Below are 267,953 nucleotides of genomic sequence, written 5' to 3' on the forward strand. Positions count from 1 at the left end.
CTGCAGTTCTGCGAACTGGCTTTCGCTCTCGTAGAACCTGCCTTGCGCTTCTCCAGAGTTAAAGCAACTAAAGCACACTTGGCCGGTTAAAGCAAGGAGAAAAGCTGGGGTTAAAGTGATACAGGATCTAGGGGCGGGGTTGGGGAGGGTGGGGACAGACGAAGACTTGCGGGTGGGGCTTTGCGTTGAGTTTGCATGCAAGTACGGGATTGGTCGAGGATAGACTTCGACGACCTCCTCTTATGTGCCCGCCCTAGGATTCACTGCGCTTGCGCACATCCCGTTTGCACGGTCGCGAACCCACTACGTGACCTTATGACGTATGTCGCACTCACGTTGCCTGTGCGTCAGTGGCTGGCGCCTTTGCTGCTTGGCGGGTTGTCCAGGTAACCGCGGGAGTTGTCTCGGTCAGCGAGCATCGGAGACCTGTGTGCGTCATGCAGTTGAAGCACCTGAGGACCCTGCTGAGCCCTCAGGTGAGGAATCGCGTGACTCCCATTCCCCGGCCACCGGGCGTTCCAAAAGAAAAAAAGTGGGGTAACAGAAGTTTATAATGTTGAGCGCCTGCTGTGTGCAGAAGATTGTGAAAGATCTTTCAGTAGGCGACATGAATTGCTAAAGACCGCAAACTTTGATGGCACCCCATACAGCATTTGAGTGCCAGGCCCCAAGCTTAGGCTCTAGGGGTCGAGTTACGTCACAGGCTATGAGGGAGAGGCGCATATCTAGACAACGAGCATAAAACTACACAGGATGAAATAAGCGCAAGGCTGACGCTTCATTTGAATTGTGAAAGTGTGTCTCAGATTCAGAAGCGGCTGGACTCTAGGAGAGGAGCCCAAAAACATGAAGGATAGGTTTGGGAGTGAAGGGATCGGAGTTCAGGTTTAGCACTGATTTGACCAAATGGTATCTCTGGCTTTAACCCTCATCATACGTGGCCTTACTGCCATTAACTTCGTCATTTGGGAAAGAAAAGCCGTAGTTAGAGCAACTCCAAGAACCTTAGGAGAGAGTTAAGTGAAGTTCAACATACACACACACACACACACACACACACACACACACACTATAAACAGGGTTCGGTGGCGCCAAAGGCCGAAAATCCTAGCAATGGGAAGTGAAGACAAGAGGGTCACAAGCCTTGGAGCCAGAAAGTCCTGAGTTCAAATCTAGCTCGAATCAGCTGTGAGCCTCAAGTTACTGAGCTTCATAATGGATAGAGTAAGACCTGTTTGTTGGGTGTGTTTGAGAATGATGTCTGCTAACACCTCACGCTTGGCCAGTGTGAATTTTGGTGCCTCACATGTGGCTGGTGTGTGTTCTGACACCTTATACCTTAGGAGAGAGTTAAGTGAAGTTCAACACACACACATTCTTGGCTATATAGACAATTCAAGGCCAGCCTGGGCTGCATGAGACTATCTTGAAAAAAGAAAAAGAAAAATTGGGCCAGTGAGATGGTTCAGTGGATAAAGGCATTTACCACTAAGCCTGACTCCCTGAGTGAGCCCTGAGACCCACACACGGGAAGGAATGAGTCAATTCATGCAAGTTGTTCTCTGACCGCCACACAGGCACCGTTCCACCACTCACAATAAATAAATGTAAGGAGAAATTCTTTTAACTTTCTTTTTTTTTTATTTATTCTTTGTGTCTTTCACATCGTGCATCCCGATCTCACCCATTTCCCATTCCCTTGCATCCAGCCTCTGCCCCTGCAACCTCCCCCAACACACACACAAATAAAATTTAAGATAAAAAAGGAAAAACAGAAAAAAGGACGAAAGGGGAAATCTCGTCAGGGAAGCTGCAGTGTGGCACAGAGAGTCACACGGTATACTCCTTTGTCCATACATCTTTACATGTGTGGGTTCATCGCAGAGAATCATTGGTCTCGGCTACACTACCAACACTGGGGCCTCACCAGGACTCTTCCTGGACCTCCTGTTGCTGCCTTGTGTCGTGGAGGTGTAAGGGACAAATGGAAAGGGCATTATGAATTGGACAGCTGTATGAAGAATGATAGACCACAGGGAAGGACATGGAAATGGAGAGGACAGGCTAACAACACAAATAAGGCTGGCTGTGGGGGAGACAGCTCTTCATAAGCACGAGCTCTCCGGCATCCACTTGAAAGCTAGGCACACCTGTAATCGCAGTGCTCGGGAGACAGAGACAAGGGGGTCCCTAGAGCTCGCTGGCCAGATTCATGAGCCCCAGGTTCAGTGAGAGGAGAGACCCTGTCTCAAAAGAACAAGGTGAAGAGCAATTGAGGAAGACCCTTGATGTTGACCTCTGGCCTCTGCGTGCACACCCAAGCAGGCACATTGGCCCCAACATATAAAAAGAATATGCTACTTGCAGAGGATGTTGCTGAGTACTAGAGCACGTGCTTGGCATGCGTGAGCCTCTGCATGCGTCCCAAGTACTACAAAAAGAAATCTGTTACCTGATCATGGTGCTGCCTACCTGTAATCGCAGAATTTGGGAGGCTTGCTGTGTGCTCAAAGCCAGCCTGACTACAGAGCCAAGACCTGCTTTTAAAACATAAGAATAATGTGTGACTTTTAGAGTTTCCTGGAGAACTAGGGTGTAGTCCTACCTCAACTAGATATGCCATGCTTTGTTGCCGCCCATGGGAGGCCTGCCCATCTCTGAATAGAAATAGAAGAGGAGTGGATTGTGTGTGGGGGGGGGGAGGAATGAATGGAAGGATAGTGAGGAGGGGAAAGTGCAATCAAGATGCAAAATAAATAAATTTAATTAATTAAAAAAAAGAATAGCCAGGCATGGTGTCTGCAAAACGAGATAGAGGACTACATAGAGAGACCCTGTCTCAATAATAGTAATAATAATAATATAATAATAATAATGGCAACAGTAAATAAAAGTATATGACAGAATTAAGTCATTAATACATATGCCACAACAGCATAAAGACAGAGTTATAGCTTGTGGAATCAAACATACATGGATTTAAATATTGCATCTGTCATCTAAAAACTGAATGTGTGACTGAGCAGCTTTCTTAATTTTCAGTGCCTCAATTTCCCCATATGTAAAATGTTAATCATAATAGGTTCTGCATCAGAGATATGAGTGAGGTACCGACTGGGTGTCAAGCAGTTATGAAAATGCCTGTTCTACTTTCCATTCCACTCAACCCCCAGGCAGTCCAGTCAGGCATGTATTCCAGAAAAACGCGTCCCCATCGATTGTGGGTCTTGGGGATGTTTGCACTGTGTGAGGAGGGCAGAAGTTGGTTAGAAGAAAGGAAAGCTGAAGGGATCGAGCCCTCACTTGGTGGTAGAACAATAAAAAGTTGTACTCCTTGCTCAGTAAACTGGTACTGCTATCTGTCATTTCCAAATACCCTAATGGAATATTTGGAAATAGAACCGTTTGGTCTCTAAAAAAAGATGATGTCATGGTGCAGCTGGGCCAGATGCCCAGGATGGACAGCCTTGAAGAAGGATGAGCAGCCAAAGCTGATGAGGCGCCTGCACCCCCTTCTAGCCGACGGTAGTGAATGGTTGGCTCATGACCATGGTGGTGGTGCCGCTATTTTCTGGTTGTAGTTTGAGGATTTGGGGGCAGTGATTCCCCTGCTGGCTCTGGACGTATTTGGGTTAGGTGTAGAAAGTAAAGGTGTTGTAAGCCAGATCTCTAGTAGCCCAAGTGGTGAATCCAACATTTGGCGTAGGAGCCAAAATTCATCTCAGGAGCCTGAAAGGACAGCTGGCGAGGGACACGCAGAGTAATTCACTGTGTGGTGATCACGTATTTTCTTTCTTTTTTTTTTTTTTAAAGTCAGGGTCTCATATAACTCAGGCTGACTTCAAACTCGCTGTGTAACTGTGGAGGACTTTGAATGTCTGACCGTCCTGTCTCCCCCTCCCAGGTGTTGGGATTGCAGGCGTGTGCCGTCTTACCTGCCATTCCCATATTCTTTTTATTTCTTTGCTTACTCTTGTGCAGTGCGAAGGCTCACACCTGGGGACTGATGAATGCCAGACAAGCGCCCCATTATCTGGGCTGTACCCGTTTTTGCAGTGGTCACTTTCACCACGAACCTTTAGTGGACACTTAACAGGGGAAAGTGACATTGTTTATCCCAAGTCTCAATTCTAATTCTGTTGCTCCTTGTTTCCAAACTTACACCGTCTCTGTATTCCTGCCCAATAAATCCAAATCATTAGCGGCCTCCAGAGGCCCTTCCTGAGCTAGCCCAGCCTACGCTTCCTGAGCTAGACCAGTCTACGCTTCCTGAGCTAGACCAGTCTACGCTTCCTGAGCTAGACCAGACTACGCTTCCTGCCCTGCCTCCTCTCTTGTTGGCAGTCTCAGCTTCCTTAAATTGCTGGTCCTTGGCCAGAGCTTCACTTTGTTCATGCTACTCATTACATCTGAAGTAATTTACCATTTGATGGCATTCCTTCTTCAAAGTTTAATCTTGACCATTTAAGCATAAAATTGTCTTGGGCTTTTCTAAATTATTATTACACTCAGAACATATTTTTCTTATGGGACATTTCCAATTTCTCAGCGTCCAATTAGAACCTAGGGTAGGATCTGTGCTTTGCTCTTTGTCTGTCTGTCGTCTTCCAGCCAAGTGTCTTTGACAGTGAAGTGCTGGAAAACATTAATTGAATGAGTAGCTATAAAGGCTAAAATTCATCAGATTAATTGATTTTTTTTTCAGTCGCAGACCTGAAAGATAAGGAACAAGGAGGCCATTTCTTTTGGAACGGTTGATGCATTACATTTGTATCATGAGTCTCAGAAAAACACATTAGGTGAGAAGGAGATGTGGCCTGGTAGTACAGTGTTTCCTTGTCTTGAGTGAAGCCCTGAGTCCTGTCCCCGGCATGGTATAAACTAGATGGGGTGGTGTACGCCTGAAATCCTAGCACTCAGGAGGTAGAGACTGGAGGATCAGAAATGCCATAGAGTGAATCTGAGGTCCATCTGGGCCACGTGAGGCCCTGGAGACTATTATTCTTACAGTTCAGGTATCCGAGCAATTTGTCTCATTTTGTTTAGTTTTCAGAGAAAACCTGTGACGTAGATATAGAACAAAGGCACACAAAGACTGATGGACCTGGAGACGCTCTGTACTCTGGAGACCAGCGCTGTGTTTACAGTACCCCTTTGCCTCTGCAGGATGGAGCTGCGAAGGTGACTTGTATGGCCTGGTCCCAGAACAACGCTAAATTTGCTGTCTGCACAGTGGACCGAGTGGTATTGCTGTACGATGAGCATGGGGAGCGGAGAGACAAGTTCTCCACCAAGCCAGCTGACATGAAGGTAAAGAGGACTCGCATGTGCTCCAACACGTTATCCGAGAAAGCTGTGTGATCTGCCTTCTAGCCGTAGACATGGGCAATGGTCTACTCTATTTCTCGCTATAAACTTTCTGATCTTTTGGGAAATGTGTGTGTTTTCTTTTCTCCTTCATTTCTACTCATTATCTTTGTTCTTACTCCTAGTATGGCAGGAAGAGCTACATGGTAAAGGGCATGGCTTTCTCTCCTGATTCCACAAAAATTGCCATTGGACAGACTGACAACATCATCTATGTCTACAAGATTGGAGAAGATTGGTGAGGACAGGATGGGGGTTAGGCGGGTTGTGGCCACTAAAGAAGAGTTGGGCATGGGAAATACCTCGCTGGGATAACGATGACATCAGGCATGGAAGGCAGGGACTCTCCAGAGCCTGATTCTATTGTGTCCACCTCTGCCTGCCCCACCTGTCCTGCAGTCCCATCCCTGGAGGGATGAGTGTAAGCCAGCAGAAGGTCCCGAGAGCCAGTGATATGCTGTGTCATTGGCATAGCTCCAGGGCTCCTTGGGGACCCACTCACTTCTCCATCAGACCTCCCACATAGGGCCATGTCAGGCAGTTCATTGGGAAGTGATTTTTAAGGTTGCTTCCTTGCCTTTTGTCTGACAGGGGTGACAAGAAGGTCATCTGTAACAAGTTCATCCAGACGGTAAAGTTCAGAGATGAGCCGCACCTGCTTCCTTCCTTGTAAATGTAATAGGAGTTGCCTTTTTCAATGTCTGACCCCGACTTGACCTGCTAAAGGACGGTGTTGTCACCTGCTTGAGAGCCTTGTTGTGTTTCCTGCCTGCCTTTCCCCGTGGAGAGGACTAGAATGACGTTGTGTGGTGGGTGGCGGTTGTTCTGAGTGTGCCAGTCCACACAGGCGGGTCACCCTTTCACCCCTTCTCATACAGAGTGCAGTCACCTGTCTACAGTGGCCTGCAGAGTACATTATTGTCTTCGGACTGGCTGAAGGCAAGGTAACGGAGGAGAGGGAGACACAGGTTAGGTATTAGGGGGGGATAGTGTCCTGGGGTGCCGGGCAACATGGTTCATCTTTCCCTTGGAGCTCAAGTGCGTACTTGAGAAAAATGCATGAGGACTAATTTTGTCATTTGGCATTTTTACTTCTGTTTCTCCGTGCCTGGCTGACACTGTAAGTAGCCTAGCCAGACTTGTTTGGTTTTCAGGTTCGCTTAGCAAACACTAAAACTAACAAGTCGTCTACCATCTATGGGACGGACTCGTATGTGGTGGCGCTGACAACCAAGTGAGTAACAGACGTAGACTGGGACTGTCAGGACAAAGCTGCATTTGATGGAAAGGGGACTGTCACGGGGCGGAAGTCCCTCCCTCTGTGCCCACCTCTCTGCCTCTGCCCTTCAGTTGCTCTGGGAAAGGCATCCTCTCAGGTCACGCAGACGGCACCATCGTCAGGTATTTCTTCGATGATGAAGGCTCCGGAGAGTCACAGGTATGAAGGGTGCACACTCACTCTGGGGTGGGGTGGACATTCCAGGAGCCCTCCCGGGGAAGCTGCAGGTTTAAGCACCATGACTGGAAAAGGGTGATCTTGGAGAGAAGCGTTCAGTGCCATCACAGAGTTTGGCGTTCAGGAGGCTAGAACTCACTATTTATAGGGAGGAGTGGGCGGAAGGGACCTTGAAAGAAGGGAAATAAAGATTCTAAGGGGGACAAAAAGTGAAAATTATTTCCATTTATGTAAATACATACATATACACAAATGTATGTATATGTATATATATACATACATGTTTATGTAATGTATATACATCCAAATGCATAGGAGACATAAGTTAACAGCCCATCAAGATACCTCAGCAGGTAAAGGTGCCCAGTGCCAAACCTGACAGGACCCTTGCCATGCAAGGACAGAAGTGACTTCCGCAAGTCATCCTCTGCCCTTTGACCATGTGTGCACATATGCAAATGTGCGCACAAAACCACACACAAATAAATAAGATGTTAAAGAACTATTTTCTTGGAAAAAGAAAAGATAGACATACAGGGAAACTTTGCTGTTTTTCTCTGTCTAATTTAGTACTGTGGAATCGTTTACATTGTGAGTTACCCACATAATTCAATTTAGCCCTTCTTGAAGCCATGTACTCTCTTAGACCTAGACAGTGTTGGTTACTGTGTGTCATCTCTCTTTGGGTGGCTTTACTAGTACGTACCAGAGGTCTCAACACACCACTGTGAGTACACGGCCCATGTACACATGGCATGCATGTGCTCATGATACAGAGACAGGCTGTGAAACCTTCAGAATTCGGGCATTTTGATGTGGGAAATGCTGGCAGGAAGGCTCACTTTCTCTCCTGGGTGGGATGGTCAGGAGTGTGTGGATCAGCTGCTAGCCTAGCATTCTCAATGAACAATGGAAATATTCTGTCTCAGGGGAAGTTGGTTAACCACCCATGCCCACCGTATGCCTTGGCTTGGGCAACCAACAGCATCGTGGCAGCAGGCTGTGATCGGAGGATTGTGGCCTATGGAAAGGAAGGCCATGTGCTACAGACTTTCGACTACAGCCGTGACCCTCAGGAGCGTGAATTCACCACAGCTGCAGCAAGTCCTGGAGGCCAGTCTGTCGTGCTAGGAAGCTACGACAGGTAGGTCCCCCGGCCAGTTGCATCTTCTACCTTTCTCTGTGAGCTCTGCCCTAGCCAAGTTCTGAACCGCAGTGGGAACCTGGACAGAAGCAATGTCTGTTGAAAGGGATTCTCAGATTGTCGTCTGCTTCAGGATGCGCTATGCTGTCTCAGCCTGGACTCCACAGCAGAGGCCATCGCGTTCCCCATGTTCCCCTGCCTCATCCCCACTATGCCATTGTGTTCTAGTTTGAGAGGAAGACTAAGTAGCCTTCCTCATCGCCAGTGCCTGCACTGGCATGGTCTGTAATGTAGCCGCCATTTGGTGAATGAATAAAGAAACAGCCAAGCAGCTAGGGTCAGGTCTCTTTGTCTGTCTGTCTTTATGTCCTTCCAATCTCCCGTGTCTCCTTAGGTTCCGTCCTTCTTTGACTCCTACACTCTGTTTCTTCCTCTTCCATCTCCTGGCCGTCCGTTTGTCTCACTTGTCCTGCTGTCCTGGTGTCTCTACTTCTGGCTTTTGTGTTGTTGTTGGTTTTTGAGACAGGGTCTCATTCTGTGGCCCCAGCTAGCCTGTAACTCACTGGGTAGACCAGGCTGGCCTCCAACTTACAGTGATCCTCCTGCCTCTGCCTCTCACCTGTTGGCATTACAGGCGTGTACCACCACACCTGGCATCCATCTTCTACCTGCTCCTTTCACCCCTACTCCCTCAACTCCCCGCACCTTTTCCCCTCCCATTGGGCTGCCTCGCTGGTCTGCCCTTTTGCGTTTGCTTCCCTCTCTGGTAGAGTGAGATGCTTCCCTATCAGTACTGGTCTATTTTCACTCTTTACCTTTCTAGACTCCGGGTGTTCAACTGGAGTCCTCGAAGAAGCATCTGGGAAGAGGCCAAGCCCAAGGAGATTGCCAACTTATACACCATCACAGCCTTGGCCTGGAAGCGGGACGGCTCCCGGCTTTGTGCGGTGTGTTGTTAGGAGCCCCTTTCTGTACTGGCGATTGTCTCCAAACTACAGTAAAATAGAAACTACTCCCTAGGCAAGGGAGTCGCTCTACTCTGACACAAGAGAACTCCAGCTGCCTTGTGACTTCAACCTAAAAAAATCTACTGTTAAAGGCAGGAAAGGGAAACTCACACTTTCCAGGAGGCCCTGGGGGACACGCTTGTCCAGGACAGCCTGATTTCCCCTCATTGTCCAACCCACATGTGATCCCTGTAAGTCCTGGGATTGCCACTTTTTTTTTTCTGATATGTTCAGAACCTGCCCACCCTTTTGCTGGCCACTTCTGTCTAGATTGTGACACTGAGGTCTGAGGTCTTGGGGTATATCCAGATACCGTCCTTGGCCAGCGCGCCGTGCATCGTCTTCCATGCTGTCCCCCTCTCTCTCAGGGCACCCTCTGTGGTGGGGTGGAACAGTTTGACTGCTGCCTCCGAAGGAGTATTTACAAGAACAAGTTTGAGCTGACGTATGTGGGACCCAGCCAGGTGAGCAGCTGATGGCCTAGCATGCTGAGACCTCTCATGGCTTATCTGTCCTTGTAACATTTCCCCCACCTGCTGGCCACAGCCACAGTGTCAAATTTAACCTTCCTCCCTCTGGCAGAGCTATCGTAGGGAGCTGAATGTGTCAGGGCAACTTCTGGCAACCCTCCTGCTACGTAGTTGTTCTAACCCATCGCAAGCAAAGGTTTCACACCTGGCTCAAGAGATACAGGGATTGGTGCCTGTATCTCCCCAGTGTGAAGCTGTTCTCAGCGCCGCCCACTAGAGTTGTGGACGTGTATGATCACAGGCAAACTGTAGTGCGCAGGACTCTGTTGTCCCAGAGACAGGCGTCTCACTCTCCCACTTCCCTTCCCTCGCTCTTATTACCAGTTTGTTCCTGGATCTTTCCAGTCTCTCCAGAAACGCTATCCTTTCTCTACTATGTTAGATCTGTTAAGGGCTGAGAGTACAAAGGTAATTTATCTGTAAGACATCGCACCAGGGCCAGAGATACGGCTCTTACTATTCTTACAGAGAACACAAGTTCAGTTCCCAGCGCCATGTTAGTGTCTCACAATCACTGGGTCTTCAGCCTTGGGGATCAACACCCTCTTCCGACATCCGGCACCTGCACTCACCTTTGTGCACACCCACACATGTAATTCAAATTCTTTGTAAAAAAGACATTGTGCTCTGGTATGTGGCCAGTGAGCTTGAGGCCAGCCTGGTCTATATAGCAAGTTCCAGGCCAACCAGGGCTACATGTCACAAAAAAGAAAACAAGTAGAAGATGAAGAAAAAGAAAGAAAATCCTGGCTGGGAGGAGGTGGTAACTTGTTTTTTGTTTTTTGTTTATGTTTTTTTTTCTTTCTTCTTTTCTCAATAAAAAAAAAATTTAAAATAAAAAAAAAAGATTCAAGGAAAAAAAAATCTTAGCATTTAGGAGGATGGCCAGTTGGAGGTCATCTTAGGCACATGATGATATAATAACAATAATAGGTTCATAATTATATAACAGTAACGATGATATAGTATTCTGTCTTCATTGGTAAAGAGCTTTGTACTAAGAAGTGCGGGAACAAAGTAAATGATTAGTGTTACCGAGTAGAGCTCTCAGAATCGAATGGCCATGGACAGCCCAGGCCATGGGGAAGTATTTCCTAGGTAGCAAACCCCTGTGTGGATGCAAGTGTTGTCCTTATTAAAAGCATCCCAGGCCAAGGGAGAAACAAGGTATCCTGGAGTTGCGTGAGGGACCAGAGCACCTTCACTCTTCTCCTGCTCTGGGAAAGCCTGATGGGTTGGACTGGTCCCTTCCCAGGTGATAGTGAAGAACCTGTCTTCAGGGACCAGGGTGGTGCTCAAGTCCCACTATGGCTATGAGGTAGAAGAGGTGAAGATCCTGGGGAAGGAACGGTACTTGGTGGCTCACACATCGGACACGCTGCTGCTTGGAGACTTGAACACCAATCGCCTCAGTGAGGTAGGAACCGGGAGAGGAAGGGTGGGTAATGGGATGTCTTGGCTTGCTAATTCTGAAGATGTGGGCCCCAAGAAGTAAGATTCCCCATAGGATACCATTCTGATATTATTTCCTGGAATATAAACTTCCACAGTCAGACTGGTTTCTCTTGGAAATATGAGGATCAGGGCAAGAGTCTGATACAGCGCACCTTTTGTGTAATGTCAAAGCCTCCCTGAACGCCATCTCTCTTCCTTGCCACATTATCTAAGATGTTTTCTCCTCACTTTGCAGATAGCCTGGCAGGGATCTGGTGGCAATGAGAAATATTTCTTTGAAAACGATAATGTGAGTAGCCACGATTCCCTGCCCCTTTTCAGTAAGCGGGACTTCTAGTCAGTGGGGTGAGTAGCGAGGGATGGAGAGACTGCAGGAAAAGGGTGGGGATGAAACAGGAAAAGACAGGGAGAGGTCACCCTGAACTACATTGCCCTTTCCCCCACTTCTCTCCACACCGCCTCCATTCTTCCCCAGGTGTGCATGATCTTCAATGCTGGAGAGCTTACCCTGGTGGAATATGGGAGTAATGACTCCTTGGGTTCTGTACGCACTGAATTCATGAACCCTCACCTCATCAGGTAACTGAACCCTGGAAATCCAGAAGGATTCCTTTGGGACTTCTAAAGTGTGTGTCTCCAGATCAGGCTAAAAATGTCCCATGTGCTATTTCAGAACCCTCAAGAAGACCCTAGCTAAGCCCATTTTACCTTACCTTGTTTCATGTTTCAGCGTCCGTATCAACGAGAGGTGCCAGCGAGGAATGGAAGATAATAAGAAACTGGCTTATCTTGTTGATATTAAGACTATTGCTATTGGTAAGATGCTCTTATAACTTTAATACTGACACCGATACCTGGATTGCACTGTGTATCATGAGCATATTCAGTGATGAACCTGTTTATTGACAGTATTTCTCTGTGTAGCCTTAGCTGTTCCTGACTGTCCTTGAACTCTCTCAGTAAACTAGGCTGGCCTCAAACTCACAGAGATCCACCTGCCTCTGCCTCCTGCGTGTTGGGATTAAAAGTGTGTGCCACCACACTCAGCAAGACCCAGTTTTTTAAGCATCTTAGAAAAATCGTGCAATGTTGGTCATTTGTGGTCCCCATTGATACCTCTGGACTGATAAAATGTTCCTAAATCCCAACATGATTATAAAGCCAGCATTCTAGAGACCAAATGCAGCCCTCTACATGGTGGGGTTCGCTCTTCTTACCCTGTCTTCTTTGCAGTGGATCTGATTGGCGGCTACAACATTGGTACTATCAGTCACGAGAGCCGTGTGGATTGGCTGGAACTTAATGAGACTGGGCACAAGCTTCTCTTCAGGGATCGGAAACTTCGTGTGAGAGGGGTTACTAGGGTTTTAGGCCTGGGCTGGTCCACAAGCTGTTACCTGGAACTGTGGGGGCAATGCAGGACATAAGTTATTGGTTCCATATGCCATTAGCATAGCAAAGTGGACGAAGGATAGTCTATACGCTGTCAGAACCTGACCTAGGGACCATTCCAGTGAGAGCCTCCCTGCAGACTGTCAGCTCACTTAGTTTGTTTGTAGCCCTACCTGCTAATCTGGCCCAGGGTTACTCTCCTGTCTGACCTTCACCTGACTATACCTTGAATTAGATTGTGGTTGTTTGGTCATCTCATACTTGACCAGTCAGGATATACCAACTTAGCACAAACTCCAAGGGCTGGCAACTCAACACATAACTGACTGGTGGATCATTTCACTGTGGGGGAAAGGGACAGAACCAAATGTCATCAGTGCACGCCTCCTAATTGTGCTGTCTCCCTCTCCAGTTGCATCTATATGATATTGAAAGCTGCTCCAAGACAATGATCCTCAACTTCTGCTCCTACGTGCAGTGGGTTCCCGGGAGCGATGTGCTGGTAGCCCAGAACCGAAACAGCTTGTGTGTGTGGTACAACATTGAGGCACCCGAGAGAGTCACCATGTCCTCTATCAGGGTACGTTGGTGCCAGGAGGCCCAGGTGTGTCGCTCTAACTCATTAGCGCTCCAAGGAGAAGTATGTGGAGACCGTGTGGTGTTCTCAACCCACCACCCACAATCGCTATGATAAAACTGGCAAGCCAAACTTTCACCCCCTCCCCATACTGGCATGGCCTCCAGAATTATCCTTGCTTGCGTTTCCTGACCTTGTATTGCCTTCCTAGAGATGAGGCCACATTCCAGTGGCCCTGGGACTATATAAAGTCACCATATGGCATTCTTTGCAATCTAGAAGACAGACCCCAGTAGGAGGGATGGTTCCACGCCATCATCCTTGTCCTTGTTCTTGGCCATTCAAAATCCCTCCTTTTGGGCTGGAGAGATGGCTCAGAGGTTAAGAGCATTGCCTGTTCTTCCAAAGGTCCTGAGTTCAATTCCCAGCAACCACATGGTGGCTCACAACCATCTGTAATGAGGTCTGGTGCCCTCTTCTGGCCTGCCGGCATACACACAGACAGAATATTGTATACATAATAAATAAATAAATAAATATTAAAAAAAAATCCCTCCTTTTTCAAATTACACATAAAACACTCTTTACTGTCCCATCGCAACACCACACACACACACACACACACACACACACCATACAACAATACACCACACACCACACATCCCACACACACATCACACACACACACACATACACACACACCACACACTTACCACACACTCATATGCAAGCCCTTGAAGGCTCTCAAGTTAGCCACCATGTAACTTTCTCCCCACAAATAATATAGGACCTTGCAAGGCTTTGGCTTTGGTTACCTCTTTTTTCTTTGTTGAACAATATTTTCATTCTAACCTTTAAATTTTTAAATTACATTTATTTATTTTGTGTATGTGTGTATGCATCTATGGAGGCCAGAGGACAACTTGTGGGAGTCTGCTCTTCCCACCATGAGGGTCCTGGGAATGAATGCAGGCCAACAGGCGTCTCTACCTATCGAACCTTCTCTCTGGTTCTTAGTGCTAATCTTCATTGTTGCTGCTGCTGCTGTGCTGGAATCAAACCCAGGCTTTAAGCACACTGCACAAGTATTTACCACTGCGCTTCCAGGAGTAGTAAAGGGTTCCTTTAGTTTTGATGGGTTTTTGTTTTAGTATTTTGTTTTGTTTTTCTTTCTTTTTTGTGTGTGGAGTTTTTTGTTGTTGTTGTTTTGGTTTGGTTTGGTTTGGTTTTGGTTTTTGAGGAATTTTTTTTTTTTAATTATTCATTTATTTATTTAATTTTTAAAGAAAGAAAACAAACTATCTTTTTTTCATTTTACATGCCAATCCCAGTTCCCACTCCCTCCCATTCCCCTGCCTTTACCTCCTAAGTACTTGAGTGCTGGGATTACAGACCTGGGCCGCCACGCCTTGCTATAAGATTTTTTTTTTAACTCCCAAAATGGGCATCATTCATATTCAATGTCTCATTCTTTCTTTCCTCTCCTTCCTCCATGAATGACCTGGAACTGGAACTTGTAACTCAGGCTGGCCTCCCTGAGTGCTGGTATCACAAACACGGGTCACCACACATGATTAACCCAATAGATAACTTGTGTGTTGTGCATATGTGTGCAGTGCCTGCTGAGGCCAGAAGAGGGCATCAGATCCCTCAGAGCTGGAGTTACTGGCCACTTGCTGTGAGCGCCCACTTGTGTTGGGAACCAAGCTTGGGCCCTCTGCCTTAGCAGTGTTCTTAAAGTCTACTCTTGCCCCCTTTGGTTGCTCCTAAAACCTACTTTTTTTTTTTTTTTGGATGTTTTGGCACTTGACTATAATTTTTTTTTTTTTTTTAGTTTTTCGAGACAGGGTTTCTCTATGACTTTGGAGCCTGTCCTGGCACTAGCTCTTGTAGATCAGGCTGGACTCGAACTCACAAAGATCCGCCTGCCTCTGCCTCCCAAGTGCTGGGATTAAAGGCGTGCGCCACCACCACCCGGCTTTGACTATAATTTTTGTACATAGGAGTTTTCCTCATGAAGGGATCTTGCCATATTGCACAGACTGGCCTCAGATTTCGGGGCCCAGGCTGTCCTCCTGCCCTGCCTCTTAAGAGATAGGGACTGTAGTCACGGGCCACCCATCGGGTTAGAGGGTTTGGGGGTTGTTTTTGCAGTGGATGGCTAGCGACTGAACCTGTACATTAGAAGTAAATTCTCTGGTACTGAGCTGTACTCCAGCCTTTTTACATGAATTTAAATGATATCCCATGCAGCATATGTTGGGTTTCATGTAGTTCTGAACACACACATCGTGCTCAGTCTTGGGAACTTCTCGGCCACTCTCTCTCAGAACGCTGTTACCATTCTCCCAGGAATTCTGACTCAGCATATGCTACGTTTCTTGTTCCGTCTTGTTTGCCTTTTCAGCTTCTTCTGTGTCTCCTTCTTCTGCTCCATGAACATTCCAGATAGTATCTTCAGATCTCTCCTTCAGCTCCTTGGCTCACTCTTTTCCTTGTCTGCTGCTTATGCCACACCTGGAGTTTTGCTTCAGAGTTAAATTTGGGCCAGGAACTTCTCCATGTTCAATGTCTCAGGCTTCACTTCCATAAAATTTTATTTGATTCTTTTTCCAGTATGCCCAGCCACTCCAGTCTTTCCTTAGTTAATTTTCCATGTCATTTTTATATCTTCAAATATGTAATATTTAATTTTATTACAATGCATTATCTATAACTGACATTTTTAATATCTAAAATGCTTAAAGACCTAAAATTATTGTTTATAATTACAGTTTATTCTTTCGTACTAGTTTGTTTTTTTTAAAAGGGGGATGGGTAGCATAGAGGTGGGGAATATTCTTAGTGATTTTGTCACATGAACTCAGCGGTGCAGAAAAAGAAAAAGTATGTTCTGGGTTCAGGTTCAAGTTGTAATTTAACTAGAGGACCCCCAAGAATATCTCAGTCTGGGGCCTGGGGAAATGGTTCCATGGATAAGGGTGCTTGCTGCTAAGCCTGATGACCTGAGTTCAGTCTTCAGAGCCCACATGGATGGACACACACATGCTAAATAAATAAACGTGAAAAAGTAATTATATAGATATATATTACAGGGTTTCTCTGTGCAGCCCTGGCTGTCCTGGAACTCACGTTGTAGACCAGGATAGCCTCAGACTCACAGAGATCCACCTGCCTCTGCCTCCCGAGTGCTGGGGTTAAAGGTGTGTACTACCACTGCCTGACAAAATAATATACTTTAAAAAGAATATCAGTCTAAGAGTTGAGAAGATAACTCATTTGGTAAAGTGCTTGCTGTTCAAGTAGAGGGGCCTGAGTTTGAGCCCCAGAACATACAGCAAGAAAGTGAAGCCTGTTAGTGCACACTTAAATCCCAGAGCTGGAGAGGCAGAGACAGGCAGACCCCTAGGGCTCAACCCAGCTTCCTTGGTAAATTCCAGGGCCAAGCTGAGATCCTGGTTGAAGAAAGAAAGGGTGGAAGCAGCTGAGGAGTGACACCCGAGCGTGTCTCCTGGCCTGCTCATGTGGACAAGTGCAGTCACACACGCACCCACAGTCTGTGCGTGCACACACACCCCTAAGTCTGTTTCCTACTGAAGAACTGGATGCCACTCTTTGTATACTGTGCAGGGTGACGTTGTAGGTCTGGAGCGAGGTGGAGGGAAGACAGAGGTGATGGTGACCGAAGGGGTGACGACTGTGGCCTACACCCTGGACGAGGGCCTGATTGAGTTTGGAACAGCCATCGATGATGGCAACTACACCCGGTGAGAGCTGCTAACAGCCAGTGTGGTGCTGAGCCAGTGTGGGCCTAGCAGATACCTGCAGTGACCCATTAAACTGTCACAGCTCAATGGGGCCCTTGAGTCATGGGAGGGGCCTAGACAAAGGGCGGTGTTTCTGGCCTTTCTTCCCCCCTCCTGCTGCCCCAGCAGCACCAGGGTTCCCCTCTACTCCTCCAGATCCTGCTTCACTCCTGTGCTTTCTTCCCTTCCTCTCCAGGGCAACAGCCTTCTTGGAGACCCTGGAGATGACCCCAGAAACAGAGGCAATGTGGAAAACCTTGAGCAAACTGGCCCTGGAGGCAAGGCAGCTCCGCACTGCTGAGAGGTAAGAGCTGTGGAACTGAATGCTGGCCACTAGGAAGCCTGTGGGCTGCTTCTGTCCTGTGTGTGAGCACTGCTTCCCACACACCCCAACAACATGAGCCCTTCCTGGTGCACTTACTCCAAACACCCTCCTACTCTAGATCAATATATCTTTTTAAAAATAGTTTTAAATTCTGTGAATAAGAATGTCGATGTGTGGGTTTGTGCATGTGAGTGCCAGTGCCTGCCAAGGTCAGAAGAGAGTTTTGAACCTCCTGGAGCTGGGTTCCAGGCGGTTGTGAGCCGCCTTGGTAAAGGTGCTGGAACCAGACTCCAGTCTCTACAAGAGCAGTACACACTCCTGACTGCAGAGCTGTCCCTCTAGCTCTGAATATGTCCTAATGTTTTAGCTTCTCCTTTGCAAGGTTCTCCTTTAAGTGGTTGTTTCTTGTTTGTATTATTACTGTTTATATATTTAAAGTTTTTACATTTTTAAGATTTAATTACTTTGAACTGTGTGTGTTTTAGTCACTTTTCGATTACTGTGGCAAAACACCGTGACCAAGGCAGCCTATAAAAGCCGCACAAAATGACCTTACAGTTCCATGATAGGGGCAGTGTGAGCACAGTGGCCTGGACAGCTGAGAGCTCACATCATGGAACCAGCAAACAGACAGCACTGGAGATGGCAGAAAACTTTTGAAACAGCAAAGCCTCACCTGCAGTGACAAACCTCCTCCAACAAGGCCATACTTCCCAATCCTTCCCAAACAGTTCCACCTCCTGGGGACCAAGTCTTCAGACATCTGAGCCAGTGGGAGGCAGTCCCATCTACACTGCCACAATGTGTCTATGTGAGGGTCCATGTGTGGGTATGTCCACATGAATGATGGTCCCTGCAGAGGCCAGAGGTGTAGGATCCCCTGGAGCGAGAGCTTCAGGCGGTTATGAGCCTTCATATGTAGATACTGGGAATTGAACTCAGGTCCTCTGCAAGAGCAGTACACACTCTTAACCACTAAGCCATCTCTGCAGCCTGCCCAAGTCTTTTTAACATACCTCTGTGTCTTTCCTGGGTGTGGCACAGAGGTAACGAACACATTTGGGACCTCAAATTCCTTGAGTTCAAACATAGGTTCAACTTTTCATCTTGTATAAACTTAGAAAGGTCATTTACCCTTTCCAACCCTGGGATTTGGTTTTCTTCATATAAAATGGGGGCACTGATGACAGTATTTACCACATAGTATTATAAAGGAGAGTGGCGATGGTAATGGTGGTGAAGAACAAGAAAGAATCTGCAAAAGGCTTAGATGTAAGGGCTTAGTAATATCAGCTGTTTCTGGGAAGCAACTTGAGCTTTTTCATATATACCCCTCCTCCCTTGACCCCATATAAGCTGTCCACAAGTTCTCAGGACTCTACCTTGTCTGCCTGTGTGTCTGTCTGTCTATCCACCTACCTACCTACCTACCTACCTCTCTGTCTGTCTGTCTGTCTGTCTGTCTACTTTTTACCTTTTAAGGTGTATTTATTTTATTTTTACGTGTATGACTGTTTTGCTTACATAGGTACCCATGTATGGCTGGCACCCATGGAGGTCCGAAGAGGGTATCAGATCCCCTGAACCTGGAGTTACAGGTGGTTGTGAGCCACCTTGTAGGTGCTGGGAACCAAACTCAGGTCCTCTACAAGAGCAACAAATGCTCTTAACTGCTAAACCATCCTTCCAGCCCCAATTTTGTTTTTGTCTTGTTTTTTTTTTTTTCAGATTTTGTTTTTAAGTAAAGTCTTGTGTAGCCCAGGCTGGCCTCAAATTTCATATATAGCCAAGGGTGACCTTGGAGTTCTGATCCTCCTGCCTCTTCCTCTTAGTGCTGAGATTGCAGGCTTGCACTGCCTCGCCAATTTATTCAGTGGTGGAGATCAACCCAGAGCTTAGCAAACACTAGAGTGCTCTACCAGCTAGGCTACATCCCAGCCCAGGCCTTAGTCTTCACACGTATTCCCAGTCTGATATCTGCCTGGCCATACGACCACCAGTGCAGACCGCCAGCGTCTCCCACCTCAGTCGTACAAAAGCCTCTTCCCTAGCCTTACTGATGTTAGCCATGGCCTTCAAAATCTGCCCATCACACAGTGGAGACACACAGTGTAGACCAGGTTGACCTCAAACTCAGTGATCTGCTCAGATTCCCCAGTGCTTAGGTTAAAAACCTGTGCCACGACATTTGACCTATTTTTTTTTTTTAACTAGGGGGCTAGAGAGATGGCTCATCAGTTAAGAGCACTGCTTGCTCTCCCAGAGGTCCAGGATTCAATTCCCAGGACCCACCTAGAAACTTACAGTCTTCTGTAACTCCAGTCCATGGGATCCAATGCCCTCTTCTAGCCTTGGGGAACACCAGGTATGCATGTGGTGTACAGACCACATGGAACATAGACATATATGCAGACAAAATACCCATACACATAAAATAAATATTTTTTAAAACCGTCAATATAGTACCGGCAAGATGTCTCAGTGGTTAAAAGGTCTTGCTGCAGAAGTCTACTACTGATGAGCGTTCAGTCCCCAGGACCCACAGTAGATGGACAGAATCAACTCCACAGGCACAGCATAACACAGGCATGCCTGCATCCACACACACGTAATACATACACACAAATAATAACTAAAATAATTTTTAAGACCATTTTAATTCTAGAGGGCTGGGGCTTGCCTAGCACGCATGACGCCCAGCTTTGATCCCCAGCACCACATATGCCAGACATTATAGCACATGCCTATTATTTTAGCATTTGGGAGGTGGAGGCAGGAGGATCAGAAACTCCTTGACTATATAACGAGTTCAAGACCAGCATGAGCTACATGAGACCCTGTACATAAAACAACAACCACAAACCCACTGTGTTATATAACTGGTTTTGCCTAGAATTTTCCAGTTGTTTAAGTCTTATATTCGATATAAACCTAGAATGCTTGCTGTGGCTCTGGTGCAAGTATTTGCCTCTGCTTCTTTCTTATGCCAGTCATCTACTTGCCCAGCACTTCTAGCCTCATTGTACCCCTTGGCTCTGAGCGGCCCTCCTCATCCTTGCTGGGCGTGTTGCACAGCCGTCCGCTCTGCCATGTCTTGCCATGACTGACTCCCTTAACTTTTTTTCTGTTGGCATAGATTAAGCATATACACGAATGGGTTTCTTTATGATGTGTAATTCATTTTTACCATATTCACCCCATTGCCCTCTCCTGTCCCCTCTCACTGCCTCTGATCCCCTTCTTCCCAGCTAGCCAGCCCCCCTGCTACCTTTGGCTTTTAATGATTCCATGAGTTTCTTTTAGAGTTGCTTACAGGAGTCTGGGGGGGTGAGGGGTTGCTTACAGGGGTGTGAGAGAGGGGTTGCTTAAGGGGTGTGGGTGAGGGGTTGCTTACAGGAGCATGGGGGGGTGAGGGGTTGCTTACAGGGGTGTGAGAGAGGGGTTGCTTAAGGGGTGTGGGTGAGGGGTTGCTTACAGGAGCCTGGGGGGGTGAGGGGTTGCTTACAGGGGTGTGAGAGAGGGGTTGCTTAAGGGGTGTGGGTGAGGGGTTGCTTACAGGAGCATGGGGGGGTGAGGGGTTGCTTACAGGGGTGTGAGAGAGGGGTTGCTTAAGGGGTGTGGGTGAGGGGTTGCTTACAGGAGCATGGGGGGTGAAGGTTGCTTACAGGAGTGTGGGCACTTTACCAGTGGGCACACCACTAAAGAGTCTTTCCCTCCCCCACCAACCATTAACTGCCCTTAGATCCTGAGGGAGGGCTAGGGCCTCATGAGTGTTTCCATCCTCATAACAGGCTATGGTCCCCACATGGCAGAGCCATGTCATACCTGGAAGACAACATCCTCCCTTTCTTCCAACTCTTACATTCTTCCCATCCCTCTTCCATGATGTCCCCTGAACTTTGATACAGATGTGCCATTTACTGCTGAGCATTCAACAGTCCCCACCCTCATTACTCTGACCAGTTATGTCCCTACAGTTACATCTGCCACTACACACTGAAGCGCCTCTGATCGAGGGGCATAGATGTAGTTATTTGGAGGGCAATCTGGTGAGTACATCATGTACATCTATAAAAAGTAACCGCGGTTGCTTCCCAGCTAGGGCCTGTGACTTCCCGGTCACAGACTCAGGACCAGTTTTACAGCACCAGATGTGAATTCCCTCTTACAGGGCAAGCCTGGAATCCAATGAGGAAACCCTTGGTTCCCCCCTTAACAGACTTGTCACTTTAGCAGTGAGCATATTTTTGCCTGGCCAGTGACTAGCTGCTTCTTGTAGCCCGATCCCAGCCAATGTCAGTGTCTCGGCCACTGTGACAGCTGCTCATTTTAATTTTCTTTCTCTCCTTATCTTTGCTCGTGTACTATTATCTGTCTCCACAGGAACAGAAAATCCCCGAGAGCAAGGCTTTTACCTTCCTGTGCCTCTTTGGGCTTTCTGTGAGGGTCAGCAGTGTCGGCACACACTAGATGCCTCTAGTGTTGAACCAGTGACTGAATGACAGCCCTGTACTAATGTAACGCTGGTGTTGTTGCCTCTGTGCTGCAGGTGCTTTTCTGCTCTGGGTCATGTGGCAAAAGCTCGATTCCTGCATGAGACCAATGAGATTGCAGATCAGGTGTCCAGGGAATATGCAAGTATCATCCTCTCGCTTCATTCAGCCTCCCAAGCTGGAGTTTCTGTTCGTTTTCTTCCCTGATTCCTACTTTCCCAGCCTCTCTAGCTTCCACCCTACCCACCTTGGAATTGCCTGTGAAACCTCAGGCTGCTAAGTCCCTTAAAGATCTTTAGCTTCTCAAGTCTGTTAGCCCCCGTGTCCTCCTGCCTTCCTGTGTCCACCTGCGCTGAATGACCAAACCTCCTTTTCCCTGTAGGGTGGAGAAGGAACTGACTTCTATCAGGTCCGAGCACGATTGGCCATGCTGGAAAAGAACTACAAACTGGCAGAGATGATCTTCTTGGAACAGGTAAAGGGGAGACGAGGAGCAGGATGGAAGAGGGGATTTGGAAGGGGGAAAAGGATGAAAGACCAAGACTTCCAAAAGTTGGGAGAGAACTTTTAGGTTTAGAGAGTTCATCCCACGCCTTCTTTAGCTTTTTCAGTTTCTCCTCTTTTTTTTTTTTTTTTTGAGACAGGGTTTCTCTGTGTAGCTTTGGAGCCTGTCTGGAACTCGCTCTATAGACAAGGCTGACCTCAAACTCATAGAGGTCCACCCGCTTCTGACTCTCAAGTGCTGAGATTAAAGGCGTGTGCCACCACTGCCCAGCCTCCTCTGTTAGTCTCTATCTAGGCAAGCATCCTTCTTTGGTCTTTAATTTCTTCTTCCTTTCAAAAAGTATCTTAGCTCCTCCCTACTCCAGAACATGTCTTTGCAACCTTTTATTTCATTTATTTATTTGTTTGTTTATTGGTCTTTGCAATTTTTATGCACAGGGTAGATCCAAGTCTTTGTGGCACCCAAAACATATAGTCTGAGGAGCCTTCATTAAGATAAATTGCTCCAAGTACCTGTGCAAAAAAGGAGCCCCGAATCTTAAGTTTCTTTTAGTCTATAATAAATTCATCACTGAGTCAGGTGCATTGCTCAGTGGTTGATCTTGGGCTTGATATGTGCAAAGCACTCACTTCAGTTTCCGATGCACATGCCGGCATCTCAGACAGTCTGAGAGGACTTACTGATGGTCTGCCTCCCCGGGGTCAACCCTTAGAATGCTGTGGAGGAGGCCATGGACATGTACCAGGAGCTGCACCGCTGGGATGAGTGTATCGCTGTAGCTGAGGCCAAGGTATTGTTCTGTCTTCGCTGCATGAGTGTTCACGACTTGGCATCACCAATTTTAGCAATCTTTCTAAGGAAGCCATAGGATCTGGAATGGGGCTGGGGCTGGCTGATAAGGTGAGGGATTAACATATTGGTGCCATGGGAGGAGCCACACTGTCCCAGAAGAGGAGCAGGAGAGACATGGAATCCCTAACTCCCTCTGTGATGTCCAGGGACACCCAGCCCTGGAGAAGCTGCGCAGGGATTACTATCAATGGTTAATGGACACACAACAAGAGGAGCGAGCAGGTGAACTGCAGGAGAGTCAAGGGGATGGGCTGGCAGCCATCAGCCTCTACCTCAAGGCCGGGCTCCCTGCCAAAGCTGCACGGCTGGTGCTGACCCGCGAGGAGCTGCTGGCCAACACAGAGCTGGTAGAACATATCACCATGGCCCTCATCAAGGGGGAGCTCTACGAAAGGGTATGTGGGCTGCCTCTCCCCGGTCCTTATCTCCACCCAAGGAGACCTGGGGGTCCATAACTCTCCCTTTCCGCCAGCATTCCTTCTTTGGGGAGCTGATTCCTGACTCTTGTGTTCAGAGTGTCATTGTATTCATGTGTTGGCAGGCCGGTGATCTCTTTGAGAAGATTCGAAACCCACAGCGGGCCCTTGAGTGCTACTGTAAAGGCAATGCATTCATGAAAGGTACTAGCTGCTCATCAGCTGTCTTTACCACTGTACACCCAGTATCCCAGCATCTCCTTGGGGACATCGCTTCAGGCTGACTGGCTTTGTTTCCTCTGCATTCCTCCACTTCTCACCCATCCGTCCATACTTCATCTCCCTGTCCTGTTTTCCTCGGTCCCATCCCTGGGATTCTGAGCCAAGTGCCTCTTCTGTCCCTGGTAGCGGTTGAGCTGGCACGACTGGCTTTCCCAGTGGAGGTTGTGAGGCTGGAGGAGGCCTGGGGGGACTACCTGGTGCAGCAGAAGCAGCTGGATGCGGCCATCAACCACTACATTGAAGCCAGGTATGGCGGCACAGGGCACAGGGATCTGGGCATGACGTGAGAAACTGTGAGAGAAGGAGGACGGCACCGCCTAAAGGAAGAGATCTTGAAATGTAGGTTAGAATGTGCTTGGGGTCTCTTTATTCCTTTCATCCCCCTCTCTCATACATATTTAATGTATTTCCTGACTATGCCAGGTGCTCCATTAAAGCAATTGAGGCTGCTCTGGGTGCCCGCCAGTGGAAGAAGGCAATTTATATATTAGATCTCCAGGACCGAAACACTGCGTCTAAATACTATCCTCGTGTGGCCCAGCACTATGCGTCTCTGCAGGAGTATGAGGTGAGGAGGAGTCCCGTTTCTGCAGCTCTAAAGCAGTGCAGTGCAGGGTGGTAAGGACGTCCCCTAGAACAAGATATGGGGCAGCTCACCAAACTTTCCTGTTGGAGTGCAGCCATCACGTCCCTACCGTCATCCCAGCATGGCACAGATGTGATCTCTAGCTCTTTCCTGTGCCAGCTCCAGTGATTCTCTATGAATAACTCTAGCATAGCTAGTGTAGATCGCCCTGTTGCAGAAATGTGAGGCCCTTTAAGTTCCGCCTGAATAGGCGGCTCAGCAGTTGAGAACACTTGTGTGCAACTGGGAGCACCATTGCTCTCGCACATGCCTGTAGCCCCAGAGCTGTGGGGGTGAAGACAAGAGGATCCCTAGTGGGGCTTGCTGGCCACCAGCCTAGCTAAAAAGTATATGCTCCAGCTTCAGAGACCAATCTGCCTCAAAGAAACAAGGCAGAGGGCAATAGAATTAACACTCTGTGCTCTTGTTCCTGTGTTTGTGTGTGCCTAACACATGTGCATACACCACACATATGTGCACCACACACACACCCTGCTTTTATCTAGAGACACATTTTCTTGTACTCATCTTTTCTGCAGTATCACTACAAAGTGTTGTGCCAGGCTCTCTACCACCCCTGTTGATATCTTTGCAATTTTAGATTGCTGAGGAGCTCTACACCAAAGGAGACCGGACCAAAGATGCTATAGACATGTACACCCAGGCTGGCCGCTGGGAGCAAGCCCATAAGGTAATGAATGAGCAGTGTCCATGAGGAAAGAACTCTGTGTTAGTGGCCACCATGCTGCCTCACTCCTTGGTCTCCAATACTTCTCCTTTACTAGTTCCCTGAAAGCTAAGAACGTACTAAAATACAGCCCTGACAGTGTGGATCCTGTCCCTTAGCCCGCATTTCAGCTAGTGGACCTGGGAACCAGGCATTCTGAACTACCATTCCAAAGCCCCTGGTCCCTTGACAGCGCTCTCATCTTCCCCTACATTGCAGACCTCAGTAGAGTAAGCAGAGGCGTGGTAATGCAGCGTGTGCTACATATCAGTCTCTCAGGCCTCAGCAGAACGGAGCTCTTCATGGGCTCCTGGTGGACACGACACTGCCTGAACTGAGAGTGGCAATAACAAATGCCAGTGATTGTTGGGCGGACTCAGAGTTCAAGAGCAGCTAAGTTTCCATGTGGCCTGGCACCTGAACCTCTGGGTTCCATGTTCATAGCTGGCAATGAAATGTATGCGGCCAGAGGATGTGTCCGTGCTGTACATCACCCAGGCCCAGGAAATGGAGAAGCAGGGCAAGTACCGAGAGGCTGAAAGGTGAGTGTAGGGAAGGGCTGGGTCTGAGGACTTGAGGCCTCCCTCCTCCCTGAAGCAGTAGCAGCGGGGATCTAGCTGTAGGAGGCTCCAGGTGCATCCCCTGTCTTCAGGCTGTATGTGACAGTGGAGGAGCCTGATCTTGCCATCACCATGTTCAAAAAGCACAAGTTGTATGACGATATGATCCGCCTGGTAGGGAAGCACCACCCAGATCTACTCAGTGACACACACCTTCACCTGGGCAAGGTGAGCCTTTCTACCCCTGCCCATGCCTCCCAGCCAGTATCCATCTCCCTTCCATCATGATGCACTACCCACAGGAGCTGGACCAGCCAGTATCCATCACCCCTTCCATCATGATGCACTACCCCACAGGAGCTGGACCAGCCAGTATCCATCACCCCTTCCATCATGATGCACTACCCCACAGGAGCTGGACCAGCCAGTATCCATCACCCCTTCCATCATGATGCACTACCCCACAGGAGCTGGACCAGCCAGTATCCATCACCCCTTCCATCATGATGCACTACCCCACAGGAGCTGGAGGCAGAAGGCCGACTCCAGGAGGCTGAGTATCACTACCTTGAGGCCCAGGAATGGAAGGCAACTGTGAACATGTACCGGTCCAGTGGGCTCTGGGAGGAGGCCTACCGGGTGAGGAGTTCGTGCATCCCTCTTTCCTGTTCTTACATGACGAATTTTAACTAATGTCACAAAGACCTGAGTATTTCTGTCTGAAGTACAGCCTTACCCGTCTATATAGCATTTACTTATAATTTTAAGGGCTTAGGCTTTCCTGAAGTCCACCCTCTGTCCCTAAACACTGTGACCCTACATTAGAGACCTGGAAGCTGGCCCTCTTCAGTGCTCATCACAGCTGGGGCAGGAGGCCAGAGACGACAAGGGGCAACTCTGCAGTGGGCAATGCTCTAGCAACTTTGCTTCACAGGTGGCCAAAGCCCATGGAGGAGCCAACGCCCACAAACACGTGGCCTATCTGTGGGCGAAGAGTCTGGGAGGAGAGGCTGCAGTTAGACTGCTTAACAAGCTGGGGCTTCTAGAGGCTGCCATTGACCACGCTGCTGACAACTGGTGGGTCTCGGGTGCAGTCTCCTCTCCTTCGGCTCCTTCCCACTCAGAGCAGCCCACACATAAGGAAAACTGACATGCAACTGAAAAGTAATTCCAAAAGCTGAAGCAGAAGTAAAAACATGTGACTAGGCATAGTGGTGCCAGTGTATAATCCTGCCACTTGCAGGTGGAGGCAGAAGGATCAGAGGTTCAAGGCCAGCTTTAGCTACATAGTAAGTCTGAGGCCATCCTAGACTATATGATACCATGCTTCAACAAAATAAACTAAAGAGTGAGACATTGGCCAGGCATTATAATAATGCATAGTTTTGGGGGGGTTTGTTGGTGGTGTTTTTGTTTTTTTGTTTTGTTTTTGTTTTTTTGAGACAGGGTTTCTCTATGTAACAGTCCTAGCTGTCCTGGAACTCACTTTGTAGGCCAGGCTGGCCTTGAACTCAGAGATCCACCTGCCTCTGCCTCCTGAGTGCTGGGACTAAAGGCGTGCGCCACCACTGTCTGGCACAAGTAGATCTCTGTTAGTTCAAGGCTGGCATGGTCTACACAGTGAGTGAGTCTCAGGCCAGGCAACCAAGGTTACATAGTGAAATCCTGTATCAAGAGAGAGAGAGAATGAGAGAAAGAGAACATAGCAGAGAGAGATCTTTGGAAGGGAGGTGTTTTATCAGTGGTTCTAGAGAGACAGGTGGGGCAGGAACAGCACGAAAAGTTAGAACCATATTAATCAGTAACATTTCTGGGTCATCAAAGTATACTTTTGTTAAATGAAAAAATGTATATTTTTCTCTTTTATCTTAGACAGTTTCATAAATATATACAATGCATTGTGGTCATACTGCCGCCCCCCCCCCTGCAATTACCCTGTCTTATCCTCTCATTTCTGCTGGCCCCCAGCTAATCTCCCTCCTACTGTGATGTCTTTTGTCTGCTTGTGAGCCACTGTTTGTAATTAGACTTGCCTGTGTGAACGTGGGAGGGGGTTAACTACTGCAGCACACACAGTTGATCCATGCAAGTGTCTGTATTTCTTAACAAATGTCACGAAGCCTGGGAGCAGAGTCACAGGCTCGGACTCCATAGTAGTCAGGAGAAGGGGTGGAGCTGCCCTTCCTTCCCCAGTGGTTGTCTTTTCTCTATTTCCTCTTGCTTCTGTAAGTATTACATACAAACTCTACACCTTCCATTTCAGCTCCTTTGAATTTGCCTTTGAACTCTCTCGGCTAGCCCTCAAGCACAAAACCCCAGAAATTCATCTCAGATATGCCATGTACTTGGAGGATGAGGTATGAATGTAATTTAGTTCCCCCTATACCCCTAACCTCTGTGACCAGTTCAGTCCTGTCTTCTAATTGACTGTGATGCCAGGCTCCTTCTCATCATATGTGACTATCTTTCTGTCTAGGGCAAATTTGAAGAGGCTGAAGCAGAATTCATCAGAGCTGGTAAACCCAAAGAGGCAGTCCTCATGTGAGTGTCCCCACATCGTTTCTGTTCACTTATGGGTTTGGAAATGAAGGCATAGCACATGTGTAGCATCAGAGGGTAACTTGCAGGAGTTGGCTTTCTCCTTCTACCATGTGGGTTCCAGGATTTGAACTCAGGTCATGGGTTTTGTGGCAAGTACCTTTACCCACTACGCCATCTCCCCAGCCCCCCGCTGTTTGGTCCTGCTCTGGAATAGAATAAAGATACTGTCCCAGTATCTTTCATGGTCATCTTTACTTTCAAAGCTCGCACAAATGAAACTAATAGCCCCTCAGTTGTACAGCTGTCTGTCTTCCACTTACTGAGGCTTCAGTCCTGTACTCAACGTCTTCCGTGTCCCCCATTTTGGGCAGGTTTGTCCACAACCAGGATTGGGAGGCAGCTCAGCGTGTGGCTGAGGCCCATGATCCTGACAGTGTTGCTGAGGTACTAGTAGGTCAGGCCCGTGGGGCCTTGGAGGAGAAGGACTTTCAGAAGGCAGAAGGGTTGCTGCTTCGGGCCCAGAGACCAGGCCTGGCTCTCAATTATTATAAGGTGAGTCATTATATTTGGGCCACAAAAGGAGGATGAGATAGTGAGAGGTCACAGATCTACACTGATTCCTGGTGCTGAAGAGGGCAGGAAAGAGAAAGGATAGGCAAGAAAAGGGAAGAGAAAGGCTAAGAAGTCAAGAACCCGGCCAGAGGAAGCTCTTCTGATACCTGCAAATCTGAGCAGGAGGCTGGGCTCTGGAGCGACGCTCTGCGGATCTGCAAGGACTACGTGCCTGGCCAGCTAGAGGCCCTGCAGGAAGAGTATGAGCGAGAAGCCACCAAGAAGGGGGGAAGGTGAGAAGTCATGCGTCCTGGCAGTGTTGTCAGGACCAGGTGGGCTGAACCACACTGCCCCTGCCCAATCGTGAGCATTAAATATTTTCATCCCCCAGAGGTGTGGAGGGACTTGTAGAGCAAGCACGACAGTGGGAACAGGCTGGAGAGTATAGCCGTGCGGTGGACTGCTACCTCAAAGTTCGAGACTCAGGGAGCAGTGGCCTGACGGAGAAGTGCTGGATGAAGGTGAGGCTCCGGACTGTTCTGGCTCTGGTTCCCACAGGTCCATTCCCAGTAAGCTTCCTGCACAAACGTTCATCTTGTTCCTCCTGTGCCTTTATTTCAAGTAACAGATCTCTCCTGGGTACCTGCTATGTGTACTAGAGCCCCACAGCCGAAGACTAGAAGGGATGTAAGACAACACCCCAGCCAGAAGTTAGGAGACTTAATTACTACCAGATCTGAGCAAAGACTGAGGTGTATGAAGTGGAGTTCAAGACACATGAGCTTTGTGTGGGCTGGCGTAGTCCAGAAGGTTCTCTGAGGAAGGAAGGACTTGAATGGGAGCGGAAAGGACAACTCCAGACCCTGGGGCATAGTTGAGGCCAGTACGAAAGCATGGCTGCTCCTCCAGCACCCCCACCTGATAGCTCCCCTTCAGCAGACTGAGCCAGCCCAGTACTCTTCACCAAGCTGAAGACAAACTATTGGTTAGAGAAACAAAACTGATACATGTGTGCATATGTCTGAGATAAGAAACTGACTCACGCAGTTATCAGAGTGGGCAAGTCCAAAGGTCTGCATGGAGCCTGGCGAGCAGGCAGGCCAGGAGAGAAAGTGCTGTAGTTCCTGTCTGAAGGCTGGCAGGCTGGAGACCCAAGAAGAGTCAGCATTTCAGTTCCAGAGAGCGAGCAGGAAAAAGCCAGTGTCCCAGTTCAGACAACATTTGGGCAGGAAGAGTTTTCCTTTACTCGGGTAAAATAAGCCTTTTGTTCAATTCAAGCTTTCAGCTGATTGGATGAAACCCATCTATATTAGGAAGGCCAATCTGCTTTACAATTTAAATGTTAACCTCATCCAAGTGCATCCTACAAAAACACCCAAAGTTCTGTTTGAACGATGCCTACATACTGTGTAGTCATCACGCAAAACTAACTGATAAGCCAACCCTGTTATCTTTGCAATTAGACATGCATGCATAGTTTAAATGGGTTTAGGGTGGGATTGGGAGTCCTGAGGGACTAAGGGGGTTCCTGGCTCTCTAAATAATACTGTTATGTTGATGCCCGTGCCAGATGTCCTTAAGTTCTGGGGTCACTGAATAGGCCCTATAAGGTGGAACAGGAAGTAAAGGGGTTGATGTTTGGCTGTGAGGTTTGAGCAGACTTTAATCAAGCACTTAAGCAGCCTAAACCTTTTACACCGTTCACTAAAGTCTGTGCAGAGCTGTCCTTCAGGTTGGTCACAGGGTGCCTCTTCTCTAGGGGAGAATGCATGCTTTAAGCCTTGCTTACAGGGTTTGTCAGAGCAAGAAAGGAAAGGGAAAGGACAGGGGAATTGGTCTAGATAATAGCCAAATCATGTCAAATGGAAATTAAAATCAGTGAGGATGTCAGCATCTCAGAGGAAACAGTTAAATAGCCGTCAAATCATCCACACCAGCACTATCTGCTGGAAACGCTATGCACGCTACAATATTATTGGAGTTTTTTCATACCTGTTCTTGAATAAGGTTAACAAAAAGAGAATTAAAAAGAATTGCAATACCCCTAATTGAACATTTAAATGTTGACTGGAGAGATGGCTCAGTGGCTTAGAGCAGTTGCCCTTCTTCCAGAGGACTCAGGTTATGTCCCCATCACCCACATGGCAGCTCACAACCATCTGAAACTCTAGTTCCAGAGAATCCAATGCCCTCTTCTAGTCTCCATGGCACCAGACACAGGGGAAAAATGCATGCAAAATGCCCATGCACATAAAAATGAGCAAAATTGGGGCTGGAGAGATGGCTCAGAGGTTAAGAGCACTGGCTACTCCTCCAGAAGTCCTGAGTTCAATTCCTAGCAACCATATGATGGTTCACAACCATCTGTAATGCGCTCTGGTGCCCTCTTCTGGCCTGCAAGCATATATGCAGTATAGAAACACTGTACACATAATAAATCTTTTAAAAGAATGAGCAAAATTTTAAAATATTGGCATTTTAATATAATATCCATTGAACTTGATATTATTGGTATTTGCCATTCTTTTTTTGTTCTGTTTTCAAACTCCAGTGAGCATGGATAATCTGAGACTCACAAATAGTTACCAGGTTCCCTACAATTCTCATTTCGGTTTTCTCTATACTATGCTATCAAGATTCCATCTGTGACAAAATTCAGTGAGCTCATACGACCGATGAAGTGTGCAGAGTTGCAGCGAGCCAAGAGGAACTTGATAGATTCTCTGGGGTCACACAGAAGACCTGTGGGCCAGGCTTAGCCTGGGAGGGTGGAAGATGAGGAAGGATCACAAGAACATTGGAAGCTGGAGGAGGAAAACACAAAGGCCAATAACCCTAGTAGACTCTTTCTTCTCCCCATTTCTATCTTCTGTTCAACCACTCAGGCAGCGGAACTGTCCATCAAGTTTCTGCCTCCCCAGCGCAGCCTGGAAGTAGTTCGGGCTGTAGGTCCCCAGCTGATTGGAATTGGAAAGCACAGTGCGGTAAGTAGGGTGCTAGGACCGACAGACCCTCATGTACATGGGATGGTGGGTGACATGTGATCCAGATGTAGGGGTGGGCCCTTTGGCAAGTGCGCCAGTTTTGTGGGGAGAGAGTTCACCAAGGGGAGGCACTGAGTCAGATGGAAAGATAGCTTCCACTCAGATTTCCCTGTGCAGGCTGCAGAACTCTATCTGAACCTGGACCTCGTCAAAGAAGCGATCGATGCTTTCATTGAGGGTGAAGAATGGAACAAGGCCAAACGCATAGCCAAAGAGTTAGACCCGCGGTAATTGCCAGGAGATTCTTAGTTCCTTTTGTAAACACTGAGGGAAATTTCTCATGGTGAGGGTGTGGTGCTGCATGACCAGAGTTAGCAATCTCTGTGTATCTTCCCAGGTATGAAGACTATGTGGACCAGCACTATAAGGAGTTCCTGAAGAACCAGGGCAAAGTGGATTCGGTAAAGCTCTCAGTGTTAGGAGGGAGAAAGCAGGAAGAGGCCAGAGGGGCTAACTAGGTGTCCCATGTGAAAGGCCTGGGTTCCCCAACACCACCAGAACAAGAGTAAAAGTCAAATTCATGAAGAGGTACTAGAGATCCTCCCTTCTCCTCTCAGCACATCTGTCTTTACTGCTCCACAGCTGGTGGGTGTGGACGTAGTAGCTGCCTTGGACCTGTACGTGGAGCAGGGTCAGTGGGACAAGTGCATTGAAACAGCTACGAAGCAGGTACCGCTGGCCCTCCCATTCCCACCCGCCTCTTCCTGATTCCCACCCCTTAACTCCAATGCCCAATCTGCAGCGGCCCCTACTGAGCACCAGAGAGCAGTCTTCCGTCCTCTGATTCTGAGATCAGAATCCTCAAGTGCCCTGTACCTCCTAAACAAACCCGTGCTGTCTTGTCACTGCCTGTTCTTGCTGACCCAGCCTCTTCCGTGCTGTTCCTCCACTCCCAAACAGAACTACAAGATTCTGCACAAGTACGTGGCTCTGTATGCAACTCATCTGATCCGAGAGGGTGGCTATGCCCAGGCTCTGGCTCTCTATGTGCAGCACGGAGCCCCTGCTAACCCACAGGTACCAGCCTTCTTGAGATGAATGTTTCCTTCTTCATCCTCTAGAACCATCCCTTCATCTGTCTCAGAGAATCCTGAGCTGAAACAGACCCTCTGGAGCATTTACCCTTTGAAAAAACACCCAGGCAGCTGTCCATGTTCTTAGTGAACATACCCGACCTGTCTGTCCAAGAGCAATCGTGGATAGCCTTCAAGGGTCCTTACTGACTTCCTCTAGAACTGACAGTTCTCCTATGAAGAATCAAGAATTTCTAGACTGTAAGCCTTCACATCATTAATCGCCCACACTCACTGAACACCAGCTAATATGATAGGGTTTTTTGTTGTGAGTTTTGTCTCTTTTCTGAGTCAGGAACTCTTGTAGGCAAGGCTAGCCTGGAACGATGAAGCCTAGGATAACCTTGAAATCCTGGTCCTCCTGCCAAACTCAGTTTTTCCTTAGGCCTCTTCTTCCTTCACCAGTCTCTTAGCTCCTACACACACAGCTCCCTCACTCAGGTCCCCTTCCCCTCAACCCCTAGAACTTCAACATCTACAAAAGGATCTTCACTGACATGGTTAGCTCTCCTGGGACCAACAATGCGGAGGCCTACCATAGCTGGGCTGATCTTCGGGATGTCCTCTTTAACTTGGTAAGCAAGGATCAACAATGACATAAAAAGTTCCTTCTGTTCTAGTCTCCTTTACCTTCTCAGTGCAAATGGCCAGCAGTGGCCACTCTACAATCCTCCTTGGCCCTCTTCTGACCCGAGCCTAGCTATGCTCTCCCCCTGACCCCCTTCTCTAGTGTGAAAATCTGGTGAAGTCCAGCGAAGCAAACTCGGCAGCCCACGAGGAGTTTGAGATGATGCTGCTGATCGCTCATTACTATGCAACACGCTCTGCGGCCCAGAGCATCAAACAGCTGGTAAGGTGCAGCCAGAGATTCAGCACAGAGCACTCGGTCACAAGGATGCTCCTTCAGACCTCGGGAGCCAAACACATCCAAGTCTGGGTCTTGGAGCACATTTCCCTCTGTGCTTCTCTTCTAGTCACTCCAACACTTGCTGAGATGGGTTCTTCCCAGACTGTCTGGCCGGAGGGCTGTGCCCACAGCTCTACCAGCCTCATTATGTTCAAACGTTCAGATAGCGTGTTAGTTTTATGTACCTCCTACAAGTACACACAGTTTGGCTTATTTTAGTTATAACTGTGCATACATTTCATGTACGTGGTCAAATTCTCGAAAGTAGAAAAAGCCCTATACATAACCTGAGCTGGTCACGTAATGCTGATGAAAAGAACTAAGACCGGAACAGCCTGAGATCTAGAGGGTTCAGAACGGCTTGCTGGTTGTCTAGCTCCATGGCTGGCTTAGTTACAGACTCATTGGTCTGATAGCTCAATCACCACAGGGCCCGGATCATAAACTTTGCCTTTAATTCACAGGAAACCGTAGCTGCCAGGCTCTCCGTCTCACTCCTGCGCCACACCCAGCTGTTACCTGCAGACAAGGCCTTTTATGAAGCAGGTACTGCTGCCAAGGTGAGCTGGGGCAAGGGAAAGAAGGGTGGGGCTGAAGAAACTCGGAAGAGATGGAGACTGCCTTGGGCACAGCTGCGTAAGGGGCTGATGTGGAGGATGACACAGCCTGCCTCTTCTGGAGCATTCTCCCTGACCCCAGAGAAGTAGATCCAACCTCACACCCATCTGCACCTTTTTTTGTGATAGGAAGTTGGCTGGGAAAACATGGCTTTCATTTTCCTCAACCGATTTTTGGATCTGACTGACGTAAGTAGGGAAACTGTGCCTAGAGATTAGGGCCTTTGCCTGTCACCAGCTGTGCCCATCTCATGGTTGACTGCTCTGCCACAGGCAATTGAGGAAGGGACTCTGGACGCTCTTGACCATTCAGATTTCCAGGACACAGACATCCCCTTTGAGGTGCCACTCCCGGCCAAGCAGCATGTACCGGTAAGGTGTCACCAGTGGGTCGGCACCGAGAAGGGTAGAAGGCTTTGGGATGCCATTTTTCGGTGACATCAACCCTGTTACTCAGGGGAAGCAGAGGCAGTTCCAAGGTGGACTACTTATAGCTAAAAGCCGAAGTACGGGCGCTAAGGGCTCAGCAAGGCCCTGTCCTCACCCCCCAAGCCTCCCAGCCCCAGGTGAAGCTAATGCTACCTCTCCTTCCCAGGAGGCCCAGAGAGAAGAGGTTCGAGACTGGGTGCTCACAGTCTCGATGGATCAGAGGCTGGAGCAGGTTCTGCCCCGGGATGAGCGCGGTGTCTATGAGGCTTCCCTGGTAGCAGCGAGCACTGGGGTTCGAGCCCTGCCCTGCCTCATTACAGGTATGGAACCCCACGTTACCCCATATCCCGTGGCAAGTAGAAAGTAGGGAAAAGCATCAAAATTCATTTCAGAGATAGGATTACCCATCCCACTCGACTCCCAGGCATCCTTCCCAGTCTCTTGCCAATCCCATCATCTCGTCTTCCACCACAGGTTACCCCATTCTGAGGAACAAAATTGAATTTAAGCGACCAGGGAAGGCTGCTAACAAAGACAACTGGAACAAGTTTCTTATGGCCATCAAGGTGAGAGAGAGAGTCAGTCGTAAAGGGCAGAGCTAGGAATGGGGTGGGGTTGGGGTGGGAGGCACTCCGAGTAGGATTGCCCGAAAGGCAGGTCCAGACTCTGTGCCTGATCCTCAGGACACCCAGAGGCTCCAAGGAGTCCCTCTCATGTTTTCCCCTTTGCTCACAGACCTCCCACAGCCCAGTGTGCCAGGATGTACTCAAATTCATCAGCCAGTGGTGTGGGGGGCTCCCCAGCACCAGCTTTTCTTTTCAGTGACTGTACTGCTGAGCGTTTAGCTCTTCCCTCATTAAAGCTCTGTAAGTAGTCGAGACTGCTACATTCTTTGATCAACATCTCTCCACCCAGTGCAGTGCGCTGGGCTCTAAAAGTAATTGCAATCAGGCAGAAAACAAAAACTAGTCCTTTTATTACAATTATTTATATCACCCTCTGGTCAGGGCCCCTTGCGTAGTAGAAAACACCTGTGGATTACGCCTCAGAAGAGCAGTTGCCTGCTAAAGAAAGAGCCGACCCGCATCAGAAAGCAAGCAATATAGCAAAATAAAAAAACTGGTCCCAGTCCCAAGAATGCATCCCACCCGGGGCCTTTTACCTGTCCTAAACCCAGGTTTTCTGTTTAGTCTGGAAATCCTGGTGGTGGTGGAGTAGCTGCACGTTTTCCGGCCTTTTACACTCAGAAGGTTCAAGGTCGGTCAGTTCCTCCAGCTGCAGGGGAGGGTGGGTTCAGTAACTGGGCCTTAAGAGACACACCTTTCAATACAACCAGGGTGTGGAATGAACCCTTCCTGTTTCTCTTCCATACCTGCTCCTGCAGCCCTTCCTTCCTGCAGGGCCCAATTCCCCGCAGGGTGAGTGCAGCTACACAACAGTAACCAGAAAGAGCAGCCTCGCCTGCAGACATGAACAGAGAGGGGATCCAGAGAGCCAAGGCTGTATCCTAAAACCAGAAGTAACAAAGAGGACTAGGCCTTGGAAGGGGGAGGAGCAGCACAAGGGGCAAAGGTGAGGCCCAGAGAACACTAAGAATCAGCTCACATAAATTCTTGTGGGATCAAAGGGGCAGTCAGTGTGTCCAGGCCCCTGGTCCAGTGGTATGGAGGGATCCAGCAGTCCTGGATGGCAGTCAGCAATAAGGCGGCGGCCACCATTGGCAACAGTGAGCGACACAGCAAGAAGGAGGCCCATGGAGCAGGCAGCGGACACAAGCAGATTCACTAAGGCCAGCGTCAGCAGGGCCCAGTGCTAAGTGGGGTAGAAGACCGGGTGGACAGTCTAGTTAGGTTTCCCCGTGATTTAGAAACCTGAGTTTCTATTTGAGGCTCCTGCCCAGAAGTTTGAGCTGAGACACCTCCACCCCTCTCACCAGTCGTGGACGAAGAAGGTTCCTGGATGCCAAGAGGGCCACAAGTCCCACGGAAACGCTCTGCGGAAGCAACAAGACTAAGGCTCACTGTCTCTCGGCACCCAGCCCACCCCGCTTGCCCATCCATCCGCCAGCCACGCTCACCAGCAGCCCCGAGCCCACCGAGATGACATTGGCCGTGGTGTATTCCGGTGTGACCGCGCCACGGGGGTTGGCCACGTGCCGCAGGACAGTACCATGCAGCACAGCGCCCACCAGAAGGTTCACGTGGCCCACCAGGATCAGAGCGAGGCCCACGCGCATCAGCCGCCTGGGCCCCCGGGCGGCGTCTGAAAAGTAGGGGGAAGGGCGCCATCAGCCGTGCAGGGAGGGGCCACAGGGCCAGCCGCGGCGCGTGGGACGCCGAGAAACTACAGGTGAGGAGAGCCAGGCAACTTACCGAAGACGCAGAGGCGGCAGCACCTCATCGTGGGTCGCTCTGCCCCCGCCACCACCGGTCCGCCCTATCTGGACCTGGGCCTCGCCCCGCCGCCGAGCAGAACCCCGGAGCTTCCGCGCCGCCACAAGGCAACTCCACCTGGGCCCGCCCCGCCCCCGGCCTGAGGCCCAGCCTCCAAGGGGCCGCCCCACCTGGTTCCGCCCCGCCCCCACCTGGGCAGCTGTGCCACCCAATGAGCCGCAAAACACCAAGCCACGCTTTTAGCAAAAAGTAGACTTTTATTACAGCAGCAACTGAGGCGATTCGAATGGCCCCCGGGGCCACCCCTGCAGCACCACCTTTCTCTCCCGCCCATCCGCCCCAGCGGGATTGTAGAACTCTGCTCCCCCAGTGCCCGTGGGCCTCCTGTCCACACAGGCAGGGCAGGAGCCAGCAGGTCAGCTACTAGCTCCAGCTAGAAGGTGGCTGCTGAGAAGGCCCAGGCCCACGTCTGTGCAAAACAAGTAAACAAAGTGCAGAGGGGAGGAAGAGAGGGGTAGGGGCAGGATGATGCTCAACCAGGGAGCCCCTAAAGCCCTCCTGAATAATAAGGGGAGACGGGGCTTCACAGGGTAATACTGACTGGGGAGAAGGGGCAGGAGGACTGCAGCATGTCCAGGGACAGCCACACTCAGATAGGGGCCTGGCTCAAGTGAGCTCTATGAGGAGACGGTGACAGCGGCTGAGTTGAGGGTGCTGTTCCTGGCAAAATTGAACTTGTTGAGGGTCTCCTCGAGCAGAGAAGTCAGGCGGCTCTGATCAGCCTGGAGAAGAAGCTCAGTGAGACAAGGCTGAGAGACGGTGGGGAGGCAGCCAGGGCACAGAGGGCAGGAACCTTACCTCACTAATGAAGCCCAGCTGCACCAGCTCAGCTGCCAAGTCCGGGATGTTCTCATCTGACAGAAAGATAGGGGGTGAATGAGTCCAGTCTGGGAGCCCTTTAGCTGTTTCAGAAACTGTCACTTTCCCCGTCCCTGACATGCCCCTCAAAGCATCCTCCTCCAAAACAAAGGAGACTCTCACTTGGCATCAGGTCACAGCTCAGGTGCCGGTTCAGCTTGTCCTCCAGCTTCAGCAGAAGTGTTAGCTAGAGAAAAGGACAGACAATGAGGCTGCTCTTCTCCATCCAGGGCAGCCCTGTGCAGCCCTGTGCAGCCCGGCCCTGAGCTTACATGGTGTTTGACTCCCTCCTCCACTGATTCGATGTTGCACTGCATCAGCACCACCTGGAACAGGACAGAAAAGATGGCCACTAGAGACCAGTCACTAAACCCACCGACACCTGGAAGCCTTTACGCCCCACAGAAGAACCAGGTGGCCAGGGGCAGAAACGCACTCCATACAGGACAGCACCGTAGCTGAGATGTCCGCCCCCATAGCCAAAGACCGGTCACACCAGAGTCCCCACCTTGCGTGTCTCCACCTCAGCTGGCTCAGGAGTTGGAGTCTTGACAGAAGGGGGCACAACAGGCGACGTCACCTCCTCCTGCTGTGGCTGCTGAGGCCGAGGTAGCCCAAAGGCTGTCAGAGGGTAGATCCCATTCCTGGTGGGAGATGACATAAGTCACATGGACTCTCTGAAAGCCGCAGGACACCTGCCCCTGCTTCCTCACAGAAGCCCACCTTCTCACCTGACATCTTCAAGAAATTTGTCTAATTCCAGGGCAGGTGACTGAGAGTACCTGGAAGAAGGAGGAAAAAGCACGAGAATGAACATTTTACAGAACCTCAGAGTGGTAGGGATCAATCATCCCTTCCAGACCCTCTCAGCTGGGTACTCACAAAGTCTGAACTGGTTCTCGTCCTGGCCCAGCAGGGATTTCCGCCAGTACAGCACTGGTATCCATGTTTTTGGTGATCTCCTCTAGAGCATTCTCTGGGATCATATCTGGTGGATATAATGGGTAGAACATTATGTAAAGATAGAATTGGTTCACAGGAGGCTTAGAGGGAGGGACAGGGGTAAAGAATCCCTTTGGTAACAGAATACAGATGCCATGCCAGTGATGGGAGAAACCCCAAATTGTAAGAAAATCCTAGCAATCTTCATTTAGCATGGATTCAGTCCCACTACCAATTTCTAGCAGGGTTCAGGAAACTCACGTTGATGTCCCACAATACAGTGAGCAGCAAGGAGTTTGAGTGAGGGCACTTCAAACAGTGCTGGGTGGAACAGAAGTTCTCTGGCTGTTGGTCTTCGAGCAGGCTCAGACTGCAGGCACTTTTGAATAAACTCCTATAAGAGAACAAGGGACTAAAGCAGGCATCTAGCAAGCCTCTCACAGCCTGTAAATATACATGCTTGAAGGCAACACTTGTTGGGGAAACACTGACCCATCTCTTGAAAGGGCTTTAAATACATATGTAATGTATAAAATTATCATTCACTATCTTCCTGGTTTTTCTTTTTAGACTTCATTTTCTGAGACAGGGTCTCTTTAGGTGGCTTAAACTAGCCTAGAACTCGCTATGTAGTCCAGGCTGCCTTTGAACTCATGATTCTCCTGCTCAGCCTTTGAAGTGCTAGGATTACAGGCAAGAGCCACCATGCTGGCTTTGGTTATTTCTTTTCCACTGTACAACCACAATACCTTTTTTTAAATGTTGAGACTTAGTATTTGTGTATGTGTTTTAGTAGTTCATTCATGGTCAACTTTTTTGGATCTTTGCCAAATTTAGTTTTTCCCTTCTCAAACTTAGCGAAGTATTGTTCAGTATTCACCATATTCTCTGTTTTCCAAGACTATTTATTACCACACTTCCCTTATCCACTAAATTTCTGAATTCACTGTATTTCCATGCTTTCTCTAACCACTCCACCTCCTTTTCTGCGTTTGATGAAATCCTATGGCATCATACTTTCTTATTTTCAGTTTTAAAGGTGAACAAGGTCACATCCTGTGATCTTTTATCCAACAACCCATCCTAATGTGAACCAGACCCTGCCTCCATTCTATTAACTCTTCGACTAGACCTCTACTTCTTTCTTGCTCCCCATTACTGTCCCTAGTTAACTGTTAACGTTCCTTCCTTGCTTTTTGTTTGTTTGGTTGGCTTTGTTTTGGGTTTTGGAGGCAGGGTTTCTCTGTGTGTAGTTCTGGTTATCCCGAAATTCCCTTTGTTCCCAGGCCTGCCTCTGCATCCCGAGTGCTGGGATTATGAATGTGCACGTGTCCCCCCCCCCCCCCCCCCGTTGTTTTGTTTTTGAGACAGGGTCTAAGGTAGCCCAGGTTGGCTTTGAATGCTCTATGTAGAGGAGGGTTGACCTTGAACCCCTGATCTTTCTACCTCCACCTCCCAATGTTGGGATTATAGATGTTTGCCTCCATGCCTGACCTAATTGTTCTTGTTCAGACTATCCTGTCTCACTATAGTTAATCTACCTACTGATTCATAATTCTTTCATCCTTTATTTTTTTGTTTTTGTTGTTGTTTTGTTTTGTTTTTAAGACAAGATTTCTCTGTATCCTTAGAGCCTGTCCTGGAACTAGCTCTTGTAGACCAGGCCAGGCTCGAACTCACAGAGATCGACCTGCCTCTGCCTCTCAAGTGCTGGAATTAAAGGCGTGCGCCACCACCACCCACCTCTTTCATCTTTTAAATCTTAGCTCATTAAATATAAAATCCAAAATGACTGGTTTGATATTTAAATTTACTTTGGAATGTCAAGATTATTGTGTAAGACTGTGTAGCAACTGACTTAGGTAACCATCAAAATCAGCTCATCTGTATGTAGACATACTTAACTAAGAAATTATTTTTAACCTCAATATTACCTATCTGAACCCCTTCACAGGAAAATTGTGTTTAGTGTTTTCTATTTTGACTGTATTCCTTTTCTCTTGGAGCATATTCCCAAGAAGTAAAATAAACTTGAGAGCATTTGAAAGTCACTTAAGGATGGAGATTGATCCCAACGACTCTTACCCTCTGTAGTGGGTCTTCTAGTAGCTGGATGGCACTGCTTATGGCTTCCTGTGGCACATATGAGGACTCTCCATTGCCCTGAATCTCCAGCACTGCCATCTGCATTGAGGAGGAACCCGAGGGGAAAGCTGAGATCTGAGGAACACACCCAGTGCTCCCACAGTCACTCCCAGCATTTCCCTGTCTCTGTTCGAATTCCACACTTTCTCTTTTCCCTTCCCTCGGGTCTCCTCACCTCCAGTGCACACATGCCAAAGGAGTAGATATCCACAGCTGTTGTCACATTAGTGACTTCTAAAGAAAACAAATATCTTAGTAAGAAAGAGAATTGATTGGATAAGAAGTGGCCAAGTGGGTGGGGCTGGAGAGATGGCTCAGAGGTTAAGAGCACAGGCTGTTCTTCCAGATGTCCTCAGTTCACTTCCCAGCAACCACATGGTGGCTCACAATCATCTGTAATGAGATCTGGTGCCCTCTTCTGGCCTGCAGGAATACATGCAGGCAGAACACTATATTCATAATAAATAAATACCTCTTTGAAAAAGTGTATGCAAGTACACTTTTAAAATGTATGTAAGTACAGAAAGATGAAGTTGTGGTTCTATTATCCCTGTATCTCAGGTTATGAAATATAAACCAAGATCTGAGGTCGCTCTATCAGGGAGGGTGTAGGTAGAGTGGCACAATCTGTCTGAGGGACCGTAATTTAAAAAAAAAAACAAACAAACAAAAAACAGGGTCTGAGAACACAGCAGAAAGGCAAAACTACTCACCTCCATACTCTGGTGCAAAGAAATGTAGGTTCTTCTGCTCTTCCCGGCAAGTCTTCACATGGTTGTTGATAGTATCAGGAGCCACTACGAGTAGGGAAACACCCACAATCTGACCACCACCAAAGCATGATCTTACTCTAGAGAGAGGCTGCAAAAGCCATGTTTCTCCTGAAGTGTGTTTTCTAATACTCAGTGGACACAAACCTACCAGTCTCCCAATCTTGAGCTAGAGATTACATATGAACATCACTTATCTACCCTTTCTGCAGCCTAAGGTTCCTAACTCAGAAACAACAGAGTCTACACACTCTACAGACAGACACTGGGGCTTCAGGCTCTTCAAGTAGCACAGCAAAGGAAAAGCTTTCATTTGTGACCTGCTCCTCTTTCCAAAGTCACAGATCTACCAAATCCATAGGCCATAAAAATGCTAGGTTTATTTGACTCATCTGCCCTGCAATTAATATAAAAACACAGGCAGCCCTTCCAACTATGGGACAACTAAAGACCTCATGAATCTGGGTAAGAAAGACAAAGCAGCATTAACATACAACCAAGGAGCTAGCCTCTTCCTTACCCATCTGTGTTAACTGAAACTCAGCGAACCAATACCCTGAAATCAGTTTCACTTTTAATCCACCAAAACTTTAGACTTTTATTCCTCAAAATCACCTACCACAGGACTGAACGAGGTACCAGGGCCAGGCCCATGCTGGACTCACTCTGATGGTAACAATGACTACAAGTCACAGAGAATCTAGGCGCACAGTATGATTTAGGGAGCCAGCCGGATGATGAGGGAATATGACTAAAAGGAAGTGTCCAGCCAGGCAGAATCCACAGGAAACAAGCAGGTTATAAAGGGACAAGCAGGTGGAGGCTGGCGGGGCAAAAGCTTAGCAGGCATAATTAGACACGGGAAGCAGGGAACAGGCCTTGCTCCCACGACTGCATGCACTGGGCAGCCGCAGAGGGAGCAAAGGGAGCACAAACAGAGCCCCAAGTGGGGCAGAGGGAGCTCTCACCATTAGCAAAAATCCTATGAAAGACTGTTGGGAACAGAGCAGCCCGTAAGCGGGAGGGAGGAAAACAGAGAAAAGTTGTGAGCGATGGAGCAGCCAAGCCCCAGACAAATGGTAACAACACACAAACACAGCACACGGAAATGTCACTGCACACAAATACACAGCAAATGAAAGCACTCACAGCAGGCACAGTCTGGAATCTCTTTGGTAGGGTTTGGCCTCATATCCATCTCTTGCCCTTTCCCAGCCTCCTATTTCTCTGTATTATTAGTCCAAGTTTCTCTCCAAGAAGTACAAGATTGTACACCCTACCCCATTTCCACTAATTGGTCTCTCCCTATGAATTACCTCTACAAAAAGTCTGTCTCTTATCAACAGCCCACACCTCAAAATTCACTATTCTCCCCACGCCTTTTACCTTACCCCCAGGGTTCCCAAATTCCCGAGGCTCCCCTGCCCAGAATCTCTCCCTCCCCTCACCAGAGCCAATCTTGATGAGTCCGTTGTGCTGGATGAAGATGGTGTCACAGGTCAGGTTCCCATGGATGATGGGAGGGTCACAGGAGTGCAGGTAGCTGTGGGGGCACTGGGCTGTTAGAGGGGCCACTAGGAAATTAAGGGCAGGGGGAACCCAAGGGTTAAGAGGAGCAAGGGCCAGGTCTCCTCCTGGCCACCAAAATGACAATCCCTGTACTCTGAATCTCTATTGTGCCAAGTGACTTAAATAGGAAAAGCACAAGGAGAATGAGGCAGGGTCACTGTAGTGGTTAGGACACGAGGAGGACCCCATAAGGGGGACTAATCTTGTCAGCACATGACTCAAAGAAATTGGGGAGAGGCAGAATAGAAAAGCAGAGTAGTGCCTTGCAATCTGTTTAAGGAAATAAATCAGGAGACACTGGGGGGAAAACCAACCACGTATTACTTACCTTAGGGCAGAGAGGATCTGTGTGCACCAGCGTTTCCAAGCCTGGAAAAGAGTTTGGTCCAAGGATCCGCAGTAATATCCTCTCTCTCCCTCTTCCTTCTCCCCTCTCCACCACCCACCCTCTTTCTCCAGGGTCTCACTGTATCGCCCTGGCTGTCCTCAAACTATGCAGAGCACACTGGCCTCCAACTCCTTAACCAAAGGTATGCACCACACACCCAGTGATACTTTCCTCTCTCAGCCTTCACACTAGTCCTTGTCATCCCTCATTAATTGGCTTCATAATCACCACCATCTTTTTAAATCCCTAAACCAGCCTAAAACTATAGCTAGCCTCCCTCCGTACCTTTTCATTCATAGTCTTGTGGTTCTTTTTGGTCTTCTTCAGAAACTGCTTAAGGCTTCCAGACGACATGTATTCTGTGATGAAAATCACCTAAGAAAGTGGAACACTTCCTATTAAAGCTTTAATCTAAACATTATCTCTCACCTGGTGACATTTATACCAGATACATATTAAACTGTGTTTGTTCAACTTCCCTTTCTTTTAGGATCACTTTCTTAGGCTTAACAGCACAATGAAAACAGAGAAGCAAGTGAACGTTCACTCATTCCTTCCCACCACTAGCTGGGAAATGCTTCAGTAAGGAGATGAAGCTCTGTTCTCCCTTCCACAGCTGAAGACTTCAGTTCTTGTCTCAAAATTACCTTGTTTTAACCTCTGAGTGTAAGATGGACAGTGAATACAGCTGCTCTCGGGCAAAGAATTCAGGAAATACTAGGCAAAAAAAAATCTTACCCTGGCCTTGTTCTCTTTAACGTCAGCCCAATACTTGTGAAACTTAACAATGTTAAGATGTTCCAACTGAATCAGATTATCAAACACTGCACGGACCTTTTCCTGGAGCAAGGGAGACAGGAACAGCAGTTCACAAATTGCTGTAATAATACGAAAGCCACCACGACCCCTCCCCTTAGATGATCTAACCATGAAGGCTTTCCTACAGTACTTTCCCAACAATAGCTGTTTAAATACTGGTTCTAATGCCCCTAGGCCTCATCACCTACCTCCTGCAGTTTGTAGTTCTTGCGTTCAGAGAACTGTACCTCATTCCACACAACCTCCACACCTTCCTCTGTATCCATAGCCAGGTATGCACTGTCAATACCTGGAACATTACGCTGATTCACCTGAGAAGCAGTTCAAGTGGAATTAAGTCACCTCACAAACCCACCTTTTTAGTATTGCATATGACCATCTTCCAACCCCACCCTACTCAAGTCCAGTCTGCTCCCTGGACAACTACTCCAGTTCTCACTGTTTACAACTCCACTGCCATCACCTTACCTCTTCCCTCCTCTTCTGCCAGCGTCCACAGGGTGACTCTTCCAAGATCTCAGACTCATCTTCACTTTCTTCTTCCTCCTCAGGAGAAGCAGCTGAGGTGGTAGAGGTCACAGGAGGTGACACTGAAGTCAGGCCAGGAGCTGAAGAGGAGGATTCTACCTTTGGGTCTGAGCCACTGCTGACTACTGTTTGGGACTCCCCTTCCGACATGCTGGAATGAACACTCAACCTGCAGCGGCTGGGCAAAGACAGGAGAAGACAGAGGTCAAAAACAGATCTATAAAACTTTAATAGTTTTTAGCTGGGTGCTGGTGGCGCATGCCTTTAATCCCAGGAGGCAGAGGCAGGCGGATCTCTGGGAGTTTGAGGCCAGCCTGGTCTACAAGAGCTAGTTCTGGGACAGGCTCCAAAGCTACAGAGAAACCCTGTCTCGAAAAACCAAAAAAAAAAAAAAAAAAAAAAAAACTTTAATAGTTTTAACCGCATCTTCAGTTCAAAAACATATATATATCCTTTATGTCCTTTAAATCTAAAGTCAGAATTACTCATACCCAAATACTGCAGTGTGAATGGCTCTCCTCCTTCTGGAAGAGGCGTTAGTTACCTTAGCTGGAGATCACCCCAAAGTGCCAAACACAAGGCTAATGACAGCATAACCCACTTTGGGCAAACCCAAATACACAATAAAATTGGGTTCCCCATTTCTTCTCAGAAAATAGTGCTGCAACTGATATATTTCCCATTGACTCGCCATGGGCCTCAATTTTCACTGTGCTCAAAAATGAGGGTATACAGGCATTACTCAGAACAGATGACTCTAGACTCCAAAATGATCCACTGAAACAGCCCAATGTGCCTATCTCATCCTTAGCCAGCTTGCTGAAATACCCAACTGACTTATCCTGCTAGAACCAACAGTGACATTATCTATCCATCCCTCCCACACAGACAGCTGCTGTTGGGCCAGGTGACTGGCAGGAGTGACTTCCATCCCTACTGGCCTCACCTTCCTTAAGATGTGTGACTGGCAAATGGGTACTGTTTAACAGCATTGCTTTTCATTTGCTCACTGAAATGTTTAGTCACATTTGTAGGTTACTGTAGGTCACACACCAGGCAGGTGCTTGAGATACATCAGTGAATTAAAATAAATGAAATGCTGAACTTAATGATAACAAACTGAAAAGAAAAAACAAAGACCCTAGCTTCCTGCTCCCCTTGCATTCACATTGCTCAGAGGCTCTGACTTGCCCATTCTCTGAAGCACTGCATCTGACACTGGTGACTGCCTTCAGGTACAGATTATTCAAGCTACAGCCTCCATAGGCAAGGTGTTAAACTGCAGCATTTCTGCAGGGGAAGAGCTGCTTGAAGGAAAGCCTAAGTTTTTCATTAACCTATGAAAAAAATAATAGGATCACCCAGCAAACAAAGGCTGTAAAGGACCTGCAACCTGTGTGTGCTTAGGCTCAGGGAGTACTGTCTAGTAAGAAGGTGATACCCTGAAAGGAAAGTTGCACTCCAAAGTCCGTTCAGAACACCAGAAAGCTGCAATCAACACCAAGCCAACTACACACTTCTCTCTGATGCCCCTTTCTGCACACCTCTCCCCAGTCCACACTGTTTGACCAGAATCGAGAGCGACACAGCGTCCTAGTAAATTCCAAGAGCAACACAGCGCTACAGGAAAAAATATCTGGTAGGATAGTTCCCCAACTTAATTTCTAAGAAAATCCTTGTCTACCCGAGAAATATTCCTCAGTCTGCCAAGAAAGCTATGTATGCGAATGTCTTAGTAATCTAACAGAAAAGATGAGCTAGGCTAAGAAAATATGTTTCAATCAGCTCCTAGAGCAGCTCCGTTCACTCGATGTGCCTAAAATCTGAGCTGCTCAGTTACATTTCTAGCGCGATTACAACAGACGGTAAGAGTAGAACGTCAATACAGGAAGCTGTACCAAGGAAATCTAAAACTACTGGACCGAGGACACAGCCACTTCACAGGTCACAGGAAGAGAAGACTGTCATCAGTTAGAGACAAATGTCCCGGAAGGTACATGCTTGTGTCTTCCCTCCCCAGTCACGCCCCAGTGGGGAAAATGAGAGCCGAACCTAAAGCGCCCAAGCACTCCCGCCAAGGATGCGAAACTTCTGCAACACGGGGGTTCGGCCTCGGGGCTGCTGGCAGGTTTGGGGACCACACGTGGGAAGGCTCATTTACATCGGCGAGGGCGATCTCCCCGCAGCCTCTAGCTCCCCTGAGGGCGCACTGGGCATTCACTCCAGAGTATTGTCTGTTATCTAGCAAAGTTGTTCTCCGGGCTTCCACGGCTAGTTGAGAGCCCACTGCGCGTCACCCCACATAGCTCGCAGCCACAGGCCGCTCTGAGTAAACCCAAAAAAGCCTCTGAGGCCAGCAGAGCCGCACAGTCAGAAAGGAAGCAAGCTCGGGGGCGCGAGACCCTCAGCATCTCAACACTCCAACAGGTCGCCAGGCCAGCATCGGGAAGGAAGGGCGTCGGGCGCCCCAGCAGACAGGCGGCCAAGCACCACCGCCACCTCATCAAAGGCCGGCCCCGCCGCGCCGTCAGGCCGCAGGCCACGCCCCCGCGCTCGGCGCGCCGCCCCGCGAGCAGGCCGGGCCCGGACGCCGCGCTTCCTTCCGCAGGCCCTCCGGCCCGGGCCCCCGCCCCGCCCCCGCCCGCGCCGCCGGCCCCGCCTCTCGCGGCCAGAGTTCCAAGAGAACGCCGGGGCCCCCCGACCCGCGCCCGCAGAATTCCGGGCCGCCGCGGCCACGCCGGAGACACTAGGAGGGCGGGCGGCGCCCTGCGGCCAGGGTGGCCCCTCAGCTGCGACGGGCCGGGCCGGGTAGGGCCCGACTCCCGGGGGAGCAGGGCCGCCCGACAGCAGCCGCCGGCCGCGTCCCGCCGACCCGCGGCTCGGGGCGATCCCGCCGCCCTTCCGCGAGCCCCTCCCTCCAGGGCCTCCTTCTCCGGCGCTCACCTCCCGACTCGGCGCCCGCAGCCTGCGCTTCAGCTCCAGCTCGGGTTCCGGGGCCTCGGATCGCAGCGACTCCCTCACAGCTGCGCTCCGCAGCGCAACCGAACTGCGGGCCCCGCCCTCGCGGCGTCCGGACCAACAGATGGGCGGTGCCGCAGCGCCGCCAGGTTTCCATTGGACAGGGCGGCGGGGGGCGGTTCCCGCAGACGGGCGCTCTCAGGGCAGCCTCCTGCCGGGTCTCCTCCCCTTGGGGGGCTCCGGCCGACCGCTTGCCTGCGTTGTCTCCTGTCTCTCTGTCTACCCTCCACCCAGTCGAGGTGCCCCAAGTAATTCTGCTGGACGAAAGCGAGGCCTTCTCCCTCTTCTCGAAAGCGCCATGACAGTCCTAATCCTCCGAAAAGACAAAAGGAACGAGAGGCGCAGCTTCACTCCAAGGGACGAGCCCGCCCATAGTCCCCTTTTGGGAAGGAGACAGGGCTCCCGACACCCGTTTTTCAGAAAGCTTTTTGTTGCTGCTGTTTTTAGTCGCTTAACATGAAAATTAATAGTTTTTGGTTTGCATCACACTATGCCCAAACACACCTGACGTGACCCTCGTTAAGGGCGAACTCACTGAAATTATCCATTGATAGTTGACGAATGCGAAAATGAAACAAAAAAAAAAAAAGTTACCCAAATTTAAGCCCAATGAAGAAACCGAAGTGAGAAGATTCATCAAAACTGTCCTTGAGAAAGTCTTTGGAAAGAATTTAGATTGGCTGCCATTCAGTGTCAAGAAAGTACAATAGCAGGGAACCCTGACTGCTCTTTGGACTGGAGAGGGAGGGGGAGAGGAGTTTGGGGGGAGGGGGAGAAGGGTGGGAGGAGGGGGAGGGAATTGGGAGGAGGGGGATACTTTTTTTTTCTTTTCTCAATAAAAAAAATTAATTAAAAAAAAAGAAAGAAAGTACAATAGACTCCACATAAGCCGTTCATCTTGGAAGACTAAAGGCAGAATCTAAGTGGTGGAAATTCATTCTGCCATTGTATATGTTTTATCAGGGGACCAGGATGAATCAGCTGACCTGAGAATGTCATCATCACCAATTTCCCAGCCTTAAACGGACTAATTAATCCTACTTCACGGGTTCAGAAGGAAATGCTGTCGAAACTTATTTTCTCATCGCTTCAGTTTAAACGACTTATTTTAAAAACTAAATTTCCTCTGGGTAGAGGTGGCACACCCCTTTGCTCCCAACACTTGGGAAGCAGAGGCAGGTGGATCTCTGTGAGTTCTACAAAATGACTTCCAAGACAGCCAGAGATGTTACACAGAGAAACCTTGTCTCAAAACAATAACAGACAAACAAAAAAACTATATTTTCTACGGGTGGTTGTGTGGTGGTGCACACCTCCCGAGGCAGAAGCAGAGATCCTCCAGGATAGCTAGGGCTTCACTGAGAAACCCTGTCTGGGGGGAGAGGGGACAGGGGGAGGGGGAGGACACGAATAACTAAATGCGGAGCTCAGGCGGACGGCTTGCCAGCGTTGTCTCCTGTCTCTCTGTCCACCCTCCACCCAGTCGAGGTGAATCTCTGTGAGTTTGAGGACAAACACGGCTACATAATGAGACCCTGTCTCAAAAACCAAGCTTTTTTTTTTTTTTTCACCCAGCTTAGTGGTGCAAACCTGTAATCGCACCATTCAGTAGGCTAATGTCATGAGTTCAAAGTCAGTCAGGGCGATAGTGAGACCCTCTCTCAAAATAAAACAAAATAGAATCCAATGTGTATTAGCAAACCTTTTGGATTAAAGATGCATGGACCTAAAATGTAGAGCACACAATTTCAAAGTGTATTTTAGTCTCAAGGGGAAGGATACTCATCCTCTTCGGATTAGCCTTCTCTCCTGCGGCACCAAGGCAATTGGAACTCCTGAACCGTGGCAAGCACTCATTAAATATCCGTTCATGCTGCTGTAGTTCCCCAATATTTTCTGTCAGCGCTATCAACCTTTGCATTTCAACTAGCTCTTTCAAATATACATGCGGGGTCCTTTGGCAACCTCATTGTCGATCATTCTCTCATTCATACTTAAAATGCTCAACTGCCCGCCTTTAATCCCAGCACTTGGGAGGAAGAGGCAGGCGGATCTCTGTGAGTTCAAGGTCAGCCTGGTTTGCAGAGCTAGTTCTAGAACAGCCGGGGCTACATAGGGAAACCCTGTCTCAGTAATATAATAATAACCAAATAAATAAATCTTTGTTAAAGAGCCACTAAAAAGCAGTTGCAGGGGCGAGGGGTGTACATGCCTTTAATTCCAGCATTCTGGAGGCAGAGGAAGGTGGATTTCTATGAGTTCCAGGACAGTTATGCATACACAGAGAAACCCTATCTCATTAATATAATAATAAACAAATAACTAAATATTTGCATAAAACCCACTAAAAGACATCTCAAAATGTTTCAGCATAATATCTACATAGTAACTTCTATGAACCAGACACTATTGTTTGGTTTTAGGTTTTATTCACTGCATGTGTGTACATGTTCCAGTAAGCATGTTGCTGGTCACCAGTCTTAATGGGGTTATAATGAGAGAATTCAGATATAGCTACTGCGAGCTCCTGAGTGGCACATAGCCCCAATCTGCCTTTTGTCTTCAGCACCATCTGTTTAACATATGTGAATTGTGTAGGAGAGTTTCCCAAAGGTGCAAAGCCTATGCAAGACTTAGTTGGGAGACAACCTGGAAAACCATGGATTTTCTGATTGAGAATTTGCACTTGGCACTGTCCCTTTGCAAAATGCTTTGGGGACATGGAAATCAACTTACTAAGGTGTAAAATGGAGAATATTGAAGAAGCCTTCAGCGAAGGGAAGGTGGTCCAGTCCACAGAGATGAATGCACCCTGCAGCTGGAAAAGGGATGATTATCCATCCTTGAGGTGCCTCTGTACTTCTATCCTGAACCACGTGAATGAACACCCACACCTGGTATACAACAGGCTTATGTTAATTTAATCGTAACAATTATGTAAGTATTAACAATTATTTTAGAGGCCCTACCTTATAATCCTACCTTCAAATAAAAAATTAAGATTTTCTTTTTGTTTTTGAGACTACAATTGGTATTTTGATGTCTTTTCATACCTTTGAAAATTGTTTTTCCTACCCAAGTCTTAGTGTTATAGTCAAAGGACTCAGATGGATTGTGTGTAGAATACATTCGTCCATTGGTGCTGATCTGATTTTTAAGGGCCAGTGTATCTTTTTGCATTCTATATTAGCATTTTCAAAAGCCAGTGATTCAATGAGTACTCGTCTAGCTTCTGGATCTGCTACTCCTATTTGTACAGCTTTAGTTAATCTTTACAAAAACTCACTAAATGGTTCTCTTGGGCCTTGTATAACCTTAGTACACGATTAAATTCTTTTTCCTAGTTCTTGAATGTTGTCCTAAGTATTCAAGGCTGCTGTATGGCATAGGAACAAAATGTGTTCATTGTATATAGTTTGACTATCTGGATCAGTATAACCACTCTCACCAAAAATTTGCCAGATAGCTTGATTGTGGTGATCAATATATACATATATCAAAACATCAAGTTGAAGTTGGAGTGGGCTATTATGCCAGCACTTGGGAGACTGAGGTGTCATAACATTAAGTTTAAGCCTTGCCTTAGCCTGGTGACATACACCTTTCATCCTAGCTCTTGGGAGAAATAGGCAGGCAGATAGATCACTATATGTCCCAGGCCAGCCTGGTCTACATAGTAACTACCAGGCCAGCCAGGACTACACAGTGAGATTCTGTCTAAAAAAGAAAGAGGAAGGTCAGGCAGTGGTGGCACATACCTTTAATTCCAGCCCTTGGGAGGCAGAGGCAGGCAATAAATAAATAAATAAATAAATAAATAAATAGGAAACAAGCAAATGTGTTGTACACATAAAGTTTTTCTTTTTGTGCTGGAAATGTTACGCAGGATCTTGAGCATGCTAGGTGAAGCACTTGATCTCTGAGCAGCTCTACAACCTCCAATCACTCAGGAAAGTATTCATTTGTTAACTAGTTCCTTCTCTGCTCCATTTTTTCTTCCTTTCTCCCTGCCTCCCCCATTTTTTTCATGATACATGCTTTCATCAAACAGTCTTATAAGGTTAGGCAAGCCTTTTACTAGTGAACCCTTCCCAGCCCTATTCCATTTCATAAATACAAATATATAAAGAGCAGAAAGTTCAAAAGGCACAAGTGGATATGTAGTAAGTGCTCTTCCATTTTGTCACCCAGCCGTCTCGTTTCTGTTCCTGCCCAGCAGAACACTGTCTTAATAAAGCTTCTATATAAAATCTAACATATCAATGCAATACCTGTATTTCCCCCAAAATAATCATTTCACGAACAGGCAAGATACAACAGAATATTAACTGCTACTAATATTTAGTTAGAAATCATTTCATTGTCCAATGGTAGTTATTAATTAAATATGGATATATTTGGGAAATGTAATACTTTATTGATAAAGTTAAAAAATGGTGTTATAGAAAGTATTGTATAGGGGCTGGAAAGATGACTCATTAGTTAAGACTTCATCCTGCAGCAGGGTGTGGTGGTGTAAGTCTTAACACCAGCACTTGGGAGGCAGAGGCAGACAGATCTCTAAATATGAGACCAGCCTAGTCTACATAGTGAGTTTCAGTAGATCCTGGGCTATATATAGAGAATCCTGGATATATATATATATATATATATATATATATATATATATATATACCAATTGTTTTAAATGTGGTAGAATAGGCCATCTGAGAAGGGATTGTAGACAGGGCATTCATAGAAATAATGTTTCTTCTGTGAATCACCCAAATAGAAGTTCCCAACTTTCTGGATTATGCAGAACATGCTGTAAAGGCCAACAATGGACCAATGAATGTAGATAAAAAAGAGAAACAAGGCAACCCATCACCATCATGAAACTCCTTGGGCGGGGGCTCTCACAGGCTCCCAGGATGAAAGTGGTCCAGTCATTCCTAGTTACTGTGGAAGACACGCCTCCCCAAGAAAATTAGAAAACCCAGTACCTGTTGTAAAAAACAAACAAAAACCACACTGTTCTGAATGATACAATAACCATGGAGAATGAATCAAAGATACCAATAGAAAATAGAAAGTACATAATTTGCCAGAATTCTAAAAATGATCAAAGACCAAAAATGAGAAAGATTACAGAACAAGTTGGAATCTTTGCAGGTCCCATGGCATGTAAGGAACATGGGTGGGGAAACAGAATATTCCATGCAGAGAAAGCTTGGGACATATTTTTATTAAGGAAGAAGGTATTAGGAGAGCAGGGGGAAAGGAAGGAAAAGATACAGAGACAGAGAGGGGGAGAGAGGGAGGAGGAGAGAGAAGGGGGAGAGACAGAGAGTTGCCTCTTTAAAAAAAGGGTGGGAAGGGGGGGCTGGAACAGGTTGCCTTTTTGTAGGAAGGAAGAGATTAGGAGTGGGTGGAGCTTGTCTCTTAAAGAGACAGGCTACTGTTTGGGTTTACCCTACCAGGTGACAACGAAGGCCAGGATAACAGAGAGGACGAATAAATAACATTATAATTGAAGGATTATTATACATGGCTGCAGATGTGACTATTATTACTCCAGAATCTTGGCATCCAAATTGGCCTCTTCAGGGTGAGGATGTTCAATTCCTAGGAATTGGAACCCTATGTCAGGTAAAACAAAGCAAAAGAGGGTTGGATGCATAGGGCTAGAAGGACAGAGAGGAAGGCTGAGACCATATGTGGCTCATATAGCAGTGAATCTATACGTCGAGATCTGCTACAACAATGGAATACCCAGATTAACATTCTTGCAGTCTCTGTTTCTGGGAAGGATATTATGAGTTACTATAAAAAAAAAACATTCTCCAAACATTCACGGTGTACAAAAACATACAACAAAAACTGGTGAACTCTTAGAGGTACCAATGGCCCTAAAAAACCTATATGGCTTAAGCAATGGCCTTTAGCAAAAGAAAAAGTTCAGGCTTTAGAACAGCTGGTACAGGAGCAACGTGGTGCTCAACATATTGAAGAATCAACCAGCCCTTGGATTCTCTTGTATTTGCCGGTAAAAAGAAATCTGGAAAATGGAGAATGATGACAGATCTAAGAGCTGTTGATAAGGTAATTCAGGGAATGGGCTCTCTACAATCTGGAATTCCTTTGCCTTCCCTATTGCCTAAAGAATGGCTCCATATATATATATATATATATATATATATATATGTATGTATATTATGTATACAATATTCTGTCTGTGTGTATGCCTGCAGGCCAGAAGAGGGCACCAGACCCCATCACCGATCGTTGTGAGCCACCATATGGTTGCTGGGAATTGAACTCAGGACCTTTGGAAGAGCAGGCAATGCTCTTAACCTCTGAGCCATCTCTCCAGCCCTTTTTTGTAAAATATATATATATATATATATATATATATATATATATATATTATGTATACAATATTCTGTGTGTATGTCTGCAGGCCAGAAGAGGGCACCAGACCTCATTACAGATGGTTGTGAGCCACCATGTGGTTGCTGGGAATTGAACTCAAGACCTTGGGAAGAGCAGGCAATGCTCTTAACCTCTGAGCCATCTCTCCAGCCCAAGAATGGCTTCTTATAGTTATTGATTTAGAAGATTGTTTCTTTACTATACCTTTACAAGAAAAAGACAGAGAAAAATCTGCCTTCACAGTGCCAGATTATAATAATTCTCAGCCTCCTAAAAAGTATCAATGGAAGATTCTCCCACGGGGAATGTTAAATAGCCCCACCCTGTGCCAATATATTGTAAATAAGCCATTGGAAATAATACGCAAGCGATCCCCTGAATCTATAGTTTACCATTACATTGACAACATTTTACTATCTGATTCAAATGTAGATACTTTAGAAAGAATGTTTGAAAGAATAAAGAAAAAATTGCCTTTTGGGGGATTACAAATTGCTCCTGAAAAAGTACAAAAAGAAGATTCTATTAATTTTTTAGGCTGTAAAATAGGTTTACAAAAAAAATAGACCTCAAAAGGTACAAATTATCAGAGATCAATTGCAGACTCTAAATGACTTCCAAAGATTTCTAGGTGACATTTCACATCTATAGCCCACTATTGGAATAGAACCTGATGACCTGGTTAATTCAAACAAAATTTTAGATGGTGAAAAGTATTTAAATAGTTCTAGAGAATTATCAGCTGAAGCTGAGAGAGAATTGACTTTGATTGAAAAGAAATTACAGAAGGCACATGCAGATTCTGAGGATCTAAATCTTAACTACATTCTGGTCATATTAACCCTCCAAAAATTCTTCTTCAGGAATTTTAATACAGAAGGAAGATATTATCTTAGAATGGATCTTTTTATTGCATATACTGAGCAAAACATTAAAAAATTATGTGGAAGGCTGGAGAGATGGCCCAGCGATTAAAAGCACTGACTGTTCTTCCAGAGGTCCTGAGTTCAATTCCCAGCAACCACATGGTGGCTCACAACCATCTGTAATGAGATCTGGTGCCCTCTTCTAGGGTACAGGTACACATGCAGGCAGAGCACTGTACATAATAAATAAATCTTTTTAAAAAATCTTATGTGGAAAAGGTTTCTGAGTTAATTATAAAAGGAAAATTGAGACTTTATCAATTAGCAGGAATAGACCCAGCAGAAATTATAGTACCAGTCACTAATGACGAAATCGACATCCCATAATCGACAAATTATGGGAAGAAAGTGAATCCTGGCAAAGATCTTTTTGGGAGATAATTTTTTGGGAGAGATTAACAATAACTATCCCAAAAGTGAGAAAATTTGACTTATAAAGATAACTAATTGGATCCTTTCTCACATTGTATGGGACACACTAATTACTGAGACCCTACATTCTATACTGATGCAAATAAATCAGGAAAGGCAAGTTACAAATCAGAAACTTTAAGTAAAATAGAACAAAGAATTATATGTTATTCTCATGGTACTAAGGGATTATAAAGAACCTCTAAACATAGTTACTGATTTGCAATATGCAAAAAGAGTTGTTTTGCATATTGAAACAACTGAATTTATACCAGATGATACAGAATTGACTTTATTATTTATTCACTTACTAGATACAATCAGGAATAGGTATCATCCCATATATACAACACACATCTGATTCCATATGGGTCTGCCAGGTCCTCTAGCACAAGATAAGGCATAAATTGATCAATTATTGATTGGAAATGTTCTGAAGGCCTTAGAATTTCATAAAAAAAAACAAGTCAATAGCAAAGGTTTAAAAAAGGACTTTTCCATCACATGACAACAAGTCAAGGAAATTATAAGGAGATGTCCATTTGTTGTTTATACAACCAAATACCACTACCTACAGGAAGGAACCCAAAGGCTACTCAAAAGAATGAAATATGGCAGATGGATCTTTTCCCTTTTGTAGAATTTGAAAAATTAAAATATGTACACCATACCATTGATACCTATTCAGGTTTTCAATGGGCAAATGCTTTGAGTTCTGAAAAGACTCGTTCAGTAATCACACATTTACTAGAAGTTATGGCCATCATGGGTATACCTGCACAAATAAAAATAGACAATGCTCCAGAATACGTCTCTAAGAAAATGAAACCATTTTTGCTTATTATAAAATAAAGTATATTATAGGTATACCAAACAATCCTACAAGTCAAGCAGCTATAGAAAGATCAAATATAACTATAAAGGATATGTTAAATAAACAGAAAGGAATGATAAATACCACCAGAAATAGATTGTATAATGCCTTTATTAACCTTAAATTTTTTAATGCTAATGAAAAAGGAACAACAGCTACAGAGAGACATTGCACAATGGAAAAAAATTCTGGATTAATCAGCCAGTGTACTTTAAGGATTTGCCAACCTCAGAATGGGAACCAGGAGATGTGCTACATTGGGGAAGGGGTATTGCTCTTGTTTCCACAGGAAAAGAAAAGCTATGGATACCATCAAAATCAATCAAGATTCAATTTGAAAAGGAGAAACCTCTTGATAAAGAGAAATGACAGCTCATCCAAAGAGGTGACAATTCTACAAGTTGTAAAAAAAAATCTCACAAGGATTAGGGCAGGGTTCTTTTCTTGTCTTTGCAGGAAAATAGAAAAATATCTATCATTGAGAGGTCAAGAGACCTTGGACATCTAGATGTCTAAAGAAGAAAAGATAGTTATCTAGAAAGAATCACCAAGCAAAGAAAAATCTGACTTATAATACCAATATTCTCTGCAGTGTAAAACTGTACTACTTAAACATATATATCTCTTTATTTCTCAATATAATGGTAGTCCTAACACTTAAAAATCAAAGCTGGCTTTGGAGTTAGACTGTGGCTCTCCTTCTCTGATGTGGGATTCCCCTCTGTATGCTGTGAATATATTTTATTACCATTGGTTAATAAAGAAGCTGCTTTGGGTTTATGGCAGTGCAGAATAGAGCAAGGCAGGAATCCCAAGCAGAGATAGAGGAGAAAAAAAGAGGTGGAATCAGGGAGATGCCATGTGTCTGCCATAATAAACAGATGCGCCAGAACCTTGCCAGTAAATCACAAACCTCATGGCAAAATATAAATGAAGAGAAATAGATTTAAGAGTTAGCTAGAAATATGCCTAAGCTATTAGCCAAGCAATGATGCAATTAATATAGTTTCTGTGTGATTATTTTGGGTCTGAGTATCTGGGAAATGAACAAGCAGTCCCCTCCTACACTTCTCTAAATCCAAGCATGTTGTTAAAAGAAAAATTCAGAGTTTCTGTCTCATTCAGGAGAGCCACCTTATGTGGGATAGAAGGAAAATAAAAACCTAGGAACTAAGGTTATCAAAACTCTGTTTTCAAAAATTCTCCCCATACTTATTTCTATCTCTATGGTACTTTCTTTGAATATATATCTATCAAAATTCAAACTCTCTGTCTTGGTATGAATAATGTTTAAGTTTTCCACAGTGAACAATAAATTTTCCTACAGTAATCTCTGAAGTCTATAGGAAGAAGATGGGGTCCACCTGGCTCATTTGATGGCATTCAGCTGATAGCACCACTTAAAGGTTGGTTTTGGATTACAAATTGCTCAGGATGATTTCAAGATGGCTAGTTGAGATGATCCAGCCTTACAGACCACTCTAGACAGGACTTGAGACAAGCCCTGCACTTTTCCATTACACAGAGACTGGACAACAAATGATAAAGCTACCTCTTTCAGGACTTGACAATCATTTTTTTTTTCTCTTTTCAAGATTCCCTAAAGATCCTGGAAGTAAATTTAAGAATACAACGCCCACATTCCCAAGAGGTGGGGTGGGTAGTTTTTGGTCATTCAATGGATTATAGATATTTGTCATTGTTTAGGGATGTTAATTACAAGTTTTACTACTAGGCAATGCCCTTGCCTCAACAGCTGACAGCATGCTGTCCTAATTGGACAAACGGGACACAAAAAATGTGACTACCAAACACTGTCAAGACAAGGAAGGACAGCCCTTCAGAATATTCTCCTTCACAGAAAAATCTATTGGATATCCTAGGCCTATAGGTTGAAGATAGATGCCCCAACGTTGCAGAGAAACTTTGGGTGACTGTCCAGGCAACCAGCTGTTTCTGTTATTTCTCACATTTTTTGGAAGTCACTTGCTTGCACTTCCTGCTTACTCAGTGTTGGGGGCTGTGGACCCCCAGACCCTGAATTTCCTGTAAACAACTTACCTGCAGCATCTCTGAGCAACAACTTTTTTTTCCTGTGTTTGCAGCTCCTCTGAGCACGAGACCCTGATGGCAGGAGAGTGATTTCTGGTGGCTGCAGCTGAAAGATCTGGAGAGCTGGGCTATGACCAGAGCACTATATAAACTGCCCCTGAACACAATAAAGTTGGCATTCTCGGCATTCTTGTTTCAAGGATGACCCATGTCCCCATGTCTCTGTCTTTGTGCGTATGTTTTTAAATCTCCAGCCTAATTCTTGGCTCGTGTATGGACATGCAGTAGTGCAGGCAGACGGTATAACTCAGTTAATATTATTTACTTCTTTGGTCTCTGAAGGAGTTGAAGACTAGATAGTTACAGTTATATTTTCCTTGTTTACCTGATGCAGAAAGCAAATTGTGATAGAAAGTAAAATAGGTACAAGACTTGGGACTTACCAAAATAGGATAGATATGGAGTATTTTCTCTGAATTTGTCAAATGCAAATGGACTAGACATTGTTGATGGATTTATTTCCTGTATATATTGTCTATAGTCCTTATAGTTACTGTATATAGGGGTTTTTTTTAGTTATAGTCTTTTTTTACTTTAGACAAAAGGGGAAATGAGTGATATTTTATTTTATTTGGGGGGGGGATTTGAACTTTACTTGACCCTTATTCAAAATGGAATTCTATCCAAAATGGCTTCAGTTTGGTTCCTTCTTACAATATTAAACCTAGATCTCCACTCAGTGGGCCCATATTGATAAACTCAGATTGGTCCAGTTTTATATTCCTTCTGCCATTATTCCACACCCTTAAAATCTATTCCCACACATGTTCCCCAGACTTCAGTTTGAATGAATTAGCAAGATCATTAAGCTCTTTAGTAGTGTAACACACTTCCTCATGGACTACACTTTCTATCTCCTCTCTAGGAGCCTGCTTAGCCTTATAGGTCTATAGGCAACTGTTCTTAGGCCCTGAGGTGTTGACAGAGGTTTCTGTCCCACCAGGTCCCGCAGTCATTCAGTCCCAAAGAAATACACAGAGGTCTACATTAATCATAAACTGGTTGGCCTATTTGCTCAGACTTCTTATTAACTCTTATAACATATGTTAGCCCATAATTCTTGTCTGTGTTAGCCACATGCCTTGGTACCTTTTTTGGTGAGGCAGTCACATCTTGCTTGCTCTATGTCTGGGTGACAACTCTCATTTGTATTTTAATAATTAAAGCTTGCCTGAAGATCAGAGAGTAAAACAGTCCTACTGGTCAGCCTCACAGACCAGGCAGTGGTGACACACACCTTTAATCCCAGTAGCCACACTAGTTTACCATAGAAACCTGTCAGTACTGGTGCATGCCCTTAATCCCAGCCCTAGAGAGGAATATAAAATGGAAGGAGACAGCTGTCAGACAGATTCATTCTGAGATTCCTGGAGGCAGGATCACCATTGCATACTGAAGTTAAGGTAAGAGCCAATGGCTAGCTGTTTTGCTTTTCTGACCTTCAGGTTGAACCCCAATATCTGTCTCTGGGTTTTTATTAATTGTGCCACATTCCCCTTTATATTTTTCTCTCCACTCAGCCATATGGTGTTCTCCTCCACCTCCCTAGTGTTGGGATTAAAGATGTGTGATCCCAAGTGCTGGGATCACATTTGTGTGAGCTCTTTTTCTCTTTTAGACAGATTCAATCTTGTGTAGCCCAGGGTGGCCTTGAACTCACAGAGATCCATATGCCTGTTTCCTGAGTCCTGGCTAGTATGGCTGCTTTGTCCAATGATCTTCAGGCAAACTTTATTTATTAAAAAAAATAATATACCACTATATCTGTGTTGCTGTTTCAGTCCCTGTGAGTTCATACGCACCCTGCTTAGTTAATTCAGAGGGCCTTGTTCTCCTGCTCTCCTCCATCCTCTCTGGCTCTTACAACCTCCTCAGGATTGCCTAAATTCTAAAGGTAGGGATTTCATGGAGATCTCCCATTTAGATTCTCTTTGCTGTGGGTCTCAAATCTGTTCCCATATGTTGCCAGAGGAAGCCTCTCTGATGATGACTGGATAAGGCACTGACCTATGAATACAGCAGAATATTATTGGGAGTGGAATGATTTTACTGATACTTTCTTGACCAGTAGTGTTTGGTTTTACAGAACTCTGGTCTGCATAGTCTCTGGGTTGTTTGTTTGTTTGTTTGGTTGGTTGGTTTTTCGTTTTTCTAGACTGAGTTTCTCTTTGTATCCCTGGCTGTCCTGGTATGCTGGAACTCACTTTGTAGACATAAGTCTATCTCTGCCTCCCGAATGCTGGGTTTAAAGGCATGTGGTACCATGCTTGGTAAGTCTCTGCTTCTTGGTTACCCAGACAGTGTTGGGTGTGGGTTCCTTTTTGTGGAGCAGGCCATAGGTAAAATCAGACATTGGTTGGCTACTTCCACAAATTCTGTGCCACCATTGCCCTAGCATATTTTGCAGGTAGGACAGATTGTAGGTCAAAGGTTTTGTGACTGGGTTGATGTCCACGTTTCTCTGCAGAATGACTTCGCACACCAAAGAGACTAGAATGTAGGGTTTAAGGCTTCATATAGGCACCTGTTTGACTTCTCCATGTTCAATGAGTTATGTGGGTGTTGTTCACCCATTGTCAGTTTGAGAGAGCAACCCTTTGTCTTAGCAACAGCGTGGGCTGTTTGGGGACTTCCACGGGACCCCCCTAGGCCAACAATTCAACTGAATACAACCCACTGGAAGCCTTGCCTGCCAACAGAAGATGGTCAGTTGAGACTCTGTGTCCCCATTACTAGGAATCTTCATTAGGATCAGCTTCATAGAGTCCAGGCAGTTTTCCCTGCACTAGGTTTTTCCACACTGCCCCCGCAAAACTACCAATTCCAGTGTTCTCTGCCTGTATTCTCCCCCCCTCCACCTCATCTACCCCCCCATACCTCCTTCTATCCCCACCAGCTCCTAGCCTACCCAAGATCCATGTGTTTCCCCCGACCCCTCCTCTTTACCTAACCTCTCTGGGTCTATGAATTGTAGCTTGGTTATCATTTACTTAAAGGCTAATATTCACATACAAGTGAATACATACCATATTTGTCTTTCTTGGTTTGTGTTATTTTACTCAGGATTTTTTTTTATAGTTCCATTCATTTGTCTGCAAATTTCATGGTGTCATTTTAAACAGCTAAGTAATACTCCATTGTATAAATGCACCACATTTCCTTTATCCATTCTTCTGTTGAGGGACTTCTAGATTGTTTCCAATTTCTATCATAAATAAAGCCACAATGAATATGGTTGAGCAAGTGTCCTTGTGGTAGGATGGAGTGTCCTTTGTGTATATGCCCAAGAATGATATAGCTGGATCCTGAGGTAGATCAATTCCAGCTTTCTGGGGGAGCCTCCATATTGATTTCTATACTGGCTGTACAAGTTTGCACTTCCACCAGCAATGAAGGAGTGTTCCCCTTGTTCTACACCCTGGCCTATATAAGCTGTCATTTGCTATCCATTATAACAGGTATAAAATGGACTCTCAAAGTAGTTTTGATTTGCATTTTGCTGATGACTAAGGATGTTGAATATTTTTGTTTGTTTTTTGTTTTGTCTCCTTTTTTGTTTTGTTTTATTTTATTTATTTGTATTTTTGTTTTTCAAGACAGGGTTTCTCTGTGTAACAGTCCTGGCTGTCCTGGAACTCACTTTGTAGACCAGGCTGGCCTCAAACTCACTGAGATCCGCCTGTCTCTTGTTTCTGTTTTTTGATACAAGATTTCTTTGTGTAGCCTTGGATGTCCTGGAACTAGCTCTGTAGACCAGGTTAGCCTCCAACTCACAGAGATCTGTTTCTACCTCCCATGCATCACAACACCCAGCAAATACATTTCAGTGTTTCTTATCTATTTGAGTTCTTCTATTGAGAATTCTCTGTTTAGATCTGAACCCCCTTTTAAAATTAGATTATTTGTTTTAATATATAGTTTCTTGAGTTCCTTATATATTTTGGATATTAGTCCTCTAGGATATGGAGTTGGTAAAAAAAATCTTTTCCCATTCTGTAGGTTGCTTCTTTATCTAATTGATGGTGTCCTTTTCCTTTCCGAAGCTTTCATGAGGTCCCATTTATTGTTATCTTAGAGCCTGTGCGAATGGTGTTCTGTTCAGAAAGGCTTCTCTTATGCCAATGAGTTCAAGGCTATTCCCCAGTTTCTCTTCCATCAAGTTCAATGTATCTGGTTTTATGTTAAGGTCTCTGATTCACCTGGACTTGAGTTTTGTGCAGGGTGATAAGTATGGATCTATTTGCATTCTTCTACATGCCGACATGTTTGACCAGCACTATTTTTTGAAGATGCAATCTTTTTTCCAGTGTGTTATTTCTGACTTCTTAATAAAAGAAAATTAAGTGTCTGTATGTGTGTGGATTCATATCAGGGTCTTCAGTTCAATTCCATTGGTCAATGTGTCTGTTTTTAGGACAATACAATGCAGTTTTTATTACTTAGCTCTGTACTATAATTTGAAATCAGGAATGGTAAGACTTCCTGAAGTTCTTTTATTGTTCAGGATTGTTTTAGCCATCCTGTTTTGTTTTGTTTTTTTCCATATGTAGTTGAGAATTGTCCTGTCAAGGTCTATAAAGAATTGTGCTGGACTTTATTCCAGCACTAGGGAGATAGAGACAGGCAGATCTCTGTGAGTTTGAGATCAGCCTGGTCTACAGAGTGAGTTCTAGGACTGGCTCCACAGCTACTAGAAAACCCTGTCTCAAAAAACCAAAAAAAAAAAAAAAAAAAAAAAAGAATTGTGCTAGAATTTTGATGGGGGTTTCATTGAATTTGTAGACTCCTTTTGGTAGGTGGCCATCTTTACTATGTTGAACTTACTCATCCATGGCAGGGGAGGTTTTTCCATCTCCTGATATCTTCAATTTCTTTCTTCAAGACTTGAAGTTTTAGGCCGGGTGGTGGTGGCGCACCTCTTTAATCCCAGCACTCGGGAGGCAGAGGCAGGAGGATCGTGATTTCAAGGCCAGCCTGGTCTACAAGAGCTAGTTCCAGGACAGGCACCAAAAACTACAGAGAAACCCTGTCTCAAAAATCAAAAAAAAAAAAAAAGACTTAAGTTTTTATCATACAAACCTTTTGCTTGCTTGGTTAGAGTTACCCCAAAATATTTTATATTATTCAAGGCTACTGTGAAGTGTTGTTTCCCTAATTCCATTCTTGATCCACTTGTCATTTTTAGATAGGAGGACTACCAATTTTTGTTGTTGTTGTTTACCGTGTATCCAGCTACTTTGCTGAAAGTATTTATCAGCTGTAGGAGTTCCCTGGTGGAATTCGTAGGGTCACTTATGTATAAGATTATATCATTTCTAAACAACGATACTTTGACTTCTTTTCCAATCTGTATCTCCTTGATTTCTTTCATTTGTCTTAATTGCTCTAACTAAAATTTCAAGTACTATATTGAATAGATACAAAGAGAGTGGAGAACCTTGTCTTGTTCCTGATTTTAGTAGAATTGTTTTGAGTTTCTCTCCATTTAATTTGATGTTGGCACGGGATTACTGTAAATTGCCTTTGTTGTGCTGAGGTCTGTTCCTTGTACCCCTATTCTCTCTAAAACTTTTATCATGAAGTGGTGTTGGATTTTGTCAAAGGCCTTTTCTGATCAGGTGGTTTTTTGTTTTTTGTTTTGTTTTGTTTTGTTTTTTTGAGGGGGGTTGTTTGTTTTTTCAAGACAGGGTTTCTCTGTAGCTTTAGAGCCTGTCCTGGATCTCCAGACTGACCTCGAACTCGTGGCGATCCATCCGCCTGTCTGTGCCTACCAAGTGCTGGGATTAAAGGCATGTACCACCACTGCCCAACTTGTATTTCAGTTTTTTATATGGTAGATTATCTTTATTGATTTTTGTATATTGAACCATCCTTGCACTCTGGGGTGAAGCCTGCTAGAACATAGTGGATGATCTTTTTTATTTGATCTTGGATTTGGTTTGCAAGCATTTTATTGAGTATTTTTGCTTCTATATTCATAAGGGAAATTGATCTATAATTCTTTTTGTTGAGCCTTTATGTGGTTTCAGTATATGGGTAATTATGACCTCATAAAATTAATTGGGCAATGTTCTCTCTGTTTCTAATTTTGGAATAATTTGAGGATTATTGATATTAACTCTTCTTTAAGAGTCTGTTAGAATTCTGCACTAAAACCATCTGGCCCTGGGGTTTTTTTTGGTTGGGAGTTTTTTAATGACATTTTCTATTTCACTAGGGGTTATAGGTCACTTAAACTGCTTATCTGATCTTGATTTGACTTTGGTAAGTAATACCTATTGAGAAAATGACTCATTTGTTTTAGATTTTCTAATTTGGTGGAGTACAGGTTTTGAAAGTTATGTCCTTATGATTCTTTGGATTTCCTCAGTGTCTGTTGTTATGCCTCCTTTTCTATTTCTGATTTTGTTAATTTGGTTCTCTCTCTCTCTGTCTGTGTGTGTGTTTGGTTTATAATGTGTTAGCTCCAGAAGTTCTCTGTTTAGTTTTTGTATGGACGACCTGTCCATTGGCGAGAATGTGGTATTAAAGTCTCCTACTATTAGTGTGTGGAGGTTAATTAGTGTGGTTTCAAATGCAGTAGTATTTCTTTTACAAGCCTGGGTTCCCTTGTTTGGGGGACATAAATGTTAACAATTGTCATCTTGATGGATTTTTCCTTTGATAAATATGTAGGGTTCTTCCCTATCTTTTTTAAAGGTTTATTTATTTATTATGTATACGACATTCTGCCTCCATGTAAGCCGGCACGCTAGAAGAGGGCACTAGATATCATTAAAGATGGTTGTGAGCCACCATGTGGTTGCTGGGAATTGAACTCAGGACCTCTGGAAGAGCAGCCAGTGCTCTTAACCACCGAGCTATATCTCCAGCCCCCTTTCCTATCTTTTTTAATTAGTTTTGGTTTGATGTCTATTTTGGTGGATATTAAAATGGCTACACCAGGCCAGGCAGCAGTGACACACGCATTTAATCCCAGCATTTGGGAAGCAGAGGCAAGTGGATCTCTGTAAGTTCGAGGCCAACCTGGTCTACAGAGTGAGTTCCAAGACAGAGAAACTCTGTCTCAAAAAATCAAACCAAACCAAACCAAAAAAAAAAAAAAAAACAAAACAAAAAACAAACAAAACAAAACAAAACAAAACAAAAACCCGTACACCAGCTTACTTCCTAGGTCCATTTGCTTGGAATGTATTTTCACAACCCTTTACCCTGAGGTAATGTTTATACTTGATGTTGAGGTGTATTTCTTGGACACAACAGAAGGATGAATCCTGTTTTTTCATCCACTCTGTTCATCTGTGTCTTTTACTGGAGAATTGAGACCACTGATGCTAAGAGAGGTCAATGAGTGAGTGGCATTTGCTGGTTCCTGTTACTTTGTTGTTGTTGGTGGTGGTGTGTGTACACGTGTGTGCACTTCCCTTCTATTCTGCTTGGGTTTGGTCTTTTCATACTGTCCCGGATTTTCTACATGTTTTATGCCACATTTTTAGGTTTGGTCTTCTCATACTGTCCCAGATTTTCTACATGCTTTATGCCACATTTTTAGGTTTGGTCTTCTCATACTGTCCCAGATTTTCTACATGTTTTATGCCACATTTTTAGGTTTGGTCTTCTCATACTGTCCCAGATTTTCTACATGTTTTATGCCACATTTTTAGGTTTGGTCTTTTCATAATGTCCCAGATTTTCTAGATGTTTTATGCCACATTTTTTTCTGACACAGGATTTCTTTGTTTAACAGCCCTAGCTGTCCTAGAACTCACTCTGTAAACCAGGCTGGCCTTGAACTCACAGAGATCCACCTGTCTCTGCCTCCCAAGTGCGGGGATTAAAGGCGTGCGCCACCACTGCCTGACTACCAGAACATTTTTGGATTTAACATTCTCTCTGACCAAACCTCAACATCAAGGATAAACATTATCTCAGGAAAAAGAGTTGTGAAAATACACTTCTGCTATTGTATCTTCAGTGCCTGAAATTCTCTCTTCCACTTCTTGCATTCTGTTGGTGAAGTTTGCCTCTGAATTTCCTGTTTGAGCTCCTAAAATTTTCATTTCCAAAATTCCCTCCATCTGTGTTTTCTTTACTGATCTATTTCCATTTTCAGGTCTTGAAGAGTTTTATTCATTTTCTTTAACTGTTTGTTTTCTTGGATTTCTTTAAAGGACATATTCATTACCTCATTAAGAACCTCTATCAACTGCACATAGTTGGTTTTAAGGTCTTATTCTTGTGTTTCAACTAATTTGGAATATTCAGAGCCTGCTGTGGTAGGATAGCTGAGCTCTAGATAAGACATATTTCCTAACTGATATTGATTGTGTTTTTGTGCTGGTGTCCAAGCTTCTGGGTTTGGGATGATTATAGCTCTAGGTGCTGATTTCTGGGTTTTTCATTGTTGGGTGGATGTTTTGGTCATTGGTTTCTGTTTCCTCCCTAGATTTTTCCCGACTCGGATGGCTGTGTGTTGCCTGTTTTCCTCTCTTGCTCAGCTGGTGTGCTCACAGGAAATAGCTGCTGGTGTTGAAGGCTGGGATACTGGGATGAGTTTGGTCTCTAGAATCCATGTAAAGGGCTGGAGAGATGGCTCAGGGGTTGTTGAAGGAGCTGCGGGCTGCGTTTCTGCCGCCCAGCTCCCAGCCACTGGCTAGCTTTACCCGAAATAACAACACACAAACTGTATTCATTTAAACACTGCTTGGCCCATTTCTATTAATGTGTGTAGCACCACGAGGTGCGCTTACTAGGAAGATTCTAGCCTACGTCCATCCTGGGTCGGAGCTTCATCGTGTCTGCCCTGGAGAACAGAAATGATGGAGGAAGGTCATTGGCTAATAAAGGCACTGCCCTGGCCCATTTTATTGGTTAGAGGATAGGTGGGAGGAGTAAACAGAACAAAATGCTGGGAGGAAGAGGAAGTGAGCTCAGAGACTTGACAGCTCTCCTCTAGGGAGCAGACGCCTGAGAGAGACGCCATGCCCCGCTCCCGGCATGAAGCTCCGACCCAGGATGGACTAGGCTAGAATCTTCCCGGTAAGACCGGTTCTCACAGATTATTAGAGATGGGTTGATCGGGATGTGAGAATTAGCCTGTAAGTGCTAGAGCTAAAGGGCCAAGCAGTGCTTAAAAGAATACAGTGTCTGTGTAATTATTTTGGGGCATAAGCTAGCCGAGCAGGCGGCCGGGGTGCTGGGAACGCAGCCCCGCCGCCCCTATTACCACACAGAAGCATGGCGTCTTACCTCACTTCCTCTTCCTCCCAGCATTCTGTTCTGTTTACTCCACCCACCTAAAGGCTGGCCTAGCAAATGGGCCAAGGCAGTTTCTTTATTAGCAAATGACCTTTCTCCAACATTTCCCCTTTTTCTGTTTAAACAAAAAAAGGAAGGCTTTAACTTTAACATAGCAAAATTACATATAACAAAACAGTTATCAAGCAAGAATTACAGTTACAATATTTACATCTATTTTATCTTTTATCATAATAATAGAAAACTATAACTATAACTAACCATTCTTCAACTCCATCAAAGACTCCAAAAGGATATAATATTACCTAAGCGAACAAGAAATAAGCAACTTCCAAACTCTAGAAATGACAGAGACATCTCGCTGCCTGGACAGTCACCCAAAGTTCCTCTGTACCGTTGGGGCATCCATCTTCAGCCTACAGGCACATAGTTTCCAGCATACAGTTCCATGAAGCAGGAAATTTCAAAGGCAGTTCAGTCACTTTCTGCTGTGTCCTGCAGAATGTCTCACAGACTCTTTCATGTATCAGGAACCCCGAAAGATCATCTCACCTTTAGGCAAGTTCAGCAGTCCTCTCTCTGAGGGTTCTCTGTGTCCAGTTTATGCAATAGTCCAGGCAAGAGCAGTTTCTTGCCCAAATGGCTATCAAACTCCATAAGGTGCCTCTTTGATGCCCATCTTCTTCTTGAAGTAGATTGGTGCTGCCAGAAGCAGAGTGTCTCATTGTCATGAAAAGTTCTAAGTTATTAAAATATTAAATGTCATATTCTGTAGTCTTCGAAAGATATGAAGAATGCCTATCTAAAATATATCTATGTACAGTGTTTATATTTGGAGGTCATATTGTCCTCATCTATTGCACAGTTGTTCATTGTCTTAGTCTTTAAGTTAGATAGGTATTGAGAATTATATAGATCTAGTCATCTAAGTTTGTCATTTATAATTAGCCTAATCAGGTTCTTTAGATACATATAGATTATATTCAAAAAGCTGCAGAAAATGGCCTTTAATCTAACTCAGAGTTTCGTGGTAGTGAGACACAATTGCTCCTGACAACACTGATCTATTCCCGAGAGAATGTTGAGCACCAAAGACCCTCCACCTGGAGCCTTTCTTTTTGGCAGAACTGGCCTCTGGGCAAAGAAATGCCCATGCCTCAACCACTGACAGAGATACAGGGTGTCCGTACATGGATAAAACAGGACTGTCATATCCTACCAAGACAGGGTAAGATAGTTTTGAAAAGTTTCTTGCCTTTGAAAATGGTATGTCAGTTATGTTAGGCCATAGCCAAAGTCGGTTGCTTCAGTGCTACAAATGTGACTTTGGGTGATTGCCCAGGTAGCTAGTTGTCTCTGTGATTTGTTGCATAATATTATTTCCCTTCTCAGATCTTCGATGGGTTGATGACTTGGCCAAGTTATTTATTATACAAGACTTAAGCTAGTTAGAATAGGATATTTGTACTTACTGTATATAATTTCATAGTAGGTTTAGAACTCTCTTACTTAAACAAAAGGGGGAGGTGTTGCAGGATCTCCTTCCGCTCCTTTAGCCAATAGCCACTGAGATGCCAGCCCACTGGTGCATGGTATCTCTCCCTTTAAAACAGTGGCCACTTACCTCTGCGCTCACTCTGGCTTCTGGTTCTGCTTCCGGCGAGTAGGCTCCATTCCTGATTGTGCAGAGGGCTGTTATCTGGGACGGTGATCTGTAAGTTTTTCCCCTTTAAATAAATAGCTTCTCTATTGGTCATAATTCCAAACTGGTGTGGGATTGTTTGTGACTTACACCTAGTGGGTAAGAGCATTGTGCGCTCTTCCAAAGGTCCTGAGTTCAATTCCCAGCAACCACATGGTGGTTCACAACCATCTGTAATGAGGTCTGGTGCCCTCTTCTGGCCAGCAGGCATACACACAGACAAATATTGAATACATAATAAATTAAAAAAAATATTTAAAAAACAAGAAAGAAAAAAGTATAGCTATATATCTCAGGATTTCAACATAATGTTTGAGGAACACAAACATTCAGACCATAGCAATAGGCAATAAACAAATAGCCATTTCTAAAAGAAAAAAAATCCATGTAAAAGGAATGAATGAGTGAGTAAAGCCAAGTGTGAAGGCACAGTGCTGGGGAGATAGAGACTAGAGACTAACATAATCAATAAGCCCTAAGTCCCAGTGAGAGACCCTGTCTCAAAAAAAAAAAAAACAAAGCTGACAGTTCTTAACCTCCAGCCTACATACATACATACACACACATAAACACACACACACATACACACACACACACACACACACTCATGCACGCATATACACACAGGAAAGCTGGAGATTAAGTGGTAAAACATAAGCCTGTGGGAAAGACTTCATATTCCAACTATGACATACATTAGGTTTTGAATGGTGATCTTTTCCCAGGTAAGAGATAGTTACACAATACTCAGGATGCTGAGTGCCACTAGTGAGCATCTCTCCTACTGGGACATGCAATCACAGGACAGACAACTGGTACCCCACCACACACTGTACTGCTAAGATGCGATGCTTGGTAGATTAAGTGTATTAAGTGCCTTTTCAGGCCAGAGAAATGGTTCGGTGGGGTAAAGGCACTTGCCACCGAGCCCGACGACCTAAATTCAATCCCCAGACCCCGAATGGTAGAAAGAGAGACCAGAGTCTACAAGTTGTCCTCTGATTTCCACACATATGTGAATGCGGCACATGTGTGAATACATGTGTAGGCACACACATGCACACAAAAGAAACACATAAAATGTAATGAAAAAAATGGAACTAGGAGGAATCTTTAAGAGGTGCCTAGGGCTGGGGATGTAACTCAGCAGAGTGCCTTCCCAGCATACACAAAGCCCTAGATTCAATCTCTAGCAGCACATAAGCCAGGCTTGAGGGTGCTCTCAGGTAATCCCAGAATGTGAGAAACAGAAACAGAAGGATTAGAAGTTCAAACTCATCCTTGGCCACACAGCAAATTCTAGGCTAGCTTGAAACACAGTAGACTCTGGCTCAAAATTACCCACTTGTTCCACCACACACAGTAACAAAAGAAATCTCTTAGAAGGTGTGAACAAAGGTGTAAAGTTGAAAACAGCCGTGAGTGGTGCTAGCAAGGCAGCTTGGTAGTCGAGAGCATATTGCTGCTCCTCCTACCTCAGATGGCTGACAACCACCTGGACTCAGCTCCAGAGGGATCTGATGCCTCTGGCTTCCTTGGTGCCTGTACTCTTGTACATATACCTCACACGCAGACACAATGCATACCCAGAATTAAAATAATAAAAATTGTTATTAAAAAAGAATGACTTTGGGGGCTGGAGAGATGACTCAGAGGTTAAAAGAATTGGCTGTCCTTCCAGAGGTCCTGAGTTCAATTCCCAAGAACCACATGATGGCTCATAGTCATCAGTAATAAGATCTGGTGCCCTCTTCTGACTATGTAGGCATACATGCAGGTAGAACACTGTATACATAGTAAATAACTACATCTTAAAGAAAAAAGAATGGCTTTTCTTTTTTAAATTATGACTCTAGAGACCGAGAAAATACATTAGCAAATATAGTTCATAAACACGGGAGAAACAAGTTCTTTTTTGTTTTGAGACAGTGTCTCATTATGTAGCCCTGACTGGCCTCCAACTCATAGAGATCCACCTGCCTCAGCCTCCTGAGTGCTGGAATTAAAGGCGTGTGCCACCATGCCTGGCTTGAAAGCAAGTTCTTATAAAAATTAAACATAGGACTAACACATGATCTAGGCATTTCTACTCTCCTGTGTACCTCAAGCAACTCGAAAGCAAGGACTCAAACGGAACACCACAAGTACTATTCACAGTGGCCCAAAGTAGAAATACACCAAATGACTGCTGGGGATGAGGAGGTAAAGCTAAGGAGATGGCTCAGGGGTAAAGCTTTTGCACACAAGTGTGAGGACCACAGTTCAGATCCCCAGAAACTACGGAAAGGCTGGCAGGTGTTAGTGGTCCACCTGTCATCCCAGAGCTCTGGAGGTGGAGACAGGGACTTTCCAAAGCAAGCTGGCTAGCTAGACTAGCCAAATGGTTAAGCTCTAGGCCCAAGTGAGAGACCCTGCCTCAAAATACAAGGCAGAGAGTGATTGAGGAAGACTCCCTACATCAACCTCTGGCCTTCACATGTACACACATGCATGAACATCTACATATAAAGTGTACCCATACACATGCAAACACACACACATGCATGAACATCTACATATAAAGCCTACCCATACACATGCAAACACACACATGCACACTAGTAAGTGTGTAAAATTCTTTTTAAATGGTTAGACAGACAAAATGTGGTATCAATGAATAAACAGAGCGAAGCATGATAGTTCATACCTGTAATTTTTTAAAATATTTATTTATTTATTATGTATACAATATTCTGTCTGTGTGTATGCCTGCACACAGACCTCACTACAGATGGCTGTGAGCCACCATGTGGTTGCCAGGAACTGAACTCAGGACCTTTCGAAGAGCAGGCAATGCTCTTAACCACTGAGCCATCTCTCCAGCCCCATACCTGTAATTATAGCACTTTGGAGACTGAGCAGAAATAGTATTACAAGTGAGCAGCTACATAGTGAACTGAAGGCCACACTGGGCCAATCCCAAGACTCCCTCTCAAAACAAAACAAAAAAATAAACAAAATATGTGTAATTAGATGTATGCACACATGATGAGAGAGAGAGAGAGAGACAGAAAGAGAGAGCTCACATTAGAGTATTATTCAGCCTAGTGGGACAAAGGCCCCAGAACTCAGGAGACAGAGGCAGGAGGATCTCTGTGAGTTCGAGGCCAGCCTAGTTCACAGAGCAAGTTCTAGATCAGCCAGAGCTGTTACACAAAGAAACCCTGGCTCAAAAAACCAAAAATAAATAAATAAAAAGAATATTATTCAACCTTAAAAAGGAATGAGATTCTCCTGGGGGCATATGCTAAGTGAAATCAGGTAGACACAGAAGGATAAGCTCTATATAACTCCACTTACATGAAGAACACAGAGTTGTCAAATTCACAGAGACTGAAAGTATAGCTGAACTGGACGAAAGTTTAATGGTAGAGTACTTCCTAGCATGCATGAGGCAATGCCCTGGGCTCAATCCCTAGCACTACAAAAAGAGAAAAGAGAATTAAAAATAACAGAAACCACAATGGTTGTAGTAGTCTTGAAAGTAGAAGAAACAAAGTTATGAATAGAGAATTTAGCTTCAGATGATGAATACATTAAGATGGATGGTAGTGATGGCCGAATTACAATTTGAGATGTACCTTTTGTTTCTGAACTGTGTGCTCAAAATGACTAAGATGGCAACATTATGCTGTGTGACTTTACCACAGTAATTAAAAAAAAGAGTAAGTTGAGGAGCCTGCAGGATGGGTCAGCTGGTTAAGGCATTTGTCATCAAGCCTAATGACCTGAGTTTCATCAGGACCCAGGTGCTTAGTAACAGGAAGGAACTGACTCCCTTACGTTGACTTCCACACTGTGGTGTGATGCACACACACACACACACACACACACAATAAATGTAATTTAAAAAATTTAAAGAATAAGTTGAAATGGTAACTGTAGATAATTGTAACAAAATTGGAAGTGTTTACTAGGTAGTTAAAACTTGTTTGTATCTTTTTAAAAATGAGGATAGAGAGCCAGAAAGTGGTGGCATACACCTTTAATCCCAGCACTCTGGAGGCAGAGGCAGGAGGATCTCAGAGCTCAAGGTCAGCCTGGTCTACAGAGTGAGTTCCAGGACAGACAGGGATACACAGGAAAACCCTATTTCGAAAAACCAAAAAAAAAAAAAAAAAACCTGAGGATAGAAATGCTAAATAACCCTATATTTTATTATTTGGTGTGTGTGTGTGTATGTGTGTGTGTGTGCACATATCCATGTGCACCTTTACAGAAGCCAAGGAAGATGTCAGGTGTCCTCCTCTACTGCCCCCTGCCTTATCCCTCAGAGACAGGGTCTCCCACTGAACCTGGAGCTCACTATTTGTTGGTGAGGCTAGCAGCCAGCAAGCCCTAATGATCTTCCTGTATCTGACCCCACCCTGGTGCTGGGGTTACAGGTCCATATGACCTCACATGGCTTTTTAGGTGGATTCTGGGAATCTGAACTCAAGTCCTTCTCACAGAACCATCTCCCCAGACCCCTTTCTGGTTTTGAGGCTCATGTATCCCATGTGGCTAAGGATTGTAGTGGGACCTGGGGGCTGCATTCTGCCACCCAGCTCCCGCCACCGGCTAGCTTATGCCCAAAATAACAACACACAAACTGTATTCATTTAAACACTGCTTGGCCCGTTAGCTCTAGCCCTTACTGGCTAATTCTGATATCCTGATCAACCCATCTCTAATAATCTGTGAGCACCGGTCTTACCGGGAAGATTCTAGCCTACGTCCATCCTGGGTTGGAGCTTCATCGCATGTGTCTGCCCGGGAGCGGGGCATGGCGTCTCTGTTCCAGAGAGCAGAGCTGTCCGTCTGAGCTCACTTCCTCTTACTCCCAGCATTCTGTTCTGTTTACTCCTCCCACCTATGTTTTAACCTATGAGGGCCAGCCAAGCAGTTTCTTTATTATAATTAACCAATGACCTTCCTCCATCAAAGGATGCCCTTGAATTTCTAGTCCTCTGGCTTCCACCTCCAGAGTGGTAGGATCACAAGCATTTGCCAACCACTGTGTGGTGTTAATGATTAAACCCAGGGCTTTGAGCACGTTGGGCAAACACTCTACCAATCCCCTGCCCTCTGTGCTTGTGTGTTTGGAGAAAGATTCTCACTCTATACGTCATGATGGTCTATAATTCACTTTTTGGCCCAGGCTGGCCTCAAACTCACGATGATCCTCCTGCCTCAGACTCCCCCTAGTGCTGGGATTATAGGTATGAGTTACTATGCCCATTTTTAGACTTTATAATAAGTTTAAATGTTGGACCGGGTAGTGTGGCGCATGCGTTTAATCCCAGCACTTGGGAGACAGAAGCAGGTGAATCCCCATGAGTTCAAGGCCAGCCTGGTCTACAAGAGTTAGTTCCAGGACAGCTAGGATTGTTACACAGAGAAACTCTGTCTTGAAAAATAAAATAAAACAAAAAATAAGTTTAAATGTTAAAACATCGGGTGCTGGAGAAATGGCTCAGCGGTTAAGAGCACTGACTGCTCTTCCAGAGGATCCGGGTTCAATTCCCAGCACCCACATAGCAGCTCACAACTGTCTGAAAATCCAATTCCAGGAAATCTGACACCTTCACACCAATGCACATAAAATAAGGATAAATAAATCATAAAAAAATGTTAAGACATCAAGGACAATGACTACCATACAAAAACACAACGCTTCAACTGACAAAGGAAAACAAATGGATTTAGAAAAGATTATCAGTCTAATCCAACAGAAGGCAAGAAATGAGAAGGGAGGAAAAGCAAAGTAAGAAACTGTAAGGAGTTGGGCTGGAGAGATGGCTCAGTGGTGAAGAGCTTTACCTGCTCTTCCTAAAGGTCCTGAGTTCAATTTCCAGCAACCACATGGTGGCTCACAACCATTTGTAATGAGATTTGGTGCCCTCTTCTGGCCTTCAGGGACACATGCAGGCAGAACATTGAATACATAATAAGTAAATCTTTTTTTAAAAAAGAAAGAAACTGTAAGGAGAGTCGGGCAATGGTGGCGCACTCCTTTAATCCCAGCATTCAGAAGGCAGAGGCAGGTGGATCTTTGTGAGTTCGAGGCCAGCCTGGTCTACAAGAGCTAGCTCCAGGACAGGCTTCAAAGCTACAGAGAAACCCTGTCTTGAAAAAAAAACAAACAAATAAAATAAATAAATAAATAAATAAAAACAAAAACACAGGCTGGAGGCTGGAGAGATGGCTCAGCCATTAAAGGCTAGGCTCACAACCAAAAATATAAGAGTTTAGTTCCCAGAATCCACAGCTATATCTCTCCAGCCATGATGGAGGAAGGTCATTGGTTAAATAAAAAGAAACTGCTTGGTCCTCATTGGTTAGAAGATAGGTGGGAGGAGTAAACAGAACAGAATGCTGGGAGGAAGAGGAAGTGAGCTCAGACTCCACAGCTCTCCTCTCGGGAGCAGACGCCTCAGAGAGACGCCATGCTCCCAGCTCCCAGGAAGATGCACGCGATGAAGCAAGCCGCCAGGTCAGACATGCTGAATCTTTCCCGGTAAGACCGGTGCTCACAGTTTGTTAGAGATGGGTTGATCAGGATATCAGAATTAGCCAGTAAGGGCTAGAGCTAAAGGGCCAAGCAGTGTTTAAATGAATACAGTTTGTGTGTTGTTATTTCGGGCATAAGCTAGCCGAGCAGGCGGCTGGGGTGTTGGGGACGCAGCCCCGCCGCTCCTATTACTCCACAGCCACCACAAGAGAAAATATAAAAGAAAGAAAGAAAGAAAAAGAGAAAAAAAAACACCAAAAAAAGATGGCATGAATGGATTTGAACACGCCAATAATCAACCTGAACATTAAAACACCAATCTCGCTGAGTAAAAGAAAGAAATTCTCAGTTTGGATTTTCTTTTCTTTTCTTTTCGCAACAGGGTTTCTCTGTAGCTTTGGAGCCTGTTATGGTATGTAGACCAGGTTGGCCTCAAACTCACAGAGATCCAGCTATCTCTGCCTCCTGAGTGCAGGGATTAAAGGCATGTGCCACCACCACGTGGCACAGTTTGGATTATCTAAAAGTCCAATTGCACATTAGATCAAATGACTTTTAAAATATGATACAGTCTGCTGATACGCACCTATAGTTCTAGCAATTGGGAAGCTTAGGCAGGAGGATCATGGGTTGAGAACCAGCATGGGCTACATTGCAAGACTATGCCTCAAAACAAACAAATAAAACTATAGTAATTAAAAATATGATCCAGGGTTGGAGAGATGGCTCAGTGGTTAAGAGCATCGCCTGCTTTTCCAAAGGTCCTGAGTTCAATTCCCGACAACCACATGGTGGCTCACAACCATCTGTAATTAGGTCTGGTGCCCTCTTCTGGCCTGCAGGAATACACGCAGACAGAATATTGTATACATAATAAATAAATATTAAAAAATTAAAATAAAAATATGATCCAGTTAAGTTTAAAGATCCAGCAGTGGCAAGCCAGCCAGGAGACGGGCATCCACAGCAGGAGTGAGAAAATCATCTTGGCAGATGGCACGGGATTCCAGCTGACAGCGTTTCTGCTACTGCTGTTCTTACTTCCTCCTGGAATATAGAGCCAGAGCTGGCACGATGGCGCAGTAGAGGAAAGCACTTGTAGCCGAGTGGAGGGCCTGAATTCATTCCCAGAAGCCAGGTACAGCCCCCGCACTCCTATGATGAAATGACAAGTGGAGACTGCAGGATCGCCTCCACAAGGTGGCAGAAAGAACAAACTCCTGAAAGTGTCCCCCAGCCCCCCCCCACTAATAATAATACATTAAGTTAAATACACGTGTCAAATGTAGGGCCTTGCTATTGGTTTGTGAGGTCATGTGTTATTTGACCATGAGCCTCAATTTTAAGATGTTTTGCCCTAGTGATAACCACAAAGAGCAACAAGGCTTTTCTAAGAAACACACTGCAGACCTGGTCCTGTTGGGCTGGTTAGTCCATCAGACTTAATAAAAGGGTTCTCCAGTCTCAGTAGTGAGCAGGTCAAGAAGTGCTCTTATTCAGGGGTTTTCATGGATTCTCCTAAAGAGTAGTTAACTGTGCCCCCCCCCCCCCCGCCGCCCTGTTACTCTCATTTTGGCATCTGTTCTTGCTCTAGACCACTGATGTCCTGGCCTTAACATCCCTTTTTCCAAGTTCTTCACATGCCTCATCCCAACGGACACAAATCTCTTTCTTTCGTGGGTGAAGTATGACAGATCGAATTCGGGTTTTGCACATGTTAATCACCCACACTCTACCACCGAGTTCCCACCTTCTTATTTTATTCTCAAGTTTACAACCTTTGTCCAGGTTCTTCAGTTTAACACGACTCAGCTGCTCAGATTCCTGATATTACAGGCTCACCCCACCCCGATTCCAGGAATCTCCAAGCTGTGCCATACCTTAGGGTCCTAATGCCACTGGTAGACGAGGGTACTGAAAGATCTTTCTGTTGTCTGCTCATTTCCACTCCGGATGCCTTCAGAAGAGCCATACTTTTCCTCGAGGGGGAGAAACCCTCACCACCCTCAATGCAATGCCAGGAGTCTCCACTGCTACCCAGAATTTGGAGGCTCTGCCTTTGAATGGAACAGCCCGTGAGAGAGCAGTGGTTCTGGCCTGTCTGGCTCCCTGAATGAAGAGTGAGGATGAGGTTCAGGCCTTCTTAGTGTGGCCCCAGTTTTGTGATCTCCAGTGAGCAAATCCTTGGACCAAACACAGATAGATCACCTAAGAAAAAATAAAGATTTCACAAGATACTTCCATGTTTATTCTTATTGGGAGGGAGGAAATTATCTATTTTTCTTTCAAGGGTACAATCTTGCTATAGGCATCTTTTTATATTACTAATAAACAGAAAAGTCCCAGCAATTAAATTGCATTTTGATAAGTGATCATTTCGTATTTTCTTTAGGACAAACACATCTCCTACACAAATGTATAGAGGACCCATTTTCTTAGTGATTCCCTTGAGTAAAATCAAACCACAAGATGGATGTCTCACCTTCTAGAAGCATAAAAATATAGTTTTTAATATAATGTCTCTCTGGCTTAAAAGTTTCATGTTGGAAAGTTGAGTTTTGTGTACTTGTGAGGCTGAGGCAGGAGAATTGAAGGTTTGAAGTCAGTATGGTTATATGACAAGACTATGTCTCAAAAACCAAAACAGGCCAGGCATACACTTTTAACCCCAGCACTTGGGAGATAGAGACAGATGTAACACTGTGAATTTGAGGCTAGCCTGATCTATATAGTGAGTTCTAGGCTAGACAGGGCTGCATAGAGACCCTGCCTCAAAAATAAATAAAAATAAATAACCACTCCACAAAAACAAACAAACAAAACCCAAAACAAATAGTTTCACTTTGGGGTATTCGTTCTGTGGTTTTAGGTTTGTAGCCAGGAACAGCCATAAGAGGAGACCAAGATGAGGCCTAAGAAAACAAAGTCTATACTAAAAGTTTCAGTGCACATCTGTAACCCCAGCACTCAGGAGGTAGAGGAAGAAGGAGCAGGGTTTTAAGGGCAGTCTAAGCCATGTAGTAAGTGCTGCAGCAAGGACTGGATGAGACCTGCAAGCAACAAAGAACACCAGACCATTTTGTTCTCACAGGTCCTGGAGAGGAGCCGTGCTCGCCTGGCAGTCTCAGGTGGCGGGGAGACTCCCATCTGGGTCAGGTGGAGAACAGCAGCAACACAGAGTAGAGACCCAAAGCTTTGTTGGGGTTCCAAGAGACAGAAAAGGCAGCAGAGTTTGTAGGAAGGGCTCTAGGTTCTGAGGGTGGTCCCTTGGTGCCTGGGATGAGGAATATCGCCTACCATCCTGTAAGGAACTGATAGGGGAGGTTCGGCTCCAGATTGGCCAGTTCGTATATTAAGGGCATGCTCTTGGCTGAACCCTTCGCTATCTCTAATGACTGGCTAGTTCCGGGTGGGGCTGTCTGTTTCAACAGAAAGTCTTTGAAGTAGCTGAAACACCATGATACACAGAACTTTGAAAATACACACACACACACACACACACACACACACACACACACACACACACAATACAAACATATGCCGGGTGGTGGTGTGGCACTTTCTATGAGTTCGAGGCCAGCGTAGTCTACAGAGGGAGTTCCAGGAGAGTTCCAGAAAAACCCTCTCAAAACCAAACCAATATAAAACAAAAAAGTGAAATATATATATATATATATATATATATATATATATATATAGAGAGAGAGAGAGAGAGAGAGAGAGAGAGAGAACAAAGGGGAAGCTAGCCTAGAGCTCCAGACAAAGACTTTTCCCTTACTCTTCTAGTGACTTCAACATTTTCCATTCCTTCTTAGCTCTAAATCTGTCTCTGGTCTCTGGCTTTCAGTCTCTCTCTGTCTCTCTGTCTGTCTGTCTCTCTCTGTGTGTGTGTGTGTGTGTGTGTGTGTTTATGCACATAGAGGTCAGGCATAACCTCAGGTGTCAGCCCTCAGACACCAAGTAGGCGAGGCCAGCCAGTCAGCAAGCCTCCAGGGATCCCTCTCTCCCTCCCATTGCACAATGGCTGGAATTAGACAGCCCCACCACTGCGTTTGGTCTTTATCTATATAGATTCTGCGTATCTGTACTTAGGGTCTAGCATTTTACCAACTGCTCCCCGCAGGCCTAAATCCTTTTCTGAGATAGGAAGGCATGTATTTCAGACTAGACTTGTTATAGGCAGTGGAGGAGGACCTTAACTGCTCATCCTGTTTCTACCTTCCTAGTGCTGGGAGGATGGGCCTTCACCACCATGCCCAGTGCTGTTTGCCAAGGCTTTGCACTGAACCGACATCTTGTGTTGTAATAAGAGCATTGGGTGCCGTTCTGTTGTATTAGGAGTGGCGGGGCTGCGTCCCCAGCACCCCAGCCGCCTGCTAGCTTATGCCCGAAATAACAACACACAAACTGTATTCATTTAAACACTGCTTGGCCCATTTCTATCTAGCCTCTTCTAGGCTAATTCTCACATATTAATTTAGCCCATTTCTAATCATCTGTGTGTAGCACCCCAAGGTGCACTTACCAGGAAGATTCTAGCCTACGTCCATCCTGGGTCGGAGCTTCATCATGTGTGCCTCTGAGAGCAGAGCTATGCAGTCTTCCCAGGAGAGGGGAGCATGGCGTCTCTGAGCTCACTTCCTCTTCCTCCCAGCAGTCTATTCTGTTTACTCCTCCCACCTATGTTTTAACCTATGAGGGCCAGCCAAGCAGTTTCTTTATTACTTAACCAATGAAATCAACAGATTGATATATGGCACTCCCACATCAAGCTTTACTGTTATCGATGATTATCCATTAACAACCTATATTTCTTAATTATACAGTACATTTTTAAATGAACTACACAATCACAATACCTTAATCAAAATTAGAAATACATATACATATAACAAAATTGACCTTAAATATCTATCAATAAAGCAAAATATATACTAATGCAAAATATTCATACCTATATCATATCCCCCGTTAAATGTTAAAGAACGTTTAGAAACCATATTTGGGAACATGGGCACAGTTTTTTCTCTCCAAACTGCTTCCTGCTGAATGGGGGTGTCGTTAATTAGGTCTTTCATGGTATAACCTGTGTGCTAGTTTCATCTCAGTCAGCAGTTGAGTGAAGTAATTTTTTGAAGGCGTTCACAGCAACCTTTCAGGAGGGCGTGGTCCATCATACCATATCGGAATAGAAGAAATGAACAGGGTCTCATCCTCTGTGAAAACAAAATAAGAAACTCCTTTCCAAAGCATCATGTCCTTAGATCCAAATTTCAAAGTCAAGGCATTTTCAAAATATCTATGTTGGATTAGTTCAGCAGCATTTATAAACAAATATCTTTTAGCAGCTGTTGCTCTTTCCTCAGCATTCAAATAATTTAAAGAGAGCATAATAGCATACAGTATCAAAATTCTCTGTTTATTTTCCATCTTTGTACAGCTTTGTTTTAACCTCTATTTCATTTATTTTTACTTTTAACTTTTTGCTTTTTGAGACAGGTTCTTTGTATCTTTGACCTGGAATAACTCTGTAGATCAGGCTGTCCTTGAACTTTCATATATCCGCCTGTCTCTGCCTCCCAGGCCTTGGGATTAAAGATGTACGCTACTACACCTTGAACTCACAGAGATCTGTTTGTCTCTGCCTTCTAGGCACTGGGATTAAAGGCGTGTGCTACCACAACTTGAAGTCACAGAGGTCAATCTCCCTCTGCCTCCCAAGTGTTGGTATTAAAGGTGTGTACTACCACACACAACAACTCTCTTCCTTTTTTTTTTGTTTTTTACTTTAAAAATTTTAACTTTTAGTCTGCATATATTTTTAACATGCTGTAAATCATTTAAAAATTTTCTTTGTCTTTGAATCTCTCTTTACTGTATCTCTCTCTGCTTTTCTGACCACATGAGTCTTTAATTTACCAAGCAATCTCAGTAGGACTAAAGCCGTGGCTTTGACAGCTGAATCCAGCCCATTCCTTAGCTTTCCAGCCTCATGGCTGAGGTACTGGCTGTAGCCATGTTTACTGCCACAACTCTATGGCATTTCAAGGTCCCTGCCAGCAAGCGAGCTTCAGCAGCCTGTGCTTGCAAACCGCACGAACCACCTGCGTAAAAGAGTCAGAGTTTGCCCTGGCAGGACAGCCCAGAAAGCTGGCATTTTTAAACGGCGCAGCTTTTTTCCTGCTACGGCTGAAAACCGAAAAGCATGCGTTCAGCTTTTCGTCAACACCATTTAAGTGTTTCGTAGCAGGACCTCTTAATGAGCTGCAGGGTTTTGCAGCTAAAGCTGAGTCAGGAAGCTTCTCTTAGATGAGAGCGCTTGCTTGCCTCTAGCAAGCAGAGTGCCACAAATGCTTTAAAGCCAGAGTTCACGCTGGCAGCAAGCCCCAAGAAACTGCACTTTAAAATGACACAGCGTTTTTTCTGCTGCTGTTGCCGAATCAGGAAATCTCTCTACAGCACGCCACCAACAAACAGCAAAAATCTGTGTTAAACTCTCTCTCCCTTATTTTTAAGCCTTCTCAGGTTTTTTAAGTGGATTTAGTCCATCACGTCGGGCGCCATTTGTAGTAATAGGAGTGGCGGGGCTGCGTCCCCAACACCCCAGCCGCCTGCTCGGCTAGCTTATGCCCCGAAATAATTACACGGACACTGTATTCTTTTAATCACTGCTTGGCCCATTTCTATCTAGCCTCTTCTAGGCTAACTCTCGCACCTGGACTAACCCATTTCTAATATTCTATGTAGCACAGCTAGGTGCGCTTACCGGGAAGATTCTAGCCTACTTCCATCCTGGGTCGGAGCTTCATCATGTGTGCCTCTGAGAGCAGAGCTATGCAGTCTTCCCAGGAGAGGGGAGCATGGCGTCTCTGAGCTCACTTCCTCTTCCTCCCAGCAGTCTATTCTGTTTATTCCTCCCACCTATGTTTTAACCTATGAAGGCCAGCCAAGCAGTTTCTTTATTACTTAACCAATGAAATCAACAGATTGATATATGACACTCCCACATCAATCTTGTCACTGAGAGGTATTCCTCCCTGGATCCATCTTTCACTTTTATTCACTCCAGGAAGGAACACACTATCAAAACTGCTATTCTTTTGAGAAGCAGGCGTTTTTTGATTTAACTGTTCGTGTTTTAACAGGATCGGTGACAGATCATGTGCTTTGCATGTATAGTCATCAACTATACAAGACCATCAGCTGGGTGTATAGTCCCAGTCCTGGAAACAATGCTGCTAGGTTTCCATAGTAACAACCTCACGGGTAATGTTACACAAAAGGGTCAAAAATCAGAGTGAGGAGCCCCAAGAAAAGCCTAAAGGACAAGAGGCTTTGAAGACCTGCTTGCCCCCTTTCAGTTTCTCTGAATTCCTTTAACATCTTTCCTGTTCAGGTTGTTTTCTCAGTCTGTAGTCCATTGCTTTTGACGGTCTTGTATTTTTTTTCTTTCTTCCTTTTTTTTGTTTTTTTTTGTTTGTTTGTTTGTTTTTGTTTTTTGAGATAGGGTTTCTCTGTGGCTTTGGAGCCTGTCCTGGAACTAGCTCTTGTAGACCAGGCTAGCCTTGAACTCACAGAGATCCGCCTGCCTCTGCCTCCCAAGTGCTGGGATTAAAGGCATGTGCCACCATCGCCCAGCTGATGGTCTTGTATTTCTAAGGCACCTTTAGAATTTATGTTTTAAAAAGATAATATAGAAAGATAGTAAGATGAATATATAAAATACCAACATAGCATATTTTGCATTATATGGACTAACACACTTTTGGATGGTCTTGAGTTTGCATTTACAATTGAACTGGTCTCTGAGTATAAAGTTAGAACATTTGGCTTTTGAGGCAATACTGCTTACACTGAGGTCCCTTGAATTCCCGAAATCTGTAAATGTAAGTTCACATTTACAAGCCTCATTCCCCTTCTTCCTTTTTCCAGTGTTGAGCACTGAACCGTGAGCCTCATGTCCCATAGGCAAGTGCTCTACCACTGAGCTTCACTCTAGTCCCTTACTGTTTCTTGTGGTTGGCCTAAAGCACCTTTGTCTTTTTAAGCACATTCTACTTCCCTTAGGAAAGGCGAATGTAAATAAACAGTTTTTAAAATGATTGACATTTGGCAGTTTTCTTATATTTTTGGTTTTGAGCCTAGCCTTTAACGACTGAGCCATCACTCCAGGCCTGGCAGTTTTCTTTAATATTCAACCAATTTGAAAAAAAAATGCCACAGGAAAATCAAAGCAGCATAGCAATCCTTGGATATGTTGTTGTGGGAGCTGCCAAGTGATTCACAGTGGTTATTTTCTGTTCTCAGCCACTGAATCCCATGCCTTTAGTCTTTGCTGCTTCCCATGTCTTCCTAATCCTTTGCTATTAAACAAATATGCTGGATGCTATCGAGATTACTTCTCAGGCCAGTCCCTCAAGTACACATGCAGGAACTGGTTCTATCTTACGTTTGATAAACCAGGTTTTGGCAGTTTACACTTTAAAAGGAGTAAAAGATGTGGTTGGTAACTCAAGCCAGTTATCCCAGCACTTGGGAGACACAGGAGAATCAGAAATTCAAGGTTATCCCTGTTCCATAGAGCATTCATGGCCAGTCAGGATACAGGAGACTCTCAAAGCAAAACAGAAAGAAAAAAAACAATAAGAGAGTCCCAAGATAGACTATGAATATGTGAGCATAATGTCATAATGTTAGTCCTTAGAAGTGCATTATTCTGCTTAGGGAGAAAATGGAGTGTCCCCCAGTTTGCATGTGCCCCTTTAGTGTCTATTACCTCTCTGGGTTTACTGGCTTCCCAGTGCCTCATTTTTTTCCCTTCCATCATTATTTTATTAGCTACTTTTGTCTTTCTCTCATTTTGTTTCAGGCAATCCATTTTTTTTTTTGCTGGCAAAATACAGAATAGGATTTTTATTCCATCTTTAGCATTTATATGGATACTTAATAGATGCAGGGTTTTTGTTGTTAGTATTTGAAGTTGGCACTTTATTTTTAGGGTTTTGTTTTGCTTGTGATACATTTTTTTTGTTTGTTTTTTTGTTTTTTCGAGACAGGGTTTCTCTATAGCTTTGGAGCCTGTCCTGGAGCTAGCTCTTGTAGACCAGGCTGGCCTCGAACTCACAGAGATCCACCTGCCTCTGCCTCCCGAGTGCTGGGATTAAAAGCGTGTGCCACCACCGCCCAGCTTTTGAGACAATCTTACTGTGTAGCTCAAGCTTGCTCTGGAATACTGGAAGTCCTATTATAAGTAACCCAGGCTGATCTTGCAACCCTTCTACCCCCATCTCTGGTGTACTGGGATATATTCAGCTTTTCTTATTTTGTCTGTTTGTTTGGTTTGGTTTTTCGAAACAGGGTTTCTCTGTGTAACAGTCCTAGCTGTACTGGAACTAGCTCTTTGTAGGCAGAGATCCACCTGTCTCTGCTTTCCGAGTGCTGGGATTAAAGGCATGTGCCACCACTGGCCAGGCTAGCTTTTCTTACTTTAAAATTAATCTTAAGCCGGGCGATGGTGGCGCACGCCTTTAATCCCAGCACTTGGGAGGCAGAGGCAGGCGGATCTTTGTGAGTTCAAGACCAGCCTGGTCTACAAGAGCTAGTTCCAGGACAGGCTCCAAAACCACAGAGAAACCCTATCTCAAAAAACCAAAAAAAAAAAATTAATCTTGAAGATTAAACATCATGCCTCTTTCTTACAGATGAAGAAATCAACCTGAATAACTTATAAAAGAAATCATAGACAATACATGACAAGGTCTTTACAAGGTCTTTTACAAGGTCTTTAGTCCTTTTGTGTTTATTTTTTGTGAGACAGGGTTTCTCTATTACAGTCTCAGCCGACCTGGAACTTACTCTGTAGACCAGGCTGGCCTCGAACTCACAGAGGTCCACCTGCCTCTGCCTCCAGAGTCCTGGGATTAGAGGCGTGCTGTCATTAAAAGCTTTGAGTTTCTTTATTATTTTTATACAGGTTCTCCTGTAACCCAGAGTGGAGCTTGATGAGTAGCCAAGGATGACCCTGAGCTCCTGAGCCTCCTGCCTGCACCTTCCAAGTGCCCCGCAGAAGTCACCCTGCTCTCTCTTCAGTGTCACGTTTTAAGGCACAAAACAAAGGCCAAGAATAAACAGCAGCAGTGCAGCAGAGTCATTTATATCACACTCCCCCGGTATCATCTTTCCAGAGATCTCACGCAAGCCTCATTCAAATCTACCCTCCTGGCCAGAATTTTCACCATTTTTATATGGAACTATCACTTTAAGCAGGACAGTTTCTCCCCAACTAGTGCACATATCCACACTGCGCCTCTTCTGTTGATGCATCTGAGTCAAAGCTTTGGTGTTAGGTATGAACTCAACATTTAAATACTGAGCACACACAGTGTGCTAGGGACACAGGAAGGACAAATGGGGACCCAAACTATGCGAGGGATATTGGAGAACTTGAAAAAGTAGGTTCTGACCATGGGGTGGGTGGAAACGCTGGAAAAGAAAGCATGGCTTTGGAGGCACAAGAAGGCTAAATGCTGAACCACTGCGGGAAAACAAAGAGACGCAGGAGAGACATTTTAGGACCCATTCAAGAGTTGTGGCGGGGAGCAATTCAAGTGATTTCTGATAATTAAAGAATTTAGACTGAAGAGTCAAAATTAATTCTGAGATTTGCTTATTAACTTGAGGGTCTCTCTGTAGCCAAGGCTGGCTTGAAACCTGAAATTTTGTGATCTTGCTTTAGCCCCTCAAGTGTTGGGGTTACTGGTATGAGCCATCATGCTGGGCTTTGTTTTTAAGGTAAAATTTATGTATTATGTATGTTTTGCCTGAAGTCCGTGCACCACTTTTCACTAGCATGCCTGGCGCCAGAAGAGGGCGTCTGAGCCCCTGGAATTGAATTGTCATGTGGGTGCAGGAATTGAACCTGGCTAATATGGAACGCTAGTCAGGGGCTTAACTCTGTGGTCTCTTCAGTCCCCAGTTTTGTTTTCAATGAGTTGATTTCCCTATACGTCGGGGAAATTCTTTCTCTTACATCCTATCTATCAAAACTGCCTGGATTGTCTTTGTGTCTCCATTGCCTGCACCCCAGTCCCAGTCGATCTTTGTCGGATTAAGGGCCTTCTAACCAATCACAGGACCCAGACTCTCCCTGTAGTGAACACTGCACAAAGAATCAGACTAGAATCGCAAAAAAAGGCTGCACCAGTACAATGACGTCCGCATTACCCATCTTGATGTGTACGACCACAGCTAGACTGTTCCTGCTAGACTCTCCCACGAGGCCAGGTGGCTTCCTTAATAAGCCTCTCCAAGCTACACTTTCCTCTGTCCTCCAGCCCCGTAAGCGAATTCCCTTTTCCCGTGGCTCAGCGCCACCCGATTGTCTAAATCTACCACTGGCGAGCAGCAGCTTGTTCCCGCCTCTTTGCTCACGTGTCAGCCAGCAGACTGCACCAAGCATTTCTGCCCTGTATTAACTCGCATTATTTTTCACAGACCGATGTCTCCGTTTCCCTTTGTCAGTTCAGGCCTCACGGAGCCTGGCTAAATACCGCGGAAGCGCAGAACGCTCGTCAACTTTAATTGAACCGAATCCCGCAGGGTTTGTCGGAATCGGAGGGCGTGTAGCGGGAGAGACAGGGCCGACAACACCGCGGGACACGACTGGAAGCTCCGGGTCCCACACAAAAGAGACTTCAGGCAAAAACCAGAGCCGGGGAGGCAGGCAGGGTCAGCCAGGAGATGGCCGCACGTTCCCGCCGCTCCCTCGGGCCGCGGCCGTTGGTGGGCGTGGCGATCAGTCTCGCGGGAGCGGCGGTTGGGCGGGCCGTTGTCCCCGAGGGCGGGGCGAGTTGCTAAGGAAATGACAGCCCGCAGCGGCTCACCGTGCCAGCAGGGCGGGGTCTGGAGCAGCGCGTTTCCGCTTCCGCTCTCTCCCCGCTCCCGTCCCGTTACCGCCTCCTGGCCCGCCTCGCGCCTTTCGCCGGCACCTTGCGTCGGCTGCGCAGCCGGGCTTGCTCCCTGCCACGCGCGCCCCCGGGGCCCCGGCTCCGGCGCCGGCAAGGGTCGTGTGCCGCTCGCCTGCCCCACAGGCCGCCGGCCAGCCGCCGCCATGGGTGCCTACCTCTCCCAACCCAACACGGTGAAGTGCTCCGGGGACGGGGTTGGCGCCCCGCGCCTCCCGTTGCCCTACGGCTTCTCCGCCATGCAAGGCTGGCGCGTCTCCATGGAGGTGAGGCGACAGGGCCCCAGAGGCTGGCCGCTGCACGGCGAGAGCCTGACAGAGAAAGGGAGCGGGGGAGGGGATGGGGCTCTCCTCGGGCGAGGGTCCCTAACGGGAGCCTGCGGCCACAGTGCGGGAGGCGGCGGCCAGCGCGGGATCCGGGCGGAGAGGGAGCAGCTTGAGCTGGGGGACCGCGGCGCGTTGGCCGGTAGCGCCGAGAGGCTGCCATGTGGGGAGAGGCACCTTCCGCCCACTGGCCGCGGGCTCTCGGTGCCTTCGCGCCATCCTCTGCTGCCAGCCCAGCCCTCCGGGCTCCCAGGCGGCGCGGGGTGTAGTTGTCAGAGCGGAGAGGAAGGGATCGCTGCTTGTTCGTTGATTTGCGGAATAGATGCGGATGACGGGTTCGTTTTTATTCTTCAAATACGTGATGTGGCAGGCCTCTTGGGGCTAGAAACTTGATGGAGAAAAGGAGCCCGGGCGGATAATGTGTTTCCCATTCTTAACCCTTCCTTGAGTTAGTCTTGGACACCTCGTGTTAATTTGCGAGGCTCCGCTTGACCTTCGAGAATTGTCACTCGTTTGTATTCTTTTCGAAACCTTTTACGACCTTTAGGAAAAGCATTGGGCCAGTCACTAGCCTTGCTTTTTTTTTTTTAATTATGCTCATAATTTTTTTTCTCGATTTCTTTAAAACTTACTAAGTTAGCATTCGCCTGTGCTTATAATGTAGTTTACTCGGTTTTCAATCATTTCAGCAAATTGTTTTCTTCACAATCTGTAGATAACTTTTTTTCTTAAAGAAAAATCCACCTTAGATGAAAGGAAAAACAAACATCTGTATTAACAACGTTGAGCAAATGGACGTGAAACTGCATTGAACAGGGAAAACTCGTTGGTAGATGGGAGTTGGAAAGCTGGACAGTAAATGTCTTTGAGAAATTCGGTGAGCTCTAGGTAGAGGGACTAGGTAAATGCTCTAATTATGTCTGAAATTGAGGTTTATCTCCTTAGTAGGTGGGCTTCAGGTAACAGCCAAATGCTGTCTCTCTTGGGGATTTTTCTCAAATCCCTCGCTCCTCCCTGTGGTTAACTCTGGAATGACAGTGTGAACTTATTTGTTCTCAGACTCAGAATTTATTCTCTCAGCAGCCTCAGATAATGGTCCTAGCATTATCTATAATACATCTAGATAAACAGTTTCAACAAGGAGAGGGTCATATCCATCGGTCTCATCTGCCTTAGTGCCCACATTTGACAACTTGGAAATTGAGTTCTAAAAGGTTAGGACACTTGTACCTAGATACAAAGAATTGCTATATATTGTTTGGGACAGGAGGTGCTCATTTTATAGGTGTCAAACCAATTTCTCGGTGATACACTATAGAACTAAGTGGGTATAGTTAGAGACACCTGGATATAGTTTCAGAAGACGAGCCTTAGGGATGGCCCAGTGGCTAAGAGCCCTTGCTGTTCTAGCAGGGGACCAGAGTTTGATTCTCAGCACCAATGTCAAGCAGCTCACAGTCACCTGTTAAATACTGCTCCAGAGAATCCAGTGCCCTCTTCTGGCCTCTGCTGCTACCTTATTCTCTCATTGGTTCATTCATTCAACGTGGGGGATGGGGTCATAGTGTTAGCCTGAGTTAGGTGATGGTGTTTTCTTTTAGTGACTGTCTCATCTCATAGACTTTTGAAGTTTCTCATTCCTTGATTTCTATTTCTGTGGGATGAAACATTTTTCCACTTTGTGGGGAACTCTTTCTAGTTTTTTAATTTTAATTTTTTTTTTTAATGAATTGAGTTGCTTGAGTGTTTTCAAACCCAGGGATTCTGTGTTTTTACTTGTCTGCTAAGTATTTCCTTTTGATTTTTGGTTTCTGCACTGGTGATTAGAGAACTACTTCATTTTTAGTTTAGGGCTGTTTGGTGTGAAGAATTTTGCTTGACTGTTCTTGCGATCATAATCTTAATTCTAAAAGGCAATCAACCTACTTGAGCATTAAAGCCTTCCTGCTATGCTAATCTTGGAGTACTATTTCAGACCCTTTTCTGCTTCATAGATACTTTTCTTTCTAGGTTTGTTTCCTTCCTCAAAGTATCACATAGTATCTTTGCTATTGTAAGAAAAGAACTAAGATACTATGGTTTCTAGTCTCTTAATGAACCTTTTCAGAAAATAAGCTCTTGGCCTAGTAATCTACATAGCTCAGTGGTCCAGAAAGGTGGGGAAAGGTTGTAGTACATCTTTATCCCTCCTTTCCTAGAGAACAGGCTTGATTCCACCTATTAATGAAGCCCATTTACATTGTTGGCTTGGTCCTAATGACTGAGTTCAGGTAAGGTTAATTAGTATACCTTACAGAGGTTGCTAAAATTCTGAGACATAGATTTTAGTCTTAGACCTGTTTTATTCTTTCTCTTGAAGCAAGGGTGAATGGTAGTCATCAAAAGCTGACATTTTATACTTTCTGCCTGTTTCCTACCCTCTTGCTGTGGAACTGGAATTGGGGGGAGGTGTCAATACCATAGCAAAATGTTTCCTCCTTCATGGTTTGGAGGATCCTACAACTGGTTGAGCTGTGTTCTTTGGGGTTAAGAGTAGGAGGGGGTGCTGAGAAATGTAAACAATTGTGAGGTTTTGGTGGCTGATGAGAAGTCCAGCCTAAAGGCTATGTACTGTTAAAAAGGAAAAGGAATTTTGAGGCTCCTCTGAGAAAAACAAAAACAGTTTTCTATGGAGAATTAGGATTTACAAAATTCAATAACTATTTTTCTTTTTTAAAAGGCTGTGTCAATGTCTTTTTACATTTATTTCTTGTGTGGGTGTATGCATGTGTCATAGTACACATAAAGAGTTCAAAGGACAGCTCGTGGAAATTTAATCTCCACTTCTTCCATGTGGGTTTTAGGGATTGGCTTGGGTTGCCAGACTTGGTGGCAAGTACCTTTACCTACTGTCACCTCTGCAGCCTTTTGGGGGAGCTGAGGGGAAAAGACAGGAACTTACTATGTAGTTCTGTCAGTTCTGGAATTTGTGGGTTTCCTCCTGTCTCTGTCTCCTGAATATTAGGATTACAGGTATGCGTTGCCATGCCCTATTTGGTATTGATATGTTTTGAGTTTAATTTTGAGTAGTAGTCATAAAAGATTAATCAAGGGTCTGAAGAGATGATGAAGTAATAGATAAGAGTATTTGATGCTCTTCTAGAGGACTCTGATTTGATTCTCAGCACCCATGTGGTGACCTGTAGCCACTTGTAACTCCAGTTCCAGGGGATCTAGCACCTTATCCAGGCCTCCTGAGGCACCAGGTATACATGTAATGTACAGATAAATATTTAGGCAAAATACCCATGCATATAAAGTAAAAATATATTGTAATTGGATGTTTCTCTCCTGCTCACCAGTTCCCAAATAAGCACTCAGAGGCTTAATATTACTTATAAATGCTTGACCCATATAGCTCAGGATTGTTACTAGCCAATTCTTACACTTAAATTAACCCGTATTTCTATTTATGCTTTGCCACTTGGTTCATGGCTTGTTGTCTCATACATGTCCGGTTTTCTTTTTTTTTTTTTTTTTTTTGTGGTTTTTTGAGACAGGGTTTCTCTGTGGTTTTGGAGCCTGTCCTGGAACTAGCTCTTGTAGACCAGGCTGGTCTCGAACTCACAGAGATCCGCCTGGCTCTGCCTCCCGAGTGCTGGGATTAAAGGCGTGCGCCACCACCGCCCGGCATGTCCGGTTTTCTTGGTGGCTGCCTGGCATCTCTTGACTTCACCGTTTCTCCTAGAGTCCTCTGTCTAGATATCCTGCCTATACTTCCTGTCTATCAGCCTATCAATTTTTCATTAACCAATGAGAGTAATACATATTCACAGTTATATATAATCATGGGATTATTATACAGCATTTCCCCCTTTTTGTCTAATCAAAAAGGAAGGTATTTTTCAACATACATAGTAATATATATAAAAACATAAACAGAATGATTATTAAATAGGAATTACAGTTACAATATCCAGTCTATTTGTATTTGACAAAATTAGGGAAAATACTCTACCATTTATCTTATTTTTGTGAGTCTAAAGTTTTATATATTATTTACTTTCTATTATAACTCTAACTATATTTAGTATTCAACTCCATCAAAGACCCCAGAAAGATGAAATGTTACCCTTACCCAAAGTTCTCTGCAACGTTGGGGCATCCACCTCTGACCGACAGGTCTAGAATTATCTGACAGACTTTCTTGTGAAGCAGGGAATTCTAAGGACTGACCACCTTTTCAAAGTTTGGCAGTTGCCTTTTATGTTCTTCTGGTCCAGTTTGGACAGTAACTGTGAGCAACTGAGGCAAGACCAGTTTCTTTGCCCACATGGCTAGATTTTGCCACAAAGAAGAGAAGCCCCATATGGACTTTCTTAAATGCCCATAATCCTCTTTGAAGTAATTGTGCTTCAGAAGCAGACGTGTCTCACAGTCGAGAAAACTTTGGTAAGGTCTTAAAACATTTTAAATGTTATATTCTGTAGGGCTTGGAAGTGTTTGAAGATTGCCTATCTATCTGAAATATCTGATGACCTTGAAAATCTAACATGATTGTAAGTTTGCTATTGTAGATGATTATTAATCTCTATTTCTTTCTTTTCTTTTTTTTTTTTTTTTTTTTTTTGGTTTTCCGAGACAAGGTTTCTCTGTGGTTTTGGAGCCTGTCCTGGAACTAGCTCTTGTAGACCAGGCTGGTCTCGAACTCACAGAGATCCGCCTGCCTCTGCCTCCCGAGTGCTGGGATTAAAGGCGTGCGCCACCGCCGCCCAGCTAATCTCTATTTCTTAATTTTAATAGAGATTCGCCTGGCTCTGCCTCATGTGCTTAAAGGCATATTCCACCACCACCCCTCATATTGTATTTTTAAATGAGCTGCATAAACATAATATCCTAAAAGAACGGGGTATATATACAGTATAGCAAAAATAATGTTAAATTTATGTCAATAAACCAAAATCCATACTAATGTAAAATATGTGAGATTAACAGTTGTTTTTTGGATTAAAGTAGATTCAGTAATCTACCCTTTTATCCTATCATTTCTATATCTCCCTTTTTTTTAAAACAAGATCCCTGAATCTAATCTGCTTTGGTTAGTTTTTTTCCAACCTCCCTAAATGATGACAAACATTCATAATTTATTTTTGGGAATGTGGGCTTAGTTCTCTAAACTACTTCCTTTGGTTGGGGCCACTGGTTATCTTTGTGAAACCCTGAAAAATTTTAAGATTATGATCAAGTCCTGGCTGGAGTATTCTGTGAGACTAGATGGTTTCAGCCAGCATCCTTGAAGCTGTTTCTGGATGTAGAATTCAGAGGAAACTGTTGAGATGTTGGATCGTCTGGCCATTTGTTCCTATTGGAGGTTTTTCATGGGGGGTCTTCCTCAGTGAAACCTGATTTTTTTCTTAACCCAGAGTGAATCCAGAGTCTCTCATTTCCTGTGGAAACAAAAGCATAACCTATCCCCCAAAGTAACATTGAAGTCAAAATTTATTTTTTGATTTTTTTTTTTCAAGACAGGGTTTCTCTCTGTAAACAGCCCTAGCTGTCCTGGAACTAGCTCTTGTAGACCAGGCTGAGATCTGCCTGCCTCTGCTTCCCGAGTACTGGGAATAAAGGCAGGCATGCACCCACCGCCAGCAGCTTCAGTTTTCTTTTTTCTTTCTTTTTTTTTTTGCATTTTTTTTCGAGACAGGGTTTCTCCGTAGCTTTTTTTTTTTTTTTTTTTTTTGATTTTTCGAGACAGGGTTTCTCCGTAGCTTTTTGGTTCCTGTCCTGGAACTAGCTCTGTAGACCAGGCTGGCCTCGAACCCACAGAGATCCGCCTGCCTCTGCCTCCCGAGTGCTGGGATTAAAGGCGTGCGCCACCACCGCCCGGCAGCTTCAGTTTTCTTAATGGAGAAAGTATAAGATGGAATATCATGAAGTGTGCCTTAGGGTTCTGTTTCAGAGAGGGAATGAATCTATGGTTAAGGAGCATTTTATTACCTGATCCTCAAATGTGTTTTAAAACACCTTCTATTTACTGAACTAGCTCAAAATTCCTTTGTCTAGGGCAGTATTTTTTTTGGGGGGGGGGGTTTTCGAGACAGGGTTTCTCCGTAGCTTTTGATTCCTGTCCTGGAACTAGCTGTTGTAGACCAGGCTGGCCTCGAACTCACAGAGATCCGCCTGCCTCTGCCTCCCGAGTGCTGGGATTAAAGGTGTGCGCCACCACTGCCCGGCTAGGGCAGTATTTTTCAACCTTCCTAATGTACCACCTTTTATTTAATACAGTTCCTCATGTTGTTATGACCCATAACCATAAAATTATTTTCGTTGCTATTTCATAACTAATTTTGCTACTGCTGTGAATCATAAATATTTTTGGAGATAGAGGTTTGTCGAAGGGGTCCTGACCTACAAGTTAAGAATCTATCTCTGGTCTAGGACATAGTCAAACCTTTTTTTTTTTTTTAAATTTATTTGTGTATTTTATGTATATGAATGCTCTATTTGAAATGCTTGCATAACAGAAGAGGGCACCAGATCTCATTACAGATGGTTGTTGGCCACCATGTGGTTGCTGGGATTTGAACTCAGGACCTCTGGAAGAGCAGTCAGTGCTCTTAACTACTGAGTCATCTCTCCAGCCCCAAACTTTTTTTTTTTTTTTTTTTTTTTGAGGCAGAGTTTCTCTGTGTAGCCCTGGCTGTACTGTAATTTACTCTGTAGACCAGGCTGGCCATGAACTCAGATCCACCTACCTCTACCTACAAAGTGCTGGAGTTAAAGTTGTGCTCTACCACTGCCTAATTTTATCTTACATTAATTTACATTGTCTGGTTTGCCTCTTCTGAACATTTTATGAGAATTGAATTGACCTTTTGAGTTAACAAGTTTTATTTTATGTATATGAATATTTTTCTCAAAAACATGTTTGTATACTGTGTACATGCCTGGTTCCCATGGAGAAGAGATCTTCTGGAACGGGAGTTCCAGGTGTTTGTGGGCCACCATGTGGATGCTAAGAATTGTACTGGGGTCCTCTGTAAGAGCAGCAAGTGCTTTTAGTCACTGAGCTATCTTTCCAGCCCTAGAGTTTGTCAGTTTTATTTGAAAATGGTACAATTGGCTGAGTGGTGGTGGCACATGCCTTTAATTCCAGCACTCGAGAGGTAGAGGCAGGCAGATCTCTGTGAGTTCGAGGCCAGCCTGGTCTACAAGAGCTAGTTCCAGGACAGGCTCCAAAGCCACAGAGAAACCCTGTCTTTAAAAAAACAATGGTACAATGGAGCCCTGCCATCCTAGAGTACTGGTGGTGTTGGTTTCTGGCTCAGGGGAATCTGCAAGAGAAGAATGTGCCATTTACCAGGGGAAACAGAGAGGACGGTGAGATGGTGGCTGGTATGTCACCTTTAACATCAAGCTGCTTTTACTAAGTCTAATTTTTTTTTAATATTTATTTATTTATTTATTATGTATACAGCATTCCTTCCATGTATGCCTGCAGGCCAGAAGAGGGCACCAGACCTCATTACAGATGGTTGTGAGCCACTATATGGTTGCTGGGAATTGAACTCAAGACCTTTGGAAGAGCAGGCAATGCTCTTAACCTCTGAGCCATCTCTCCAGCCCCCCTAAGTATAATTTTTAAGTGTTTTTTGTTACATTTCTTTATTCATTCATGTGTATATGTGTCTGCATGCTTGTGCCACAATGCCCATTTAGACATCAGAAGACAATTTGCAGGAAGTGGTTCTGTATTTCCTTGATGTTGATTCCTAGTATCACATTCAGATCATCAGGCTTGGCTGAGTCATCTTGCTGGCCCTAAATTTTATATATATATTGGTTTTTCGAGACAGGGTTTCTCTGTGGTTTTGGAGCCTGTCCTGGAACTAGCTCTTGTAGACCAGACTGGTCTCGAACGCATAGAGATCCGCCTGCCTCTGCCTCCCAAGTGCTGGGATTAAAGGCGTTGCGCCACCACCGCCCGGCTGGCCCTAAATTTTTTTTTTTTTTGATTTTTTGAGACAGGGTTTCTCCGTAGCTTTTGGTTCCTGTCCTGGAACTAGCTCTTGTAGACCAGGCTGGCCTCGAACTCACAGAGATCCGCCTGCCTCTGCCTCCCGAGTGCTGGGATTAAAGGCGTGCGCCACCACCGCCCGGCTCGGCCCTAAATTTTTTTAAGGCAGGGTTCCTCTGTAGGTTAGAGCCTGTTCTGGAGCTCTCTCTATGTAGACCAGGCTGGCATGAAAGTCACAGAAATTCTCCTGCCTCTGCCTCCCAGTTGCTGGGATTATAGATAGATGTGCGCCACCACCACCTGGCTTAATTTTTTTAAGATTAAATTTTTAAAGATTTTTAAAATTTTATTTTATGTGTATGAGTGTTTTGCATATGTGTTTGTATGTGCACCATGTGTCTATCTGGTTCCCATAGAAGTCAGAAGAGAGGCTTGGATACTCTGGAACTGGGGGTGCAAATAGTTGTGAGCCGCCACATTGGTGCTGGAAACCTAATCCAGGTTTTCTTGAGGAACAACAAATGCTCTTAACCAGTAAACTGTTTCCTCCAACCCCCATTTGTAGTTTTAAATGTCATTAAATGTATTGTGACTCAGTCCTTCATTTTTAATAGCTCAATAATATTTCTCTGTAACTTTGTTTCTTTGCTGATAGATGATTATATTTGCACGCTTGCTTATTGTGAATAATGGTGCTCTGCACATGGGTGTACAACTTTCTGTGTGGAAATATATCTTGGGAGTATACCTAAGAATGGAAATGATATGAGTGATACTAGGAAATGTGTAGATACCCTTTATCTGTATCTAGTCATGTTAAAATCCTTGAAATCATTAACGTCTTGTATGCTAATGAACTGAGTGATAACTCGTACACCCTGTGTATCTTTAAGATGAGGGATTGTCACAAGAAAAACAGGTGTAGTAGTAGATGGTTGGCATCCTCTAGGGCATCCTCTGTGATGAAATGCTCAGTAGTAACAGCTCTGGGTTCTATGGTTGCTGAGTCTACTGAGCTCTGGAAAGGGATGTCTTCATTTGAATGGCAGTCACAGAAAATGGGGACTGAGTGGAGAAGGGAAGGGGGACATGTAAATGGTGGCGATTGATTTATTATTTCTGGTGACTAGTTATGTGGAGTTTCAGCACTCATCCTTAACTTCTGGGGATGGCAGAGGAGCTGGTAGGTTAATGCCAATGGCCATGATTTGATTAATCAGTGCCTGTGTAATACCAAAAGAGGCAGGGAACTTACAATATGTGTGGAGATCACCAGAGGGCATGGAAGCTGAGCCTCACATTCAGTCTGTTGAGATGGTTTGATGATACCCATCCCTGGGCTCACTAAATGTTTCCCTGAATTCTGTGATTTGCACTAGCAAATTGATTGAACCTAGGGAAGGAGGTGCCGGAACTTCCTGTCTACTGCTTTAGGATTATTTATTTGACGTGTGAGGAAAAGCCTTGAGGTTACAAAAGTGTTTGATATTGTGAGAATACTACCACTGAGGTATAGCTCCATCCCTTATAGATAAGCTCTTGCCAGGGTAAGGAGCTTCTCTTCCTAGTTTGGTTGAATTTTTCTGTCATGAGTGGATTTTAAGTTTTGCCAAATCTTTTTGTTTTTTAAATTTTTGTTTTAGTATGTCTGCATATGCTTGCATGTGTGCCTAGGTGCCCACAGGATCCAGAAGGGGGTATAGAATCGCTTGGAGGTAGAATACCAGGTGTTTGTGAGCTCTTTAATGTGGGTTCTAATATTCGAACTCTGATCCTAATAGGGCAGTAAGTGTTCTTAATGGCTGAGTCATCTCTCCAGCCCTGTCAACTGCTCAATTGAATTTTTGCTTTTTTTGCTGGTGGGGGTGTCGGGGGTGGGAGGTATTGAGATAGGATTTCGCTGTATATCCCTGGATGTCTTGGAACTCATTCTATAGATCAAGGCTGGTCTTTAACTTAAGAGATCTCTCCTGCTTCTGCCTCTGAGTGCTGGAATTAAACTTGTGAGCTGCCACCACCCAGCTTGTTCGTTCTCGTTCTCTCTCTCTCTCTCTCTCTCTCTCTCTCTTTCACCTGGAGGTTTCTCATCTTGCCTGGTCCTGTAGCCCCTTTTTAAATAACCACTCAGAGGCTTAATCTTAATTATATACTGTTTGACCTCTTAGCTCAGGCTTATTACTAACTAGCTCTTACAACTTAAATTAACCCATAATTCTTATCTGTGTTTAGCCACATGGCTTGGTACCTTTTCTCAGTAAGGCATTCTCATCTTACTATCTGTATCTAGCTGGTGACTGTCTCTCTGCTTTTCCTCTTCCCAGAATTCTTCTGGTCTGGTTGCCCTGCCTGTACTCCCTGCCTGGCTACTGGCCAATCAGCATTTTATTAAACCAAATCTTTACAGTGTACAAGAGCACTATCCCAGGGCTGGAGAGATGGCTCAGAGGTTAAGAGCATTGCCTGCTCTTCCAAAGGTCCTGAGTTCAATTCCCAGCAACCACATGGTGGTGCACAACCATCTGTAATGGGGTCTGGTGCCCTCTTCTGGCCTGCAGGCATACACACAGACAGAATATTGTATACATAATAAACAAATAAATATTTAAAAAAAAGAAAAAGAAATAAAAAAAGAGCACTATCCCACAGCATTTTCTTTATTTCTTCTTCCTCCTTTTCTTCCTTTTTAATCTATTAAAATAACCACATGGCTTTGTAATTGTTTTATACAATTAATGTATGATATACTACATTAATTAATTTTTTAAATTTATTTATTATGTATATATAGTGTTCTGCATGCGTATCTGCCTGCACTCCAGAAGGGGACACCAGATCTCATTACAGGTGGTGGTGAGCCACCATGTGGTTGCTTGGACTTGAACTCTGGACCTCTGGAAGAGAAATCAGTGCTCTTAACCGCTGAGCCATCTCTCCAGCCCTACATTAATTAATTTTGAATGTTAAGTCTAGTTTATATTCAGGGAATGAATTGCTTTGATCATTGAGTATAAGCCTTTTAAAGTTGCTGGATTTGGTTGACTACCATTTTGTTGAGTTTTTTTGTTTGTTTTTCTGAGATAGGGTTTCTCTATAGAGCCCTGGCTGTCCTGGAACTCACTTTGTAGACCAGGCTGTTCTTGAACTCAGAGATCAGCCTGCCTCAGCCTCCCTAGTGCTAGGGTTAAAGATATGTGTCTCGACCTTGTTGTAATAATAAGTTATCTACCTGTAGTTTCTTTGAGATATATTTGTTTAGTTTTAGTATAAGGGTAATAGGACCTCGTAGAATTAGTTGGAGGTATTTCCTCTTAATCTATGTTTTGGAAATTTGGGAAGAATTGGCACAGGTGTCTCTTGGAATCAACAAAGATTCTTGTATTCAGGATGTCCTGTTAAGATTCTCAAATCCCTTATATAAAATGAGGAGATGTGTTGTTACATGCCTTTAGTCCCAGCATTCTGGAGACAGAGGCAGTCAGATCTCAGGCCAGCCTTGTTTATATAGTGAGTTCCAGGCTAGACAAGGCTACATAGTAAGACCCTGTCTCAAAAACCAAATTAATAATAATAGTATTGTTTACATATAATTCAACTGTGCCATCTCATAAAGTTTAAATTGTCTCTAGGTTACTTATGTTGCCCAATTGGACCAATTATAATATTTCTATTTGGTAGAGTTCACCTGGGAAGCCATCTTAGTTTGGACTTTTGTTGTAGAAAGTTGGGTTTGTTTTCAGATCTTTCTGAGACTGTCCTCACTATTTAACGCAAGTTGACTTCTAACTCACAACAGTCCTCATGCTTCCCAATACTGGGATTAAAATAGGTGTATGGTGTTGGGCCAAGGTGGCCTTTAATCCCAGCACTTGGGAGGCAGAGGCAGGCAGATCTCTCTCTGTGAGTTCAAGGCCAACCTGGTCTATAAGAGCTAATTCCTTAACAACTAGATAGGACTATTAACACAGAGAAACCTGTCTCAAAAAAACAAAACAAAAAACAAAAAAAAAACAAAACAAACAAATTAACTAAAAATAGGTGTATGGCTAACACTTCTGGCTAGGTGTTTTTTTTTTCTTTCTTTCTTTTTGTTTGTTTGTTTGTTTTTGGTTTTTCAAGACAGGGTTTCTCTGAGTAGTCCTGGCTGGCCTCGAACTCAGAGATCCACATGCCTCTGCTTCCCAGGTGCACACCATTGCCAGGTTCTGGCTAGGTGTTTTAATTGTGTACAGTCTAAAGCTAAATGTGATAGTGTATGTTTGTAATCCTAGCACTTGAGAAATTGAGGCATGAATTCAGGGATTATCTATGTGACACAAAACCCCATTTCAGAAGGAAAAGAACAATGCATTTTGTAGTGTTCAATATATTCACACTTGTGTAATTAGTTTTCAGAACTCTTCATTCTGGAAAGCTGGAAGTCTGTAATCACAGACAGTTCGCAGTCCCTGGTACACTCTTTTATGCTCTGAATGACTTTTTTTTTTAATTTTAAATGGTAGGAAAATTGAGATGTTATCCCATTATGTAGCCCTAAATGACCTAGGATTATCTACTTGTATCAGGCTCTCCTTGTACTTGCCATAATCTTTGTGCCTCTGCCTCCCAAGTGTTAGGATTAGAGGTATGTACCACTGTGCCTGGTTTAATTTTTATTTTTCATCAAATACAAATAAAAATAAATATATAAAATAAAAATGCATATAGTGTGTGTGCATGTGTTTGTACAGTATCTCCCTACTCAGTGTGGTGGTATGCATGTGTTTGAATATCTGCCAGAAAACTGGCATCAGATGGTTTCCTGTGTCTCCTTGAATCTCCTTGCCATCTTATTTTTTGAAACATTGCTCACTGAACCCTGAGGTCATCCATTTGGATCTTCCTATCTCTGCCTCTCATCCCCATACACCCAGGGCTTGGATTACAGAGAGATTGCTGCCCAGTTGTTTTGTTTTCTGAGACAGGTTCTCACTTATGTAGCCCTGTGCTGACTGGCTTTTATGTGAGTACTGGGAATCAGTTGCGTGGTAACATTTTACCAACTGAGCCATCTTTCCAGGCCGAATGCACCTAATTTTTAAAGATATATATATATCTTTATATATATATATATATATTAGGGCTGTTTGGTTTATTTGTTTATTATTAAATGTATTTGCTGTTTCTTATGTGTGTGTATGGAGAGCCATGCACAGGCCACAGTGTACATAATGAAGGTCAGAGGATAACTTGTGTCTGTTCTCTCCTTCTATGTGGGACCCATAAACCCAATATCAGATCATCAGGCTTAGTGGCAAGTACCTTTAACTACTGAGCCATCTCAGTAGCCTGTAGTCCAAATTTCTAATTGGCCTTAATATAAACCTGACGTCAGATATTAAGGGGTGAAAACTAAAAGATCAAAGAAGCAGATCTGCCAGCTACTAGTCTCTACGAAATCTTCAAGCCAAATGGGGTATCCGTCTCTACAAGTCCTCAAACCAAATCCCTTGAGTTTCTGTATCTTCCCCATCTTATATTCCTCTCTCTGCCTAGCCATATCCCTTCCTGTCTCTACCTCCCTAGTGCTGGGATTAAAGGCATGTGACTCTCAAATACTGGGATTAAAGGTGTGAGCCATCACTGCCTGACTCTGTTCCTCTTTGAAGATGAGTCAATCTTGTGAGCCCAGGGTGGTCTTGAACTCACAGAGATCTGTCTACCTCTGCCTCCCAAGTGCTGGGATTAAAGATGTTTTTCACCACTGCCTGGCCTCTATGGCTAACTAGATGCTTGCTCCACACTCTGATCCTCAGACAAGCTTTATTTGTTACAGCGCAAGCAAAATACCAAGCCCTTTTGTTTGGTTATTTGACATTGGGTCCAGTGTAGTGTAGGCTGCTCTCAAACTCACTGTATAGTTGAAGATGTTTGTTTCTCTGTATGGTCAGCTCTAGCTGTCCTGGAACTTGCTTTGTAGATCAGGTTGACCTTGAACTCATAGAGCTCTGCCTGCCTCTGCCTCCTGAGTGCAGAGAGTAAAGGCATATGCCGCCACCACCCACCTTATTGTTCTTATTGGAGACTTCTGTGTTCCTATTTGTAGGAGTACTGAAGTGGAATAGACAGCCTCAAGAACAATCAGTTGAAAGTATAGAAGTATAGTTCTTCACTAAATTCAAGAGAACCTGAAACAGTGACAACATGGTTTGTACTTGTCAGTTCTTCAAAGTACTAGAGAATGAAGCCTGCAAAAAAGGTTGTTTGGATTGCTCGTAACGTGGTTTTGCTGTAAATGAAATATTGATAGAGAAGGATTTGAGATCAGGACTTAAATAAGAAATGTTAGTCTAGGAAGAGAAGAACTAGAAATAAAGGAAAGTTTAGAGAAGTAAGGAAAAACTCTTGAGGTAGAATACTGAAGATGAAGTATTTCTGCTAAGGGAACAATAATGTGAGAGGTTAGCCTTTCAGCCAAGCGTGAGAGAGTAGCACTGGAGAACTTGGACAGTGTGGGAAGACTTGAGACTAGCTGTGTACACAGAATACACACACTCACAAATGCTGAATCAAAGTCGTGGCCACAGTCAACATGATCTCATACATTTTGTAACCAACAGTACTTAGTGTTTCTGATTCAGGACTGTCTAAAGAAAGCAGTTGGCAGTTATACAAGGTTGGATGAGTTTTTTAGATTGCTAAGAGATAGTGTCGAAATACTTGGCTGTGGTTCAGAAAAGGACAAAAAAGCCCAGGGTAAAGATTCTGAGTAAAGATGTAAGTGAAATTAAAGTTCTTAGAGAAGGTGGAATAATTCCAAATAATAACTTAGATCTATATTCTCATTGAAAGTGAAAAAGTAATGTAGAATCATTCTAGGAACTAAGACCTGGATATGAGATGAATCTATTGTGGGCATTTCTCTTTAAGAAAAAGGATAGGCAAGAAAAGTGTGAACCAAGTGCCAATTTTCAGAGCAGAATATCTGTATAGCAAATGGCATTTTACAATTTTGTGTCATCTTGGTGACTGTCCTAGATAAAATGGTTAAACCATTACTGTTATTACATATTATAAAAGAGGATAAAATTGACACAAGGAAGTTCCCAGAAGATCATTTAGTACAGTCCACCCTTTCCTCTGTATCAGCTAATCCTGCCAACCTCATATCAAAAATATTTGGAAAAGGCTAACTAAAGTGACGTATCCTGTTATTCCAGCACTTTCGGGGATGAGACAGGAGAACCATGAGTTTGAGGATAGCCATGTAATGGGGACCCTATCTCAAAAACAGAACAAAGCTGGCCTGGCATGGTGGTGCACACCTTTAATCCCAGCACTTGGGGGAGGAAGGTCAGAAGCAAGTTGTTGAGTTTGAAGACAGCCAGGACTATATAGAAAGACACTCTCTTGAAAAAACAACCAACCAAGAAAACAAGAACAAAAACCATAGCAAAACAAAAATTTGGGAGAGGGGGAACGTGGCTATGTTGAATATGTATTAATCTCTAATTGAACCCAAAATACTTACTTCTTGATGTTATTCTTTAAGAATACAGCATATCAAGTATTTTTATAATATTTACATTGAATTAAATAATGTGAGTAATCTAGAAGTGATTTAAAGTGTACAGATAGGGCCAGACATGGTGGTGAATGAATACCTTTGATCCGGCACTCAGGATCTGCAGAGGATATGCAGAGGCAGACAGATCTGCATAGCAAGTTCCAGGCCAGCCATGGCTGCATAGTGAGGATCCTGTCTCATAAACAACAACAACAAAAAATTCAAGTATATAGGAGGATCTGTGTAGATGGTTGCAGTGGATGCTGTGCCATTTTGTGAAAGGGACTGGAGCATATGTAGATTTAGTATTAACAAAGTATTCTAGAAAAGCAGTATGCCATAGATACCAAGAAAATGGCCCTCTGTGGTAGAGTGGTACCCAAGGTCTTGGCTTGTCATTATTTAGATTGGGGAAAAAAAGGTTATTATTCTGTAGAAAATTAAGTGTATGTTGAAAAATAGAAAAAAATATTATTCATCCCCTGCTTTTAAGTTTAATATATTGTCTTCCAAGCACTAAATATACCTTTAACGTTTTTCTTTATTAATTTAATATATTGTGAACTTATTTCTCTAACACACATGAATCATTTTTTGTGTACATAAACATACCTTTAATACTATTTATTTTGATTGAGAGAAGGTTTTACTGTGTAGCATAAGTTGATCTCAAAGTAATGATCCTCCTGCCTCAGTCTCCTTAGTGATGCAGATGTAAACCAGATGCTTGACTTGGTACTTAACCATTTCTTTCCTCCCCCCTACCCCCCTAAGGTTTCTCTGTAGCTTTTTGGGGCCTGTCCTGGACCTTGCTCTATAGACCAGGCTGGCCTCGAACTCACAGAGATCCGCCTGCCTCTGTTCCCCAAGTGCTGGGATTAAAGGGGTGGGCCACCACTGCCCTGCGGTACTTATCGTTTCTAATAGCTATTTATCTTCTATTGGAGAAGTTAGTTCCATTTGCAATCATTAGTAGCAGTTTGGGTGGTTTATAGTTTCTTTCGTATTTTAGGTAGGATCTCACTGTGTAGACCAGGCAGGTCTTGATCTGCCGGCCTCTACCCCCTGAGTGCTGGGATTAAAGGTGTATGCCAACAAACCCAGTTTTGTTTTGTTTTTAAAAATTTTTTTTATTGATATTTATTGAGCTCTACATTTTTCTCAGCTCCCCTCCCTGACTCTCCACTCTCCACTTCAATCTTCCCCCAAGGTCTCCATGCTCCCAATTTACTCAGGAGATCATGTTTTTTTCTAGTTTCTACTTCCCATGTAGATTAGATCTATGTAAGTCTCTTTTAGTGTCCTCATTGTTGTCTAAGTTCTCTGGGATTGTGGTTTATAGGCTGGCTTTCTTTGCTTATGTTTAACCACCTATGAGTGAGTACATGTGATAATTGTCTTTCTGTGCCTGGGTTATCTCACTCAAATTAATGCGTTCTAGCTCCATCCATTTTCCTGCAAAATTCAAGATGTCGTTCATTACTTTTTTCTGCTGTGTAGTACTCCATTGTGTAAATGTACCACATTTTTCTTATCCATTCTTTGATTGAGCTGCATTTAGGTTGTTTTCAGGTTCTGGCTATGACAAACAAAGCTGCTATGAACATAGTTGAGCACATGTCCTTGTGGCATGATTGAGCATCCTTTGGATATATACCCAAAAGTGGTATTACTGGGTCTTGAAGAAGGTTGTTTCCTAATTTTCTGAGAAATCACCACACTGACATCCAAAGGGGTTGTGCCAGCTTGCATTCCCACCAGCAGTGCAGAAGTGTTCCCTTTTCCCCACAACCTCTCCAGCATAAGTTGTCATCAGTGTTTTTGATCTTGGCCATTCTTACAGGTGTAAGATGGAATCTCAGAGTTGTTTTGATTTGCATTTCTCTGATGACTTAAGGATGTTGAACATTTCCTTAAGTGTCTTTCAGCCATTTTAGATTCCTCTGTTGAGAGTTCTCTGTTTAGGTCTGTACTCCATTTTTTATTGGATTATAATTTGGAGATCAGACCTCTGTCTGATGTGGGGTTAGTGAAGATCTTTTTCCATTCTGTAGGCTGTCATTTTGTCTTGTTGACCATGTCCTTTGCTTTACAGAAGCTTTTCAGTCTCAGGAGGTCCCATTCATTAATTGTTTCTCTCAGTGTCTGTGCTGCTGGGGTCCTATTTAGGAAGTGGTTCCTTGTGCCAATGCGTTCAAGTGTACTTCCCACTTTCTCTTCTATGAGGTTGTATGTAGTTGGATTTATGTTGAGGTCTTTGATCCATTTGGACTTGAGTTTTGTGCATGGTGATAGATGTGGATCTATTTTCATTCTTCTACATGTTGATATCCATTTATGCCAGCACCACTTGTTAAATATGCTTTTTTTTCCCATTTGATATTTTTTGCTTCTTTATCAAAGAGCAGGTGTTCGAAAATGTGTGGATTGATCCCCAGGTCTTCTATTTGGTTCCATTGGTTCTCCTGTCTGTTCTTATTCCAATATCAGGCTGTTTTCAGTACTGTAGCTCTGTAGTAGAGTTTGAAGTCAGGGACTGTGATGCCGCCAGAAGTTCTGTTATTGCACAGGATTGTTTTGGCTATCCTGGGTTTTTTGCTTTTCCATATTAAGTTAAGTACCGTTCTTTCAAGATCTTTGAAGAATTTTGCTGGAATTTTGATGGGCATTACGTTGAATCTGTAACAAACCCAGTTTAAAATTGTTTTTGTTATTCAACAATGCTATAATAAGTTGTTTTGCTTTCTCTTGTGAACTTCTTGCTGTGTTTCCCTAGCTGACCTTAAGATCATGGCAAGTCTCCCACTTCAGCCTCCCAAGTGCTAGGATTATAGGCATATACTGCCATGTTCAGCATTTAAATTTAAATATTCTCATGCATATACTTCCTGCAACCTTGTCTAATTATTTTCATAAAACAATTGTCAAATTTCTAGATCACTTTAGAAAAGGTTTAAAGATTTATATGTATATGTCTATGTCTGTATGAGTTTATGCCATGTATGTGCAAGTACCTATGGAGGCCAAAAATAGGCATTGGATCCCTTGGAGTTGGAATCACAGGTAATTGTGAGTCTCAGCAGGGTACTGGGAAATGAACCCCAGTACTGTGTAAGAGCAGTCAAGTGCATTTTAACTCAGGATTTCTCCAGCCCTAACCTTAGAAACTTTGATACATGTTAGCAAGTTGTTCTCCAAGAAACTTAATTTACAACCTGGTTGTTTGGGCTATAAGAAGGTGTTTCTGCTTCACTCTTACTGCCACTGGATATTATTACTTTCTAATTCTAATTTTGTATGAAAGGATATTTCTGCATTAGTGTTTAAACTGGACTCCAGTGGTCATTGAACTGATTTTAATGTTACTTAAATGTGAACAGACATGGTGGGACATGGCTTTATCCCAGCACCTGGGAAGCAGAGGCAGGCGGATCTGTAAGTTAGAGGCCAGTCTGGTCCACAGAGGGAGTTCTAGGACAGCCAGGGCTACACAGAGAAACACTATCTCAAAAACGAACAAAACAAATTTTATGTTAACAAACAAGACTACAAAATTAGCAGGATTATAAAACCAATATTAAAATGATACAATTGTACACGTCAGAATTGGATGGTCCTCAGGAATTAGTGGTAACTGCTGAGGTAGAAGCTCTTAGGGGTTAGCATGCATACACTTACCCTGTGTTTATCCAATGTTAGTTCAGTTCTACTGCTTTTCTGTAATTCAAGCTAGTTCTCCATTAGGGTGTTGAGTATGTGGGACAGGGCCTACTCTAGTCCAGACGGTTCTTTTTTTTTTTTTTTAAATTAGAAAATTCCAAGAATGGGTTCAATACACATTTATTTAAAGTGAGGCATCTGCAGAACAAATAATTCTTAAATTGTGATTCAGGTTGAAACAACTTCATAAAAATATGCTGAGACCAGGCACATCCACAGATCTCAACTACAAGATCACTTCTTTGCCTATTATTCTTTCTCTTTTCTTTCCTGAATAACTTCTTTCAGATAGGGTTTAAGGTAGAATTTGTCCTCCTCATATTTTGTCCACTGCTCCTTAGGCAAGATCTGATGCCGCATGCTCAGGTCCAGGGCTCTCTTAATTCGAAACATTCTGTCATTATAAAGATGCTCAGGAAGCCTTCTTATGGCTTCTTCCACATCTTCAGTCTCATGTAGTGTATCATCTCGCATTAATCCCAGTTTGTTGAATCCAACAACATTATAATACCATTTTCGGGGCTGGAGAGATGGCTTAGAGGTTAAGAGCACTGCCTGCTCTTCCAAAGGTCCTGAGTTCAATTCCCAGCAACCACATGGTGACTCACAACCATCTGTAATGAGGTCTGGTGTCCTCTTCTGGCCTGCAGGCATACACACAGACAGAATACTGTATACTTAATAAATAAATAAATAAATAAATATTTTTAAAAAAATTACCATTTTCGAAAACCATACAGCAGGTCTGCCCGCCATCATGACCTGAGATCGAAGCCCAGACAGTTCTTGAACTTACTGCAGTTCTCTTACTTTAGCTTCCTCAAGTGCTGGGTTACAATACAAGCCAGCTTGCCTATTAGTGCTTCCTATATATTATGTATTTATCTCACTGGAAAATTTTTCATGAATCACTTGACCTTGTCTCCTTTTGTTTGTTGATTTAGCCCAAACATGGAACACATTCTGGCACATAATAGATTCTCAAATATTTGATTAGTAACTGCATTCTTAGGAACATTGATGTTTGAGATGATGCAGAGCAATAGGTAATCCTAAATACAAATGAGAATGCTCTTACATGATAAGAAGAGAGTAGGAAAGTCTAGGAAGATAAACACTGGCTTAGGGGAAGACTAGCTATTGTGACCCATAGGGGAGTCGTGGAAGAGGGAGAATGTGACCTTTGCTCTGTGGTACTTAACTAAGTCCTGGAGATGAGACAAAAAAGGCACTGCAGTTGATGATGACCATAGATATGCTATTTGTTTCTAGGACCTTTGTATTGGTGACATGAAAGGGAGAAATTCTTTTTTCGATGTCTTTCTTCCCTACCTTATGTTTTATTTTCTTAGCCAAGAACTATGCCATAGTTTTAGTTCAGCTCCAATAAAAGAATTACTACATTCAGATTTTTCAGTATTGATAAAATTTTAAAATGCTGATGTCTGAAAGAGGAAGGAGAAATATGATTGAAATTAACTCATCTGACAGGCGGTGGTGACGCACACCTTTAATCCCAGTACTCGGGAGGCAGAGGCAGGTGGATGTCTGAGTTTGAGGACAGCCTGGTCTATAGAGTGAGTTCCAGAACAGCCAGGGCTACACAGAGACGCTGTCTCGAACCCCCTCCCCCCAAAAAAATTAACTCACGCAAGGTAAGTAACCACTAACAGTGCTTATTAGCATTTATCCCTTCTGTTTGAAGAGAGTATCTGTAAGGAAGCTTTAGTATATACCTTTTGGTATATAGCCAAAAGTGGTATTGCTGGGTCTTGAGGAAGGCTGTCTCCTAATTTTCTGAGAAATCACCACACTGACATCCAAAGGGGTTGTGCCAGCTTGCATTCCCACCAGCAGTGCAGAAGTGTTCCCTTTCCCCACAGCCTCTCCTGCATAAGTTGTCGTCAGTGTTTTTGATCTTGGCCATTCTTACAGGTGTAAGATGGAATCTCAGAGTTGTTTTGATTTGCATTTCTCTGATGACTAAGGATGTTGAACATTTCCTTAAGTGTCTTTCAGCCATTTTAGATTCCTCTGTTGAGAGTTTTCTGTTTAGGTCTGTACCCCCTTTTTTATTGGATTATTTGTTCTTTTGATGACCAATTTCTTGAATTCTTTGTATATTTTGGAGATTAGCCCTCTGTCTGATGTGGGGTTGGTGAAGATCTTTTCCCATTCTGTAGGCTGCCATTTTGTTTTGTTAACTGTGTCCTTTGCTTTACAGAAGCTTCTCAGTTTCAGGAGGTCCCATTTATTAATTGTTTCTCTCAGTGTCTGTGCTATTGGGGTTATATTTAGGAAGTGTGGCTGGTTTTATGTTGAGGTCTTTCATCCATTTGGACTTGAGTTTTGTGCATGGTGATAGATATGGGTCTATTCATTTTTCTACATGTTGATATCCAGTTATGCCAGCACCACTTGTTAAATATGCTTTATGTTGAGGTCCTTGAGCCACTTGGACTTGAGTTTTCTGCAAGGCAATAGATATGGATCTATTTGCAATCTTCTACATGTTAACATCCAGTCAAATGCCAGCACCATTTGTTAAAGATGTTTTCCTTTTTCCATTTTATCATTTTGACTTTGTCAAAAACCAGTTGTTCATATGTGCATGTATTAATGTCAGGGACTTCACTTCAATTGCATTGTTCACCTGTATGTTTTTGTACCAATACCAAGCTGTTTTTTATTACTATAGCTCTATAGTAGAGCTTGAGGTCAGGGATAGTGATGCCTCCAGAAGTTCCTTTATTGTACAGGATTGCTTTAGCTATTATGGGTTTTTTTGTTTTTCCATGTGACATTGAGTAATGTTTTTTCAAGGTCTGTGAAGAATTATGTTGGGATTTTGATGGGGATTGCATTGAATCTGTAGATTGCGTTTGGTAAGATTGCCATTTTTGTTATGTCGACCCTACCTGTCCAAGAACATAGAAGATCTTTCTATTTTCTGATGTCTTCTTCAGTTTCTTTCTTAAGAGACTTAAAGTTTTTGTCATACAGGTCTTTTACTTGTTTGGCTAGAGTTACCCCAAGATATTTATATTTGTGGCTATTGTGAAGGGTAATGTTCCTCTGATTTTTTTCTCTTGGCCTGTCTATAATTTGTGTATAGGAGGCTGTAACTTTATTGTTTAAATCTCCTGTATTGTTTAGTTTGGAGGGAGGGTATTCCCAAGCTGTGATAGCATGTGTGGTCAAAAGACAACTTCTGGGAATTGGTTATTTTCCTTCTACCATGCCTGTGGGTCCTGGTGCTCAAATTCAAGTATATAGGCTTGGCAGCAAGCATGTTTACTCTCTGAGCCATCACATGGACCCAAAGTAACTGTAAAGAGCCTGTATTTCGATTCTATAGCTTGGAAGGGTCAGACCTACATTTACTAAACATCCAGTAACCAAATATTCTTCTCTGGATCAAGATCTAGAGAAAAGCCGGGCGTGGTGGCGCACGCCTTTAATCCCAGCACTCGGGAGGCAGAGGCAGGCAGATCTCTGTGAGTTCTAGACCAGCCTGGTCTACAGAGCTAGTTCCAGGACAGGCTCCAAAGCCACAGAGAAACCCTGTCTCGAAAAACCAAAAAAAAAAAAAAAAAAAGATCTAGGGAAAATGCTATATTACAGAGGTGATGATCTGAGTATGCTTTTCTTTCTTTGTTTTTTTTTTGCTTGTGTTTGTTTTGTTTTGTTTTTCAAGACAGGGTTTCTCTGTGGCTTTGAAGCCTCTCCTGGAACTAGCTCTTGTAGACCAGGCTGGCTTCGAACTCACCAAGATCCACCTTCCTCTGCCTCCCAAGTGCTGGGATTAAAGGTGTGCACCACCGTCTGGCGAATCTGCTTTTCTTATTCCTTTTGTTCCCTTCTTTGCCTTCCTCTCCTATATTTTTATCAACCTATCTAACTTTCTCATTTCTAATCCATGTTTGCCCAGCCAGAGAAGGATTGTGCTGTGAAGATCGGGAAGCACCTTGTGGCCTGAAATATAGGAGAAATGGCTTTAAACTTGAGACATGCTGATTATGTTCTTTCTTCTTCTAGGATGCTCATAACTGTATTCCTGAGCTGGACAACGAGACAGCCATGTTTTCTGTCTACGATGGACATGGAGGTAACTTTAGCAGATCTTATTGGTAACCCTAGACTTTAACGGGCAAGAGAAGGGATGCTTTTGTTCTTTTACTTTCCAGGCTTGAACTAAATATAATAGGTAAGGAAAACTCAAGGGATATGTTAATATACTCCTCAGAGAAATGATATTGAAATCTGTTGTCCGGGTCAGACTTTCTCATTGTTCTACAGCTAGGTCTCAGGTATGTTAAGGTGTTTATCACCTGTGTCCTTGCATGTGGGCAGCGTTGTTTTGTTAATAAAACCTTTCTTTTAGGTGAGGAAGTTGCCTTGTACTGTGCCAAATATCTTCCTGATATTATCAAAGATCAGAAGGCCTACAAGGAAGGCAAGCTACAGAAGGTCTGTCTTTCTACACTGTTAATTTTCCACCTTAATTCTTGGAGGGTTCTCCCTCATTTTCTAACCTTTGGCTTCTCTTTGCTCTCTAGCTATTGATTATCTATAGCATTTTTTCCTCAGAGTCCTATGTTCAAAACAAGCTTCTTCCCAGTTGGATATTTTCAGAATTACCTTATCCGCGGGTCTCTAAACCATTTTCTCTATTTGTGTGTATCTTAGTGGGATTGATCACTCCTGAATTTGCATCCCAACTGTGTGCTTGTGAATGTGTATATTAGGTAGTTCATTTGTACCCACTACTTTTGTCTTACACTACCTTACTTAAATTCAGGCTTTAGAAGATGCCTTCTTGGCTATTGATGCCAAATTGACCACAGAGGAAGTCATTAAGGAACTGGCACAGATTGCAGGGAGACCCACAGAAGACGAGGATGATAAAGAAAAAGTAGCAGATGAAGATGATGGTGAGTGCATCCTGTTAGAGAGAAATAAACAGCTTATTATCCGTTCTAATAAAGGATGTCTTCCTAAGGACCAGGAGAATTTTCACATTAAGAACCCTATATGCGGGGGCTGGAGAGATGGCTCAGAGGTTAAGAGCACTGGCTGCTCTTCCAAAGGTCCTGAGTTCAATTCCCAGCAACCATATGGTGGCTCACAACCATCTGTAATGGGGTCTGGTGCCCTCTTCTGGCCTGCACGCATACATGGAAGGAATGCTGTATACATAATAAATAAATAAATATTTAAAAAAAAAAAAAAGAAGAACCCTATATGCCCGGGCGGTGGTGGCACACGCCTTTAATCCCAGCACTCGGGAGGCAGAGGCAGTTGGACCTCTGTGAGTTCGAGACCAGCCTGGTCTACAAGAGCTAGTTCCAGGACAGGCTCCAAAACCACAGAGAAACCTTGTCTCGAAAAACCAAAAAAAAAAAAAAAAAAAAAAAGAACCCTATATGGTATTCTATATTATATGTTGCTGTAGCAAAGAGAATCAATCTTTGTCTAGTGCATAGCTCTAAGCATTTTTGCATATATCGTGTTTTGTTATTTTGATGTGGTTTTCCTGGTTCATATATATATATATATGTTATATATACACCTATGTTATATATACACCTATGTTATATATTATATATGTTTTTTTTTCAAGGCTGGGGCGGTTATTAGCCTTGATAGCCAGATATTACAACTTAATCCTTCCAAACTAATATATGAGCTATCTGTGTCCTCAGTGTAAAGGTTTCAAGTTAACAGTACAAATGAGAGGTACAATAGGGAAATAAACTGGTGTTCCTCGGACTAAGAAAGACCAGAAGAAGACTATTGAGGAGACAGTGAGACTTGATTAGTGAGTGGAGCCTCATAAGTGGGAGGTAATCGGGAAGTGCATCGTCACATCACAGGAGGTGTTGAACTAGTTAATGGGACTGATAGCCTGTGAGGAGTCTGGGCTGGGGGCGTTGATTTAGCCTCTTCCCTGCAGTGGACAATGAGGAGGCTGCACTGCTGCATGAAGAGGCTACCATGACTATTGAAGAGTTGCTGACACGATACGGGCAGAACTGTCAGAAGGGACCTACCCACGCCAAATCTGGAACTGGGACAGGCGACGAACCAGGGCCTCAGGGCCTCAATGGGGAGGCTGGACCTGAGGACCCATCTAGGGAAACTCCTTCCCAGGAAAATGGCCCCACAGCCAAAGGTCACACAGGCCTTTCCTCTAACTCGGAACATGAGACTGAGGCAGGCCAAATTGGTGAGCCTGGTACTGCTACTGGTGAGGCTGGACCTTCCTGCTCTTCAGCCTCTGACAAGCTGCCTCGAGTTGCTAAGTCCAAGTTCTTTGAGGACAGTGAGGATGAATCCGATGAGGCGGAGGAGGAAGAGGATGACAGTGAGGTAAGGGCCGGTGAAGCTGCAGTGAGGGCTGTGTAATGCCATCCCTAGCCTCAACTCTTGTCAAGTTTGTACTATATTTTGCATGTATGTGTGTTTTCATGCTTGTCTGTTGAGGTCAGAGGATATATAACTTGTGTGAGTCAGTTCTCTGCTTCTCTCATGTAAGTCCTGGGGTTCAATATCAGCTTATCAGGCTTGCCAGCCAGGACCTAATTTACCCTCTTCATTTCCCAAGACTCGCTGCATTCTAAGCTGCCTTTGAGTGCATTGTCTTGGACCTTTAACCCCCTTTTCTTTTGTTGATTTAAAATTCAGAAGAATAAATTAAGATTTAAAAATGAACATTTATTTAATTTTGTGTTGTGTACATGTGTGTACCTGAGTGCCAGGGTATGCTCTTAGAAGTTAGAGGACAACTTGAGAGGGTTAGCTTTCTCCTGCCATGTGAGTTCTGAAGACTGAACTTAGGTCACTAGGCTTTACCCAGAGCCAGTTCGCTGGCAATAAAGTGCTTTATTTCTGGCCTTTCAGGATCTGTCTCCTAGAGAGAGAATAGGAAGGCAGTTTTTATTAGTTTGGGTATTTAGGTGTCTCCTTTTCCCAACAATTTATTCTCTGGAAGGTATTCTGACTGGCTGCTTTGATCTTCCCCAGGACTTGTTTTGCTGATGACATCTGTGCCCAGTTCAAAATGTCAATTTATCATGCTTATCCTAGTCTCTCTGCTGCCCCAAATTTTCATGACAACATTGGTTATATCTTTTGAGTCTATGTTGAGGAAGAGGGGCAGAGTGGGGGGTATCTTAGTATCCCAGTCTCAGTATCTTGGAATCTTCCTGGTAGGAATGCAGTGAGGAAGAGGATGGCTACAGCAGTGAGGAGGCAGAGAACGAGGAAGATGAGGATGATACTGAGGAGGCTGAAGAGGATGATGAAGAGGAGGAGGAAGAAGAAGAGATGATGGTACCTGGAATGGAAGGCAAAGAAGAGGTGTGTGGAGGCGGGAACTGTTGATTTTGGAAAGAACAAGAAACAAGTGTAAATCTCCTGATTTGATTTTAAGAAGTATATCCCCTTGCTATTTTAGTCTTGTTTTTGTTTTTCGAGACAGGGTTTCTCTGTAACTTTGGAGCCTGCCCTGAAACTCACTCTGTAGACCAGGCTGGCCTCGAACTCCCAGAGATTCACCTGCCTCTGCCTTCTGAGTGCTGGGATTAAAGACTTGCACCACCACCCCTGGCAATATTTTAGTCTTTAATATAGGAGTATTAATTCTACAATGGGAACTACAAGAGAAATCTGGATAGAATTGCTTTTAAGATGGCAAGGAAACATGCTGTCTCTGGTCAGCTCTTTAGTATAGATGATTGGTGAGGAGTGTGCTCGTGCCTAGACACTCCCACAAGGCTCCCTTTCTTCCTCCTAAGCCTGGTTCTGACAGCGGCACAACAGCAGTGGTGGCTCTGATACGGGGGAAGCAGTTGATTGTGGCCAATGCAGGAGACTCTCGCTGTGTGGTGTCGGAAGCTGGCAAAGCTTTAGATATGTCTTACGACCATAAACCGGAAGATGAAGTGGAGCTGGCACGCATCAAGAATGCTGGTGGCAAGGTCACGATGGATGGGCGTGTCAATGGAGGCCTCAACCTCTCCAGGGCCATTGGTAAGAACTAAGAAGCTATAAGGAAATCTTGGGGTCTTGCCCTCTGTCCCAGATTACCTAACATTCTAAGCCCTGTGCCATTCAGAATAATCGAATAATCGAAAATATCTTTGTGAAATAGTGAAGTTATAGTTCTCACTGTCCTGGATGTTTAAAAAAAAAAAAGGCAGATGAGGTCTGTTCTGATAGCAGCTAGAACTTAGTTCTTTATTCCACTAAGTCATGGACCTGCCTCTAATGTATGTCTGGGAAGCGTTCAAACTGCTAGCCATTCTTACCTTTCAGGAGACCATTTCTACAAGAGGAACAAAAACTTGCCACCTGAGGAACAGATGATTTCTGCCCTTCCTGACATCAAGGTGCTGACTCTCACTGATGACCATGAATTCATGGTCATTGCTTGCGATGGCATCTGGTGAGCACTGGTGAATACCCTTAAATGCCCTTCTGCAACCTTACTTTAAGGCTTGGAGCTACAGTAGGGGGGCAGTAGCTTCAAGGTCAGCTTCTCAGTGAATTAAAGTCACAGAAGCCTAAGGCAGAGCTGAGGAACATTTTTTCAGGTGTTAACATTGGCCTGCATCAGTACTGCTGCCTACATGACTCTTTGCTCTGCCTTGGTGGGACTAAGAATTCTGTCTGTCATTTTTTTGACCCCAGGAACGTGATGAGCAGCCAGGAGGTTGTAGACTTTATTCAATCAAAGATCAGCCAACGTGATGAAAATGGGGAACTTCGGTTATTGTCCTCCATTGTGGAAGAGGTGAGTCTGAAGTTAGAGGAGGATACTACACAGCCACAACTTTTTTTTTTTTTTAAGATTTTATTTATTATGTATACAGTATTCTGCCTGCAGGCCAGAAGAGGGCACCAGATCTTATTACAGATGGTTGTGAGCCACTATATGGTTGCTGGGAATTGAACTCAGGACCTCTGGGAGAGCAGTCAGTGCTCTTAACCGCTGAGCCACCTCTCCAGCCCCACAGCCACAACTTTTTTCTCTCTGAGCTGAGACTTAAGGCTGGGAGTGGTTTTAATCACCCACAGACACTAGAAGACCTTGATTAAAAAGTTGCATCTTTCGTCGTGTCCCTGATGTAACCTTAGGGATCAAAAGTTCACAAGTGTCAGTTTCATAATACCTGCTGCCCATTCCTTCCCTTCTGTGTCAGCAAGGCCAGGCCTTCCTGTGGTGCTCTAGGTTCCCAGGAAAGGGTTCAAACCTTGTGCTAAACTGCCTCAACCTTTTTGTAGCTGCTGGATCAGTGCCTGGCACCAGACACTTCTGGGGACGGTACAGGATGTGACAACATGACATGCATCATCATTTGCTTCAAGCCCCGAAATACAGCAGAGCTCCAGCCAGAGTGTGGCAAGAGGAAACTCGGGGAGGCTCTCTCCGCCGAGGGAGCTGAAGAGAATGGCAACAGTGACAAGAAGAAGGCCAAGCGGGACTAGCAGTTGTCCTGACCCTGCCCACCAGGACTGTTCTCTGAGCCCTTGGACCCAAGACTGAGTTTTGTCTTTTTCTTTTAGCCTTAGCAGTGGTTATGAGGTGTGCAGGGGGAGCTGGGTGGCTTTCCTCAGCCCATTCCAAAGAGGGCTCTCCCTCCACGCGGCAGCCTGGGAGCCTCTGCTGTCCTCTTCAGCCTCATCTTTACTCGGGCTCATCGACGGTCGGTTCTGTGCCTGTGCTCTGTTGTGTTGGAGGGAAGGACTAGTAGTTCTGATTTTTACTCTGTGAACACTTTATTTAAGGACATTCTTTTTTATTGGCGGCTCTGTGACCCCTAGCCGCTTGCACCCGCTCTCTGTTGTACACTTTCGAGCAACACTTTTTCAGACTAAAGGCCAAACAAAACCTAATCGTGCCCACAGTGTCCTTTTTTACTCTCCTACCTTGGCCCCAAACTGGGTCACACGGGGGAGCACATGGGGAGCTCTTGGTGTGTGCCTGCGAGTCAATCCCGCGCGTTTGGCAGGGGGCAGAGAGTGGGAAGCAGGAGCTAAGCCTGCCTGTTGGAGGCAGCCCGGGCACCTCTCACTCTCAGGTGCAACTTCCTAGTTTCGTACGCAGAGGGGGCTGGGCACCTTCTGCCTGGCTGGCTGGTCGGTTTACTCCTGCAGCCTCCAATTGGTCCGCTAGCAGAGCATCACAATCACTTCCCGGTCACGCGGCGTCCGCGTTCCCGTTGTGCATCCCACGAACTACGCGTCCCGTGCGGCTGTGCGGCGGCGGAAGCGGAAGTGGGTACGGAGGTACCAGCTGGTCTCCGGAGGGGGATAGGGGGCTCCATGAATGGAAGCGGCGGCGGCGGCGGGAGCGACCTGAGCTTGGCTCCGGGGCCAGGGCCGGGGGCTGCCCAGGGCCCGCACTGGTGTATGGGGGCGGCTCCTGGACCCTGAAAGCGAGGGTCGGCGACTGGGCCGAACTGGGAGGGGCGGGGCCGGGCGGCCTCGGGCCGGAGGCGCGTCGGGCTGGAGCCGGTCACGATGCCCCGGAGGAAGCAAAGCCACCCGCAGCCCGTGAAATGCGAGGGGGTCAAAGGTCAGGGGTCAGGGGCCTTGAGCGGGGAGGAACAGGGGTGGGGTCAGTAGAGTGGGCTCAGGTCTGGGTGGAGAGGGACTCCTGAGGTTTTGGGTCGGATGATATGGCCTCACATCTACCTCCAAAGTATTAAGGGAACCTGAGAGGGTCAGCGAGTATGGGAAGTGCAGTTTACAATGGCTGGCTCCCTGGTTCGGATTATGAGCACGGCTTGGGAGGGAGAGTCCACAAACTCCGTCCTCTCTTTAGTGGATACTGAAGATTCCTTCGATGAAGGACCTGGGGCCCTGGTGTTGGAGAGTGATTTGCTACTAGGCCAAGATCTGGAGTTTGAGGAGGAAGAGGAAGAGGAGGAAGGTGACGGCCACAACGACCAGCTCATGGGTTTTGAGAGAGACTCCGAAGGTGTGTTTAGGGGTCGTGGTTAAGGATTAGTGGCTATTAGTGGTGACTCAAGTCTTTTAGAAGTCAGCGTCAGTGACCAAGACACCACTTCCTGCTACAGTGTAGGAATGGCTTGGTTTCCCACTTAATTACTTGGTTTGCTTGAGGGTCCCTCAGCAGCAGCATTTTGCTGCGGCGAAGTTCTGGGTCCGGGTTGAGTGTCATGAATACAAAGATGAGTGACCATGGTCAGAGTTAGTGCCCTTTTAATAACCTTGCCCCTCGCCCCATTCCTTGTATGTACTCCTCAGGAGATGCCTGGAAGGGACTTCTGTAAATAAGCTAGTCTTTGACCTGTAGCGGCAGATCCTTTGTACTAAAAGGTTGCCATTTCCACTCTTTTCTTCCCCAAATATTTTTAAGACGGGGAGTGAACGAACCCCCATATAAAAGAGTCTACTAGCCAGGCAGCAGTGGAATACGCCTTTAATCCCAGCACTCGGGAGGCAGAGGCAGGCGAATCTCTGGGAGTTCGAGGCCAGCCTGGTCTACAAGAGCTAGTTCCAGGACAGGGTCCAAAGCTACAGAGAAACCCTGTCTCGAAAAACAATGTAATTTGCATTACATTGTTTCCACTTGCTCCAAATTGTCCCGCCTTGAGATGGGTTTCATTTTATTGTCAGCTGTGCTTACTAAAAGGGGCTCAGGGACTTTTGTATTTTTACTTTATCTCAAGAATTAATGCTGTCAGCCTGTACCTTCTTCAAGTCCTTGATCTTTTCCATTTAGCAGAAACGGTGTGTGGGGGTCAACCTTATTGTCAGTAATTAGGCTCAAAGAGGTAGATAGATGGAGTGTTCTGAGGTCTCTATAGGGAAACAAATTCCTGGGAGAGATCTAAAAGGTTTTGTTTTTATAAAATGAAGGGTGGGGCTGCTAAGTGCGGCCATAAGGGAGAAATGACAATTTGGAACTTAGACTTCCAAACCATGTTGTTTTTTTGGTGTTTTTTTCCTCCCCCTTATTTCTGTCTCACCAGGAGACTCTCAGGGGGCCAGACCTCGACTTCCCTATGGGCTGAGTGACGACGAGTCTGGGGGCGGCCGGGCACTAAGTGCGGAGAGTGAAGTTGAAGAACCAGCCAGGGGTCCAGGGGAGGCCAGGGGTGAGAGGCCAGGCCCAGCCTGCCAGCTGTGTGGGGGGCCGACAGGTGAGGGGCCGTGTTGTGGGGCAGGAGGGCCGGGTGGGGGGCCCCCGCTGCCCCCACGGCTTCTGTACTCATGCCGCCTCTGCGCCTTCGTGTCCCACTACTCGAGCCACCTGAAGCGGCACATGCAGACACACAGCGGGGAGAAGCCGTTCCGCTGTGGCCGCTGCCCCTACGCCTCAGCCCAGCTCGTCAACCTGACACGACATACCCGCACCCATACTGGCGAGAAGCCCTACCGCTGTCCCCACTGCCCCTTTGCCTGCAGCAGCCTGGGCAACCTGAGGCGGCATCAGCGCACCCACACGGGGCCTCCCACTCCTCCCTGCCCGACCTGTGGCTTCCGATGCTGTGCTCCACGACCAACCCGGCCTCCCAGTCCCACAGAGCAGGAGGGGACAATGCCCCGGCGATCTGAAGGTAAGCAGACCAGCAGAGATCCTGGGGCGTGGGGCGTGGGTGGGTAGTAAGATGGATACTTGGAGTCATAGCCCATGTCTCATTGTTCCCACAGATGCTCTGCTCCTTCCAGACTTGAGCCTCCATGTGCCACCAGGTGGTACCAGCTACCTACCAGACTGTGGGCAGCTACGGGGTGAAGGGGAGGGTTTGTGTGGAACTGGATCAGAACCACTGCCAGAGCTGCTGTTCCCTTGGACATGCCGGGGTTGTGGACAAGAACTGGAGGAGGGTGAGGGCAGCAGGTTGGGAACTGCCATGTGTGGGCGTTGCATGCGAGGAGAGGCTGGAGGGGGTGCCAGTGGGGGACCCCAGGGCCCCAGTGACAAAGGCTTCGCCTGTAGTCTCTGCCCTTTTGCCACTCACTATCCCAACCACCTGGCTCGGCACATGAAGACCCACAGTGGTGAGAAACCCTTCCGCTGTGCCCGCTGTCCCTATGCCTCTGCTCATCTGGATAACCTGAAACGGCACCAGCGTGTCCACACAGGAGAGAAGCCCTACAAGTGCCCCCTCTGTCCGTACGCCTGTGGAAACCTGGCCAACCTCAAGCGTCATGGTCGCATTCACTCTGGTGACAAACCTTTTCGGTGTAGCCTCTGCAACTACAGCTGCAACCAGAGTATGAACCTCAAACGTCATATGCTGCGCCATACGGGCGAGAAGCCCTTCCGCTGTGCCACCTGCGCCTACACCACAGGCCACTGGGACAACTACAAGCGCCATCAGAAAGTGCATGGCCATGGTGGGGCAGGAGGACCTGGTCTCTCTGCCCCCGAGGGCTGGGCCCCACCTCATAGCCCACCCTCTGTTATGAGCACTCGGGGGCCGGCAGCCCTGGGTGCTACTGGTAGCAGGGCTCTCCATACAGACTCACCTTGAACTAGGTTCTTTTACCTGGGGTCCTAGGAATTAGCCCTGACTCTCCTGCATTTTATACAAATGGACTAGAAACCACCTTCCCCTTCCTCCCCCGCTGGCCAGGGGCTCCACACAGACTAACCTAGGCGCTATATGGATTAGCCTCAATCAAATGAGCAGGGGGCCATATGGACCAGGGGGCCTGGTCTTGGCTCATGTACTTAATTTAATGAGCTCAGTGATTAGGACCTTGGATTCACTGTCACTGTTCCCAGGGGCCATGGATATGAATTGGTTGGGGACTGCCCAGCCTCTCACCTGTTTTAACTTATTTCAGTGCTTTATAATAAAGGAAACACTAACAAAGCCATGTCTATGCTGAATTGGCAATGGCACACAGGCCTTACCCTTAGTGAGGGAACCAGAGGTAGGCAGCAGTCAGGCTGAGTTTAATGATGGGGAGTTGGTCAGACCATTCACAGACCTCTGCCCACCCTTTGCCCATGGCCTGGCCCTAAAAAGCCAGAGACAGCCCATGGGGAGCACTATCTCCTCCCCAAGGCAAGCAGTCCTGGTCCCTTGGACTTTGTGCAAAATACTAAATGCTAATTTGGCATAAAGAGCCAGCTCTGAAAAAGAGTGATCTTTTGTGTAGCCAGCCCAGGAAAAGGAAGGTAGGTTAGGAGGCCCCTGGCCAAAAGGAAAAAAAAAAGTAGGAAGGGAGTAGGAAAAGACTCCCCTAATTTGGGAGCATAGGCACAGGGCAAGTTTGTGTAAATTTCCTCTGGGGTAGAGGGCAGACATCCAGGCAGCTGAGATTACAGATCCTCATCTCCAATGCCCTCGAAGGCGAAATTGCCATGGATGGCACTGGCACTGGCATCTGTGCTGGGACTGCCAATTCCCCGCAAGCTCACGGCACTCAGCTTACTCTGTAACAGAGGTGGGAGGAGGGTCAGAGGGCAGCAGCCTGTGTGCCAGCCCCTTGCAGTCAACCTCACCAACCCAGTAACTCACTGAGAGTTTGACCATGGATTCCCGACTGGCGTCTGGTGACTCCTGGGAAGAGGAGGCAGATCAGTTAGGTTTAGGAACGGATGGGAAGGCAGGGCTAGGAGCCAAGGCACTGATGGACATTAACTTACGAGCAATGGTGGAGACTTCACTGCTTGCTGGCTGTCTGAACGTTTCAGGGTACCCCCTACTCGCCGACGCAGCATCTAAGGACAGATCCAAAATGTTGCTAAAGGGCATAAACCTCCTCAGAGCCCAGCCTCTTCCCCTTCCTCCCAAGAGAAACCTCATTCCCAGAACTCAACAGGAGAGCACGGCCACACAACTGCTTGGCCTCTGGTGCCATTTACCTTCCTGATACTGCCCCCGGACTTCTTCACCATCAGCTCGTCCACCATGGACTGCAAGCAGATGCTCATCATAATAGCCTGAGGGGAAGAAGCTCAGCCTGATTAGAGATACTATCCCTAGCCAGATCTCCTAACAAAGGCTCCCATTCACAAGGAGTCCTGGAAGCTTAGACTTAGGGACCTATGGGCTCACACCTGTGGGCTGGTGATGGTGACCCACTGTAGCCGGTCCTTGCTCATGAGGTATTCGAAAGCCAGTTCCAGACGCACCTCACCCCGACCCCGGCTAGGACTGCTCGTGCTTCCACTGGGGAGTGGCACCTAAAAGAAGAATAGGACTCGGGCTGATTTCATTGTGGTCAAGTTGTGGACCTCTGCAGCCTGGGATCGCAAGGCTTGCCAGGTCCCATCTCAGAAGGCCTTCCCTCTCATCCCAAGTCACAGAAGAAAGTCAGGTGTGCTAATCCTAAGCCTTGAAAAGGCAGGAGGATCATGAGTTCAAGGATAACTGGCCTACATAGTTCCAGGTCAGTAATAGGGACATGACTAGAAGTTGTCTCAAAAACAGAAACAAAACTCAACTTACAGAGGAGGTGACCCGCCAGCATCGCATGCGGGTAACCCGGAAAGAGCCTTCACGGAGTTGCTGGCCAGGCAGTCGCAGCTGGAGACTGAGCTCACTGTTGCCTGCGCTGACTACCACAGGGCAGTCCTTCTCTGGAAAGTCAGCCACACAGGCATCAAAGCGCAGGTAGCCATAGTGCCTCAGGGTTTGCGCCAGTCGTAAGAACTGAAAGATGGTCACCGAGCGTGCTTAGTCACGAGGGGGTAGCGCAGACTTGGCTGTTCAGGGGAGACAGGGCAAAAAGCTCACCTCCTTCTTGGAGACTTTGTCTTGCAGAGATTTGAGCTGCCGGTGCTGCTCTTTGGTGACCAGGATCCACCCATGCTCAATATCGGACACCGTCTACATACAGCGGAGACAATGAATGAGGCTGGAGCTTCAATGCAGTAATCAACATGAGTTGAGAAGCACCTGCGTGAGACCCTGATTTTTATCAGTTCAGAGAGGCGGAGTGTGCTAGGAGCTCTGATCATGTTCAACGAACTTCCCCGTGAATGGGGACCAAAGACATGGAAGGAGTTTTCTTGGGAAAATGGAGTACCATAGTCATTTCAGGGCAAGGGTTCTGACGTAGCTCTAGGCTCACCTGAGCATAAAGCAGGTTCAGGCCAACCCGGTTCTCCATGACATCGTCGTCATAGGCAGAGTCCCAGTAACTGTGAGGCCAAGGGGTGGAAAGGAGTAAGGGGGCTACACTGGGGTAAGGGGGTAAGGCAAAGGCAGGATGGAAATGGGAAAACAGAAGTAATTGCAACTATGGGCTAATTCACTGTAGTACACTGGAAGGAGGATGGGAGGTGTGGGTAAAACATCCAGCATTACTCCCTTGGCCAGATGAAGCCCCCCTCAGCATGTGGCCAGCAATCCAACCCAGGCCCGGGCCCTGACCTCTTTCTTAGCACAATCTTGTACTCGTGACTCCGAAGACTGGTGACAGATACATAAGGCAGCTCAAACTCCTGCAGCTTCCGTACAACTGTGGATTAAAAAAGAAAAGTGTGGTCAGACTAAAGAGGAAAGGAAACCAATGGAAGTGCTTTGAGGAAATGTTCCCTTCTGACAAGAGGCAGACGGAACTCACTGCCACAAGCAGTGCTCAAGCGGTAAGGGCCAGAGACACTCACAAGAAAAGGCTCCATCCTCTTTTTCTCGAACAAGGAAGAGACTAAAATACCCGATCAAGTCATCCGGAAGATCCAGCTTTGCAGCCACAGCCTGGGAACAGGAAGTACAGCTTATCCAACCGGCTAGTTCCAGTGCAGGACTTGGTGCTCAGTGGGCAGAGGGGCTGCACTAAACATGCATCTCACCTCCAGGACATCTTCAGTCTGGTCAGACGTTAACACATTGACCAGAACTTTCTGTCCATTGCTGAGAAGTACTTCCAAGGAAACCTCCTCTGTGGGGACTTGCTGTGTCTCCTGTATGGACAGACAAGGACGGGAGGCACTACCTTATTAGTGTAGGCCTAGGGTCCTGCTTAGATGCACCCTAACTTCCTAACCCCGCTGGTGTGGTTCTTAAACTCAGACTGGACTTCTGAATTTCAGTGGTGCAACAGAAGCTTTGTTCCATTAAAAAAAACAAAACAAATCAAAAAACTTCTTTTGAATGCCAGATAATAACCTTGTAATTAAAATGACATGGTCCCCCATCAGGTCTTTCTCTTAAATAGGGGTTACCTGTTGGGCCCGACGTAGAAAACTATTAAAGGTCTCACTGCTCCCAAGCAATGGGTCTTGCCGAACTGTGGGGTCAAGAGAATGATATCATAGTAACTTAGGACTCACTCTTGGCTTCCCCAAGTCCTCTTCTTCGTAAGTACCCCAACCCCATTTCCTGGGCTGATGGTGGCCTGCCATATCCCCCATCTGGCCTCACCTCACACACAGTTTGTATAAATTCTTCACGTGCCCTACCCTTGGCTGCCATCTAGTTGAGTCTAGTCTACAGAACTAGGGAAATAACAATGACGTTAACCTAAAGCATATCTGATACAAAGTTCTCCCCGCCCATCTAAAGTACTCCTAAAACTAGTGTTACAGCCAGGCAGGCGGTGGTGGCACACGCCTGTAATTCCAGCATTTGGGAAACAGAGGCAGGCAGATGTCTCTGAGTTTGAGGACAGCCAAAGCTATACGGAGAAACCCTGTCTTCAAAAAAACAGCTAGTATTCTACTAGTAATTCCAGGTTGCTTTACTAGTCTGGAGTTTCAAATCCGTGAGGGCACTTTACTAATTAGGGAACATCAGACAGGAGGCTTTCTAACTATGACAGAGCCACCTGACTTACTCTCTTCCCAGGGTCCTCGAGCTCATCCATCCACTCACCAGCTTGCATGTATTTCTCTAACTGCTCTCGCCTCTGTTCTACCTCTGCAGGCGTCAGAGAGAAAAGCTTCTTTGGGGGGAACGCAGGAAGCACATTGGCCCCATACTCCTTCCGAAGCTATGTGGAGAGAGAGAGAAAGAGAAAATTCTTCACGTAAGCGGATAAGTGGCAATTGAGACTCGCCAAGTCCTGAGTTCTCCTCTCCAAGTGGTCATCTGAGGAAAGATGACTTTGGAAGAGTCAGGATCTCATGGATCCTGGGTATAAATTCTTAGATATATTAATATGTATAAGCACCTCCACACTGTAGGGTGGGTTTTCATGGTCCAGGAGCCCCTTCGATGTCTCTAACAAGACTGTTTACTGAACCCTCACAGGAAGTAGACAACATTTACAGGGAACATCCATGCGCACAAATAAAGTCACAGTATACTCACACAGTGTATGGAAGGGACTTTGCTAATTGACTAGTTTTCATTTGGAGAAATTAGGTAACTTGCTCAGGACTGACAACTAGCTGTCAGTAGAACGAGGGCTGTCTACCGAGTACCGTGAGGAATGGAAACATTGTATCACAGATACAAGACTATCCGAACAGTTACACATGAAAGAAGCCTAGAACGAGCAAAGGAATCAGTGAACGGTTTGCAGTAAGGAGGGAAACGAATTTCAAAGTTCTAGGTTGGAGTGACAGAAGGAACGTGCTTGGGCTAATTGGCTTCGTTTTGGCTTTTTTTTTTTTTTCATGCAGGGCAAAGGATGAAAAAGCAGTTCAGAAAAGAAGGAAGGTGGGCGTGATTATAGGGAGGAGCAGGTACTGTGGGACAACTTGCTTAGGGAGGTCCCCCGAATGTCATGCTAACAAGACACACCTTCCACTGTGGCAGGGGTTAAAGGTGAATGCAGTGAAAGGGAACTAATGTCCATGAGTATGGAAGGGCTTGAAGCTGCATCTAGATAGGGGTTCTCCTCCCACCTGCTCGTGCAGCCCCAGGAGCTGGCTGTAGCGCACCCGACAGTGCAGGACTCCATTCACGTGAATGTTATAGGCCTGAGGACACAAAAGCAGGCAAACAGCTCAGGGTCGAAGTCCGAATCACCTCTTGCCCCCAGAAGTCTGGCCGTCTGCGCAACGTGCCGAAACTTCCCAGGACGTGGCCTGTTTTCTCTTCCCCCCGGGGCCAGGTTCCAAGCAGAAGGCCCAGTGCAGGGGAAATTCGGGCGCTTGTGCGGCAGTCTCCCTCCCGGAGATGACAGTAATGCCCACCACCAGTCGCGGCCTGGCCGGGGAAAGGAATCGCCCAAAGAACCTATTGGAGCTTGGGATGACTTCTGTACGAAGCTGAGACGTGAGATGGCTTCCAGGGAGGTTCGAAGGCTGGAGGCCGCTCCGAGGGCTCCGGCCCGTTATCCCCGCCCCGGCCCAGCTCTAGCAGCTCCTCACCACGTAGGCGGAGCCGCCGCTGTCCCCGCTGCGGGACTCGGTTTCAGGAATGGAAAAGTGCATGTTCCCTAAGGCAGAGCTCCGGACTACCAGGGCCGTAGCGGCTCTGGTCGCTCGCCTCCGCCACTCAGCGAGTCTCCGCAGCTCAGCTCGCCATTTTGGGGGGCCTGAACTCCGAGGTGGGAAGGCTGTAGGACGTAGGCTCTGCGAGCAACCACCTCGGCATGCTGGGAGCTGTAGTCGAAGGCCAAAGACTATCCTAATTGGTAGCCCAAAGTCCTATGGTCCTCACCACGACCCGTAGTCCGGGGCGGGACCCAGTGCACGCCGGAAGTTGTAGTCCTCTGGGGATTAACTCCGCCGGAGGCGGCAGAGGAGCCTGTAACCCAGGTGGCGCTGTAGTTTGAGTGACCTCGGCGGGAGGAGCCTAGGACCGACAGTCATGGCTGCGGTGGCGGTGGCCGTTCGCGAAGGTAAGTGAAAGGCTGGATGCACCAACTGGTACAGGGGCAGATGAGCGTCTGGTCGCTGGTGCGGAGCCCTGAGTGCCTTTGGGCCTTGCCTCCCAGTTTCTGCGCATCCCCGGACTGGTTTATATGATCTAGGGCGCAGCTCGGTGCTGCTTGCCGGCTGTTCCCAGAAGGGTGACTGACCCTTTTCCTCCCCCGCCCGTCCTTTGATCCTGCCGCGCAGTGCGTCCCCACGCGGAACCCGGAGCGCCTGGCGCCGGGCCCCCGAGCTGTGGTCATGCCAACCCAGCAGCCTACTGCGCCGACAAGTCTCCCCAAGCCCTCCCGGAGCCTCTCTGGCTCACTTTGTGCCCTGTTTTCTGATGCAGAGTCCAGATCCGAGATGAAAACAGAACTTTCTCCTCGGCCAGGGGTAAGTGAGGGAGACCTCCCAAGTCGCCTGTCAAGCGCTGCATAGAAAGCTGTGTCACCTTTCAGCCCCGTCTCCCGTCCCTTTTCAGTTCATTTCTCAGTAGAACCAGATTTTTACAGAGTTTAACAGTATGTAACTATGGCTCTGAAGAAGTTTCTCTCCGTATGAGATATAGACTTGTAACAGAAGTCAGAAAGGATTAGGGACTTAACCTTGTGGGAATCTAGTACGCATCCAGTAGTGTTGATACACCTTTGGCATTGCCTGGGGAAGAGCAGTTACTGTGTCTATGTCTCAGGCAGCGGGGCGGGAGATGACCCAAGAAGAGAAGCTTCAGCTTCGGAAAGAAAAGAAACAGCAGAAGAAGAAGCGGAAGGAGGAAAAGGGGGCAGACCAAGACGCTGGCTCTACCGTATCTGCAGCTCAGCGGCAAGGTGCGGCGACTCTTTAAAGACCTGGGGTAGGACACTGGTTGAGGGATTTGGTGGGGAAGACAGAACAAAGTTGATCTGAGCAAGTACAGAAGAGATTATGTGGGAGGCAGAGACAAATGAGGCCAGCCTAGTCTACACAGTGAATTCCAGGCCAGCCAGTGATATATAAAGTGACAAAAAAAAAAAAAAGGTGGTGGCGGGGAGAGGGATGGGGAGAACATTGGTTGGGACAGAGACCATCCTTAAGCTTGGACTTCTTCCTGTCTTTAGTAGACCCAACCAGAGAACTCCCAGGACCCGGTAGTCAGTCGGGAGGCACTGCTGGGGAGAAAGTTCCAGCTGGCCGGAGTAAGGCCGAACTTCGTGCTGAAAGGAGAGCCAAGCAGGAGGCAGAGCGGGCCCTGAAACAGGCAAGGAAAGGGGAACAAGAAGGGCCCCCTCCTCAGGCCTGCCCCAGTACAGCTGGAGAAGCCTCAGCAGGTATCTTCTTTTCTTGTTAAAACTCCAATTTCTCCAACTTCTTGTGCCAGCATGGACTCCCGTTCTTACCTTAGGAGACAGAGTTTGAACTTTTTCTGTTGACTCTTCCTGCTCCATCTTCCCAACTTATTAATTTCCTGCTGTCCCATATGCACTAAAAACACATGTCAAGGCCAGGCAGTGGTGGCTCACACCTTTAACTACAGCACTTGGGATCCTGGGGCTGGCAGATCTCAGTTCAAGCCCAGCCTGGTCTACAGAGTGAGTTCCAGGACAGTCAGGACTGTTACACAGAGAAACCCCGTCTCAAAAAACCAAAAATAAAATAAAACAAAAACAAAAAAAACATTCCATTAACTTCCAGGTGTGAAGCGCCTCCCGGAGCCCACCCAGGTCAACGACCCCTCACCTCCAAGGAGGCTTACTAGAAAGCCAGAGAGACAGCAGGTAGGGAGTGCCAAAGTGCCCTAGCAAAGTAAAGGGCTGGAAACACCCTGAGCAGTGGGGTCAAAAAAGTGAGTTTACTTTCTTTCCAGCTCTGTCCCGGAAGTTTTGAACTCTGAACTATTGGTCACATTCCTTTGGTTTTGTCAAGGTTCCTACACGAAAGGATTATGGATCCAAAGTCAGTCTCTTCTCCCACCTACCCCAGTACAGCAGACAAAACTCCTTGACCCAGTACATGAGGTAGGATCTTAGGGAAATTGTTCTAAGTCTAGGAGGTTGAGGAACCCAGTGTTAAAAGTAGCTGGAAATTAGAGATGACGTGGGGGGGGGGGGTACAACTCAGGGTGAATCTACAAGAATCGGGGAGTCTGTACTAGTGAAGAGGGTTCCTTCTCATCAGGGGCATGGGGCAAGAGGCACTCAAGTTCCCTTAAAAAGTATGTGACACCACCATCCCATCAGCGTCCCATCCTCTGTGATCCACCCAGCCATGGTGCGACTCGGTCTGCAGTACTCCCAGGGCCTCATCAGTGGCTCCAATGCCCGGTGCATTGCACTCCTCCACGCCTTGCAGCAGGTATGTCCTGTTCTCTGTCTCTGCCTGACTCTGCAGGACTACCCAGCATGTCTCCCCAAAGTCATCTCTGGGGCAGAGAAGTAACAACTCACACGCTGAACACTTTCCTAATGAAGCTTGCCTCTGCCCCGTTTCAGAGACCTTCGTTAGGGGGCATTTTGCTGATCTGAGTGTGTATTCTTTAGGTGATTCAGGATTACACAACACCTCCCAGTGAGGAACTCTCCAGGGATCTTGTAAATAAACTAAAACCCTACATCAGGTGAGCACAGCCGTGCAGGGCCTTTATTTATGCCCATCATTATTTTCATCCTGCTGTTCTCTTTAAGTCCTAACCAGTTGCACAAACTTGAGGTATTGTTGTTGCAGCTTCCTGGCCCAGTGCCGCCCCCTGTCGGCAAGCATGTGCAACGCCATCAAGTTCCTTAACAAGGAAATCACTGGCATGAGCAGCTCCAAGCGGGAAGAGGAGGTGATGAAGGGTTCTGGGAACGGGAAAGGCATGTGCCTGTGGTTAGGATAAACAGCACATTCCAAACTCTCAAAAGACATGTGTTAGCATGCCACATGACCCTAGTCACTGCCTAGGGAAGTGACTTGCGCTCTTGGCATATTGGGGCCCAGTTCAGGCCCATTGTTATGTATTTATTCAAGCATATGGCATGATTTTTGCTTTGAGATAGTCTATGTAGTCTCGATTGTGTCCTGGATCTTGTTATATAGACCAAGTTGGCTCAGACTCAGGGATCCTTCTGCTTCCTGAGCAATGGGATCAAAGGTGTGTGCCACCATGCTCTCTTGACACTTAGGCCAAGTCAGAACTTAGAGAAGCCATCGATCGGTATATGCAAGAGAAGATCGTGCTTGCAGCTCAGGCAATTTCACGATTTGCTTCTAAGAAGATCAGTAATGGGGACGTGATCCTGGTATATGGATGGTATGGTCAACACCTGACTGAGAAAACTGGGGAGGGGAACGGTCAAGAGAAATGCCTGCCCCTTGCCTTTGCAAACAGGCTGGCCACCAGTTAGTCACACTTTTCTCCTCCATATCTAGCTCCTCTCTAGTGTCACGGATTCTTCAGGAAGCATGGGTTGAGGGTAAGCAGTTTCGAGTGGTGGTGGTGGACAGCCGGCCCCGACTTGAGGGAAGGCACATGCTCCGTTCTCTTGTCCGTGCTGGGGTCCCAACTTCCTACCTGCTGATTCCTGCAGCCTCCTATGTGCTCCCAGAGGTGAGGGTTCTCACAAAAAAGGAACTTTGAGGATAAAGGGAAAGAATGTAGTAATACAGGCATAATCTTTTATTCTTTTTTTTTTTTTACATTTATTTATTATTCATTGTGAAGGAGTAGGGGAGTGAAGGATGTGAGGGTGGGGGTTGACAAAGGCAGAATGCTCTGGCTCCATGTGGAGTCAGAGAACACCTTTTGGAAGAGTCAGTTTTCTTTCCACCATTTACATCCTGAGGATAGAACTCAGATGGTCAGGGTCGGCAATGACTTCACCCATTGAGCCATCTCATAGCCCTTGCCTTTTTATTTTTTTTTATTTATTTTTTATTTTTTTTGATTTTTCAAGACAGGGTTTCTCTGTAGCTTTGGTTCCTGGGTTCCTGTCCTGGAACTAGCTCTTGTAGACCAGGCTGGCCTCGAACTCACAGAGATCCACCTGCCTCTGCCTCCCTTGCCTTTTTATTATTATGGCCTTGTTATATTATTATAATTATTGTTTTCTTGAGACAGGGTTTCTCATATAACCTATTTATTTATTTTGGAGACAGGGTCTCATTATGTAGTCCTGGCTGGCCTGGACTCAGAGCTCTGCTTGCCTTTGCCTCCCGAGTACTGGGATTGAAGGTATAAACCACCAAACCCAACATCTTTTATCCTTAATAGAAAAAAGCAACTAGCTGCCCTATATAACCTGGTAATCTCAGCACTTGGGAGGCAGAAGCAGGTAGATCTGAGTTCAAGACCAGCCTGGTCTACAGAGTTCCAGAACAGCCAGGACTACACAGAGAAACCCTGCCTTGAAAAACCAAAAAAAAGTAGGGGAGAGGGAGCTGGAGAGATGGCCCAGAGGTTAAGAGCACTGGCTCCGCTTCCAGAGGTCCTGAGTTCAATTCCCAGCAACCACATCGTGGCTCACAACCATCTGTAATGAGATCTGGTGCCCTCTTCTGGTGCGCAGGCAAAACACTGCATAAATAATAAGTAGATAGATAGATGATAGATAGATAAAAGAAAAATTCAACTGCTCCATGCAACAGCACAGTCTAGTTATTAGAAGAAATCCTATTAATATAGTAGCCACTAAAATGAACAGGGCAGTTTCCCTGTTCTGGGATGATACAAGATGGCAGGGTGTTCTCTAAGAGCAGCCAACATGGTTTGTTGCTTAGTGCTGCTGCTCTGCACAGTAGCAGGGGACCTTGTTATATACTGATAGAACATGACATTTTTTTCTTCCCTTTCCTCATTGTCCAAAACAAACAGGTTTCCAAGGTGCTATTGGGAGCTCACGCACTCCTGGCCAATGGATCTGTGATGTCTCGGGTAGGGACAGCACAGTTGGCCCTCGTAGCTCGAGCACATAATGTTCCAGTACTGGTCTGCTGTGAAACATACAAGTTCTGTGAACGTGTGCAGACTGATGCCTTTGTCTCTAACGAGCTAGGTGAGTAGAGTAGAACTGAGGTTTTCAGGGACCGGAGAAGCCTTGAGGGGGAGGGAAAGTTAAACCGTGCCACTTCTCTTCATGGCAGATGACCCCGATGATCTACAGTGTAAGCGGGGAGAACAGGCGGTCTTGGCGAACTGGCAGAACCATCCATCGCTCCGGTTATTGAATCTGGTCTATGACGTGACTCCCCCTGAGCTCGTGGATCTGGTGATCACAGAACTGGGCATGATCCCTTGTAGCTCTGTGCCTGTTGTCCTTCGAGTCAAGAGCAGTGACCAGTGAAAGGGAGCAAGGGCCAATAAAAACTTACCCGATCGCCATAACTCTACTGGCTTTGTATTTCTTTGAGCATCTCTACCTCTGGCCCTGCAACCCCTCATCATCCACTGTGAAGCTCTCTGTGGAAACCCTTCTCGGGTGGTGAGCTCCAGGCCGGTGCTGGGAGCATGATGGTTCATGTAGGCATCAAATGTATTCACAGGCCAGGCATGGTGGCACAGGCAGAGCTTTCCTTAATCCCGGATGGGGTGGCCAGTCTCTGTAAAACCAAAGGCCAGCCTGGTCTACATGTGAGTTCCAGGCTAGCTAGTGTCACAAAATGAAACCTTGTTTCAAAAACAACTACTAGGGCTGCAGAAGTGGCTCACTGACTAATTTCCAGAGGACCTGTGTTCAACTCAGCATCCATAGTGGCTCTCGTCTATCTGTACCTCCAGTTCCAGAACATCCAACACCCTCTTCTGACCTCAGGTGTGCATATGGTGCCCATACACAGACAATGGGAACACACATAAAATAACAGCTGGACATGGTAGTGCACGTCTTTAATCCCAGCATTCAGGAGGCAAATGCAAGAAGAGCTTGAGGTCAGCAAAATTCCAGGACTACGTAAAGAAACTAAACCTCAAAAATAAAAACCTAAATATATTTATAATTTTTTTAAAAGATTTATTTATTTATTTTGTATACAGCATTCTGCCTCCATGTATGCCCGCACGCCAGAAGAGGGCACCAGATCTCATTACAGATGGTTGTGAGCCACCTTGTGGTTGCTGGGAATTGAACTCAGGACCTCTGGAAGAGCAGCCAGTGCTCTTAACCTCTGAGCCATCTCTCCAGCCCCTATAATATTTTTTTTAGATTTTATCTATATAGTGTTTTGCCTGCATGTATGCCTGCCGTCCAGAAGAGGACACCAGATCTTATTATAGATGGTTGTGAGCCACCATGTGGTTGCTGGAAATTGAACACAGGACTTCTGGAAGGGCAGCCAGTGCTCTTAACTGCTGAGCCATCTCTCCAGCCCCTTAAATAATTTTTAAAAAAACTATTTTTTAAACAAATAAAAAATTATTTGTGCCAGGCAATGGTGACACACACCTTTAATCCCAGCACTTGGGAGGCAGAGGTAGGTGGATCTCAGTGAGTTCGAGGACAGCCAGGACTGTTACAAAGAAACTCTGTCTTGAAAAACCAAAACCAAAAATAAAATAAAAACAAAAATTTTTAAAAGGCTGGTTTTGATGGCTAACACTGGTGGGATTTGCTGAAGGAGGTAAAGGCAAGAGGATCACAAGTTCAAGGCCAGCCTGAGCTACACATTTACCCAGCATTGGAGAGGCAGGGGAAGGCTAACCTCTGTGAATCCAAAGCCAGCCTGGTCTACAGAGTGAGTTCCAGGACAGCCAGGGCTACACAGAGAAAGCCTGTATCTAAACACATCTTTCTGACTCTTAAAGGTGAGGAAAGGGAGTCACAGAGAAGTTAGGTTACTCAGCCAAGACCACTCAGCTGAGGCACAAAGAACTCACTTAACACAGTTGCTCATGTGGTCACAAGCAGTCTGAATCCAAATCTATAAGTTTGTTTTGTTTTGGCCAGGGTTTTATGAAGCCTAGGGCTGTGGACAAGGACAACCTTGTGCCTGAAGTGACACACCTTAAATCCCATCAATCAGGTAGCAGATTTCTGAATCTGTGACCAGTCTGGGCTACATAGTTAGATCCTAGCTACAAAATTATTTTAAAATAAAGTTATAAGTCATTGTTTGCTTCCTGAAACAAAGCAATATGAAGTACCTTGACCCATTTAGGGGTTGCTACCATAAGGCAGATATGAAATTACCGGGCCTAAAGAAATGACTTAAGTGACACCACTTAACTTTCTGAGACATTGTTGGTTGGCTCTGATACCAGGAATGTAGCTCATAACTATCTACGTCCAGTTTCAGGGAATCTGATGCCCTTAGAACTCCACAGGCACCTGCACATGTGGGCAAAAAAAACTCACATAGGCATAAGCACATACACATAAAAATAATTTTAAAAAAGATTGTGGTTTTTTTTTTCTTTTTGGTTTTTCTGGGGGGCTCACCATCCAGCTCCCAAATAAATCCACATGGAATCTTATTATTACTGATAAATGCCCAGCCTTAGCTTGGCTTGTTTCTAGTCAGTTTTTCTTAAATTATTTCATCTACCTTTTGTCCCTGGCCTTTTATCTTTCTCTATTTAATTTTCCTCCTTATTCTGTGTCTGGTTACGTAGCTGGATGGCTGGCCCTAGCATCCTTGTTATGCCCACATTATGAGCCCCTAAGAGACCACCAGGAGTCCAAGTTTGTCTGCAAAAGCAAAGAGCCTTCACTGCAAACTCGAGCTTGAACTCTCCGGCTGTCCTTTCTGACGCAGCGACTGGATTAGAGAGCCCTGAGCTGAGCCATGGCAGGGTTTTTAAGGAGTAAAGAATGGGGGGACAGGGGAAATCTGGATTCAAATGGGGGTTGAACTTCTGATTGGGCAGGAGTGAGGTAACAGAAATTTTGCCAAACAGGGATTGGTACTGGTTTTGTTGCAAGGAAATTGGCAATCTATATATAGATTATGTAAATTATCTTTAATGTTCTAGAGCATTTAGTACTTGTTTGTCTCAATTCTGATTGGTCTCCCACAGGGTACAGTTTGTGGCTTTTCCTGGTTATTGTAAGGGTGAGGTCTAGTCCCAGTATAGTTAGTTTGCAGCCTATCATAGCTGCACTAATGTTAAGTTAGATCTCTTCACCCTTCTCCTAGTTTTCTTGCTCCTTTATCCTCCTCATTCCAGATTTCTCTTCCTGTTTTATTCTGATTGCCAGCTCTGCCAATCCTTTCTCCTGCCTTGCTATTGGCCATTCAGCTCTTTATTAGACCAATCAGGTGTTTTAGTCAGGTAAAATAACACAGCTTCACAAATACAATATAAAAGAATGTAATGCATCTTTGCATCACTAAAATAAATGTTCCACAGCATAAGCAATTGTAACACATCTGAAAATATTCCATAACAAAAGGTGTTGGCTTAAATCACGCCTTCCAAGTGCTGGGAATTGTGGGCTGAGACACAATGCCTGGTTCTGCTTTCATGGCCCTCAGGTTAAAGGACAGTGTAGGAAGGCAGAGGAGCTATCTTCACTGTGAGCTCAAGGCAACACAAATGAGCCCCTTGAACGATGTGACTGGCTCTACCTAGCACAGTTGTCTTCAATGGGGACACATGATGTAGTCCTTGGAAAATCCTTTCTCAGTAAAAGAACCAGGAGGCAGATCAGCAGAGGAAATAGCTTTGTGTGAAAAAACAGTTCTTGCTGGGTGGTGGTGGCGGCGGCGAAGCCTTTAATCCCAGCACTTGGGAGGCAGAGGCAGGCGGATCTCTGTGAGTTCGAGGCCAGACTGGTCTACAAGAGCTAGTTCCAGGACAGGAACCCAGGAACCAAAGCTACAGAGAAACCCTGTCTTTAAAAAAAAAAAAAAAAAAAAGCCGGGCGGTGGTGGCGCATGCCTTTAATCCCAGCACTCGGGAGGCAGAGGCAGGCGGATCTCTGTGAGTTCGAGACCAGCCTGGTCTACGAGCTAGTTCCAGGACAGGCTCCAAAGCCACAGAGAAACCCTGTCTCGAAAAACCAAAAAAAAAAAAAAAAAAAACCACGAACAAAAAAAAGAAAGAAAGAAAAAACAGGACTAGCCCGTTGCAGAGTAAGTTCAGTGATGTTCACAGATAAAGCTATAAAGGTGGACTGAGGCTTTAGTGAGAGCCAAGAGATCCTGAGCCTTGGAATAGAAATCATCTGTAAAGGTGTTTTTTGTTTGTTTGTTTTTTAGGACAGCGGTCTTGCTGGAATTCACTATGTAGACTAGGCTGGCCTCAAACTCACAGAAATCCACCTTCTTCTGTCTCCCAGAGCACTGGGACTAACGGGGTGTGCCGCCACCACCACCCAGGTATTTTATTTCTACATAGGACAAAGGGAGAGTAAACTGTGTGAGAATACTTATCTTTAGATGCAACAATTATCAAAACTTGCCATTTTTTGTTTCCTTTGACACAAGGTTTCACAACGGTGAACTGTATAGCTGGTGCTGGCCTTGAACTCAAGCTCCTCCCACTGCCATTTCCTGAGGGCTGAAATATGCCACACTTTAGTTTTTATTATATTGAACTGTGGAGGGGTACACAGAGATGGCAGTCAAATGACAACTTCGTCTCCCCAGTCCTTATTTTTTTCCCTTGCTGAAGTTATTGTAAAGAAAATTCCAGACATTGATCATTTTCATTATTGCAGACTTCAGCGTGTCTCCTAAAAATACACTTCATGCCAGGCAGTAGTGGTGCAAGCCTTTAATGCCAGCACTCGGGAGGCAGAGACGGGCCTATGAGTTCAAGGCCAGCCTGGTCTACAGAGCAATTTCCAGGACAGGCTCCAAAGCTACACAGAGAAACCCTGTCTCAAAAAACCAAAAATAAATAAATAAATGTAAATAAATAAATAAATACAGTTCACACATACTAAATAATGCTTCCTTAGGATTATCTAATCCAAAATCAAATGTTCAGGTTGACTCAAAATTAGCTTTTTAAAATATTTTTATTTTAAAAATATTTTAATATTTATTATATATACTGTATTACGCCTGCAGGCCAGAAGGGGACACCAGATCTCATTACAGATGGTTGTGAGCCACCATGTGGTTGCTGGGAATTGAACTCAGGACCTCCAGAAGAACAGTCAGTGCTCTTAACCACTGAGCTATCTCTCCAGACCTCAAAATTGGCTTGTTACAGTAGGTTACTCTGAATCAGAGCCCGAACAAATCCATATACCTTATTATTATATTTCAAAAAGCAAGGCTGGGATGTGGCTCAGTAGGAGAGCATCTCACCTGTCTAGTCCGTAGATCTTAGGGTTCCGGCTTTTGCACTCAACAGAAACATTTCTTTCCGAGTGACCTCTTTTCTTTTAAAGTGATGTCACTTACGTTGTTTCTCTTAAGCCTTGTGATTTTCTAGTCACCTTTTTGGCAGTGATACCTAAACGGATAGAAGTATTTCATATTACTTTGTATCTGCAAGCAAACAATGATTTGTGACTTTATTTTTAGTGATAAATGTGGCCTGACATTTTAAGGTTCCCCTGAACCTTTTATTTAGTGGTTTTATCCAAATGCTAATGAATAGTAATTTCACCAGAATATAAAAGTGTCTTTTTTCTAACTCTCACACATTCTGTATTTAGCAATGACAATCATTTTAAAGAGTGTGGAGACATGTGCCTGTATTCCAGCCCGGGGAAGGCTGAGGTAGCAGAATCACGAATTTGTGGACAGCACCGGCTGTTATTTAGCAAGAGAGCCTACTCAAAAAGGAAGTGGGTGGGGAGTAAGACCCTCACATCAGTTTGTTTTTCTAAACTCTAAATCGTACTGGAAAGGCAAGATAAACACTTAATTGGTCCCTGTGTGTTCTGGGTTTTTTTCCCCCCAGACAGGATCTTGTCATGTAACCCAAGCTACCCTTAAACCTATCTTGGCCATCTGAGGGGTAAGCCTACAGGCTCTTGACTACGAGTGGAGTCTTTACTTTTAGGTCAGTATAAGCTGGTGGGCTTGCCGGGCGGTGGTGGCGCACGCCTTTAATCCCAGCACTTGGGAGGCAGAGGCAGGCGGATCTCTGTGAGTTCGAGACCAGCCTGGTCTACAGAGCTAGTTCCAGGACAGGTTCCAAAGCCACAGAGAAACCCTGTCTCGAAAACCCGAAAAAAAAAAAAAAAGCTGGTGGGCTTTTTGAATGTACCACTCAGTCACTAAATTTAAGCAAATCAACAAGGTCAACCTCATGCTCAGAAAGGTAACTATTAAGAAATTAGAGACGTAGCTGGGCGGTGGTGGCGCATACCTTGGGCGGTAGTGGTGCATACCTTTAGTCCCAGCACTTGGGAGGTAGAGGCAGGCAGATCTGTTAGTTCAAGGCCAGCTTGGTCTACAGAGTAAGTTCCAAGACACCGACGGCTACAAAGGCTACCTTTGTCCCAAAACCAAAACGAAACAAAACAAAAAAGCACCAGACCCAAACAAAACCAACCAAACAAACAAACAAAAAAGACATTAGACCAAGACACAGAACACTCAACAAAATACTTTTCAATGAAAACTACAGATGTGCCTACCTATAACATTGAGCCAGCAACTCAGCTTTGAGGCATTCATCCTAGCCACAGAGTAGCATGTCTGAAGTAACTTAGACATGAATTATAGCAACAATGCAACACCATCAAAAAAACAGAGACCACACAAATAAATACTCAGCAGTAACAGTAAATAACAAAATAGTTAACTACACAGTTACCCACTCAGTAACTAACTGCATATAGTTACATGCTAAGCAGGCACATAGAATAAGGAAGATTTTCATACAGATATGGAATATACGAGTATACGCAGTTAAAAGTAGCCAGATAGGGGCTGGAGAGCTATCTCAGTGGTTAAGGGTGCTTGCTGTTCTTCAAGGGGACCAGAATTTGATTTCCAGCACCCATATTAGATGGCTCATAGCTACCTGTTAATTCCAGCACCAGGGACCTAACATACCCTTCTGGCCTCCAAAGGCATCGACATGAATGTGTACATACGCTATTCCACATAAATAAGAAAGCAGTGGTCTGTTTTGTTGAGACAAACTGGGTATGGAGGTTTGTGCTTATACTGAGAGCACTTAGGAGGCTGAGGCAGGTCCGTGGTTAGCTCCAGGGCACTTAGGGTAAAGGTATGAGATTGAGAAAGAATGTAATCTGAGCATAAACACAATCTACAATGAGAAAGGGGTTAACTGCCCCTGGGTTAGTGAAGTTTGAAAATAGTCTTGATGCCCTTGGTGTCTTGAACTCTGAGCTACAAAGCATCTTTTTTTTTTTTTTCAAAAGTAAAGCCATTAATTTTGTGACAAAATGAAAGGGAACTTAATCACAGGCAGGAAGATTTTTGTTTTGTTGTTTGGGTTTTTCTTTCGAGACAGAGTTTCTCTGCACATCCCTGGCTGTAGACCAAGCTGGCCTTGGTCTCCCTCCCAGTTCAGGGATTATAGCCACGCACCACCACCCAGCCAGAGGTAGGAGTTTAAGAGATTGTGTTCGTTACAGAAGTAAATCTGTAACTCCCTACACAATGTTGAGGAGCCAGTACCTAAAGGAGGGGAGAGAAGACATCTATTCAAAATGCTGCCTCTGGGCATAAGGGGACAGGAGAGAACTGGGTGTCCCCTTTCTTTCCTCCCATAGGTTTTGGCTAACTCCATACTTTGGTTTTAAGTGTCAGGGTTAACCAAGTAGGGCCTTAAGTCCTGGACTCAAGAGATCTTTCTGCTTCAGCTTTGAGTACCTAAGGACTACAAGGGAGAGCAAGCATACCCCAGTTTCCCCTTATTTATTTTTTCATTTTTTTCTGAGACAAGGCTGCTTCCAACTTCTTGGTCCAGGATGACCTCGAACTGCTGATCTTTGGCCTCCACCTTCCCAGTGATGCGATTATAGCTGTGCACCATTATACCGACTCCTACACTTCTCCTAAATGTTTAATCAAGAGAATTAATGGACAAGCGTATTTGGAAAAGGAAAGACTGGCTTATTCCACCCCTTCCTGTTCATTTTTTTTTCACCCTCCTCCTCCGCACAGGTATGGGCAGACCTGGAAAATTTATCTGGTTTTAAATGGTTCAGGAAAACTTGTTGCACTTGTTTCCTCCATCATGGGCTACCTCCGGAGACGGGAGGCCTGGCAGTCGGGCTGACGAGCTCTTTAGGAGCGCAGCGTACCCACCAAGACTAGGCTCCCCCCGCTTCCTTTTCTTGGCCTCTTTCCAAGCCCTATTTTTCTTCCTGTCTCTGCTCATTCACTTAGCAGCAGAAAATCAGTAGCTCCTCTCCTAGTCCGTCGAAGCTCGGGGTTGCCGTTAAGCAGCAGTGTGGTCTGGCTCTGTTCGCCACAGCCTGAGTAATGGCAGCTCGGAACGCTGGGCGACAGCTAAAGCGCGACAACCTCACCTTCAAAGCTTTTCAGCAAGGCCGCTGGGGAAGCCACGGTGCCGCGCAGGCGCCGACCTCCCCTTCCGGTTGCTGAAATTCCCAGAAGGCTCTGCAGTGTCCCAGGGCCGCGGAAGCCAGGCTCCAGCTCGCGGGCATCGGAGGGCTCAGCGCTGCGCCGCGCTGCATTATGGAACACAGAGTTTAGTAGAAAACTCGGGAGGGAACGCACTCCCGACCGAGCTTGCGTTTACCTTGTGCCGGGGGCGGGGCAAGGAAGAGCCGCTCCAGGTTTCGTCATAAAACCGCGACCCGACAGGCGGCGCCATCTTCGAACTTGGACTTCCGGAAGGACTTTGGCGCGGGTGAGTGTACCGCAACGGGGTGTGCGGGGGACCTAGAAATACTCCTCCCCTTCTTTTGCCGTAGCGCTAAGGCACTGGGAACCGGTTCCCGATTCCGCTCTGATCCTCGCGCAACGGAGCGCGCCTCCCAGCCTCCGCGCGTCCCCGGAAAACCGTCGAGCTCTCACCTCAATCCCCACTGTGGCCACTGAGCATCCCCCATCCCTGCCAGCCTCTCTTCCCCCATGCAGTGCGTGCAGCGCAGTAAGCTGGCTCCAGGCTTCCGCGCTGCTTACGTTGCTCCCCTTGGACTCGGTGAACCCGCTGTTGTCCTCAGGCCGAGGGAAATCAGGCTCGCCTGTGGAGAAAGCTGCCCCCACGGCCAGGATTGGGGAATGGCAGGTGGTGGCGTCTAGACTGATTGCAGTCAGTCCCCCTCGTTGTGCTCAGTCCCCTCTTATTGTGTCCCAGCCTTTTTCTTCCCAGTGGCTCTAACCCCGGGGGTTGTGCCCCGCGCGCTGCAACCCCATTGGCGCAGCCACGGGCCAGTTATGTTTCCTTGTCTGGGCTTTTTATCCCGCGGCAAGTTGGCCGTCGGCTGGGCAAGACAGAGATGGCAGCCTCACCCCCTCAGGAGGTAATTCACTTTGCTGGAGAGGTTTAGGATATAATCAGATAAGTTTGCCCTTGGGGGCATATTGTTATATAAATTTAAACAATCTTTTGCTGGCGTTGCCTTTTACCGGTTTCACCTGTGGTGCCGTTTTCTTACGAGTTTTAAATTGTTCTTTTCAAGTTTACACTCCTTAGTCTCTAGCAGTATAAACTGAGTAACGTGAGTTGCAGATTTCTGTGCAGGTTAAAATAAAAATGCAGCTAAATGAAAGTGTTCATTTGTGTACCCGTAAAATTAATTATCTGATATGTCACTAGTTGTATGATAGAAATACTTTGGGGAACAGTGTATGTGAAAAGTGATTCCATGTTTATGATGTAGTGGTTATCTAATTGTTTTTCTTTTACCCAAGTAGTCAGGTTAGCAGCCTGAAGCAGCAAGGAAAGCAGACAATTTGGGAATGTAAAAATTCTTAACTAGAATTTACTGAACAGTTCTTCCTTTACTGCCTGTCCAAAATTTGTGTTGTAAACTCCTTAGTAGAAATTACACCACTCAGCAAGCATTGGACCCATTTTTGCCTTTAATCCCAGCACTCTGGAAGCAAAGGCAGGATCTCTGTGAATTCAAGGCCAGCCTGGTCAATTAGAGCTAGTTTCAGGATAGTCAGGGCTACACAGAGAAACCCTATCTCAAAACAAACAAATGAAAAAATAAATTAAACCACTCATTGCCACTTCCTTTCATAAGAAGTGAGTCTTCTAAAGGATGTTTTTGTATGTTGAACCACCTGGTGAAAAAGTTATGAGCTAATTGTTGTATTTGCCGTGCATCAGATTTGAATATTGAAGTAAATCAGGCAAGCAACAAGTGCTCTATACAAACTTTCAAGGAAGATAGATTTTGTCTTATTCACTACAACCAGGATATTGTTTTTTGTTGTTGTTCATTTTGCAAGGCCTTTGTTTTAGACAGGTTTTTATTCCAGGTTGGCCTTGAACACCAAATCCTTTAGCTTTAACTCCTTAGGGCTGAGATTATAAGTATTCACCATCATGGCCAACTGAAACTTTAAAATTTGAAATTAGAATCTGTTTCATAAATATAGTTACCACAGTTACTTAATTTCAATTTACCGTGTCTGTTGTAAATACTGGCAGTCTTTCGACATCACAGCTTCTCTATCAGAAAATCTTCCTCCCTCCCTTCTTCCTTCCCTCCCTTCTTCCTTCCCTCCCTTTCTGTTCTGGGGATTGAATCCAGGGCTTTGGGGGGTGCTAGGCAAGTGCTTTATCCCCGAACTGCTTGTCTAGCTCATAGGAAAGAATTTTATGCTATTGCCTTTACATGAATGACTTCCAGCTTAGTAAAGACTTTTTCTCAAGCCTTTCTTTATTTTCTGACTTGAAGTATTTTTTTTTTTTTTTGAGAACTCTGAAGTGGGCCTGATGCTGTTTCCTCTATAAGAGATGAGATGTACATAGATGTACTTTTTGAAATTTAGCGTTGTCACTCAAATATTTTTGGTCTTAATAACCTTTTTTTGTTTTATTTTGTTTTGTTTTTTTAACAGGGTTTTTCTGTGTCATAGCCCTAGCTGTCCTGGCACTAGCTCTTGTAGACCAGGCTGGCCTTGAACTCACAGAAATCTACCTGTCTCTGCCTCCCAAGTGCTGGCATTAAAGGTGCGCACCACCACCATCTGACTCAGGTCTTGATAATTCTTTATTGATCATGTTTTTGTTTTGCACAGTAAGCCATTTATTTATTTTACATGTGTGGGTGCTTTGCCTGCCTGTATGTTTGTGTACCACTGGAATTTTGGTTGATTGTGAGCCACCACATGGGTCCTGGCAACCAAATCCGGGTCCTCTGCAAGAGCAGCAAGTGCTCTTAACTGCTGAACCATCTCTCCAGCCTCCGACTCCTCACCCACGCCTTCTTGATCTATAAATTGATGCCTTCCTTGTTTCAGTATTTGGAGTGGGGAGAGTTTGAGAGGGCACAGGGTCTTACTGTATCCCTGATGGTCTGGAAGCCTCTATCCTCTTGACTATGCTACCTTCTGCTGATGGGATTACAGGTGCCAACCACCAGTCCTCCCTCTCTTCTATTAATTTTTTTTTTTGTTTAATTTAGGGTCTTAACTATATTAATGTAAACCAAGATGGCCTTGGATTATAAGTATTATATGCCCTTACATTTGCCTTCTTTCTTAAAACCTAAATTATTTAAACCAGGGATGGTGGAGCACACCTTTAATTCCGACAGAGGCAGGCAAATTTTGTCAGTTCAAAGCCAGGCTGTGCAACATAATGAAACCTTGTTTCAAAAACAACAGCAAAGCCATAAATTACTAGTTGTTAACCCCTCACCTCTCCTCCATTTATGTCATTTTTTTGTCACTAACTCTTTTTCCCTCTCTGCAATCTGTGGCTTTTATCAAACCTGCCCTTCATCTCACTTTTTAGCAGTATAGTTTTAATTTGCTGTTTCTCTTCCTGTGTATATAATTTCCAAGAACCTTTTTTTTTTTTTTTTTTTTTTTTTGGTTTTTCGAGACAGGGTTTCTCCGTAGCTTTTTTGGTTCCTGTCCTGGAACTAGCTCTTGTAGACCAGGCTGGCCTTGAACTCACAGAGATCCGCCTGCCTCTGCCTCCCGAGTGCTAGGATTAAAGGCATGCCCCACCACCGCCCAGCAAGAACTTATTTTTTACATAATTCCTTTCCCTGTGGCTGACCATTTACTCAAACCACGTTGCCATTGTTTTCTCTTGTTTCCTAGATCCTGTAGTTTTTGTGTTTGCTGAAAATTTTCTTCTGTTTTCTGGAATAGTTCTTTTGAAAGGTACTTTTCAACTTTTTTTCTTTCTGTCCTGTCTGTGTATAGATCCTACATTGGATTCTTTTTTTACTTATTCCTAGTTTTGAATGAGATACAGGTCTTCAAAGAGTAGCGCTACCATACGCAGCTTATGAGGTTGCATTGTGTCCTCACACATGGGTTAGAGATTTACTGCTGCCATTGCTGGAGCTACTCGTAAGGAGGGGTGGGGGCCTGAGCGTATATTTTTCTTTTAGAATTTATGTGAGCACACTTTTCCATTGAGGCTGATGAATTCTTTATCTTTTGTCTTAACCTATGGAGGGTTCCCTTCTCGGATTTGAACTATTTCTGCCTCTTGTCAAAGGCAAACAGGTTGCCCTTACCAGAATCTAGATCCTTACAAAGTTGTATTTGGCCAATTTTTTTGTTTGTGGTCAATGTTTCACTTCTGCCAATCTCCTTGGTCTGTGGTTATCTATCTGATTTTTCTGGGTTCATAAAGATTTGGGACACTTTAGTCTATTTTTTGATGTGAGGAAGTTCTTTTAAGTGATAGGATGATTTTTAATTATATTCTGGCCAGTAGACACCTCCTCTCCCCAATTCAAATGTACATTGATGGCTAGATTCCAGAAAACTAACTCTCTTTCGTCATGATCTCATGTAGCCCAGGCTAGCCGTGAACTTCTGCCTCCAATCCCCCAAGTGCTAGGATTTCATAATGTGCTGTCCCACTTAGTTCAGTACTACTCTTATTCTTAAGGAAATCTGTCCCTTTACTGAATATTCACAGAAATGGATGTTGCCTCTGGGTACCTACATTCGTTTGGTGTCAGTTTTATAGTATCTGGCAACTCTGTATATTTAATCATTACGAGACTTGCTGTGTTATATCCCAAGCTGGTCCCAGATTCCTTTTGCTTCAGTTTTCATAGTAGCCAGGACTTTGCTCTGCACCATCACACCTGCTTGGGAGCTGTTATTTAGTCTATTTTTTAGAAAGTTACAGTTCTTCCCTAGAGGTGCATAATTTTTATCTCCTTTTCCCTTTGGTGGGGAATCTGAATATGATTTATTTTATTATTTTTAGTAAGAACTAAGTTAATTGAATATTCACTTCCATATCCTTATGAAGATATATGAGGCTTAAGTAATGTTCATAAAGTATAATGTTTGGTATATAGTAAGCAGTTAATAAACAGTAGCTTATTATTGTTTACTTATTGTCTGCTACATGAGAATGTAAATCTCAAGAAGGTAGCATCTTGCCTGTCTTCTGTTGTTTTTTTTTTTTTTTTCTTTTTTTCTTTTCTGAAACAGGGGCTTGTGTAGCCCAGGCTAATCTCAAAATCAAAGCACCTCTCCTGCCTCGGCTTTCAGGGAGCTGGGGTTACAGGTGTGCACTACTATGTTCAGCTCCTTGTTTGTCTTGTCATTTACTAGTTCCTAAAACAATGCTTAACATAATAGTTGTGTGTTTGGGGGTGCATTTATTTATTTGTTGAGGGGGGCACACGTGAGAATGTGGAAGTCAGAATACAACTTGGACAAGTTGGTTTTCTCCTTACAGCATGCCATGTGGATCGGGGGATTGAACTCAAGTCATCAGACTTGGCAGCAAGCACCTTAACCTACTAAGTCATCTTACCTCCCTAGTAGTTGTTTGAATGAGTGAATGATTGATCTGGATGCTTGGTTCTGGTTGTGGGATGAAGGGAAAGGGAAAAATCTGAGCCTCTACAAATAGCTTCAGTGTTCCACTCATTGTTGTATCTCTGTATGCAGGGCAGCCATTTTGGGGGGTGCTGATGGATACCTGCGGGGTCGGCTATGTTGCCCTGGGGGAGGCCGACCCCGTGGGGAACATGATTGTGGTAGACTCTCCTGGACAAGAAGAACTAAACCAGCTGGATGTCAAGGCCTCCTCAGAAACATCCAGTGTGGAGACTTCCATCGAGATGTCACTGCCTACTCCTTTGCCCGGGTTTGAGGATTCTTCTGACAAGAGGCTTCCTCCAGAGCAGGAAAACCTCACCAGGTTGGAACAGCAAGGTATGTGCCTGGCCCTTGCTCTTCTTGTCTTTCTATGCTTAGCATGCTAAGCTCATGGGTTCTTACAAACTTGGGTACCATATACTGTACTCCAAAGAACCTTGAGCTCTGATCCCATCTCATAGACCATGTTCTTCTCTACAGATCTTCCTTCAGAGATGTCAAAGGTCTCAAACCCTAGGGCCTCAAAGCCTTCCGGGAGGAGAGGTGGTAGGACACCAAGAGGCCCTAAAAGGTCTCAGCAGCGTAAACCTCCATCCACCCCTCTGGTTCCTGGTCTCTTAGATCAGTCCAACCCTCTGTCTACCCCCATGCCTAAGAAACGAAGTCAAAAGTCCAAGGGAGACCTGCTACTTCTGAAGTTGTCCAAAGGCCTAGATCAGCCAGAGTCTCCACATCCAAAGAGGCCCCCTGAGGACTTTGAGACCCCTTCTGGGGAACGACCCCGCCGAAGGGCTGCCCAAGTGTAAGGATTCTGGGGCACAGCCTGGTGGAGGGATGGTGGTGGAAGGGGAGGGTAGGGCAGATGTTGAAGAGATGGGAAGACTGGTGAGGTGTCAGGTAAGTAGGGGTGGTGTCTGGGTTCTGGGTGGGGCAGCCCTTTAGCTCTTACAGCCACTTTTGTGGTATGTGTTGCTAACTTTTGTATCTAAGTGATTTCTTTCTGTATCTCATACTCCATCACATTTTTTGTTTGTTTTGTTTTTGTTTTGAGACAGGGTGTCGCTGCCTAACCCAGGTTGGCCTCGAACTTGCGATCCTCCCACCTCAGCCTCCCGAGTGCTGGGATTGCAGGCGTGCGCCACCACACCTGGCTCTCCATCACATTTTTCACAGACTTCCCCCAGGTCTTCATTGCTTTTACCACTCAATATATTTCAGTGTTTATGTGCCTTTCCTTCTTTCCCTTGCCCTTCATGTTCTATGTGGTAGAGTAAAGAATGTATTGGCCTAGAATTAGAAAACCTAAACTCATATTCCTTGGTATCTGGCTTGCCTGTGCCAAATCACTTAATTTCCTGGATTTCTGTTTCTGCTTCTGTTGGAGGGAAGGGGAAACTGGCAGCTGCTTCCCAGCATTTCTGAGATCAGTAAAATAATAATAAAGTCTGGAAATGTGGGCTCTGTTCAGTGCTTGTGAGCATGGCTCTGACTCCACCCTGTCCCACAGGGCACTTCTGTACCTTCAGGAACTGGCTGAAGAGCTCTCAACAGCCCTGCCTGCTCCGCTGTCAGGTCCTAAGAGTCCCAAGGTGAGCAGCCCCACCAAGCCGAAGAAGACCCGGCAAGCAACCTCTCAGGGTGATGAAGACGGCAGCGCTCGGGATGAAGACTTTGTTCTTCAGGTCGAGGGTGAAGATGAGGAAGAAAGTGAGGCCCCAAGTGAGAACTCATCTGATCCTGAGCCTGTTGCACCCCGAAGCACCCCACGAGGACCCACTGCAGGGGTAACTTGAGTTGATGCAAAAGTATGGGGAAATGAGAATTTTAGGAAGCATCGAGTACCCAAGAGAATGCCTTTGCTCTTTCATAGCCAAAACTAGTACCAAAAGAGAGAAAGACTTCAAAAATGTGATGTATTGGGGAGGTTATAGGGGAAGAACACAGTGAATAAGATGGTTCACGCCAGAGTGTTTCCTGCTAGAAAAGGATCCTGCTTCTCTATTGAATGCTACAGAATGACTTAGAGATGGGGGAGGGGAACTGACTGCACAAATTTCACAGAGGGACGACACTTGAGCTGGGCCTTGAAGGGCAAGTACAGGTTTCCAGGGGCGGTGGTGCTTCCCCAGAAGGTGATTGCAGCAGATGAGCAGGGTCTGGGTGAATGATGTTGTAGGGAGGATGGAAGAGCTTGCACTAGTACGCGCCAACACATGCTGGTTTTGACTGAGATAGAAATACATAACATAAACTTACACATATCTATACTGTTGTGTAGCTCTCATTACCCGCCATGTCTGGAACTTTTTATTCTTTGTGGTACTGGGGATTGAACCCAAGCACTCACATATGTTAGGCAAGTTCTCTTTTCTTTAGTTTTTTTGGTTTTCAAGATAGGATTTCTCAGTAGCTATGGAGCCAGTCCTCGATCTCACTCTGTAGACCAGGCTGGCCTTGAACTCACAGATTTGCCTGCCTCTGTCTCCCAAGTGCTGGGATTAAAGGTGTGCGCCACTACAGCCCCACTTTTCTATTTTAAATTTTGAGACACAGTTTCACTGAGTTTCCTAGAGTGGCCCTAAATTCACTGTGCAGCCTAGGCAGGTCTTGCACTTGCAATCCTTCTGCCTGAGCCTCTTGAGCAGTTAGAATTCTCAGCCTGTGCCACCAGACCTGACAATTTCCAAAACTGTTTTTAACATTTCCAGCTAAAGCTGCAGACTCTTTTTAAGTTGAAAAGAGCATGGGTAAGAAATAGGACAAACTGCACTTGACATTCAGAAGCTTTCATTTATCCAGATGAAAGTTTGCAGAATCCTAAACCAACCAATGAAACAAGCAGAGGTGAGACCCCTTTAGGGAGATAAGAGAATTCACAGAGCTTGGAGAGAGAGAGAAAAGGGAGAAACTGGTGCATTCCAGCTATGGAACATCATGTGAAGTAGATATTGGGGACATGATGAACTGCCTTTCTGATAGGTGGAATTTGGGAAGTGCCTGTGGGCCATGAGTCCATAGTATAATTGTATGGTCTCCCAGTGCTTTCCTTGCCTTGAGAGCACATGTAAGGGAGCACTGAGACCCTCAGTAATTAAGAAACTGATCCTTTGAGATCAAAAATATTTATTTTTTAAAAATAAAAATGCAACAAATCCAAAATATTAAAAAGTATATATGTCTATATATGTCTGTGTATATCATATATATTATACATATGTATTAAGAATATCATCTAAATAGTGTATGGGTACTTGAATGCTACAGAGTGAGTATGGAGGTCAGTAGACAACTCGGGAATCAGTTCTTTCTTCCTTTGTGGGTCCTAGGGATCCAACCTAGGACATCAGACTTGGCAACAAGCACTTAGCCTGCTGAGCCATCCTTTTAGATATGTTAGTAACTTTTTTAGTCATGTTCTTATACTGCAAGCTGGGCTTTAACACTGTTTACTACAGACAGGTCTCAGACATGATCCTCCTGCAGTTGTCTTAGTACTAGCATTGCAGATGTGCACCATCTCAGCCAGCATAGAAAGGAAGAAACTTGGGGCTGGAGAGATGGCTCAGTGGTTAAGAGCATTGCCTGCTCTTCCAAAGGTCCTGAGTTCAATTCCCAGCAACCACATGGTGGCTCACAACCATCTGTAATGAGGTCTGGTGCCCTCTTCTGGCCTGCAGACATACACACAGACAGAATATTGTATACATAATAAATAAATAAATATTTAAAAAAAAAAGAAAGGAAGAAACTTGGTACACATGCATAGTGTATGTGCATGTGTGTGGAGGCTAGAGCTAGACCTTGAATGTCTCCCTCTGTCATTCTCCACTGCTTTTTTTTTTAAAGATTTATTTATTAATTATGTATGTATACACCATCTGCCTGCGTGTATCCCTGCAGGCCAGAAGAGGGCACCAGATCTCATTACAGATGGTTGTGAGCCACCATGTGGTTGCTAGGAATTGAACTCAGGACCTCTGGAAGAACAGTCAGTGATCTTAACCTCTGAGCATCTCTCAGCCCCTCTCCACTGCTTTTTTGCTTTGTTTTGTTTTGTTTTGTTTTAGATCGGGTCTCTTTCCTCCCCCAAATGCTGGGGATAGAAGCATGAACCACCATATTTTTATTCACTTATTTCTTAATTTAATTGATTTCTGGTTTTTCTTTTTTACTTTAGTCCTTAATTTAGTTCTGTAGATACAACTTGTAGAAAAGTTGTGACAGAGCCAAATTTATAATGTTGTAAGCTTTATAATTGGGCTTAAAGGTGATAGTCATCCCTGGGATGTGGGTGAGATTCCAGGACTGTATATGTAAAGAGTGCTCTCCTTGACCTGTCTGAGGAATGAGTGTCTTTAAAGGAATGCAGTGGGAGGAATCACTAGCACTGTCCCTCAGGGCAGGAGTTTCAGCTCAGTGTACAAGAGTCCTCTGGGGAAGGAGAGAATGCTTCAATAGTTAGAGTTAATTGGACCACAAGTCTATATAGATGCTAATAGGGCAGTTGGGAGGATACGTAAAAACCAAAGAAAGTTAAAAAGTGAGAAAGAAAGCTATCTTCTGGGACTTTCTCCAACCTAGAATATTTATACTTTCTGTAATTTGATCCTCAGAAGCAGAAACCACACTGCCGGGGCATGGCTCCCAATGGCTTACCCAATTATATTATGGCTCCTGTTTGGAAGTGCCTGCACCTCACCAAGGACCTGTGAGCTTTGGGGACAGGGACTGAGGGTGAGAGGGTGGAGGAGGAATATAAGGACCATCTGGAAAGAGGGAAGCCCTTGCTAATGTAGAAAGTGGTGGTAACATCTTTACTTAGAAAAACTGTTAAGGGCAAAATCTTTCTTTACTTGACCACTTTTTAAGGGCTGGTTACTCCCACCCTCACAGAAAATGGTTTTAGACAGTGCCATGTAGAATCTGTCTCCTTTTCCACTGATGATGCTTCTGTCTCTCTAGCCGAGAACAGCAGCATTCATTCTGGGAGTTTGCTGAATGGATTCCAGTAGCCTGGAAGTGGCAGCTGTTATCGGAACTGTAAGTTGGATTGACATCCCTGAAGCTGTATTACTTTTCTATTACTGTGATAGAATAATCTGACAAAAGTAGGAAGCATTTTTTTTTTTTTTTTTTTTTTTTGGCTCACAGAGTCAAAGGCACTTGCGAGTCATGGTAGGAAAGTCCTGGCAGAACCTTGAAGCAGCTGGTTGCTCTTTATCTGTAGTTGGGAAGTCAAGATCAGTGGGTGCTCAGCTATTTTATCCAGTCCAGGACCCAAGCCCATGAACATTTAGGGTGAATTGTCCCATTTCAATTAACCTAATAAAATCATTCACAGACTTACCCAGAGGCCAACCTAATTTAGGTAAACCGTCACAGGTATGCCCCCAGACTTACCTAATAGATAATTCTAGGCCCTGTCAAGAAAAACCACCAAAGTCCTCGAAGGAGAGGGAGAGGACAGACAAGTGACAAAGAATTTTTTTTTTCTAAAGATTTAATTATGTATACAGTATTCTGTCTGCATATATGCTTGCAGGCCAGAAGAGGGCACAAGATCTCATTACGGATGCATGTGGTTTCTGGGAATTGAACTCATAACGTTTGGAAGAGCAGTCAGTGCTCTTAACCTCTGAGCCATCTCCCCAGCCCCCAACCAAGAATTCTTTAGTGTACAGTGGGAAAATTCTTCTGAGTTGAAGCTAATGTTTTTGCTTCCTGCAGTGAAGCAGCTCCTTACCTGCCACAGGAGGAGAAGTCCCCCCTGTTCTCTGTACACCGTGAAGGAATTCCTGAGGATGGCACAATCTACAGAATAAACAGGTAAAAGACAGCCACTCAGCTCTTTCTCTGATTCTCGAAGATGTTTCGAGGATTAACAGATTAGCCCTGTCCTCTCCTGAGTGCTGTTCTGGTTGGTTCTGAGAATAGAGTCCAGCTGTAACAAGCTAGTCCTCTGTAATGTACAGTATTCAGCTCTCTCCAAGCTGGGCTAGAGATGTTTGGAGACTCAGGTGGTCCAAGTCACAAGATGGCATGCATTTAGCATGAAAGAACAGCTTCTCATCTTTGGAAGTGAGCTGGCGTTCATTTCTGAGAGTGAAGGGAGGGAAGCGTGAGTGGGGGCGAGTCCTCCTCCAGCCACAGGCTAATTTTCAGAGTCTCATATAAGCTGGTCACCTGTTCCAGTGGGACTTGCCATTTTGACCTTCCATTTCCTAATATCTCTGTTACTCTCTGACCTTTCTCTAGATTTAGCTCGATCACAGCACACCCAGAGCGCTGGGATGTGTCCTTCTTCACAGGAGGACCACTCTGGGCTCTGGACTGGTGCCCAGTGCCTGAAGGGTCAGCAGCCTCACAGTATGTGGCCCTTTTCTCCAGCCCAGACATGAATGAGACACACCCACTGAGCCAGCTTCATTCAGGCCCTGGGCTGCTGCAGCTCTGGGGCCTTGGGACATTGCAGCAAGAAAGCTGGTGAGGTGGGGCTGGGACACTGCCACAGGCAGGTGGGTGAGGGAGAAACGAGGCTGGGAAAGGGCTTGCATTGCACTGAGATGAGACGAGGAAATGGAGCTGTTAGTCCTAGGCTTTTCCTACCTACTGTGTCCCATGTTTCTCTCCCCAGTCCTGGCAACAGGGCCCACTTTGTCTATGGGATTGCCTGTGACAGTGGATGTATCTGGGACCTCAAATTCTGCCCCAGTGGGGCATGGGAACATCCAGAAACCCCTCGGAAGGTACTTCTAGTTGACTGTGGGCTAGCTGTTGGAGGTCTTAGGGCTGGAGGAAGGAGAGTGTGGTTGGTGGGTGGGGGTTTTCCAGAAATCCCATGTCCTGTTCTGAGAGACACCCTCAGGTTTTCTGAGAGGCACCTGAAAGCAGCAAACCTCAGCACAGATCTGCTCCCCCCCACTCTCCAGGCTCCTCTTCTGCCTCGGCTGGGTCTTTTAGCCCTGGCCTGCTCAGATGGGAAGGTACTGCTGTTCAGTCTGCCGCATCCTGAGGCCCTCCTGGCTCAGCAGCCTCCAGGCAAGTAGCACAACTACTACAGTGGTGGTAGCTGGACTCTCAGCTTGTCTAACTCCTGTGACCCAGATAGTCTCGAGCGTAAAAGCTTGATTAGGCAGACTTCTGTGATGGAAATATGACTTCAGTTTTTCTTTTTGTTTGTTTGTTAAGACAAGGTTTCTCTGTGTAACAGTCCTAGTTGTCCTGGGACTAGCTCTGTCAGGCTGGCCTCGAACTCACAGAGATCCATCTGCCTCTGTTTCCCTTGTGCTGGTCTCAGGATTCCCCTCACCTATGTTTAGGCAGTATCTTGTAGGGGCCATTTGTAGTGATGAGGCGAGCAGGCCTGCTTTTCTTCCCCTCCTAGCTCCGCACAGCTAGCTTAGCCCCAGAATAATTACACGGAAACTGTATTCTTTTAAGCACTTCCTGGCCCATTATCTCTAGCCTCTTACTGGCTAACTCTCGCATCTTGATTAACCCATTTCTAATAATCTGTGTAGCATCACGAGGTGGTGGCTTACTGGGAAGATTCTAGCCTACATCCATCTTGGGTTGGAGCTTCATCGCATCTGACCTACTATGCTTTCTTTCTCCCAGCATTCTGTTCTGTCTACTCCACGTATCTAAATTCTGCCCTATCAAAAAGCCAAGGCAGTTTCTTTATTAACCAGTGAGAGTAACACATAGATATATGACCCTCCTCCATCAGTATCTTTTAGGAAGAGTTAAAAAAGGCAGATCCTATTTTTTTCTCCAACAATACTTAAGTATTTAAAAGGAAGGTATCTGGATTTAAGCCTTTGAGTGTTTGGTGTTTGGTAGTCTGTTGGAGAAATAGGTTGAGGCAGACATAGGGCAACTGGCCTGTCCAGTACCGTGACATCGTGATGTGATATCATCTACAAAGCTCATTTCCACACTTGAATTACCAAAACATGAAAAATCTGGTAATGTGTTCAATAGAGTTGCTATTTTGTGTTGAGTCACATTCTTAGCTATTCTTAGCTGCATGCAGCTTAAAAGATTGAACAAGTCTCATAGATAATTTCTTTAGAAAGTTTTGAGATAATAGGGAACTTGGGAGACAGGTGTGTACTTGGATCTCTGTAAGTCCAAGGCCAGCTTGAACTTCAAGTGAGTTCCAGGACAACCAGAGCTCTGTAGAGAGACCTGTCTGAAAAAAAAAAAAACATAAAGAAAAAAAAAGGTTTAGATATAAAAGGAGGCAGGTAAATGAGGATGCCGCTTAGTGAATATGCACCAAAGGAGGTTTTATGTGCTTCTTTTAGTTGAATTTTTTGAAGCAGAGTCTCATGTAGCCCAGACTAGCCTTGAACTTACCATGTAGCTGAGGATAACTTTGAACTTCTTTTCCTTCTTTTTCCACTTCATGTTCTGGGATTACAGGTCTACACTACCACACTTGTCTCTGTGTTTAATAACTCTATAGAAGAGACATAGAAATGTAGGAACAAGTCAGTAAGGACAGAACACATGGATAATGAAAACAGAGTTCTGAGCAAATGAGCAGAGTTCTAGAAACAGAAAGGAGAGAAGAACATCTGGAGGTGTTAGTGTTTCTCATAGAAGGGATGGTAGTGTTGGGGAAAGAGTGGGGCAGGTGGACATAGTGAGAGAAAGAATGAAAGAAGGGCATTGGGGGGCTGGAGAAATGGCTCAGAGGTTAAGAGCATTGCCTGCTCTTTCAAAGGTCCTGAGTTCAATTCCCAGCAACCACATGGTGGCTTACAACCATCTGTAATGAGGTCTGGTGTCCTCTTCTGGCCTGCAGGCATACACACAGACAGAATATTGTATACATAACAAATAAATAAGTATTTAAAAAAAAAGAAAGAAAGAAAGAAAAGAAAGAAAGAAAGAAGGGCATTGCTGAGGCGTGAGAGAGGAGGAGCTCAGTCCTGTGGATCCAAAGCATCAACTATCTACTATTCTTGTTTTTCTTCCTTACAGATGCTATGAAGCCTGCCATCTACAAGGTGAGTGAGGAGCCTGTTAACTTAGCTGAGGCTGCATCTGCCTAGAGCCTTATTTTACAGAGTCTACAGTGAGTCTTTCACTTCTGAAAGTATCCCCTTTCTCAGCCGGGTGGTGGGACATGCCTTTAATCCCAGCACTTGGGAGGCAGAGGCAGGCGGAACTCTGAGTTGGAGACCAGCCTGGCTACAGAGTGAGTTCCAGGACAGCTAAGGCTACACAGAGAAACCCTGCCTCAAAAAAAAAAAAAAAGAAAGAAAGAAAGAGAAGAAAAACTGATTTGAGGGGGTTGGAGACACTTTGTCCTCTTGTAGAGGACCCGGGTTTGGTTCTTAGCACCTACATGGAGGCTCACAACCAACCATAACTCTGGTTCCAGGAGATCTGACCCTGCCCCTTCTCAGTTCCTTGGACACCAAGCAGTTATGTGGTACACACATACCTTCCCTCCCTCTCTCTCTCTCTCTCTTTCTCTCTCTCACACACACACACACAGAAGCCACTTAGACACGTAGAATAAACCTTGAGGGGAAAAAAAACTAATTAGAGTCTCCTTTCAAACAGTAAGAGCTCCTAATCCTAATCCCAGCTCTTCTGTCCTTACAGGTACAGTGTTTGGCAACCCTTCAGGTAGGGTCTGTGCAAGCTTCAGACCCCTCTGAGTGTGGTCAGTGCCTTAGCCTGGCTTGGATGCCTACCAGGCCCCACCACCACCTGGCTGCAGGATACTATAATGGTAAAAACCAAGACCTGTTGCTCTTTAAGCTTTTTATATGTGCTTGGGTTTGGATTGTGTTCTTTTTTGATTAAGCGTAACATTATATTATAGTTTAAAATCAGAGCTGGAGAGATTTCTCAGCAGTTACATACATTTGCTGCTCTTGCAGAGGACCTGGGTTTGGTTTCTAGCACCCACCTATAGCTCACAACTATCTATAACTCCAGTTCCAAGGGATCCAAAGCCTTCTGGTCTCAGGGTCCTTAGCATGCACATGGTGCTCAAACAGACATGCAAGCAAAAATACTCATATGCACTAAATAGAGTAAATCTTTATACAAATTCAAGCATTGTAAAAAAAAATACACAAAGAAGAAATGTCACTATAATTTTTTCAGTAAGAAAATTATTGGGTGGGATATAGTTCAGTTGGTAGAATGCTTACTTTGCATTTCTTTTTTCAATCCTCACACTCCATAAACTAGGCATAATGTTACATGTCTGTAATCTTAACGCTTGGGAGGTGGAGGCAGGATGATCAGAAATTCAAGGTTGGGGGTATAACTCAGTAGTAGAGCATTTACTGCAGAAGTTTGAAGAAAATAAGTGTTTGATCCGGTAGTGGTGGCACACACCATTAATCCCAGCACTTGGGCAGAGGCAGACAGGTCTCTGAGTTCAAGATCATCTTAGTCTATAGAGCAAGTTCTAGGACTTCCAGAGTTACACAGAGAGACCCTATCTCAAAAAAAAAAAAAAAAAAAAAAACCCTAAAACTATTTAAGGTTAGCCTGGGCTATTCTGTCATTATCTCAAAAGAAAGATGTGAACATCCTCTACAATGATGAGAAAACATTGAATATTTGCAAGTTAAAAGTCAATTCAGAGTTAAATGGGAGTGCTGGCTAGATGGCTCATTAGGTGAAGATATCTGCCCTGAAGCCTGATAACCTGAGTTTGATCCCTGAGACCCCACAACAGGGGAGAAGCAGCTGCTATAGGTTGTTCTCTGACCCCCACACACCAGCTGTGACATGCCTGGACTCACACATAAAAGAAGGAAATATAATAATTTTTTAAGTTAATAGAACAACTTAGGGGATCTGGAGAGGTGGCTCAGTTGTTAACAAACAGTCCTTGCTGCTTTTCCAGAGGACCCATCTTCAGTTCTTAGCACCAGTGTCGGGCAGCCCACTCATCTGCAGCTCAGCTCCAGGGCATCAGACATCTTCCAGCCTGTCAGGGCACACATGACATACATATTTTAAAAAATATTTTTTGGGGGGCTGGAGAGATGGCTCAGAGGTTAAGAGCATTGCCTGCTTTTCCAAAGGTCTTGAGTTCAATTCCCAGTAACCACATGGTGGGTCACAACCATCTGTAATGAGGTCTGGTGCCCTCTTCTGGCCTGCAGGCATACACACAGACAGAATATTGTATACATAATAAAATATTTTTTAAAAAATATTTTTTTAAGCCGGGCGGAGGTGGCGCACGCCTTTAATCCCAGCACTCGGGAGGCAGAGGCAAGCGGATCTCTGTGAGTTCGAGACCAGCCTGGTCTACAGAGTTAGTTCCAGGACAGGCTCCAAAAAGCCACAGAGAAACCCTGTCTCGAAAATCCAAAAAAAAAAATATATATTTTTTTTTTACTTTAAAGTTTTTGTTTGATTGATTGTTTTTGTTTTTTTGATAGCATTTCTTTGTAGCTTTGGAGCCTGCCCTGGAACTAGCTCTTGTAGACCAGGCTGGCCTTGAACTCACAGATCCATCTGCCTCTACACCACCACTGCCCGGCCCAATTAAAAGAATTTTAAGAAGAACTGGACACTGCTAGCTTGTGGTGGCACATGCCTTTAATCCCGACACTCAGAGACAGACAGGAGGATCTCTGTGAGTCTGAGGCCAGCCTGGTCTATATAGTGAGTTTCAGGATAGCCAGAGCTACATAGAGAAACCCTGTCTCGGGGAGGGGCAGGGTGGGTAGTACTGAATAAACAGCCCAGAATGTAAAATTGCTGCTAAGCCTGACAATCTGAGTTTGATCCCCAGGATTCTCACAGTCAAAGGAGAGAACTGACTCCCTTAGGATGGTCTTCTATACACATGCTGTGGTACACAAATACAAAACAAATTTATATAATTCAAATAAATAATTAGATGGACAGAACTGGTATATACATATAATAAAGTACTAAGCAATTTAGAAAAAAAATGATGTCTCCTGACATATAGCATGGATACAGCTCAGAACAGCTACCACAATGCCTGCTGATCACTAGTGTGATATGCAGATAGTTGCTTTCCTCATTCATAAAGAGTCATAAGGAATTTTGACAGTGATGGGAATATTTGGGTTCTTGTTTGTGGGGTTTTTTTTTTTCCTGGTGCAAGTGCCTGTCAAACTCATGGAATCATGTGCTTGAAATAAATGTACTTAACATAAATGTTTCCACTATGAAATAGAAAAGAGAAAAATTCTCTGATAATACAGGAGTTCATCATGGGAATTTAAAGAAGGACAACCTTATAGTAAAAGATCATACTATGTAAGCTGTTTAATGTAAAGGTGTTGGGGCTGGAGAAGTGGCTCAGTTAAGATCACTGACTGCTCTTCCAGAGGACCTGGGTTCGATTCCTGGCATCTACAGGCAGGTCACAGCTGACCGTAGTGCTCCAGGATCCAGTGTGTGGTGGGCCTGCTGTACAAGGCTATAATCAGCTACTTGGATCCTGAGGTAGGAGGCTCAAGCTCAAGGAATACACATTCAAAATTAAAAATAGAAAGATTAGCAAGTGCCTACATAATATTCATTAGATTCTGGATATAATCCCCCAGTTCTTCAAATAAGTACAATTTAAAGGTATTTAATTACATATATTTTACATTTACTTATTAACTCAATGAGGGGCAATGTGTGGAGGTTAGAGGACAACTTACTTGGTTCTTTTTTTCAACCATGTAGGTAGGATCAAACTCAAGTTGTCGGGTTTGGCAGCAGACAGCCTTACTACTGAGCCTCTTTTATTGTTTTTAAGTAACAGTCTCATTTTCAGAGATCAGTATACTTTCTCTCAAGAAGATGAGGAAATTAATGCTTTTTTAAACCTACGTCACTCTTGTGTCTGTTTTCTGCTTTTCTCAGATGGTATTTCATCATCACGACACATGGCTCATGCTGTATTGCTATGTTACACTTCTCCCAGTACTAGGGATTGAACACAGCCCTTGCATATGTGAGATAAGCTGCTTTAGCTGAAGTGATCTAATGATTGTCTCCCTGAGATCTCTCAGCTCAGTCTCCTGCTTCCACTGCTGAGTTATTTTCATTGCTTGCCTACAATTCACTGTATTTGTTTTGTTTTTTGAAAAAGGTTCATAAATGCTACACTTGCTACGCTTATATATATATAAGATTTTTAATGTCCTTTTATCTTTTCTTTTTATCTGAGTTACATTTCTGAATACCTCTTCTTTGCTAGCCTTGTTTTTTTATTTGTTTTTAGTTTTGTTTGTTTGTTTCTTTTTTTTTTTTTTTTTTCGAGACTGGGTTTTTCTGTTGCTTTGGATCCTGTCCTGAAACTCACTTTGTAGACCAGGCTGGCCTTGAACTCACAGAGATCCATTGACTCTGCCTCCCAAGTGCTGGGATTAAAGGTGTGTGTCTGGGCCTAGGGAGTTGGCTCAGAGGTTAAGGACACCGCCTGTTCCTCCAAAGGACCTAGGTTCAATTCCCAGCACTCACATGCAGTTTACAACTGTCTGTAACCCCAGTTCCAGGGGATTTGACACCTTCACACCAATTCACATTAAAAAAGTGTAAAAAATTTAAAAAGGGGGGGTGTGCCACCACTGCCTGGCTCGCCTTGTTTTAAGTCAAGTCGTTTTCTGTATGTACATCTGTTGTCTCTTCCTCTCCATTCTGTTGTTTTTATTGTTGTAGAGCAGAATTAGAAATTTTCTGGGTTTTTTGTTTTGTTTTGTTTTTTGGAGACAGGGTTTCTCCATGTAACAGCCCTGGCTATCCTGGAACTCGCTTTGTAGACCATGCTGGCCTCGAGTTCTGCCTGTCTCTGCCTCCCGAGTGTTGGGATTAATGGTGTATGCCACCATTGCCCAGCCAAGAAAATTTTTGTAATGAGCCAAATAGTAGTGATTTTAGACTTTTTAAGCTAATTTGCCATTATTGGTGCTAAATTCTGTTATTTGGGTATGTAATCAACCCAAGATGTTGTGTAAATGAATAGGTATGACAGTGTTTCAGTATAATTTGCCAGAACAGGCAGCCTAAGCAAGACATTATGGCTGATAGCGACATTGGAGGAGAGCCCAAAGGATGCTGTGAGTGTGAGGCCAGCCGAGGCTGCACACTAAGATGCTGTCTCCAAAGAGTGTGACACTAACTAACTCCATTCTTGTGAGATGAAGCACATTTATTCCCTAGTACCCAAATAAAAAAAGGCAAAACTGAATCTGTCAGATCTGCTGGTTGTAGTCTGCCAACTAGTATTCTAAAGGGCTTTTAGTTTGTTTGGTTGCGATAGGGTTTCATGGTGCATCCCAGGTAGATCACCCTGCCTCAGCCCGAATGCCAAGATTATAAGCATGTGCCACTGTCAGCCATGTGCACTTTTTTTTTTTTTTTTAAGACAGGGTTTCTCCGTAGCTTTTTTGGTTCCTGTCCTGGTCGTCATCAGCTGGTCGTCATCATCCCTGCTCTTTCATTGTAGTTTGGATTTGAGAGTCAGGAGACAAAAGTCTGGGATCCCAAAGAAATGAGAACAGAGAACCAGCACCCTTCCTTTAACACAGTGGTTCCTGACCTCCTGACGCTGCCGCCCTTTAGCACAGTTCCTCATGTTGTGGTGACCCCACCATAAAATTATTTCAACAGTTCTGGATCCGGATGTAAATATTTTTGGAGATAGAGGTTTGTCAAAGAAGTCACGACCCACAGGTTGAGAACCACTGCTTTAATGTCTACATATTCTATCCCTACTTTAGGCATGGTGGTTTTCTGGAATCTTCCCACTAATTCACCCCTCCAACGGATACGTCTCCCTGATGGCTCCTTAAAGCTGTATCCCTTCCAGTGTTTCTTAGCCCATGACCAGGCTGTTCGTACAATTCAATGGTGCAAAGCTAACAGGTACAGAGTTTGAGGGCTGTGGAAGGGGACTCTGTAGCAGGCTGCCTCTTCCATATTGGCTCTGATGTGTTCTCCCGTCTTTCAGTCATTTCCTGGTTTCTGCGGGGAGCGACCGGAAAATCAAATTCTGGGATCTTCGGCGACCTTATGAACCAATAAATTGTATCAAGCGCTTCTTGAGTACAGAGCTTTCCTGGCTGCTCCCCTACAATGGTGTCACCGTGGCTCAGGACAACTGCTATGCCTCGTACGGCAAGATGGAGCTATGAGTTGGGACAGGCTCTAAGGGTTGGAGCAGAAATGGGAAAGGAGGGTTGGGTTGTTCTGAATTCTGTAGGAAAAGAATTTATTATTCTTAGAAGAAGGACAGTTTATTCTATCTCTCTTTCTCATAGTTACGGACTCTGTGGAATTCATTACATCGATGCTGGTTACCTTGGTTTTAAGGCCTACTTTACTGCTCCACGAAAAGGCACCGTCTGGGTGAGCTCCTTCTTCCAGCTTCAGTAGGCAGGAGATGCTCATTTGCTCACTGTAGTAGTCAGGGCACAAGGAGGAACTAACGATATAAGATAATTCCATCTTTAGGGATTTGAGTTGTTTCTCCGGATCTCTCTCCCCAGCCTCAGACAGTATAGTCACCATCACAGGCAAATGAATGAGTAAATGGATGAAATAAATTTGCTCTCTTCCTATTAGAGTCTTTCAGGTTCAGACTGGCTCGGGACAGTAGCTGCAGGAGATATATCTGGGGAGCTCATTGCAGCTATTTTACCTGATATGGCATCAAACCCAATTAATGTCAAGAAACCTGCAGAAAGAAGATTTGTGAGTATACGAACATTTATCTATAGGTCATAATCTACTTGCCTCGTCAGCTCTTGGTAGAATGCAAACTAGTGCTTGGTCTCCAAGCTCTGATACTGTCCTTGTTATGGCAAGGAATTTGGTATAATCTTCTCTGCCCTGTTGGAACGGAGCATGTGTGTTTGGTTGGTTGGTTGGTTGGTTTTTCGAGACAGGGTTTCTCTGTAGTTTTGGAGCCTGTCCTGGAACTAGCTCTCGTAGACCAGGCTGGTCTCAAACTCACAGAGATCCGCTTGCCTCTGCCTCCCAAGTGCTGGGATTAAGGGCATGAGCCACCACTGCCAGGCCTGAGCATGTTTTTTAAAAATTGTTTCCATCGGCCTGGAGGGATGGCTCAGCCGTTAAAGGCTAGGCTCACAACCAAAAATTGTTTCCATCATATTTATTTTGTGTATATATGTATGGGTGGTGGTGTGCATGCCAGAAGGCAACTTATAAGTCAGTTTTCTTTCTCTCTCTGTCTCTCTCTTTCTCTCTTTTCTCTCTCTCTCTCTCTCTCTCTCTCTCTCTCTCTCTCCACCATATAGATCCTGAAGATTAAACTCAAGTTACCAGACCTAGCATCTAGAGCTTTTATCCACAGCCACCGCACTGGCTCCAGTGTTTTGTTTTGTTTTGGGTTTTCAAGACAGGGTTTCTCTATGATAGCCCTAGCTGTCCTGGAACTTGCTTTGTAGTCCTGGCCTCAAACTCACAGAGATCCGTCTGCCTCTGCCTCATAAGTAAAGGGGTGCACCATCACAGACTGCCATGGAGTGTATTTTTACTCTTACTACTTTTAAGACTTTGCCACAGTAAGCCAGTTTACTTTCTGCTTTTGTGTTTCAGTATGTTAAAATCTAATCTCAGGTGGTGGTACATGCCTTTAATCCCACCACTCAGAAAGCAGAGGCCAGCTTGGTCTACAAAGCAAGTTCCAGGACAACTAGGGCTACACAGAGAAACCCTGCCTCAAAACAAACAAACAACAAAAAGAAAAAGAAAAGAAATCTAAGGCTAGAGAGATGGTCTGCTAAGCCCATGTGCTGAATTCAGCCTGAATTCCTCGTACTGGCATGTGTGATGCATGCAGTTGTAAATAAAAATAAAATTGTAAGACACTAATTTTTGGTCTTCTCCTAGCCTATCTATAAAGCAGATCTGATAGCATACCAGGATAGCCCTGAAGACCAAGATTCCTTGGCCACCTCTGAGACCCCCAATCCTCCCAAAGCGAGAACGTACACTGAGACCATCAATCACCACTACCTACTCTTTCAGGATACAGATCTGGTAAGCTGTGGCTACAAGTCAGTGTGGCATTAGAAAAGGTAGACACTTGGCTGGAGAGATGGCTCAGAGGCTAAGAGCACTGGCTGCTCTTTCAGAGATCCTGAGTTCAATTCCCAGCATTCCATGGTGGCTTACAACCATCCATAATGAGATCTGGTGCCCTCTTCTGTCGTTCAAGCAGAACACTGCTTGAATGTACATAATGAATGAATGAATGAATGAATCTTAAAGGAAAAGATAGAAACCTTAGATAACAGGCAATCCTAAGGAATTCTACTTGTGTTCCCCAGAGTTCCTTCCACAATCTACTCCGTAGAGAACCGATGCTGCGCATGCAGGAAGGAGAGGGGCATTCTCAGCTTTGCCTGGATAGGCTGCAACTTGAAGCTATTCACAAGGTGAGAGACTAAATGGCAGCAGAGACGGCTAGAGGAGAAGCAGCCTTGGTGACCTGGGTCATGGTACAGAGAGCTCATTCATTATCTCATGGTCTAGTCCTGATAGTGACTTGATTTTATTTGGTTGGTTGGTTTTGGGTGTTCTCTCTATGTAGCTCTGGCTCTCCTGGAGCTCACTTTGTAGACCAGGTTGGCCTAAAACTCAAAGATATATATATATATATATATATATATATATATATATATATATCTTCCTATCTTTTGGGTACTGGGGTTAAAGGTGGGTGACCTGTTTTTAAAGCTCACACATCTAGGGGTCACTTTAAGACACAACTGCTGAGGCTCTTTTTGGTTTTCTGTTCTCTTCACAGGTACGTTTCAGCCCAAACCTGGACTCCTATGGATGGCTGGTATCTGGGGGGCAGTCAGGGCTGGTTCGGATCCATTTTGTCCGTGGACTCACTTCCCCGCTGGCCCACCGTGTACAGCTTGAAAGCCGAGCCCACTTCAATGCTATGTTCCAAACCTCCTTTTCAACTGAAGGGCCTGGTTTCTCTCCAACCAGCCATTGCCTTCCCCCCAATCCCTAATCTGGTCCACGCAGAACCTCTTGGATTGAAGTCTGCCAAGAACAAATGGCCCCCGTGCACAGAGCATAGGACCTGGGCCCTTCCTGGACAGTGATGGTGCCAGGCCTAGATCTTTAGGCCTACCTGCCCAGAACTCCTTAAATCCCTCTCCTTCCACAGACTTCTGTGGTCACAGCTCCCTGCAGGTAGGGGGGCTCCCCCTCCACAACAATTCCTATGCCTAAAACCGTGGCTCACAAGAAACACTCAGGCCTGACCTAGGCTTGGGAGTCAAATTGCTCATATTGAGCATATTGTGAAGGAGGTAAAGCTAAGTAAAGGTACTGGGTGTTTTTGAGACCACTTGTGAGTGGGTGTTTGGAGAGTCGGAAAGGATCTTCATGAAGGCTCCTGTCGAATTCCAGGATTTGATGTTATTGCCTTCCAATCTTCCTCTTTAGAATAACCAACACACAGGCCCAGTGGGTGACAGTAATTTATTGCTTGTTATACTTTAACTGAGGAACATCCTAAACTCCTATCAGTAGGACAGCGGCCAGCTCTTAGTTGCTCCTGCTTATGAAATATCCCAATCATCGGTCACTTGACACTACTTGAACACTCCTAGATAGTAGTGTTTTTAAAATTTTTGGAGCTGGGTATAATGGTGCACACCTGTAATCCCAGCACTTGGGAGGCCGAGGCAGGAGGATCATAATTTTGCATTCAGTCTGGGCTATCTCATAAAACCAAAAAGTAAGAAAAAAATCTTCCTTTATATCAAGTCAAGAGTATACCTCTATTAATTTTACTAATGGTTGTTAGGAGATGTAGTCATTCCCTGTGAGTGCCCTTTTCAGTACTTAACAGTGTTTCTCAAGTCATTTTTTTCTCTAGATTAAATATCTTTAGTTATTTCAATCATTCTTTTACAAGTCATGATTTTTGATCTTCATGATATGGTCACACTGTTGACATATTAAACATGTTTAAACTGTATAGAAAGTATTTAGAACCCAATAATGTATTGTCATCTGGATAGAGTCCTCTCGTGGATAGCTGCACCTCATATGACTGATACTGCCTCGAAAACACAGGCAGCCCAGTGATGGGAAATGGTCAAGTCACAGCCATGGAACATGTAGGGATACAGACTGAGGTTTGGAAGGAAGTAGTTAGACCATCTTACTAGAAAATAGGAAGCAAATAGGTCGCCCGCTTCCTCTTGGAAGGGATGCAGTCTAGATTAGTATTGCCTGAAACAAACCTAGACTTTAGCACACTCAAGTCTGGTCTGTCATATCTGGGAACAGCCTTCTGCCTGAGTAGTATAGAAGATTTATCAAATACCAGAAAAATCTTTCAGAAGAGAATCAGTAGTTCAGTTGCCTTCCTATATAAAGAGAAAGCAGGCCTGTAGGAAACTCAGGTCCTTAAGCCACGGAAGGACCACAACCCATGTTGGTGTGAAGGAGCCAAGTGTTGTACCAGTCTGTTGTGATCCAGCTTAGGCTGTGTCAGGCTTGCTTTTTGAACTAATAAAGAAGTGCCTTCCATTGCAGAGAAGCTTGGCTTGTCCTGCAGAGCATCCCCTTGACACAGCTCATCCTTGTTTCCCTACTTCCAGTGGTAGAGAAGGTGGGGCCTGGGAACTAAAGACAGCAGTTGTAGGCTGGTGCCAGCAGCCTGCTCCTGATACTGAGTCAGCCTTTATGTTGAACTGAAGACAATGTGGATAATGTTTTTTGCTCTTTTTTCTTCTCCCATGGGCCTTTTCTCATTTTTCTTCCTTCCTTGTATATCTACTTTATAATCCATTGGTTCCTGCTCTTTTCTTCTTTTGGGCCTTAGCTTAGTTTGTCGCCGTCTCCAGTTGTCTTTTCCCAGCATCACCCAAATCCTGTTCATCCTTCAAGATCCCTCCCAGGGCTGGGTTGTAGCTCAATGGAAGAGCATGTGCTTAGCATGTACAAGGCCCTTGGTTCAGTTCCCACCCACCCTATACCCCTGCCCTCCAAAAAAAGAAAAACCAGATCAAATTTCACTTGGGAACTTTTTGTATTTCTCCAAGGAGGGGTATGGTGGACAGGGCCAGGACTTCATGTGTTAGAGAAGAAGGCTGGACGGATGAATATGGTCTATTTTGTGTGCTTTACATGTTACTGAGCGTTATGAGCTTTATACTATTTTATGTAATGATTAGATTCTGAGACGCTGAGCAATCTAAATAAGGTCATATAACTACCAAAACTGGCACTGAGATTTTAACCCATACACTTCCTTAAAAATACTTTTCCAACCTTGCACATTTGACCTATTACATCTACTGATATAAATTCCTTTAACATGTTCTATACACAGGAATCCAAATTCTCTAGTAGCTAATAGGATTCATTCTCCTGTAATCATATGGGAATTGAGTACATGAGCTGAGTGTAAGCAGACAGAACAGGAAAGTTGAGCTTTCTTGACATTTTTGTAGATACATTTTTACCCTACCTGGGGAGGGTAATTGCAGTGGGTTGGGTAAATTACAGCAGGACGAAGGCTTAAGGGTCCCCAAACTGGTTTTCAAACAGTTGTATGCCTCTTTGCTTAAAATGACTCCAGAAACAAAAAAACAAACAAACAAAAAACTCCATTAGGTTCACTCTTGCACATCTAGATTTTGAGGAGCCCTGATACGCAATACTGAACACAAACTCTCCTAACAAAGGCTGGGCAGCCTCAGTTACAGAGCTAACAGGCACTCTCGGTTTCTCCCAGGCCAGTAGAAGTAGACTGCATATTGAAAAAGATTTTGGCTGGGCGGTGGTGGTGCACGCTTTTAAGGACAAAGCTTAACATTTTGTTATGAAGCCCAAAAATAGAACAAGTTCAAGCCCAGCATTCAAGTTTCCAAACAAAAGGGGATCCAGACCGGGCCAGCTCTGGGAGACTGGGATAGTGGGGACCTCTAGGCTGACAGCCTGGGAGCCCGGGACCAGACGAGGTATACGGAAGCACAGACCAGACTCCACACTGTTATTTGGTGCCATCCACAAGAAGGGGGCTACCCACTAGGTGACCTTAATGGGTATCAAGGGCCCCAGACATTTTCATTTCTCCTGGATTGCAAGTGTCCAAACGACAGGCTGCATGCGGACGGAAGGGGCGGGGCTCAATACGGAAGTCCCTCGGCCAGCTCCAGTCACGTGGGAGAAGCTTCCACGCATTGCTAGCATTCAGGTGAGTGGAGGATTCTTGGCCATCAGTGCTTTGAAGTGCTGCGGGCCAGAAGCGCCTGCAAGTCATGTGACCTTTCAGACTCGGATCGTGGTTTATTTCCGGTGTGGAGTTGCACTCAGGATGCGGCTTAGTTCCAACTGAGTCTGCATTTGGACACCTATCAAGTTTACCAGGGGTGGGGCGGGGAAACCTAGACTCTGGATGGAAGCTAGTGTAAACCTGACCTCGTGAGTGTCTGGATCAGGTCTACAGCCCTGTCAGCCTTGCTTCAGGACCTTGTTTGGGGTAACAGAGGCAGTCTCTGGAATTCTAAAGTTACCCGACTGCCTCTTCTCCAGTTGTCTGAAGTGGTCTGGAGGCAGGACACCGCCCAGTAAGCTGCCTTTGTGAGGCCTCTGTCACTTACAGATTCTCAAAGTGAAGAGAGTGAGCATAGGAAATGGCAGGCGTGGTTTTTACTATGAGCATGGGCAGTGGAGTGACTTCTCCTCTTGGTTTGGCAGGAGGCATGGCACTCTGGCGCGCATACCAGAGAGCCCTGGCTGCACATCCGTGGAAGGTCCAGGTTCTGACAGCTGGTGAGTGTCTCTGGGACCAGGGTGTAACTAGAGTGGCTGATTTGAGGAGGAAGAGGCCCACATTATGGCACCCACTTCCTCCTATTTAGCCCCCTAGAGGAGCTGATTTTATCTCATCCCTAACTATTCTGGTTTCTGGGAGGGGGAGAGTGGACGAGGTCCTAAAGCTATTCCTATGGTATACACAGTGAGGCGCTAGAGAGATGACTCAGACTTGATTGGTACATACCTCCTTTGCAGAGGACCCAACACCTCTGTCAGGTGGCTCAGAGCCTCTTGTAACTCCAGCTCTGTCAGTCACCTCCAGCCGCTTGGGGCGCCGGCACTCACTCACACCCCCCCCCACACACACACACATAATTTACAATCATTTAAAAGTGATAACAATGTATCTAAAAAGAGATACATGATTCTGTCCAGGAAGTCTAAAAGTCCTCACAAACTTAAGTAGTCCTTTTTATTCATTCATTCATTCATTCATTTGTGTGTTTGTTTGTTTGTTTTTTCAAGACAAGGTTTCTCTGAGTAACCCTGGCTGTTCTGGAACTCTATAGACCTGACTGGCCTTCATTTTAGATTCACTTGCCTCTCCCTTTCAAGTACTGGGATTAGAGGGGTGTGCCACCACCACTACCTGACCTAAGTAGTCCATTCTTAAATCATCTCCCCCAGGAGACCACCCACCTTGGGAAGCTAAAGTTTTCCTCCTACATTTCATAGTGTGTCGAGCACATTAATGTACATGCATTGTGTCATAGGGGCCTCCAAAGGTCTGTTAGATTCCTTGATCCATGTTAGATCACACGCCTAACAAGTGCTGAAGTAACTTAACTATAGTTTATTTATTCTCAGCATTGTTTTACTGTGAAATCACAGAACAGTCACGTATCTGAAGTTTAAATATTAAAACTGAATGCTTCCGAGTCAGCACTCCGCTTTAGGACTCCTGGAGTCCCTCTCCTCAGTTTGTACATTCCACCTTGTTTGAGTTTTGTTTCAAGACAAGAGAAAAAAAAGACAAGAGTCACACCCTAGCCCAGGCTGACCTGGAATTCACCAGACTGACCTTGAACTGGCCTCCTAGTACTGAACTTCAAGTGTGAGCCATCACGACTGCCGACGACCACTGTCCAAGCTTGGCCTAGGTCATTGTTTTGCTTTTCTGATATCCGTGTGATCAGACAGTGTACTAACTGAGATCTTTTCACGCCACGTCCAGTGATGAAGTAGCAGCTGTTCCCACCTTCGTTTTGCTGGTTAGCTAGTACAAGGGACAGGACAGGGAAGCATCATCCGTCCTCTGACCATCAGAGTAGCGCAGTGGGGGAATGGAGTCATAAAGACGCCTTGCCTATGTTTAGACAAAGAACCCATATTCTAAGGAGAGCTGTGAACTTCTGAAAGGAAAGAGCAAGGCTAAAGGTCAGGGTAGAACAGTGGTCCTGTTGGCAGAATAAGCCCTACATGAACAGTAGAAACTACATTCACTGCGTGAGTGGTCAAAAGGTGGATCCCCTTACTCCTCCCTAGCCCCCTGATAGCATCCTGTGCCCAGCCACCTCTTGTCCTCAGTGTCCGGCCTGTATGACTCACCTGGCTGAGTGTGTGGTGACTCATGCTGGACTGTGTGGCTGTGATGGGAACTGACACGCTGGGCCCTTTGCCCAGCCTCAGATTCCCTCAGGGCCCCTGGCTTCCAGATAGAAGGTCCCCCTGTGGCCATCAAGAATGGAGAGGGAAGGACAGTCATGTTTCCCTGCCTAAATGCTCCCTCCATAGCTGGCAGAGGCAGGAACTGAAGAGGCGCAAGTGTAAAATTGGTGTTAGCTGGAGTGCCTGGTGTGTCTTGCTAGGCCCTTTCTGTGGTCCCATGTGTATGTTTCTCATACGTGGTCTCATATGTATGCAGTAGCATCTTTACGTGGTCCTGGAGCAACCTGCAGCCTCCTAGCATTTCCCTCAGACTTCCTTGCTGCTCAGGTTATTTGGACCAACCTGCAAGTAATGGGTGGGTGGACTTAGCTCACTAGCTCATCTTGGACTGTTTTCTGAGCACAGTGGCTGCAGAGGTCCCATGGGAGAGCTCACACGGCAACAGAACAGAAATCTCAGACTTGGAACTAGAAGGCCGAGATCTGAATCTCAGAGCATGGCACTTAGTAGCGGCCTAATTAGCCCACGTCAATAAAGTGCTTTGCGCCTCAGTTTCCTCAATTAGAACTTAAAGGTCAGTTACAGGAGTTATCTCTGAGAAGAAGCTAAGGAAGTGTTTTTATTTATCTACTCACAGTGCTAAAGATGGAAGCCACACTCTCACAGTCTCATGCTGGGCAACCACGCTCTCTCTAGACGATATGCTTATCCTTTTGTACCATCTACTTTTTAAATATTATTTAGTGTGTGCATGCGCACACATGGCTGACATGTGTGAAGTCAGTTCTCTCCTGAACTGACTGGAACTTTTTTAAAGGTTCGAGGACTTGACCCTTTCTATGATTGTTGGTAACCCATGTACAGCAGGTTCTTTTTTTTTAATTTATTTATTTTTATTTTATGTTCTTTGGTGTTTTGCCATGGGTGTCAGACCCCCTGAAACTGGAGTTAGAAACAGTTGTGAGCTGCCATGTTTGTGCTGGGAATTGAACCCGCTTCCTCTGGAAGAGCAGTCAGGGCTCATAACCACTGAGCCATCCCTCCAGCCCCAAGAGCTGTTATTTTCAATCAGAATTTCACTGTGTAGTCCAGGCTTGCCTTAAACTCACTGTCTAGCTCAGGATAGCCTCAAACTCTTCAGTCTTCCCACTTCAGCCTTTCGTGAGCCTTGGTCATAGACTTGTACCATGCCCAGTTTACAAATAAGTATCTTAGCCCTGGTTTTCCGAACAGCAGAAAGCTTATGGGCAGATTAGAAAGTGGTCCTTCCTGAGGGCAAGAGGGAGAGCAGGTGTGCCGGGCACATTGTTAAATCAGCTGCCCTTAGGACTTCTTGTGGCTCCGTACCTTGGAAGTGACCAAGGAGCAATTTGAAATGCCTTATCGGATGAAGTCATTTCTGGAGAAGAGGCCTTAATCCACCCTGCACTGGACAGCATTTCACCCCGGGGAATAGTTAACTCCTCTACTACCTTTTCACTCATGTGTAGTCCCCAAAGGCACTAACAGTGAGACCCTGGGTGTGGCAGGCCTGAAGGAAGCCTGTCTGTTTCAGCTGCAGTCATGACTAAAGCAGTAGGTGGATGCATCAAGATCTGCAATGGTTCAGCGGAAGTGGCTAATAGTCACGACCAGGGCAACCTGGGGGAAAGGTTGTCTGTGTTCTGCAGTCTGAGTCAGCTTCATCCCTTCCTTTCTGGAGGGCTCTTCCAGTCTGCAGTGGGCCCAGAGCCCAGGGCCCAGTTCCATCCATCGCAGGCCACCAGAACAGCTAAACTGTAGGCACTGATTTCCTTGGAACCTGAATTAAGCCAGAATGTGAGTCTTAGAAGCTTTGATACTGCAGAAAGGGAAACAGGCATAAGCAGGGTGTGACATGTGCTTAGGTGTCAACGCAGTTCTAGACCTGGCATTAGAATCTGGGCACTGCTACCTGTACTCCAGGTCTGTACTTGAGCTCCTGGAGCCTTGGGACATTGAGTGTCAGTCCAGCTGGGTTTAAGCATGAGAAGCTGTAGAGCTGGCCGTGTTGTCTCGTTTTCTTCAATAGGATTCTTGTGGACAGGAGTGAGCTGAGCACTTAGACCCATTCCAGGGACTATGCCTCCCTTCCTCAGTAGACCTTGAGCTGCCCCTGGGCCCTAGGCCAGGTCAAACTCCTGCACCAGCTAGCAGGCCCCTTAGTCAGCAGTACTGTTGGCTCTGTGCCAGGAATATCTTTACCTGCAGACCCCCACCTCACATATTTAAAAGCACACATCCCTGTCATTCCAGGAAGCCACTTCTGGTCCACCTGCATCTTCTCTTCTGTTAATACTTTATTTTCTTGTACATATGACCCTTTCCAAAAGCAAGTTGAGGAACGAAGGGAAGCAGGAGTCTTGGGAGAGGGTTGGGAAAGTTGGGGCTTTTCCACTGATGGGCAGGAAGGGGATGGTTTCAAATAGATCTGTGTTCAGAGCCAAACATCTCTCCCCCGCCCCGCCACCCCCTAGATCCAGTGGGGAGTGACGGATGAGACCTGGCATCTACCCAGAGGCATGATGTCATACTCAGAACCAGTGTCTACTCACTAGGCTCTGTGCCCAGCCTGGCTTTGGGGCACCACTGCCCAGCAACCTCTCACCCTGTCCCACCAGGGCTCTGGACATTATGTATTTGGAGGCTTCCAACTCTCAAATCCAAGAAGAGAGGAAGCAGATCCCTACACCATTGTTAACCACGTATTGGAGAGCTTTGGGGTCTGGGCTGGAGAAAATAGGATAAAGAACCTGAATGTTTGAGTCCTTCCTGTTGAAGGCTCACTTGGACCAGGAATGGAAGCCTTGCTCTTGGCATGGACCAAAGTCTTTGGCCATCCTGGAGTTGCTGCAGGTCCAGTGGTCATAAGCTCCTATGAACAGAAGACAAGCTTCAGGGCTCAGTTATGTCAGAAATGGACAGACCTGGGTGGGTCTGCAGTCCCTCTTCCCCTCATCACCTGGTTCTGTCTCAGGCTTGATGGACCTAGCCTCAAAGGTTTGGGCTAGAAATATGCTCACACAGTGTTCATATGTGCCAGCCTCGCTCCCCTGCTCTTAACATGTGCTGAAAAGGAATAACAGGTGCCATATACAACTGTCTGTGAGTCTGTGCAGGCCACATCCCCAAAGGAAGTTTATCAAAGCACCCTAAGCAATCAGGAACTACAGTCGCCACATACCATATAACAGATACACCTTAACTAAAGGGTTGAGTCCTTCCCCAACCACCTGCCGTCCAGGAGCAGACAGTCTAAGTATAGACACACATGAGCTACTAATCATCAATACACCATGGGCTCATCCCTACAAACAGACAAAAACCAATGAGAGGGGACTCTACTTACTCTCGTGGATACCAGAACACCGCAGGTAGGCCTTTTTCAATGGCTGAAGGCTTCCAGAACCATGGCATCGGGAAGTTGGTTTTCATGCGAGTTCTGCCTTTAGCTTGTATGACTACTGATAAGTCATGAGGAGAGAAAATATGCGCGTCTCTGTTTTCTAAGAATATTGCTGCCTGCCCTCCCTATGGGTAACAAGGAACAAAGGGGATTGTAGTCTGGGGAATAATACAGAAGTGCATGAGAACAAAGTAAGCTTTTTAGTGTTCTTAAATGTGTGTGCACCACGGCTTTGCCTAGTGCCCCCAGAGACCCGAAGAGGCCAGCAGATCTGTCTCCTGAAACTGGAATTAGAGATGGTTGTGAGATGCCATGTGAGTGCTGGGAACCCAGTCCGGGCTCTGCACGAACTCTAAGTGATAACTACCGAGTCATCTCTCCAGCCCCTTGTTTGTCTGTCTGTTTTCCTATTTTTTAAGTTTGGTTTTGCTTGAGACAAGGTCTCACCACCTAGCCCTCTCCGGCCTAGAACTCAGAATATAGACCAGGCTCTCTGAGTTTGAAACAATCCTTGGCCCCTGTCTCCTAAGAACTGAGATTACAGGCATGGGCATCATGCCTGCCCAGGAAATTTCTTTGATATGCGAGCCTTCTAGACATTACTTGGGTAGGAGCCTTTGGTAGCCCATGGCCTCTCAGCCTACCTCTGCCTGTGCTCTGGCCTTGCTCCCCTGGCTTAAGTTAATCCAAACTCTACACCCTACTCCGTCACTCCATGTTTCAGAGACTCCTTAGTTAGATGGACATACGGTTACCCACTTCCCAGACCTCTTGTGAGGATTGAGTCCTTTGTAGACTGTCACCATCTTGTCAAAATGGACTATTGTCCCTTCATTTTCCAAGTGCCTTCAGCCTCCTTGGGGTCATTTTTCCCTTTATACATAGTCCAGGAGAGAGTACTGAAGACAGCCTTGAGCACACAGCTGATGGCCACGCATTGGGAAGCGGTGGGGCTGAAGGAAGTCTAACTGCCTGGGACCAGGGAGCACACTCTGGGTTCCCTGACAGCCTAATACTTTGTACCTGACACAGTTCTTCAGGTTGAGCTTAGAGTTCTTTTTTGTCTTGTCTTGTTTTGTTTTGTTTTGTTTTGTTTTTCAAGACCAGGTTTCTCTGTAGCTTTGGAGCCTGTCCTGGAACTAGCTCTTGTAGACCAGGCTGGCCTCGAACTCACAGAGATCTACCTGCCTCAGCCTCCCAAGTGCTGGGATTAAACGCATGCCCCACCACTGTCCAATGAGTTTAGAGTTCTTTGTGCCCCTCCCCCAAACAACCTCGTTGTAAGTTGTTTGACTATTTTCTGAACTCCTACTAGGGACATGGTTAGGTGTTGAGACTGACAAAAAAACATCTATAGGAATCTGTTCTGGCCAATTAACCCCTCCCCCAACCTCCAGGAATTCTGCCCGTGCCCTTGGGGAGGCCATGTCTCACTGTTTTGGGGAGATTCAGGGGAAAGAGGCAGTGTGGACTTGATGGGATGCTGAGGAAGAGCTGCCTGATGTCCAGTCGCCCAGGTCACCAAGGGTCACCCATCACCAGCTCTTGCTCCTACCTTCTCCAGCCGCCTCTGGCTAGGTTGGCCTGAGAGTGTGTGGGGGTAGAGCTGCAGCCAGCATGGACGTCAGAGCCAGCTCCAGACCAAGAAATGGGGTTGAAAGGTGTGTTTGCCCAGCTCTAATTGAGGGCATGTGAAGAGCGGTGGCTTCGGGGATAGAGGGGACTTTCATTACCCGATAAGATGGATGGGTGAGCTGGAGATCATGCGGTCACTCACACGTGGCCCCGTGACTGTTTGTTAGAAACCATCACGCCTTCATGACAAGCTCTAGGCTCTAAATAGTAATGATTCCAAATATGTCTTGGCTTCTAGGAGTGGGCAATCTATTCAGTTAGGGGAGGGGAAGCAGGTGCAGAGGTCTGAGGGGAAATGACCCCAATCCCTGTTGCCGAGGGGGAGTCTGGGCTTGTCTTCCGGTGTGTGTAATAGGTGACCAGGACTCTTCATTGTGAAGGAGGCTTTGATCATCCAAGCAAGGCAGCTGCTTTTCTGGCTCGGTTTGGGCACATTTTAGAAAGAGTTATTCATATTGTTATCTACCAGTAGAGACCCCTACGCCCAAAGCGAAAGACATTGGCTAGAGGCTAGCTTTGAGCTGGCAGGAAAGAGGCTGTTCCTTATTCTCTTGCACATAATCTGTAAGTATTTTGGGGTCCTCAAAAGAATAGCGTCTAGGAGTCAAGCTCTATTACCAACTCTATGAAATCGTGGACCTTCATTTCCATGCCTCTAGAATAAGTTTAAATGGAACGTTCTGGAAGGCCCTTTCAATTCTGGTCTCTACAGTTCTTAGCCACAGACTTTAGGTTTCCCTTCTTCTATCTGGGGTTTCAGCCCTGGTTCCCTTACAACTGTGTGTTCATAGATCCTGGCCTGCTCATCTCCTCTGCTTTTCTGACTCCCACTTCCCTCTCTCTTTCTCTGCCCCCCACTTCCTTCATGGTTTGTTTGTTTTAAGCTGTGGTCTCACTGTATACCCCTGATTGTCCTGGGACTCCCTATGTAGCCCAGGCTGGTCTCAAACTCAGCAGCCCTCCTTCCTCTGCCTCTTAAGTGCTGGGATGCCAGACATGCGTGTGCCACCACACTCCTCATCCAGGTTTTGATAGGACACATGAATGGTGTCACCATCCTCAAGAAGCAGAAGGGACTGGTCATTTGCCAGAACAAAGCCCCGGCCTCAGGGTGCCTAGCCTTGTTTGGTCAACAGACTTACCTTTTGGGAGATGTCCTGACAACACCTGTGTGCCCTGCACAGGGTCACTGATGGGCCTAGGTGACATTATCTCACAGCAGCTGGTGGAGAGGCGGGGTCTCCAGGAACACCAGACAGGCCGGACTCTGACCATGGTGTCCATGGGCTGTGGCTTTGTGGTAAGTTCTGCTTACGGTGGGACTGCAGTGCCTCGGGCAGTGGCATTCATTCTCTGCCACCCTGTAGTTCCCTTGGCCTCTCACACCTAGGCCAGCCTGTGCTCTCTTTTTGTCTTCGAGTTTGCCTTCCTCATGATTTGGTTTCTGGTGCCTTGGGGAGGAACTTTGTGATATAAGAGCCAAGGGTCTCTGTCACTGTGCCCTGCTGTCCTGTCTTTTACTCCTAGGGCCCTGTCGTCGGAGGCTGGTATAAGGTTTTAGACCGTCTTATCCCCGGCACCACCAAGGTGGATGCACTGAAGAAGATGTTGTTAGATCAGGTGAGCTGAGGAAAAGGGATCTGGGGAGAGCCTGGTTCTGGGCTCTCACAGCTTACCCTTGACTCCCCTTCCCCAGGGGGCCTTTGCCCCGTGTTTTCTAGGCTGTTTCCTCCCCCTGGTAGGAGTACTCAATGGAATGTCAGCCCAGGACAACTGGGCCAAACTACAGCGGGTAAGTAGCTCTCTGGCTAGCAGGCTAGCTGCCCCAAGGGAAGGAGGCAGGCACAAGCGTTGTGCAAGGAGAGTCTTGGGAGAAAAGGAGCCTAGGGGAGTTGGGGTGGGAGTGTCTTCCTGGAATAGAGTCTGTGTGTGATATTCATGCAGGGACAATATATGCGTGTTACCTGTTACCTCTGTCTTTGCAGGACTACCCTGATGCCCTCATCACTAACTACTATGTAAGAGCTGGCCCTCCGCTATCTGTTCTGCTTCCGTTAAACTAGAGCTTCTCTGAGACTGGGGCTCATCACATAGGAATCCCTCTGTTGGGATCAGTCTCCCACATACGTACCTTGTTCAGGGAGGCACCTACCTCCAGCCGTTCTTATGTGTGGTTTGTAGAGTGGCGCCAGGCTGGTGGTCAGGTAGCAGCACCCCCTGACCTTCACATTTTCTTCCTCTAGCTCTGGCCTGCTGTGCAGTTAGCCAACTTCTACCTGGTCCCCCTGCATTACAGGTATGACAGACCCCTCCCCAACCCTTGAAGGAAGACCCTCTGTTTCCCAGATGGAGACAAAATGAGAATCATCACAACCTTGACCTACTGTAGGTCTTCACGAGCACACTGTGTCCTGGTCAGGCCACCTCAGAGTCTCTAGTATTTCATTTGGAACCTTTGATCCTTTACAGAGATCATCTTAGAGTGCCCCTGGCTAACCTGTCAGCTCCCACAAACCTTTATCCACCCCTCCTGAGTTCCATGTTTGGTGGCTCATCTGCAGGGACAGTACCTGGCTGCGGTACACTGGTAGCCTAAATCAGACAAAAAGTCAGACTCAAATACTAAGGAGGAGCCTTATCTGGTTAGCCACCTCAGAGGATTATCTTGTTCTAGTAATAAAATTTGTTGCTGAACTGCATTATAAAAAAAAGGTGGGCGGTGGTGACACTTGGGAGGCAGAGGCAAGCGGATCTCTGCGAGTTCAAGGCCAGCCTGAACTACAGAGAGAGTGAGTTCTAGGGCAGCCAAGGTTACATAGGGAAAAAGAACCAAAATAATAATAATAATGATGTTGATAATGATCAAATAAAATAAAAAGTTCTGGAGAGATGGCTCAGTGATTAAAAGAACTTGCTGCGCTGGGCGGTGATGGCGCATGCCTTTAATCCCAGCACTTGGGAGGCAGAGGCAGGCGGATCTCTGTGAGTTCAAGACCAGCCTGGTCTACAAGAGCTAGTTCCAGGACAGGCTCCAAAACCACAGAGAAACCCTGTCTCGAAAAAGCAAAAAAAAAAAAAAAAAAAAAAAAAAAACCAAAAACTTGCTGCTCTTTCAGAGGGCCCAAATTCAATTTTCAGCCCCCACATGGCTCTCAACTGTATGTAACACCAGTTTCAGAGGATTCTATTGTGGCCTCCGTGGGCACTGCATACACATACATGTAGACAAAATACCCATAAACATAAAAATAAGTAAATCTAAAATAAAAAATTAAGAGTGGCATTCAGAAGGGGCTGGAAAAGTGCTCCCAGATGAGGGATCTTGAGAACACAGGAAAGTATGAAACTGTGGTTGACAGCTACCAAATAGCTTAACTAAAAAGAATGAAGACTTGTGAGTCAAATCTTAACCATCAGAGTCTTTGGTAGCACTCTTCAGAACTAAAGCAAGGTCAGCCAGGGGCAGACCTTTAATCCCAGCACTAGGCCAGCCATAGTGTCCCATGCTGGTAACCCTAGCAATGGTGGAGGCAGGAAGAGTAGGCGTTGAGGGCCCTCCTGAGACACACTAGGTTCTGTCTCAAAAAAGCTTTTATTTTTATTTGTATATAATGTCTTGCCTTAATAAGTGTATGTGTACCCCATGTATGCCTGGTGCCCATGGAGGTCAGAGGAGAGTGTCAGATACTCTGCAACTGAATTTACAGACATGTGGGTGCCAAGAACTAAACCCAGGTCCTCTGCAAGAGCCATAAGTACTCTTGATCACTGAGCCATCTCCCCAGCCCCTCAAGAAAGTTTTAAGAATAAAAATATATTTAAATAGATAAGATAACATAAATTAAAAAGTACAAATTTTAAGATTCTTATTTATTTTTTTAAGATTTTAAAAGTTTTTTACTGGGATGGTACGTGCCTTTAGTCTCAGCATACAGAAATAAAGACAGTTGCATCTCCATGAGTTCAAGGCCAACCTGATTTGTATAGTGAGTTTCCAGGCTATCCAAGGCTACACAGTGGGAACTTTATCAAATCGAATAAACAAAAAAAAAACTTCTTTATGTGTGTGGATGTACAGACATCAGAAAATGGCATCAGATTCCCTGGAACTGAAGTTATAGACCATTGTGAGCTGTCAGTTGTGGGTGTTGGAAACCAGACTTGGGTCTTCTGCAAAAGGCCAGGCATGAGGCTCAGTGGTTAAGAGTACTAACTGCTATTCCAGAGGACTGAGGTTCAGTTCCCAGCACCTACATGGCAGCTCACAATTGTCTCTAACTCCAAGATCTGACACTGCCACATAGACATACATGCAGACAAACACCAATGAACATGGGGCGGGGAGGGGGACCATGCATACTTACTATTGGAACACTAAAGAGTCAAAGGAGGCACCGGGCAGTGGTGGCGCACGCCTTTAATCCCAGCACTTGGGAGGCAGAGGCAGGCGGATCTCTGTGAGTTCTAGGCCAGCCTGGTCTACAAGAGCTAGTGCCAGGACAGGCTCCAAAGCTACAGAGAAACCCTGTCTCCAAAAACTAAAAACTAAAAAAAAAAAAAAAAAAAAAAAAAAAAGAGTCAAAGGAGTAGCCGGGCAGTGGTGGTGCGTGGTGCACACCCTTAATCCCAGCACTGGGGAGGCAGAGGCAGTCAGTTCAAGGCCAGCCTGGTTTACAAGAGCAAGTTCTAGGACAGGCACCAAAGCTACAGAGAAACCTTATCTTGAAAAAACCAAAACAAAATAAAACAAAAGAGTCAAAGGAGTTTAACACTGTCTTTGGTGACATAGTGTCTACAAGAATTCAAGACAACCTAGACTATATGAGAGCCTGAGAATGAGTAAAAAAATCATATATATATATAATTATTATGATATGATATATATAATATGATTATATATATAATGGTTACTTTATATGACAGGCAGTGCATTATTTTTGGAAATGAAATCTTGGCTGGTATAAGGTGTACAGATATATTTGGAAAGGTCTAGCTAGAGGCATGGATGACGAGTCATTTGTTGAAAGAAAGCTGCTGGTGGGCTGGTGAGATGACTCAGTGGGTAAGAGCCCTTGCTGCCAAACCTGATGACCTGAGTTCGTTCCTTGGAGCCCACATGGTGCAAGAAGAGGAACCCATTCCCAAAGTTGTTGCCTGAATTCCATGTGCATGCACGTGCACACATGCTAACCCTAATGAGTAAAGGAGTGAGCTGTGGGGTTATTCAGGCTTTGAGGCTTCATCTGAGAGGCAGAGCTCTGAGGTAGAGCACGGTTGGTTGTCCCCTGGTCCAAACCATGCAGTCCCTCCTCCATGGAGCTCTAAGGAAGGAGGTCCAAACCCGCAACTTGTAAGCCCTTGACCATCACTCTCCCCCTACCTTGCTCATTCTCCTCTTCACGGTATATTGCTATCCCCTAGGTTGGCTGTCGTCCAGTGTGTTGCTGTTGTCTGGAACTCTTACCTATCCTGGAAGGCACATCAGCTCTAAGCCTGCCTGCTTCCGTGGCTTACACCTTGCACTGATGCATCTTCACCCTGGAATGCTTGGACATGGTCCTCACAGAGAGCACATCAGGACTGGCGGGTGGCTCAGCTGCTAACTAAGAACACGGACTGCTCTACACAGGGCCAAGTTTGGTTCCCAACAGCCATATCAGGTGGCTCACAACCACCTCAAGCTCCAGGAGATCCGTGTCTTCTGGCCTCTCGGGCACCTGCACTCACACGCACGTACGCATGAATGAAGACTTACTCATAATAAAGCATAAAATAAAGTCTTTCTTAAAAAGAGAGTCTCTCAGTTCCACAGTACGGAGGTGCTGATCAGGATGGTATTACCACTTGGAAACAGCGCATTTCACTCTAAAGATGTAACTGCTTGTGAAATCACTAAGACCTCTACAACATCGTCTGTCACTCTGGCACTTACTGATGGGCGATGTGAGAAGCATGTCCTTGTGTACACATCATAGAATATACTTAAACCGATAACAACAGACAGATGCTTAGCATGGGCTCTGAATGCAGTGAGGTGTGTTCTCCTGCTGCCAGTACACATGGTATACGGTTTTACGGGGGGCTTTTTTTCATATGTAGTACATCCTAAAGTAATGATAAATATAGCAAATTCACAAACCAGTGACATTGTCATTTATTGTTAAGTTGTACATACTGTACATAATTGCCCAAGCTGTCCTTCCATGTTACTGACAACATAGTATGTTTCCATCAGCATCATCACACGGACGTGAATAATGAGTTGAACTACGCATTATGACAGCTAATGTTGCTCGGTGGCAGGAATGTTTCGGCTCTGTTGTCGTTATATGAAGCCACCATGGTACAAGTTGTCACCATTGACTAAAAGATCATTATGCAGCATGACTTCTCTTATTCCTACCACACAGTATATATCCCACAAATGCTTGTAGAATAACCTTGCCAACTTTACACCCGTGTCCCAACAATTAATACCCATCCTTCAAAAAAAAATACTCATCCCCCTCTTTGTTTGTTTCTTGAGACAACGTTTCACTGTGTAATCCTGATTGTCCTGGAACCTCCTCTGTAGACCAGGCTGGTCTCTAAATCACAGAGATCCAGCTGTCCCTGCCTCCTGAGTGCTGGGATTAAAAGTGTTCACCACCACTGCCAGCTCATCCACACTTCTAAAGATACATCTTCCTATCCAGTGTTCAAGGTTGAACTCAGCCTTGTGTATACTAATCAAGTGCTCTAACACTGAGCTACGTCCCTAACCTAGAACATCTTCACTCTAACTTTCCTGGGTCCCAGTGCCCCTTCAGACCCTCTTGGTGTCTTTATGGGTATATAAATAAATGCATTATTATCTGGAGTCTGCAGCAGTCGTGGATAAAACCCTTTAGGAGACTACCAACGTGTAGTCTATAACTGGGAAGAAGTGGAGGCTATTCAAGCCTGGCCTTGATTTACAAAGACAGCAGCACCACCAGAAGAGAGGAAGCTGATTGCACCACGAACTGATGGCAGAGCAGGAACTCCAGCCCAAGTTTCCTCACTTCCTGCTTGGTGACCTTAACTAGAAGGCAAAATGGTGTACTAGTACTGTTTCTGTGATTTCCAGGGGAAAGAGCTAACCTTGTCAAACTCAGGACAGACTGGTGCGTTAAGCTCTGAAAGCCAAACACCTTTTTACGTCATACACAATCTGACACCTGTAGATTTTAGATTCTGCCGCTGTAAGATGGTCAAGAATCCTGACAGACCAGTTGGGCCAGCGGGCCTTTGGATGGGACTATGTGATCTTACTTTAGGGACTAGACAGCCAGGCTAGGTCCTGTGTCTAAGCAACACAGGACACCCCTCAGAACTTCTGGCCCGATTCTCGGCTGCGGACAAATTCAGGACCACGGTCAGCTCTACGGTCCTGTCCCCCTTCTTGGTCCTGGAGAAGAAAAAAAAACTGGACTACTCTGTTCTGGAGACACACTCTGACTATTCTGTGTGGGGCAAGAACTCTACATCCGGAAAGAGCAATCTTTATGCCTCAGCCAGCTTCTCCATCCTCTACAGCCAAGGTGCTTCCAAAGCTGGCTCCAGGGCCAGGATGCGCGCCCCTCTGTGGGCTTGAAGCTGCTGGACTCGAAGCTGCCTCTGTCATTGCTTCTACAATCAGTTCATGTTCTTCGCTGACGTCAGTCGGAGCTGTCCTGGTGCTATATAAGGCTGGCGACGGTCCCGGGACAGACCCCGTGCTCCCCAAGGCGTCTTCAGCCCGTCCCGGGGGACAGAGACTGGAGCTCCATCTTGCACCGGGCAAACACTCCGACAACCTGTGAGTGGCTCGGAGCAACGATCCAGACTCCCTTAGCACCAAGACTCTGCACTCAGCCCACCCACTGCGACCCACCGGGAGGGAAGGAGGGAGAGGAGGGTGGAACTGGACTGGCTCAGCGGCTGGGGCTGATGGGCAGGCTTGTGGACACCAGGCAACAGCCGGAGGGTCCCGGCGGGGGCACTGGGCGTGCGCGAGAAGGGGCTCGTGTCACCTGCGGCGGCTCCAAGCGCACCTCACCCTATGCTGCCCCTGTGTGTTCAGGGCAGGCGGCACCATGAGGCAGAGGGGACGCGCTGCACTCCTAGTGGCACTGCTGCTCCTGGCACAGCTGCGCCCCGGGAGCAGTCAGTGGAGCCCGGTGACTGCGGCAGCGACCGAGGTCCAGGATCCGAATCTGCGATGGAGTCCTGGGACACGGAATCAGGGCGGCGGCGCCCGCGCGCTCCTATTGCTGTTAGCTGAGCGCTTCCCGCGCCGCACGGGATCGGGGACGCCAGGCGGCGAGCGGCAGCGACGGGACGACCCTCCGCTGTCCATCGACCTCACCTTCCACCTGCTGCGGACCCTGCTGGAGCTGGCCCGGACACAGAGCCAGCGCGAGCGCGCAGAGCAGAACCGCATCATACTCCATTCGGTGGGCAAGTGATCCGCCTGGTGTGGGGCCCCCCGAAAGGCTCGACCCTTTCCCCTACATACCCCGGGGCTGGAGCTCGCGCGACCGAAGCTGGCTCAGTCCCGCGGTGCAGCGCCACCCAGAGTCACCCTGAGCACTCCGCGTGGCTATTTTTTAATAAAACTGCCCAAGAGTTTAGCCTCTATCTTCTGTCGTGGGGGGCACTGGCAACTAAGGAAGGGTGGAAACTTTTGGGGGAGTGGGGCTCCCAGGCCAGTAGGAGATACAAGCATGCTAAGTGGGGTGGGAAAGGTAGGCTATCAGTTAAGCCCCTGGGGGCTCATGGCCCCTTCCCCCGCCCATCCAAATCTGGGAACTCAGAGGTCCTGAGACCCACCCCAGACACCTTTTCGAGGTCTCGGGCTTAGGACTCCATCTCTGGTGTAAAGGAGTTGCCCACGAGGGGGTTATTATTTCACCTCCACCCCTTCAAATCGTCTCAGGGCGGCGGCGGGGGGCAGACTGATGGCGAGGTTGCTTCTACAGCCGAGACTAGGAGTGGGCAGCGAAAAGAGCCAAGGACGTGAGACGCAAGAGTCCTTTATTGAGACCCTTCGGGGGGTGGAACGCCGAGCTGGGAGGCGCGGTGGTCTCTGCGCAGATCCTCAGCATCCCTTGCCTCCCGCTACAGATGCGCGCTCTGGATCAGGGTCTGATCAGTGTAGGCCTGTATCCGGAAAAGACAGCTTGGTGGGCGGGGATCTAAAAGAACAAACTCCCCACCCTCCGACAGCCAGCTTTCCTCAGGTAGCTGGGTTTTACTCGCGGACCCACCATGGTCCCCAAAAACTGTGCGGAACCAACCGTGGGAACAGAGTGCGCTTTTCCGCGCGCGCTAGGGGGCGCGCTTTGCGGCTCCTATTGAGTGACACCGGAGAGAGTGTCACTGGTGCCGGAGAGCGTCCTGGTGCCGCTAGGAAGGCAATCGCCCGAGACTAACCACTCCTCACCCCAAAGCCCTCGTCCTACTCTCTCACCTTCTGGCCCGTCCAGCCGCTCCTCCTCCAGCCCTGCGTTGCTCTCGTCCCCGTCTAAAGCCACCTCGTCATCCTCTTCATCCCCTGCGGCGCCTAGGTGGAAGGCAGGGCTGGTGATGTGGAGCCCCTGCTTTCCTGGTTGGAGCGCCCACCTCATACCCTTACGGCGGGTCTAAACTCCCTCAGCTCCCTCACCCGGCTGGAAGTCGATGGTCCGCAGCATTTCGGCCACGTGCTCCACGCTCACAGAGAATTGTTCCATGCTCTCATAGCCTGGCTCCGGCCGTCCTGCCAGCTCCACCTTCGACATTGCCCCGACCCTGTGATGGCCACAGGGCTCAGCAGAGGGACTCCTCCACTTCCTCAAGCCCCTCCCCAGATTAGATGGAAGGAAGCCATAGGGTCCCTTCCTTTCCCACCGCGCAGACCACTCACTTGTTGATCAGCTCCTTGGCCTGCTGCAGGGGAGAAAAGGAGGGCGAAGGTGAGCGCTGCGCCAGCAGCCCCGGCAAAGCCCCATTTCTGATTCTCACCAGTCCTGCGGGGTAGGTAGGGGCGTACATCCCAATTCGTTAAGGAGAGAGAGAGAGAGCGCGCGCGTGTAGAAGGGTGACTTTTCCCAGGTCGTGGTGACAAGAAATTACCGCAGGTAAGACTTGACCCGGCTACCCAGGCCCTGATTCCCGCCACCCTGGGAGCCTGCCTCCCTCCCTCTCCGCCCACCTGGAGGTAGAGAGCCATCTGCGGCTCCTCCATGGATTGGATGGCGGTCTCCACCAGCTTAGAGGAAACCTCCAAGTGGTCTCCATACTGACGGATGAGGCCTCGCACGCGCTGCAGCTTCTCCTCCTGCTCCTGGGCCAGCGCTTGCAGTAGCTCGCCCTTGCGCTCCTCCAGCACCGCGCACAGGGTCTCAAACCTCTGGTTTAACAGTTGCTTCTGCCTGCGACTGTTGTCCTGAAAGATTAGAACAAGCCTGAAGGAGGTCGCGGATGGCAGGGCATTTTATCCCTCTCCATCCCTTAAACAGAACTCTAGGAAAGTCCAGAAGGAAGGTGTGACTTCCTCCCATGCACAGAATCCAGCTCAGATCTTTTCAATTAACAATGACGACAACATATTTCAAAGCTATTTCTGGGAGCCATGTATGTCACTGGCCCTGGCTTGGCTTTTCATTAATTGCCACTTACTTCATAAAGGAAATAAAATGAGTTACTATCAGCATTATTTTAAAAGACTATTTGAGTTTTATATTTTTAATTTTTTGCTCTGCTATGAAATTAAGCTCTATTTTTAAATACAGACATTGGTTAGAGAGCTGGAGAGGTAGCTCCAGCTGTTAGTGTTTCTGCTCTTGCAGAGGTCCTGAGTTCTGTTCCTATAGCCATGCCAGAAGGTTCACAGCTACCTGTAACCCCAAGAGATCCAACAAGCTCTTCTGGCCTCTGCGGGCACTAACAGTCATGTGCACATGCCTGTACACACACAAATACACATAATTGAAAAGAAAACAAGGAATCTAAATTTCTAAAATTCATTGACTGGAAATACTGTCTCAATATTCAAATATATTTAGTTAATATGATATAATAAGGGCATATAATTATTTCTCACCACATAATTTTTAATTAAATGTATTCATTGACAATATCATATATATATGTGTGTATATAATCTGTGTGTATATAATCTGATTACTCTCACCTCCCAGCCTCTTTTATCTTTTAATATTTATTTTGCTTATTTATTTCCACAATTTTAGTTGTATTATTTTCTCTTTTTTTTAAATATTTATTCTATTTATTTATTATGTATACAATATTCTGTCTGTGTGTATGCCTGCAGGCCAGAAGAGGGCACCAGACCTCTTTACAGATGGTTGTGAGCCACCATGTGGTTGCCGGGAATTGAACTCAGGACCTTTGGAAGAGCAGGCAATGCTCTTAACCACTGAGCCATCTCTCCAGCCCTAGTTGTATTATTTTCAATTAAGTATATGTGCGTGGTGTGTGGGTGCCCATGGAGGCCAGAGGAATTGAATTCCCCTGGAGCTGAGTTACAGGCAGTTTTGAGACCTGCAGTGTGGGTGCTGGGAACTGAACTCTGGTTCTCTGCAATGGCAGTTCTTTTTCTTAACCCCTGGGCCATCTCTCCAGCCCCACTCACTTATTTTTGGTATGGGTCAAGTGGGCCATTGATGAGAAATCCTCCTGCCTCAGCCTCAGGGTACTGTCATTATTGTCTTGGGCTACTACGCCCTGCGTGCTTGCTTATTTATTTATTGTTTATTTATTTATAGCTAGGATCTCCATAAGTCATCCAGGCTGGCCTGAAACTTGTGCTTATTCTACCTCCACCCCTCGGACTAAGGACTATTCTGTCCCCTTTGTCCTCCCAGCCCAGGCTCACCTCAATGGTCTGGCACACCTCCTCCATCTGCGTGATCACTGCTTGCACGCGGTCATTGCCTGCCACCAGCATCGCGATGCCATCGCTCAGCTCGCTCTGTCACACACATGGGCCAGCTCTTAGAGCTGGAAGCTCTCTCCAGCAGCTGCTTCCCTCTTATCCCACGGGACTGTCCCCACCTCACCCATTCAAGGACATCTACAAAGATCTAGAAGTTTGGGAGCACGTTCTGTGGGTTCTAGAAGTCCCCCACCCCCAAATGTGAAGACACGTGACATTCTCTAATCACCTACTATATACCAGACTGTCCTAGGTGCTTTATCAGTAGCCATTAATTCTGAAAAATACTTAGGGCTACCCATTCAATTAACACTGCCTCCCTTCTATTCCTGCTATTCTGTGAGTCAGGTAGGATCACGTTAGACATATTCATCTTTGACCTCCCAGAGCATTCTGGGTTGGTGTGCTGTTTGCACTCTTCTCATGCAGTAATTCTTCTGAGAAATCCATCACCTGATCCATTCACTGGTTTTTCAAGAGTTGTTGATTTCTAAAGACTCTACTTTGTTCCTTGTCAAATCTATTTTCCTGTCTGTTTTTGGTTTGTTTTCTTGGATTGGACCTTTCTATATTGTCTAAACTGGCTTTGAATTTATGATCCTCTAGCCCCAGCCTCCCTAGTAGCTGGGGTTACAGTGTACACCACAACAGGCTGTTGTATGGTCATTTTACATGTTTTCAGTTCTGGAAATCTATCCAAGATTTTGTGCTAGACAAGATTTTGTTCATCTCCAATCCTACTTTTTGCTGTTATCTTATTTTATCTTTATTTTTCTTTAACAACAGGGTCTCCTTATATAGTCCAGGCTGGCTTGAAACTCCTTATGTAGCTTAGGCTGGCCTCATACTAGAGATCCTCCTGCATCCGTATCCTAAGTGCTGTAACTGCAGTGCTCAACCATGCCTGGCATTATTCCACCTTCTAAAAACATTGTGTGCACAGTGGATTTCAATAATTCCAGCATCTGAATTCCCCAAGTATTGCAGCCCGAGATGCCAGCTCCCAGGACCTCACCCAGGGCTGCAGAAAGAATGCCTTCAGAGTAGTGGGGCATAGAGAAAATTCCTATCCATCTGAGGGTCTTAGGGAAGGATTTACACATTCTGATGGTAATTTAAGAAAAAAGGAAGAAGCACAGACTCTCCTGAGGGTAACTTTCTCTTTTACTTCATCTTGAATAATCGCTTTCTTGACACTCTCTACAGAGTTATATCTCTTTACATACAGCTACATCTCGTTCTTCACATATCCCTCTTCTATACACACTTCTCTCTACTCTGACATTTCTTCACACGCTGCTACATTTCTCCTTTATATCTCTCACTCACACTATTCTGAATCACACACACCTCCACTCTCTCACACACTCACACAAACCATTCACACACTCACACACACACACTCACACACTCACACACTCATTCACACACTCACACAAACCATTCACACACTCACACACACTCACACACTCACACACTCATTCATACACTCACACACTTACACACACCTCCACTCTCACACACACTCACACAAACCATTCACACACTCACACACTTACACACATCTCCACTCTCACACACAAACACACTCACACAAACCATTCACACACTCACACATTCACTCACACACTTCCACACACCTCCACTCACACTCATTCACACACTCACACACTTCCACACACCTCCACTCTCACACACACTCACACACCTCCACTCACACACTCACTCACACACTCATTCACACACACACACTCTTACACACACCTCCACTCACACACACTCTTACACTCACTCACATACTCATTCACACACTCACACACAGTCACGCATAGTCACACACACCTCCACTCACACACTCGCACACTTCCTCTTAGAACAAACTCTGGACAATATGTAAATTACACTCTCAGGGTCACATAGCATTTCTTGAGTAAACAGCTGAGGCACAACCATTCTGATACACAAGGAATCGTGTGGTTTCTCTCAGGCTTAGAATGTCACACTGACCAGCTGGAAATGAGTAACCATGGCAACACTCAACTGTGCAGGCAAGAGGCATGGTCTGTCTGCATGTAGCCTGAGAGACATCATGGAGATTAACATTGAAATTCGGGACCTAAGCAATAAACAGTTGGCTGAAACTTGAACCTTGCATCGTAAGAGTGAGGTTTAGGAGTCCATGCAGAAAGTCAGTTACTGTGGGGACTTGTGTCTTAATGTTATCAGACTGACTTTAGGTCAACAGACACCTGGTAACTTGCCTGTGTGCATTTTTTTTTTTTTTTTTGGTTTTTCGAGACAGGGTTTCTCTGTAGCTTTGGTGCCTGACCTGGAACTAGCTCTTGTAGACCAGGCTGGCCTCGAACTCCCAGAGATCCGCCTGCCTCTGCCTCCCGAGTGCTGGGATTAAAGGCATGCGCCACCACCGCCCAGCCTGTGTGCATATTTTGCACAAGCAATTAGTCTGTTTTGAATTTATTTTGAGGTCTAAAATCAGCTAATGGTGTGTGAAAGGCTGTCTTTGTAACTGAGAACAATGCAGTTTTCCTGTATCAGTCTGGGCCATGAAGGATCCTAGTATTATTTCTATTCATCAAACTTGTGCACACACTTAAGCAGACATCATCTTCCTGACCACCCACAGCTATAAGTGTGCCCAGTAGCTGGAATACACATGAGATAAGCACAGGCAGTGGAGAAAATACCCACAGCTGTTTTTAGGGAGGGAATATAGGCACAGGAGAAAAATTACAGACAGAAGCAGCCAGTTTTAGAGTCTGTGGCCCCGTAAGCCTTGATGAGGTTTTCTCCTTGAGTCTGACTCATCTGGTGGGTGGACACCTGAACTATCAGTGACCATCTGCTGTGTATTCTGTGACCTCTGGTCAAGGCACTGCTGCCAGCAGCTCTCAGCAGCCTGGGGTCTGAACTGTCATTGCTCTGCTCGCTGTGCTCACAGTCCATGCCTCTGTATGTCTTCAGCTGTGAATGACTGGTTGGTGGGTAGGAATCTAAGGTCAGCCTAAGGGTCTACACTGAAGGGATCTTCGTCCAGCTTAGCGTTTGCATCTCTTTCTGTCAAAAACCAGGCAATACAGTTGACTGCTTTGATCGCCTGGGACTCCCACCAGAGCTGAGGTGTTAGGAGTCTTAAAAGGCATCCCTCCCCACACACCTTCGGCAGGTTTCATGATATAACCACCTGACTCTAGCCAGCATGGTCGTTTGAGAAATGATATCTATTTTGTTTACAGTGGCTCTCTGACCCTGTCCTCCCCCCCCCCACTTTCTTTTCATGTCCCAACCAATCTGATTGTAAAGTGACAGCTATGGAGAAGCTAAAGGCGTGGCTAAAGACCCCTGAGGGTATGCAGTCCTCTGTGTTGCCGTGGCTGCTGCCACACATTAGCTAAGGCTGTGGTGACAGCAACCGTAGTATTCACCTTGTCAGACAAGTGAAGGATGTCAGGACCAGGGAGGTCAGGTGACTCCTTAAGGTTGCTGCAGACTCAAGAGTAGACCCGCGGCTTTGGCCCTGATCTGCTAGACTTCACCTGAGCAGAGTGAGAACTGCCCTATCCTAAACCCCCTTCCCGAGTCCCTCCCTGGCCAGATACCTTCTGGCGTTTGTAAATGGTGGGCAGAGGGGCCACCTCACAGTCCTTGTGGGCCCCGAAGACCTTGCAGAGAGAGCAGGTGGGCACCTCGCAGCTCAGGCAGTAGATGTTGATCTTCTCATCCTCGTGCTCCTCACACATGAGGTGCTGCTCAGCCTTGGAGTGCAGCGGCCTGAGGACCATGGACAAGGGAGTAGCAATTGTCAGGGAGCCAGGCTGTGACTGGCACTGGGGAAGAAAAGAGCCTCCAAGGAAGACTGGGCCCAAGAAGAGTCTATTGTAGGGGACAAAGAGGCCCGGCAGGACAGGAAGTCGTGGGAGCTGGTGAGATCAAGAACTTTGGGGTGGGCTTTGGTCACAGACCAGAGGGAGTAAGATTGAACATTTGACTCCAAAGACAAAGCCAGGCAGTGGTGGTGCACACATGCCTTTAATCCCAACACCTGGGAGGCAGAGGCAGGTGAATCCCTGTGAGTTTGAGGCCAGCCTGGTCTGTAAGAGCTTGTTCTAGGACACCTAGGACTGTTACACAGGGAAACCCTGTCTCGAAAAACCAAAAAAAAAAAAAAAAAAGACAAAATCAGGCCTCCCTGGGTAGGAACCCAATCCCCTCCTCTTCTTTCCCCATTGTGTGTGTGTCCCTGTCTCCCATCAACCTCCCCCCCCCCCCATGCTGGATAGTTTTAAGTCAATTTGATGCAGCTAAAGTCATCTGTGAGGAAGAAACCCCAATTAAAAAAGTGTTTCCATAAAATGGGGCTGCAGGCAAGCCTGTGGGGCACTTTCTGAATTAGTGGTTAATGGAGGAGGGCCCAGCCCATTGTGGGTGGGGCCATCCCTGGGCTGCTGGTCCTGGATTCCTATAAGAAAGTAGGGTGAGCAAGCCACGAGAAGCAAGCCAGTAAGCAGCACCCTCCATGGCCTCTGCATCTGCTCCTGCCTCCAGGTTCCCGCCCTGTTTGACTTCCTGTCCTGACATCCTTCGGCGATAGACTATGATGTGGGAGCATAAGCCAAATAAACCATTTTCTTCCCACGTGGTTTCTGGTCACAGTGTTTCATCACAGCAGTGGTAACCCTGACTAAACAGCCCCTCTAATCCCTGACGGTGCAGGCTCTTCCCTCCAGAGAGGCCAGTAGCCAGACATCTCACCGGGAGGATTCCTGCTTGTAGATGTCAATAATGTTCTCCACCAGGAGGTTCCGCTGCAGGCCATAGACCCCATGCCGGTCCAGGACAACCTCGTGCCTGCAAGATGGGCAGCGGAAGCGACCGCCCGAAGATACAGTTGTGGAGCCCCGGGATTGCCACAGAGGGTTAGAGGCCTGCAAGGACAGGAGACAAGACAACAGAAGCATAGTGAGGCATGAGGGAAGTGGTGGGCGCAGGAATGGTAAGGAGGAGGCATTAGCTCTTCTCTGCATCTGATGTCCCCCAGGAGCAGTCTGACAGGTGACTAAGATGGCTTCCTGCCTGTCTCTGCTTCATTCCTCAGTCCAGCACCTTGAGTGTCCTGCATGCAGAACCTCACTTTGGCCAAGGCCTGAGCAGTATTGGTTCTCAGTGGGGTCCAGCATGGAGCTTTGGCAGAACGCTGATACAGACAAGGGGCTCACAGCATCACCAGTGTCCTCCAGCTTGGACCCCTATGGGCCACATGTAAGGTGTTTTGTGTGTGTGTGTGTTTGTTGTTGTTAATGTTTGTGCATGTGTGTGTGTGTGCGTGTTTCACAAGATCTTGTAAGATTATCTCAAACTTGGTGTATAATGGAGGATGACCTTGAATGGGATTATAGATGTGTCTCCCCCATTACCATCCCCCCCTCTCCATGGTCTTGTGTAGTCACAAAACTGGTCTTGAATGTCTATGTACCTGCCCCCGCCTCTCTGATGCTGGGATAATATACATAGCTTCTCTCTAGTCCTGGGCAGAGGCACACACACCAGGTGCTGAAGAGTGGAATAAAGAAATTGTGACCAGGGTCTGGGATGTGGCTCAGCTGGAGAGTGCTCGTCTAGATTTGATCTATAGCACTATATAAACAGGGCATAGCGGTACAGCTGGGAGGTAGAGGCAGGAGGATCTAAGCCAGTGAAAGTTCGAGCCGTCCTTTGAGATCACCCAAGGCCAGCCCGGGGTGCATGAGGCCCTGTCTAAAAAAGAAAAAGAAAAGAAAGGAAAGGGCCGGGCGGTGGTGGCGCACGCCTTTAATCCCAGCACTCGGGAGGCAGAGGTAGGCGGATCTCTGTGAGTTCGAGACCAGCCTGGTCTAGAGAGCTAGTTCCAGGACAGGCTCCAAAGCCACAGAGAAACCCTGTCTCGAAAAACAAAAAACAAAAAACAAACAAAAAAAAAAAAAAAGAAAGGAAAGGAATGGAAAGGAAAGGAAAGGAAGGCTGGACACAACAATGCATGCCTTCGGATCTACATGGGAGGATAACCTGTCTCAAAAACAAAAAAACAAAACAAAAAGTAAAAAAAGAAACTACAATTAGCTGGATAATTGTGGGAAGTTGCTTCCGGCACTGTGAGTCAGGACACATAGACCCTTGCACAGCCCTTGACAATGCTTTCTTCTAGTATTCAGCCTTAGTAAAGTTACAGGTTGCATGGGATTGCTCACTTTGCATCTGACGTTATGCGAAGGCTACAGCAGTTACAGGGACATCGCAATGAAGGCCTAGCGAGGCCCTTACACCGTGTTTCTTAGAGATGTGCTCCAGGCGACCCTAAAGGGGTATCCAGCTACACAGAGCTGACTGATGATGATCACCTGACCCGATGCAACCAATCAAGGATTCTCTCCCTGAATTTGGCTTGAAATACAGAAGCCAAGCTTAATACTGTAAAGGCTCATGGGATTGGGCTAAGAACTCGTCTGGAACCCATGTTGTAGGAGAGACTCCCTATTCCACAGTTGCTCTCTGACACCCACACTCATGCCCACTGTCATTCACTCACCCACATAAGTAAATAAATGTAAGAAATATATATATAAAGCATTTTTAAATCTTGTTTTGTTTTTATTTTTTTTAAAAAATCTTTATTTATTATGTATACAGTGTTCTGTCTGCATGTATGCCAGAAGAGGGCGCCAGATCTCATTACAGATGGTTGTGAGCCACCATGTGGTTGCTGGGAATTAAACTCAGGACCTCTGGAAGAATAGCCAGTGCTCTTAACCTCTGAGCCATCTCTCCAGCCCCCTTGTTTTGTTTTTCAATACAGGGTTTCTCTGTAGCTTTGGAGCCTGTCCTGGAACTAGCTCTTGTAGACCAGGCTGGCCTTGAACTCACAGAGCTCCGCCTGCCTCTGCCTCGTGAGTGCTGGGATTAAAGGTGTGCGCCACCATCGCCCGGTTTATATAAAACATTTTTGTCGAGAAGCAGAGGTGAACAACTGGCAGGGATGCTCCTGCATTCTTTTCTTCGGAAACAGATGGTCTGAGTTGGCAAGACCCGTAGTATAAAGACTGCGTCGAGGCCCCACCTGGTGGGGTGTGGCAGGTGACTGTGCTCTGGAGCAGTAGGTACAAAGGTTTTGTGCCGCACTGGGAAGGAGCCACGCCCTCTCTTTCCCATTTTTCCTTTTCTCCTATTTGAAGTGTAGACTTGTGCAGAAGGACCGTGCGGAGTCAGGATGTAGTAGACACCCATTGAGAAAGGCAAGGAAGTCAAGGAGCAAGAGTCTCAGGGGGCAATCCCAGATGGCCCTTCCGGCTTGCACTTTGGAGAAAAATCAAGTGTCTTCCTCCCTAAGTTACTGCTCACTTGAGGCATGGGCGTGCTTGCTCCTAGTGGTCTAGCCCAAGGCTTTTCGAATATTAAGTATTTTAATATTTAATTTAATATTAAGTATTTAATACTGAGTTACATACCCCAGCCCTTAAAGCCAGTTGTTTACAGTAAAAATCCCAACCTGATCAGCTAGAGCAGTGGTTCTCAACCTCTGGGTCGAGACCCCTTTGGGAACTGAATGGCCCTTTCACAGGGGCCACCTAAGACCATTGGAAAACATAGATATTTACATTTTGATTTATAATAGTAGTGAAATTAGTTATGAAGTAGCAACAATAATGATATGGTTGGGGCTGGAGAGATGGCTCAGAGGTTAAGAGCATTGCCTGCTCTTCCAAAGGTCCTGAGTTCAATTCCCAGCAACCATATGGTGGCTCACAACCATCTGTAATGGGGTCTGGTGCCTTCTTCTGGCCTGCACGTTTACATGGAAGAAATGTTGTATACATAATAAATAAATAAATATTTAAAAAAAATAATGATATGATTGGGTCACCACAACATGAGGAACCGTATTAAAGGGTCGCAGCGTTACGAAGGTTGAGAGCCACTGAGCTAGAGAATCATGAGCTCATAGAACAAAGGAAACAGTAGACCCCTTGACTTGGCATATCTCCAGGGGGTTTCTAGTAGACTCCTTGTATACCAACTGGAGGATGGGTAAGGCAATATCCAATATTCCATGGCTGTGGGGAGCTGGGACGTTGCAGTGTTGCAGGTCTGCAGCCCAGTCATCTTGGGCTGGTTGTAGTTCTCTGTACAGCCGTCCACTGCTCTGCATTGGCTGTCCACTGCTCTGCACGGCCGTCCACTGCCCTGCACGGCTGTCCACTGCTCTGCACGGCCGTCCACTGCCCTGCACGGTCGTTTGCTGCTCTGCACGGCCGTCCACTGCCCTGCACGGCCGTCCACTGCCCTGCACGGCCGTCCACTGCCCTGCACGGCCGTCCACTGCCCTGCACGGCCGTCCACTGCTCTGCACGGTCGTCCACTGCTCTGCATTGGCTGTCCACTGCTCTGCACGGCCGTCCACTGCTCTGCATTGGCCGTCCACTGCTCTGCACGGCCGTCCACTGCCCTGCACGGCTGTCCACTGCTCTGCACGGCCGTCCACTGCTCTGCACGGCCGTCCACTGCTCTGCATGGTCGTCTGCTGCTCTGCACGGCCGTCCACCTCTCACTGCTGCATTCGACCTAATATCCATCCCTGTGGCTACTGGGCAAATTTCTTTTGTGATGTACAGGCATACCACGGGCTTCCACTACCTCCCCAAATTAAAGATGTCATCCAATAACACTCGGTGCACGTGACAGATTTCGCAACTTAACTGTAACCCCCTTACCTGATGTTTCCACAAAGATATTTTATTTTATTTAAAAAAAAATTTGAAACTGTCTCACTATGGAGCTTTGTCTGTCCTGGAACTCATTCTGTAGACCAGGCTGGCTTCAAATTCACAGAGATCCGCCTGCCTCTTCCTCTCAAGTGCTGGGATTCTGATTTTTCCCTCTTGAAGTAAGAAAGTATTTAACTGAAGCTCTCAAATGGGACACTTGAATTTTAAAAGACTAGATTTTAAAAGAGATTGATCATTTTAAAGGAACTGAAATTGTAATGTGTTTGAATATGTAAAGACTGTTGTACTTTTAAAGTTATTTAACATCTTGAGGATGAATAAGAAAGGAATGGTTGTGGCTTAATATTGTTGTATTTCTGTGTTTGTGTGTCCGGATGTCAAGGGGTCAGTTGTATTGGGTGGTTTTGTGTGTCAACTTGACACAAGCTAGGGTCATCAGAGGAAGGAGCGTCAGCCGAGGAAATGCCTCCTCGAGATCCAGCTGTAGGCATTTTCTCATTTAGTGATCAACGGAAGAGGGCCCAGACCACTGTGCCATCCCTGGCCTGGTGGTCTTGGGTTCTCTAAGAAAGCAGACTGAGCAAGTCATGAGGAGCAAGCCAGTAAGCTTCCCCTTCATAGCCTCTGCCCTGTTTGAGTTCCTGTCCTGGCTTTCTTCAGTGATGAACAACGAGGAAGTGTAAGCCACATAAACCCTGTCCTCCCCAGCTTGCTCTTTGGTCATGGTGTCTTGTCACAGCAGTAGGGACCCTGGCTAAGACAAGTTGGTACCAGTGCAGTGGGGTGTTGCTGGGACTGACCTGGCCATGATTTGGGGAGGTCTGTGGAAGGACTTTGGAACTTTGGGCTAGAAGAGCCACTGAGTGTTCAGAGCTCAGTGGGACATTCCTTAGGAGCTTGGAAGGTAAGATGTTGAGAGCAGGGCAGAGGATGGAGGCCTGGCTTGTAAAGTTTAAAGACTCTCAGGGGCACTTGCTTTTTCCAAATTAAGACCCCGTGGTTCTAATTACCTGGGGCTGAAGAATCAGCTGTGGTTAACAAGATACCAGGACTACTAAAGCAAAACTTGTTTGCTGGGATACTCGATGCTGATCGGCTGGAGCTAAGAAATGAGCGGTGGTTAAGAAGAGACCAGCCTCACTGATGTGAAATCTTCTGGGAACTGTTTCCAGAGCACAGAGCAGCTATGCTACAGGCCGCCAGGAAAACTTGCTACTCTCCCTCTTTACTCTTCCTCTTCTTGACACTCAGACACATGAGACTCACTGTTAGCATTCTACCCGGTGCTGAGGGCCAGCTGTGGTCAAACACAGGCTCTCTAGGCTTCCCGGATGTTGTTGAGTCTAATCTAATCCCCAAGAGCCTTTTGTAAAGACAGTGGACAAACCTGGTCACGTTGCTGCACACCTGACTTGTGAGGCCGAGGACCAAGGTCAACTTTGGCTGTAAGAGACCTACTCTACAAAAGGGTGTGTGTGTGTGCGTGTGTGTGTGTGTGAGTGTGTGTGAGTGTGCACGCACGCATATATGCATGCATGCTCTGAGATAGCCCAGTTGGTAAAATGCTTGCCTCACAAGCATGGGGATCTGAGTTCAAAACCCAGAACTCACGAAAGCGCGGGGCATGGTGGCGCATGCTTGTAACCCCAGCAGTATTTTCCAGGCAACAGCGATGCATTCTGGGTGGTGGCACCTCCCGCCTTTTTTTCCCTCCTCCCTTTTTACTTCTTTTTTCTTTTTTTCCAAGACAGGGTTTCTCTTTGTAACAACCGTGGCTGCCCTGGAACTCACTTTGTAGACCAGGTTGGCCTTGAATTCACTGAATCCACCTGCCTCTGCCTCTGCCTCTGCCTGCTGAGTGCTGGGGTAAAGGCAGGTCCCACCACTACCCATCTTTATCTTTCTTTTTCTCTGAGATTAAAAGTGGGTACCACAGTAACTAGACTTTTTTCTTTTTAAGACAGTAACCCAGGCTGGCCTCAAACTCCATTGTGTAGCTGAAAATGACTTTGAATTCGTAATCCTCCTGCCTCCACCTTCCACGTGCTGGCTTTGCTGTTGGGTACCACCACACCCAGCTTCTTATCAGTCCCAAATTTCTTACAAGAACTCTGGGGTTTGGAGAAACGGATCGAACAGAACAAAAGAGGGCGCTAGAGTGCCATAGTAAAGAAGAACCAACAAAGTGAGGTTTGTGAGACCCAAACTGAGTTTGCTGTTGGTTTACAGGGTCTGATATTGAAGGTGCCACTTGAGGAGGGCTTGAAGTCAGGGTAGACAAGCAGCCAAGAAGGAGGGTCTGGAAAGGGCTTCGGGGGAGGGAGGGACTGCAGGAGCCGAGGGTGGGGGCAGGGAGGAGCTGGAAAGATGGGGGTCACCCTAGAAGGCTTTTGAATCTGTGAGGATCTAAACTTGATTTCCTGGGCTGGGTTTCTAGACTGGGAGTGGACAGGGAGAATGTCTGAACTTATAGTTAACATGGATGGGCAAAGGCAAGGGTCGGATAGGAGGCAAATGGGGTGAGCGGCACAGTCAAGGCCAGGTCACGGGATGTTGGTGGGCAGCAATCTAAGAAAAGTCATGACTGAGAGGTGGGATTTGGACTAACCAGAGTCTGGACATGGGGAGAGGAGGGAGGTGGGGGATTCTGGGGTTGTAGACTTGGGTGACTGGGGAGATGCTGTGCTCCAGGCATAAGACTCACCCGAGGGTCACAGACTCGGCAAGATCCATGAAGAGAGTTCAGGGAGTCTGTGAACTCAGACAGGATGGCATCTTCACTTTCACTGACTTCTAGTGGAACTGAGTGTCTGCCCCAACGGCGAAGCCGTACTACAAACCACAGCAGCTCAAACGGCACCGGTGCTTCACCACAGAAATCAGCTGTTTTCATGTGTTTCCCTTGGATAACTTCTCTTCGTGGTATTAGGCCCTCTGCTGATTTCATGGCTTGTTCATTTGTTTTTGGTGGCTTTGAGATAGGGTCTCCGTGTAGCCTTGGCTGTCCTGAGACTTTGTAAACCAGGCTGACTTCAAACTCACAGATCCACCTGTCTCTGCCTCCCCGGGGCTGGGAATCAAAGGTGTAGACCACCTCACCTGACAAAACATTGGTTTTAGAATAGAACCATAGCTAGTGTGGTGGCTCATGACTTTAATCCCAGCACTTCGGTGTCAGAGGCAGGAGGATCTCTGCGAGTTTGGGGTCAACCTCCAAGCTTGGCAATGCTACATGGTGAGACTTTGTCTCAAAAGAAAGAGAGAGAGAGAGAGAGAGAGAGAGAGAATAAAAGGAACCACGAGCTTCTTGGCCCTTTGTCAGGGATCCTGGGCTTTACAGTTGGATCCACAGGAGGAAAAGAAAATTACTTCTGCCCTGACTGCAGGCCCCTAAACGTTGTCATCACAAATAGGAATTACAGATTCTAGGGTATTGGTGGAAACCTTAAGAAGTCTTCAAAAAGATGGAAATGTCTATTCTGGGCTAAGATCTCTCCAACTAGTTAATATCCAGTTAGCCAAATCTGTTCCCCTGCTCCTGCTTACCTCGCTGCTTCAGGAAACTGATTGCATGCTCGGTCATGTATCCTGCTCGGTCACGTATCCTGCCCTGTCATGTATCCTGCTCGGTCATGTATCCTGCTCGGTCATGTCACATAACTATCTTATTCTTCCCTTAAATGTCATACTCGGAAGCCGGGTGGTGGTGGGCAGGCCTTTAATCTCAGGAGGCAGAGGCAGGCGGATCTCAGTGAGTTCAAGGCCAGCCTGGGCTACAGAGTGAATTCCAGTACAGGCCCCAAAGCTACAGAGAAACCCTGTCTTGAAAAACAAAACAACAACAAAAGTCCTTTTCGGAGTCAGCCCCATGAAGCACAATTTCATGTGCTAACCGTGTGATGTGTGAAGGAAGTGCCATCACTCCAGGAAACACCTCGGTGGATGTCCCTGCCCTGTCTCCTTGTGTGACTGTAATATGTATTCCGTGTGCTCACCTGTATGACAGCCATGATCCCGCTCTACAGAATTTTGTTTGTGAAGGTGCCCAATCAATTGTAAAGTACTAAATGAACATGAGGTAAAATAATGACTGCACAGAGCCCTGGGCGTGAAATAACTGTTCTTTCTCCACTGTGAAGGTGAAAATGACATGGACAGGGCTGGTGGGGCAGTGATGCTTATGGTGTTCCATCCTCAGCACCACAGACAACAAAGAGAAAGGAGCAAGTGGTCTAGAATGTGTCTCAGTTGGCAGCATCTGCCTAGCATGCACAAGGGCTGGGTTTGATCTCCAGCATTGGATGAGCTGGGTGTGGTTGGCAGGTACGCCTGGACCAGCACTTGGGAGGATGAGATGTTCAAGGCCATTCTCCACCACATTTTGTGTTCAAGGCCGTCCTGGAACACAGGAGACCCTGTGTCAAAGAATGGAACAAGTAAAGGGAATTTAATTCTCGGCCCTTGCTCAAGGCTTTGACCAACCATGTTCAGAACTTTCTCTTGAGGGTTGCGTGATTCTTCTAGTCCCTTTGTCATCTATCTAGAGGAGCTCTGTACTGAAGTCACTCTGACAAATGTGTACGTATCTCACAGGGCCCATCCTCTTCCCCAGCTAGCCAGGGAATGCTAATATGGGCCCTGGATGAGCTACCACTGCAGACCTGAGGGTCTTGTAAAGTTTGTGAACCAGACCCTAGGTCGTAACTGGAGAAAGTACAGGAACACAATGGGCAGAAGACATCTGATGAAAGTGGCCCAGCAGTGGAAGAATCCAGATTTTACTACAAGCTAAAATGCTGGCTGAGAGAGACCAGGATACGCATGGCCTGCCCTGGAGGTGGAAAACAAGCCCCTCTGTGGCATACACAGGAACAGAATATTGTATACATAATAAGTAAATAAATAAATATTTAAAAAAAAAAGTGGTCATCCACACCAAGCATGGTGACTCCTGCTTGTGACCTAAAATTTGAGAGACAAAGGAGAGTCAAGAGTTCAAAGCCAGTCTCAGCTACATAGCAAGTTTGAGGCTAGCCTGGGTTACACGCATTCGTGTGTGTGTGTGTGCGTGCGCGCATGCACATGTGCTCATAGGTGTATAAGAGAGATGATCATTCATAATCATTGTAAAACTTCTTGGTGGAGAGTTCAAAACAGGGTTTCTCTGTGTGTATCCCTGACTGTTCTCGAACTTACTCTGTGGACTAGGCTGGCCTTGAATTCAGAGATTCTGCCTGGTTCTGCCTCCTGAGTGCTATGGTTAAACGTGTGTACCACTAACCGGCTTATTTTCTTTTCTTTCTTCTTTTTTTTTTAAATAAGACTCTTTTATCTTACATTAGATCTGGCCTCTTGATAATCTTATTTTTTCTTTTTAATATATTTATGGTTTATTTAACTTTATTTTATGTGCATTGGTGTGAAGTGTCAGATCCCCTGGAACTGATCTTCAGACAGTTGTGAGCTGCCATGTGGGTGCTGGGAATTGAACCCGGGTCCTTTGGAAGAGCAGTCAGTGCTCTTAACCACTGAGCCATCTCTCCAGACCCCTAACTGGCTTATTTTCATTTTGAATTTTTAAAAGCAGATTATTAAAGTTACAAGAGGTGTTCTTACTAGTTTAAACAGCTGGGAACTACGGAGTTGAGTCGCCACTCAGGCATAAGGACATGAGTTCAGATCCTGAGTACCCATGTAAGATGCGCGTAGTACCAGATATGTAACTAGTGCTGGGCAGGGTGATGAGAGATGGCCAGTGGGGACATCTGATGTCAACCTCTGTCCTCTGCATAACCGTGCTTACGCAACAGCAGAACTTGCACACGCGCACGTGCACACACACACACGCACGCACACACGCGCACATGCAAGCACATGCACACACACGCACGCACACACACGCACACACACGCACATATGCAAGCACACACATGCACGCACACGCACACACACGCACGCGCACACACACACTAAAGATGTGAGAACTAGTGAAGGGTGGGATGTCTCAGCAGTGGAGTTTTGTTCCCTGGGGAATTAAAATCCCAAACCCAAGCAAGGTCACTGTAGCTTGGCCTTGCAACAAATCAGATTCTCCAAAAGGAGACCGGGTAAAGGTGGGCTGGAGAAGCCCTGGTGTTCAGCTGGGGGTTGAGGCACAGCACTTAGAAGGCTGAGGCAGGAGGATTTCAGTCAGTTCTAGACCAGTCTCAGCTACATAGAACATATCAGGCAAGTCCAGCCAGAAATACATAGCAGAACGCTGCCTCAAAGAGCCAAAAATACAGCAGGCTTCTGGTACTTCTCTCGCTCTGTGTCTCTGTCTCTCTGTCTCTCTCTCTCTCTCTCTCTCTCTCTCTCTCACACACACACACACACACACACACACACAGAGGCATACACAGTCTGATATAGCCCAGGCTGGCCTTGAACTCACTACATAGAGCTAAGGGTGACTTGTGAAATTTCTCATCCTCCTGCCTCTACCTCTCAAGCGCTGGGACTGCAGGTGCAAACCATCACACCACCATGCCTGGTTTCTACAATGCTGGGGATCAAAATCAGGGCTTGGTGCCCAGCGGGAAAGCAGCCTGCCTTGCAGTCCAGAAGGTCTCTTTTCTGACAGTTCCCACTGTAAGGCCCTCCCTGCCTGGACTTCCTCCAAGAAGACGGCTCTTCCAGCAACCTCCTTCCAGTACCTTCTGGTTTTCTACTAAATGACAACAGGTTGCTTCTCAGAAACAAGTGCCCACAGCAAAGCGGAGGCAGATACCAAAATACTCTGAAGGCTTGCTTGAAAGGAGTTTGGATGAGAACCGGGTTTACAAATACAGACAGAAGCACACGGGGAGATGTTTATGTCAGTTTCCCACATCAACAGCTTTACTCTCCTCCAAATTTTTGGAGGCTGAGTGGGTGCGAGTGTGGGGAAGGAGAGGATTGGAGGGGCTAATGTCATATTTTGAAGTTTTCTGTTTCTTATTAGAGAAAAAGAGGATTAGAGCTTTAAATAGAATTAGAACAGCAACTAAGTAAAATAATAGGGAGATGAGGGCTTGAAGGTAATCAAGTAATACGTAAACATGAATTGGACATCGTGGTAAATACCTGTAATCACAACTCTGGGGCAACTTAGGCAGGAAAAGTGTTAGGAATTCAAGACCAGCTTCATCTACCTAGTGAGTGCCAGGCTAACTAATGCTATAGTAAGATTCTGTCTCAAGCAATGTTGATAAAGTAGGCAAAAATGAAGATACTTGTGTTGGGTGAGGCAGGATTAGATTACAGATAGTTTTCTCAAATCCTTAATCTTGATCCATAATTTCCTTTGAAAAACAGTGCCTCACATAGCCCAGGAGCTCGTCCAAATTGCTATATTGCAGAGAATGACCTCGATTCCCCTGTGTGTTGAGATTGTAATGTGGAGTTAGGGATTAAGTCCAGAGTTTTGTGTGTGCTGGGTGAGCATTTTATCAGCTGAATACACCCCAGCCTAACGCAACCACCACAATTCCTCCAACAAACACCAGACAACAACTCCTGAATGCAGACAAACATTTTAGCAGGTGGATTAAAGGGACTGTGGTCTGCTCATAACAATGGACCCTGTGCTGCTCTCTGAAACAGAAAACAGCTGGTGTGACGACTCACATCTGTGCTCAGGCCCTTGGGAGGCTGACATAGGAGGATCTTGAATTCAAGACCAGCCTGGATTTGGATTGGCCAGAGTAAGACCTTGTCTCAAGAGGAGCCAGCAGGACTAGGGGGACATTTGCCTCACAGCCCTAGGGGCTCTAGTTTGGTTCCCAGAACCCAAGTAGAGGTAGAAGAAGAGAACTGGCACTATGCAGTATACAGTGTTGTCTTCTGACTTCAACACATGTGCCCCACCCAAAATAATATATATATATATATATATATATATATATATATATATATATAAGCTAAAATAATATCAATGATAAAACAGAAGACATACTGTGTCTTCTATGTAGGGAACAAATAAAAAAAAATCAGGGCTGTGGTGGCAGGTGCCTTTAATCCCAGCACTAGGGAGGCAGAGGCAGGCGACAGTCTGGGTTAAAGGCTAACCTGGTCTACAGATTGAGTTCCAGAACATCCAGGGCTACACAGAAACAGCCTGTCTCAAAAAAACCAAAACCCAAACTAAAACAAAACAAAACAAGAATTGAACAAAGGTGTTTGGTGTAGTGTAAGTGTGTCTATATGTGCAAGCGTGTGCCTAGGTGTGGAAATTTCTATAAAGATTCTCAGAGAAGCTGGTAATGGTTGTGTTTGGTGAAGGGAATCTAAGATCTGAAGTTAGTGGCAGATCCATGCTATGAACTTCATGCTATGAGCTTCCAAGGCGTTTGAAAAAATGTACACATAAAAATTTAAGTGTGTTACACTGTTACCGTGTTCACGACTGCCAACTTTCTAGGCAGTGTTCTGAAGGCTTTCCTCCTCAGAGATCTGAAGATGGAGGAACTAAAAGTCCTATTCCCGTCGCCATACTTAGAAAACAGACTATCTGATTATGCCTAGAGTTGTCAAAATGTGGAGGCTATGTGTGAAAAACGAAATATGCTCATCTTTCAGACGGAGCTGAGATGCAAAGACACAGGTGTCGCTGGGTAACTGGGTCAGCCTCCCCCAGGCCTCCCCAAATAAAGCCTGGAGGAGCGAGCTGTCCGCTCTCGTCCCTGAGGAGAGCTGGTTGTTCTGCATCAGACCTACAGAACCATCTCAGGGCCCTGCGGGCCATGTTACCTCTCAAATAATCTACACAGGCTTGGGCCTCGTTCATCTGTTTTTGAGACAGGGTCTCATGTAACCCAGGCTGGCCTCAAATTTGTCATGCCTCCACCTCCTGGGTGTGGGATTACAGGTGTGAGCTGCCACACCCTGTTTACCTGGTGCTGGGATTAAACTCCGGGGTCTGGGCTTACTAGGCAGGCACTAAGAACATCCCCCACTTCTCATTTCTGCAAAGACAGGATTTTGGTGTGTTAAATGACGGATTAAGTGACCTCTCACCTCGGCCTCCTGAGCTGCACCACAGGTGTGCCACCAAATCTGCTTTGCACAGGGCTTGTCCCAGAACCTTCCTAGATCTCTCTGGGCCCAGATATGTATTCACATGCATTCACATGTATTCACATGCATTCACGCGTCAGCACTGTGCCTTGAAGAAGGAAGGTCACACGCTCACTATGCAGTCTCTCTAGTGGCTATTCCTGGACTCTGTGCTAGACACCTTATCATTTGGAAATCGATATTCTCCAGTTTGTTTGCTTGCTTTTCAGTCAGGGTCTCACTATATATAGCCTTGGGAGGCCTGGAATTCACTAGGTCGGTCTCAAACTCAGAAGAGATCCACCTGTCTCCAATATCTGAGTGCAGGGGTCAAAGGCATGTGCCACCATATTTGGCCCCTTGGCTGCTTTATTTTTTTTCTTTCAATACAGGGTTTCTCTGTGTAAGAGTCCTAGCTATTCTGAAACTCACTGTAGACCAGGCTGGCCTCAAACTCACAGAGATCCACCTGCCTCTGCCTCCCGAGTGCTGGGATTAAAAGTGTGTGCACCATCACCACCCGGCCCCTTGGCTGCTCTTTACCAAATACTTTCCTTAGTGCTCCAGATGTTTCTTTGACTTCACATATTTTGGGTTCTCTGCCTTGGGGTCAGAGAGATGGCTCAGTCGGTAAAGTTGCCTGTCAAGTCTGATGTTCACTTAGTGGAAGCTCTTCACACATGTGCCACACACACACACACACACAGAGAGAGAGAGAGACAGAGAGAGAGAGAGAGAGAGGGAGAGAGAGAGAGAGACAGAGAGAGACAGAGAGACAGAGACAGAGAGACAGAGACAGAGAGACAGAGACAGACAGAGAGAGAGAGAGAGACAGAGAGACAGAGACAGACAGACAGACAGAGACAGAGAGACAGAGACAGACAGAGAGAGAGACAGAGACAGAGAGACAGAGAGAGACAGAGAGAGAGAGAGAGAGAGAGAGAGAGAGAGAGAGAGAAAGCAGTAGATGTGTCTGTATAAACACACGGGAAAGATGTCTTTTCTGGATATTTCAGCTTAAGAGGCATCAGCTTTTCAGACCAAAGGAGAAACCAGGCCGGTGGGAAAGGCATAACCGCTTACGCAGAGCTAGTTATGTAGCCTAGGCTGGCCTCAAACTCATGACAATCATGCTTCCAGGATTACAGGAGTGCACCACCACACCTGGCAAGAATTTTTGGTTTTATTTGTTGGTTTGAGACAGGGTCAGAACAACATGCCGTCTAGGACCCCAGACAGGGGGATTCAGGTCTCAACAGCCAAATAATGGCAGGTTTGGACACCCAGGATGAAAGGAACTCTGAAGAGAACTCAAGGGGACAGTGGCAGGAGATTTTGGAGTGTTGGCTACTTAGTGAAAGGGGCAGAAGACAGACAGGGCATATAGACACACTGTGATGGCCTAACAGCCCAGTATTGCCTTCAAACATCCTAACCCCAGGTGTTGTGGAATATTACTTTAACTGTGAAAAGGTGTGCTGCTTTTGTTTATGCTGCATTTGTTTAATTGTGTGAAGGTGTGTCATTGTTGCATGTTGCCTGCCTAAAGCACCTGGGTCTGATAAAAAGCTAAATGGCCAATAGCTAGGCAGTAGAGGGATAGGCGAAGGTGGCAAGCAGAGAGACTAAGCAGGAGCAGGAATCTAGGCTTGAGAGAGATCAAAAAAGAGGAAACACCCAGAACCAGGCAGCCACTGCCAGCCAGGCACACAAGCAGGAATAGTAGGCTATACAGAATGAAAGACAGGTAAGAAGCCCCTAGGCACAGTGTAGATGAAGCGAAACAGGTTAAATTAAGTTATAAGAGCTAGTGGGATAAGCATAAGGCCGAGCATTCATAACTAATAAGAGATTCTGTGTCATGATTTGGGGGCTGCCAGTTTGAGAAAGCCTGCTACACCAAGGAGTCTAAATTCTCAGTGAAGTAAGACCCGCTGTGTTGAGGGTGGAGAGGCAGCCCAGCCATTTTGAGCACTTGCTGCTCTTTCAGAGTGCCAGCTCCCACATCACGGACTCTGCAGCTCCAGGGAGTCTGACACCCTCTCCTGGCTTCTGTGGGCACCTGTATGTACACACACGCACGCACGTGCACACACACACACACGCACACATACACATTAGTATTTTTACAGATAGTTTGTGTTGGAGCTTGTATAGATCAATGGTAGGGTGCGTGTTTAGCACACAGTGCCCAAGATTAACTACAGCACCAAAGAGAGAAGGGAAAAGGGGGCGTGGAAACTCTGCTCAACTCATTTCCTTATAGTCTGTGAAAAGCAGGAATAATTCTTTTAATTTTTTAAAGATTTATTTTTTGTGTATTTCGCCTGCATGCATGGTGCCCATGCAGGAAGGGTTTAGAGGGGGACATCAGATCCTCTGCGATTGGGGTTACAGCTGGTTGTAAGCTACCTTGTGGAGACTGGGAACTGAACCCGAGTTGTTTGGGAGAGCAACAAGTGTTCTTAGCTGCTGAGCCATCTCTCCAGCCCTACACACTTTTTTTTTTTCTTTTTGAGACAGGGTCTTGCTGTGTATAGTCCCTGCTTATGCTGGTATACTTGTTCCGTAGACCAGACTAGCCTGCAGTTTGTGCTGCTCCTCCCAGGTGCTTCTGCACACCTGTGTCCTGTCCCTTCGCTCTCCCCGACCTCTGACTGGGTCTATAGCCTACTCGAACCTCTACAAATGACACAGAGCAGGGACGCAAGCCTGTGAATTTACCAGGAATTCTGGCATCTGCATTTATTTGGTTGGTTAGACAGGGTCTCATAGCCCAAGCCAACATTAGCTCATTCTGCTACCATCTCCCAAGGCTGGGATTGCAGCCATGCATCGCCATGCCAGGCTTTTTTGTTTTTATTTTTGAAATGTGTGGACAGAATGATATCAGTGACTTATAACTTAGCTATGCCCGGCCTCATGACCACAGCTACATAGGCATTTCTGGGAAGTACCATTCTGCTTCTGCTTTCTGTCTGTCTGTCTATAAGTCACCTGAGTGTTAGTTAGTCCATGAGCCTCTTTACCAGATCAGAAAGGCTCACAGGTGTGAGACTGGGGAGACTTCCTGCTTCCCTGGGCCACTGTGTCTAACCAGCTCCATCAAGGACAGACGAGCTCTGTGCATATGCCTTCTGATGGCTTTATTTTTAATTTTAGTTTTTTTCCTTTCTTTTCTGTTTGAGACAGGGTCTTGTAGGTTGGTCCATAATTTACTGTGTAAACCAGGTTAATCTAAAAATCATAACAATTGATCGTCAAGCCACGGTGGTGATGTCTCTCTAATCCCAGCACCAGGGGGACAGAGGCAGGAGGATCTCTAAGAGTTCGAAGACAGCCTGCTCTACATAGTGAGCTCCTGGACAGCCAGGGCTACATAGAGATTGTCTCAAAAACAAAACAAAATAATGACAGTCCTCCTGCCCCAGGCCCCTAAGTGCTGGAATTGCAAGTGTACACCACCATACCCAGCTTTTATTTTTAAGGGTGTGTGTGTGCACTCACGTAAATGGAGGTCAGAGGTCAGCTTTCAGGAGTCCTCTCTTTCACCACGTTATGTTTTGGGGATCAAATTCAGGTTGTCAGGTTTGATAGTAAGTGCCTTCAACAACTAACCATCATGTTGACCCTATTATTTTTTAGTTCCTCAGTATTTCATTGATCTCTTCTACAGTTAAAAAAAAAATCAAAGCCTCCAAGTAAACAAAATCCAGTAAAGCTCCCACAAAACCCAGGCAGGACCACTCTTCCTTGGCAGTTCCTGCCAGTCCCCCTCAGATGCCACTGTCTAGCTGCTGTGGACATGGGCTGAGCTTGCCAGCCTCAGGGCACCTGCTGACTCATGCTTACTCCGGGATCCTAGGACCCCAACTCTCCTGCGGCTCAGTCAGGGCAGCTTTGCCTCCTCCCACCTGTAGGAGCTCCTACTCATGCCCTCCCAGCCGTCCCGGGGCCCACCTGGAAGACATCGTTGGCACACTTGCGGCACAGGTTGTGCTGGCAGGGCAGGATCACCACGGGCTTGGAGAACATCTCCAGGCAGATGGGGCAGATGAGCTGCTTCTCCAGGTTGTCCATGCTGTGTGCATCCCCGAGCAGCGGCTTGAAACCCACCGTGAAGTTCATCCCTTGGCGCTCTCGTGCCTGCCTTGGCTGTGGCCCTGTTCCCGGCCTTCCCGCTGCCTGTGCGCCCCTTCCTGTCAAACTCTAGACTGTGGATTCTTAGGATCCCTGCTATTGCTCCCTCTTGAGTGATGTCTCCTGTCTCTTCCTCTAACAGCTCCTCTCGCCTCTGGCTATTTCCAGACTCTTCTGTCTGCGCCCCTTGCTCAGAAGCCTCTCCAGGCACTTGTCGCTTTAGCTCCCCTAAACCACCCTTTGTCCACTCTGCAGGCAGTACTGTTTGTCCCTTACTCCCCAGAGAGATTAATATTACTGTGGGGGCAGGGAGACATGGGGCATCTGTGTGACATTCCAGTTCCCAATTTAGCTCGTGTAAGGCGAGCCACAGCTGTCCCGGACCGAGTGACCCTGACTCACTCAGGAACCAGTGGCTTTCTTGAGCAAGAAGAGCAGGGGCGTCACGGCTTTTAGTGGAAGGCAGGCCAGCAAAGATGTGGGGCTCACTCGTCACTGGGAAGGTTCTGGCTTGAGACCTTATTCCAAATAGTGATGATACAGTCTCCAACAGACCCTAGAGAAAGAACTTTTTTGTTGTTTGGTTGGTTGGTTTTTCAAGACATGGTTTCTCTGTGTAACAGCCCTAGCTGTCCTGGAACTAGCTCTTGTAGACCAGGCTGGCCTTGAACTCACAAAGATATGCTTGCCTTTGCCTCTGCCTGCTGAGTGCTGGGATTAAATGCATGTGCCACCACCGCCTGGCTGAGGAAGAACTTCTTGCCTCATCTGTTTGGCCCATGTTTGTTCTTGCTCAGCCTTTTTTTTTTTTTTAAACTACTTTACTTTTAAAAGGGAGGGGGGAAGGCATGGAGCATATGTGGAGGTCACAGGTCAACTGACAGGGGTCAGTTCTTTTTCTCCAGAGCGTGGCTTCCAGAAATTGAACTCAGGTCATCAGATTTGGTGACAAATTTAGCCACACAACTCCCTCTACCTTATTAAAGACAGACTTTCATGTAGACTAGGCTAGCATCAGCAAAGATGACCTTGGATTCCTGGTCCTCCTGCCTCTACATCCACAGTGCTGGGGTCAGAGGAGAGCACTATTATTCATTCCCAGTCTATGAGGTGCTGGGAATCAACGCAGGGGTCTCATGTGCTAGACAAGCACATTCCACGGACTGACTACGTCACCCTTGGATAGCCTGTTATGTCATCATAGGAGAGCAGCTGAAGAGGCAAGAGAAGGCTGCTGTGCCTGCCTTATGATGCGGACGCAAGAGTGTGTGATTCTGGTCCGCCACTATAGTAGAGATGCAATTTCAAGGATGCTAAAATTGCTTAGAAACTGAGACAAGCATGGACTGGAGATGTCTCAGTGGCTAAGGCAGCCTGCCATTCACTCATGAGGACTGGAGTTCAGAACCCAACCCTCACAACCATCTGTCCCATCACCCCAGCTCCAAGGGAATCAGCGCCCTCTTCTGGCCTCTATAGGCATGCACAGACACATGTGCATAATAATATTTACACGGACATGCACACAGATGCACACACAAACATACATAAATAAAAAGAAAAAAGTTAAGCTGGCTGTGGTGGTGCATGCCTTTAATCTCAGCACTTGGGAGGCAGAGGCAGGCAGATCTCAGTGAGTCTGAGGCCAGCCTGGTCTACAAAGCAAGAGTTCCAGGACAATCAGAGCTGTTACACAAAGAAACCCTGTCTTGAAAAAAAAAAAGTTGTGAGAAACAGATGTGGCTAGAAGAATCCACATGCCACAGATATCTGGAACACCAGTGAGCCAGTCTGTAGAGAAATCTTAGGACCGTTGGGAATCAACTCTGCTGACCACACAGTCTCATCCCAGACATGAGCAGTAGACTTTGGACTTTTCCTCTGTCCCCCACACAACTTGTCTTTTTGGGAGGTCCACCATACACTGGAATCGGACAAAGCTCTTTCATTATCGACATTCTTTATTTAGCCCTTCTCCCAGTGAGGGCACAGAGGTTTGAGGGTTCATAGGCCCTGTTCCGTGTGAGTAAGAAACGGTAAAGAGGATCTGGAGAGGGCGCCAAGCCAACAGCACTGAGGCTAGAGTGACGTTTCCGTGTACCATCTGTCTCCATCACAGTCCACGCCCCTGCGTTTGGAACAAATACACGGTGATGGGTCTTTATGAGGTGTCTAAAGGGTGGAGGCAGAGGCCCTGGTGCATGGGCTGTAGCCAATCCACAGGACCACGGCTGATAGCGGGTCCAGGGATGAGGCTGAAGTCCAAAGGGAAACACAAACCTCAGGTGCACTCACATATTTCCCAAGCTGTCTTATGAGTAGGGTGTCATTGCCAATGGTGGAGATAAGAGAAGAGGGTGAGACCTGCCTCCCTAAGGGGCATTGCTAAGAAATGAGGCCAGTGCTAGAAGTTCTCGGTACACAAAGTCGCAACAAAGGAGGATTAGCTGGGCCACCAGCTCTTGGGACAGCAGTCACCTTGCTTGGTGAGGAGGGGCTTGGTGAAGCTGATCAGCAAGTGCCCAGGGACCCATCTGACATGGCAAGTAGCTAGGCATGCACTGGAAAAAGAGTTCTCAGGACACGCCTGCCACCACGGCCTGAGACCTCGCGTGGATAACAATGGGGAGGGCCTAGAGCTAAAGAAGAGTGGCAGAAGGCTCTGTGTGCACAGCCTTGGTGGCACCCTGAGGGCAGAGAGAGATGTTGCCCTTTCTAGGACTGATGTTGGCATGGACCGCTTTTAAGAACAGGAGTCAAGTCAGGGTCAATGTCAGGATTGGGCTACGTGCTTCTCTCTTCAGTGAGTTCAGTGGGCTGGGTGGCGGGGGACTCTCACTGACCCAGCACCTAATGGCAGAAACAGTTTCATTGGAACCTTATTAGGATAACCAACAAGAATTGAAGTACTATCTATGCTTTAAAGTATACAGACATATAGATATGTGTTATGTACACAGATGCACACGAATATCATAGATAATTATATATGATATATGTGTGCGTGTGTATACGAGTGTAGGTTCCCGTGCCATGGCCTGTGTGCAGAGATCAGAGGGCAATCTGCAGGAGTCCTTTCTCTCCACCACGTGGGTCCCAGAGGTCAAACTCGGGGAGTCAGGCTCGTGGCAGTCCCCTCACCTGCTGAGCCGTCTCATGGGCTTCTCTTCCCCGGTAGCCATTGCGGCTCCTCCATTCCATACCTCACTCTTCTGCATTTCCTTGTTAGTCATCGCTGTCTTCATTCTCTATTCTAACCGTGCACTGTGCTCCTGGGGTGGAATTACAACATGCTCACATATCTACAGTAACAACCGTTCCAGAAAACCCTTCCCTTACCGTCACCCATTCGCACTGCCAGGTGGCATAGTGTGAACTTCGACCAACATCCCATTTTATACTTTTAACTATCAGGGGTGGGAACAGTCTCAAACAATTTATTCCCCCAGCTTCAAGGCTGAGGATCGCACCCAGGGCCCAGCACATGGAAGATCCTGGGTGCCATCCCCAGCCTTGGGGGCCCAGCACATGGAAGGCCCCGGTGCCATCCCCAGCCTTGGGGGCCCAGCACGTGGAAGGCCCTGGGTGCCATCCGCAGCCTTGGGGGCCCAGCACGTGGAAGGCCCTGGGTGCCATCCGCAGCCTTGGGGGCCCAGCACGTGGAAGGCCCTGGGTGCCATCCGCAGCCTTGAGGCTGGGGGAATAAATTGTTTGAGACTGTTCCCACCTCCCTACCTGCTCTGGTGGGCTGAGTACAGACGTTTCTCTGATGCTTCCTGTGAACTTCCTCAGGTGGTGGCGTAAGATATCCACAGCAAAAGCAGCAGCAGCAGCAGCAGCAACAGCAAGTCAAGAGGTAGCAAAGGATGACGAGTGTCTACAAGACAGGGGAGAGGCCATGGCACCCTGTTCCTTTTGTAGCTCCCTGCAGGTCCTCCAGCCATCCTCACGCCCAGAAAGTGAGAACAGAGGCATCTGTCTAGAGAGGAAGGCAGCCCTTCCCCCTTCCTTACTCTATCGACACAGACAGAATCATACTATGTAGCCCAGGCTACCCAGTGCCTCCCAAGGGCTGAGCTCAGAGGCATGAGCCACCGCAGCTGGCTTTATCTTATGTGTGGGTGTTCTGCCTTCATGTATGTCTGTGCACCATGTGCTTGCCTGGTGCCCGCAGAATCCAGACGATAGCTCCGGGACGGGAGTTACAGGATGTTGTGAGCTACCATGTGAGTGCTGGGAATCGCACCCAGGTCCTCTAAAAGAGCATCAAACACTCCCACTGTGAGCCATCTCTCCAGCCCCCGCCTCCAACTCCTTTCTTACTTTGAGGGACTAGGAAGATGACGATACCTTGAACCAACAGCTGTTCGCAATAAAATAGTATCTGACGCCTTCTTCACCAAAATGATCAAATAGGTATATTCCCAGTGAGCCATGCTGGTCGTAGATTTTCTTTTTGGTAGGGTCACTGAGTACAGCATGGGCTGTGTTGATCTCTTTGAAGAATTCTGCTGCTTGAGTGTCCCCTGGATTCTTGTCGGGGTGATACTGCAAGGCCAGTTTCCTACCCAGGCGATACCCAAAGGACAGTGGGGGAGGTGTAGGAAGTGGCCAAGAAGGGAAGGTTAGGAGGATTGGCAGAGTGGGATCTTTAGATGATGCATGGGGTATATGAGAGGTACACAAGACGGAGACAAGGTCACATCTGAAGAAGGGGTGGCCTTCTTTGGTCCCCAAATAAAAGCTTCTTAGGATTAAAAAAAAAAAAAGGTCTGCTGAGGTAAAGGGATTGAGGAGAAATACCAGGGTTGAGTAAATGGCAGGGTCTGAACCTGTAGGCTTTTTTGATCTCTTCAGGCCGGGCACCTTTCTTTAGTTCCAGTACTGTGTAGAGGCTTGTTCCAGTCTTGGACAGTCTCCGGGGTGTGTCATCTCCTTGAGGCATGCTCTGGGCCAAAAGGAGGAACATTACAAGACAACAGTCTATGGCTACTGTGACTGGAATCGGAAGAATGCAGAAAGGTAACGAGGATCCGTCTTCTCTTCGCATTTCCCATAAACCGCCCTCCACCTGCCCAAGCTGGTAGCTGGGTTTGAAAGACCAGGATAACCCAACCATTAAATAGGGGGTGGATGAGAAATGGAGAAAAGTAACAACAGGCGGGAAAGAACTAGCCAGACCAGAGCCCGCTAGCTGCAGGTCAGGTTCAGGTCCAGGATCCCAGGAGGGCCTAGGCCAAGGATGCTTGCCCCTCAGTCTCTGGCCATCTCACCTCTACCCTTCAGAAAGCCCACTGTGGTGAAAGCAGGATGGCTCCCTGGACGGAGCGAAGCGTACAGGAGCTGCTGCAGGGGACAAACTCGGAGGGATCCAGAACAGGATCCAACAGAGTTGGGGCAGAGGCTTGGGAGGCCCGTGGGCCCCAGGAGGATCCAGGAAACTTGGGAACTTCGGGTGTGTTGGGACAGCCTAGCCTTGTGTTGACTCCCGACCTGGCTCTTTACCTCAGAATTGGTCTATTAAGCCAGGTAGGCTTCACACAAGCTTCCTTCCTTCTGGTGGGCGTGAAGCTTCATATTGCTGCCGGGGGCCTTGGACAACTGCGCTTGCGCACTTTGTAGGAGCAGCGAGTCGTTTTCTGGCGCCCCCAGCGGGACTGAGTGGAGAGCCCATATTGGGCCTGGGACTTATTTCGCTCCAGAAGCCTGACCCTCGTGCCCAGGGCTGGGCGTTACTTCCAACCCCCAGGGCAGAGGCACAGCCTTCCACATCACCCCTCTTCTCCAGGGAGAGGCCATGACCACCGGGATCACTGTCATGGCTCTTCAGCTCACTCATGGAAACACTACCGGCTTGGTGACCTGGCGGAGGAGAGGTAGGTGAGGACTATCATTCCAGATTTCCTCAGAGTCTTCACTTGGTCCTTTTTATTTCCCTTACATCTAGAAACTTCTCTACAAACATTGAGACTTACCTCAAATGTCAGTGTTCCGGGAAATCTGTCCTTCACACACACACGCCCCCCCCCCCCCCCCCCCGTTGTCCCCACCTTGCCAATTAAGTCACTATCAGACTGTAACTGTTAGTTGGCACAGCTTTTAAAATCCTTTCCAAAAGCTATTCACCCGTGCGTCCATAAGGAGATACCGTCATGTAATTATGTAATCTAGATTTCATATTGAGTTATTATTGATAGTATACTAACCCTTTTCATGAGAATGCTAGAACACATTTCTGATTTTTGTCCAAGGGTAGAGTAGTGGAAATGGAAGGATGGCTGAATGGGGCCTTGGGTGCTTCTGGTCTTCAACCAGGGGAGAGCAGACTCCACAAGGGGTTTCCAGGGTTCAGGGCAGGAGAACACACTTGGCCTCCAGCCAGCCAGCCCTTCAAGGTGTTGCTGTGGCTTCCTAAGGTCTGAGAAGTCCTGGTAGGGAGGGTGGGGTTTGGAGAGGGTGTTCCATAGGGTCTCCGCTGCTCTGGAATTAAGGTGGTAACTTTGGGAGAATAGATTCTGGCAACCTCTTTGGGGCTGTAGACAATCTGGGCCTTAGGGAGGCAGTGACCCATCTTGGTGCCTGAGCTGGAGGCACGGAACATTGGCTGGATTTTAGTGATTGGAGGCCTGCAAACTTGAGGGGCCCGGCCTGGGAGAGTGTGTCCATAACTTGAGCTTCTGGGGTCTGGGTTGTAGGCGGTTGCCTCAGGACGACCTCTCCTTGAGGACTTGCTTCCTGCCGTTTTTTTGGTGGTAGCAAATGCAAGGCTTTGGCCTGGCCCCGAGACACGTGGAGGCCGAAGCCAATACCTATGCGGAGAGGCCCAGACTCCTGGCCCTGAGCACAGGGCAGTAGTTGAGGGAAGGCAAGAAGCCTTGCCCCCATCTTGTACTTGGGGGTGGGGCAAGACCGGGTGCGGGGCTGGAGGCACTGTAGACAAATGGGATACTCCACGACTGGGGCCTGGCCGGGTGTGGATGTGCCGAGCCACAGGCGCTGCAGAAGCAGTAGCTGGAGATCTGTTGCAATTCTGCGGCGCCCCACACGGACGGCTAGGGCTTGGGCGAGGGCCATTCGGTCCTTGAACTCTGCAGGGTCCACCTTGCTTGCCTTGCATCCCCCTGCCACCCCAAGGGACCTGGTGTTTTTGGATTGAGGACACCGCCATGTTTGTTTGTTACTGGAAATCCCTCCAGAAGGGGGGCTGGGGCTGGGGGACGTGGCTGGGGAACTATGGATGCCCTGGAGCTGGGGAGGAGACTGGCAAGAGTGAGGAGAGGAATTTTGTACCTGGGAAAGAGAAGAGTGATGGGAAAGAGGAGGGGAGGCGCCCAGCTGGTAGTTGAGGGGAGGGGATGAGTGTCCTGAAGGAAGACAAGGGTAGTTCTGGTGAAAGAAAGTGGGGGAACTCGGGAGGGAGGAAGAGAATGGGAGGGGAATAAAGTCAGAATTTGAGTCGAGAGGAAGAGTAGAAACGAGGCCCAGGAGAGTGGGGCTGTGGCGGAGAAGAGAAGGAAAAATAGGCTGGCCTGTGAGATGGCAAAGGTAGGTGGGGAGGAGGGAGGGACTGATGGGGGGAGAGAGATGCTAAGTTGGATGGAGGGCAGTCAGCAAACTGTCAGAGGACCCGAGGGGGACACCCTGGGGGTACTGTGTTCTGTAGCAGCACCTGGTCCTTGTTTTGAGGCAACATTGCCTTGAATCCAGGAAAAAAAGTGGGCGGGGCCACAAGACTAATTAGAGACCTTCCTAGTTGGTGACTGCCTTCTGCCACAGCAGTGTGGCCGCTGCCTAGTTTCACTGCAGCTGTCAGCAGCAGGCCAAGGGAACACGAAGCCTCTTCTGCTTGTCTCTCGCGCGTGCTCAGTCCGGAGCCTGCATCTATGCTTGGCTCTTCACTTTTTCTTAGCCATTCGCTAGAGATGTACGGAAATGGGGAATGAGAGTTGTCCCTTGGGAGCCGAGGGGCAACCCTAACTCTGTGGCTGGAACCGAGAAGACGACCCAGTCTGGAAGACCTGCAGAGAAAAAGACAGAGATCAGGATGTTGGAACGATCGGTCCACTTCTGGACTCTGCTCCAGGCACTCAGTTCCAGTGTGAACTTATCACAACCCTAAATGTGAGGTCTTCGGGTGTAGTTCAGCTGGTAGAGCCAGCGCTTGCCTAGCATGCATGAAGTCCTGGGGTTGATCTCCAAGAGCACATAAGCATGGCATGTTGGGTAAAGCTTGTATCCCCAGCAGGGACACAAGGAGATCAAGACCAACCTGGGTTACAGGCATCTGTCTCAACATAACAGCAAAGACACTAGCTGTTTGTCACCTTTGAGGTCAGAAAACCTGGCGGATGCTCTAGAGAAGGGTAAAGCAGCGGAGCAGATCAGAAGGATGGAGGAAAGGATGGAGATGGGAAAGGAATGGAGATCATAGGCAGTTTTACCAATGTGGATTCCTTCTGCTGTTTCCAAGACACTTCCTCAAAAAGGGAAGAGAAAGCAGAGTCACAAAACAGTCTCCTCTGCCTCCAGCCTCTGACCCCTACACAGACTCTTACCCCGAATTCCACTCCTAGTGGTGTCTCAAGGCCTCTGTCTGGCAGAGCTCTTCTGTGGTGCAGGGTTTTGTCCCTCTATCCCTGACACACAGATTTTGTAAGCATCCTGACTTCCTGGCATGCTGGCTCCCCTGGCCACTTGTCACCCTTCACAGTGGGTGTCCCTCTCACTCAACCTGGCCTTGACAGAGGTGACTGTCAGACCCAGTGGCAGCAACAGTAGGGTCAGCAGGTAAATGGCTCCCAGAGACTGAAGCTTTGCCTAAGGGGCGGCATTGCTGCCCCCAGTAGGAGCTGAGGGGCTCATTCCCTGGAAGCGGCTTTCTCTGGTATCAAAAGCCTATGTCACAGAGGTCATAGTGTGCCCACAGAAGCCAGAGGAGGGTGTTAGGTCTCCTGGCACTAGGGTTGCAGTTGTGAGCTGCCATATGGGTGCTGAGAATTGTACCTGAACTCGCAGGAGCAGCAGCTAGCGAACCACTCAGCCACCTCTCCAGTCCTGGAGCCTTCTGGCCTGTACATGGGATTTCTTTGTTTGTCTGTGAATGAGTTGTTCGCCATGTCTTTCCCAATGAGGAAAATGGGCTGCTGTGTGTCCACCCAGGCATGCCCTGAGAAATGGGCCCAGTGACCTCTTCTTTGATTCCAGTTATGTGTCCACAGACTAGAATTAAACCAGAAAAGGGCCTTGCAGAGGTCTCTAAGCAGCTCAGATACTGGGATGTGTGGCACTTTCTGTCCTTGACCTTCCTTTTCCCTCCAACCTTGTTGAGAGACCGTATCCTATAGCCCTTGAATCCACCCTGTGGGCACAGTAGGACACAGACACAAGTCTCAGGGTTAGACTTTATTGGATACAGTGAAGGCTGAATGGGGCCTTGGGTGCTTCTGGTCTTCAACCAGGGGAGAGCAGACTCCACAAGGGGTTTCCAGGGTTCAGGGCAGGAGAACACACTTGGCCTCCGGCCAGCCAGCCCTTCAAGGTGTTGCTGTGGCTTCCTAAGGTCTGAGAAGTCCTGGTAGGGAGGGTGGGGTTTGGAGAGGGTGTTCCATAGGGTCTCCGCTGCTCTGGAATTAAGGTGGTAACTTTGGGAGAATAGATTCTGGCAACCTCTTTGGGGCTGTAGACAATCTGGGCCTTAGGGAGGCAGTGACCCATCTTGGTGCCTGAGCTGGAGGCACGGAACATTGGCTGGATTTTAGTGATTGGAGGCCTGCAAACTTGAGGGGCCCGGCCTGGGAGAGTGTGTCCATAACTTGAGCTTCTGGGGTCTGGGTTGTAGGCGGTTGCCTCAGGACGACCTCTCCTTGAGGACTTGCTTCCTGCCGTTTTTTTGGTGGTAGCAAATGCAAGGCTTTGGCCTGGCCCCGAGACACGTGGAGGCCGAAGCCAATACCTATGCGGAGAGGCCCAGACTCCTGGCCCTGAGCACAGGGCAGTAGTTGAGGGAAGGCAAGAAGCCTTGCCCCCATCTTGTACTTGGGGGTGGGGCAAGACCGGGTGCGGGGCTGGAGGCACTGTAGACAAATGGGATACTCCACGACTGGGGCCTGGCCGGGTGTGGATGTGCCGAGCCACAGGCGCTGCAGAAGCAGTAGCTGGAGATCTGTTGCAATTCTGCGGCGCCCCACACGGACGGCTAGGGCTTGGGCGAGGGCCATTCGGTCCTTGAACTCTGCAGGGTCCACCTTGCTTGCCTTGCATCCCCCTGCCACCCCAAGGGACCTGGTGTTTTTGGATTGAGGACACCGCCATGTTTGTTTGTTACTGGAAATCCCTCCAGAAGGGGGGCTGGGGCTGGGGGACGTGGCTGGGGAACTATGGATGCCCTGGAGCTGGGGAGGAGACTGGCAAGAGTGAGGAGAGGAATTTTGTACCTGGGAAAGAGAAGAGTGATGGGAAAGAGGAGGGGAGGCGCCCAGCTGGTAGTTGAGGGGAGGGGATGAGTGTCCTGAAGGAAGACAAGGGTAGTTCTGGTGAAAGAAAGTGGGGGAACTCGGGAGGGAGGAAGAGAATGGGAGGGGAATAAAGTCAGAATTTGAGTCGAGAGGAAGAGTAGAAACGAGGCCCAGGAGAGTGGGGCTGTGGCGGAGAAGAGAAGGAAAAATAGGCTGGCCTGTGAGATGGCAAAGGTAGGTGGGGAGGAGGGAGGGACTGATGGGGGGAGAGAGATGCTAAGTTGGATGGAGGGCAGTCAGCAAACTGTCAGAGGACCCGAGGGGGACACCCTGGGGGTACTGTGTTCTGTAGCAGCACCTGGTCCTTGTTTTGAGGCAACATTGCCTTGAATCCAGGAAAAAAAGTGGGCGGGGCCACAAGACTAATTAGAGACCTTCCTAGTTGGTGACTGCCTTCTGCCACAGCAGTGTGGCCGCTGCCTAGTTTCACTGCAGCTGTCAGCAGCAGGCCAAGGGAACACGAAGCCTCTTCTGCTTGTCTCTCGCGCGTGCTCAGTCCGGAGCCTGCATCTATGCTTGGCTCTTCACTTTTTCTTAGCCATTCGCTAGAGATGTACGGAAATGGGGAATGAGAGTTGTCCCTTGGGAGCCGAGGGGCAACCCTAACTCTGTGGCTGGAACCGAGAAGACGACCCAGTCTGGAAGACCTGCAGAGAAAAAGACAGAGATCAGGATGTTGGAACGATCGGTCCACTTCTGGACTCTGCTCCAGGCACTCAGTTCCAGTGTGAACTTATCACAACCCTAAATGTGAGGTCTTCGGGTGTAGTTCAGCTGGTAGAGCCAGCGCTTGCCTAGCATGCATGAAGTCCTGGGGTTGATCTCCAAGAGCACATAAGCATGGCATGTTGGGTAAAGCTTGTATCCCCAGCAGGGACACAAGGAGATCAAGACCAACCTGGGTTACAGGCATCTGTCTCAACATAACAGCAAAGACACTAGCTGTTTGTCACCTTTGAGGTCAGAAAACCTGGCGGATGCTCTAGAGAAGGGTAAAGCAGCGGAGCAGATCAGAAGGATGGAGGAAAGGATGGAGATGGGAAAGGAATGGAGATCATAGGCAGTTTTACCAATGTGGATTCCTTCTGCTGTTTCCAAGACACTTCCTCAAAAAGGGAAGAGAAAGCAGAGTCACAAAACAGTCTCCTCTGCCTCCAGCCTCTGACCCCTACACAGACTCTTACCCCGAATTCCACTCCTAGTGGTGTCTCAAGGCCTCTGTCTGGCAGAGCTCTTCTGTGGTGCAGGGTTTTGTCCCTCTATCCCTGACACACAGATTTTGTAAGCATCCTGACTTCCTGGCATGCTGGCTCCCCTGGCCACTTGTCACCCTTCACAGTGGGTGTCCCTCTCACTCAACCTGGCCTTGACAGAGGTGACTGTCAGACCCAGTGGCAGCAACAGTAGGGTCAGCAGGTAAATGGCTCCCAGAGACTGAAGCTTTGCCTAAGGGGCGGCATTGCTGCCCCCAGTAGGAGCTGAGGGGCTCATTCCCTGGAAGCGGCTTTCTCTGGTATCAAAAGCCTATGTCACAGAGGTCATAGTGTGCCCACAGAAGCCAGAGGAGGGTGTTAGGTCTCCTGGCACTAGGGTTGCAGTTGTGAGCTGCCATATGGGTGCTGAGAATTGTACCTGAACTCGCAGGAGCAGCAGCTAGCGAACCACTCAGCCACCTCTCCAGTCCTGGAGCCTTCTGGCCTGTACATGGGATTTCTTTGTTTGCCTGTGAATGAGTTGTTCGCCATGTCTTTCCCAATGAGGAAAATGGGCTGCTGTGTGTCCACCCAGGCATGCCCTGAGAAATGGGCCCAGTGACCTCTTCTTTGATTCCAGTTATGTGTCCACAGACTAGAATTAAACCAGAAAAGGGCCTTGCAGAGGTCTCTAAGCAGCTCAGATACTGGGATGTGTGGCACTTTCTGTCCTTGACCTTCCTTTTCCCTCCAACCTTGTTGAGAGACCGTATCCTATAGCCCTTGAATCCACCCTGTGGGCACAGTAGGACACAGACACAAGTCTCAGGGTTAGACTTTATTGGATACAGTGAAGGCTGAATGGGGCCTTGGGTGCTTCTGGTCTTCAACCAGGGGAGAGCAGACTCCACAAGGGGTTTCCAGGGTTCAGGGCAGGAGAACACACTTGGCCTCCGGCCAGCCAGCCCTTCAAGGTGTTGCTGTGGCTTCCTAAGGTCTGAGAAGTCCTGGTAGGGAGGGTGGGGTTTGGAGAGGGTGTTCCATAGGGTCTCCGCTGCTCTGGAATTAAGGTGGTAACTTTGGGAGAATAGATTCTGGCAACCTCTTTGGGGCTGTAGACAATCTGGGCCTTAGGGAGGCAGTGACCCATCTTGGTGCCTGAGCTGGAGGCACGGAACATTGGCTGGATTTTAGTGATTGGAGGCCTGCAAACTTGAGGGGCCCGGCCTGGGAGAGTGTGTCCATAACTTGAGCTTCTGGGGTCTGGGTTGTAGGCGGTTGCCTCAGGACGACCTCTCCTTGAGGACTTGCTTCCTGCCGTTTTTTTGGTGGTAGCAAATGCAAGGCTTTGGCCTGGCCCCGAGACACGTGGAGGCCGAAGCCAATACCTATGCGGAGAGGCCCAGACTCCTGGCCCTGAGCACAGGGCAGTAGTTGAGGGAAGGCAAGAAGCCTTGCCCCCATCTTGTACTTGGGGGTGGGGCAAGACCGGGTGCGGGGCTGGAGGCACTGTAGACAAATGGGATACTCCACGACTGGGGCCTGGCCGGGTGTGGATGTGCCGAGCCACAGGCGCTGCAGAAGCAGTAGCTGGAGATCTGTTGCAATTCTGCGGCGCCCCACACGGACGGCTAGGGCTTGGGCGAGGGCCATTCGGTCCTTGAACTCTGCAGGGTCCACCTTGCTTGCCTTGCATCCCCCTGCCACCCCAAGGGACCTGGTGTTTTTGGATTGAGGACACCGCCATGTTTGTTTGTTACTGGAAATCCCTCCAGAAGGGGGGCTGGGGCTGGGGGACGTGGCTGGGGAACTATGGATGCCCTGGAGCTGGGGAGGAGACTGGCAAGAGTGAGGAGAGGAATTTTGTACCTGGGAAAGAGAAGAGTGATGGGAAAGAGGAGGGGAGGCGCCCAGCTGGTAGTTGAGGGGAGGGGATGAGTGTCCTGAAGGAAGACAAGGGTAGTTCTGGTGAAAGAAAGTGGGGGAACTCGGGAGGGAGGAAGAGAATGGGAGGGGAATAAAGTCAGAATTTGAGTCGAGAGGAAGAGTAGAAACGAGGCCCAGGAGAGTGGGGCTGTGGCGGAGAAGAGAAGGAAAAATAGGCTGGCCTGTGAGATGGCAAAGGTAGGTGGGGAGGAGGGAGGGACTGATGGGGGGAGAGAGATGCTAAGTTGGATGGAGGGCAGTCAGCAAACTGTCAGAGGACCCGAGGGGGACACCCTGGGGGTACTGTGTTCTGTAGCAGCACCTGGTCCTTGTTTTGAGGCAACATTGCCTTGAATCCAGGAAAAAAAGTGGGCGGGGCCACAAGACTAATTAGAGACCTTCCTAGTTGGTGACTGCCTTCTGCCACAGCAGTGTGGCCGCTGCCTAGTTTCACTGCAGCTGTCAGCAGCAGGCCAAGGGAACACGAAGCCTCTTCTGCTTGTCTCTCGCGCGTGCTCAGTCCGGAGCCTGCATCTATGCTTGGCTCTTCACTTTTTCTTAGCCATTCGCTAGAGATGTACGGAAATGGGGAATGAGAGTTGTCCCTTGGGAGCCGAGGGGCAACCCTAACTCTGTGGCTGGAACCGAGAAGACGACCCAGTCTGGAAGACCTGCAGAGAAAAAGACAGAGATCAGGATGTTGGAACGATCGGTCCACTTCTGGACTCTGCTCCAGGCACTCAGTTCCAGTGTGAACTTATCACAACCCTAAATGTGAGGTCTTCGGGTGTAGTTCAGCTGGTAGAGCCAGCGCTTGCCTAGCATGCATGAAGTCCTGGGGTTGATCTCCAAGAGCACATAAGCATGGCATGTTGGGTAAAGCTTGTATCCCCAGCAGGGACACAAGGAGATCAAGACCAACCTGGGTTACAGGCATCTGTCTCAACATAACAGCAAAGACACTAGCTGTTTGTCACCTTTGAGGTCAGAAAACCTGGCGGATGCTCTAGAGAAGGGTAAAGCAGCGGAGCAGATCAGAAGGATGGAGGAAAGGATGGAGATGGGAAAGGAATGGAGATCATAGGCAGTTTTACCAATGTGGATTCCTTCTGCTGTTTCCAAGACACTTCCTCAAAAAGGGAAGAGAAAGCAGAGTCACAAAACAGTCTCCTCTGCCTCCAGCCTCTGACCCCTACACAGACTCTTACCCCGAATTCCACTCCTAGTGGTGTCTCAAGGCCTCTGTCTGGCAGAGCTCTTCTGTGGTGCAGGGTTTTGTCCCTCTATCCCTGACACACAGATTTTGTAAGCATCCTGACTTCCTGGCATGCTGGCTCCCCTGGCCACTTGTCACCCTTCACAGTGGGTGTCCCTCTCACTCAACCTGGCCTTGACAGAGGTGACTGTCAGACCCAGTGGCAGCAACAGTAGGGTCAGCAGGTAAATGGCTCCCAGAGACTGAAGCTTTGCCTAAGGGGCGGCATTGCTGCCCCCAGTAGGAGCTGAGGGGCTCATTCCCTGGAAGCGGCTTTCTCTGGTATCAAAAGCCTATGTCACAGAGGTCATAGTGTGCCCACAGAAGCCAGAGGAGGGTGTTAGGTCTCCTGGCACTAGGGTTGCAGTTGTGAGCTGCCATATGGGTGCTGAGAATTGTACCTGAACTCGCAGGAGCAGCAGCTAGCGAACCACTCAGCCACCTCTCCAGTCCTGGAGCCTTCTGGCCTGTACATGGGATTTCTTTGTTTGCCTGTGAATGAGTTGTTCGCCATGTCTTTCCCAATGAGGAAAATGGGCTGCTGTGTGTCCACCCAGGCATGCCCTGAGAAATGGGCCCAGTGACCTCTTCTTTGATTCCAGTTATGTGTCCACAGACTAGAATTAAACCAGAAAAGGGCCTTGCAGAGGTCTCTAAGCAGCTCAGATACTGGGATGTGTGGCACTTTCTGTCCTTGACCTTCCTTTTCCCTCCAACCTTGTTGAGAGACCGTATCCTATAGCCCTTGAATCCACCCTGTGGGCACAGTAGGACACAGACACAAGTCTCAGGGTTAGACTTTATTGGATACAGTGAAGGCTGAATGGGGCCTTGGGTGCTTCTGGTCTTCAACCAGGGGAGAGCAGACTCCACAAGGGGTTTCCAGGGTTCAGGGCAGGAGAACACACTTGGCCTCCGGCCAGCCAGCCCTTCAAGGTGTTGCTGTGGCTTCCTAAGGTCTGAGAAGTCCTGGTAGGGAGGGTGGGGTTTGGAGAGGGTGTTCCATAGGGTCTCCGCTGCTCTGGAATTAAGGTGGTAACTTTGGGAGAATAGATTCTGGCAACCTCTTTGGGGCTGTAGACAATCTGGGCCTTAGGGAGGCAGTGACCCATCTTGGTGCCTGAGCTGGAGGCACGGAACATTGGCTGGATTTTAGTGATTGGAGGCCTGCAAACTTGAGGGGCCCGGCCTGGGAGAGTGTGTCCATAACTTGAGCTTCTGGGGTCTGGGTTGTAGGCGGTTGCCTCAGGACGACCTCTCCTTGAGGACTTGCTTCCTGCCGTTTTTTTGGTGGTAGCAAATGCAAGGCTTTGGCCTGGCCCCGAGACACGTGGAGGCCGAAGCCAATACCTATGCGGAGAGGCCCAGACTCCTGGCCCTGAGCACAGGGCAGTAGTTGAGGGAAGGCAAGAAGCCTTGCCCCCATCTTGTACTTGGGGGTGGGGCAAGACCGGGTGCGGGGCTGGAGGCACTGTAGACAAATGGGATACTCCACGACTGGGGCCTGGCCGGGTGTGGATGTGCCGAGCCACAGGCGCTGCAGAAGCAGTAGCTGGAGATCTGTTGCAATTCTGCGGCGCCCCACACGGACGGCTAGGGCTTGGGCGAGGGCCATTCGGTCCTTGAACTCTGCAGGGTCCACCTTGCTTGCCTTGCATCCCCCTGCCACCCCAAGGGACCTGGTGTTTTTGGATTGAGGACACCGCCATGTTTGTTTGTTACTGGAAATCCCTCCAGAAGGGGGGCTGGGGCTGGGGGACGTGGCTGGGGAACTATGGATGCCCTGGAGCTGGGGAGGAGACTGGCAAGAGTGAGGAGAGGAATTTTGTACCTGGGAAAGAGAAGAGTGATGGGAAAGAGGAGGGGAGGCGCCCAGCTGGTAGTTGAGGGGAGGGGATGAGTGTCCTGAAGGAAGACAAGGGTAGTTCTGGTGAAAGAAAGTGGGGGAACTCGGGAGGGAGGAAGAGAATGGGAGGGGAATAAAGTCAGAATTTGAGTCGAGAGGAAGAGTAGAAACGAGGCCCAGGAGAGTGGGGCTGTGGCGGAGAAGAGAAGGAAAAATAGGCTGGCCTGTGAGATGGCAAAGGTAGGTGGGGAGGAGGGAGGGACTGATGGGGGGAGAGAGATGCTAAGTTGGATGGAGGGCAGTCAGCAAACTGTCAGAGGACCCGAGGGGGACACCCTGGGGGTACTGTGTTCTGTAGCAGCACCTGGTCCTTGTTTTGAGGCAACATTGCCTTGAATCCAGGAAAAAAAGTGGGCGGGGCCACAAGACTAATTAGAGACCTTCCTAGTTGGTGACTGCCTTCTGCCACAGCAGTGTGGCCGCTGCCTAGTTTCACTGCAGCTGTCAGCAGCAGGCCAAGGGAACACGAAGCCTCTTCTGCTTGTCTCTCGCGCGTGCTCAGTCCGGAGCCTGCATCTATGCTTGGCTCTTCACTTTTTCTTAGCCATTCGCTAGAGATGTACGGAAATGGGGAATGAGAGTTGTCCCTTGGGAGCCGAGGGGCAACCCTAACTCTGTGGCTGGAACCGAGAAGACGACCCAGTCTGGAAGACCTGCAGAGAAAAAGACAGAGATCAGGATGTTGGAACGATCGGTCCACTTCTGGACTCTGCTCCAGGCACTCAGTTCCAGTGTGAACTTATCACAACCCTAAATGTGAGGTCTTCGGGTGTAGTTCAGCTGGTAGAGCCAGCGCTTGCCTAGCATGCATGAAGTCCTGGGGTTGATCTCCAAGAGCACATAAGCATGGCATGTTGGGTAAAGCTTGTATCCCCAGCAGGGACACAAGGAGATCAAGACCAACCTGGGTTACAGGCATCTGTCTCAACATAACAGCAAAGACACTAGCTGTTTGTCACCTTTGAGGTCAGAAAACCTGGCGGATGCTCTAGAGAAGGGTAAAGCAGCGGAGCAGATCAGAAGGATGGAGGAAAGGATGGAGATGGGAAAGGAATGGAGATCATAGGCAGTTTTACCAATGTGGATTCCTTCTGCTGTTTCCAAGACACTTCCTCAAAAAGGGAAGAGAAAGCAGAGTCACAAAACAGTCTCCTCTGCCTCCAGCCTCTGACCCCTACACAGACTCTTACCCCGAATTCCACTCCTAGTGGTGTCTCAAGGCCTCTGTCTGGCAGAGCTCTTCTGTGGTGCAGGGTTTTGTCCCTCTATCCCTGACACACAGATTTTGTAAGCATCCTGACTTCCTGGCATGCTGGCTCCCCTGGCCACTTGTCACCCTTCACAGTGGGTGTCCCTCTCACTCAACCTGGCCTTGACAGAGGTGACTGTCAGACCCAGTGGCAGCAACAGTAGGGTCAGCAGGTAAATGGCTCCCAGAGACTGAAGCTTTGCCTAAGGGGCGGCATTGCTGCCCCCAGTAGGAGCTGAGGGGCTCATTCCCTGGAAGCGGCTTTCTCTGGTATCAAAAGCCTATGTCACAGAGGTCATAGTGTGCCCACAGAAGCCAGAGGAGGGTGTTAGGTCTCCTGGCACTAGGGTTGCAGTTGTGAGCTGCCATATGGGTGCTGAGAATTGTACCTGAACTCGCAGGAGCAGCAGCTAGCGAACCACTCAGCCACCTCTCCAGTCCTGGAGCCTTCTGGCCTGTACATGGGATTTCTTTGTTTGCCTGTGAATGAGTTGTTCGCCATGTCTTTCCCAATGAGGAAAATGGGCTGCTGTGTGTCCACCCAGGCATGCCCTGAGAAATGGGCCCAGTGACCTCTTCTTTGATTCCAGTTATGTGTCCACAGACTAGAATTAAACCAGAAAAGGGCCTTGCAGAGGTCTCTAAGCAGCTCAGATACTGGGATGTGTGGCACTTTCTGTCCTTGACCTTCCTTTTCCCTCCAACCTTGTTGAGAGACCGTATCCTATAGCCCTTGAATCCACCCTGTGGGCACAGTAGGACACAGACACAAGTCTCAGGGTTAGACTTTATTGGATACAGTGAAGGCTGAATGGGGCCTTGGGTGCTTCTGGTCTTCAACCAGGGGAGAGCAGACTCCACAAGGGGTTTCCAGGGTTCAGGGCAGGAGAACACACTTGGCCTCCGGCCAGCCAGCCCTTCAAGGTGTTGCTGTGGCTTCCTAAGGTCTGAGAAGTCCTGGTAGGGAGGGTGGGGTTTGGAGAGGGTGTTCCATAGGGTCTCCGCTGCTCTGGAATTAAGGTGGTAACTTTGGGAGAATAGATTCTGGCAACCTCTTTGGGGCTGTAGACAATCTGGGCCTTAGGGAGGCAGTGACCCATCTTGGTGCCTGAGCTGGAGGCACGGAACATTGGCTGGATTTTAGTGATTGGAGGCCTGCAAACTTGAGGGGCCCGGCCTGGGAGAGTGTGTCCATAACTTGAGCTTCTGGGGTCTGGGTTGTAGGCGGTTGCCTCAGGACGACCTCTCCTTGAGGACTTGCTTCCTGCCGTTTTTTTGGTGGTAGCAAATGCAAGGCTTTGGCCTGGCCCCGAGACACGTGGAGGCCGAAGCCAATACCTATGCGGAGAGGCCCAGACTCCTGGCCCTGAGCACAGGGCAGTAGTTGAGGGAAGGCAAGAAGCCTTGCCCCCATCTTGTACTTGGGGGTGGGGCAAGACCGGGTGCGGGGCTGGAGGCACTGTAGACAAATGGGATACTCCACGACTGGGGCCTGGCCGGGTGTGGATGTGCCGAGCCACAGGCGCTGCAGAAGCAGTAGCTGGAGATCTGTTGCAATTCTGCGGCGCCCCACACGGACGGCTAGGGCTTGGGCGAGGGCCATTCGGTCCTTGAACTCTGCAGGGTCCACCTTGCTTGCCTTGCATCCCCCTGCCACCCCAAGGGACCTGGTGTTTTTGGATTGAGGACACCGCCATGTTTGTTTGTTACTGGAAATCCCTCCAGAAGGGGGGCTGGGGCTGGGGGACGTGGCTGGGGAACTATGGATGCCCTGGAGCTGGGGAGGAGACTGGCAAGAGTGAGGAGAGGAATTTTGTACCTGGGAAAGAGAAGAGTGATGGGAAAGAGGAGGGGAGGCGCCCAGCTGGTAGTTGAGGGGAGGGGATGAGTGTCCTGAAGGAAGACAAGGGTAGTTCTGGTGAAAGAAAGTGGGGGAACTCGGGAGGGAGGAAGAGAATGGGAGGGGAATAAAGTCAGAATTTGAGTCGAGAGGAAGAGTAGAAACGAGGCCCAGGAGAGTGGGGCTGTGGCGGAGAAGAGAAGGAAAAATAGGCTGGCCTGTGAGATGGCAAAGGTAGGTGGGGAGGAGGGAGGGACTGATGGGGGGAGAGAGATGCTAAGTTGGATGGAGGGCAGTCAGCAAACTGTCAGAGGACCCGAGGGGGACACCCTGGGGGTACTGTGTTCTGTAGCAGCACCTGGTCCTTGTTTTGAGGCAACATTGCCTTGAATCCAGGAAAAAAAGTGGGCGGGGCCACAAGACTAATTAGAGACCTTCCTAGTTGGTGACTGCCTTCTGCCACAGCAGTGTGGCCGCTGCCTAGTTTCACTGCAGCTGTCAGCAGCAGGCCAAGGGAACACGAAGCCTCTTCTGCTTGTCTCTCGCGCGTGCTCAGTCCGGAGCCTGCATCTATGCTTGGCTCTTCACTTTTTCTTAGCCATTCGCTAGAGATGTACGGAAATGGGGAATGAGAGTTGTCCCTTGGGAGCCGAGGGGCAACCCTAACTCTGTGGCTGGAACCGAGAAGACGACCCAGTCTGGAAGACCTGCAGAGAAAAAGACAGAGATCAGGATGTTGGAACGATCGGTCCACTTCTGGACTCTGCTCCAGGCACTCAGTTCCAGTGTGAACTTATCACAACCCTAAATGTGAGGTCTTCGGGTGTAGTTCAGCTGGTAGAGCCAGCGCTTGCCTAGCATGCATGAAGTCCTGGGGTTGATCTCCAAGAGCACATAAGCATGGCATGTTGGGTAAAGCTTGTATCCCCAGCAGGGACACAAGGAGATCAAGACCAACCTGGGTTACAGGCATCTGTCTCAACATAACAGCAAAGACACTAGCTGTTTGTCACCTTTGAGGTCAGAAAACCTGGCGGATGCTCTAGAGAAGGGTAAAGCAGCGGAGCAGATCAGAAGGATGGAGGAAAGGATGGAGATGGGAAAGGAATGGAGATCATAGGCAGTTTTACCAATGTGGATTCCTTCTGCTGTTTCCAAGACACTTCCTCAAAAAGGGAAGAGAAAGCAGAGTCACAAAACAGTCTCCTCTGCCTCCAGCCTCTGACCCCTACACAGACTCTTACCCCGAATTCCACTCCTAGTGGTGTCTCAAGGCCTCTGTCTGGCAGAGCTCTTCTGTGGTGCAGGGTTTTGTCCCTCTATCCCTGACACACAGATTTTGTAAGCATCCTGACTTCCTGGCATGCTGGCTCCCCTGGCCACTTGTCACCCTTCACAGTGGGTGTCCCTCTCACTCAACCTGGCCTTGACAGAGGTGACTGTCAGACCCAGTGGCAGCAACAGTAGGGTCAGCAGGTAAATGGCTCCCAGAGACTGAAGCTTTGCCTAAGGGGCGGCATTGCTGCCCCCAGTAGGAGCTGAGGGGCTCATTCCCTGGAAGCGGCTTTCTCTGGTATCAAAAGCCTATGTCACAGAGGTCATAGTGTGCCCACAGAAGCCAGAGGAGGGTGTTAGGTCTCCTGGCACTAGGGTTGCAGTTGTGAGCTGCCATATGGGTGCTGAGAATTGTACCTGAACTCGCAGGAGCAGCAGCTAGCGAACCACTCAGCCACCTCTCCAGTCCTGGAGCCTTCTGGCCTGTACATGGGATTTCTTTGTTTGTCTGTGAATGAGTTGTTCGCCATGTCTTTCCCAATGAGGAAAATGGGCTGCTGTGTGTCCACCCAGGCATGCCCTGAGAAATGGGCCCAGTGACCTCTTCTTTGATTCCAGTTATGTGTCCACAGACTAGAATTAAACCAGAAAAGGGCCTTGCAGAGGTCTCTAAGCAGCTCAGATACTGGGATGTGTGGCACTTTCTGTCCTTGACCTTCCTTTTCCCTCCAACCTTGTTGAGAGACCGTATCCTATAGCCCTTGAATCCACCCTGTGGGCACAGTAGGACACAGACACAAGTCTCAGGGTTAGACTTTATTGGATACAGTGAAGGCTGAATGGGGCCTTGGGTGCTTCTGGTCTTCAACCAGGGGAGAGCAGACTCCACAAGGGGTTTCCAGGGTTCAGGGCAGGAGAACACACTTGGCCTCCGGCCAGCCAGCCCTTCAAGGTGTTGCTGTGGCTTCCTAAGGTCTGAGAAGACCTGGTAGGGAGGGTGGGGTTTGGAGAGGGTGTTCCATAGGGTCTCCGCTGCTCTGGAATTAAGGTGGTAACTTTGGGAGAATAGATTCTGGCAACCTCTTTGGGGCTGTAGACAATCTGGGCCTTAGGGAGGCAGTGACCCATCTTGGTGCCTGAGCTGGAGGCACGGAACATTGGCTGGATTTTAGTGATTGGAGGCCTGCAAACTTGAGGGGCCCGGCCTGGGAGAGTGTGTCCATAACTTGAGCTTCTGGGGTCTGGGTTGTAGGCGGTTGCCTCAGGACGACCTCTCCTTGAGGACTTGCTTCCTGCCGTTTTTTTGGTGGTAGCAAATGCAAGGCTTTGGCCTGGCCCCGAGACACGTGGAGGCCGAAGCCAATACCTATGCGGAGAGGCCCAGACTCCTGGCCCTGAGCACAGGGCAGTAGTTGAGGGAAGGCAAGAAGCCTTGCCCCCATCTTGTACTTGGGGGTGGGGCAAGACCGGGTGCGGGGCTGGAGGCACTGTAGACAAATGGGATACTCCACGACTGGGGCCTGGCCGGGTGTGGATGTGCCGAGCCACAGGCGCTGCAGAAGCAGTAGCTGGAGATCTGTTGCAATTCTGCGGCGCCCCACACGGACGGCTAGGGCTTGGGCGAGGGCCATTCGGTCCTTGAACTCTGCAGGGTCCACCTTGCTTGCCTTGCATCCCCCTGCCACCCCAAGGGACCTGGTGTTTTTGGATTGAGGACACCGCCATGTTTGTTTGTTACTGGAAATCCCTCCAGAAGGGGGGCTGGGGCTGGGGGACGTGGCTGGGGAACTATGGATGCCCTGGAGCTGGGGAGGAGACTGGCAAGAGTGAGGAGAGGAATTTTGTACCTGGGAAAGAGAAGAGTGATGGGAAAGAGGAGGGGAGGCGCCCAGCTGGTAGTTGAGGGGAGGGGATGAGTGTCCTGAAGGAAGACAAGGGTAGTTCTGGTGAAAGAAAGTGGGGGAACTCGGGAGGGAGGAAGAGAATGGGAGGGGAATAAAGTCAGAATTTGAGTCGAGAGGAAGAGTAGAAACGAGGCCCAGGAGAGTGGGGCTGTGGCGGAGAAGAGAAGGAAAAATAGGCTGGCCTGTGAGATGGCAAAGGTAGGTGGGGAGGAGGGAGGGACTGATGGGGGGAGAGAGATGCTAAGTTGGATGGAGGGCAGTCAGCAAACTGTCAGAGGACCCGAGGGGGACACCCTGGGGGTACTGTGTTCTGTAGCAGCACCTGGTCCTTGTTTTGAGGCAACATTGCCTTGAATCCAGGAAAAAAAGTGGGCGGGGCCACAAGACTAATTAGAGACCTTCCTAGTTGGTGACTGCCTTCTGCCACAGCAGTGTGGCCGCTGCCTAGTTTCACTGCAGCTGTCAGCAGCAGGCCAAGGGAACACGAAGCCTCTTCTGCTTGTCTCTCGCGCGTGCTCAGTCCGGAGCCTGCATCTATGCTTGGCTCTTCACTTTTTCTTAGCCATTCGCTAGAGATGTACGGAAATGGGGAATGAGAGTTGTCCCTTGGGAGCCGAGGGGCAACCCTAACTCTGTGGCTGGAACCGAGAAGACGACCCAGTCTGGAAGACCTGCAGAGAAAAAGACAGAGATCAGGATGTTGGAACGATCGGTCCACTTCTGGACTCTGCTCCAGGCACTCAGTTCCAGTGTGAACTTATCACAACCCTAAATGTGAGGTCTTCGGGTGTAGTTCAGCTGGTAGAGCCAGCGCTTGCCTAGCATGCATGAAGTCCTGGGGTTGATCTCCAAGAGCACATAAGCATGGCATGTTGGGTAAAGCTTGTATCCCCAGCAGGGACACAAGGAGATCAAGACCAACCTGGGTTACAGGCATCTGTCTCAACATAACAGCAAAGACACTAGCTGTTTGTCACCTTTGAGGTCAGAAAACCTGGCGGATGCTCTAGAGAAGGGTAAAGCAGCGGAGCAGATCAGAAGGATGGAGGAAAGGATGGAGATGGGAAAGGAATGGAGATCATAGGCAGTTTTACCAATGTGGATTCCTTCTGCTGTTTCCAAGACACTTCCTCAAAAAGGGAAGAGAAAGCAGAGTCACAAAACAGTCTCCTCTGCCTCCAGCCTCTGACCCCTACACAGACTCTTACCCCGAATTCCACTCCTAGTGGTGTCTCAAGGCCTCTGTCTGGCAGAGCTCTTCTGTGGTGCAGGGTTTTGTCCCTCTATCCCTGACACACAGATTTTGTAAGCATCCTGACTTCCTGGCATGCTGGCTCCCCTGGCCACTTGTCACCCTTCACAGTGGGTGTCCCTCTCACTCAACCTGGCCTTGACAGAGGTGACTGTCAGACCCAGTGGCAGCAACAGTAGGGTCAGCAGGTAAATGGCTCCCAGAGACTGAAGCTTTGCCTAAGGGGCGGCATTGCTGCCCCCAGTAGGAGCTGAGGGGCTCATTCCCTGGAAGCGGCTTTCTCTGGTATCAAAAGCCTATGTCACAGAGGTCATAGTGTGCCCACAGAAGCCAGAGGAGGGTGTTAGGTCTCCTGGCACTAGGGTTGCAGTTGTGAGCTGCCATATGGGTGCTGAGAATTGTACCTGAACTCGCAGGAGCAGCAGCTAGCGAACCACTCAGCCACCTCTCCAGTCCTGGAGCCTTCTGGCCTGTACATGGGATTTCTTTGTTTGTCTGTGAATGAGTTGTTCGCCATGTCTTTCCCAATGAGGAAAATGGGCTGCTGTGTGTCCACCCAGGCATGCCCTGAGAAATGGGCCCAGTGACCTCTTCTTTGATTCCAGTTATGTGTCCACAGACTAGAATTAAACCAGAAAAGGGCCTTGCAGAGGTCTCTAAGCAGCTCAGATACTGGGATGTGTGGCACTTTCTGTCCTTGACCTTCCTTTTCCCTCCAACCTTGTTGAGAGACCGTATCCTATAGCCCTTGAATCCACCCTGTGGGCACAGTAGGACACAGACACAAGTCTCAGGGTTAGACTTTATTGGATACAGTGAAGGCTGAATGGGGCCTTGGGTGCTTCTGGTCTTCAACCAGGGGAGAGCAGACTCCACAAGGGGTTTCCAGGGTTCAGGGCAGGAGAACACACTTGGCCTCCGGCCAGCCAGCCCTTCAAGGTGTTGCTGTGGCTTCCTAAGGTCTGAGAAGACCTGGTAGGGAGGGTGGGGTTTGGAGAGGGTGTTCCATAGGGTCTCCGCTGCTCTGGAATTAAGGTGGTAACTTTGGGAGAATAGATTCTGGCAACCTCTTTGGGGCTGTAGACAATCTGGGCCTTAGGGAGGCAGTGACCCATCTTGGTGCCTGAGCTGGAGGCACGGAACATTGGCTGGATTTTAGTGATTGGAGGCCTGCAAACTTGAGGGGCCCGGCCTGGGAGAGTGTGTCCATAACTTGAGCTTCTGGGGTCTGGGTTGTAGGCGGTTGCCTCAGGACGACCTCTCCTTGAGGACTTGCTTCCTGCCGTTTTTTTGGTGGTAGCAAATGCAAGGCTTTGGCCTGGCCCCGAGACACGTGGAGGCCGAAGCCAATACCTATGCGGAGAGGCCCAGACTCCTGGCCCTGAGCACAGGGCAGTAGTTGAGGGAAGGCAAGAAGCCTTGCCCCCATCTTGTACTTGGGGGTGGGGCAAGACCGGGTGCGGGGCTGGAGGCACTGTAGACAAATGGGATACTCCACGACTGGGGCCTGGCCGGGTGTGGATGTGCCGAGCCACAGGCGCTGCAGAAGCAGTAGCTGGAGATCTGTTGCAATTCTGCGGCGCCCCACACGGACGGCTAGGGCTTGGGCGAGGGCCATTCGGTCCTTGAACTCTGCAGGGTCCACCTTGCTTGCCTTGCATCCCCCTGCCACCCCAAGGGACCTGGTGTTTTTGGATTGAGGACACCGCCATGTTTGTTTGTTACTGGAAATCCCTCCAGAAGGGGGGCTGGGGCTGGGGGACGTGGCTGGGGAACTATGGATGCCATGGAGCTGGGGAGGAGACTGGCAAGAGTGAGGAGAGGAAATTTTGTACCTGGGAAAGAGAAGAGTGATGGGAAAGAGGAGGGGAGGCGCCCAGCTGGTAGTTGAGGGGAGGGGATGAGTGTCCTGAAGGAAGACAAGGGTAGTTCTGGTGAAAGAAAGTGGGGGAACTCGGGAGGGAGGAAGAGAATGGGAGGGGAATAAAGTCAGAATTTGAGTCGAGAGGAAGAGTAGAAACGAGGCCCAGGAGAGTGGGACTGTGGCGGAGAAGAGAAGGAAAAATAGGCTGGCCTGTGAGATGGCAAAGGTAGGTGGGGAGGAGGGAGGGACTGATGGGGGGAGAGAGATGCTAAGTTGGATGGAGGGCAGTCAGCAAACTGTCAGAGGACCCGAGGGGGACACCCTGGGGGTACTGTGTTCTGTAGCAGCACCTGGTCCTTGTTTTGAGGCAACATTGCCTTGAATCCAGGAAAAAAAGTGGGCGGGGCCACAAGACTAATTAGAGACCTTCCTAGTTGGTGACTGCCTTCTGCCACAGCAGTGTGGCCGCTGCCTAGTTTCACTGCAGCTGTCAGCAGCAGGCCAAGGGAACACGAAGCCTCTTCTGCTTGTCTCTCGCGCGTGCTCAGTCCGGAGCCTGCATCTATGCTTGGCTCTTCACTTTTTCTTAGCCATTCGCTAGAGATGTACGGAAATGGGGAATGAGAGTTGTCCCTTGGGAGCCGAGGGGCAACCCTAACTCTGTGGCTGGAACCGAGAAGACGACCCAGTCTGGAAGACCTGCAGAGAAAAAGACAGAGATCAGGATGTTGGAACGATCGGTCCACTTCTGGACTCTGCTCCAGGCACTCAGTTCCAGTGTGAACTTATCACAACCCTAAATGTGAGGTCTTCGGGTGTAGTTCAGCTGGTAGAGCCAGCGCTTGCCTAGCATGCATGAAGTCCTGGGGTTGATCTCCACGAGCACATAAACAGGCTGCAGGGATTGAACACAGGTGACCAGGCATGGTGCCAGGCACATTCACTCAAGGAGCCATCTAACCGGCCCTGAATATACATATTTTAAACTTTTCCAACTTGGCTTTTTTTTTTTTTAAGATTTATTTATTTGACTTGTATGGATGCTTTGCCTTATATGGATTCTAGGATCAAACGCAGGTCATCGGTTTTTGGGGTTTTTTTTGTTTTTTTGTTTTTTTTGTAGCAAGTGTTTGTGTTATTTGTTGTGTTTGGTTTTCCAAGACATGAAACTTGCTCTCTAGACCAGGCTGGCCTTGAACTCACAGAGACCTGCCTGCCTCCGCCTCCTGAGTGCTGGGATTAAAGGTGTGTGCCACCACTGCCCGGCTCCAGTGGGACCTCTCATTCTTCACAGTTGGCAGTATTTGTGATGCTGGTTTCCTTTGCGGAGGAGAGTTCTCAGTGCCTCCTCGAATGTAATTGCATGAGCTTTCTTACTCAGTAATCCCTGTCCATGTCTCCTTTTGTATCTTTTGTTCTTTATTATGGCTGTTGTCGCAATTCGCTCCCTCTCCTAGGGTTTCAATGCAGAGTCAATACTCCACCCTTGAAATGCCAGTCCTTAAGTACACTGAGTCTGTACATAAAACCATACTCACCAAGCCCATGGCATGGGGTCAGATGAGTTTTGAGGTTACCCAACCAAACAGGAAAGGCTGAAATGGACCACATTAGTGGTTTGTGCTGTGTTTAATCTTCTTACCTCAATTTTCAACAGCACCCAGGGCCAATAGAACCGGTGAAACAAAGCAGATCATTTCTGCACTGTGCAGGGAGGGGGAGCAGGCACTAAAGCAGAGCGAATGGACAGAGGCTTCCTTACCTTGGTTTCCCAGGCCAGGGTGGCTCTGCCCTGCCTCTTCCTCCAGTCTCGTTGAGAACCACCGTCCCACTTGCTCTGGGAATCTGTCCTTCTTCTTTCTTGTCACATCTCTGTGAAGACGCTGTGTTTTCCTTGACCATGTTTCCTCTGGCTGGAGGGTCCCCTTGCTTTACAACTCATCCCCCAAAGGTTTCAGGAGCATGCTGCCTCAGACAAACTGGGTTCTCCTTCCGCCTCCTCACTTCACAACCCCCACCATGATTTCTGTATTATCTTAGTTAGGGTTTCTCTTGTTTCAACAAAACTCCACGACCAAAAGGTAAGTTGAGGAGGAAAGGGTTTATTTGGCTTACGCTTCAACAGTGCTGTGTGAATGAATGTGAATTTGTTGGACTCTAGCGTCCAAACACCGAGGAGTCACCCTCAGAGACCATCTCATACACCACAGCCGATGCAAAAGTGTAGTGAGCCGGACAGGATTGCCATTACAAGATGGCGCTGACATCCTGTCTTGTTGGCAATAAACAACTCCATATTTGGCTATGGCTTTGAGAGCTGCGCGTCCCAGCTTCCCGCATGCGCGGTGGATGAGGATCCTTGAGCCTATCCTGATGCGGTCTGGTGTCAGCTGTTGGTGGCAGCCAATCACAGGGCGACCCGTGTGCCAATTCCCTATTTAAGCAGCTGCCTAAGTGCGCCCCTTCCCTTCGCTCCCTGCCCCTCCGCTTCCTGTCCCTCGTTTTCCTGCCCCCTCCTTTCCTGCTCCCCATCAATCAAGGGCACTCCAGTAAAGCGTGATCTGAGTGGAATCCTGATGTGGTGGTCGTTCTTCTGTCGCCGGTCGAGAAGTCCGCCACAGCTGGTGCCGAGACCCGGGAACTTCTGTCGCCAGGCGAAGGGCCGAAGAGGATTCAGAACTCAACACGCGGAGTGGCGACGTCGGTAAGTTTCTCCCAGTATGCTGGTTTCAGTCTCCCCAAGTATGCTGTTTGCGGGAGTGGGTTCTTGGGTGTTTGGTCTCGTGTTCGTGGTGTTTGTGGTGTTTGTACTGGCCTGCTGTCTCTGGTTGCACTGCCGTGTAAGTCCGGCCGCAACCTCAGGGTGGGGAACAACGTGGACGTTCCGAGAGAGGGGCAAAAGGCCTGAATTAAACACAAGAACAGTTTTTCAGATTCAGATTCAAAGGGAGGAAACTTGGAAAGGCCTGAAAGAAAAAAAGTAAAAGAAAAGGATCCTGATACAATTCTCTCTAAAAGGGAGGCTAATGAGAAGAGGGGAGGTCCCCTCTATCCAGTGCTCGAGGAATTTGCGGGCCTGGATTGGTCTGAGGAGGAGTTAGACCCTCAGGAGGAAGAAGAACTGGAGAAAGCCGCCTCTGGCAATCTTAATGTGTCATCCTATGATAGGCTTGGTAGAGATCTGGCCGCTAAACAAGATATGCTAAGGAAGGGAATTATATTCTTCTGGTTCGAGTTACTGAGGCCTCCAGATTTTGTAGAATGTGAACAGCTGCGGCTCCAAGATGCAAAGCTGCAAACACAGGACCTGCCTTGAGGACCGACAGGCTAGAACGCTAGGCCACTCCCAGCGTGGGCCTCAGGGCATAGAAGCACAGCACGACCGTGGCGAGGCTCACCAGCTTAAACGGTCGGTCGGTCGCGGGCCCAGCCGCTCTGCTCAGCCACACATCCAAGCAAGGCTGAGCACATGTTCTTGTGGTTAAACAACTTTGTATTTAGGCCCAAAAGGGGTATTGCTAAGTTTTGAGGTAGATATTTGCCTAATTTTAAATAAATAGACATAGTGGGAGACTCCCAATGCTGGGGAAACTCTCACTAGGGTCTAGGGATGGTGCGGCCCCGCATGGCTCGCCGGAGACCATCCTTGCTGAGGTCACGTGCACGTGGTCTTGGTTGGCCGGGGGAGGAGTTCAACCCCGAGTACCAGGAGAAAGAATTTTTGAAAAAAGAGGCCACAGCCCAGTGGTCCAAAAAGGTCATAAATTCCAAAAAATCCACTGATGGTCGCAGGACGACTCTCTGCCTCAGGACCACTCCCAAGGTCGTAATCGGTTAGTTCCTTAAACAACAAGCTGATAATCACGAGGAGGAAACTCGCTGATTGTTATCAGGATTGCAGTCTGGCTTTGTCTTCAGCTGGTACCTAGGGCAGGGTTGCTGAAGCGGCTAGCCCTGGATTTTTGGTTCTTCTCTTCCTGCTGGAAGAATCTGGCTTGTTCAGGTTTTTCAATACGATGTGTGATCCAAAGATGGCTACGTCAGTTTACACTTCCAACAATGGAGTTTTTTCTTTACCCACATTTTCTCAAACATAAATTGTTAGCAATAATTTTCAATCTTGGGCATTTTTACAAGGATAAAATAAAATCTCAAAGTTTTGGTTTGCATTTCTCTGATGGCTAAAGGATGTTATGTTTAAACATTTTTTTAAATGTCTCTCAGTCATTTTTAAGTTCGTCTGAGAGTTTTCAGTTTAGGTCTGTAACAAATATTTTTATTGGATCAAATTTTTAATAACTAATTTCCTGAGTTCTTCATATATTTTTAAAATGGGTTTATAATAAGTAAAGATCTTTTTCCACTATATAGCCTTGTTATACAAAAGTTTCTCAGTTCAGGAGATTTATGGTTTCTCCAAATGTTTATGCCACTGAGGCTATGTTTGAGATGTGGCCAAATGTGCTTCAAAATTTTTTCTCTATGAGGTTCAACATAATTTTTATATGCTGAGGCCTTTGGCTCATTTAAACTTAAGTTTTGTACATGGAGATGGATGTAGATCTATTTTCATTTTTCTACATGTTGGGGCCTGGTCTTGGCACCAGATAAGATCCAACAGACTACTGCTATAAAATTTCTGGGGGCAATTATATCCCCTTTGACGGTGACCCCTCAAAAGATTTCCATTCGCACCCATCATTTGAGGACACTTAATGATTTTCAACAATTATTGGGGGATCTTAATTGGATTATGGGGTATTTAAACATCCCCTGGGCAAAGTTGTTGCCCTTGTTTTCTATTTTGGAAGGTGATCCAAATGTTAACTCGAACAGAACTTTGACCCCCTTGGCTGAAAAGGCTTTAAAACAGGTGGAGAAAGCAATGACTAAGGCACAATTGTGCCGAGTCGATCCTGCTTTGCCCATATTCTTATGCATCTTAAAAACTGCACATTACCCTACTGGGGTGCTATGGCAAGATGGCCCCTTGTGGTGGATCCATGGTAATTCTTCAGGTACCAAAAGCCATTCAATATTATCCCAAGTTGGTTGCTTCTCAAGCGGTATTGGGGATAAAACATTGTTTAACATCTTTTGCAACCATGCCAGATAAATTGATTATTCCCTATACCAAGGGACAGGTGGAGACATTGGCAGCTACAGTAAATGAATGGGCTGTTTTGGTTTGCGCTTTTCCTAACCTTATTGATAATCATTATCCAAGACATCCCCTATTAAATTTTGTGGAAAGGAACTTAGTGTATTTTCCTAAGGTTACCTTTAAAAAGCCCATTAATATGGCCTTGACTGTTTTTACTGATGGCTCCAAAACTGGCAAAGGTGCCATAGTAATTCAAGGTAGGGATCCCATTTTGCTTGATTTTCGACCTGATTCCCCACAAGTCACGGAATGTATAACCGTGCTGGAAGTTTTTAAAAGATTTTCAGAACCCTTCAATTTATTTTCAGATTCTAAATATGTGGTGAATGCTGTTGCCTCATTGGAGGTGGCTGCCTTTGTTAGAAATTCAAGTACAGTTTCCAATATTTTGTGTCAAATTCAAACATGCATTTTCAAAGGGATAATCCTTTTTTCATTGGACATATTTGGGCTCATACTTTGCTTCCAGGACCCATGTCTGAGGCCAATGATTTGGCTGACTGCCTTACCCGGTCCATAGCTTTGGTCGTCTCGGACCCTGTAGAATTAGCACGAGATTTTCATAAGCTTTGGCGTGTGCCTGCCAATACCCTTAGAAAAAAATTTCATATTTCCAGACAGATAGCCAGAGAAATAGTTAAAGCCTGTTCTTCATGTGTGACCTTTTTATACCCCCCTAATGTTGGGGTCAACCCTAGAGGGCTGCAACCTAACGCGTTGTGGCAAATGGATGTTACCCATATGCCTGATTTTGGCAAATTAAAATATTTGCATGTATCAGTGGATACCTTTTCTGGCATTATTCATGCCACACCCCTGGCGGGAGAAAAGGTGACTCATGTAAAAACACATTGCCTTGAGGCCTGGGCTGCCTGGGGAAAACCCCTACACCTGAAGACAGACAATGGCCCGGCATATACCTCCCATGGATTTCGTGCCTTTTGTGCACAGCTCCAAGTGACCCACATTACGGGTCTTCCACACAATCCACAAGGACAAGGTATTGTGGAAAGAGCCAACAGAAATATTAAAGAAATTCTACAAAAACAAAAAGGGGGAATAGCTGAATCCGCGTCCCCCAGGGAAAGAATCTCCCTTGCTGTCTTCACACTTAACTTTTTAAACCTGAATGAGAGAAACCCTGTCTCGAAAAAAATCAAAAAAAAAAAAAAAACCTGAATGAGTCGGGTACTGCAGCAGCTGAAAAGCATGCAGCAGGCCCTATGGAACAAAAGGAATATGTGATGTGGAAAGATGTATTGGATAACAAATGGTATGGACCGGATCTTGCGGTGGCAAGATCCAGGGGAGCTGTATGTGTTTTTCCACAGGGCCAAGAGGCTCCGCTTTGGGTTCCGAGCCGACTGACACGCATGATCAAGGAAGTGCCTAAGGATGAGGCTGAGTCTCTGGAGGAAGTTCCAGCTGACATCCCTGATGACGTGGATCCAGGGGAAGGCAGAGCACTGAAGGGGAATCCTGTCAGCCTTCCCAAAGGCGATGCCTGTTCGGCATGATGCCACAGTTCTCCCCAGATTTTTACCACCGATAGAAACCTTGATTTACCATTTTTAATGTATAAGTCTAAAGTGGCCCTTTTAGGAGAAGCACGTAACATTACAGAGAAAGGGTCCCTGTGCTTTCAGTTGCGTGGGCATGTTTTTTTGGCAAGCTGCCTGGGTGGCTGTGTGTTGTGCCTGTGGTTGGTTTGCTGCCTTCGAGCCCAGACCAATAGGGATAAGGCTATATTGGGATAAGGTTATAATCTCTCAGGCATTAGCTACCCTGGAGTGTGTCTCCTTCCCCCAGATATGGTTGTCAGCACTAAGAGACGCTTAGGGCTTCCATCATGCACAGCCTTTGCACCCCATGGGATCTGTTGATCCATTGCACTTGGGTAGGTGTGCGGATGTAGGTTCCTCCTGCACAGCCTATGCACCCCATGGGATCTGTTGATCCATTACACTTGGGAAGGTGTGTGGTTGTAGGCTCCTGCGACACAGCCTTTGCACCCCATGGGATCTGTTGATCCATTACACTTGGGAAGGTGTGTGGTTGTAGTCTCCTGCGACACAGCCTTTGCACCCCCGGGATTCCTCGAGTACCCATTGCACAGGGGAAGGTGTGTCCATGGAAAATATCTTCCATCCTCGATCGACCAACACATCATGAGGTGGGGGTCAGATTGGATGACATTAGTCCTGCGCTCATTGCTTACAAACAATAAGGGGGAACTGTAGTGAGCCGGACAGGATTGCCATTACAAGATGGCGCCGACATCCTGTCTTGTTGGCAATAAACAACTCCATATTTGGCTATGGCTTTGAGAGCTGCGCGTCCCAGCTCCCCGCATGCGCGGTGGATGAGGATCCTTGAGCCTATCCTGATGCGGTCTGGTGTCAGCTGTTGGTGGCAGCCAATCACAGGGCGACCCGTGTGCCAATTCCCTATTTAAGCAGCTGCCTAAGTGCGCCCCTTCCCTTCGCTCCCTGCCCCTCCGCTTCCTGTCCCTCGTTTTCCTGCCCCCTCCTTTCCTGCTCCCCATCAATCAAGGGCATTCCAGTAAAGCGTGATCTGAGTGGAATCCTGATGTGGTGGTCGTTCTTCTGTCGCCGGTCGAGAAGTCCGCCACACAAAAGCATGAGGATTTTATTAATTCTGTCATGACAGGGTCCCCCAGCATTCGGGAAGCTGAGAGACCTCAAATAGCTGGTACAGTCTACTTTTAAAGGGGCCACAGAAGCAAGGGAGGTTGTTCTTTGACTATTTTGATTGGCTTATTCGAAAGGGCTATTACCAATAATTGACTGGAGAGCTGTTGCCAGATCAGATGAGGTAAGAGGTCATTTTGACCCCATTTCCCAGGGGACCGAACCAAAGCATACGTATATGGGTAATTGTTCAGGAACTGAGTACGTGTGAGTGTAGCTGTTAGGTCCTTGGTTCCCAGGGGAGGAGGGGAAGCACTATGGCACAGAGGCTGAGAGGATTCAGAATTGTCAAAAATGGCTTCAGGAGGGGCTGGAGAGATGGCTCAGTGGTTAAGAGCATTGCCTGCTCTTCCAAAGGTCCTGAGTTCAATTCCCGGCAACCACATGGTGGCTCACAACCACCTATAATGAGATCTGGTGCCCTCTTCTGGTGTGCGGGCATACACACATACAGAATATTGTATACATAATAAATAAATATTTAAAAAAAATGGCTTCAGGATTGTCTTAGTCTTACAAATTCATTCTTCACGAAGGAGAGGGCAGGATCCTGGAGGTGGGAGCTGGTGCGGAGGCTATGGAGGGGAGCTGCTTACTGGCTTGCTCCCCATGGCTTGCTCAGCCCACCTTCTTATAGAACCCAGAACCACCAGCCCAGGGATGGCACCACCTACCTTGGGCTGGGTCCTACCCCACTGGTCACTAATTGAGAAAATGCCTTGCAGCTGGATCTCATCGAGCTCCTTCCTCTGATGACTCTGATTTGTGTCAAAACGACACACAAAACCAGACAGTACATGTATACATGTATCATTGTTTTCATTTTCATTTCCTCAATGTCTGGTTTTCTCGGTTGACAGTGCCCACAAGGGCAGGGACCTTGTTGGTTGGTGTCTCCAGTACCTACTGCTAAGCCTGGCTCTTAATAAACGAATGAATGACCTGTTGAATGAGCTGAAGCTAAAGGGTCGCTGTCCCCGCGGAGTGTAAGCCTGGACGTTAGCCAGCAAAAACTCCCTGGGTAGGGGCTGGAGAAATGGACAAGGCAACAGACCCTCCCTTCCTACGCTTCTAGGGGTGAAGAGACCAATAGAAGGAAATGGAGAGGATCGAGAGTCTGGAACACGATCCTGAGCTTGTTATTTCTTTGTCTGAGTGTTCCTCCAGCTCTTAATACAGCAACTGGGATACTGGGTGTAAGCAATAATGAAAGCAACAATGTAATAATTAAGTAATAATAAATAAATAGTATTGTTTATTTATTCTTAATAATAAATATAATATTTTATATTAATAATTATTATAGCATAGCACAATGATATCATATTATGTAATTATATATTTTATGATATTAATATAATAATTATAATAGTAATTGATGGTAAATATTAAAATGATATATTTATTATTATTTTATTGTTTGTTTGTTTGTTTGTTTTTCGAGACAGGGTTACTCTGTAGCTTTGGTGCCCATCCCGGAACTAGCTTTTGTAGACCAGGCTGGCCTCGAACTCCCAGAGATCCACCTACCTCTGCCTCCCGAGTGCTGGGATTAAAGGCGTGCGCCACCACCGCCGGGCCTATTTATTATTATTAAATAAGTAATAATAAAGCAATAATGAAAGAGCACCTCCGCCACACTACTTGGACCTGGCCTGATCACATCCTGGTTTGCAGAGGTGAGCCCTGGGAAGGAGTTACTAAGAAGCCTTCACATCTTGTTGGAGGCTCCATAATTACTTCTCCTCTATGCCCTCAAACATTTGAATTCATCACAGTTCGCGGCCCTCGAGAGCTTTCCAGTCCTGTGAGGTCCTGCTCCACCTGAGAAGGTGCTGCAGCCAGGCAGCTGCAGAGCCCTTGGACAGAGCAGGGCCTGGCATGCTGTGACCTGAGGCTTCTAGACTGTGCTCTCCAGAAATCACAGGTCCTTTGATGGCTCCTCACCTGCATCACTGCCGTAGGACGAGTGCGCAGGTCAGGCGTTGGATATCTTGATCGCCGCTCTGGCTCTGAGTCTAACAAGCTGTGTGAACTGATTCCTTGGCTTCTCATTTTTTTCTTCTGTAAAATCCCGAGCTATCCCACAAAGTTGATTCCAAAACTTAATTAAATTTAGTTGCAAAAAAAATCATAGGAATTATTCTTTAGAATTAAAGGCCCCCACATGCCTTTAATCCCAGCACTCAGAAGGCAGAGGCAGGTAGATCTCTGAAGCTAGCCTAGTCTACAGAGTGAGTTCAAGAACAGCCAGAGCCATACAGAGAACCCTGACTTGAAAAACTAAAATAATAACGATAATAATAATAGGAAAAGAAACAACAAAATAACCTTGTCAAATTTCTTGAGTTCTTTGTCTTCCCATAATGCCTTGAGTCAGTGAGCTTACTGTATCCCAGTCATTTGGTCCTGTCTGAAGAAAACACGAGGCATCCCTTGTTTGTCCACAAACAAAAGACACTGTAGTCATATAGCTAGAATACACACATATACAAGACGGCAAACACTGGCATATTTATATCCAAAACACCACACTTCGGAACATATGTAATTGGAGAGAGAGAGACATCATAATTTGTCACATCTAACAAGCAGGTTCTAGAATTACAGTTTTTGAGCTGGAAAGGACCATGGAGATTTAACTCTGGCCTGTTGTTTCATTTCCCAACTGAAGCAGGTATTACCCAAAGAGGACTGAGCTGCTGAAGGTCACCCAGTGGTGTAATGGCTGCCCCCTATGGTTTCTGTTCTGTGTTAGTCAGGGTGCCTTCTCTAGAGCAGTGATTCTCAAACTGGGAATTATGACCCCTTTTCACAAGGGGTCACCTATGACCATTGGAAATATCAGATATTTACATTGCGATTCATAACTGTGGCAAAATTACTTGTGAAGTAGCGATAAACATAACCACAGCGTGAGGAACTGTGTTAAAGGCTGCAGCCTTAGGAAGGTTGGGACCCCCGCCCCAGAAAGACAGAGCTGATAGGAGAACTTTTAGAGTGGCTCACAGGGAATAAACACTTGGACACCAATGAGAAAAGATGTTGGTAGAACTTGGCTAAGACAGATACTGAAAATCCTTGGTACCCAGGTTGTATTTTCATTTCATACTCTAAAACCACAAGGTGGGGCAGCCAAGCAAGCAAGCAAGCAAAGTTTACAGAATGGCAGTCATCGGGTTGTTAAGGGCGATGATCTATTGTTTCAGCTATTTCTCCAGGACATTTTGTTTCAGGTAGCAAGCAAGTGAAGCCATGCTTGATAAATAGGCAGTATAGGCAGCTCTTTAAGTAATCCACTGCTAAACCAGCCTCTGATAGTTGGTCTTTTCTACCTTACTCTATATCGTGACTATTCTAATATTGGCTGTCTCAAGATGCAAAGTCAGTTATATTTTGATTGATCGTGTGTGTGTGCGCACGCATGTGTGTATGTGCGCACCCGTGCTCAAGCCCATGTGCTTGGTTCTCTCCTTCTATCATGTAGGTCTCAGGAATTGAACTCAGGTCATCAGGCTTGACAGCAAGTACCTTTACCTACTGAACTATCTCTGGCCCAAGTGTGCTGTATAATAAATTTGTATTGCCTTTGTGAGACAAGGTATCATGTAGCCCAGGCTAGTCTTTAACTCTCTGTGTAGCTGAAGACGGCCTTGAAATCCTGCTCCTCCTGCATCTGTCTCCCAGATACTGGGGTGATTGTCACATCACACCACTCCAGGTATATTTATCCTATTTGATTTTTTATTGTTGTTCTTATCATTGTAATGATTCTGTCCTGTCTCCTCCTGACTTCAAAAAGAAAGAAGCTTCTTCCCATCTTATCGACAGAGAGAGAGAGAGAGAGAGAGAGAGAGAGAGAGAGAAGAAAGGAAGAAAGAAAGAAATCAAAGACTCTTCTCTGAGATTTGCTTATTGTCTCCTTCTCCCAGGCCCTTAGACCGTTTCTTAATCCTCTGCCAGTGTGCTTCAGTCTGACAGTCAATTCTGTACCTCTCCAAACTCGGTGTCTCCCATTGCCTTCACAGAACCCTCTGCAGTCATCTACCTAGTCTGCCGTATTCCAGCTGTTCCTCAGCTCTGTTTTCTGCTCTTGTTCCATGCACCCCATGAAACAGCTAATTAATTAATTATCAATTAACTTGTTCAAGAAGTATCCACTAAGTACTGCCAATATGCCTTAGATACATTGATAAGTGGTCAAAGTTCTTTTTAACTTTAAAAAAAATATTCACTTTATTTTATGAGTATTTTGCCTGTATTTATGTAAGTGTGTCACAAGTGTGCTTGGTGCCCATGGAGGTCAAAGAGGGAATTCGATCCCCAGGACCTGGAGTTACAGATGGTTGTGAACCATGACATGGGTGCGGGGATTCAAACCAGGTTCTCTGCAAGGGCAGCAAGTGTTCTTAACTACCAAGCTGTCCCTCCAACCCTCCAGAGTCTTTTTTAATAGATTTTTTTTGGTCGTATGGGTATGTGTACATGTGTATGGGCATGTGTACATGTGTATGGATGCCTATGGGTGCCAAAAATGGAGCTGGAGTTACATTATAGGTGTTTGTGAGCTGCCTGACATGGGTACTGGAAATCAAACCCTGGCCTTCTGCAAGAGCAGTAATGTTCTAACCAGGGACCATCTCTCCAGCCCCCACAGTCCTTGTCTCATTGCCTAGTCTCACACCCTCATAAGACATCCATTAGCTCCTTTGACACATTTTCACTGAGTGTTATCATTCATGTCTGCCTGGTCTAAGTGCCAGGGATAAAGACAAAACTTTTAGGGCCCCTCAAAGTGACTCAGTGGGTTAAGGTGCATGCTGCCAAGCCCGATGACCTGAGTTCCATTCTGGGTACCCACATGGAGGAAGGGTAGAGCTGGCTCCTACAAGTACCACCTGAGTACGGTGGTACACATGTATCCACATACACACACAATAATCACATCAAATATGTGTGTGTAAATGTATACACATATAAGTTCCAAAGTGCACACACATATATGTTCCAAAGTGTATGTTCTTTTTTTGGAGCATTTTGTGTAACTTTTTAAGATTTACTTTTAATTTTTAATTCATGTATCTTTGTGTATCTGTGAGTATATGCACACGAGCGAGCACAAGTGCCCAGAAGCCAGAAGAAGGCGCCAGACCCACTGGAAACAGAATTACCAACGACTGTGAGCTCCCTGATAGAGGTGATGGCTGCTGGGAACTGAACTCGAGTCCTCTAGAAGAGCAAGCACTCTTAATCACTGAGCCGTCTCTTCATTACCCCCACCCCATTTTTTTTTTCTTCTTTTGGGACAAGTTAGGTCTGCTTGTATAGTCCTAGGCTGGCTTTGAATTCATAGAGATCCACCTGCTTCTGCCACCTGAGTACTGGGATTCAAGGCTGAAAAAGCTTTTTTTTTTTTCTCCAGTTTTTGGGATAGTGGGACAGCATCTCACTATTAGCCCTGGCTCTTCTGGAACTCACTATATAGGCCAAGTTGATCTCAAATTCACAAGAGATCTGCTTAACTCTACCTCCAGAGTGCTGGGATCAAAGGTGTGTGCCGCTGTATCTAGCTAAAAATCATTTTTTCTTTTGCCTTGGTTTCTTGAACTAAAACCCTTTTTATATGTTGCTTGTTTATTTTGTGTGTGTGCACCACCGTGTTGGGGTGGCAATGAGAGGACAGCCTGTGGTGTTCGGTGTTCTCCTTTGGCCGGGTAGGTCAGGCATTGAACTCGTGTTATCAGGTTTGGTGGCAAGTGCTTTTTCCCTGCTGAGCCACCACTCTGGCCCTGCTTCTTTTTAGTTTTAAATGTGACAGGATTGCTATCTGCAGCCCAGTGTGGCTTGGACACACTTTGTAGCCCAGGATGGCCTCAAACTCTCAATCCTCCTGCCTCAGCCTCCTGAGTGCTGAAATTCCAAGCAAATGCCACCACATCTGGCTTGGAGTTTACATTCTGTTGAGCAAAAATGGCAAGAAAAGATAAAGGCTAGTTAGCCGGGCTCACATCTGGCTTGGAGTTTACATTCTGTTGAGCAAAAATGGCAAGAAAAAATAAAGGCTAGTTAGCCGGGCTTGTAGCCCACTGGTTGTGTTCGTTCTTTCCCAGTGTCACAGGCCCTGGGCTTGCCCTGTTGTTGTAATAAAAAGGATAAGGAAATAGGGCACTGGCACATCTGGCAGAATCCACTACAGTTAGTGATAGGGACAAGTGCAGACGCCCTGTGGCAGGGGTATGCCTGGCATATTGTAGCGCTGTGGGCTCCAGAAGGCTAGAATAGTTGGGGAGTGGAGCAGGGGGCTGGGGTTTGTAGGCCTGCAGAAGGATCTTGACCTGGACTCTGCATAAGAGAAAATGCCTAGCAGGGCAATGATGGCTCTCTCCTTTATCCCCAGCACTTGAGAAGCAGAAGAGGTGGAGCTCTGAGTTTGAGGCCAGCCTCTTCCACAAAGCAAGTTCTAGGACAATCAGGGCTACACAGAGAAACCAGGGACAGGGGGAGGGGAGAGAGAGAGGAGACTCTGACTTGTGCTGTCTAGCTACTGGACTGGGACTGGGAATATAGTCACAGGATAAGAGGAAAAGTGGGAATGGGGAGGTCACCTGGGAGGTGAGCACAGCCAGGTGGTGGCAGTGTGGAGGCTGGGAGTGGCTGTGGATGAATAGCGAGGAGTCAAGGATGGCGGTAAGGTTTCTGGCCTGAGCAAATGGAGGATGGTGTCATGTTCTGACCTGAGGGCGCTGTGGGAAGAGGAGGTTTGGGGTTGAGTAGTTATCAGGAGCTTGGTTTTTAACTTTATAACCCAAGATGCTCCCCTGCTAGATATTTGAGACAGCATCAAGAATGGCGTTGGGCAGAGAGTTTGGAGGAACCATCATCTGTAGGTGTCATTGATTTTGATTCTTTTAAAATAAATTCCAAGCATAAAACTTGAATAAGACAGTGGCTTCCCACACCCAACATTCAGCCTTAACAAACCACTGCTTTCTGTTATTACTTGACATCATATGAAGGCTTAAGACCATAGGATAACTCCGTAGGAATGAGTGCAGAAAAGTAAGAGAGACAGCGACCAAGTCCGGGATCGGTTCATCATTAAAAGGTTGAGAAGATGAGAAGAGAGAATAAGGGGTCAGCAAAGCGGGAGAAAAAAACAGTGCTATCCTGGGAGCCGGGTGAAGAATCACACAATTGTCGAATGACAATTACAGCTCAGGGGTGGACACTAAGGAAGAAAAGGTAGCATGCAGGAGAGTGTTTAGTGTGAGCCCTGACCTAATTAAGAGCCAGGAAGTCTCCCTGAGGCCAGGAGACATTTAAGCTGCAGGCTCTTGTCATTCTCTTTATTACCAACGAACAGCCTGCCTCCTCTGCCCGGCTGCCATTCTCACAACCCACTTCTCCTGTTTGGACCGGCTTAATTGAGAGCCGTGTGGCAGCCACTAGTGGGGCGCTGGGGCACAGCATGCTTAGATTGCAAATTTTGTCTCCCGGCTTTAATCCTGACTTCATTGCCACCTCTCCCGACAGGAGCTGGTTCATTGTGGGGTTTTAACCTGGGCACCCCTGTAGCTTCTTCCAGGCTGTTCTGACAGAGGCCCTTTGGAATCTGGCCTTGAATTGTCCTCCTGGGGACAGTCAGGGTTTCCTGCGTCCTTCAAGCCTTTGGGACTAAGAGATGACCAGTGAGTCACCTTAGAGAAGATTGCTAGAGAGGCAGAACAGGGCAAGTAGTAGGGCATGTGGATGAATCAATATCGCACTGATTTAACAAAGGGCCATCTAGAAAACCATCTAGAAATCGCTAGGAGGGGGACCTTGTCTATCTCGTTCAGCACCAATTCCCAGCTAAGGTGGCATGGTGGCAATGGCGGTGAGAGGTGTTGTGTTGAGTAAACTTGACAGTTCTGTAAGGGACACCAGCCTTAGACTGGCCTTCCAGCGTCCTCTCCAGGTACAGTATGACTCTCCCAGGCTGTTGTTCTTAAGGACCCTGTACAAAATTCTGGTAGAGCCTCTTGGCGGCTCCCGGAGAAGCGGGCACAAACACCGGTTTTACTGCCAAGCTTTCCTTACATAGATTCCCAAGTTGGTCTTCCCACTGCCGGCGCTCTGGGCTTCTGGAGGCGGCGCATTCGGCAGCCAGACACACAGCGAGGCTGTCATCCATCCTCTCCGACGTTCCTTTCACTTCCAGGCCTGCCGGCTTCCCACCCGGTGGCGGGTCGGGCACGTGCCAATACCCGCGCCCCCTCCTGGGCAGTCGGGGATGCTCTGCGCGCTGCGGGCTGCCCAAGAAGGGAAATCCCAGGGGAAGTCATTGTTGTCATGTTCCCTGTTGTCGTCATAGTCCGAGGCGTGCCTACGAGCCGGTTCCCCATTCTGGAGCTCGCCCTGGCCTCTGGGGGCGAGGCTAACACACGGTCTCTGGAATGCAGTATGGCTCTCCAGCACCCCCCAGCCCGAGCGCAATTGGAATCAGGGGAACCCCGGGGCAAGCAGCGAGTTTAGAAAACCGACGGCGCTGGGCAAGACGAGCCCGAGACGCTGGCTTAGCTGAGCAGGGACTTGATTTCCACCTTGGCTCTGACGTGGGCCAGCAAGGTGACCTTGGCCCATGGCTTCCCCTCTGTTTGTCCTCTTGAGACTCAGCCCAAGAGCTGAGGCCCTCAAGACAGTAGGGGAGAGCGGGAGGAAAGTGCCCTCGTTGGTTCAGGCGCGGGTGCAGAGGGAAAGCCGACAGTGGCCTTAGGCGCGCGTGGGCAGAGGCCCGCACCGATGGCCTGCAGACCCCGAGTTTTCTGCTCCACTTCTCTGCTCACTGCCATCCGTTTGCACAAGCCGCCCGGCAAACCTGGCGCGAGCCTAGCCGCACTCTTCCCCCGCCGGAACAGCCAGCCCGCTGCCCGGTTTGCCTAATCCGTTTTAAGCCTCACCTCCTCCGCGAAGCTCTCCCGGCTTAACCCCATCACTTCCAAACACTGGCGAGCTCACCGTTTCTTTCACTTTTTCATTTTTGTTTGGTTTGGTTTGCCTTTTGGAAATGCACACACGATCTCATTGTTTGTGAGAACCATGTTGAGGGCAGGTGTCAATCCCCAGGACCTTGCGTTCAGAAGGCTCCGTGTGTTCCAAAAGATGCGGTTGGTGGGTTTATTGCCTGGGCTCACTACCCGCCACCTCCAGCGCTCTTTCCACGGCTGCTCTCTCCTTCTCCTCCGGACCCTCGTCTTCGCAGACTCACGGCTGAGAATGTACAGCTCAGTTCCCCTCCCCTTTTCATTCCACAGTGGCGGCAGGTGCAAGGAGTATGGAGCATTGAACATTTGAAGTTTCGACTCCAGCCTTGGCCGCCGAGGGATGTAAGTCACTCCTTTCTCTGGGCTTTCGCCTTCCCCCAGATGAGCACACCAGACTGTGTTACAGTAAGTAGGCAAGGAAGGAGTCACGTGCTGACAGGCTGAACAAGCAGCCTCCCTCTATAAACAGTGGCTGGTGACCCTGGAGAGGTGACCGTGCACCTCCTGCCGCCCCAACCTCTCTGTGAGAGGAATTCAATTTCTAGTCCTGATCCAGGTGGGGAGAAGGATGAGGCATTTGTTCCAGGTCACACGACGCTTCCAGGACTTAGTTTACTCATCTGGAAAGTGGAGATAATGTATGGATTGAAAGACAGCAGAAAGGGTTTTATTACCCAAGATCTCTGTATAAAAATAAATGGCAATTAGCGGTACCGTGCTTGGCAGCAGATTTTGCTCATGAATTCCTATTCCAGAGCCTCCACAGTGGGATTTCTGGCTGGAGTCCTTAGAGTTGTTTGGGAATGTGTCACTGCTCACCCCAGATTCTCTCTGTTTCTCTCCGGATCAATTTGGCACCTGTTTCTGCCTCCGCGTGGGGGCCAGAGCCACAAAGTGATTGGGTGGTGGGACGACGCCCCTAAGCCCTCAAGCATAGGGCAGTGTCTCTTCCAAAAGTTTGGTGCCAGAGGGGTCCCTAGGTGAGAAGAGCCGGACTAGGAACTGGTGGGCGGGACTGTGCAGATGGAGCGCTTGCAAGAACCCCAGTGCCAGGGTACGGTGGTGGCTATTCCACCCCACCCCACGATTTGGCGCGCAAAGGAGGGGGGGGGGATTGGGGCTTTGGATTTAGGGGCGTGTCCCGGAGGCGGGCCTTAAGTGTGGGAGAGAGAAAGAGAGGGACTCCGGAGCCTGGAGGCGGGGTTTGGGGGAGCTCGCCCCACGTGGGGCGGGGCTCCCGCTGCCGCGGGCTCTGCAGTTCGGACTCAGAGCGCCACAGTCGCCGCAGTTCCCTCCACTCTGGTGGCCCCACGGTCCTGCGGGGAGTCCGGGCGGTCCTCGGGCCGCTCGGATTTGGCGCAAGGCCAGCCACGCCTCTCCCGTTCCTTGTGGCCTAGACGGTCGCGGCTGTGGGGACATGGAGCCTTCTCCCGCCACCCGAGGCTCGGAGACCACCCGCCTCGTGAGTCCCCGAGACCGCAGCAGCGCCGGCGGCGGCCTGCGATTGAAGAGGTAGGACAGACCTGGGCTGGCTGTCTCCCCGGGGTTGCCAGTCGCGTGCCACCGGTCCATTTCGTTGTTGTCTCCCTCGTCGCTGGCCCGGCCCGCCTCCCCAGCGCCCCACGGTACCCAGGCTTCGCGGCGCCGACCCTCCGGCCGAAGCCCGCCCCCTCCCCGCCTCGCCTCTGTCCGACACCCATTTTCTGGAGCAAGTCCCCTGCCGCGGTGCCCCAAGCCTTCCGACCCCTGCGCCTCCTCCGCCGCTCCGTCGGACCGAGCGGGCCAGGCACGGCGATGTCCGCATTGCCCCGTGAGCCTCGCCTCCGCACATCGGAAAGCCGGGCCCCGGTTCCTTCGCTCAGCACCCCAGGCTAGGGGTGCCCCATCCAGCCGCGGCCAGTGGTGGGCTCGGGCCCCGGGGATCGGCTCTGGCTCAGCGGGCGGCCGCGAGGAAGCGAGGGGGCGGCGAGGAAGGAGCAGGTGCGGGCTGGGCGGCGGGGGGTATTCCCGGCTCCGCACAGACGGGGCCGGGGGCGGCGAGGTGTGAAATGAGGCGCCAAGCGGCCGGGACAGCGGGCCGGGGGCGGCGGCAGAACCTCCCCCGCACCCTGCGGGCCGCCCGCTCCTGCCGCCCGCCGCCGGTTCCGTCTGCCCTGCCATCTCGAACGGCCACCGCGACAGGCCCTTCCTGGCCACCTCCGCTGGCCATTTTGTCTGGAAGCCGACCGTCCGTTTGTCTCTGGAATTTGACAGGGTCTCTGGCTTTTTCTGTTTTTTTCATCTCCCTCAATCTTTCTATTTCCCTCTCCGTTCTCTCCTTTTGTCTCTGTTGTGGTCTTCTGTGTGTTTCCAGTTCTTTCTTTGGGAGGGGGGCCTTAAACCTGAGTGGGTGGGGGAATGGGGGAACTGAACGGAAGGAAGGATTCTTCCTGCAGAGGACTGCAGTGGTGGGCAGCTGTGGGGCTCCAGCTGTGGCCCTGGCATTGCTCCCCGTACCCTTTTGACTTTGCATCAGCCTAGCTTACTTGCCCAAGGAATACTCTAGGCCTCATTGTTTCCCCCCACGCTATATCGTTTTGTTGTTGTTGGGGGTTTCAGAGAAGGCCAGGAAAGGAAACTGCCTCCAGCCCTGGACAAAAAAATGTCTCCTCACCTCCACACACCAGCAGAGAGGCCCCTTTAGTGCCCACTTGATGCCAAACAAAAGGAGGCAGCCTGTTGATGGGTGGCTACGCTGATGGCTGATGGCTGGTTGTGTTGTGTCTTAAAAGCCCAAGGAAGGTGTCTTGCTACAGCCTCCAAACTGCCCAGCATCTGTTTCCTCTTCAGACTGCATCTTCATCTCCTGGACCATTTTCATCCTCATATGACCATTAGTCACCAAATCCGGCAGCATTGTTCAAGGCTCTGTGTGTTTACCTGACCCTCCTCTGATGCTGTGCCGGGCAGAGCCTCCGGCCAGATCCATTCTAGACTCTTCTATGTCCTCTTTCCCGCATGCCACCACCAAGGTCATTTCAACATGAAGATATTTGCTCTGTCAGCCAGTGGGTTTCCTCTTTCCTTTCTTTGAGCCCCTTCCCTCAGCCTTTCACCTAGGACTGCACTTATATTCCAGGCTGCGTACCTTGTCGTTATAATCCTGCCTGTCAGGAACGTCTTCTAGGACTGTGGCTTCCTCTCAGGCCCTCCCCTGTGCCCCGAAGTGATTTGTTCAGACAACCCCCCCCCCCCAGCCTCTCCCTGGTGGAAGTCGCATCACATGCTTGTCTCCTACCAGACTGGGGCTCCTTGTGTTGGATACTGCTTGTCATACCTCATGGACCGAACAGGGATGGGCTCTGAAGCCACTGTCCTCTCCCTGTCTCTTCTGGGAACACCGGAACCATGCACACTCTTTCTCAGTCTGGGAAGGGGCTTTTCATTGAAGAAGGAAGCTTACCTTCCCACTCTTGGAGGAGTTTTCTCTGTAACCGCTGGCTGCCCCCACCTCGGCCCACCCGAGCAGTGTTTTTCTCAGTCAGATGGCCGCTGCGGCCCCATCCCTGTCCCTGCAGGGATCTTAGTTTAGAGCCATCTTTCTCCCACAGGGATCCTTGTTACTCCTAAAGTTCAGAACTGTCTTCTGTGTTGAGCTCCTTTGTTTTGTTCTTTCCTTGCTTGGGTCCAGGAAGAACACTGGGCTAGAATAGGTCCAAACACAGTCCCTTTGAGTCCTACCTGTGGCATCCCTAGGTAAGGCCCCATCCCTATTGTCAAGGGATGTGCGGCATGCTGGGCTCCAGGTGACATGGGCTGGACTCTAAATCCATTTCCCCTGTCACTACCACCCCAGCTGTAGTAGGAAGGACCCCCTCCCCTGTGACAACCCTGCTGGTTCCCCTCGTATGTGTGCAAGGCTAACCTTCAACTCTTGAGCCTCCTGCCTCAGCTTCTGTGTGCTGGGACTGCAGACATGAGTCATCACGCCAGTTTCTACACCCTTTCAGAGGACCTCGCTTGCTTGTACCTCCTGTCTTGAAAGGAAGGGACATAGAGGGTTTAGGGACCAAGGCATCGGAGCAAGACTAAGAGAGCGATGCAGTGAGCGGGTTTGTGTGTACCATGTTCTCATACCGGCTTTCTTCCGTGTTTCTCCGGCGCTGTGACTGTCTGTCCACGTCCTCCCCGTTTTTCAATGTTTCCTCATGTGGTTCCTGTGGTCTCCGCACTAGAACTCATTTGCGAGCACCAGAATTCCTCCAGCAGCAGCATCTGCCTTCTGCTGTGTGCCCCCGTGTCTAGTCCACACTCGTTCATTCACCCAGGAAGAGTGGCTGTCCGTTTTGCATTCCTGGGGTGCCTCTCGTGGTGTAGAATTTTGGTCAGTATCCGTCCCAGCTCCGCCACCTGCCAGCTGTGTGGCCCCTCTCGCTTCTTCCCCTCCTGAGCATTAGTTTACATTCATTGTTAAAACATTAGACGTGGCCTGGTGCACGCCTTTAATCCCAGCATTCAGATTTAATCCCAGCAGGTGGATCTCTGTGAGTTTAAGGCCAGCTTGGTTTACAGAGCAAGTTCCAGGACAGGCTCCTTAGCTACTTGGAAACACTGGCTTGAAAAACCAAAACCAAACAAACACACAAAAAAATTAGACTTTACTTTCAGATATGGGATTCTATGGCCCTGTGTTTGGAAGGAGGAGGAGCCTGGGTTGAGTGTTCCTGTGAGCCCCCACATGCCCTGAAAGACTCAGGCGCGATTGGGTCTAGCAGAGGGACAGAGACGGCCCATTTGCTCAGCCTGTGAGTGACCAGGCCAGTCCTGTGGTCAGGCTCAAGGGTGACCATGTCGCCTGCCTCAGTCTCTTCACAGAGCCCTCAGAGCCCCTCCCTGAGGAGCCCAAGCTTGAGGGGATGGCCTTCCACCACTGCCATAAGGACCCCATGCCGCAGTCAGGCCTCTCTCCTGAGAGACTGCAGGCCCGGAGGCAGCTGTGTGCCGCCTGTGCTGTGTGCTTCATCTTCATGGCTGGGGAGGTGGTTGGTAAGTTGGGGACACCCCCAGTCCCATTTTCTGTACTTCCTAGGCCACTCTCCACCAAGAAGCCCAGGTTTCCTGGATGGAGAAACGGAAAGACAAGGGCTGGGAGGGACCGGGGAGGCAAGGCACCAAGGTGAACCAGCAGGGGCTTGGGGGCTGGACTGAACTGGCATTTTAAGAACCCTATTCTCTTTTTATGAAAATCAAATCTATTATTATGGAAAGACTAGAAAAATACCTCCAATAGATTGGGTGGTGCCACATGACCACTCCATTAATCCCAGCACTTGGGAGGCAGAGCCAGGCGCATCTCTGTGAGTTCCAGGACAGCCAGGGCTACAGAAAGAAACCCTGCCTCAAAAAACAAAACAATAAAATAAAAAAATACTTGTAATTTTATCACCCGAAAAAGCCCGGTCTCTTTTGGTGCCCCCTTTCTATCCCATTTATGAGTACACATGCTGCGTACTTCCTGGGATTCCAGCTCTGCCTTTCCTTTGCAGGTGGGTATTTGGCACACAGCTTGGCTATTATGACCGATGCCGCTCACTTGCTGGCAGACGTAGGCAGCATGATGGGCAGCCTCTTCTCCCTCTGGCTCTCCACTCGGCCAGCCACCCGAACCATGACCTTTGGCTGGCACCGCTCAGGTAAAGCCGTGCATGACTCGGTGCCCAGCCTCCCCGCCAGTCCTGCCGGGCCTTAGGGCCCTGACCTGACAGCTTGTCTTCCCCTGCAGAGACTCTGGGGGCTTTGGCCTCTGTGGTCTCCCTCTGGATGGTCACTGGCATCCTGCTGTACCTGGCCTTCATCCGCCTGCTGCATAGTGACTACCACATCGAGGGGGGTGCCATGCTGCTGACCGCCAGCATTGCTGTCTGTGCCAACATGCTGTACGTCCCGGTGTGGAGTGGGCGCCAGGTGGGGTCCAGGGTGAGAGAGAGGGTCTTCTTCCAGGATGGTAACACACACACATGCGCGCACACACAGACACACACACACAGCTTCATTGTCTTCTTTGGGTAAAAAGGAGTGGGAAAGAGATACTCAGCCAGGAGGTATTTGTTGAGGGCTTACTGGATACTAGCCCTGCTTTATCAATATGATCTCATTTGAGTCTATCAATCCATGAGCACTGGTTTCCCTCCTAGTAAAAGATACTGCGGGGGAGGAGGGGGGCAATAGACTATTTAAATAGAATAGGCAGGGCCAGGACCTGGATCCACATCTCTGGCCCCAGGTCCAGTATCTTTTGCCCCCGACAGTGTAATTTTTCTGTTAGGTGGTGTTATCTTTCTGGGATGGGAAACAGGTGGAGGTGGGCACTACGGGGAGACGAAGAACAGGCCATCGGCTGAACCTTTCTCCTTCTCCTTCAGAATGGCCTTTGTGCTGCACCAGGCCGGGCCCCCCCACAGCCATGGATCTAGGGGCACAGAGTATGCACCGCTGGAGGAGGGGCACGGATACCCCCTGGAAAACACCAGTGTCCGGGCTGCCTTTGTGCATGTGCTGGGAGATCTCCTCCAGAGCCTCGGGGTACTGGCCGCCTCCGTCCTCATCTACTTCAAGGTACCGCTGTGGAGGGCGCCTCAGCCTCCCTTCCCTGTTCTGTGTCCACTTCCCTCTCCTGGTACCCTCTGCCGTCTTCATTGAGCTTCCAGCCTCCCAGGGTGTCTCCTTGCCCCTCTGTGAGAGTCTCAGGATGCCTTTGGGTTCTGTTTGCCAAGATGACCCTAGAGCCTCCTCTAAGAGACATCACTTTCTCTGCAGCCTCAGTACAAGGTGGCTGACCCCATCAGCACGTTCCTCTTCTCTATCTGTGCCCTTGGATCCACAGCCCCTACCCTTCGAGACGTTCTGCGCATCCTCATGGAAGGTGAATTTAATACTGACACCCCCACCTGGGGCTCCCTCAGCTCCTGCCCCGGGGCTCCCTCAGCTCCCACTTGGGGCTCCCTCAGCTCCCGCCTGGGGCTCCCTCAGCTCCCACCCTGGGTCTCCATCAACTGTGGCCTTGGTTGCAGGAGCCCCTCGCAGTGTGGGTTTTGAACCTGTAAGGGACACACTGCTGTCAGTGCCAGGAGTCCGAGCAACGCATGACCTCCACCTGTGGGCTCTGACGCTGACTTACCATGTTGCCTCTGCACACCTGGCTATTGGTGAGTCAACGCTAATCCAGTCAGTGCCGTCTCAGAGCTAGCCCCTCTGTCCACCTGTGGCAATAGCTTGGCATATCGAGGCATTGTTTGTTTGTTTGAGACTGAATCTCACTATGTAGCCGAGGGTATCCCTGAGATCCTCTGCTTCAGCCTCCCTGAAATACCTTGGATGTTTTTGTTTTTTTGATCTCTTTTGGTCTCTCTGACATGTATTTGTGTGCATACTCATACACACACATACTCTAGAGACAAGGAGGCCTGGGTACTTGCAATACCATCTCTGAAGCAGCATGGGGACCTGGTACCTTTAAAACGTTACCGGTAGCTTCAGGATGTAGTTGGGTGACTGTGGTAGCTCCCCTCAGTAGGGGATCACATTGCTATTTAAAGTGGTAATTATGAAGCCTGTATGGCAACTAGGGAAAGTGTTTGTGGTATAATGCTTGAGGAAGAAAGAAGCGGAATATAAATTATATCTACATTATGATTCAACTATTAAAATACATATACAGTGACTCATGAGCTGACAAAGGGTTTTTGAGTCTCTCCCAGATGCAAGAAGCAATCAGAGGCATGCAATTTGGATGCCAAAAATATCATAACTTGTGGGATGTTGGATGGTAACTTGAGAGGGACAGTGGGGCAGAATACTTAACATCTGGCTTGCCCTGAAAAGACGGTGGTGTGGCTGCCGAACTATCCAGCTGTGTATTGATGCTCACAGGCAGGAAGCAGTCGGTAACTGGGCACAGTTTAATGCGTCAGCGTGGCCCATTGCAGTGAGTCTCACGTTTTCTTTACAATTTTTACGCCGTTCATATAATGCGGTGATGCAGAAGGAAGATCAAGAGGCCTATTCAGTCCTCTGGGGCTGTGCTGTGCTGTGCTTGGGCCCCCTTCCCTCCTTATCACAGCCCCTGGCTGTGCCCGACTCCCCAAGGACTGAGCTGCCTCTTATCGCCCTCCCACAGACTCCACGGCTGACCCTGAAGCTGTCCTGGCTGAGGCCTCGTCGCGGCTCTATTCCCGGTTTGGGTTCTCCAGCTGCACCCTGCAGGTGGAGCGGTACCAGCCTGAGATGGCCCAGTGTCTATGCTGCCGGGAGCCCCAAGCCTGAGCCTCAGCCCCACCCCCACCCCACTGCCAGGCCCAGGCTCAGCCCTGGACTCTCAGCACCTGCCTCCCCACCACAGAAGGGACCATCCTCTCTCCATTTTCCACCTGCCAGACGCTCCAGCCCCTGCCCCCGGTGGTCAAGACCAAAGTGTGCATGTGGGGAAGAGGGAGGAGGGAGGATCAGACTGAACTACTGTAAGCAGTTTAGGGGTGTGGGGTGTGTGGAAGCCCCACCATTCGTGTTCCACGTGGCCTGGAGAGTCATGCTTGCCCTTTTTGTGCAATTCATGTGTCCTTGTGGCAGGCTGGCTGATACCTGGGCGCATCTGCCTGTCTGTGTGCTGTTCGTGTGCCTATGCCTGGGGAGGTCATAGGGGCCCCCTCCCCACGTGATCCTTGCTCTGTCTATGCAGGGGCCCCAATGCCTGCACTTTGGTTTGTGTGCCCTGTGGTTTTGTCTGTTGTGTGTGTGTGTTCTTTGGTGCTGTGGCCTGTGTGTCTTTGTGGCTGTGCTGGTCTCTGTTGAGTCTGCTCTACCTGTGTGTCCATTTAGGGATCTGTCTGTCCATCCCTCTGTTGGTGCTGTGTCCTCAGCTTTCTCCTCGGGAGAGGGAGGACTCTGATGCAGCCCCACCAATAAACTCGTATCTAACTGCATTTCTGTGCTCGTGACTCCTCGGACGTGGACTCCCTCCTGGCCTCTCACAGTCGGTGACCTTCTGTCCCCAGTAAATTCAGACGGAGGCTGAAAGCTTTCCCAGCCCAGGCTCTTGACTAAGAAGAGTCCCTTTGTGGGCAGAGCAGGGCTGCAGGTGCCATCCTGGAGAGCCCTTCTCACTGGAACCCTCCAGCAGGCCAAGCCACGCTCCTGTTAGTGGGAAACTGGAACACTGTGGGGAAAGAGGCTGTGGGCTTGGTCCTTGTGCTGTGTCAGCAGGGGTGGGAAAGGCAGCGAGCCCTGCGTGCAGGTGCGGGCTGTGTGTAAGCACCAGCGTCATCGCCACGCTCGCTCTTCTGTCTTTTTTTTTTTTTTTTTTTTTTTGAGATAGGGTTTCTCTGTGGCTTTGGAGCCTGTCCTGGAACTAGCTCTATAGACCAGGCTGGTCTCGAACTCACAGAGATCCGCCTACCTCTGCCTCCCGAGTGCTGGGATTAAAGGCGTGCGCCACCATCGCCCAGCTTCGCTCTTCTGTCTTAAAAACTATATATTTCAAAGACTCACAAATCCTTCTCTGTCTCTCTCTCTTTTTTTTTTTTTTCAAAACAGGATTTCTCTGTGTAGCCGTGGCTGTCCCAGAACTCACTCTATAGACCAGGCTAGCCTTGAACTCAGAGATCCACCTGCCTCTGCCTCTTAAGTGCTAGAATTAAAAGTGTGCACTACCTGTCCCATTTTTTAAACAGTCTCATGCAGCCCAGGCTGGTCTTGAACTCACTGTGTAGCCAAGGGTAACCTTAAACAGAGTACTAGGATTGCAAGCATGGGCTACTTCAGATATTGTGAGGGGCATGTTAGGGATCTAAACCAGGCCTCCATGTGTGTGAGGCAAGAACTCTAACATCTGAGCTGCAGCATGCACGTGCGCACACACACACACAGAGGCTCTCAACTTGTGTTACTAACCTTGAACTCTTAATCCTGCCTTTGCTTCCCAAGTGCTAGGATAATAGTCTTGAGCCACCATATCCTGCTAGCTCTTAAAAAAGCAAACTCTATATACTTTGGTTTTAGACCCATGCTTTGGAGTAGCAGGAGTTAATTGGCCCTTCCTCCCTTCCTCCCTGGGTTGATAGAGTTTCAGCCCAAAGCCCAGTCCCTGGTCATTTTCGTTGGCCCATTCATGTTTCTCCCCATAATGAGCCTTTCTCGCCATAATGGAAATACTTTACCCTAAAGTTTTTTTTTCTTATGAAAGCAATATATCTTTATTGGGGTTCAACAAAGGGGAAGTGTTTTCTGTGCTTCCAGGAGTAACTGCTACTCAACCCCCCTTGTGTACATACCAGTATCTATATAATAAGGAAAATATAACCTCTTTATAGGAGCCATGGCATCAGCTGCTTTGACGTGTGTCCTGGGCACATTTTCCTGCAGCAACACACGGGTTTCATGACATTTTTCAAGATGAGGCTTTTGGACATGTTGACAGTAGACTTCCTCACTGACATCAGCTGGGAGCCTGGCCCCATTGGGCACTGAGCGGATGGCAGCAGTGGCTGGCTTGGGACCAGAGCTGGGGTGAAGGGCTGGGGTCCACCCACTCAGGCCCGCTGCAGGGACTACCCCAGCTGCTCTCCACGCTTTGCTAGCTCCTGACACTTTCTCATTTTCCGTCTCATTGATTGCAGGCCCCAAGTGACAGGATGGGGGCGGGGATGATGGGGAAATGGAGAGGAATGGAGAGTAGGGAAGAGGTTGAAATGATCACCCTCTGGACAGCTTTAATCTGCTGACGCCTGAGATGGGAGAGGGATTCAGAGAGGGAGCCAAATGCTCAGGACGCGAAGAGACCATGTACCCAGGCTGGCTAGCAGCCGGCACTCCACAGGCAAGTCTGAAAGGACTTGCTGGGGCAGGAGCACAGCCTCACCTCCTGTCCCACTCACCCCAGACTGGTGAAGCACTGGCACTCCACTCCAGCCACCTGCTACCCTGGTGCTTGCAGACTTGGGGCTCTGGGGCCAGTTCTGCTGTCACCTTCTGCAAATTTTGGTGACTTCCTGCATGCCAGCTTTCCCAGCGATGACATAAGGATTCCCGGACACTGAGTTTGAGCATGCCTGGTATACATACAAAAAGGTTCATAGCTTTGGGGTAAAAGCCAGGAAACAGGATTAAAGTGACCTGGCACCTGGCAGAGACAGGAGGACTAAAGTCAGTAGCAGTATTTGCATGCTACAGATAGGAAAACTGAGACTGAGCTGGTCACACAACTCAGTGGCTTTCAGAGCTAAGGTTTAAACTTAGCTTTGACTGCCTGGAGCCTGGAACCTATTTCCTCTGCCTCTCTATTCTCCTTCAGTCACCAGCTCTGTCATGGATAGAGACTCCAAGAAGCCAGTTTCCAGAGCATTCTCAGCACTCAGGAGGCAGAAGCAGGCAGATTGAGGCCAGCTTAGTCTACAGAGAGTTCCAGGATAGCCAGGGCTGCACAGAGGAATCTTGTCTTAAAAAACAAACAAATAAATAAAACCCCAAAACAACAACAAAACCCAGGGCATTCATTCCCCACCATCCATTGGCACTCGCTCCCAAGGGAGCCTAGGAAACCCTTATCTGCAGAGCACCGGCCATTGCCCCTTCCTATTATCCCCAGTCCACTTGCTTATCTAGAAGTCCCTTCCCCCAGATACAGGTCTCTGCTGATAAAATACACAAAGGCGGTGAGGCGAGGGAGCTAAAATAGGAGTGATTGGGAGAGACTAGAGAGAACACAGGCGAGAGGAGGACCCAGTCTGTCTATCAGCATCTTGGCATCCCTAGGCAGCTGAATGACTGGGGGGGGGGGGGGGGCTGCCAGCCAGAGAGGGGCCCGAAGAATGGAACCTAGCAAGGATGACGGGGACAGGCTGGGGGCTGGGCTTGTCTTGTGAAAGTGCGGCTGAAGTCTTCAAAAGAAAGGCTGGAGACCAAGGGAGGCTGAGGCTGGGGGACCTAAGAGGCTTGTGTTTCACAGGTCGGGCCTGAAACACCAGTGCAGAAAGAGTTCCCGCCCTTCTCATTGGGAAGTCAAAAGCCTAAGTGTACCAGTATGAGAGCCACAGGCTAAGGCTCAGCAGGGCGGGATGGTCTGTCAGGCTCAAGAGGAAGCACAGGATGGTCTGCTCATAAAGCCCTTATCCACCCCCAGCCCCTCTCCCGAGCTTCACTACAGACCAGTCTGAAGGGGGCATGGCGAGCTGTCACGCAGGAGCCAGACAGTCGGGGGAGCAGCGCCCCCGCGCGGCTGGTGCTATGAAAGCAGCCGGGCTGCCAGAGTTGAAAGGAATCTCAGGGCGGAGTGGGATGGGAAAACCCAATGCTGCTGTTCCTGTTCCTGGCAGGTCCTCTTACCTCTCCCTTCATTCTCAACTCTTCAGCCTCCCTTCACCCAGTTCCCTCCACCCAGTTCGGCAGGCCTTACTGTCTCTGACCTGAGCCCCAAGTCCGCTCCATCAGCACCATTTTCCAAGGGGTGCTGACAACACGCAGGCCCGGCTCGGGCAAAGCCTGAGACTACAGATGCAGCCGTGGGCACCCAAGATCCCACAAACTGCATCCTGTTGACCAGAGGAGAGTTAGTGTGTGGGAAGTGATGGGGAGGGGGGGTTGGGGTACAGCCGAGGGCTCCGGTGAAACTCTGGGTCAGTCTCATGCAGCGGCCAGGCTGGGAACTTTCCCGCCAAGGGACCTCACCCAAACAGTCCCAACACTCAGTCCCGTTCTGTTTCCTTAAGCCCAACAATTAGGCGCCAAGTTAAAAAAGAACTGTGGCCAAAAACACAGGGAGAAGCAAAAGGGTTCAAACCCAGGGAAGAAAGCACAGTGAAACTTCCCCAAGCCAGCAACTTCAGAGCCCACAGCAGCAAATTCATTCTCCCGTGACCCTGCAGTGCTTGAAGATCGCCCTGCTTCCTCCCCCTCCACCTACTTCCTGGACCACTCAAGACTTCTGGGAGGTGCTGGTGGGGAGGCTGCCCTGGGTGGCTGAGTCCCTGAAGGAAGCTCCCAGTCTGGCTCCTAGCACACAGCTCGGGACTGCAGGTGAAGGAATGGTTAGGAGCCATTGGCCCATTCCCAGCTGTCCGGACAAACTCAGCCAATCAGTGTCCCTTTTGTCCCCATCTCCCACCGCTGGGCCAATAAGCCACCTTGTTACTTGCTGACCACACCCCAACCACCCCACTCTCTGGGAGGCCCCTCCTTGGTGGGTAACATTCCTTTCCTTAGGCCTATTCTGAACCCTGCTTCCCCTTGACACCGGTCTAGTGACTAATAAGTCTCTTTGGGTTTTACTGTCGTTCTCTCAGCCATCCCTAGGCAATCTGAGGTTGCGGTTCCTGTACTTCTTTTATCTTGGTCTTTCTGCAGTTGATGTAACCAGGTGAGGCTTTGTACCCACCTTCCCACCATAAAACAGGGACTGGCAATAGGTCAGCCCTCACTTCTGGCCTATACCAGGATCTGATGCCACCTCCCATCCAGCCACACTGGTGCCACGTTGTGCAAGGCTTTCTTCTCAGTTCTTTTCCCACTCTTTAAGATTCAGACTTTAGCTGGGCGGTGATGGTGCAGGCCTTTAATTCCAGCACTTGAGAGGCAGAGGCAGACAGATTTCTGTGAGTTTGAGGCCAGCCTGGTCTACAGAGTGAATTCCAGGACAGCCAGAGCTACAAAGTGAGACTCTGGCTCAAAATAAACAAACAAACTACATGTGTTCTGGAGATTGAACTTGGGTCCTCATGTTTTCTGTCTATCTTCCCAGCCCCATCCATTCCATTTCTTAAATTTTTTTAAAAAAATCATATGTGTATGTCTGAATGTATATCACATGTGTGGGTGACCCTGGATAATCCCCTGGAACTGGAGTTACAGGCAGTTGTGAGATGCCTTATTTGGATGCTGGGAATCCAATGCTGGTCCTCTGGAAGAGGAATGTATACTTGTAACCATCAAATACTCAAGCATTCTCTCCAGCTCCAAATATTTTATTTTAAATTACACAAAATGCCCACAGAGGCCAAAGGCATTGGATCTACCTGGAGCTAGTGTTAAAAGCAGTTGTGAGCTGCTGGGAACCAAACTTGGGATCTCTGTAAGAGTAGTAGTCTTGGCCTGGAGGAATGGCTCAGCCGTTAAAGGCTAGGCTCACAACCAAAAATAGAAGAGTAGTAGTCTTAACCGCTGGGCCATCCCTTCAGTGCCCCACCCCCATGCTGGCCACATCTTTAAAAAAGTTTTTTTTTTTTTTTGTTATGCCAGGTATGGTAGCACACACCTATAACCACAGCAGTAGGGAGGCAGAGGCAGGCATAGCTCTGTGAGTTCCAGGCCAGCTAGAGCTATTGTGAACCCTGTTGCAAAAATAAAAAGTCTATTTATGTGTATGGCGATTTTGCCTGCATGTATGGCTGGCACCATGTGCCTGCAGTGTCTGTGGAAGCCACAAGAGGGCCTCTCTCTCTCTCTCTCTCTCTCTCTCACACACACACACACACACACACACACACACACACACGAGAGTTAAGGACAGTCGGCTGCCATGACCGAAACTTCTGCAAGGTCATCAGTACTTGTCGTCCCTAAGCCGTCTTTCCAGATCCTGCATGTTTTTCAGGGAGACAGGGTCTCACTATGTAGCCCAGGCTGTCCTGGAACTCCTTATGTAAACCAGACTGACCTCAGACTCACAGAGATCCATCTGCCTGTCTCCCGGAGGGCTGGGATTAAAGGTGTGACCATTAGGGGCTGGAGAGATGGCTCAGAGGTTAAGAGCATTGCCTGCTCTTCCAAAGGTCCTGAGTTCAATTCCCAGCAACCACATGGTGGCTCACAACCATCTGTAATGAGGTCTGATGCCCTCTTCTGGCCTTCAGGCATACACACAGACAGAACATAGTAAAAAAAAAAAGGTGTGACCAAAAGTGTCCTTAAACTCGTGATCCTACTGCCTCAGTCTCTTCCGCTAACAGACCAGCCCGTACCACCATCTTAACCCAGACCATCTCCGCTTACCATCTAAGCTTGCTGTAAGCTCCTGATCGCCCTGCCAGTGGGACAGCGCTTCTCCATCTCCTCCGGGTGCTGCCACCAGCCTGCCCCACAAAGCTCGGCTATCTCTGGGACAGTGCTACAGGGTCAGACTCCTGCCAGTTCGACACAGGGAACTTCAAACTCTGCCCTTCACAGCTCGGGCTCTGACATGTCTCATGGCCGGCTGGGGGTTGGATGCAGAGCTCCACAGGGCTGCTGACTTTCAGGACATTTTCCGGATAAAGAGTTGGAGGTAAACGACAGGTGTCTTTCAAGAGGATGAATAGATTTGAAGGATTCATCCAAAATACCTGAAGAAATGCTAGCAGCTGCAAAGTGCGTAGGTCTGCTCCTGACACACGAGAGCCACTACCGGAAAAAATAGGTCAAATGTCTTGGGTATTGAGGCCAGGAAATTGAGTTCTGGCAGTTAATAAGAATCACATGGCACACTCAAGGTGGCTTCTCAACGGGTGGAAAAAAGCTCAGTCAGACATGGCGGACTTTATTGAAATGTTTTCTTTGCTAATAGCTGCTTTCATTTTATTTCCCAGTATAAGACCTCACTTCTGGTTGTAGTGAAGTTTATTCAATTTAGAGCTGTGTTATGATTAGGAGAGCCAAAGCAAGCAGGGCAGGAACACCTCCCACCACTTAGCAACTGAGGAGAGCGTGCATGCCACTTGGCAGCAAGTGCAGCCTCCACACAGGGACGGCTCCAAGTTCTGCGAGCCTCTGCGGCGGGCTAATGGTCTCCAGGCTTACACTTGTGCAATCTCAGCAGAGAAGTACTGGAAAGGAATTCTGAACATCAACCCATCCAGCCCACCCCCAGTTCGAGGAGTGATGGCTGAGGGGGCTGGGTTTTCAAGAC

The 267,953-nt window shown here is 47.2% G+C and overlaps 14 protein-coding genes, 1 long non-coding RNA gene and 6 pseudogenes across 29 annotated transcripts; 8 read left to right on the forward strand and 13 right to left on the reverse strand.

The window, feature by feature from the left end:
- Positions 1–361: 361 nt before the first annotated feature.
- LOC121439765 (intraflagellar transport protein 172 homolog) lies at positions 362–35,553 on the forward strand. The gene is made up of 48 exons (XM_041640385.1): positions 362–476; positions 5,167–5,310; positions 5,493–5,605; positions 5,959–5,998; positions 6,246–6,311; positions 6,522–6,601; positions 6,718–6,805; positions 7,753–7,967; positions 8,791–8,914; positions 9,343–9,438; positions 10,760–10,921; positions 11,195–11,248; positions 11,435–11,538; positions 11,690–11,775; positions 12,193–12,305; positions 12,764–12,931; positions 16,559–16,695; positions 16,931–17,038; positions 21,609–21,693; positions 21,935–22,027; positions 22,770–22,847; positions 23,056–23,304; positions 23,451–23,529; positions 23,734–23,854; positions 24,031–24,175; positions 24,834–24,923; positions 25,404–25,501; positions 25,612–25,747; positions 26,042–26,158; positions 26,454–26,596; positions 27,783–27,876; positions 27,996–28,060; positions 28,432–28,612; positions 28,796–28,905; positions 29,004–29,133; positions 31,498–31,596; positions 31,774–31,883; positions 31,994–32,057; positions 32,239–32,325; positions 32,557–32,673; positions 33,194–33,304; positions 33,460–33,579; positions 34,101–34,196; positions 34,383–34,442; positions 34,527–34,625; positions 34,849–35,002; positions 35,157–35,248; positions 35,418–35,553. Exons 1-48 carry the CDS (start codon positions 438–440, stop codon positions 35,505–35,507), a joined length of 5,250 nt encoding a protein of 1,749 aa, XP_041496319.1. The 5' UTR covers positions 362–437; the 3' UTR covers positions 35,508–35,553.
- An 83-nt stretch (positions 35,554–35,636) lies between these two features.
- LOC121439683 (keratinocyte-associated protein 3) lies at positions 35,637–37,195 on the reverse strand. 2 transcript variants are annotated; one of them, XM_041640259.1, is made up of 7 exons: positions 37,055–37,195; positions 36,760–36,944; positions 36,616–36,675; positions 36,288–36,494; positions 36,055–36,189; positions 35,845–35,957; positions 35,637–35,743 (listed from the first exon to the last, which is right to left on the reverse strand). In XM_041640259.1, exons 1-6 carry the CDS (start codon positions 37,080–37,082, stop codon positions 35,850–35,852), a joined length of 723 nt encoding a protein of 240 aa, XP_041496193.1. In that variant the 5' UTR covers positions 37,083–37,195; the 3' UTR covers positions 35,637–35,743; positions 35,845–35,849. The 2 variants fall into 2 exon arrangements, with proteins under 2 accessions (XP_041496193.1, XP_041496192.1); XM_041640258.1 differs by having other exon boundaries at positions 35,637–35,746.
- A 117-nt stretch (positions 37,196–37,312) lies between these two features.
- LOC121439682 (nuclear receptor-binding protein) lies at positions 37,313–48,227 on the reverse strand. 2 transcript variants are annotated; one of them, XM_041640256.1, is made up of 19 exons: positions 48,098–48,227; positions 45,095–45,332; positions 44,815–44,937; positions 44,546–44,647; positions 44,093–44,182; positions 43,748–43,788; positions 43,299–43,393; positions 42,819–42,842; positions 41,794–41,877; positions 41,256–41,314; positions 41,021–41,119; positions 39,197–39,329; positions 38,876–38,981; positions 38,725–38,775; positions 38,502–38,637; positions 38,266–38,319; positions 38,117–38,180; positions 37,934–37,989; positions 37,313–37,857 (listed from the first exon to the last, which is right to left on the reverse strand). In XM_041640256.1, exons 2-19 carry the CDS (start codon positions 45,302–45,304, stop codon positions 37,753–37,755), a joined length of 1,632 nt encoding a protein of 543 aa, XP_041496190.1. In that variant the 5' UTR covers positions 45,305–45,332; positions 48,098–48,227; the 3' UTR covers positions 37,313–37,752. The 2 variants fall into 2 exon arrangements, with proteins under 2 accessions (XP_041496190.1, XP_041496191.1); XM_041640257.1 differs by lacking the exon at positions 42,819–42,842.
- A 40,096-nt stretch (positions 48,228–88,323) lies between these two features.
- LOC121439774 (protein phosphatase 1G) lies at positions 88,324–117,843 on the forward strand. Its single transcript, XM_041640405.1, has 10 exons — positions 88,324–88,627; positions 111,982–112,051; positions 112,328–112,413; positions 112,745–112,877; positions 113,900–114,315; positions 115,159–115,305; positions 115,743–115,977; positions 116,263–116,392; positions 116,638–116,740; positions 117,232–117,843. The coding sequence occupies exons 1-10, from the start codon at positions 88,508–88,510 to the stop codon at positions 117,433–117,435; spliced, it is 1,644 nt and encodes a 547-aa protein (XP_041496339.1). The 5' UTR covers positions 88,324–88,507; the 3' UTR covers positions 117,436–117,843.
- LOC121439775 (cytochrome b-c1 complex subunit 7-like) lies at positions 108,193–108,427 on the reverse strand. Its single transcript, XM_041640406.1, has one exon. The coding sequence runs from the start codon at positions 108,415–108,417 to the stop codon at positions 108,193–108,195; it is 225 nt and encodes a 74-aa protein (XP_041496340.1). The 5' UTR covers positions 108,418–108,427.
- Positions 117,844–118,219: 376 nt separating the features above from the next.
- On the forward strand, positions 118,220–121,820 carry LOC121439652 (zinc finger protein 513). 2 transcript variants are annotated; one of them, XM_041640215.1, is made up of 4 exons: positions 118,220–118,525; positions 118,775–118,930; positions 119,949–120,536; positions 120,631–121,819. In XM_041640215.1, the coding sequence occupies exons 1-4, from the start codon at positions 118,471–118,473 to the stop codon at positions 121,455–121,457; spliced, it is 1,626 nt and encodes a 541-aa protein (XP_041496149.1). In that variant the 5' UTR covers positions 118,220–118,470; the 3' UTR covers positions 121,458–121,819. The 2 variants fall into 2 exon arrangements, with proteins under 2 accessions (XP_041496149.1, XP_041496147.1); XM_041640213.1 differs by lacking the exon at positions 118,220–118,525 and having other exon boundaries at positions 118,552–118,930; positions 120,631–121,820.
- A 44-nt stretch (positions 121,821–121,864) lies between these two features.
- Positions 121,865–127,396, reverse strand: LOC121439653 (sorting nexin-17). Its single transcript, XM_041640216.1, has 15 exons — positions 127,202–127,396; positions 126,734–126,808; positions 125,757–125,874; positions 125,108–125,172; positions 124,736–124,846; positions 124,550–124,640; positions 124,314–124,401; positions 124,012–124,081; positions 123,675–123,767; positions 123,387–123,590; positions 122,996–123,121; positions 122,801–122,878; positions 122,582–122,656; positions 122,454–122,495; positions 121,865–122,368 (listed from the first exon to the last, which is right to left on the reverse strand). Exons 1-15 carry the CDS (start codon positions 127,262–127,264, stop codon positions 122,255–122,257), a joined length of 1,413 nt encoding a protein of 470 aa, XP_041496150.1. The 5' UTR covers positions 127,265–127,396; the 3' UTR covers positions 121,865–122,254.
- Positions 127,397–127,556: 160 nt separating this feature from the next.
- Positions 127,557–133,028, forward strand: LOC121439552 (translation initiation factor eIF-2B subunit delta). Of its 4 annotated transcripts, none has more exons than XM_041640064.1 (13): positions 127,557–127,674; positions 128,040–128,083; positions 128,382–128,517; positions 128,788–128,997; positions 129,362–129,444; positions 129,593–129,684; positions 129,907–130,021; positions 130,207–130,283; positions 130,391–130,493; positions 130,831–130,958; positions 131,078–131,255; positions 132,519–132,699; positions 132,788–133,028. In XM_041640064.1, exons 1-13 carry the CDS (start codon positions 127,644–127,646, stop codon positions 132,985–132,987), a joined length of 1,578 nt encoding a protein of 525 aa, XP_041495998.1. In that variant the 5' UTR covers positions 127,557–127,643; the 3' UTR covers positions 132,988–133,028. The 4 variants fall into 4 exon arrangements, with proteins under 4 accessions (XP_041495998.1, XP_041495999.1, XP_041495996.1 ...); XM_041640065.1 differs by having other exon boundaries at positions 128,791–128,997; XM_041640062.1 differs by lacking the exon at positions 127,557–127,674 and having other exon boundaries at positions 127,934–128,083.
- An 89-nt stretch (positions 133,029–133,117) lies between these two features.
- Positions 133,118–141,183, reverse strand: LOC121439554. 2 transcript variants are annotated; one of them, XR_005973264.1, is made up of 3 exons: positions 141,052–141,183; positions 137,900–138,047; positions 133,118–133,243 (listed from the first exon to the last, which is right to left on the reverse strand). It is a non-coding gene; the product is annotated as an uncharacterized LOC121439554 (long non-coding RNA). The 2 variants fall into 2 exon arrangements; XR_005973265.1 differs by lacking the exon at positions 133,118–133,243 and adding an exon at positions 137,127–137,141.
- Positions 141,174–166,083, forward strand: LOC121439550 (general transcription factor 3C polypeptide 2). Of its 5 annotated transcripts, XM_041640058.1 has the most exons (22): positions 141,174–141,395; positions 144,776–144,838; positions 146,138–146,213; positions 146,603–146,869; positions 147,014–147,335; positions 147,589–147,717; positions 148,041–148,317; positions 151,147–151,241; positions 151,496–151,573; positions 152,261–152,359; positions 152,789–153,016; positions 153,168–153,279; positions 153,463–153,571; positions 155,525–155,550; positions 156,155–156,284; positions 161,272–161,416; positions 161,502–161,663; positions 161,812–161,899; positions 162,116–162,244; positions 163,406–163,555; positions 163,846–163,953; positions 164,325–166,083. In XM_041640058.1, exons 4-22 carry the CDS (start codon positions 146,626–146,628, stop codon positions 164,541–164,543), a joined length of 2,850 nt encoding a protein of 949 aa, XP_041495992.1. In that variant the 5' UTR covers positions 141,174–141,395; positions 144,776–144,838; positions 146,138–146,213; positions 146,603–146,625; the 3' UTR covers positions 164,544–166,083. The 5 variants fall into 5 exon arrangements, with proteins under 5 accessions (XP_041495992.1, XP_041495990.1, XP_041495994.1 ...); XM_041640056.1 differs by lacking the exon at positions 146,138–146,213; XM_041640057.1 differs by lacking the exons at positions 141,174–141,395; positions 146,138–146,213 and adding an exon at positions 141,590–142,011.
- Positions 166,084–167,240: 1,157 nt separating this feature from the next.
- LOC121439553 (protein Mpv17) lies at positions 167,241–181,176 on the forward strand. 4 transcript variants are annotated; one of them, XM_041640066.1, is made up of 8 exons: positions 167,307–167,750; positions 168,254–168,328; positions 176,225–176,340; positions 176,568–176,660; positions 176,737–176,832; positions 177,026–177,058; positions 177,284–177,336; positions 180,462–181,176. In XM_041640066.1, exons 2-8 carry the CDS (start codon positions 168,259–168,261, stop codon positions 180,529–180,531), a joined length of 531 nt encoding a protein of 176 aa, XP_041496000.1. In that variant the 5' UTR covers positions 167,307–167,750; positions 168,254–168,258; the 3' UTR covers positions 180,532–181,176. The 4 variants fall into 4 exon arrangements, with proteins under 4 accessions (XP_041496003.1, XP_041496000.1, XP_041496001.1 ...); XM_041640067.1 differs by lacking the exon at positions 167,307–167,750 and adding an exon at positions 167,778–167,851; XM_041640068.1 differs by lacking the exon at positions 167,307–167,750 and adding an exon at positions 168,104–168,123.
- Positions 181,177–182,809: 1,633 nt separating this feature from the next.
- Positions 182,810–183,620, forward strand: LOC121439543 (urocortin). Its single transcript, XM_041640043.1, has 2 exons — positions 182,810–182,859; positions 183,124–183,620. Exon 2 carries the CDS (start codon positions 183,137–183,139, stop codon positions 183,506–183,508), a length of 372 nt encoding a protein of 123 aa, XP_041495977.1. The 5' UTR covers positions 182,810–182,859; positions 183,124–183,136; the 3' UTR covers positions 183,509–183,620.
- A 439-nt stretch (positions 183,621–184,059) lies between these two features.
- Positions 184,060–209,235, reverse strand: LOC121439707 (tripartite motif-containing protein 54). The gene is made up of 9 exons (XM_041640295.1): positions 208,791–209,235; positions 191,752–191,924; positions 190,599–190,770; positions 186,922–187,017; positions 185,236–185,469; positions 184,948–184,970; positions 184,708–184,832; positions 184,513–184,605; positions 184,060–184,202 (listed from the first exon to the last, which is right to left on the reverse strand). Exons 1-9 carry the CDS (start codon positions 208,956–208,958, stop codon positions 184,192–184,194), a joined length of 1,095 nt encoding a protein of 364 aa, XP_041496229.1. The 5' UTR covers positions 208,959–209,235; the 3' UTR covers positions 184,060–184,191.
- A 1,907-nt stretch (positions 209,236–211,142) lies between these two features.
- On the reverse strand, positions 211,143–213,915 carry LOC121439619 (dnaJ homolog subfamily C member 5G-like). Its single transcript, XM_041640154.1, has 4 exons — positions 213,803–213,915; positions 213,321–213,534; positions 212,706–212,847; positions 211,143–211,225 (listed from the first exon to the last, which is right to left on the reverse strand). The coding sequence occupies exons 1-4, from the start codon at positions 213,913–213,915 to the stop codon at positions 211,143–211,145; spliced, it is 552 nt and encodes a 183-aa protein (XP_041496088.1).
- Positions 213,916–215,456: 1,541 nt separating this feature from the next.
- On the reverse strand, positions 215,457–216,663 carry LOC121439620 (annotated as a pseudogene).
- A 1,936-nt stretch (positions 216,664–218,599) lies between these two features.
- On the reverse strand, positions 218,600–219,806 carry LOC121439621 (annotated as a pseudogene).
- A 1,936-nt stretch (positions 219,807–221,742) lies between these two features.
- Positions 221,743–222,949, reverse strand: LOC121439622 (annotated as a pseudogene).
- A 1,936-nt stretch (positions 222,950–224,885) lies between these two features.
- LOC121439623 lies at positions 224,886–226,092 on the reverse strand (annotated as a pseudogene).
- A 1,936-nt stretch (positions 226,093–228,028) lies between these two features.
- Positions 228,029–229,235, reverse strand: LOC121439624 (annotated as a pseudogene).
- Positions 229,236–231,171: 1,936 nt separating this feature from the next.
- Positions 231,172–232,378, reverse strand: LOC121439625 (annotated as a pseudogene).
- A 20,865-nt stretch (positions 232,379–253,243) lies between these two features.
- On the forward strand, positions 253,244–261,021 carry LOC121439541 (zinc transporter 3-like). Its single transcript, XM_041640041.1, has 8 exons — positions 253,244–253,558; positions 256,890–257,071; positions 257,572–257,718; positions 257,808–257,961; positions 258,448–258,640; positions 258,842–258,947; positions 259,096–259,230; positions 260,202–261,021. The coding sequence occupies exons 1-8, from the start codon at positions 253,464–253,466 to the stop codon at positions 260,345–260,347; spliced, it is 1,158 nt and encodes a 385-aa protein (XP_041495975.1). The 5' UTR covers positions 253,244–253,463; the 3' UTR covers positions 260,348–261,021.
- The last annotated feature ends 6,932 nt before the right edge of the window (positions 261,022–267,953 follow it).

The sequence above is a fragment of the Microtus oregoni genome, unplaced genomic scaffold, assembly GCF_018167655.1.
Source record: "Microtus oregoni isolate MIOR12 unplaced genomic scaffold, Mior012 000062F_ref0000492, whole genome shotgun sequence".
NCBI lineage: Eukaryota > Metazoa > Chordata > Mammalia > Rodentia > Cricetidae > Microtus > Microtus oregoni.

Bases quoted from the DNA above. Each gene is read 5' to 3' on its own strand.
- LOC121439552 (XM_041640062.1), top strand. From the start codon at position 127,949: ATGCCAACCCAGCAGCCTACTGCGCCGACAAGTCTCCCCAAGCCCTCC. The intron at 128,998-129,361 runs GTATCTTCTTTT...ATTAACTTCCAG, and splicing joins AGCTGGAGAAGCCTCAGCAG to GTGTGAAGCGCCTCCCGGAG. The intron at 129,445-129,592 runs GTAGGGAGTGCC...GGTTTTGTCAAG, and splicing joins GAAAGCCAGAGAGACAGCAG to GTTCCTACACGAAAGGATTA.
- LOC121439653 (XM_041640216.1), bottom strand. From the start codon at position 127,264: ATGCACTTTTCCATTCCTGAAACCGAGTCCCGCAGCGGGGACAGCGGC. The intron at 125,173-125,756 runs GTGAGTGGATGG...TTGACCCCACAG, and splicing joins AGAGAAATACATGCAAGCTG to TTCGGCAAGACCCATTGCTT. The intron at 123,122-123,386 runs GTAAGTTGAGTT...TTCTTCTTTTAG, and splicing joins GCTGGCGGGTCACCTCCTCT to GTGCCACTCCCCAGTGGAAG.
- LOC121439682 (XM_041640256.1), bottom strand. From the start codon at position 45,304: ATGTCGGAAGGGGAGTCCCAAACAGTAGTCAGCAGTGGCTCAGACCCA. The intron at 43,394-43,747 runs GTAAGTAATACG...GTGCCCCCACAG, and splicing joins CAGATCCTCTCTGCCCTAAG to CTACCTGCACTCCTGTGACC. The intron at 38,776-38,875 runs GTGAGTACCCAG...TCCTTCTTCCAG, and splicing joins CGAGAACCAGTTCAGACTTT to GTACTCTCAGTCACCTGCCC.
- LOC121439543 (XM_041640043.1), top strand. From the start codon at position 183,137: ATGAGGCAGAGGGGACGCGCTGCACTCCTAGTGGCACTGCTGCTCCTG.
- LOC121439765 (XM_041640385.1), top strand. From the start codon at position 438: ATGCAGTTGAAGCACCTGAGGACCCTGCTGAGCCCTCAG. The intron at 22,848-23,055 runs GTATTGTTCTGT...TGTGATGTCCAG, and splicing joins TCGCTGTAGCTGAGGCCAAG to GGACACCCAGCCCTGGAGAA. The intron at 23,305-23,450 runs GTATGTGGGCTG...ATGTGTTGGCAG, and splicing joins AGGGGGAGCTCTACGAAAGG to GCCGGTGATCTCTTTGAGAA.
- LOC121439774 (XM_041640405.1), top strand. From the start codon at position 88,508: ATGGGTGCCTACCTCTCCCAACCCAACACGGTGAAGTGCTCCGGGGAC. The intron at 112,878-113,899 runs GTGAGTGCATCC...TCTTCCCTGCAG, and splicing joins AGTAGCAGATGAAGATGATG to TGGACAATGAGGAGGCTGCA. The intron at 115,306-115,742 runs GTGTGTGGAGGC...CTTCCTCCTAAG, and splicing joins GAATGGAAGGCAAAGAAGAG to CCTGGTTCTGACAGCGGCAC.
- LOC121439652 (XM_041640213.1), top strand. From the start codon at position 118,702: ATGGCTGGCTCCCTGGTTCGGATTATGAGCACGGCTTGGGAGGGAGAG. The intron at 118,931-119,948 runs GTGTGTTTAGGG...CTGTCTCACCAG, and splicing joins TTTTGAGAGAGACTCCGAAG to GAGACTCTCAGGGGGCCAGA. The intron at 120,537-120,630 runs GTAAGCAGACCA...TTGTTCCCACAG, and splicing joins AATGCCCCGGCGATCTGAAG to ATGCTCTGCTCCTTCCAGAC.
- LOC121439707 (XM_041640295.1), bottom strand. From the start codon at position 208,958: ATGAACTTCACGGTGGGTTTCAAGCCGCTGCTCGGGGATGCACACAGC. The intron at 191,925-208,790 runs GTGGGCCCCGGG...CTGTCCTTGCAG, and splicing joins GTGCCAACGATGTCTTCCAG to GCCTCTAACCCTCTGTGGCA. The intron at 190,771-191,751 runs GTGAGATGTCTG...CATGGTCCTCAG, and splicing joins TACAAGCAGGAATCCTCCCG to GCCGCTGCACTCCAAGGCTG.
- LOC121439553 (XM_041640066.1), top strand. From the start codon at position 168,259: ATGGCACTCTGGCGCGCATACCAGAGAGCCCTGGCTGCACATCCGTGG. The intron at 176,661-176,736 runs GTGAGCTGAGGA...CCCCTTCCCCAG, and splicing joins AGAAGATGTTGTTAGATCAG to GGGGCCTTTGCCCCGTGTTT. The intron at 176,833-177,025 runs GTAAGTAGCTCT...CTGTCTTTGCAG, and splicing joins ACTGGGCCAAACTACAGCGG to GACTACCCTGATGCCCTCAT.
- LOC121439541 (XM_041640041.1), top strand. From the start codon at position 253,464: ATGGAGCCTTCTCCCGCCACCCGAGGCTCGGAGACCACCCGCCTCGTG. The intron at 257,072-257,571 runs GTAAGTTGGGGA...TTTCCTTTGCAG, and splicing joins CATGGCTGGGGAGGTGGTTG to GTGGGTATTTGGCACACAGC. The intron at 258,948-259,095 runs GTGAATTTAATA...CCTTGGTTGCAG, and splicing joins TCTGCGCATCCTCATGGAAG to GAGCCCCTCGCAGTGTGGGT.
- LOC121439775 (XM_041640406.1), bottom strand. From the start codon at position 108,417: ATGCGAGATGATACACTACATGAGACTGAAGATGTGGAAGAAGCCATA.
- LOC121439619 (XM_041640154.1), bottom strand. From the start codon at position 213,915: ATGCCTCAAGGAGATGACACACCCCGGAGACTGTCCAAGACTGGAACA. The intron at 212,848-213,320 runs GTATCGTCATCT...CCTGTCTTGTAG, and splicing joins CGAACAGCTGTTGGTTCAAG to ACACTCGTCATCCTTTGCTA. The intron at 211,226-212,705 runs GTAGGGAGGTGG...TTTGGACTTCAG, and splicing joins TACTCAGCCCACCAGAGCAG to CCTCATCCCTGGACCCGCTA.
- LOC121439550 (XM_041640058.1), top strand. From the start codon at position 146,626: ATGGATACCTGCGGGGTCGGCTATGTTGCCCTGGGGGAGGCCGACCCC. The intron at 152,360-152,788 runs GTAAAAGACAGC...ACCTTTCTCTAG, and splicing joins ACAATCTACAGAATAAACAG to ATTTAGCTCGATCACAGCAC. The intron at 161,900-162,115 runs GTGAGCTCCTTC...TCTTCCTATTAG, and splicing joins CACGAAAAGGCACCGTCTGG to AGTCTTTCAGGTTCAGACTG.
- LOC121439683 (XM_041640259.1), bottom strand. From the start codon at position 37,082: ATGAGGTGCTGCCGCCTCTGCGTCTTCG. The intron at 36,945-37,054 runs GTAAGTTGCCTG...CCTACTTTTCAG, and splicing joins CTGCCGCCTCTGCGTCTTCG to ACGCCGCCCGGGGGCCCAGG. The intron at 36,676-36,759 runs GTGAGCGTGGCT...TTGCTTCCGCAG, and splicing joins CGGTGGGCTCGGGGCTGCTG to AGCGTTTCCGTGGGACTTGT.